We start from the raw sequence: 271,731 nt of genomic DNA, 5'->3' as shown, positions 1-271,731 counted from the left end.
CTATTTTCAAGTGAACGTCACGAATACCAAAGCTCAAAGATTATTGGAATCGTCTTTAGATGCGTTATATTTGACATCGCATCAACGAAACTTCGTCACAATATTTAAGGCAACTAGCACCAATCTCATCTAACAATCATATCTTAATTACCATCGGTAGCACATCCTCAGAAAATGTTGTAAACAAAAATCGTAAAAAAAAAAAAAAATGGCAGAGTTACCCGGTTGTTGAATAAAATTCTGAGACAAGATATTCTTGAATCAAATTTAGTAACGATGTTGTTCTGCCCTCGATTATTTTCATTTCAATTCTAAGGATAAAACATGTTCCTATTTGCTGAACTTTTCGAACTTTCCACATGAATACTTATTTGCAGTTTGAGTTTCCCTGGGCAGCGAGTGGTTACAATCGCTCGCGTTACTTTTGCGAAGATTGAGATTATTTGTGAACTACAAAGTACGAAGCTGACACAAATTTCGATTTTGGACTTTCTTCGATAATCGTTATTTTTTTTTTTTTTTTTTTTATACTCCGAATCTGCTTCCCCGGGCAACCGTCTGCCACATTGCCCGAAATCTGTAAAAATGTTCAAAAATTGGTAAAACAGAACGATCACAAAACTGAATTTTCCAATACGCGAAAATTTTTCACAGAAAATAAAAGAATGTTGAAAGTCTACCAATATTTTCACAAAATTAGTGTTTGAAAATATTCGCGTGTTGAGCTGCCAGTATACATTCAGATATTTTTTGCCAATGGTATACGTCCGATTATTCCTTTGTTCCTTCGGTCTCGCACAAGATCCTGAATTCTGAAAACTTTTGTTAACATCTGTTTCATATGGATTGTAGTTGGGTGCTTACCCATTTATCCGAGTGAGCGGCGTGTGGAACGCATGACAATTTATTATCGACATCATTCGGGGGAAACCTGATGGCAGTGTACGGAGCATGATGTATAAAATAGTCAACTCACGTGCTGCTCATTTATTTTCTTATTTTTTTTTTTTATCCTTTTCCTGCACGTACCGCCACAATATTATGTACTCACACTCTTTCCGATCTTTGTATATATTTATTATTCTATTCGTTTCCACGCTGATATTACGACTCTGTTTCCGATCATCGCGGACACGATAAACAGCATCGTCGAATTCATTCGATATTCACTTTTTATCGCGATTGTCAGAGAACTCGCGCCACTTTCTCTTGGCTATTGTTGAATACTTGTCGCGAGCAACAATCACTTCGTTTAATGTGTTCCGGACGATGGTTGGAGATTTAAATTTATCGATTTTAATGAGTCAATTTTTTCTTTCGTCCTGTTTTTCGGACATTTTTTTCGCTCGGTCACCTTGGAATAATCGACGAAATAAACCTGCGAAAATCACCTCACGTATTGTTTCTATTCTATCTTTATCCCGCAGCAATTTATTCGCCATATGTACGTGATGGTCACGTGGAGAACAAAATCAACGTTTCGAATATAATACGTGTTAGCTCCGGCAGTAATCAGAATAACGTATTGGAGCTTAGCTATACATTTATGTTGATCCACCAATAAAATCCCCACGACTATAGAGGCATTTCCGGTAGAAATTGATTAAAACGAACGTATATTAGATGGGTCTTTAGGTGTTTCGGTTCGGAAGTAAAAATTTCTTTTCGTTCCAGCCTGAGAAACTTGATGTACTTACAAAAACAAAAATCTTTTTTGAAGAATATTTCTACAATCCAAATTCAAAAGGTCGCACTCAGGATTCCAATTTTGCCTACTAACTACGACAAGTAACGCAAGGAAAGATATCATTTTTCCATTTGTTATCACTCAGTTTAATCACACGAACTTGAATCTGGAAGTATATTCCAGAGATTCAAAAGTGCTGTTTGAATTTTTGTTGTAAAGCGAATAGTTCAGCCCTTAAAAGACGTTTAACGACGAATTTTTACATAAAATTGACTTTTAATTGACGGACACTTTAGAAGAGAATCTAAGCCCCCACAAATTCAGCGTGAACAATTTGCAGAACTAATGAGATCTTTCCACGTTATTCGAGTAGACAAACTTTGAATTCTGAGCGCGAAATATGAAAATTAGGTGTATCAGATATTCTTCGACACGAATTAACACCTCAATGCGCACGGATAAATTTTTTCACTTACAATCTATCATGTATATATAATTATATACATAATTTTCCCAACTTTCTTCCTATGTTAAGATATAGAGATGCAGTTGACAATATAATGATTAATCGCTTTCTCAGCGCTTCGGAGCCTTGACCAACTTCTCGTATCTCAAACGTTACATATGTACGTTTCTTATCCAAGATGCCGTATATTGTACACATGCAAGTGTGATTTCCTCGATTATTTGGAACAAGGTCGTTAAAGATATTAGTTTTCAAGTTAAAAGATAACAAAGTGCTCTTTTTTCTTTACATTTTATTCGGACCATTTTAAACCGACGATTACCGATGCCTTATTGATTTTGCACAATGCAACATTACATTTGCCGAATGAAAGCACGAATGGAGGGTGTAAAACCTGAATAAATTAATAATCATTTCACACACACACACAGATCGGTCACGCTGCCTTGTAAATCAAATGATTTCATCGAGTCGCCGTCAACGTGTAATAGAAGCAATTAAAAGTAATAAACACGCGCAAGACAGAAAGTAATTTACAACGTTCATATGTAAGAAACTTAACGCCGTACTCGTATAATATAACTTTCTTTTCAATTAGTCTATTTCTGCGAACTCTGCTGTGCAGCTATTACATAGATCGTATTCATAGTTACGGGTTAATTTAAATCCCTGTCAACAACGACACGAAGGTAATACTGAAAACGAGCGGTATCAAGATCAACACTTCGATGACCGATAACGAGGCGCGAATATTCTCAACCTCAGACGTAATCATGTAATCTACCTTCATATTACATAATAAATAACCTTTACATTACAAATTAGTTAATATTGTAACGACTCTGCATATAAGGTGAAACGGCTCGAAGTGGCAGAAAATTAGCGCATGTGGGAATGCCAAATTAGATCTATTCTGAGAAGCAAACGTGAACGGCTACCTATAAGCTCGCTATTCTAAGCCGAACAGTGGAAGTCGTTAGAGAGCCACAGCTAGGAAGTCTACGGTCTTTTACACATTTATCCCGAGCCCTGTAAAGTACGGACTTTCTCTCCCAGTGCAGATCGCTATTAATAGCTGGGACATGACGAACCGGTCATTACGATAATAGGAAAATTGCCGTGTAGTGGCAATTGATCCAAGTTTACGGGCAGGTACCTTGATATCATCCCTCTTCATGGTTGGTATTTATACCAAGTCTGCACTTCGGGCTTTGATTGGAAAAATCTTTTGACGAATGATAATTTTTCGGCATTTTGCGAACAATTGCTGTAACTATTTACATAAATTGTATAGTGATATGGATGATATTATTTTTTTTTTTTCTTTTCTCTAGTTCACAGTTGGTAATCATACTATACTTTTTTGTAGCTCTTGGAAGTGCCTCCGTGTTTCACGTAAGAAAAACACAGTATAATTTTTCAAATACAGTTACCTCAATCCTTATTTGTGTAACGATATTTGCTGGTAATTTTAACAATATTGATAACCTTGTCGTATGGATATTCATTCTGCTAAAATTTTTGGCAATAATTATGATAAACTGCAATTTCACTCAGCATGGATTATGAAGGTCGTTGACAGGTATAATATACGTGAAAATTTGCGCGCCTTTTAATTCTTTAAGTATTTTTAATTCGAATAAGCCAAAATATCAGAGGATCAAGATGCGCGTTTGAGTAAAAAGTGAATTAATAATCCCCTCAGAATACAATTAGGTTATGAGATCTCCTAAACGTATTAAAAATTAAGAAAAACGCCGATTCGAACTCGACGAGCCTCGTCGCTCACAATTCCAGAACAATTAACTTAAACGATTAAACGATCTTTCTCTTTACACTTTTAACTTAAATAGCTAGTATTATTCGACTCGTTATTCAGTAAAAGTAAGGAATAATAATGTTCTACTATGTATAAAATAACGACGCCACCGAAATTTCCTGACTCGCAAAGTCATGTAAAATATGCTTATTTCATATCTTTTACTTCCACGCCAGTGTTGCAGACATATTTATTGCGCAAAAGTGCAAATAAGAGATTGATTCGTGACTTATTATGCTTGGAAGATGTTTCATTCAAAAAATTTATATTCAAATAAGGTGTACATTTTACAATAACACGTTACACAGTATCGGGTACATAGTTGAAAATAATTAATTACCAGCACAGATTAAATTGGAAATACAATAATTTCTCGAATATTAGATAACTCGTTGTATTCCTTCAGCGACGAAAGGAATTTTATATTCAGGGCCCCAAAAGTTCTTTTCTTAAGACTTTTGTGTAAATAAAAATCATCGTCAATATCTCATGTTGAACTGATTCCTGTCTCAAAAGTTTCCAGTTCTCTGGAAAAAAAGCTCTCGGAATTATTGGATTTCTTAGTATTATCTTTTTCAATTACAGAGATATACTTTCCTTACGCGTTGAATTTGCAATTTATTCGAAGTTAATATGTTTGAAATTCGATCGTATACTTTAAATGATTGAGAGTCGAATAAGTTTAGAGTTATCGGTTATTTAAATTATCAAAAGAACTGATCAAAATTAACTAATTACAAACTCAATATCCTTGCGCCTTGTCAAGTAAGATGCATATTTCGTCGACACGATGAGAACGTGATTAAATCTGAATCTCCTGACTTGCGTATAGAAGAATTAGGAATAGTTACTATGTTACAACATAACTTTCATCAGTACGAAAAGATTCCTGCCGCTTGCACACTCAACGTGCAACTTCTCTCTTCGATGTTCATATTCCGACACAATTGAACGTATTTTTAGTTTCCATCATTTTAACAATAGTCCTTAGCAGTAATAATTTTTTTTTAATGTTATATTATCTCCTAATTCTATCACATAGCTTATCATGTTAATAATCATATCGCTATTGACTTGAACCACGAGTTTTCATCAAAATGCGTGAGTGTATCGAGTTGGTTTGTAGGTATCTTATACCAGCGAATATTATTTATACACGTGCTTCGCATCTGGCCAGACGAACTAGACCGGTTTAATTATAGTGCTTGACAAGTTTCTAACCCTAATTATGAATAATACGTCAACAGTCGAATTTTCCCATTCTCTCGCTCCATGTCTTCATCTTTCAGAAAAAAAAAAAAAAATGAAATACGAGAGACAAAGCGACAACAGATTTCGTCTATGAAATGAATATATATAGAAAATATATAGAAATAGTAAATGAAGAAGTACGTGTGCAAGTACTATAATTTTTGTAATACAGGATAGAGCCTATGGACCACATGGCCGGTCCGTATCAGCAAAGATAGAATTCTGCAGAACGTTTATGACGCGCGCAGAATAAAATATGGCATGAATTCGCAAACATCCATTCAAACGTGATACGCAAGTAGGTACAGAAGATCATACCACGTTTCAGCATCTCGTTATTTTGTTGTTTCTTTTGATTGTTTTTTCTCTCTCTCTCCGTCTCCCTCTCTTATTCTGATCCGGGATTTTTCCGAGGGGAACTTCGTCGCGAGGTTTCCTCTATAAAATGTGAGAGGGCATCCAGCATCTGACCATTACGAGATAGAGTACGAGAGTGCAAGTGCTCTGGCTTTAACTCGAGTTAGTCTTGGCTTAACGCGTTCATTGAATAGTTCATCGAGACACGCTCGAAGATTTCCACAATAATAATTGGCGATCAATTGGCAATGCGAATTAGTGAACTCGATACGGTCTGACTTGGTACTCCGTAATGTCACGTAAAAGTAAGTATATCGCAAATATGCGCATCACAAGAATTGAATTTATAATCTCAGAAACGATTTTATTTGATAAGAATTGTCTTGGACGAATAAAAGTTTTACCAATACAAGGAAATATGTTTCGTCATAAGATTAATCTCTCAGAGATATACTTATTATTTACGAGATACTCAGTTAATTTTATATGTAGTGAAAGCAAACATAATTCTATACTAAAGTATTCTTCGTACTGATTTTCATTTACGTAAAAATGCTTCTAACTAAAGACGTGCAATAGTTCACGAAATGATCCTTCCAGTATCATCTGCAAAATATTTTATTTTTTATTCACTACAATTTCTTTATTCCCCAGAAATATTTTTCAAACTTTCGATCCGGACAGTGTGTAATTCATTTGTTATCACTCTACGTGTTATTTTTTTTTTTTTTTCACTATTTACTTAATGTTTCATACGTATAAAAAGTTTAATCGCGTTCACTGAAGGCTATGCAATCTCTCACCAGTAAATCAAAACTAATCATACAATTTCGAACTTTGCATCATTGCATCATTCTATACGAAATATATCAATTTTATTGAATGAAATTGCATGCCATGAAACAGTGTGATGAGTACTACTTCTGACTCTCGTCAATTGAATTATGGAACCACCCATGAAAGAATTTTGCAGCAAGTGCGTGTTTGAAATGTTTGTTCAAATCACGAATGAACTGTGTTTAATCAAAGCCTGTATCATATAACGAGGCATGGTCAAATAAATCAGAGTCATTTCACATTTCATACTGTTCAGAAAGTGTGAAGTTTGAAAGTATATTTCTAAAAACGATGCCGTAAACGTGCGAAATTGAGGTATAAATATCACTATACTAGTCCATGCATTCACCGGGTCCGTACTATTCAAGGCTAATCGGGTCGATAAACATAAAACAATCATATTATATTCTGACAATAAGTATGCGCGAAATGTTACGTATAACATCAAATGCCGTGTTTTGTTCAGTCTGAAACAAACCAATACAGGGATTCTCAAAACGCCAAGAAATTGATTGAAATTCCAAAGAAATTTTCAATACTCCATAAAGTTTCCGTAAGAATTCCCCATAATAATTCCGAAACGCCATTGAATTTCCATAAATTTTACGGGAAATGAGGCACGCTGCAGGATTTACACCTCGGAAATTTGGCATTAGTCATAGGGATTTTTTAAAACGGGTTTAAGGGTTTACCCTGGTCGATTGCGACGTTAGACGTTACATACCGGAACAATCTCTTGAAACTTGAAAATCAACTGCGCATGCGTAAAATAATTCAATCTCATTGGTCGGCGAAATCTTCCCGCAGCGATATTCTTGTCTGCGATGCAGGCGGGCCAACTTACACAAAATGTGTACGTTTGAATTTTCAAAGAGCGTAAGCATTAAATTCCGACCGTTCTTTGAAGAATAAACTTTTTGACCAAATAACAAATGCTTCCCAAACCTTTCCGAGTCACTACCTCAATTATTTAAGATTCTAACCTCGAAAATTCGTATCAACTACATCGATGCCAGAAACAGTTTGACAGTTGAAACTCGGAATGGCCAGCCTGCACAAACAGCCGATAAATCTCGCGCATGCGCAGTTGATTTTCAAGTTTCAAGAGGTTGTCCCGATATCTCCAAATATCGCAGTCACGTATATCAAACGCGAAAAGGGGCTTAAGAGCCCCGGTCTATCCGTAATTTTGAACAAGAACACTCTAATCCGTTTTTATTTGACGCAGAAATAAAAAACTGCCATGATTTCTATGAATTTACTAACTTCTGTCTTCACCACTGATAATACTAGACGAAAATTTTTGAATTTATGACATCCTAGAAATGAAATTTGTCAAAAATACGTCAGAATAGATTAAATTTGTTATGCGTTCCTTCAAAAATTCATTCTTAAAACAATTTAGAAGCTAACATTTTCCTAGATTTAAAGAAAACTTTTAAGACGCTAATGTGCACTTCAAAGGACCTACACTGTGCAACTTTTAAATCTAACTGCATTATAACACGCTATTCTAAAAATCTCGGATACAAATTGGATAATTTTTCTTCTTTTATATGTTTTTCCTATTAATCGAGTATAATCAATTATCTTTCAAACTCGATCATTTTTCCTTACAATCGGTTTTTGTTTTTCAGTCCCTTGAACGACACGACACAATATCAATTTATGCGATTAAAATATGAATTGTTATCACTGTCTTTCTTACTAAGTACCTATTTGATATAATTAAATGAAAGATTAATGAATATTTTCAGCTGAAATTGAAAAATATTTTAAATGAAACTGTAAGTTATCGAAAACCTTTCAGGCTGTTGAGACTACATACTGAATTTCACGGATTTTTAGTTTCAAATGCACCCTTTAAAAAAAATTCAAAGTAGTCGATTAAATGGATTAATTTTTCCCGATTCAATTGAATCGTGTTCGATTATTTTTTGGGACTCGATTAATCGGTGCTTCGGTAATTTTTAGCTAACTGGCCATCACTGGGCAAGAACGAGCGTACAGGATATCTCATGAATAACTTAGATGAATTCACGTGGAACTTGAATGATATCATATGAATCACCTAAACAAGTGTCAATGTTCCATATACTGTATCCTTACAGTAATTTATATTCACAGATTACAGTCGTCTCGAAAGAGAAGAGAAAAACGTCCGTGTCGACACTAGTCAACGAATTGAAGAGCCGTTTTTTTCGGTAGATAATTATACATAATGTAAATATTTCTTCATTTGAAGTAAAAACTGAGAATAGTATATCCGTTCAAATCGAAGTATGCCCTTTATTCCGACTAAATGTTATAATGGAGTAAGCCTGAACCGCACTTAACTTCTTTCCACCAAGTTGCTGAAAGTTTGGGTGTCCTTTCTCTGTTGATACTATTAAAATTGACCTTTATGATTCCAAATGGCACCCTATCGATGAAATATGAAGACTCAAATATAAACTTCCATTAAGGGGTGAGAGGGAACTTTGAAATTAAACGTTCGTTTTGACCAGTGTAAAAATGACTTACGTGTTACCAGCAGCAAGTTGCCAATTGTCAAGAAGACTCCAAGCTGTGTACCTTGAGATGCAGAAACCATCCAATTTTAGAGCGATAATCGATTCCTTCAAGTACGAGCGAAAGTAACTTGTTCTATCGTAGTCCTTCATTTCACCGTAGTCAAAAACCCCGTTCTTATCGTTAGTAAGATATATTTGGAGATCATTGTACTCCTTCTTAACCTTTCGCAGTAAATTTCCGAAACCCTCGAGAAAAACCTTCGACAATAATCACACAATGAGTTTCAATACGCAAACACACTCGTGGTTAGAGTACGCTTATTTTTCAATATTTAATCGTAACCAAGAGGAACTTCAATTGGGGCAGCTAGAATGCGGCTTACTTAAGGGGTTATATACAGTTAGAATTTTCAAAAAATCGATTTTTTTTTTATTTTATTTTCTTAATGTACATATATTTAAGAATACACACAGAAAATTTCATATCGTTCCGGTGAATATTTCCGAAGTTACACGCAAATTTGAAAAGGCGTTTCAGAGTGCTTGAAAGTGCAAGGCCGGAGCGAAAGGGTTCACCTGGAACGCTGTCCCTTTTATGCACCTGCCTATCGTAAATGTTCCCTTCTAATATATTGAGATGCGTAAAGCAACAGTGTGTTATTGTTTTTTTTTATACCTGAAAGGTAAATTTTTATTTTTCTCTCCCCAAACTTTAAACGCGTTTTTCTCAAAATGGTGTTTACAAAGTCGGTGACCAACATTACTCGAAAACGGCTAAACCGATTGGTCTCAAATTTTAACACGAGCTTCTTAAATATATTTTTTAGTAATTAATCGAAGATTTTTTCTCACCGATAAATATATTTTTTTTTATATACAATTTAGGGCCGAAATTTTGGTCAAAAATCGATTTCTTTTTTTGAGAAACCGCCACATTGTCAAAAAAATTTATTTTGCTTATTCCTTCGATTAATTACTAGATTTAACATTACTTTAACGAAATCTGTTTGGTTTTTTAATTTCTGAGGATCCAGTTCAAAGATATAGTGATCACCGCAAAACGTCTTTTTTGAGAGGAGCTCCCGGAGATCAGCTGTAGCTCTTTTCCAAATAAATATTTTTACTAATAGTAAGTCTTAAAATACAGTTAAAAGAAAGCATAATATGTGTACAAATTTTCAGATCAATAAATTTGAAAGTTTTCTCAGAAAAAAAATCTGAAAAATTCGCTTTTTTCGGCCTTCTAACTGTATATAACCCCTTAATATCCCAGAGTCGGTATTATGTACTCCATGGAGTTAATCTGGGTCCGACGACACGATTAGGGATGTATAGCGATTAAGAGCGAAGTAATCAACTGCTCCTCTAATGATAGAAACAGTGAAGAAATATATTAAACTCTTGACCGAACTAATAAAAAACGAGGGTATAATTAGCTGTCGAGTCTGGTGGCTGTACGTACTTTAACATATGTGCGATATCCACTCTGGGGAAAATGTAGGAAGACGAGATGATATGTAACCCTGCGACTTGCTAACTAGGGCTAATCTCCTTTACTATTTATGGGTAATCACCGATGAAAATTGGATGTGTAACGATGCCACAGCTGAATTGAAAATACGTTTCAGCAGAAGCAATTTCATTATTCTCATCTAAAATGTATCCATTGCAGACAAGGGCAAGGCTAATTTGACCGTGCTGAAACGTTCGACATTCTTTATTGTACAAAACTTCAAAACATTGTGCAAGCACAGGTAATATCCAACATCGCCGAAATTATTTTCTGAAACAATCCAACAATTACGCTCTAGAATTTTCTGGAATTATCAGCAATATCGGATAAAGTGGCATTGTGCTCGGCGATAGAGTTGGGCCGTACGGGGAGCTGAAAATGAGCATTAGTATCCTGAACACAGGCTCAACGGCTCGTTGATAGTCGTGAACATTCTGACGCTGGGTCCGAATTCCGTGAAAAACTACTCTGGCATAGTCGACGACCCATTTGACCATTATTTCATTGGTCCAGCCACCCATGTCTTCCAGCATTTGTGGATGGTCGAAATGATATGTGTTAACCATAATCTCGATACCGTTAATATGCAATTGTCTGATCAAATTGTCGTAGTACGTGACACCATCTTTGCTAATATCGTTAGTAAGTCCAGTTGGAAGAATTGGTGACCAGCTGATCGAGAAGCTATAAAACTTGAACTGAATTTGACGGTGGTTTTTCTTGAAATAACTCACTCCAATTTCTTTCACCAAGTTAACATCTTCTTTGTACATGCGATAGGAGTCACAAGCGATGTCGCCATTGCTGTCATCAGCTATCCATTCCGGACAACTATGCGTCCACCAATCGAAATCGTTAACCACCTTATCTATGACAAGAGATTAGTTGGTACGAAAGTCGTAGTGGCTTCTGATAGTAGACCCCCAACTGGTGCTTTATGGTTGAGAAAATAGGGACATTATCGCGGCGCTGACATTCCAAGATCCTTCAATTTGATACGAGCAAGTAGCAGCTCCGAACACAAATCGTCACAGATGTGGATGAAATTAAGTTACGTCTGCGGAACTCAGAGAAATAAAATTTATATTAAAAACAGCGGATCAATAACGAACGACTGTGTGATCGCAGTTCACTGCTGTGGAAAAATATTCACATCCTGATATTTTACCGGATATATTAAGTGTGCAAATTAATTTCTTGCCGATTTTCGCCAATCTTAAAAATCCTTGGATGTATACCAATGCTTTTATGATTCTTGAGCTCTGAAATCTAAGTTCTTAAAAAACATTGTACGGAGTAATGGAGCAGGAGGGCTAAATAGACGTACCGACGAAACGGAAAGATCATCATATTAATATCATCCGTACAATTTTCAGCCTAGGTACACTCGACGAAGCCTCGAAGTATTGGCTGATTATCATGATTGATAAATCAAATCCTCCCATTACATTTACAATAAAAAAATATCACTCACAACTTCCGATATATTAAATCATGGTCTGACTTTCTGTTATGGATTCTCACCAAATGGCGCTTTCAAAAATCAATATAACCTTTATGATATTCATAAATCTTAGTTTTTACACTGTAAGAAAATTACAATACTCATATTGACGTATAATAGTTTAATAACTGAATGAAATAGAGTAAGTTGGCACTTACCCTAACGGCATATATAACCATTATGATTTTAGAAGAAGAAGAACAAGTGCAGAGCGGGTAGGATAACCTTCCAAGTGGATTTAAACGCTATGGCCTCTGATAAGAAGTATGGAACAGAGTCAAAATTTATTGCTTCAAAATAGTAGTCCTGTATAAAAGTATCTCTTACTTCACTTTATAAAATATAGAGATTAACGAATATAAGTTTAAAATTCGATGTGCGTCATATATTCATTCGTTTAACATCAAAGCACTTGTTCTAACGCTATTTTTTTGTTGGAAAATAGTGTTTCAATATTGCGTTGATCGTTCCGACCGTCGGTTTTTAATATTTATACGCTACCTCAACAAATCGATTACTTTGTAGTTTTTACGAGCACTAGTGCTTAAAGGTTTATTACTACGCACTAGTGTTTATAAAAACTTCACAACATTTTCGTTTTTGACAGGAGATTGCACAGAAATGATTTATGGCACGTGAGCATAGGTACAGGGCTTCGCAAAAAAAAGGCTTAACAGTCCGATTCTATACCCAACTCTGAACAACAACACTTCAATACATTTTCATTTGACGCTGAAGTAAAGAAATGGCGAGGATTCTCCGAAATCGCGATAGTAAATTCGTAGAATTCATGCCATTGCTTTAATTTTGCGTAAAATGAAAATGTATTTGATTAAGTGTTTTTGTTCAGAATTTTTTAGAGAATGGGGCTGCTAAGCTCTTTTTTTTACTTGGGGTACTGTTTGGAGACACACTGATTTTGACACAGTTGGGTGTAACGCGCATGCCTTAGTGTCTCTCTAGACACTAATCAGATTACCATATAATAACAAAGTTTAATAATGCTGTTACAGTTATTCGTTTAAAGAACTGTAGATCAGTGCACCAAATCGCATCAGATGCCATAATACCTTCGCTTTACGGATTGCAGATTAGGTTGCTCGACGAAGCTCGTGAAAAGCACTTCTAGATAATTAGTGTAGCTTATATAATATTGACTATACCTCAATACTCCCTCTCTTGCAATGCAGAATTATTGTTTTTCCTATGTTTACCTTCAATTTATTTAACTATGCAACAATTTTCTAGCACCATCAATTTTCTTTTCGTGTCTATGGCGCTGGATGCCTGGATGATGAGGTCATCTGCATAGAGCAATAAGATTATCTCTGTTGTATTGTCTCTATCGAGTCTGCTTAATTCGTTTGCGTTGAAATGATCGACTGAGTTAGAAACAAATACAATGATTTGTAGTCAGCTTGAAATTTTGCCGTGAAGATCACCTTCTGTGGTATGAATTTCCCTGCTGATTTTTATTTTAAGGCATCAATCCAGTCGAGATTTAGAAGGGCTAACTTTACGCTTAAAAATATGGGTCCGATTCGATTTTCCTTTCACATAGGGTGTTCATTTGGTTCGACAGAACAGCGCTCTGCTCCACAGATGCTTGAAATAGGTGAATAATTATATTCTATTTGGACACTTTGTTTACGTACAAAACCAAAGCCACTGACGCGCTGAAATGATTCGTTGTGCTCTTGGTTTTTATTCCGAACTGCAGTTGTGCGCATGATTTAATCGCTTAAGAGAACACTTTTTAAATCATCGTTGTTTCGTGAATAGGCTGGCTGGCTGATACACCGATACAAATTCACTTATATGTCGTTTGATTGAATTTTTTGGAAAATCGTTCGGAATTTTGAATTTAGGGAGATTACGTTTACGAGCATTTTTTGAAAGCGCGAAACTTGAAATTTCCAAGTCCTAATAGATGGTGTGATGGGAAACGTATACAAACGCAGATACAGCGGTTTTTAAAAATATCTACAGCAACAACGATTTCTCTAACGACTTATCGTTCTCCACATACACTGACAATGAGGCAAAACATAAGGGGTATTTTTTCTACCGTACTTTTGCACGATTGACGATTTGTACATAGTTTTACATGAGATTAGTAATTAAAAAGTTCTGATCTAACAACATTATTTACTTGCTCACTGATTACGAATAAGTCCACCACAGTGCGGATGAACGTTCATCACGGTTGATGCACCATCATTTCTGAAAAATCCACCGAAACAAAAATCCTAGCTGATCCTTTTTTCGAGTTATACGTGGTTAAAAAAAATCAGATAATACGCACTCAACGTATCCAAGTAGTAAATAGATCTATAAAATTTATAACTGCTTTTAGCGTCACCCATTATTAACATTTAAAAATAATTTTGTGTAAATTATTAACATTTAACAATAATCATAGTGAAGTTATAAACATTGAACTCTATTTTGTCTTAATTTAATTTGAACATACCTTGATGACCATTCAACAACAGCATGTTTAAGTTTCAAATTGTAACTCTATCACTGTCTATGGAATTTGATTTATGTTTTTGCCGATATTTATTGAACTCGTGGTGAATTGACTCACCGGCCTGGATAAAGTTTACACATTCTCGAACGTGATTTAACAAAATATGTACTTTAATGTTTCCGAAACATTTGGCATAGCGTGAAAACATCTTTTTAACTCTTCCAAACGTAGGTGTAAATCCATTGAAACTTTTTTTTTTTGTAGAAAAGCAGCCGTTCGCAACTTTGTTCATCGCTTTAAAAGCGCAGATAAAGCTATATCAAAGTTGTTGACGGCTGCTTTTATAGGAAAAAAGTTTCAGCGGATTTATACCTACGTTGGAATGGGAAAGGAAGGGCATACATAGCCGGGGAAGTATGCCAAAAGTGCCCTCTCTCGAAATGGATTCTGCTGGTGACCAGCTGTTTTCTCTTGGCAAATGACTGATCCATACCAAATTTTAGCAGTGTAACTCCATTTTGCTCGAAGTCATCGCATAAAACGAGATTTTCAGTTTTTTCGTGATAACTCTGCCATTTCTACTCAGAAAGTTTGGAAAAAAATCGTAGATCTAGAAGACATATATATATATATATATATATATATACATTTCGAGAATTTTTTCCGATTTTTCGGTAAGAAACTCCACCGTCTAGAAATTTTTGAATAGTGAAAAATGTCAGTTTTCGATGTTTTTAACAATGACGCATAATTGGAAAAATTCTGAAAGTATTACGAAAAATCCGGTGAATGCAAATGTTTATGCTGTGGAAAAAGATGGTAGTGCCTCTTCAAAATCTACCGGAAACCACCGATCTAAATGTTCCAAAATGTGTAGCAGGTGGAATTTCCTACTGAAAAAAATCCTCAATAAGCGTACATATGTCTGCTGGATCTACGATTTTTTGCGAAATTTTCTGAGTAGAAATAGCGGAGTTATTGGCAAAAACTGAAAATCACGTTTTATGCGATAACTTCGAGCAAAATAGAATTAGGAGGCTAAAATTTCGTATGAAATTTTAACTTTCTACGAAACTAAACAAGCAGACATTTCACAAAATAAAAATTTTTAAATTTTCCAAGTTACGAAAGATATTTTTCTATGTTGATACTAATTTAGGACGTAATATTGAATGTTGCAGACACGCCGATATAAGTAATGTATAACACGGTTGCTTAATTCTTCGAACCAGTCGAAATAACAACAAAGCAGGCGATAACTTTGATCGAACCGAGAAGTTGAGTCGTTGGTGTTCGCTGCAGCTGCGATAACAGAGAAGATATTCGAGTCAACGTCGCAATATAAATGAAAAATAAATAAGTGAATAGAAGTGAGAAAATAACATTGGTCAGGGTATTTATATTAGCAATATAAAAATGAAAGCAATATTCGTTATTTTCGGACTGTTAACCGTGATGGCTGGATACGTTTTAACCGCACCATGGTTCGATTTGTTCGTAAGAAACCCGGGCTACAATTACGGCGGTCATCGACCAAGACCGCATAGACAAGGAAAAAGCGGCGGGGAACGTTGGAAGGAAATATGCAGGACAATTACTCCCGATAACTGGGCTTTCCCGGGACAACTGACACCGCATTCTGCCGGGCCTCTTTGTCCTTGGTGATATCGTTTATAAAGAAACATCTCAATCATTGCGAATTTGTAGAGCAAAACTCAATTTTAGCGACTACTGTACGTTTTCAGTAAAAAAGAATGGTTTTATTTATACACATTTATGTATATCATACATGCATATACGTATGAATGTATTACGTATATTATAACAATTTGACAATATGAATATACGAATAGGAATACATTAGTGAGTATGCTCGTTTCTCCCCTTTTTTTATCCCTTGCTCACTTTTCAGGAAATCTCATAAAGCTGTGACCACGATAATCATCATTGTACGTTAATATGAATGTATGGCTAATAACTATGATCTGTGTTATGTGTACCTAATGATTAATATACAGACGAAATTGCCATAAATAAATATAATTGTGCATTATTGGCTATACTTTCATGACTTTTGTATCCACAATCAACTGAAATGCTGATATGTAGAATAATTTTTACGAATTACGAACGCTCTTATCTGATAAACATAGAAAAACTATAGAAATAAACAAAATGATATATATGGTATATATAACTACGACCAATTATAATATAATAAGCTTAGTTTATTTACAGTACATTGTTATTGTATTATCTGATGGTTACTTTTTTTAATTCATTTACTGCGTAACTACTATAACATCAGCCACATTTATGTTTCGTAATTTTGTGGAATAAAAAAAAAAATTATCTTTCTTATTTTTATAGCCTCGATTTCCATACAAATGACATATGTGGTCATTAAAAATACTGGAGTACTAAAATTTGACTATATAGTGGTAAATTAATTTTGAATTCGCTATGTACAATTGTTTACAGCGTACTTTGCAATACGTTACAATAACGTAAGAATTTGTACAAAAATATAGTCATGTATAAATTTAAGATTTCCTAATCATAAGCATTATATTTAATTTTTTCCATATTGCTCGAATTCGATAGTCTTTTTTTGTCCGGAACTAAGTTTGACAGTTTGACAACACTTTTCTATGAGTTCGAATAATGTATCCCGATAAACGTGGGACCAGCATAGCAATCATATTGACAAACTAATATCCATACACTTGCACATTGACGACCAGCGCAGTGAAACAAAAATGATAAAAGAGTTAAATACGACATATCGAAGGTGGCTACGAAACAATAAAAAGAATTTGTCGTACTCGATCCAAATGCTTCAAAACTGAACGTATTTCAAACTTTTCTACTTTCTTACTTAAATTTGAAAATTCCTAGATCAATAACTGCTTATTTCCAGACCTGTATTAAACCATCTGTACTACCAGTTAATATACAAGTATTTGACATAGCGACAGCAGATATTGCATCGTGGTGACCGGCTGGAGGAGAATCTGGCCCTTGGCCCTGACCACCTTCTTCGTGTCCTCTACCTCGGACAGTACTTCCGGTGACGCTTCCAGTCGTAACGCCGCCAACCAATACCTCTTGTACTACATTGGTTCCGTCAATAAGTCGTTGCCTGCAACAGAAAATACATTCTTGTGACTTATCTGTAGAACTAAAATTTTTTGTTCTGTAATTCCTAGCAAGTAGGTAATTCATTAGCTTTAAAAGTATACAGTTTCTAACTTGTGTGATGAAATAATCGAGTAAACAATGGATTACATTAATTGTTACTCATTTAGCTGAGTATTATAACATAGAAAATTCGCAACCCCAGAAACTGAATGAGAGATGTTTCTGGCTGAGACTCAAGTTACGTTTTTCATTATACTATAGTGTAAAAATTATAGTGGAATTTTGTCAATTCTGGTGGTCTTGAGTATATAGTTCTTTCAAATTTAAGCCAATCAGATCCAGATAAATATCTCCAGTAGCATTATTCGTGCTAATGATGGTGAACACGAATGAAGCAACAATTCTGTGCAATAAAAAAGAATCTGGGCAAACTCTAGCAACACAAGCTGGGATATCAACAATTTGATAAAACTAATCAGAACATTCAAAGTGCTCAATTTTAGCGGTTTTTGATCTAGTTCAATTCAATTATTGATGAACATCTGGTACATCGTACCCATATAAATCTATTTTGATCTACTCTAAAAGTGACTATAGGTAAGACGTTTTTCAAGTGATCCCTAAAGATTTCTATGTTAATAAAATAAGCCCAAAAACATTAAAATCATATCAAAAACACCAGACTTTAAGCATCTCGATTAAAGAACGCTTACTCAAATTGTCAATATCTGAACTTGTGTTATTCGAACTTGCTCAAAGTAATTTCTATCGTGTAGTGGGGATATTGTTTCAATTATGTTTACTGTCATCGACACAAACAATACTGTTAGAGATCTTTACAACCCATTTATTCTCAAAACGATGCATATTTTGTGCATGTTTCTGAAACCAACTTTCAAACTGATGGGTATATTTGTCTTTAGGATTTGAATATTCATTTGCACTTGTATTGCTGCACACTTACTCATAAGCCAAGGAATTCGGAGGCACTGTGTCGTTAGCGGCAGGTAAGGCAACATATGATTCATTAGGATTCTGTAAGTCCCAAAATCGAAGCCTCATGTCAGTTCCACCAGCAAGAAGAAACCCGTTTCGATCAATAGCACCTGAGTGCATAGCACAAATGCTGTGACCAGTCTGTGTGTGACTCAAAGGTGGTGCACTTGATGCCCACAGGACCGTCTGTCGAAATCCTGTTTCCAAGTTCCACATTGATATTTCATTGTTTCCTTGCACAGCTGAGAGAATCCAAGAATGTTCCGTCGGATGAGTGATCACTTTCCTAACTCTTGCACCTAAAAATAAGTACGTGAATAGAGGACTTTGTCGATTATATGAAGTCTTCGGAACTGCATCATTCACTCAGTAGCTTACCTGTGGGATGTTTTATGCTACTGATTGGCAGTTGAAATCTTAGATCCCAGCATATATGAACTCCAGAGCTTGTTCCTAATGTCAACCATTGTTGATAGTTGTTAACACAGAAAGAGGTGATGACCCCATGTTTCAGGTCATTTTCTAGACGCCATGCTGTTCCGGGGCACCTCAGATCCCACCCTATCAGAGATCCGTACAACGTAGCATAGACCAGGACTGACTGAGAACCAGAATCTAAGTACTGTAGATCGACGGCGCAACCCTCTTCCTGAAATATGAATTAACCATGAATTTTGAGCAGTTCTTAGGCAAGAAGAATCTTTGTTAACCAGCTAACTGTAGAAAGCAATCTGAATAACACTCAAAACGCAAAAATTATGTCACGAAAAAATAGGAAATAATCACGAAAGTAGAACGTCAGTACTTCTGTTGTGTAATAGCTCAAAACACAAAAAATAAAAACGAAAACTTACTCTGTTAATCTCTCAAGATTTCAGAGATGAACTTCTTAAAAAAAAACTATCCAGAGAATTTCAGAATTTTATAAAAAAAATGTATATTTTCTCTGCAAATTTAATCTCTACAGATTTTTCCGTTTACCCGACTCTGTGTTTATCTGAAATGATCTAAGTTATTCTATAAGTTTTTGTAACTCTTTAAAAGTTTCAACACTATTTCTGTGGGTGTATAAATTTGTCTTAAAGATTTCTGCAATCTTCTACATTTGCCCAAAATGGGATTCTTAGAATTTTTGTTTGTTCTAAAATTTCATAAATTTGTTTGAATTGCAAAATTCCGAATCTTTACGAACATCTTTTCGTCTTTGTACTATCTTTTGCTATAGAATAGAATTTCATTCACTCAATCGAAGCATATGGCTTTTCTTATGATCTAGTGAATATTTTATGTACAGGTACTTACGAGTCAATATTAGTACAGGTATTTAAAATTTAATTGGTTTTAGCTGACACCTGAACTCATATTGATGTGAATGAAATAAATATTTATTGTTATTAATGAAAAAGTTTGGAGTAATGATTGAATTATGGGGCAACACCACTGTAAAAACAAAAGAATAGCACTTTTTGATCACTTTTTTTTTTGAATGGAACAAAAGGAAATAAGATAATATTTAAAGAATTTATTAGGCATATATTTAAGGAAAATACAAAAATTATTGTCAACAAATATTAAAAAATGGCGACACTGGAGCTATTCTCGCGAGACATGTTGAATTGTGTGGCACGCAGTATAACTAGTGCAAATTTGAATGTCGAAAAAAAAAACTACTTAATCAACATGTCTATAGCCAGAGGAATATGTAGGGGATTTTGAGAATATTAATTTTTGTGTAATTCGCGAGTATTTGAATGAAAATGTTCAATTTTCGACCATAGAAAGTGCACTTATTTGTTAATAAATAATGTTTAAATTTACTACGTTTTCTGTAGATAATAATGTGTAGATTGAGAGAAATCCTTTTTTTTTTTACATGTCTCGCGAGAATGGCTTCAGTGTGACCATTTTTTAATAATTCTTGATAATAATCTTTCGTATTAACTTAAATATATGCCTAATAACTTCCTCAAACATTATCAACTCATTACCTTTTCTTCAAACAAAAAAAAAAAAAAATCGTGCATTTTTTAGGTTTTTACAGTGTTATTACCCCTTAAGCTAATGAAACATTATCTTTCGATTACAGTTCTCCAGGAAAATATGAAAAAATAAGGTATGATTTAACAGCGAATTTGAAAAACATTACATGATACGCAAAAAAATTTTAGAATTTGACGTAAATATTCTAAAAGAAGAACAGATCATGAGAAATGCAGGAAAATGACGAAACTAACCGAAAAAATGTAGGATTAATCACAGAAGTTTATGAATTCACGTATAGAATTACTCTAAATATCCCTATTTCCTTCCATTCACGGACATTGACAGAGACATTTTACAGACTTGGATAGGGGGAAATTTTCAATGGGGGATTGAATGTCACGTTTATAGTTAAAGCTTAAACCCAAATACCTGTAAATCAAGCTGCCTCGTATAGAGAACATTCATTTTATTCGATGCTTGTTCAATTCTCAAAACAAAGACAGATCCAGATTGGCTCGCTGAACTTGCTATTGACTGTCCTTGATCACACACTGCTAGGCCGAATAACGGACCGCCTCTATGGACATATGCTTGTCTGGAAAAAAATATTATTGATCAAAGTTTATCGTTTACGAAAATTAAGGAGTGCTCACCCTTTTGCGTTTGATACTTAAGTTAACTTGAATATCTACTATTGATACGATAAGGTTTGTAAATCACCATCGATTACATGGCTGAAGAATACTGATTTTGTGTACTATTATTTATCTATATTTACTGATTATAAGCTTTCTAATTTGTAAAATGGTTCATATATAATTAACGACATTCACTTCACTTGCAACAAAACTTTGCAATATTTTTCAAACAATGATGTCAAAACTGTTACTACTTCATTTATGAAATTTTGTACACGTACTAGACTGATTCAGATCTGAAATGTACTCGGTGAGATATAAACCAAAGAGCTGCTAAAATCCGATAAATTCAGTACATTTTTCGTAATTTTATCGAACTTCAATACGTCTGTTTTATGACTCACAGAGTCAATTTCAAACCTCAATCACTCTAGTCCGTGAGAAAATTGAAATAGACACAATACTAGTGTCTTTCCAGTGTTGGTGATTTGTTAACCCTTTCGCATCAATAGCAGCTATTCAAAGTTACCTTAAAACTGAAACACGAAAGAGCAACCATCCCCCTTAACACGTTGAGCGCCACGCGTTTTTCTAAGACAATCCCGTTCAGGCTACGCGCGCCGCTGTCAGCCACCGATAAGTCTAGTGTCAGCCACCGATGGCTGACGCGGCCTAAACGGAAAGTCTAGTGTCAGCCACCGATGGCTGACATGGCGCTCAACGTGTTAAGGATCTGCAGTATATGATATCCTCACCAATTATATCTGTTTACCACTGTTTTTTGTTCTTAGTTCAACTACAAAATTGTAAACTAACGACTTACGCTAAATATTTTATTAAACATTTTTTGTATTCTCCATTTATAACTACTGATTATAGGCATCCTTTTCACTCTGAAATTCGTATGCGCAATGAAGTTCTTGCAAGTACCTTGAACGATTGGCAATATTCCTGCCTTCCATTTTGCTGACATCCCAAACTCTGACGCACCCATCAGCAGCGCTGCTAGCAAAGAGGCTTGTATCAGGGATGGAAACCAATTTGTTGACAGCTGCCCGATGTTCGTGCAAGTAAGCTACAGGGATACCACGCGGCTTCCAGCCACTCGCCAACAGCCGAGAACCTTCGTATTATTGGAGATTAGTAAAAAAAAAAAAAATCATATTGTTAATAAGATTTTAATTGTTCTGCCGCTTTCTTCGACACCAAGCTGATGAAGCTTTCAATGAAATAAAAAGAATATTAGCTCTCACCAGTTTGCCACGCAATGTTATCAGCCCAGTGTTGTGCTCTTAGTGCAGCAGAGTGCTGTTCCTGTTTCCTAAATGTTAACTGCCGCAGTTCCAGTCTGCATGGAGCACATCGGTCTGCAAAACCATAGAGGGTTGCGACTATCGCAAATTCAGGTAATTTTGATTAATAATCGTGCACGCAGAATGTAAACTATGACACAAGAAATAGACGCATCTTAAGTCAGATTTTTCTATAGTTGGAATTTCTGGAAAAAAATTTCATAGTTTGGTTACCACGACACAGGAAAAGTTTCAAAAACTCACATTGAATATAAGATCTTTCATGCAGGGAGTGATCGTTCATACTGTTAACATCTGTCAGGCTGTGCTGTGGCGACAAATGTATATCCCCACCATGGACACTGTTGCTGGGACTACTTCCACCTCCAGTCATATCCGACATCTTTACAATTGTATGCTGGAAGCAGAAAAACTTGCGGTTATTTCTTCACCGCTTTCCTAAATTACTTGAAAATAATAATATCCCAAGGGCTGTTGCATGTTGTAATGGAATACTTGAACAACTTATTTTTGTTACAGCGGATTACTAGTATTTCACAGTAAAATCTGTAAGACTACTTTGTCTTCTTTCGACTTTAGATAGATCCGTAAGACGGAATCGCATCAATCTCAAAGTTTGAGCAATTCTATTGGAAAATACTAGTAACTGTTATAATAAAACTGAATTGTCGAAATATTCTACTACACCACAATAACCCTTCAAATGTTATTTTTTTTAAGGTGTAAAGCGTTTTAATTTTCGACTATCGAATTTAACTTAAATTTATTTTATCTGTTACTTCTTCAACATAGAAGCATACCTCAAATAATTTTCTTTTCTCTCTTTGCACTTATTGCTCTAGATTAACGAACCACCACTTCACAACGCGTATTATGACATTCTGTTTCTCAAGGATGTCTTGCTCTAAGTCAAAAATTGTCGCGACATAAGCTAGTAATTTTCACTGAAAATTTACGAAAAAAAATTATTTAAACACCCATCGTAAATAATAGCAATATACTTTCGAATTGTGATGCAAGATTGGAAATTTCCAAAGTACACCATTTTTTTAATATTGATATTCTTCATTTATTTAGATGCAATAGAGATAAACAATTACCCAACTGTGTAGTTAGTGAGCAAGTGTAAGTCATGTAACAATTTGTTATTATTTATATTAAAGAAACCTGATGATGGTAGGCGGGGCCTGCCGAAACGTCGTACATAAAATAAAATTTATTGCTAAATGTGCATCAGTCCATCCTTGATCTTTATTAGAATATTATTCTCCACAGTCACGAACTTCAACTCATCAACATTCTTTTAAACGGTGAATAATGAAAATAAAATTGTTTTTAAAGAAAAAATTTCACTTCAACTTTTGTTTTACTTTCTTGGTCATTTTTAATCGAATTTAGTGCGGATGATCACAGAACCATTGAAAATAAATTTATTTCACATATTGGGACATTCTGTATGCAACAGTCAGCGTTATTTCAGAAGATCCTAATTAAAAAGTTGAAAATTAATTAAAAAAAACATCAACGGAAATTTGTCCCATGTCCATTCAGGGGTGAAAATTTTAGTTATTTTTCAAATAAAACATCAAAATTATAAATGATGTATTTTGGTGATAGTAAATTTTGTGTTTGAATTTGAAAATGTCTTGTCATTGTTTGTGATGGGAGTTTGAAGTTTTTTTTTTTTTTCGCAAACTTTGAGTGAACGTGATCATTTTATGGACAAGCATATTTTTTTTTTTTATAGCAAGTCACTTTGCAGAAACAAAACGTCGTAAGTTGAAAACTGCTAATTCTTCGAAATTTTTTATTATTCATTGGTCAAAACCAATAAGTGCTGAAGAAAGAAAAAATGCTTTGGGGTTTACATTTACGTTGGTAAAAGTAAATCAAGAACAAATGAGATAATATTATCCATTTGGGCTCCCAAGATAATAAATAGATTGGTAAATGATCATTATATGGTGGTAAGAAATAATAAGGACAACCTGTACACTGTCTTGTGCAGCAAACATCGTACGCCATTCCTGATTCATAGTAGCGTGTGTAACAATACTATCGGGAGTTCTGCGATCAATTTTTTTGAACGCATTCATGCCGAGATCACTTTTTGTGTCAGGATATAGGACAACCATGTGATGACGCACTTTGTCCTTTATAAGATTCAACTCCAGTTTCCCGACTGAAGACTTGTTCATTCCTTGTTTTGCTTCTATTGACTGTCGATGTTTATTGATTTTCAATAAATGCGGTTTCATCATCAATAATTGATCCTCCTCCATTTCTGTCATTGCCTCTGAACTTAATCTTCTGAACAACTAGACAGATATCAAAAATAGTTGATAAAAAAGTTCATTCTTTTTGTATTAAAAAGTACAAGTTTTAGATTCGCAGCTGAAACCTTCAGCCAGCATCGATGTATTTGACTCAATTTAATACTTTGTATAAAAAATTTTTAGTCGTTTCACTTACATTTTTCAATGTAGTACTCATATCACTGTACTGTGGAATAATACCAGAGATTGCTTTTACCCGAGCCTTCTGCCTCTGCTCGAAAACTCGGAATAATTCATCTATATCATTGTATTTAATGACAGAGTCATAAACAATTCGCGGAATTGGAGCAACTAGAGCCTCCAACAGCAAAACCTCCTTTTCAATTTGTATTAATGGATGTCTTAAATATGGTTGAATCATTGTTTGAACTTTACACTGGACATCGACTAGATTTAAAGTCCTTGCTGAGGCCGAAATGAAACCCACAATTGCATGTCGAATCCATAAATTGGGATGAACCTGAAAATTTCAACAGTAAATCATCTAGTGGTACCATCTAGTGAATGTATTACAGTTATCCTGTTTGTTAATTTTCAAATAAATGCAATCACCAATGTATATTGTTAAAAAGAATCCTGAAAGCATTAATATTAACCACAATTTGTTTGATAATTGCTACGTAAATATACGTTTTATGTATCACAAAACTTACCAAGAAAACTACACTTTCTGAAAGCAATTGATACAGAGCCGATTTATGCAGAAGGCCAAGCTCGGTGAGTGTTGCCATAGCGTTAATAGCTTTAGTAGTGACAAACTCTTCAGGGTCGGTGAGACCCTGCTGAAGCAGAGGCATCAAAATGGAACTGCTGTGCCAGCCAACGTAGGCTGCGACCCCGACAATACAGTCAAAAAACGACCCTCTGAGCTGTTTGTCGTCCTTATCATTTAAAAATGTTATTATGTGGCTCAGTATCACATCGTTCGCTTTTTGTTTTCCGAAAAATACACACAGCTTTGTTAAGCTATTCTCCATCAAGGTCTGTTTTACCAGATTCTGAGAGTCTGTCACCAGCATTGCAACTGATTGTTGAACCTGGAAATTTAGAAAAAAAATTTTTTTTAAAAAATAGTTCCAAATAGTTCCCTCTTAGGGTAATTTCAGCAGCAATTTCTGTCTAAGAATAGAACTGCATATTCGTACCATCTCATGCAGTGTTTGAAGTTCACTCTCGTAGCTCGGCTTTAGTCCTTCTTTATTACTCGAATTCGTCAAATGAGAATTTTTCAAATACCGCAGAGCTATGTGAGCCAAGTGTGCAATGTTTTCTGCATATGCTGCCCTAACTATCACAGCGTCATCTAGCGTTACATGAGACAATCCCGGCAGTATGTATTCTGGAAATATGTTTACGTCTGTGGGGGGGATAGACTTGACCAGATATAAACATTTCGTTAATGTGTGTAGTGCAGAAACTCTTACACGTGGCGCTGGGTCGTGAACCAAATGGAACTGCAAATAATAAGAAATGTTTTTCCCTATCAACTATTAACTCGACAAACATATACCAATGTACGATGAGAATATGTTGGCTACTACTAAAAATAAGAACGTAATTCGCGAGCATTCATGAGCTTTGTGAGTTACTTTATTATTCTAAGGGCATTTAATGTGTTACCTACTATATAAGGTAGAATTCTGTCCAAAATCGTTTCGTCAGTAGTGTTTTCTGCGAGTTGCAATAAAATGTCCAAGCTTTGTAGTTTCGATTGTGAATGGTGTAAGCCTCGGATGCAAGAAGTGACTAGTTGAGTTATTATAATAAGTCCTTCCAGATGTTCACTGGTTTTTACATCCTTCATAGCTTTCTCTTCATCGATTTTTTCTTTTTCTTCAATAGATTGAACAAATTTTGCTATGTTCTCTCTATTAACCAATTCGTTCACTGATGCCGAATTTTTATCATCTAGTTTGAGGCAACCAGACGCAGAAGACTCGCTCGGGTTTGATTTCTCCTTGCTTTCAGTCTTTAATATATTTATTATATTAGCTATATCTTTTCTGAGTCTGTTTATCTTTTCATCTGGTGAAAGTATCGGTGCAGCTGAAAATATCAGCATGTATGACTGAAGAAACGAATAAAAATATTCTGGAAAAATCTTGCCACGTTCTTGAGCCAAGTATATTTCAGCACTCTTTCTGTTTGCAGGATTTCTTTCTAACATTGATGCCAACAGCGCTCTCATTTCACTATCTTCAATTTTATCCAGGTGTTTACTTGCTGAGTATTCTCCGTTTCTATATGCTTAAAAAATCATAAAAAGAAAAATCAGAATTTAAAAACACGTATGCCAAATTAATAAATTACAAAATATTAAAGCAAATTCAGTGAGTTTCTTCAGTTAACAATGTTACTCATTTATTATCAGCATAAATAATAGTAACACTGCTATTTTCCGAATGGTTTAAAATGGAAGCTTGATAGTTTGCTTTTTTTATGTGCAACCTGAGTCAGATTTTCATAACACAATATCCCCACTTAAAAGCGTGTACTTTTAATAGAAAAGTACATTGACAATCAGACATACAATGGCATCAATTATGTCTAGCTTCTCTATTCTCTATTATCTATTCTCGGGAATTTTCTTATTTCAATGCCTCATTACTGGCAAGATATCAAGCTTTTAATATATCGCATGTCATGTACCTAAAAGTTGGGAAAAGTCAAAGGGGGGGTGTCCTTCGTTGAACAATTCGGTTAGGGCACATCCAGCAGAAAATATATCCATCATAGGATGTAGGTCTCCTGTTTTGACTTCCTGTTCTGGTAACAACATTGTATTGCTCAATTCTGATGACAATGTCTTGACAAAGCGTTCCGGCGCTATGTAACATGTCCTAAGAAAATAAAGAAGAACCACTTCAAGTCATAACTAATCCAACTCATAAATTAAAAATAACAATCTAAAATATGATGAATTATAATGAACGAACCTCCGCCTCGAAGTATCAAAGAAGTATGAAAAGTCGGCTGGGTTGTCCTCAGGTAAGTAGGTTGGTTTGAAACTTGCAAAGTCAGTTAACAATACCCAATTCCAGCTAGTTATCATTATATTTTCAAGTTTGATATCACCGTGACATACGCCAAACTGAAATATTGTATAAAGACACATTTTGGGAACTGTATATAATTTTCAATCGTATACTTTAGAATTCAGCAATGCTTAGTTTCACAATATTACACACCTTATGAGCCTGATGTAAAGCATAAAGCACTTGAAAAGTGATCCATTTTTTTTCTATACTGGACAAAAAAGGTCTTGTGCTAATTCTGTCATAGAGAGAGCACTTAACAAACTCTCTCATTATAAATCCAGCTTTTTCCGTTAGCTGAAAATAAGAAATAACAGCATATATTACATTTCTATACAAAGCCAGACAGTTCTTATTCTGTATTTCGTCACAAGTTTTTATTTCAATTCACAATTCAAACAAACGTTATTGATAACATTATTGATACCTGTCTTCTTTCGTACAAGTACGGCGCTTTTTACACAATTCAGATTACAAAAAATTTTCGTACATCATGAACCGAATCAGGTTCACATGTCGTTTACATTATAAAACTCATTCCAAAAAATCAAAAATACTTGAGCTTTTCAGTTTTCTACAGAAACGTACGTTTTTTTTTCACTGTTAATTTAAAAACTATTTCTCTGTCACTGTACAAAAACGTGTATAAATTTCATCACCAAATTTAGTTTATAAGCCGTGTAATTTTTTTCTTCTACTCCATACTAGTATTACATCGTTTGACCTCCGACTTTGCAAATTTGTCAAACTTGATAAAAATAATTTTCTTTTGTTATTTTTCCCATTCAGAAACATCAAGAACATGTGAAAAAGGAGCTGTTGCAGTTGTGAATTTAATATATATTCAGCTTTGAAAAGTTTCGGAATACATCAAAATTAATTACAAAAATGTGAATCAAACTTTCGAAGAGTTTACTGCAAGAAGAGAAAGATATATGAATCATTCTTCCAATTCTTAGCGTAGTTCCCAACGGGATGATTTTCGATTATTCTATAACAATGTTCCATCAACATTTTATTAGTGTGCTTAAAAATAACATGAAACAGATAATTTCCGCAGTATGTTTTTTTTTTTTTTTGTGTATAGTCAGTCATTTTACTGTGAATCTGTAATTTTCGGACTGGAACCTCAATGGGATTACTTAATTCAATGATAATTAATAATAGACAGCCCAGACAACCAGAGCTTGCAAAAACTCTAGCCTCTAGGAATTTTCACCCATTATTACACAATATTTGAGAACTCTTCAGTAATTCAAGCCTTATGAATAAACGTATCATTATTAAATCTTTCTTTTTAAATACTATTATTGAAATCAATGATCACCGGGAGATTCTACTCTGACAATTTTAGGGCTGAAATTTCCATACTAACGCCAAACAAATATTAATTTATTAAACAAAATGGGTATTCCAGTTTAAAAATTATATTTCTTCTTCAAATCGTATTTTTTTCGTTTAGCAATAGTTTTACCACAATCGATATTTTGCTCAGAAAGCTAAAAGTTTTTTATACAAAGAACATGTGTCGAGGGAATTTTTTTTCGAAATACTTAGTGCAGGACAAGAAAAAAATTTTTAAAAATGCTGTGGAAATAGCCGGTTTACAGTTGTTCTTAAAATTCTGAAAAAAATATACCAAATGTTTTTCATGCAAAACAACATACAGGTCATTTATTAGCTACTGAACTAGCTGGCCAGAGTCATTGAGCCGGAAACAATCCTCTGAATTAAAAAAATTACCCATATACAAAGTGACTGAACAAAATAGTTTTTCAATTCTATTCTATCAACAATTTCTGGTGACTAAAACCAGTTCAACACGATTTAAGTTGTTCTAGAAGTAGTGTAATAGCTTTTAAAACAACAGTGTATTGTATAGTTGCAGCTTCATCATTCTGCTTGACGATCTACCAAATTTGTTATTGTAATGTCATGGTAGATTGGTTATGAGAAAATATGTGATTCAAGTAGTATCGAAATATCGCCGGGACTTTGAAAAGCTCAATCTGAGATCAGAAATAATAGACTGGAGCTCTTACAGAAGTAAATTTAAAAAAATACATTTTCTCACTTTAATAGATCATCCAAACACTAGTGAAAATTGTTACTTAAAAATGAAAGAAACAATTGACGACCAAACAACTTAAGTTCGTGCCGTAATGTGTTAACACCTAGAATAATAAAGTTAGTATTTTTACTCACAATAGTTCGCTGAAAGGGTAGGCAGTTTACAGCTGATGCGAGTTTCGACCTGATATCCTCCAGTTTGTCTTTATACGTGGATAATGGCAGCGTCGGATCATGGATGGCAAATACTTTGACCACTATGAGACCTTCCTGGCTGCGGGCTCGAGCGACTTTGAAAAATCTGGTACTTCCTAGACTGTAATAAGCAAGTATTGAATAAGAACGAAATTCGTGTAAATCAACTACTGGTACTCACTTTATGTCAAATTGGAGATCGTTGTGATCTGTCAAATAATGCTCGACAGGAAATATTTGACTGGGAGCAATCCCCACCAGCTGGTTACCCATGGCTGTCACCTCCTTTTCAGCGAATTCACCTTGATTCTTTGCAAAGCTTCAAGTGAATCTAAATAAAACTTTACTCCACGTTTCTACCGTAAACGCATCCTTATGCTGTTTCTTGTGTCACTGACAGGTTAGGTCGATCAGCTGTTGCGTATATCTTGACTCTTCAATTCTCAACAGTTGGCAGCATGGACACGCAGAGTTAAGGGGAGCTTTCCAGCAAGGAGACACAGTGTGACACTGTGTTCACGGTCGAATACTGTACCTTGGTGCTTGTTGGGACGCTTTGAGGTTCTTAATTCAGTCACTAGAGTCCGCTCATGCATTATGCGAAAAATCTAGGATCATTGAGCGCTCCAGGAAAAAAAACATTCGTGAAACGCGTGTAGATTATCATTGCATTTAATAAATAAATATAAACAATACCATGCGTCGAAAATAAAATCTCTCATCTCCCAAGAACACTGCTCATGGCCACGGTCACGAAGTAAGAGGGAGCTACGGTCTTCTATACTCTGCTCTGTGAGGTGGATTGGGGGGGTCCGTTGGGATAGCGGAACTCGCTACTCAGTATCGTACCTATGATATCGTACATTTGTGCCTTGCACCAAAAGTCTACGCTCTGTAAAACAACTAATAAGTGAAATAATATGAAAAACGCGGTCTCATTACATGTCGAATAAATTTTCTCCTACTTCCTCCTCCATATTTTCTGCCAACGTATGTATTAATCAAGCACAATAACGAAACCACTATTCAAATTTCATACCCCCGAACCACGGTCGACGGCAGGGCCGTCTCAAGCTTAAATCGGCCCATATATACTCTTCAACTAACTCATCTTCGAGATCATTCGTGCATATTTTAACGATCTCAGCTATTGGTCTCTGATGTCACATAATGGAAGCGATGACAGTCTACCGAGGAATCTGAATTTTGTATCAAACTTAGAATATATAGCATCTCTAAGCTTGTCGATGACCAACAAAAACTTATTGAGGCGCATTTAATTTTGGTTCTTTTACATCAGCTACAGTTGTATCGCATCAGGGCTAGGGGCGTGGTATACAAACGCTTCGGCCTCAAGCGCTCGACGCCCTGCTAGCCCATGTCTTTCAAAACTAATCGTTAGGTTATAGTTCATCGATGCATGCACCGTGGCTAACTTTATTTTTTCGACTTTTGTTTCCTTTCTACTCGTATTTTATGTGCCCATGGCCGGCGAAGCAGTTGACACACGGACAGACTTCTTAATGGAGAAACCACGACGACAGCCTCTCGCCGCTGTCATCCGTATAACGTCCAAGATCTCGTGCTCTCGCTCTGGTTTATTATATAGGTTTCTCATATGGGTTTGTCAGCTTCTGCTATCAACTGCTTCGCCGGCCATGGGCACATAAAATACGAGTAGAGAAGAAACCAAAGTATTGGGAAATCCTCCACTCAGATACGCTACCTGACGGATCAAATATAAACTACTCTATGCAGGTCAAGCTTAAACTGCTGATATCAAATATAATATGTGAGAAATGTAGTTTAAAAGTGTTAAACTTTTTTTTAAATATTAAGTAATCAATTATTATCTATAAGCTTAGTTATTACTTAAAAATCTCTTAAATTTCAATATTTGATCAAAAAATTTAATCATGGAGTTTCCACCACGAGAAAATAAAAATAAAACTTTCTGCTGCGTGTATGGGTGTAATAGCAAGTCTAGTAAGAACAATACAGTTCGATTTTACACTTTTCCTTCGGCAAATTCTAGTTTTGTAGTAATCAAAAATAAATTTGGTGAAGATGAAGTAATTGATCGTCGATTAGCTTGGATAAAAGCATTGAAAATTGGGAATGAGGTTACACAGTCAAAAAAAGTGTTTTCATTACATTTCACCAAAAATGACTTCATACTAACATGTTAGTAATTACCTATAGAATTTCATTTCATAATTATTTGTTTATCATCAATATGAAATGAAAGTTTTTGTAGTGTAATATTTGTCAGAAAAAATAAAAAACAGTAAACATTAAATTTTATTCTTCATTGCAGCCAATGTTGCGATATTGCACCCACAATTTCATGCGGTGGATCTTTTAAACGAGAAGTTTGGAGACAGAATGCAATTATTTTATACTCATTATCACAACTAGTATGTGATTGCTGTAGGCCACATTTCATTAGATGTCCCGCATCAAGTATATCTTCACCACCAATAAAATTTTTATGACTAGGCTGAGTATTTGCAAACTCACAAATTTCTTGTATTGAAATTTTCATATTTTATTGAAATTTTTTTGAAAATTCGAGTTTAATAACTGTAAATAAATACACGCTTTCACATAAGAACACGAAAGCTGATTTAAAAATGCGTTTTAGAATAGTTACTGCTTCGGCCGCAAGGAGAAGCCACGCCCCCGGCAGATTTCCCAATAAAGAATAAAGTTAGCCGCGAAGCATGCATCGATGAACATTACTGTACACTTAGGGACAATGAATCTGAGACGGCTAATTTTTTACACTAGACAGTTATGTTGGCAAGGCAGAGGAACCTGCAGCGCCATAGTCGGCCGAGCGCGAAACTAACTCAATCTCGCAAACATAACACAACCCATGACCGTCGAATCTAACCTTAGAATACGTGTCAATCCAAGAAGTCGTTATTCTCGCAGTATCCATTGAGTTACAGTAGTTAGAAAATCGGTATTATTTCGCCGAGTGACGGGTACGCCGTTAATAACCTGCGAAAATATGGCTCCACGAGAGTTAAACCTGGGTTATCTATGCTGCAATTTAACTTTTCGCAGATACCACAATATGTTTGTAGGCTACTCCAGCTTTTAACAACGGGTTAATCCAAAATTCAGTGATACTTTTTTTGTTACGTGAAGTCGAGCACACGCTAACTGTGGGTTAGGTTAACCTGGAGTAACTCTCACTCATGAATGACACCGGGCATAGTAGTACAAAATACCTGGTGATGATCAAAATCGGTGATTGTTGATAAAAAAAATGGCCTATTTGATGTGGATACTAACATACATCGATATGGTAAAGTGGACTTTTCAGATAAGGGCAATACTTTTTTGTCCTGGAATAAGTTCTAACGTTAATTTACGCTAGCTCAAAATCCTCCCGAGGTATAGGTTTTTCATCTAAACTTTTAGGAGGTGCCTTATATACTAAGAGGCTATGTATCATTCATAACATGTAAAAAAATACACTCATTCCAATTTTTTCATAGAATTTTCTGAAATAATCGTGTGTTACGGTTTGACAATTGGACTGGTTGCATTTTCGTATAATTAATTAATAATCTATTAGATTTTTCAGACCGTAGAATGTCAGCTTCATTTCGCCATTTTGAACAAAAGGTACAAAAATATTAATTTTGCTAATACCTCGTTCCTGGTTACTGCAATGGAAATAAAAACTATTATTATTTTGAGCTATAATCGAATTATTTATACGATTATATTCATAGAATATATATGTCGCACTTACGATTACTTTGAAAAATTATGCGAAGAAGCTCCAACAAGTATGTTTTATACCTATGTTGTATGTATGGATAAAAGCCACATTCTGTGAGACGCCTCTTGAAATATTGAGGTAAAATCCAGTACTTTAATAAAATATTTTGCACGCAAAAAACGAATGTATAGATCTTGTTCCAGCAGAAAACAAGCTGGAAAACCCCGTTTTTTGCGATACTTTTCATCACCATGAAAAGGAAGCGTCTGTCGGTTCATCCAATGAATTTCCGCGACGATCTCAAAAACGGCTGAATACAAAATATGGAACTGACAGGACTTGACAGCCAAACGACAAAATATCTAAAGAAAAATTTAAAAACAAAATTTTGAAAAACACAACATTTTAAAAAATAAATTATAAACTTCGGAAAACATGATTGTTTATTTAGAAAAAGTACTTAGCAATACACACAATAAAGAAGAAAAGGTATAGATTTGTCGGTAAAACATTGAAAACTGGTCCATTTCCGGTAGAACCGGAAGTTGAAATTGCACGGGACTTGGCAATTTTTTGTGCCCATTATTTGGTGGTAAAATCCTACAAGTTTCAGATTTCATCATCTCACGCCTTTTCCGGTATCATTGCGGGAGTTTGTCGGACAAAGCGATAGGCCGACGGACTGACGTGACGAAAACCTATTTTTCGGATTCTATAGGTTCAAAAATGTAAAGATTCGCTGATATTAAAAAAAAAAAGAAAAAAAAAAAGCGATCCTTGACCGAAACCAGAGGTGACAAAAAGTAAAGAATTATCCTTATTTGTAATAGTCTTTCAATATTTCACTGCGATGCAGGTAGCTTTCCAGGACGCATGAAAAGCGTTTTTTGCGCGCAGTTGCAAGAGACGTGAAAATTAATTGCGGTGGACGAGGATGATTAGGATGTTATAACCTAAGTGAACAATTTCAGCGTGACTCATGTAGCTTAGTTCCTCAGTAGGGGCAGGGAACTGTACATGTGTAATTTAAAACAATGAAGTGATTAAACTGTGGGGCCAGCCCGCTGCAGTACAGCCTACTAGTTATACAAGCAGCTATTACATGGAGAATCGCGCGATGCGTAGCACGTAATATTACTCACGAATGTGTCAAATGCTTACGAACAAGCACACCGACTTTTCCAATAAGCGTTATCAAACTCAACATTATCTCAATTTTTCCATAATAATTTGCAAGGTTGCCAAAAATTGGCAGGCCAATTTGTCAACATTTTTTTATTCTTCAATGAAAATATCAAAATAATTCCTTTCGCGTAGGTGCTGGAAAACATACTGGTATGGTATTCGAAAAGATTGTTCATTTTCACCTGAAAATCAACAAATTTAAATTGAAAAAAAAAACATGCCTATTAAATCGTTGCAACCCTCAAACTTTCCTCACACTGTGTTACTACAAGGAATTGGAATTATCTATGCTCCGCATCGTCAATGTTTTACTGGATGTTAACATGCAAGTTTTTAAATTAACACCTATCGCGCCGTAGTGATGCCAACGAATGTTCGAAGAAAACAGATATATACGGGAGATGGCGTCTTTTTCAGTCCCGTTTTGTAATAGCATTCTATTCTCCTGATACATCAAGAGTATGATAAGTGTAAAATTTGATTCACTTTCAGATCTGAGTCGGCACTAAAAGTGGCAAAAACGGCCGTGAAATTGGTTTTACGACCCCGAACCATTCACAAGAATCGGTTGTTCTTTATATCTTTATACTTGAAATGAAGAAATAAATAAAAGCGATGCTCGATAAGATTGGTTACCCAGTCATGATATACCTGCATTTTCTCAGATACGCTACGAATTTGTCGAGTGCAATCTGCAGCCGATGCAGCGGGTTTCCGATAACAATTCATCTGTCCAGGAAGGCCGGAGGCTGGTAAAGGTGAAATAGCACGCCTCTTCGCGTCTATCATGGTCGGCTAGAGGCGTGATTGTTGCAGTAGGAGTCGTGAAAGTAAGATTGCATTCGTCTACAATGCAGGTTAGCAATTCACCGTTGCGCGTTTCACAGTCCGTGCAATTACGGGTAGGTGTATGTATGCATATAATTTATGCATGTTCAACATTTGCTCAGACATTCTCGATTTTTCTTTCGATGCTAATACGACTTATATAAGTAGTGAGTGTAGGTATACATATACATGTATTTAAGCACAAAATAATATACAGCTCACAATCAGTATGAATAAATTACGTTGCAGAGGACTAAGAATTATTTTTTTTTTTTTTAAGCAAATAACGTATAAATATGGACCTACATCTTTCTTTATTTAGCTTCGGATGCGTCCTATATTCCAGTTTTTTTTATAGCGCCCGGTAGAACGGGACGGGGTTCAAGTTCCGAATTTGAAAAGTTCCAAAAGCGCTTAATTTCGTATTATTTGATGGCAAAACTTGAAGTAAAGAAATCAAATTTCTACGAACACAACAAAGTTTCGAATGCAATGGTCGGAAACTCGACAGCTCAAAGTTTCAAAATGCAACATTCCGAAAAGTAAAGTTCCGTTAGAGTAAAATTGCGAAATATAAAATACACTCACACAGAGTAGTTTACTCAACGAGTTGGTGTAAGAAATTAGAAAAACCGAGAATCAAAACGACTAAGATTCCGAACGTGAAAATATCGAAAATCCAAAACAAAGAAAAATCCAAGTGGTGAAATTTCAGGAAGCTAAAAATTCACAGTAATGAAAATCTTCTATAATTCGGAATTTCGATGCTTCCAGTTATCAAATTTTTTCAGTTTCGCACTTTCAGAACTTTGACTTGTCGTAGTTATTCAAATTCGGATTTTCAACCGCGCCCGGATAAAACATTTTTTTACTAAATGTTTGGAATATCTTTGCGGATAGCAGGAAGCTATAGACTCTCTACGTAAGCTATTGAACAAAGAATGAATGGGAAATGATATCCAAGTAGTTTCATTATTCATAAGAGCATGACTCAAGCCAAGTGACTCCGACTACGTCTTATCTATTTCAATATTCCGGAGGATGTGCGCGGTCTGGTTGTTATAAGCATGTTATTCTTACGCGCGTTCATTGCGGGCTGTGACAGTGAACCTCGTACGCAGATACATCTACAGATTTTCCCGTGAATTTCTTTTCTTTCGAAGTGAAGCACTACGACACAAGGGTAATTTATGTATCATCGTGTACGCAATGGCTCACATTTTAAATATAGCTGTAGGTATATCATGCGCTGCGTATAATTTCTCTGAATGAAATCTTCATTCCTTGAATATAACGGCTAAGTTTGTACGAAGTCTCACGTTTCATTTCATTGAAATCCACCTAGATCGCGTGGGTCGTGGTGGCAAGACGCGAAGCCCCTCAGTCGATTAGTCCGTACAGCGTTAGAAATTTTGTTTTTCAGCTATGATCAATCTGAGCGATGACGTGAGGATTATATCAAAATAGGTGTATTACGTAACCCCGGTTTGCCTAGTCTAAGTGATTTCCACAATTATCTACGAATTTTTAGAGAAATTGAGATATTTCGTACGAAAACAATTTTTTGTACAAAATTGTAAATACCTATGCATATTTTCTCACAAAAAGCTTGTATATTTTCATAAAGATTTGTATCGTTTCAATGAAAAAAATTTACAAGACACTACGATATTGAAAAAAAAATTACCAATTCTTCGTAAAAAAAAATATGCACGTATACAATTTTGTATGAAATAATATTTTCCAATTTCAATAAAAATTCGTAGTGGAAATTTTCACCAGAGTCACCTGATGCAGACATATACGTACTTCCATATTGCTATACCTCGAGCAATGAAAACCATTATAGTTAGACAATTACAAGTTATAAATTAGATTTTAATTATGTAGTTATGGAACCAAAAATTCAAAATATTTCAGTATATAAGTATGCGATACTTATTTAGATACTTTCGTACACATCCGCATGCTTCCGTAGATACTTGCATGATAGAAATTTAGCATTTAACGCAGTGATTGATTATTTTCAAAAATTGTTGTTGGATCGAATAAAGGTGTCAGTTGTATTTGAATATTACAATTGATACAAACAAGGATATTAATTTCTTGCGAAAATTATGGTTAGACCATAGTTAATTAACCAGCATTAGTTTAATTTGTTTTTTAATCTTAACTTACTATTGCGATTTCATTATTTCAGCATGAAATGAAAATGTATTAGAGTGTTTTTGTTCAGAATCGCTTATAAAATGGGACTGTTAAGCCCTTTTTCACGTTTGAAATTCGTGGATTTCGATATTTGACGATGTATAAGTAAATGAAATTGACCAGGGTACCTTTAATTGTAAGTGAAAATCACCTAATTTTTGTTTTCGCCAGTTCATTACTAAACATGTTATGTCCGTTATTAACCAACTGTGGAACGTGATAGTTAAAGGGATAATTCTTCATAGAATTTTGAAAGATGTAAACTGCAGAAAGAAAACTTTCCCGTCAAATTACATATTTATAAACTGTGTATAACTGTGTAACTGTTGTTTTACAAGTACTTTATACATGTCAAAGATAACAGGCATACTTATCTGAACGGTTATAAATTCTGTGTTAGTAATGTGTTAGGTAAATTAAATTTTCTGCTTTTTGAGATAATTTTACTGAAATCTCGTGGCAACTTTTATAAATAATAACTTTCTGCAAATATAACTATGGAATGGTAAAGAGTTTTACCCGATTCACGATAATATTTCACTGGGATTCAAATTAATCCGAATGAATATTTTATTGTTATTGTTATTTTTCCATTTTTATCAACCGTTGTTCTTTTATCAATCTCAATGGCATGTTGCGTGATTATGTAAAATGTAAAACAAACGTATAGTTATTGGTAATAAATACTGCATGACTTTGCTACTGAAATCCAACATTCAACGCTTTCGTTACTAGTAAAAAATATATATTATATGTTACACACAAAATCGAACAGGAAACTTTTACCCACTTAATATAGCTAATGTGCGTAATTAAGCAATGATTTGTTCCATTTCCTCACGCACGTTGATCGAGAAGCATACGGAAGAACATAAGGGCTATAGGTGACATAGACGCATCAGCATCGCATCACGAAACCGGTCATAAGGCAAAAATATATTCAAAAACCTATAAAGTAACGGAATTTTCATATCTTGTAGACTCTTTCTCTATTAACAAAAATGACGCTGCGCCCATATTCATTGTTACTTTATTGAATAAAATTTCTAATATGAAAAGAATATTAAATTTTCGCCATATTTGTTACAGGTACACATGACATAAATCACCCCGAGCATGTCTGTGTGGGTATTGTGGTTTGGAAATATCTACAAAGTACATAGAACTTTAGTGACGATATTCAATGAAAACTACTTATTCGTATTATAACATAATTAGAATAAGGGTTTCTCAAATTTTCATATCTGTTAAGAGGTGGACTACAATCTTTCGACTGCCTTCACTTCATTCAACAACGCAATCCATTCTGATATTCCCTTTAACACTGTATCAGTACATTACCTGCAAATATACTCATACTTATATTACACGCCTGTCAAATTTCTTTACATTCCCTTTAAATCCCGATTTTATGTTAGAATCTGAGGAAGTCCCTTCAAAGATTATGTCGATGTACTGAAATCTGATTAATATTCTCCATTCCAAGCTCTTTAATCCCGCAGAGTCCAGTCTATTTTTTTTTTTTTTTCATATAACGTGCCGTTTTAAATATAGTGTTAACGAATTAGTATATTGTGTCACAAGTGCGAAAAGTGGGTGAGTTTCGATGGATGTGAAGTTTACTATGTAAGCAAGGTAAACGCTGTAATCACACGAGTCATATATTGCTCATCCGCACGTGTGTGACACACGCTATTTACTTCCGAAACCTAACAAAGGAAAGTCTGATTCGAGGAGCAGCGAAGCTTGCAGAATGTAAAGTTAGGATTAGGTAACGTATGTTCAACGATGTAGTGGGTAAAATTCTGTTATTCGAAAGTGCGCATGCACCGGAGAAAGCTCTAGTTTGTTAAATATCGCAGTTCAATTACGGGCATGCGCCAACGTCGTTTTAGCGCACTGTTCGAAAATGTAACTTTCCAATCAGGTGTTGGAAAAATGAATTATTTCTACTCTTTGAATTATTAAAAATAATTCCTATTCGTGTAGACATTATCTTTTATAAATCTTCTAAAAAGTTTCCCAACCAAGTCGCTATTGCTGTCATGAAACCCAGCTGTCCGTAGTTTTACGATGGTTTTCAAAGTGTTTGAAGGAGGGATATGTTGCAAACAGGCTTCATTGCGTAATAATTGTATATATCCTTTCACTCGTTATGTTATACATTAACATCATTACGCGACAGTTCAATCTCAAATACGTATAAAATGTTTGCAATTTGAATATTACCACTCCATAAAATCTATCATCAAAGCAAAGAAGGAATCTCCAATTTTTTTTTTTTGGGTTTCGTTCAAGTCTTCTGCTCGGTTAGTACGTAAAAACCGTAATATCAATAACAGACCCATGCTGAGGCGACCCCGTGGAGCATGTAAACACGGACATGTACGTGTAACACACACATGCAGACACCTGCCGTCCCACTGTTGCAAATTGTTTCTTCGTTGTGTCGTTAGGTCGTGTGAATCGAAGGTCGTACGTACTGTTCGCTGGTGCATGTGTGTTGGAGAAAAAGCAGCTTGGTCGGCGGTTTAAGGATAGCGGTACAAACCAACACCAATGGATGTACGAGCCCCCCCCCCCCCCCCCTGCCCAAGTCGGATTCAGCGTTCATGGATCTAGCTTAACTAACTCAGCACACTGCCAAGCAAAGTACCGAGTCAAGAACAGCGGTGTGGAGTGTCCAAGATAAAGTGAAGTGATATTGCTCGGTGTCGTGCGTAGTCTGTCCTGAGACGCGAAGGAGGACGGACAGTCGGATCTCATCCGTTGCCGCGGCTGAATCACGTCCAATTTTGGGTAATCGTTGATTTGAAAAGTACTACCGAGTGCAGTGTGATCCTTGTATACAGACATTTGATTTTACTGGAATTCGGCATTGCGAACGATTGCGAGGCAGGAAAAGGAAAACGTTTGTGTTACCTGCGTAACACGTGCTGTAGATTTCAGCCGATGTCGTTAGTGACAGACTATTTTATAACGTTGTAAGCCCGCCACGAGGAATTGTCGGGTGGATCATGTTCTACTGCTTGAAAACGCCGGAATGATAATATTGTATTCGTCGTTTTGGACAAAGTGCAACACGGTTCATGGTACTCTAGAAAATTCTAGACTATATCGGGAATAAGAGGAATACTCTGACGACTGTACGAGACAAGGATTGATTAGGTATAATTTTACTAATCTCTTCTTCAGAAATCTTTGACGGAAGTCAAACTCCGTATCACTGGCTCCAACATTTTTATGTATAATTAATTTATTAAAATTCCGTTCCAAATGGTCTGATGGTGAGCTAATCGTTTGTCACGACGGTAAGCAATGGACAATGTAATCTGTAGTTGGCGATTGAAACAAGGAATTGAGACTGGAGTTGGTAGCGTTAACGTAACGAAACGTTAGGGTAAAAAATCGTCGTTAATAGGCGATTTTAGAATGACTTTCAAGGAGTTGACTTTTCAAAATAATAGTACATTCTATTTTTACTGGTTTACTAAATTTCGGACATTCCTAAAGACGCGAAGTAGCAATTTTTCCTGAACATGCATCGTTGCTAACTTCATCGTCGTACAAGGAAATCATATATTGGACTTGTGGGAACACCTGAGCACCGAATATTGAGTTTGGCTGGAATACGAAGAGAAAACCGGAAAGCAGAGAAAGCAGTTCCTTTGGTTTTAGAATATCTACGCTACTATATACGTGGGGCTGCTCCTAAACTTTGACACCGCGCTATTTCCAGGTCCTCATAGGGGGCCGTCTATTAAGCTTATTTTTAGAAAAGTCCCAGAAAGTTATTAACCCTTAGCCTCGCTACAAGGCGCGTAATTGTGTTTCGATGAATGTTTACTTTCAGATAATGAGGTTTCACGGTCCGCATTACATAAAAATTGGAAGGCTTTGAGTTCACCGCAATGCCCGTTATCAGCTTGTTTTAAAGTCATCCGGGTTTCCGTGTAATCTAATCAGATAAGAAGACGTTTATCTGCGATGTCGTGAATTCGGTGAAAGTGCAGTTGGAAAATTCTATTACGTCACTCGTGAGGATAATTGCTTACGGTATTTCATACGAAATGAGCTCTGTCATCTGCTGATAACGATCAGTCAAACTAGTTGCGCATAAAACAATGGCCTGACAACGACCATGTCCAGGTCTAACGTAAGAAAAATTCTTGGAAGTACAAACGGCTTGATTAAATTCCAAGACGTGAGACGTTTTGTCGCGGCGCGTGTTTACGCTTATATCAGTTTGCCACACATTGTTTTAAGAAGGTCTGATTTCGTTGGTGTTTGCTTGTCACATGATCAATGTCATTCTTCGGGTAGCCCGTGGTAAAATATTAATGGGCAATATTCCCGGACCTCTGTAGTATTTATGTTTTAAGCATTTCCCAAATTTTCAAAAACTATTATTATCTAGAGCTTATATTTTAAAACTGAAAGGAGTATTTAAACATTAGAGTATAAATATTAGACATTTTTGAAAAAATGAGCAGCATTTTTGAAATTTGAAAAGTTATTGGTTCTTTTGTTTCAAAATTATGAGTATAATGCGAATATTGTCAGAAACATCCATGGGTTTTTTGTGAAAATTTCTAGTTCCATAAACCCTGCAATTCAAGCTAGGTCGTTCAGCGTTCCACCTGTTTTTTTGCACCTCTTTATTTATTTATTACTGTTTTGGTAACAACCGCCGAGTTTTTGGTCCCTGGATGTCTCCTCGAATACGTCTAAGTCTACAAAAGACACAAAATTCATTTATTTATTCATTGCAAAAGTAGAACGTGTAAACAAACGGTTGAAGTTCGTGATTTCCCACGAAAAACCCATTTTCTGCTAATTGACCATGAAAATCGGAATACCGATTTTTACACAAAGTTAATACACACCAAAAAACATCTGTAAATTTTTTCAAAATTTTTGTTCATCCGCTATATTGGATCCGAGATTTGAGATCGGCGACTGCAAAAACGACGATAGACAAAGTTTTTTTTTTTTTTTCATCAAACAACTTTTTGAATTTACGTCCGCGCCTTGGATCCGTCATTTTGAATTTTCGTATTTCGAGTTCAGATTCGCAATTGGCGACCCCATGAACCCATGTATGCAAAATTTCAAGTGAATCACATGTAAGGAAAAATTTATGAACGAAAGGGTCAAGTCAAATTGTCGAGTGATTAACGAGCTTGAAGTGAAAAGCTGTCTGTGAAAACTGTCGGGGTGACACCGGAAATAACGAACAAATCTTTTTCTCTATTTCTATCCTGTTCAGTGCTTGTCCTATTCATCGCGATCTCCGGATGAGTGAAGCTCAAGTATAACGTTGTTGCAGATACGATGAACAAGACTCAATTAGAGATCGTCTTGGCGACGGAGCCGCCACGCTCGCCATCTGGCAACTCGTCCCACTCTCACATCCCCCTGCCGAAGGTTTCCTCTACGGTCCGACTCCTGGACCGATATCCACCGGCACGAAGAGAATCTCCGGAGAAGATGGTAAACCGGAGAAGTCCAGCTCGTACGACCTCTGTCGCTCTTCAGCGAGCATCGTTCGAAAAGGGCGATACTTCACCGGTCCAGGCTAACAACAAGTCTCGTTCGTATTCTTCAAATTCACCAATCGAGTCGAGAAATACCGAGGAAAAGACGATGTGGAGAACGAACTCGACGGATGGTAAGAGGGTCGAGACCATAAGGAGTACCCTGGAACTAGGCGATAAGAAACTAAACAGAAGTAACAGCTTCATGGAGAGCAAGTGGAAGTCCAAGTACGAGGACTCGGAAAAACGGAGAAAGATGCTGCTGCAAAAGAGCGAATCTAGTAAGAAACTTGAGAATTATTTTCTTAGTTGTATTATTAAATATTTAGTTAGTTGAATATTTAAGCATCTACCGCATTGCAATTAAACGGTGCTCAAGTGATTGAATACTTTCAGACGTTACGTCACGAACGCGAATTTTATCAAATAAGAAAGAAAAAAGGTGATAAAAAGAATTGAATGAGGATCCCCAGCCTCATTCAGAGTATCATAAAATACGTCACGGTGGTACATAGACTGCCTCAAATCGAACCTTATGTGTCGTTTATCATTATGTCTCTAATTGTAAATTCGATGCGACGATGGTCCGTTTCTGTCGTGGTGACGTCAATCAATTTAAGTGGATGTCGAAACGTGCGTGGAAAGCATGTTTAACAAAAAGTTTCATGCAGTAGCCGATCTTGTGTTTGATTGAAAGTAAAAATAAAATGCTTTCGTTGTATATTGTCATTATCGCGTCTTTTATCAAGACTGTTACCCAGAGGAACTATAAACACGCGAATTTCAAGGAACGAAAATTTCATTTTGTCATACTGTTTGATTGCATCTGCGTGGGTACCGAACGATGATCCCTATAAGGTCGAAACAACAGTACAGCCGTGTTTCAGTTACTCTTCTATCGTTGACTTAACCGGACAATTTTCGGGAAAATTTGAAGGATTTTACCGATCCCAAAACTCCACGTTTAAGATCGTGTGGTAGCAATATTTGTGTTGTATGAAATCGTATGCATGAAAGTATAGGTTAATCGCCGTGGAGCTGATACCATGAGGATGAAGTTCGAAACTTTAAAGTAATGGTACAGCTATTGGAAATCCCCTTATTTCGCTGTTTCGGAATAATTTAAAATTTGACAAGGCTTAGTAAAGGAAAGCTCATCCATGTTCTGCAAACTAAATTCCTTCAAATCGAAACTTTTTGTTCAATATTTCATTGCCAACTTCAATGTCGAGGAAAACAACAAAGCAAGGACAATTACAACAGTTTTTCTCTTGTTCATTCTTCCGTAGATATTTCATGACAGATTGGTGTTTTGTGGTCCGGCACACAACGACTCAACCGGACTCGAGCGTTAATAATTTTAAAAGTTGGAAGGTATAAACAACGGCGCCTTGGCGTTCGGACGCTTGAATCAGACCGTTGGGCTCGAGTACTGGTGAATCATGCCAAATATGCTAAAACCGGGGACATATAATCGTGTTATGTAGCTACCAAACTGACTCACGTTGTACACCTTCTCCATACGTGCGATGGTTTCAACCAGTATGAAATTACAAATCAGTTATTACATTGTTTGTTTTCTTTTCAGCAAAAATATTTTTATCAATAAGGCAAGTGTAAATACCGACTACTGCTGCATAATATTGGCATACCTTAATTCATTGGTATTTTGTTTATAATCCATCGTAAGAATTCTTTGCTCAATTTGTTTTGCAAATAATCAACCGCTGTGCTGACTACCATAAGACGAGATTTAAACAATTGTACGAGTGACTGACGAATAGGCGGGGCGGGGGGGGGGGGCGGGGGGGAGGGGGGAGAGGTATTTTAAAAGTTGGGTGTATTCGAACGACACATATTTTTACAGCTGCTGCAGTATAATATACTTGACCAAATCAACAATATACCCATACATTGAACAAATGCTTACTGTATAACTGCAGTCTGTATTTATAAAATTGGTTGTAAATTAAAAATGTGTGTAAAATGAAAACGACACGCCGCTATTACTTTGTATAATTTACACTAACTGTAAAAGTTTTCTTCGATGCATCTAAACAAAATACAATTGTCATGTTTAGTCAAGATTTTACACTGCGTAAGATAGACTTAGTAAAATTAAAAATTAGAAACATGCTCATTTTATTTTTGTACATGGTGCGTGTATTGGAAATTCGATATTGTGCAGAATGTCAAATACTGCAGCAGACAATGGATTTGTTTTCTAGGTAGGAAAAAAAGTGCAGAGAGATATTTTGTTAGTAGTGAGATTCGAGTTTTATAACGTGTGATCGTAACCATGACTTGGTCAAAAGACATGCCTTGGGTGTGGCCAGAGACGAGTTTCATTGTCCGCAATCACCACTAATATATGTATTTCATCACCAAGCCGTGCGACCAATAATACGTGTCAATGTGTTTGTCAACCATCGCGACGCCATCGTAATATAAATAAAGATTATTTACATTATTTTTGCAGATCTGAGGGATCACGCTGATTTGGAAAAAAAATACAATCATCTTCAGAGGCAAAACAATAGCTTGCAAGCACAAGTTGTAGACAATGAAGAGAAACTGAACAAGCTACGAACAGGTACAGAATTTTTATTCAAGAGCTTCGCTGATATGTCCGATCCGAATGTTGTTATGCATGCAACAATACTAACGCGTTCCGTGCAGCGCGCGTAAAATTCATTACACGAAGTATTGCACATGCACGCTTACACGTGTGAAGTATGTCGAGGCAAAAGTTCACGTATAACTGACGTGGCGACCTTCGCAGACAAATTAATTATGCGTTTTATTTCTTCGAATAGTGTCCGAAGCCGTTTGCAAGGAATACGAACAACTGAAACGGCAATATGATATCGAGACGGGAGCGATGCACCGAGCGATGCAACAGGCTACTCAGGTACACCTATGAATCATCATCGTCACAAGTAAAAAATATAATTAATAAAGCATCAACGACGCTACGAAGGATTTAACGCTTCGAAGCATGCATTTTTTTTCTTGTAGTCAAATTTCTTGGAATTGGATATACAAGGGTTCTCGAGTCGTTGATTTCAAAAATGAGGTCAGATTTGAGAAATTAAAAAAAATTTGAAACGGCGGATCTAACGTGACGGACTGGAGATGTGAAAGTGGTCGGAATGGCTCGAAAATGCACACTGAGGGGTTTTCTCAGTCACCAAATACGATCCCGAAAACGCCCGAGTCACAAATTTGAAGCGAATAGGATCAATTTTTGTATTTCCAGACCCACATATTGGATCGGCCATCTTTAATTTTGAAAATTCGACATCAGATTCTTTTTTAGCGACCCAAGAAACCCAAGATTACCGAGTTCCACTTTTCTGGTCCCCATGACCTTTTGACAATTACACGTGCTCTGTAAAAACAAGCATTTCCAAGACTTTGTTTATTTGTAGCGCTCATTATATTTGCGGAATCGTCATAATTCTTCTTAAAACATCAACATTGACATCTTAGACGTCCATTTATGGAGAAAAAATAAAAAAATAAAAATTACAGCCATATTTCAAAAGTTGAATGTAAATCTTGAAGAACTGATTTAAAAAAGGTGTCTCATATATGAGATGCCATGCCGCAAAGGGTTAATCGATTTAGATTTTGCGTCGTAGACTTATTCTTTTCTGCGATTCAATACTCATTCGATTTCCTTAATGTGCGAAAATTGCATCAAAAGAAATGACTAGTTTTTGGTACTATTTGTAGTAATGGTAACCAAAAAATACAATGATGCGTATGAGTTCGTGTCTTGGGTTTTGTGATAATTTCAGATTTCGTCAGTGTTTGTCATTGTTGATGAATGTTTTGTTCTCATTATTTACTTCGAGCTTTCGGCTGGGTCCGTTCAGTCATCTTCGGTTCAATTTTCAGCCAAAAAACGTTCATCAACAATAACCAATGGTGACGAAATCTGATATTATATGCAGAAAATCTACTGTGTGTTGCCGGGCTTTTTCGTATTGATTACATTTCCGTGTATTTCTTAATAACTATTACGATAAGTTTATGTTGTTACAACAATAGATTGATGTTGAGGCCTTATTGCTTTGAAAAAAAAAACCGTAAACTAAATGAACAGATTTAAACTTTGCTGAGTATAGCAAGAATATGTGGTATTATTAACTATAAATATCACACTAAATAGTTACTTGTACCACATTTTCTTGTAATTCCAACAATGTTTAAACCATTACTACAACTATATCTATTTTATTGGTATATTTTGGTCACCTTAATAAATAAGATTTTTCTCATTCCATCCACGACATTGTGCTTATCAGCATTTGACACGTAATTCAAAAATGGTAATTGATAAATAATGAAAACTTATTATTTTTTAACACCGCGTGCATTCACTTTTCATTTCAGTGGTACAAGCAAAACAGAGAGCTCAAAAGAAAGTCCCAGGTACTCGCGCAGAAGTTCCTCCAAGTCAACCCGGAAGGTATCGTCGATATTGACATCGATATCTCCGATGAAGTTGATTCGAATTCCGATGACACGGAACAGCTGCGAGAAACCGTCAGAGGTATTGCAAATGTAATTTGTAATCTTGACAAATTTGTCGACCTCATCTTGAAGTATGTACAAACATTTTCGGTGTCCAAGGTCAAACACAGGGGAAAAGTCAAAATTTAACGTTTCGGCCCTGAGTGGAGCCCTCCTCAGAGAACTAAAAGAAGACATTTATTCAATCGCACTAATCATAAAAGGAAATGTGGTAACACATAAGCGATAAGCTGATATCAGAAATTGAAGAGAAATACAGTAAAATAAATTTACATTCATTTACGTAGAAAACGCTTAAAAACGGTGTAAACTTGAAAACTAAATTCTAAAACGAAAAAACCGCCTACTAAATAGACTGTGAAATTTATAAATGTTATGTCTTTACGACAGAAAAAGTCGATCTCTTATTCAAATCCACTGGATTCCAAGTTATAATGTAATGAATGGCAGGTTAGTGGTACTCTCACATCACAATCCATTGTAATCCAAACATTGCTAAATTGAAGTGATTACCAAATGTCGAGGAGAACTGAGTTCTATTCATCAGATTAAACCTGAATTTGGTCTTCAAGTTTTCACCGTTTTTAAGCGGATTCTACTTGAATGACTGTAAGTTTATCATACTGTATTTCCCTTGATGTTTTATCTGTCGGTTAGCGCTTGTAAGGAAAAAATATTTTGTTAAAATATTTTCTTTTTTGCTTATTATAATTGAATAAATGTATTCTTTTAGTTTTCTCAAGGTCGAAACGTTAAGTTTTGACTCTCCCCCTTTATTTGACCTTGAGTACCTAGAATGTCGATACGTAATTTGTAATAATTGCAACAGGAATTAGGATTAAAAATTTAAGATTTGGCGCAAGTCAGCGAAGACAGGATTGCAATAAAAATAAAAATATCGTGATTGTGTTCTCAGAATTGAGCCAGGACGTTGCCAGATTGCAGACGGAGTTGAATGCGGCAAAACTTCAGGAATTCGAAGCCCAGGAACAGGTCACCCTGCTCTCCTCACAACTCGAAGAGGAAAGAGCACTTCGAGAGGAAGGTGCGATTGAGATCCATCAGATGATGCATCTACATTTTAGGGAACGTGGTAATCTGTGAATAACTGAGACTATTCATTTATTGCAGGTGAGGCTAAGATTAAGGAGTTCCAGAAGCAGAGGGAAAACATGGAACGAGTGACCCGGATGGTCGCTGATGAGGTTCAAGCCCTGAAAGAGCAGTGTGAAAAGGAAAGAGAAAACGCCAAGAATATGAAGATCGAAGCCGACAAGGTAAGTAACGAATAATATCGACTCTAAGCATGTAGTAACATCTAGATGTTGCACCATAAGTAGCGTTGACTGCAAATTGCCAGTGATCCATTCACAGCATGATACCTCATTGATGATTTGCTCGAGTGATTTATTTGAAGTATAATAACGGCTGGATAAAATCATTGAAAGTAAATTTCAGTAACCTTTTTTTCCCCCTTCTATTTCGAGCGTCTATGGGTGGGTTGTTCCAGCTGATTCAGACCGATTTTCTGTGCATGGAGAAGATCATTTGAAAGATTTCAAAAAAGAATCATGACATCAAAAATCAAATCCATTCATATTTGTTCTAATCTGTCCCTCTTAATCGAAAATCAACGAATCCTTTTTGAAAAATTTTTGATCAAAATATTGTTTTTTAAAATTTTTGTCTAGGCACCCTAAAATTCGAAACTTTTACATTCCTCAGAAGATTTTCTTCCCCGTGTTGTAATTTTGTCAAATTTTTCAGTGCTTATCGTTAGTTCATTGTCCACCTGATGCCACCTACGGTACTGCATCAGGATTTGCTAACTATATTTTGGAATTCTTACTTGGCTGCTATTTTAGAGCTAGCCAAAGCTTGCAACGCTTCGTCTAATTTGAATCAATCAAGATATGATTTATATCAATTTGCAATTTAAATATCCTTGCCTCTGACGTCATGCGCTATACTATGGCACAATGTCATATCCACAAAGTACAGACTCATTGTCCGGTAAGAATTGACGCGTATCAATTATCAACTGAGTAAATAAGTGATTGTTATCGAGTGATCCATATTTAATCCAAGGGCATAAATTGGACCACTAAATTGCCAAAATCTTGCCGAATGCAGTGCCACGTACCGATAGAACATTACGTCATGACGAAAATATGTTATTGCGCGTGTATAGAGAAACCTGAATCGGATTGAAGAGAGCCAAAGAGCATTAAATAGTTCGACTCAAATCGATATCCGACCTCTCCATAGTTTGTTCGTTATGTAAAATGTGGGAGAAGCTATCATATATCCAACATACGATAGAATGCTCTAGACATTTTTATGCTGCGGAAAAAAAGCTTAAAAACATTAAGATTGGATTAAGAGTTCAAGTATTTTGCATGTTAAAACTACCAACCGTTCTCTTCAATTGTTGAAATGTTGTTCAGTCATTGCACATTCGTAAGGATGTCGTTTCATTTGTTTTCACCATCACTGGAGCAAGTAACATTACTGAAGATTATATTAAAGTTTTTTTTTTTTTGTTCTTCCTCAAAATCACATCAGTTCACGAAATACTTTTTTATATAAGACAAGCATATTTCACGCCTTTTTCATGTCTGTTTCGTCTTCTAAAGTATCCACTTCTATAACGGTAGAGTGAATCAGTAAATGCGCACGTGCGGAGTACTGAAAAGACCACTTTTAAGTCCTAGAAGTTAAAAGTGATCTTTTCCGTACTACGCGCATGCGCTGTCGCAATCAAATCTGACATTATGCGATCCTAACCTCAATTTTCCGATTCGCACAAGCATACTCACCTTCCACTCATATGCGTGCTCACCCACGACTCATGTTGCAAACTTACGCTCGGCCCGAAAAGAACGAGTTTGCTTCATTGTTACACAATACAGTCGGACCTCGATTCTACGGATAACTTGGGACCGAATTCCGCAGAATCGAGGAACCACTGACGAGGAACAAATATTCCATAGAACCCACCTACCCCTACTCCTGCGATAGGGTTGGAGAGTGCGGAGAATCGAACTCCGTAGAATTGTGGTCCGATTGTATAATATTTTTGATTTCGTCTCACTTTGGAGCGATAGCCAAACATTTCATGGTGAATTTTCTTCTCTCGAAGAAGGCTTCCACAGCACGTCTAATCATATTTGATTTGAATGCACAGGCGCAGAAAGAGCGCAATGTTCTTGCGCATCAGAGCTCGTTACTCTTGGCGGAGATCGCGACGGATTCTGACGGGCGATTGTTGGCCGTCCTCTTGGAGGTTGAATCCTTGAAGCGTTCGCTGGAGGAGGAGCAGCAGCGTCATGTTGCGCAGGTCCAGGCGCTCCAGGAGAAACTTGAAGAGCGAGAATCAAACGTAGAGTTCGAAATATTGGAGGAAAAACTTAAGCTAGCGGACACTGAGCTGGAGATTGCGGTACAGAGGTCAGAGTGTGCTGAACTTTCGGTTGAGAGACTGGAACAAACTGTCAAGGAACTTGAGGAGAAGATAAAGGACCTTGAGACCAAAGCAGCACAACCGCCCGCGCCGCCGCTACCTCCACCTCCGCCCCCACCGCCAATGTTCGAATCGGCTAACGCAACGATCAAGCTACTCACGCGAGAGAAAAACCACACGAACAGTAATAATTCGGCCTTATCGGACATGGAGAATATGCTTGGTATCAATAAGAGACCAGCTGCGGTCGCGCAGCAACCAGGTAAGAGTTTGAAAATTAATGCGTCTTTCAATTAATGCGTCAATATAATACGAGGTCTTCCATTTCGAATGGAATGCCCTGGAAATGTCTCGAGGAACGTAGGTTTAAAAAAAATATTTCGGCGACAGATTTTAAAATTTAAAGGGGGATGTAAAATGGTGCTGTTGATAACTTACGAGTGCGCGAAGCAGAGGTCGGGGTTTTGAAATGTTTCATTGGAAACCTATCGTTCTCATTAAATAAGATCATAGTTGATTCTGAAAGAAATTCATCAACGTTGAAAAACATGTCGTTTTCAAACAAAACACTGTACTATTCCATGTGTAATATGCTTGAAAAGAATTATGGAACTACGAATTATCGGCGGACGTCGTCAAGTGATGGAAAATACACGAATCGGAGATCACCGTATTTAATTAGAAAAATAATTTCTTATTAGGTGTTTCACTTTATGTTGGCTCACAATCAGAGCAGCAAATTAAAAGCTGAGCAGCTTGCACGAACTTTTCACGCCCTGATGCAACACTATCATAATATTTCTTTCTGCTTATTCCAGCCATCGACGACGTAATTAGCCAGATAAAGGGCGGGAGATTCACGTTAAAGCAGACTGACGTAAGTATATACATACATATAAATATATACCTGGAAGATTCCTTGTGGGTTAGCGAACCGAACGACACTCGTCGGCTGATAGGCAATCAAAGTTACATCTCACACGCAACAGGTACCCCAGGTGTAACTTCAGTTGCCTATCTACCGACAAGCGTCGTTTGCGTCGTCAACCCTCAGTGAATCTTCCTGTTATATTGACGTCGGATACAGAAACTATGAATTATTTTTTTTTTTGAATAAGTAAGGTCAATTATCATGATGATTATTTCAGAAACAGCGTGACGAAGAGCGAAAACGCAGGCAGGAAGCTGAAGCTGCTCCCCCTGCGGTCTCAGAAATGCTGACCATCTTGGGAACGATGAGGCGGAGAGCCAAGCCCACCCGACAATCATTTAAATTTTCCGAGTCAACCGCGTAGCACCAAGAACGAGGGCACTTTTCTCGTCATGGAAAAAATGATGTCTTTTTTTCGTTAAAGCTATGCGCTCTCGTTTTTCGAGTTATGATACGTTCCAATGCTTGCCAATGGGATTCGCGCTATGAGACTAATTTACTTGAAGATATTTTCGGTATTTGTATCGGAACATATAATTGTACTTGGGCCATTGAGACTTGTTTAAGTATTATAGGTGTTACAAACGTATTATAGCAAGAGAATTTTGGTCCCGAAAGCAGGGGAGTTTAACATTTTTTGTAACATGTTTATTAAAAACATCAAGTAACCATATCCTAAGATGGTTACTCAATGTGAAAAATGTCGCGAATGCAGAAAAACTTATGTTTGCTACTGAGTTTTGTGAATATGTGCGATATATTTGTTGTTGTTGTTTCAATTTAGTAACGGTGGACCTTTTTATGGATAAGAATGATCTGATCAAAGGAAAGAAAATTGCGTGCGTGTGATTCCTAAGAATTGAAAATAGGATACTGAAACACAAGTCGAAGTGATGAAGAATTTTTTTTAAAAGTAGCGCTATTGACATCCTGAAACTGCCTTCTTGCTGTATTGGTTTGCGAAAGAAATTGCCGTCGATGTATTAAACACGATATAGATTTATGCCGTTGCGTTTAAGTATGTTCGCGATGATCATATTATATTCTTTTATAAATAAAGTATCTTTTTTATGAATCCTTTCTCATCGGGTTATTGATTTTCATTTTGTCTGATAACGATCTAACGTACTAAAATGATTGTCGAAATTCTGTTCAGCAAACTCTATTATTACCGTAAGATAAATTCCATTACCCTGAGAATGTATCAGTTTTGTATCACATATGTCTCCTCGTCTTGGCCCAAAACAAATAATTTTAATTTTAATGAGGAAACATTTCTAGAAAACTTATTTTCTGTAAATAATAATGTTTTTCCACCACATGCTTAAAAAGTTGGATGTTTAAAGTTTGTGAAGCGTACGTAAGATGCCCCATTTCTAAACGGTGCGGTGAAACGACGCTAGCGCATGCGCTTAATTGATATGATCACTTTTACGCACTACGGCTTTCTCAGCGCATGCGCACTTTTCAATAATTCAATTTTACATTTGGGAACGTCATTGGGGTGAGTTCAACCTGAAGTTTGTGCGTTTGGATTAGACGTCATGAAGTTGGGCACATGCTTTTGGATTTTTCGATTACCTTGATCTACTTCTTTTAAATTATTATATTACATTTGTTTATTTCTCAAATTAAACTTACCTTCGCATATGTTGGAAAAAATAGTGTGTCACACGTGCGTACAAGTCATATCTGACTCGTGTGATTACTACACTCGCTTTTGTAACTCTCGATGCAAACTTCACACTCGTGGGAAATCACTCACTTTTCGCACTTATAACACAATGCATTATTTTTATATAATTTTTTCGTCACTCTCTTTCACCTTAAATTTCGCACTCAAGAACTGTCCCTCACCCTCGCTAAAAAAGTTTGTGACCATAATTTATGATTCAAACAAAAATTGCAAAGAATATTACATCGTTTCAACCTTTCTGTATCAGCAAGAATTTTTTTCAATATATACATTTCGAAGCTGACGTGCAAGAAAGACACTGAAATATTTTTTTTCAGGTGGTTGAATTCGTTTTTGATCTCGCTATCAACTGCTCATATTTAAAATATGCATTCTCTATCTAAAGACAGATGTCACTTGCAGAATCTCAAAAATGAAACTATTCACGTGTCAACCGATATCAAGGTCATTTTTCTCCATTGAAACCAAACACGTTTTGTGTAAGACTTTTTTTGTATCTCTTTTTGTTTATGGAATGTTCACTTGGGGCGATCAACATCAATCATCCCACATTACAAAATTATTTCATTATGTGTTAAGTGGATACAACAGATGAGTCATTGCGAATTATTGACTCAACTCTTCGGTATTTCTTGCTCTTATAAATGTTATGATTCAACCTCTGTATGGTTGGTTGAGAGGGGATGGATGATGAATGCATGTAGAGGTAGTGAGTTTCGTCTTCAATCTTAGAACACTTGTGCAGCCGATTACTAACGGTACACCTGGGTGTTTACCCGGCTGACTTCAAAAAAACTGTGGTTTCAGCTGCAATCAAAATTTCTTCATAAATACAACGCACAATTTTCTGTTGAATGATTGAGTATGCGAGAAAGTAGGATAAACTCCAGTTTCGCAACGAATCGTGATAAATAAATCGTGTTTTTCTGTGTTTTGTAACTAAGAGGACCACGCGATGGCGAAAAAGTGTACCGTTCTAGGGTTAAAACCACAGGGAAATCAAGATTTATGCAAGCCATATTCATATTTATATTTGGAATTTTCGTTTTGATCTTATTGCCATCAGAGTAGATAAAATTTAATTTCAAGAAAGGAACAAATACATCAACAGGTTTTCAATATATTTAAAACAGCGGAAATGGGAGTTATTGGCTTCATAACAAAAATAATTTATTAAAAAAAAATTGTTTGTAGCAATATAAAACAAAAGTATGACTTCTTGTATACTTTAGCGAAATAGTTTTGAAGAAAAATTTTTTATTCTCACACGCCGACACGAAAACGGAACAAAATTGTTCAGATATTACTGGAAATAGTCACTTCGTCCCGAGTTTTAGAATCCCAATCTTACACTGTACAGTTTGACCATTTCGTTTGAGCGCAGGCTGCGTCGTATAAAGTGAAATCATATCTAATCAAAAAAAAATTCAGAAAAGTACATTAACGGCCGAAATGACGACCCAACGGCAAGATTAATAATATCAATATATATCGAGAATCCACATTTACTCAAAATTCTTGGTAATTTTAATGGTCCCCGCCTAAACCAAATAGACAAACTGTACTTCAATAGTATTTTGGATGGATTAAACGTTCCATTTCATCAGGTGGAACAGAACATCGTCCAGCTTAATTCCAAGCAAACGTTTTTTCCATGCCTCGAATACGAATTGCAGCCAGAAGGCTCGTTAAGGAGTACTTTTCGTCCATTAGAGTTAAAAACTTTCGGTCCAGTCTTAACTACTAGCTCCCGCAATGTGAAGTTTGATTTTGTCAATGATACTCTGGAGTTTTGAAGATTCAAAAAGTAAAACTTTTCGATATGGCTTCATTTCGTTATCACTTTCAGTCCAGGTCCCTTCTAATCCACTATCGGATTCATTTTCAACGGAAAATTCAAAGCTGCAGTCTGCTTCTTCGGCGAATATCTCCTCCTCACGATTACTCCAGAGTATGTCAACATGAGGTGCGTTATTCTTGTTCTTCGTTTGTGGATCCTTTTTAGGATTCTGTATTTCGTACACCTTACATATTAGTATGAAGTAGGAAAATTTAAATGGCATTTTCTTTTTTGCTGCCCTATCAATTTCCGAAACCAAATTTTCAAACAGCGGCACTGATATCTGTGCGGGAATATTGATGAATCTTTCATTGATCAACAGACCCAACGGTGCTGCGTCGTTTTCCAGTACATTTCTAATCAGGGCGTTGGTAGCGTCGGTTGCATGCTCTTCTGCAAGCTGCTTTAGTAAATCTCTCAATTGTTTCACGCATGGCTGGTTCTGAAAACAATTTCAAAATTAATCTATATCTCCCATACAGAATCTGCACAGATCATTTAGAAAATCATTTTTTGTTTTACAATTCTTGTGAGCTTTCACAAATTATAATTTTTTCAATTTCCTATGATTTGATTTTTTTTCTTCCTTCACGTGCGTAGCAAAGAAAACAATATGCTGTACACGTAATTCAGGGAATAGTTATTATGTCAATCTGATTTAAGTCTGTCGAGGCTGAAAAGTTAATTATATTTGAATGCGTGAAGAAATATAATCCAGTCATACATCTACCTGTCTGTCGGATATGTTGACGACTGTTGTGATGCCGAAAACGTTGTTTGGGTCCTCGTTGTCGTCCTCGTCTGAATCCTCCGTGTCATTGGATGATTGCTTAACGACTGATCCCACGTAATTTTGAGAAATAATTAAGTCTGTGAGCCCGCTGAGGTCGAGGTGGGCTTTGAGGAATAATTGCTGCAGCAGTATTTTAATGCCATTGAAGTCAGGATCTTGCGGATTACGTCCCTCAAAATCTACCTGGATTTCCATTCCCTAAAAGTGGAATATTTTTCGTGATTTTTGGTCAAATTTATAATGATATGATAACCATCGTACATTTAGACTCATTACGGCAAATATGTTACATCTAGTCATAAAAACATGTTTCCTTATTTAATAGCACGGAGCTGTACGTTCCTTGTACAGAGAGTTCAAATTCGAACTTTATCGAATACTGAAATTCTAATCGCAGATACATTGATTTCCAACACTGTTGATTGATAAACAATAACTGTAACCTATTCATTAATGGTTGACGAAGTAGGGGTGGAAATTAATACAAAATAACACGATTCTTCTGTTACTATACAATTCTTATAAAATGTACATAATGATGCAAGCTTCTCTGTTACATAGTGATGAATAAGAATTCTCGACCTTGTATATAATCTATTATAGAATCTTGGTGATCGGTCAATTAAGTAAACGTATTTTTAGTTAACGTTTCGACCCAGATATGGGCCCTCCTCAGAACGATTTATTTATTTAACTGTCAAGAACAACAAAAAATTTTTTTTAAATAATAATACTAGAAGTACAATTAGACATTAAATATTGTAGATGTAATACTCTTAGGGCTATTATATATTATTGGTTAGTAAGAACATTTTGATTAATTGAAAAAAGAATGGCTTTAAGTGTTATTTACCTTTTTTTATAAGTAAGTGGACTAAGATGTAGTCGAATTCACAATTTACAATTAGTGGAGACAATGTTCTTTGAGTGACGGTAGTCAATGTCAATCTTTTAGTTATTTTACATGTAGGAGTTAATAGTTGGAAGTCATTAATTAAAAAGATTGAAGAACTATGTTTCTTCACAGTCAGTATGTCATTGTGTTAAAAGGTTTTTAAAGAAAGTCTTTTTAGCAGTAAAATTAATTTGCAAGTGTCCAAGAAGTGGAGGTAGGCTCTTTATGACTATATTCCACATGTCTAACCAAAAATTATTGTTGGTTGAACCGATTGGGTCAACAGGTGAATAACGTCTGATGGGAGAAACAAATATGATCCAGAGTGAAGGTGAACCTAATATAAACAATTATACAGAAAAACAAACAATATTTTGTGAAAAAAATTATGTAGAAAAACTGTGTTATGGGGACAAAAATTTGTTTGTATCTAGTTAAGGTTAAACAATATTTGTTGTGTGGGCGGAGATTAGAGGTTTGTAAATATTACTTAAATGTTCAACATCTTGTCTAAGATTAACGGAATTGGTGCGACCTACAATGTTGCACATTTCTAGTAATAGTCTTTTATAATAATTGTGTTCTTCACAAAGGATGTTTGTATTGTCCTAGTTAAAAGTATGTTGTTTATTGATACTATGTTTTATTGTTAATGCAATGTTAAATAAGTTAATGCAAGACGTTTCCAAGTCTTCCATGACAAGGTCTGACAAGATTGGGGAGAGAGGAGATAAAGCTTTATTTAGTTATTTTCAAAAGAAGCCCAACGGTTGTTTACTGCGCGCAATGCAAGATCTATCGGAACATTGGTAAAAAGTGATATTACATCTAGGGATATTAAAGTATAGTTGTCTGGGATAATCAATGTTTTTATTGTGTCAACTAAGGAAAAGCTATCTTTAACACTAGAGGTGGGAGGTGTGATATTAGTGGTGAGCCATGAATTAATTGTCTTGGCTATTACATCTACAATATTTAATGTCTGATTGTACTTCTAGTATTATTATTTAAAAAAAATTTTTTGTTGTTCTTGACAGTTAAATAAATAAATCGTTCTGAGGAGGGCCCATATCCGGGTCGAAACGTTAACTAAAAATACGTTTACTTAATTGACCGATCACCAAGATTCTATAATAGTCTGTTACATAGTAATACATGATAGCTTTTGATCCAGGTGATCGCTGTTGATCGCTAATTTATTTAATATGCCTATCAGATAATCCCAAGAAATCTGGGTTTTACAGATATCATTGGTAGTTATATTAGGATTTAACTCTAGGTTTGGTTGGAAATAATCCACTACATACCGGAGTGCACAAAAAAGTATGAATGTGATAGAATTTTTTATCAGTCAGTTCATTTGTTTTCTGAAAAATTGTAATCGCTAAAGGGTGAAACTTGTCTCAAACCGTTCAACTTGCCAATTCTACTTTGAAAATGACATTTTCCAGTAAAATGAATTTCATAGAACCATTTTAATTATACAGTTATTACAAATACATAATTATTGAAGGGTTCATTTTCATTTTTTAAACTCACATTAAAGGTCTTAAAACGAGTGAAAATTCTGAGTTCACATTTATTACAAATAAAATTCAACCGTGAGCGCCTGGGTACCGGCAACCGTCAATACGTACATGTGTTGCAGAGAATAGGATGCGCGCAACTCGCAAGATATACAAAGTAGCAAACTGTAAACTGCAATATGATCATTTAATTGAATCAGTGTAAACGGTTGCTTGAGTAGATTCTAAATTTCGAACAGAGCAGATGACCAGTCGTCGCCTGTTTCGACTTTTCGTCATTTTTTGAAAATTCTTGACAAGTGATGTGGCAACCGACCACGTGCTTCGTGGAGGTTAGATCACTTCGTTTGCTCAATAACGATTAAAAAATGTGCAATCTCGCTAACCTGCTCAGCCTCCGATGCGTCTTCATTTTCGCAATCACTCTGATCATCCGACGAACTGTGTTCTTCCCCATTGTGGCCAATATTCTCGTTCCTCGGCTGGATCTCACGTTTTTTTGTTGGCGCAGCCATAGTGTAGTCCTTGCGTATCGCTGTACCGTGGCGACGGATGCGGCGCTTGCGCTTCACGTTTCTCGGCCCGCAATTCACCTGCGAATCGATGTGGTCGATATCAGTGTTACCAACCTATCAGACAAATACTTTTTTCCATGGCGCCAAAACAATTCTTTAGATTTCTTATTTAGATGGCATCACAATAATTTCTCAATGTTTCAATGGCGCCACAATAATTCTTCATATTTCTCATTTTCAACAGTGATGTTTGACGGGATTGAACCTGAATAAATATAGGAATATATAATATATTTAATTTTTTTGCATTATAACATGGACATTTTTCCTAGAAATATATCCCACAATCGGAATTTCAAGTATAAAGATATTAACAACCTTTACTTATATAATGTGTTCTTATTTTTAATACTTAAATATTGCAGAAGCTACCAATTGTCGCATGTTTTTTCAGGAACCTCACGATTGGTTGATTTGTAGTCTGTTGTTTCGATTTCACCGGCCATATTTAGAGATTTCGCCATCAATCTTGAGATTTCGTCAGATTCCGGCCTAAATGACAATATTTCTTAACAAGAAAGCAACTTTACTTTTTTTTTTTTGTTCTCTAATTTCTTTGATTTTAAAGAAATTTCTTTAGGACTGGCAATGCTGGTCGATGTCTCTGACCTGTAAATATGCCAAGTTTCAGTCGCGTCGCGGCAATTTTAAGCTCCTTTGGAACGTTATCCAAAATTCAAACAAAGTATTTGATTGTCCGTTAGAAACGAATACATGTAAGAATAACGCTGACCCCATTCAAATTGAGCGAACTTGCTGGATTAAGCACGGAGTTATTTTTTATTCGTAAATAAAATGGTGCGAATGGTATGGTATAAATTATAATACAAGAATCGTAACGATCAATGCAATGTGTTTTCGCTATAAAACAGGCATGCAGATGTGACTCGATGCATATATTTTTGTGGCTTGAACAGAGAGGTAATGAGGCATTATAACCAAACACCTTATATTATTGTTATTATTATCATGATTACTTTTTGGAATTCAAAGGCAGCCATGCGCGTGAAGCTTATATACATAAACGCAGGCGCGTGATTCAGCCTTGGTGTGTATTCGAGTGTATATTTATACCGAGGTATATGATTTGTGCTATCTGAAACCGTCCATACGAAGGCATTGTTACGTATTTTTTAAGAGAAATGGAACCAGGCTTTCCTTTGAACAAGACGACATAGTGATACGTATGCATGCTACGGGCGAAATTTTAGACTGTACCGACGGATATATTGTGACTCTGCATGCAGAAGCTCTATGCGCGTTTGGTGGTCGCTCGGGAAACTCAAGCGTGCGTTCCTATTGTTGCCGCTGGTGCTGGGTGGAATTCGATTAAAAGCACGCTACTCGCGCATGACTGAAGGAAATTCTATTTTCTAGAATTTCCCGGAGTCTGTAAGGCTGCTCCACAGCGTAGCACGCACGGGTCTAAGAGCAGTGTCGCATTATAGGTTATAAAATATGTATTTTTAAAAATTGATATATACATAATATATTTATATTGCCGATTTCGTCGATCTCTCTGCGTAATATGTTTATATAATATAATATATATTATATGTTTGTAATGTTAAATAATAAAATTGAAGCATCCGAGTGAGGACATACACATACCTATAATAATCTCGTATTGGGAAGTGATAATACCAAGTTTGACACTCGTGAAATTCTGAGAGTGTGCAGGCGGGGGGTGAGATGGCTGTCTGGTGTCTACATGTTCGATGGATGTTTAAATAAATTTCTGTGCTACACGATATCATGCTCATACATACATAGAGAGAAAGAGATTGGATGTTTTAAATTCTGGCTGTTGGGTGTTTAGCGATACATTATATCTTTAGAAATAGCTGTCTCACCTGCCTTGGACTGTTTTTTTTCAGTTATTTATTTATTGCTTCTACGTTTCCATTAGGCCTCTTCTCCTCTGTCTACCTTTCCAAACGTATTTTTTCAGTAATACGTCAATTTGTATTACATTTTTTATGATATCTGTATGATATGTATATTAACGAAGAATATATAAGTTATCATTATTTACAATGCTTAAAACCTTCCAATAAGTGTCTGTGTGAACCTATACATGGTTTTAGATCAATCAACCACTTCATAAACCGCTCTTAATTGCATCTCGTTCGTTAATCATATTAATGGAAATTACTCACTTGCCTGTCAAATCGAAGGAATTTCAGAAATATTCTCGACACCCGGATACCTTCCGAAATAAAAAATTTTCTTTGCAAATAAAAATTGTGCGAACCGATGAGCTTATAAACGGGAATTTGATTGTGTTGTGAAATTAAACTACGAATGAGCCTGTTAGAAACAGATTGAAGTTTCTTCATAAAACTGTCAAGGCATACGTTATATACATGTATATATAATATAACTAATGTGTGAAATCATTCATCTATACAGCTAACGCCGCAGTATTTTCCAGTATATCGAAACTAAAGAATGTAGTATACCTATGTTACCACGAGTCGCAGTTCACCGCGGGTGGTGGTCTTTATGGATTTTTCCACACCACAATTGAATGAAATTAACCCATTTGCCGACATCGTAGGGGCGTGCTAGACTGTGGCGTTCTAGCGGGTGAGCAACTGGTTGATTTATGACCGCTTTGCGTAGTGAGAGACGAGTAGTCTGCAGCGGGGGAACTAAATTAGATTCTGCTGAGTGTACAAATGACTTTATTCAAATTTCGAATGCAATTTAGGGTGAGAATGACAATTAGGCTGCATCTTGCCTGTGCCTTTCCTTTGCTGTAACTGGCCTATGGAATTAGATTTATACGCAGGGATCTTTACCTAAGTTCCTGTAATTTTATTCCTTTATTTTTCGAATCCTTGGAAAAAAAATTTATCCAAGGAAAATTTTACCGAGCAAAGTGACAGACTGGAGATGATGCAATGAATAAATCTTTTTCAAATGCTCAAAAAATTCACAAATAGATGGATATGCAAATGCGTAGAGTGAACTTTCAAACTCATCCCGATGGCCTGTAAATTTATTCTTTGCAAGCCCAGAAATCAGAAGTCGGAGACCTGTCTCTTGGCTCAGTAATTATTTATTAACAATCTATTACATCTATGTTTGCAAATTTATTTTTATACTCTCATCTTGACTACTTCTCGGTTTGTAGTTACGTGCTAATTACTATCAGAACTTTGTACGATGGTGTTTAGAAAAAAGCTACGCAAGTTTGTGCAGCTTTTATCATCCTGCATTATATTATACCAATACTGGATCTGCATCATTGACATGTCACGCTTTTTGATGCATGTCATATCATCGTTCTTTAAGTACCTAGTCATAGCGATTAATTGTCAGCAGTGCTGAATTTAAATGTTTCTGATCATTTTGACAGTAGTTTATGACCTGTCAACCTCTTTATTTATGATTCTAAGTATTTCAGTACTTGATTAACAGGATTTTAATAGTGCAGAACTAAATGTTTCATTCTATTGCAATAACTGACTTATTGCGACAAACAACCTGTCTTCTTTAACTGGAAAATTTTGAGAAGGCTGTATTTTCGCCACAATCACGAAAGAACTTTAAAAACATAATGGTTGTATTTTTCAAGTATCGTTACTAATAAAACAAACCCTCGACACAGAAATTGATCGGTCACGCGCTACATCATATCGTAACAGTGTCTAGCGCAGGATACGGATAGATTTATCAGATGTAGATAAATAAATACAGATTTCTAGTTCACAAAATGAAGATGCTTGTGTCAAGAAAAAGAAGCATCAATCTATACTAAAGAATAATAACATATGAGACAAACATTTTGTTTGTGTGAAAAGCCGCGTGAAAATTTTTACGTCCATTGAACAAAAACTGTACAAGTGATCAACATGATAATGGACACGCAAGGAATTAAGAATCTAGGTCAACGGTATTCGTCGCTTTGAGGTTCGCCAGTTAGAGGTAACGATAGAATGTGTTGTAGTCGTTACGTTAACGAACTCCGAGTTCGTTGCAGTGGAGTTGGAAAAATGTATTATAGTTCAAGTAGCCCTTAATGTGCCGTAGAATCTAAATCTAATGAATTAGCGGGGTTAGTAATCGACAAAGTTAGATTTCGTGGCCCACAAGGAGGAAAGCTACTTAGGGAGGACGGTCACCCTTTCACGCTTGATTTTTGAGCTAAAACATAATAATTTTGAATAAATCACTATACGACTGAAATATGCTAGTTTTTATCTTCGTTTTATACCTACAAATTTGATAAACAGTCCATAATTGTTTAACCGAACTCATTTTACTTGAAATGACATTTTTCAATAGTTGTCACACGATAACTTTGGATATATTAAAGTTCTCTTGAAATTCGTTAAAATTACGAGAGACGTACTGAACTGCTTGAATAATAGTACGTCTCCAATTCACAACTCACATCGTCTAAGTCATTGTCAGACATGAATCATTCTAGTTCCTGCAAAAACTGTATTATCAGAAAAGAATGCGTATCAACTTTCATAAAAATCGCACCAACAGTTGTGACATTATCGCGTGGAAAGATTCGTTACCAGTAAAATGAGTGTAGTTGAAAAAAATTGTATCATTTTTCTAATTTTAAATAAAAAATAAAGGTCTAACTATGCAGTATCTTTCAGCTGTATAATCGTTTATTATTTTCAAATCACCGCGTGTCAATAGCAACTATTCAAAGTTACCTCAAAAATCAAGCTCGAAAGGGTGACCACCCCCCTTAAAAAGAGGCTTGGCTCATTAATCGCGTGAAGGGAATGCCCGAGCGCATTACACAGTACAAGCTGGATGGTGTGATGGGAGGGTTGGCGTAAGGAGCTACAAGGAGGCTGAGAAAGTGAGAGGGAGGAAGAGAGAAAGAGAAAGAGAGTGGGAGAGAAGTTTATTGATTTGCTTTCTCACCGTGAGTTTTTTCTGTCCCCTTTCCATTTCGTGCTCCTGTCGCAGTTTTACTTGTTGTAGTTGGACGGGAGTCGGACGTAACAACCGCGTTTACAAATCTGCGTTCAGACGAGACAGATGAAACTTATGGCATCGGAACTTAGAACCGAGTATCACTTTGACTACAGTGGGATAAATGAGAATATGTAAATTTTCGAAAATATCTGATTCAGGGTTTTCGGTGGTGGACTTTGGAAATAACGTTAAACACTGCGAAACAATTATGCAAAGATTCCATATCATCGTTTGCGGAATTGATATTGTACGTAAGACAAAATTATTAGCGTTAATTATTATTAAAATTATATTAATGATCAGTTATCAATGAGGCGCACCGTTAGATTAAAAATAAAAATAGCGTGACGTACAACAATAATAAACGCTATTTTTATAATTTTCGTTTGAAGGATGAGTAACAAAATACCAACTTAGGAGCGGTTTCATTTGATTATTACAATTCAAACTTCGAATAAAGAGTTACGTATTAAATATTATTTAGCTCACTCCAATGCCCTTAAATACAGAAAATGAAGTATTTCTTCATTAACTTTGATTAAAATTGTGATAGAAGGTCAAATATTGATTGTGAATTAATCATTTCTCATCAATACAAGCAGTCAGCTCATCGAAAGTTCGGTTTCCTCACAGAAAGAGAATAATCCTTTGATGAATTGGGGGATTCTTGGATGTGGAGGTCGGTGAGACGAACAACTTTTAAGTTTAATTACCGGCCCGAGTGAGAGACCTCCTCAGAACGAATATTTCATTTGATTCACACTTGTCACGAACAATGAATTTTGTAACAAAGCAAGTGACAAACATTATGCAACAATATATACACCATTTAAAGTTAAGTACAAAAGAAATGTTTAAAGCCATGCCTTACAGTAACCTAGAAATTTTTTTTTAACTCTCAGCGATGTAGAGCAAATTTTAAATCTTCATTGACGAGTAAGTAAGAACATTGATGAAACGGTGAGGATGGACTAGTGATCCATGATCTAGTCACAGTTAGCAATTCTGCGCTTCCAGCTTCCCATCGCAATTAAATTTTTATCGTGGAAACGAACTTTTATAAACGTATAAATTTTTAATAATCCTTTGATTTACATGCAACGGTAATTATATGGACAGCTTGTGTTTTGACGTTGGGTTACACAAATTTTGGCATTTGAAAAGTCCAAATAACATCCGGTCACGATATTTGGACACCAATCGTTCGTCGAAATCGGTGAATTATTGCTCAATGAGTTAATCGTCTCTCGTTCGGGCTGAACGCGGCTAGAATAAAGCTGTGCAGGCCGCATTTCGGTCTGGTAACAATAATATGCAGGATATCATATACTTGTGTAAAACATCACCGACTCATGGCTCGTTATTTTTAATGAGTTGGAAATGAAAATGTTGTGCGAAAAGAGTGACTGTTATACCCTTTGATTTCGATGTATTAACTCCGTGTTTAAAACCCACGTTTTTGTGCAGGAGTGTCACGTTTCCGCGCTTCGACTTACCACCCTTAGCTGCAGTGGCGTACTTGGGGTGGGGCAAAGTAGGGCACGTGCTCTGGGCGCCAAACAAAGAGTGTGGGGCGCACGATTCGCAAATTGTTAAACTTAAAAGTCGACATAAACCAACAACATAATTCATATTAGAATAATACCGTGATTCCTGCACGTGTACGGAAGAAGAGAAATTCTTGAACCAACAAAACTTATTTTGTTGGAGTCAATTCACTCCAATCTAGTACCCCTTATTTGTTCCAAATACGATGACTTCGATTGAACAATTTTGATTTAGTTGAGAATCCCTTGATTCAACAAAAGCCTTTCTTGTCGCAATCGAATGAAATATTCATTCGAGTGAACCTCTCGATGTGTTTCCGAAATTGAGTCAACCAAATATCATTTCCTTCGACCTTCGAGGTTTATATATTGTTCCTCCAAATCGCATGTTCATTGACAAGAAATGAAGTGGTTCACATAAAATAAGAAAGAATCTAGCTAACAAAATATTTACATTAATTGAATGACACACTTTGTTGATCTAACCGGAGTTTGTTTGGCGTAACTGGTTGAATCAGATGCACAAATTTGTTAACGAGGTAAAAGAAACACCACATGCTTTGAAACAAGTAGTAGTGATCGTAAGCATCGTACTCGTACTCGTACTGTAAACGGCCGCTAGGCGGTGAACTTTCTCGCTACGGAAGTAGCTTCAGAGATAGTTATAAAAACGGGTAGTCGGCTAGGAGTTCTGATTCAGACAACGTAAGATAGATCTGTCACCATAACCTATTACAAAGTACAAACGAAGAAAGCATAATACCAAGTTCCGAATTATCGAAATTAATATTGACACACAAACAAAAACTGTTGACATATGTTCAATTTAAATATCGGATAAATCCCACAAAATTCTGAGTCAACAGTATTATAAGAATATTTCAGTTGAAAAATACGATTTGTGCGGTTGAATAACTCTAATGTTCAGTCAACACAGAAGATTTTTGTAGCAACAAATTTCCTGGCCTGTTTCAACCATTGAACTCTTGACTCAACAACACATAAATACGAAGCGCAATTTATTTTAGTACAACAATTTCATATTTTGAAGACAGAACCATCGAATCACGTTTAATCGAATTTTTCGTCATCTCGATCACACATTTTCTTGATACAAAATTCACATTATCATAAGAAACTCACGGCGCATGTTATTTTGAATAAATCGATAGTCAGCTAGATCATTCAAAGGCTTGATTCAATTCTACATCAAGTTACCACAAGTACTTCGTCCGACAAAAGTATTTTGCTGAACGAGTGTTCGCCGCATTTAACTATAGCGTTTACTCGAATCAATCGAATATCACTTGGCTCAAATAATTCTTTTACTTCGTTTAGTGGTCTTCCGCGAACGAGCGAGAGGGGATTAGTGGTGTAACAACGGCCAACCGTAGACTTTCGAAAATGTTATAAATCTATTCGCATAGCAGAAGGCAAGAAAGGTGCAATTTGAAGTTTGAGACTATTAAAAAAGAACTTTCACTGACTACTAATCTTTGCCCTTAAACAGAAAATAAAAATGTTTTGTAAGATTTACGACCATTTTATTTAGTGTATCTGTTTATTTTGTAATTAGATCATTTATGAATAGGCGCAACTTCGATGATTGCCCTAGGCGCCATTTTCGATTGGTACGCCCCTGCTTAGCTGCATACCGACGCCCAACTATTATACTCAGAAACACATTGGTAAAATCTCTGTACTTCTGCATTTCGAAGGATCGTGGGATACACATTCATTTTATTCACAATCTACTAAAATTTAAACATTTGCATGTCTCGTACATTAAGTTCAGAATCAACAGTGGATTCATGTACCTGTAGCGTTGACATTGTTTTGGATCAAAACTACGTAATACGTTTTTGAAATATCTTTCAGATGTTTTTAGTAAATGAACTAATATTTTGGTTTTTAAATTTTTTTTCAACAATCACCTGGTCGTATTAGGTAGATATTTATTCAGAGTATAATGTGAAAGACCATTTCTTCTAAATAATTTTAAAACAGTCAAGTTTATTAATTTGTATTTGTAATCTCTTGTAGAGAATTAACAACTTAAAAATCTTCGAAAATCCGATTTAAAAGATATCCTTCCGTGAGGATTCGTTTTTTGCTACGTACAAGTTTATCGGCTGAAAGCGAAAAAAACGTTGCTTCTTAACGAAACATCTTAATATTTACAAATACGTATTGCAGATCCCTCCAGAAACTGCTTTGCACACTAGCAATAAGGATTTTCAAATGAATACCCCTCGCATTTGTCCGGTCCACTGCCGTTCAAGGTCGGTAAGAAATCAATAATGGCTAGTTACATGAGGTTTTCAACTATCCAACTCCACTGACGAATAATTTCCCGCCCCTGCATTCCGATCGTAGTTTCAATTCGTTTTTGAAAAAGCGAACACTTCGCATAAGCGAAAAAGTGATAACTCCACGTTCTGCATTATCGATGCTCGCAGCTATGGTGGTAAGACAGCGCAATTGGAAACTTATTCTAATCCTGAAGTGACCCACAGTTGAGGCATATTTGATTTATACGATACCGGTAAAAATGAAATCAACTAATCGGATACCGCCGAAGATGGCGTATTTGAATACAATAGCTGATTAGTCCACTAGTTCGTCAATTTATATTTACCAGTGTTTGTCGTTATCCAAAAACCGTACAGCGAAACTTTAAAATCTCGATAATTACATTCCCTGTAGCGAGTTCTATGTGTTATCTAATTTTTGTTTTGGGGTTGGAGTGATCTTAACGAGATTCGTTGACATACGGCTGGTACAGCTTTGACTTTTGGCTTATTATCAGTTATTACCACATCTCAGGCGAATAGTCACTGTTTTTCCGATTTCCTAGCAACTGTAAGTTAAATTTTTTATCTGTCGACATTGCGTTTGACTTTTTATCAAACTGTGTAACCGAAATTTCATCCAGTGTGCTGCGTGGGAATACACGTAGATTAGGGTGTTCCGAATAAAAAAATATTCAAATTTCGAACGAGCTGCAGCTGAAATAGTCCGTTTAGGTAGAAAAAATAATTCTGTCGAAAGATGAGCATTTTCGGTTGAGCGGAAGATCGGGCGCATTTGATTTTTCACTTTTTTATATTTTTATGAATTTATGAAGAATAGTGAACAAAAAAGTTTTTTTTATTTCTGAAACAATCATAATATCAACTTGCGTCGTGAAAAAGGCTCATAATTGTAATATTTAGTCTCCAGTTGATGTTTGACAAGTGTATCTGACAACTTTTTCGTATTCATTCAATCTCATAAAAAAGTTGTACAATAAATATGGACCTTTAATTTAAGGAAATAAAACTCCCGTTCGATATATCGCTATGTTATGGATCGTGATCTTTGGGTTAAATATAAATTTAAAAAGAGCTATAATTGAACTGCTACATCTTGATTCTTCATGACTTTGAAAAAATGTAAAATAAAAAAAATTAAAAAGCTAATAAGCCCAATTTTCCACTCAAACTAAAATGCTCACCTTTTGACAAAATTTTTCTTCTATCTAAACTAGCTACGTGTAGCCCGTTGAAAAATCTATTTTTATTCCAAACATTCTAACGTAAATACACCTATGATGCTCCTGCAGAATTACTACCTATTGTACAACATGATTTAGCAGCTTTCATCACATAGGTATGCGACATAAATCGTACGTCACGAACAGCTCGGGAGACACGATGTTCCAACTGAATTACGTTATTTGTCATGTGTTCTACTGTTCAGTAGTTGATTTGGTATACGTTCTCTTTATAATTTGGGTAGAGGTAAAGCTTTACAAACGAACGTAAAGAGAAAACGCATAAATGCGATTAATCCGGAGGTTGAAGATTTCCCCCGGGTATAGAGCGAGGAGAAAAATTCGCGGAGAATAACGCACGCTCTGCGCTTTGATCGAAATGAATTTACTGTTTACCTATGCCCTTGGCCCAGCAATGACCGGAGGGGTTCCTTTTCCCCTGTTCAGAATACACCCGATCCATGCTAACTCTTACTTTGTTTGATGGTTGTTTTCCTTTTCGCAAACAGTTTACGATAATCATCGGGTCTCCGTCGCACCATGACGCCACTGTGGCACGAGACATAACTTCGGATCAACCCTGCATGCTGGTACACACTTATAGAACGTGTCCAGACTAGGAGTGTGCAAATATCGGTCAAATCAAATCTAAGCAAATAGTAAAAATCCGATATGAAAATTGAATTCGATATTCGAATGTTCTAATCATTTGAAAGTTACAGTTCTTGAAAATCACGGAATGCTATATTTTACGCCAAGTACATCAATATCACGAGTATGTTTAGAATGTACGGGATGTATAGTTGAGTCGAGAAAAGTTTTGAAACAAGAAAGTGATGAAATAAAAGTTTGAAAAATTACACTGAAGCTAATCTAGTTGCGTCTAACTAAAAAATTCTTCTTGGTGCAGGGAAAAATTTGGAAATAGTAAATTTGAACTGTGAATACCAACAATTACATCATAGAAATAACTATCAGTTTTATGTGGAAACTATTTGGCGGCCGATAATGCGTCTAGGTTCGTAACTGCCATGTGGTCAATTGATGACTCATCTTGGGATGCGTTCCGATATTAGCTCCCAATGATGTCAACAATCTTTTATCTCTTTTGCGCTGTCAAGATCGTGGGTAAATCTGTCTCTGTCCTAGGGAGTTTTTAACGCTACCGTCTCATTTCGGAACGCACCCGTGGCATGTATTCGGCAATGGCAAACTAAACATGTTATGTAGCGTCGGTTTTGAACTTGCTTCTAGATTACGTTAGCTTCTATCACCAAAGAAGCAGCAAACTTGCATAAAACGACGTTATATTGTTGTGAAGTAATTGGCACCACGATGCTGGCAATTCTGGTTCCCAGCTGCCGCATCTAAACCTTAAAAATATTGCGCAGTATTACGTATAGTAGCTTGGCAACCATCTCGGAGTCAACTACCGGGTCTAAACATGGAAAGAAGCAACCTTCGCATTTACAGATAGGCAACCGGGGGTTACATTTCATTCGTGAGTTGGCACTCTGGAAAGCTGCGTAGGCCGTGTTCGAAAATTGACTAACAGTACTGTCAGCAATCTTTTATTTCTTTTGCGCTTCCAAGTTCGCGAATAGCTCTGACTCTGTCCTAGGGAATTTTCAGTACTATCAGTTAATTTACGAATACGGCCGTAGTGCCAATAACACCTCAAACTTGAGGTTGGGTCATCTTGCCGGGTTGCCGCGCTACGCGGCTTTCCAAAGTGCCAACCTATGAACGAAATGTAACGCCCGGTTGCCTATTTGTAGGCGGCGACGTAGTTTGTTTCTACATTTAGGCCCGATATGTTGGATATTGTTGTCGACTACACGACGACTAAAAACTGCCAAACGGCGATAGGGTGATATTATTGGCTGGCCATTTAAATCCTGTGTATCGAGTCATCACGTCTAGTGTATTCAATCGTTACATAGCGTGCTTGGGATACAAACATTGCCAGTTATGCTGACGTAAATTCTATCTGGTGCCATTTAGCAGCAGCAGTGCCGGATCTATTGCGGGGGGGGGGGGGGGGGGCAAGCCGGGGCACTTGCCCTGGGTGGCAACTTCATGGGGCGGCAAAAAGGAAGAAATCGAACTGCCGGATTGCGAACACATTTGCCCAAGATATTTTACCTGATAATAGAATATGAAAGAAAAAAAAAACATACTGACTTCACACGTTCCTAGAGGTTCTTTCGTGACATTGTTCATCTGCCATAACTCATGAACGAATAGATTTGAGAAAACGAGTTCTCTTAGGAAGAATGTTTTGTTTGCATATCAACCCATAACATATTTCTCCAGAATTTTTGTGTAGGTTGGCTTTTGATTTCAAACAAATCAGGTTAAAGAGGACATTTTTTTTAGGATGCATGCCGCTTTTTCATATATATTTGAGAAAAAGCTGGAATTCTACAAATCATCGGCCTTTTTGATTTCTTAAATATATTATCATGTGACTTACTCGTGCAATAAATAATTTGTTTCTTTCATTAACTTCACACTTTCATTGCTTTTCTGAAATACCTGAATGTATTTCCAGTTCTTAAAGAAGCAAATTGAGGTGACAATTAGGTTAAGTTAGGAGTAGGGGGCGGCAGCCTAAGGTCTTGCCCCCCTAGAAAACATCCTAGATCCAGCGCTGACGATGAGTAGCAGTGTACATGGGAACCGTGTATATTGTGGCTACCGAAAAAGAATACCAAGAATCTACCATCGCCATGTCAAAAAACCATATTGTAGCTATTTGGTAGCCAGGTCGTTGTTGAATTTCGATTTCTACCGTGACCTGTCGGTAGTAGAGGCATGTTAAGGGATTATACGCCGTCGGGTGGCCGAAAAAAGTGACTTTTCACGGATTTTTCATGTAGAGACATTTCAATTTGTTAATGTACAAATTTATATACATATTAAGGTAACATTGAACTTTATTCTGATATTTTTTATTGGTAAAAATAATGGTTTTTGAAGCTGCTATAGCCGATATCCGGGAGCACCTCTAAAAACAGGCGTCTTGCGGTATCTTGAGCAAGATATCTCTGGACTGGACCATCGGAAATGAAAAAACGAAAAAGATTTAGTTAAAATAAGGTATTGTCTGGCCTTTAAGCAAAGGAATAAGCAAAGTAATAATGTTTAGCAAAACGGCGGTTTCTGAAAAAAAAAATTCGATCTTCCATAAAAATTGCCGCCTTAATTTGTTTATAAAATAGAAAATATTTATCGATGAGAAAAACCTTCGATTAAGGAGCTAAAAATATATTTATAAAACTTGTGTAAAAATTTGAGATTGGTCGGTTCAGCCGTTTCCGAAAAATCTTGGTCACCGCAAGCCGTCTTTTTTTAGAGGTGCTCCCAGAGATCCGCTATAGCAGCTTTAAATATAATTTTTCTTTAACATTAAAAAATGTCAGAATCAAGTTCAATATTACCACTATATGTTTACAAATTGTTATGTTAATAAATTGAAATGTCTTTGCATGAAAAATCCTTAAAAAATCACTTTCGTGGCCTCCTGACTGTGTATAAGTAGAATGTCACCGGGGATTGGTCCACTATTTTTTCACCCAACAATCTATTTCGCTCGATCGGCGTAATTGCGATTTGATTATTGGTTTAGGAGATCAGTACAATTCTATTTTTCTAAAAAAATCTAATTGTTTCAATACTCTTTCGTGTCTCGCGTACCTCTACCCAATAAACAATGCCAGTATATAAAGCGTATGAAATTCGTCAAAAAAGAACGTTTTATTCTGTAGAATAAACGTGCAGCACCTACGTATTTTATTGCGAAGAATGTCCGCCGTGATTTCGGTTTATTAAACGTTTTTGGTGGACGTCTTACGATAGTTGTTCATATGCAAATTTTATACGTTTGAAACCAAACATTTATAAATCGTATCTCAATTTGTTGATAAAACGTATCGAAAATCCGTTATTTTAATATTTATGGTAATCGTCTAATATTTGGATATTGATGACTACTAAGAGACGTTTCGCAAGTACGTTTTAAAACTCAAATTATGAAGGAAATTTTTTCTATTAAAATGTGTTGACAATGTCCGTTTAACTAACGTGACAAAATGTTTTCTGTTAATGACGCTTTAATCTTTCATTATTTATGTCTAAACGAATATTATACAGTGTTAAAAAACGTTTTTAATTGGACCTCTAGACTTGAATACATAACGTATCTTGGATGTGTAATTGAAAGCGTATATAGTACACTGCTATAGAGGAAGATCATTTCACGTTAGCTAGAAACAAGTCTGGGTTGAGTTAGAAAGCGTACGAATTTAGTTTATATATGTGAATCGATTTTATTATATCTTTGTTAGAACGTTACACAAATATCTTATATCTATAAATACTCATTTATCAAAAAAAAAGGTACATCTTGTAGCTCATAGACACAGCTCAACCTACACTATACTTTCGTCTTCACGGTAGTTACAACTAACAGAAAACGCTAAGAATATTACACTTATATCAGAAATATTTATATGCCTGTATGATTTGTACTTTTATATGACTGTTTTTAAAATTAGTTGACGTTTACCACAGTTTCTTAGCCCTTCTTTCGTACATAGGTATGCCGTGATCGAGCTAGTTTTAACCAGTCTTTCACGGCACACGAAACACTGGTTTCGGTTGCATCACCAATTTCCTTCTTGCCAAGAAAGGTTTGTTTCACAGCCTCTGAGAAAAAATACATCAAAAGGAAGGTACAATATCACGATATTGATAACTGATAAGGAATAATTTCAATGTAAATTGTGATGAATCTCGAATATATTGGGAAAAAAGTTAACAGTTTGCATAATTTGAATAATAATGTGTGAATAATATTGTTTTCACACGATAAATCCAAGTAATAACTGTTTCTCGAAAATTTCATGAATTATTCATTACCGTAAACAGTTTCCATTGTCAATGTCTTTTGAAATGGGACTTTGTCCCTCCCTGCCCAATTGAATTGCATCGCTAATTCGTTTGTGAGTAGTGACCTCATTATAGCCAACACACATTGGCGACCGCTTGTCCCTCCAACAGAAGCCAGTTTCCCGGTCTGCAACAAAATACTAAAATGAATGAATGTCGAATTGAATTCAAAATATTCTTACTGTTATCAACATCGATAACAATTTTGACTAGTTGGAGATTGTCGATTCCTAATATTTTTTCAGCATTTTTTAACGTTAACCCTCTCGATCAGACCGAGACCGATTTCATGTTGAATGAAAATCTCTCACCATATTGATATTTCGATGGGTGAAAGCAGTTTACCTCAGGGTTTAGGAGTATCTATAAGGCCATCTGACCTTGCTTAATGGAACTATGCAGTTAGAACCCTGACCTTGCGACCGATACAGTTTTATGAAGCCTCAAAGTGCGTGTTGCGTAGAAGCAACATACGGTCCGAGAGGGTTAAAACGTTACGAACCGCAATTCTGTATGCCTGTAGTAATTTTCATTATTCCTTTGCAGTCAACACATACCGAGCGTATTCTTCAATGAGAGACAACCCCCTCCCTAGTGCTAAGCCAACTCAGGCACATGACGCGTACGTGAAGTTCGGTCGAGTGGAGACTAACATGGCCACTGGCATTCTATCCCCTCCCGGCCGAGCCTCATGTGCCTGTGTTGGTTTGCGCTAGGGAGGGGGTTGGCCCTCATTGAAGAATACGCTCGGTATTAGTACCTATCCGTATGTCATGACATACATATTTTGAATATGATTGCAAGGTCTACTCACTAAATAAGTTCGATGCTCTTCGGATTTCAGGATATTTTCGAGGTTGGAGAAGTCTTCCATGGAGTTAAGAGGAAGTTTTGGGAATTCGGCTGGTTTCTTTGTTACGTCGATGCTGACTTCCTTCTGTTTTGAGAAGATTTTACGTAGTAGCAGATGGTTTTGTTCAGTGTAGGATTTAATGTGTTCTAAATACTGCAGAGTTTTTTCTTCAAAGGTATTCTGTTCGCGTGATGTGGTCGGGGTTGAAGGTTCAAGTTGTGAAAAGGATCTTGATAAGTCATATTGCGTGGTAGACCTGATGATCCTACTAGAAATGTTTCTATTTGATGTTTCATATCCAGACAACTGATTCGGTGACTCATGGGAATTATCATTATACTGGTGCTGTACGATCTTGTGGGCCAAGTTTTTCTTTGGTGTCTGATTTTTGGTAGATCCTTTGGCTGAGTTAATGTAGCGAGTATTCTTATTACGGTTAGAAGTCGATTCATCGACTTCGGACGGTGGCAAATTCTCGTCAGCTGAAGAGGTGTAACCTAAACTACTTGAACTTTCACGAGAACGCTTCGTTTTTTTTTTTTTGTTACTAACGTGTCGATTTTTAGCCTTCTTCTTGTCGGTTTTGTGTTTACGTTTTTTCTTTTGCGGCTCAGGTTCGACATCATCACTGTTCGTAGCTTCATTCTCGTCCACGTCATTGGTAATATCTTGCTGAGGTATTACAGTGGATTTTTTAGCGATGTTGCGAATTATTCCGGATTCATCGGACGTGCCCAGCTCCAGTAGGCGCGCCATCGTTGCTTCGGTGTCGTGGTAGTCATCTGTTAGTTAATCAAGGAATATCAATCAATACCGAATGCTCATTGATTAGCAAAATTAATCACAAATGTACAATATGATCAAAATATATCGTCGTAACTCTTATCCAAGTGAAAATTAATATGATTGAAACATTCAATCCGTATACAATTGTAAAAAAAAGTTCTACGTTCCAATAATCACCTCCGGTATGCAGTACTTTGTGAATGGCAAACTTTGGCCATGTTTTTTCATAGGCAGCCTTTGATTTTACAAGTTTTGTAAAATGATCTTCAGTTTTTGTCCGTGGCCAGTAACATTGGGTGTTGTTTTCGACCAGCCAAAGAACTGGTACCAATGCGCATTCTCTATCTTCGCCAACCAAGAATTCAATCACCGCATACATAGTTCTGCAGCACGACTGAGTAAAAACATCGTTAAATGTATCATATTCTCTAGTCTGGTGTATAAATTTATATTTGATCAAAATTCAAGCACTTTTATTCCACTCTGAGCAAAAAGTGCCAGTTTAAAAGTTTTTAATTAGGACATCAACATAGGAATATGCAAGGTAGTATATAAGTTAAAAGATGAATCGATCATGAAACATTATGAAGATTTTGGGAACGCATGTCTAACCAATACTTGAACGTCAATGTGACGTACAAAACTATAATAAATCAGCTCAAAAGTGATGTTATGAACATATGGTAGAGTTGGGTATATTGGACTACTAGGTAAATTAGACTCGGCATATACGGTATATGGTAATAGGTATACGATAATGTTATTTTTTGCTAAACATCTCAATTGAAGCAAACTTTTAATATAAAAGAGATAATGAACCTACGATTCTCGGGAATGTGTGCGAGGTAGACATAGACATACTATACATGTCTTGAACGAATCCCTCTTCCTCGTACACATTGCCGAGAATCGTAGGTTCATCATCTGTTTTTTGTCGAGAGCTCGTTTCGTTGAGATGTTTAACAAAAAATAAAAATTTTATTTCATTTCGTGTAGTATCGGAGTTACTGCGAAACCATCTTTAAATGGAAGACAGACGAATTTATGTAATATATCATCGACGCGATAAGATTTCGCTACGTTGAAACTTCTTACGAAAAAAATCCCTAGTTTGGAAGATTTAATAGGTTTCTGATAAAGGTCTCGCTTGTACTTGAACGGAGTACCTATAATTCTATATTCTCCGGCAATGAAAAGGATTGATTTGATCACTAATATTTCTGTCCCACAAGCTACTACATTATCCGGCCTTTTTATTGATATTTTGAATTTTTTCGTTTCCAGAGCCTGACATTCACGAGAATTTCCAATAAATTTGGGTTTAGGAATAAATTTTTCCTGACAATTAGTTTTACGAATAGAACTTAGTTCTTCAAGTCGATTACTCAGCTGCTGCAGCGGCAAGCGTTTCGATCGAATAAGTCGTTTCAAATGGCCCAAATGATTTTCATACACAAAGCAACTGTATTCTTCTAATGGGCCAAATCGTTCTACGTCGTCTATGACATGCAGCAGCGAATGTACATTATATACGACAAAGTTTTGTCCGTATATCTTAGCACCTTGAGTAACGAATTTTTCGATCATATCTTGCGCGATGTTTCGAAAACGCGAGAACAAGGCTGTATTCGATAGAATATACACGGCGGCAGACAATAATAAAAAATGTTTGTACTTTTTTCGATCTAGCACATCCCGCATTACAACAGGGCCGGAATATAACAAGAAAAATCTAAATTCTGTCGCTTTCCATCGATGCAAATCCAAAAATCCACGGGGCTTTCGAGGAAACTCTGCCGGAACATATCGCGCCAATAGTTTCATTATACGTTCAATTTCTAACAAAATATCCTTAGACAATTTGCAATCACGTGAACCCTCGACCCAGTATTTAAGGAGCAACCTCTTCAAAATTCCCAGGTAGATTAAATGCATGGGATCTAAAGGAAATTGGGAGACTAGTCCCACGTAAAGATCTAAAAGAGGCGAACGTCCTTTAACGTGACGATCGTTTTCACTAGGTGCAACAAAATCACTATCTTTTCGCTTCTGGAATTCGGTGTCACATGGATAACACAGTTTACGGTTGAGATGAACTGCGCGAATCTTACACCTCTCGCAAGCATCCTTACCCGAATGTCCTAAACACATTTTCAACATAGATCTCGCGGGCGCGTCACACGCGAATAAACCAACTCTGACAAAGTATTTGGTGCCATTAAACTCAAAACCATTGGTGCTTAAACGTGACGTTTCTTTAATTAAATCTCGTAAATATGAAGATAGTGGCATCGGTTTACCCGTACCATAATAAACACCAATTACAAATGGGCTATCATCGATCATTGAAATACTGCGTCCCAAAATTGGCCAAAATGATGTTCCGCTACTTTTATAAACGGGAATCCCATCAATATTAAAATCAACTCGCAACGTATGTTCAGGTGACAGTCCTTTTTTGAGACCTGACTCGAGTTTTTGTCTCAAGCATTTCTCCAAACCGAAATAACACATTTCTCCGTTGTCTAAATTTAACGTTTCAATACGTCGTGACGTGTGAAGTAGAGTCCTAGCACTTAAGGGTAAGATAGGATGTGCTGGTTTCAATAATGCTAGCAATTGATCGATCGCGTTATGTGTGATGTTATTTGAAGATGCCCAGTCGCGCAAATTTTCAACAAAGTTCGTTTCATCATCTAAATGCACTTCATCGCTGACGGAACTTGAATTATCTTCAGAACTGTACAACGTAGCTTTGATGCTATCTATGTCACTTTCGATGTCTTTGAAATCTTTATTATCGCGGTTCGAATTAGAGTTTTCTTCATTCTGTTCATTACTTTGATGGATATGATCAACATCATAATCGCTATCTATAGAGTGCACATATTCTCCGATACAAGACACATGTTCATGACTAGCATCTTTTAATTGTGATTTCGTAAGGTGCTCGAGTGCACAATTATTGCCTGCAATACTCAGTAATACTTTACGAGTATTTATAGCTGTTTTGCGACGCAAATGTCGTTTACTCAGAACTTTTAAATCATGAGGCATGTTATAAAACTAAATAATAATACACACCAGACAAGAAATGATGTACGCTTTAACGTGCTTGCCTTATTTGTCGTAAATATCCGCACACCACTCTGAAAACTAAAAGTTAAATGAACCTAATGAACGTAGTACGTGAGTCAATACAGAAGATTCATAGCAATAAAGCTTTTACACGAGTTAGCGCAACAATTTATATAAAATTTTATTGAAAATTAAGTAATTTGATCAAAAATGCTGTTTCGTGTATATTTTCTTGGATTTGGGCTAAATAAATATTAAAAAGGCATTTGTAGCCGAACAATTTTGTAAACACGAATAAAAAACGTGGTCAGCTACCCATCGAACGTATATAATACGCAGGTAATGAGTAGTTTCATTCTATTGGATTTGACTCTGACATTTACCGATAAACGCATAGTATACTCATGATTTACGTTCAGTAGTAGGAATCGTGATATATTTCAGGACTAGATAGTACTGTTACTAATATTATTATTCTATAGTACTTATAGTTCTATGTATCGCTATTTATTGTTACTACAAATTAAACAAGATCGTAGTTTAACGTTGAACCAATTCTGGGCCGATGTCCTGCTTATATTCTAATACTTTTCGAATAGTATATCATGACGCCTACTACTGAACGTAAATCATGAGTATACTATACGTTTATCGGTAAAGATCAAAGTCAAATCCAATGGAATAAAATTACTTGTTACGAATTTCCTGCGTATTATATACGTTTGATGGGTAGATGACCACTATTTTTACCAGTGTTTACAAAATTATTCAGGTGCAAATCCCTTTTTAATATTTATTCAGCCCAAATCCAAGAAAATATACACAAAACAGAATTTTGGATCAAAATACATAATTTTTAATAAACCTCTATATAAGTTGTTGCACTAACTGGTGAAAAAGCTTTATTGCTACGGATCTTCTCTATTGTCTCTATTGTCTAACATGACCGTCTTCTTCTGATGGATAATAATTGTTATTTTCAATTGAAGGGAAAAGAAAATAAAAAATATTGTCAAAATAATATTTCTGTGATTTCGATGGCACAGAAATATTTACGTGGCTGTATTACTATACTTTGTTACTTTGGAAGATGCTACGAGTTCATATGTATGTTATAGATATGTTGAAACGGTATCTAAAAAAATAATAAACACGAAACCGATTTCAAACAATACAGAGCAAAAGTTACTAATAACCGCATGATCACATGGGATGATTATTAACATGAAGTTTTCCTCAAATTCGACAAGAACTAATATAATTAACCTATAATATACGTATCATAGTAAACTTAACACATATAAATAACGTTTAAAAACAGTTCAAAAATATTCATGAACGTTATATAATAAACAATAAACTATTCCATATTTTTATGGTACATCGTTTGGTTTAGAGAAAAAGACGCAGAACATTACACATAGTTTCTTTTGAAGAAAGAAAAGAAAGGAAAGAAAAAAATACAGAAGAGACAGAATTTGAGTTGCAAAACACATTATTTTTTCAACCAAGAATGCTCGATGTATTAAGACAAAATACCACCATATTTGGAAAAATATGTAGTTGTACTTACCAGCGTTATTTAATGACGAATTTGCTTCTTCCGTCTAGGCCGCAGATTAACAATAGCTTCTCACCTTTTTTGCTACACGATCACCGATCGATCCGAGCACCTCCGCATTCGGTTGACGAATAACGCCATAACCAGCGCCTGAGGCCAGTTGCAAGGGTGGGGATGAATATAGGCTCCCAGACAAAGACAAAGATAGAGGAGACGCAAGAGCGACAGAGAGATCGTGCCCAAAAGGGAATCAACTTTGCCATATATGCCCGTGTTATTCCGAGCTGTCCTTGTCTTACCACTCGCTATACTTACACTTACTGTATGAATGCGCGGTCCATGGGATAAGTTCTGTCTCTACATATAATTATTGCGCTCTTACTCTAGCTTGCAGCGTTACCGACGCTGACGCACCAGAGCAGGAGAATAATATATCAGTAGTGACACAATGTATAACGCACAGAACTCCGATAAAATAGCGCGAAAAATAAACGTACAAACGACGTTAAAAATGCGACAGGATATGATGAACGCTTGTTTTAGCAAGTACTCATACAAGATATTGAAGTCTTGACGTAATTCGTGCCAAATAATGAGATTTAATATATTATAATATGATAACCAATATTGTGAAATAATTATAAAAATGTACAATAAATTATTATTCTTGGTACGAAATTATTCACGTTTCGGACACTTCTTTATTCTCTTCCTTTTATTGGTTATATCTATGTTCCATGCACCGGTAAATGAATACAAGATCAGTGTTCAGCTTTAGTTACCACATAATATTGGCATCAAAATAACGGGTAATTAAAGTCCATTTTTCGGAAACTAATTATAAGATAATCAACTGATTTGGCCACCGCTTGGCATCAGGCGGTTCCGCATACATGAATACTAAAAGTGCGTTCATAATCTGAATATTGTACTCAACGTTGAATTTTCCTCAATCGTGTTGAAGTAAAACAAGTATGAACCCATTTGATCAAATATACATATTATACAATTCAATGTATCTTGAAAATAGTCCGATATTGAATAAATTTCATAAACGGTTATTGAACGTAGATCACAAGTAGCAGTAAAACGTGAACAATAATCGTTGAAAAAATACGTTCATCAAACGATGAATATATTTCTGTGCAATAGTGGAAAACCGCAATAATTAAGCGCTTAATTGGGGTTGCTGGTAGTTGTATGATGAATGTACAATATATATATATATATATATATATATATATATATATATTAGGGTGTGTCGAAAATGAACTTTTTTTTTTCTTCGCTCCTACCACTCAAAACTTTAGGTTTTGACATTAAAGAGGTCCTCGTTCAAGGAGGGCGCTGTAGCTTGAAGTTTAGAAGTCGCTCAACGAGGATTTAGGTTTCCCATCTAATTAACACGTAAAAAATATTGTTTTTCGTTCAAAATGATGTCAGGCATCCAAAAAATTGGCGATTTCTGTGCTTCTTGGCTTATTTGAAAGCATGACTCATCCCCTAAACGATGATAGGTCGTTTTTCGACTTACCTTGTACCAATTTTTTTTACGCCACTTTTCGACCACAATAGTCACTTTTTCAAGTTTACAAAGTCTCCAATGTATCAATGAGTTCAAAATGAATTGCTACAAGTATTGATTCTTGATTCGAATATAAATAACCAATTCCAAAAATTAGTGAAACATACAAAATTTCTCAAAATAAACATGGTTTTTTGAATAAAATTGAAGATACGGAATTTACCAATTTTTAGAATTGGTTATTTATATTCGAATCAAGAATCAATACTTGTAGCAATTCATTTTGGACTCATTGATACCTTGGAGACTTTGTAAACTTGAAAAAGTGACTATTGTGGTCGAAAAGTGGCGTAAAAAAAAATTGGAACAAGGTAAGTCGAAAAACGACCTATCATCGTTTAGGGGATGAGTCATGCTTTCAAATAAGCCAAGAAATACAGACATCGCCAATTTTATGGTTGCCTGACATCATTTTGAACGAAAAACAATATTTTTTACGTGTTAATTAGATGGGAAACCTAAATCCTCGTTGAGCGACTTCTAAACTTCAAGCTACAGCGCCCTCCTTGAACGAGGACCTCTTTAATGTCAAAACCTAAAGTTTTGAGTGGTAGGAGCGAAGAAAAAAAAAAAGTTCATTTTCGACACACCCTAATATATATATATATAGATGTTGTAGACACCAAGATTGAAAATGAATTTCATAAACGTCTATCACGCGTAGATCAGAAATACCAATAAAACGTACATTATAATAGTCGAAGATATACGTTCATAAAACAATCAATATACTGCTGTGCAATGGTGAATAGGAAGTATGATAAACGTCTAATTAAAGTTGCTGGCAGTTGTGTCATGAATGAATATTATATGTTGTGATTACCAAAATCATAAACGAATTTCGTGAACGTTAATAGCTCGTAATTTGTAAATTCAAATGAAACGATTCTGATAAAACGTTGAAAGATGGAGTACCAACATCGTTAAACATATAAGTTTTAAACGATTTTCGTACGAATAATGAACAAATATACTATACGTTGCTTTTGCTATAATAATACGTATTTTAAACTTCTGTATAATGAAATACGCATAATAAACAGAGTAATCATACGAATAATATCCATCCGAAATATTACAGTATATGTGATACGGTTGAATTTTATACTTATACCATTATTAAACGACTTCGACGTTTCATATACGAAATTTATACTGGTGTGTGTTTATTGGGTAATATAAACGCGTTGAAGCATGTGTATGCATCTTCACTCGTTTCGTATATTGCCAGTTTTGCATAGTGAAGATAGTCGAAGAAGGGAGTTACCCTATCAATTTTTTGACAAGAGTCTCGCTCTACATTCACCGCCACCGGGTATATTTACTTTACGTACAAACTCAGACTCACACCATCGATCGGCGGTTATTTCTGTAGAAATTTTAATCCGTGACTAAACGTAATGCAACTATTTTCCCAATAGCCTTACTTTGAATAGTTACACTTTTTTCTATCCTCGGGTAACAAAATTCTCAAGAGAAGAAACATCATTTGAATGATACCCACTCTCAGGTATAATAATGAATGATTGTACTTGCAGAATATTATGAAAGTGAAAATCGATCTAAAATCTGTTCTTAGGATCATTCCTACACGTAATTAGCTCACCATAGAAAATGAATTTGACACTTTTCCAGTACTTTTCGGTCATACCTTTGGAAAATCTTAGCACGGTTTTGTTATGTGCGGGATCGGTAAGGTCTCACGTGCAATAAAATATGAAAAGAGCGGCGAGGGCTACAGACCTGCATTTCGAATGGCAAGCTTATTGTTTCGATTTAAATTATCCCCGCAACTAATCTAAAAGCTGCGCACGTTGGTGAAAACAAAATTTTGATGTCTCATGAAAATGCGTTACACATCTGCGTGCATTTTAACTACGTGAAAATTACGTTTTATTGATCAACAATTGATTTATTGTCTACGGTTGGCCGATTCCTCACTCTCTCCAATCGTGGGTCATGATAGAGATGCTGATTGGTGAAATGTACAGCTAACTTGCTAAAATGTATGCGAATTCTGGCAAAATGTACTCCTAATCACTAATCACCTAAATTGTCTATAAAGCATTTCTACAAAATAAACCGGTATCTCCAATGTTGAATATTGTAAAATATTACATGTTGGTACCCTCCGACAACTGGTCTATGATACAAAAACTGTTGGTCACGTGTCATAGACGCGGGGTTGCCTCGTCAATAGCCCAGTTGTATTAAAGGATATTGAAGTTCGCAACACAATAGAAACGATCGCAGTGCAAGTCGTGGTTCTCAACGTCGAATGTCCACAAAAAACTATGTATCTTTCTGCCGCGGGTGCACTGTGAGATTCGCAATATATACCTTTGACGTTCATCCAAGTAGTCCCTCAAAAAAAAAACACAAAGCACCCTGCTGGTGAGACGTACACTCGGCTAATCCGAATCTGAATCTTTCGAATTCAACTGCCCACCAAAAATTGATTTTATCAGGGTGGCCACAATTTTTTTTTTTCTTTTTCAAACCTAGTGTTCCCTGACATTTTCCCAGTTCTAGTAAGTTACTAAACCCTAAATCGTTCAGCTTATCAACTCTATATTCGAATCAAATTCAATTCGCATTGAAGAAAAATATTACGTACACAAAAAAAAAAATCAGTTTAAGCCAATTTGTTTTCTCGACGAGAAAAAGTAAACTTGTTACGTCAAAAGGTCATTTTTAATTCCCATGATAGAAAACTGATATTTTTAGTTTTCTTCATGACCAAGATGAAAATCTCCCGACAATACCAGGTTTTCCAGGTTTTTAAGGTGTGTGGCCATCCTGCTTACAGTCCCAAGGTACTGCAACATTTGGGAAACAGAAATTGTGACAAAATGGGAATCGTCGTAACATTATTTGAAGTTAAGAATTCATAATTGTAGTAAAATTTCCCCAAATCCAGTTGCTTAATTATGGATTCTACTAACTCCGACACCAGAGGTTGCTTCTTTTGACCAACATAGCTTATTCCTGATGTACTTTCATCAAACTCGACCCTTTCCTGCTCGATTCACAGTATATCATATAGTCGATAATTCATAGTTATACTTCACTATTGCTTTGAAATAATATGATGTAAACGTGGAAGAAAAATATCAATACGTTGAATGTATATCTGTAGGTTGAACAGACTAACGGATGAGGTAATTTGTAATGAAAATCGAGGAACGAGTAAGTCAAGTTCGGGAATGGAAATGAGCACGCAAAAGGTGCCGCGTTAAAGTGTACGTAACAGCATGCTCGTGGTATGCCAGATGTAAGGTGAAACGAGAAGGTGGTAACCGGAAATATTTGACGCTCATCTGCAATTTTCGTACAACTATTTGCAATAAACGAACCCTCACTCAACATGCAATTAATATATTCGGCACCTCTGAGTGCAATATAAATTATGCTTACAAAGGTGTTCAGTTGCGTAGCGACATTTATATCTGCTCCGTTGAAAAACTTATTTTGAACAGCAGATCTGTACGTTTCTTTTCAAATATTAGTTATAGATAAATAGTTACGATTGGCCCTACACAAAACAGTTTTGAGAAAAATCTAACAATATCGGATATTCCACTTTAATGTACCACTCGATTTATCTCGAAAAATACTGCTCCGGTCATATAGAACTTCTAGGATTCGAAGGGGGATGTTGAAAAAAAATGTGCTTTCTGGTCCAAAATTCAAAATGGCGGCGTTAAGATGGCAGACGCGTTTGTTTGAAATGGAAAAATAAATTTTTGTTCTACTAAAAAATTAATCATATCACAGCGAACAACTTTTGTATGAAATTTTTTCCGACAAAGTTAGTAATTTTTAAGTAAGGACACTATTTCCGACTATATTAGCGCTACCCAGAATGTACTTATGTACCACGAGGAGGTAAAGGCTTAACATACCCTGTGTAATGTGTGCGTGTGTGTGTAATTTCAGACAAAAAACCAAAATTTTTTTTGAACATCCTCCTTCGAACTCTAAAAGTTTTATTCGACTTAATATTCGATCGGAGCAGTGTTTTCGAGACAAATGAGGTGGTACGTTAAAATGGGACACCCGGTATAATCTAACAATAGAACAACGCGAGTCACCCTGTGAAACAAACAATTCATGTGTATAAAATTGCTGCCTAGAGAGAACGTATTATATGGTATGGTACTTATTTGACAGTTCCTACTATGTATATTAATAGTTGAACTATTACACACTAGGCTAGGTTACACGCGGTTCTTTCAGAAATTAACAGAACGAGAATCATTGGTAGAAATTTTCACTTCAGGGTATTGTAATATTGTCTCTTCACGACACAAGAAAGATACAGGTGAAGTTAGAAATCGTTATAATTCGCTGTTTGTGCTGTGGCGTTGTAACGTCACAAGGTTATACTGTTGAAAATTTCTGTATGGAACTTCCTACACTGTATTGGAAGTTTTATTCGGATGTGGATAAGTGAATGCATCATACGTTGGCTGTTCATTCAATTTACCAATAAAACAAATTTACTACACAATTTAGCGAATCAAAATTCTTTATTGTGTTTTTCTTGTAAATTTTAGTAAAATCAAACTTTTTTATTTTCAATTTAAGGGAAATGTATAGTACTTTACTCCGTTGCACGAAATTTATAATTTCGCAGCCTGATTTCGTAATTTGACAACTCTTTTGTACAGTAAATGTGCGCCTATCACATTTTCACGCCTATTATCTGAACGTAAAGTTCTGTAAATTTAAGATTGTAAAATTGAGGCGGTTTCCGAGACAAACAGATTTCCGACGGACAAACCGATGTACGAAGTATTTCTGAAGATCTGTTTTCGGATACCAGAGACCCAAAGATCTGAGAACTGATTGGAATTACAAAAATCGATTTTTGACTGAGACCAATACATTACGTCTATCGTCTTTGGTTGATAGGAAGTAGAAAAGAGAATGTACGAAAAGAGAAGATTAAAATTTTGTACCATAGCGCGGCATTATTGACTGGTTGTCAATCCGTTTCCACGTTCACTACATGCTAATGCATATCGACCCGACTATTTTCTAGAAAACGTTTTAAAGGTGGTGGATGGCCCCGGTGTTAGACCGAGTCGCTAATGGTTGGCAAATTGATATCCCTATACATGTATATAACCAGAATACTCGGTTCAAATTGTGTGACACTAATCTTTGCCTGCCTCTTACCACCGGTGCCTTGTTCCATTTTTTATGAGGAACAGTCTTTGCACCTGTGCTTCATATCGAGTATCGACATAATCAAATTGTCTGTCGATGTATTGTTTACTACAGGATGTCTTGGAAGGAAAGGCTTTAGCATGAATGGTCTTGCTTGTTCGAAATGAAAATTCTCCGAGTAAGGCAGGAAATTGTACGGATTGTCCGTAAAATGCGTTGAGTTCGAAAATTTGAAAAAATCTAAGACCATGGCGGGTCATATCTGAGTGTATACGAATACTTGTAACGATGATTCATATGTTCGCACCATAGCTATGTTATGATATTTACAATGGATTCTAAGAGTAAAGTCGATTTTCCTCTAGTTCACAGACTCTTCGACCACATATCCTGCTCAAGATTGACAAGACAATAGATTGACCCGGAGGCTATGCGGGCGAAATTTGACAGCCCGTAATGAGTCCGTGAACATGCTCCTCACTTTATATCGATTCGATGCGATGATAAAATTCCCCACGCGAGTATGGAACAATTGGACAATTTTTATCTTCTGAGATATGAAAAAACATGCGTTTTGATCACCCCGAAATGATAGAAGTGAATTTTGCGCAGTAGACCTGACAATGAAATGAGAAAGTGATTTCTTCCGGTTTTTCAAAACTAATAGTATTTATTGAAATACTATACTTGTATTAGCTACAAAGATCTCTCTGAAAATATAAACGCAAAAAATATTGTGGTTATTAACAAAAGCCTAGATATCGATACTTCGTTTCAAATCGCTTCAAAATCGGTTAAAAATCGGGTATACGCAAAAAAATGAAGTGCTAGAGGCAACTAAAGTTGAGTTGTATATTGATCTAGTAGAGAGTTTATCTGCTGCTGATGAATATTTAGTTGATCTAATGAAGATTCTTATTCTTGCAAATCCACGTTTCGTTGAAAAAATTTAGTTTTATTTCTTTGAGATAAAAAGTTTCTTCAAATTGAATTGAATGCAACTAAAAATCTATTTGCCTTCAGCACTCCGTTTTTCCGTTTTTCTAGGCGACAAATGGGTTTTCAGTATTCAAATCAATATAGAAATTTGTTTGTTATAATTTATATCGACGCAATGTTCTAGAATAAAATATTTAACCACGCCAACGTGATGTTGTCTTGAAATTTCTTTCTTGGAAAATATTCTTTTGAATAAAATGAGCCATCGTACAGTAAAATCGCACGAGTCTAATAGAATACTTTACCTATTTCGAATAGATTCGAAATTAAGCATCGGCATCTAGAATTTTGTTTATAATTCCGGTTTTTTTCTATGTTTGTGTTCTTACATAAATCTTCCTAGCTTACGAATATAATAACTCGATAAATATTCAATGTATGATTATCGCTTGGTAAAATTATTCAAAAGTATCTATTTTTGGCTAACCACACAATTGCAATTCGCACAAAATAAATAATCATTTTTTCCTTGATGACCAATAGAGTTGAAGGGCTAAAATTTACAGATCATCTTACTATGTAAAATGAACGCAATTCTAATACATATCGCATCTCCAATTTGATTACTGATTTTTTCAATTGTTCCTCTATTTCTAAAATACAGTAACGATTTTCGTCAGACCCTAGAATAGATTTTGAACAGATTTGAAGACAAAAAAAAAAACACAAAAAATTGTCCTTCCATTGTTAATCTTGCGTGAAAATATTCCATTTCTAAAACTGAATGTTATTTTTCTTGGTTCATGACAATTAATTCGGGTGTTTTTGACATGGGTTTAAAAATTTGTATAGTAAAGACGAGTGATTAAAAAAACGGTAATATTTTTGTGAAAGGTTTTCAAGGGTCGTACTGACGTTGGAAAAATCCTTGATAAAATAAAAAATGTCATGGCCAACCGTATACTGAATTGACGTGGAATGCCCCACACATATAAAATTTATACCATATACATCTACAAGAATTGCAGGAGAATCGATTGTTTGATGCCCGATGTCCGGGTAAGAATCGGGTAGAATGGCCCAGTGTAGAAATAATTGAAGATCAGGAAAGTGAAATATCTATCGATTCTTGAAGACTGATAAAAACTTGACCATTTTTTTTTTTTTGTCTCTACCCTCCAAGACCTAATTCACCTTGGGCGAAAAAGGGTGTTTGAAAGATCAAATGAGCGGAACTGACTTGATCGCGGCTGGTATATGTATACATATATTTAATTGCAGGGCCTTCCTTGTGTCTGTCACGGACAACAAGGGCTGCACAGCGTCCCAAGAAGCAAAGCTCTCGGCCAATCGTGTTCGCCCTTCGAGTTCTCAAGAAAGCTTTCTTTTCTCGACCGGCACGTCGGCGAGACTCGGGAGCGAAAAGGGACGGGAAAGGGAGATATTGTAAAGGGATACTCCTGAGCCGTGAAGTACCGAATAACTAATTTGAAATTCAGCATTGCCACCTTATTTCGCAGCGCACGGACGAGCTTTCTCTTATTTCCTGAGAATTTCCCGTGCACCAGCAGTAGCGATATTTTTTGTCCCCTCGCCGCCTCACGATCCGCCCAATAACGCGGATCCGTGATATAACTGATGTGATTTGAGCGAGCGAAGTTTGCAAAATTTGCGGCACGGTACGCTACTCGCTGGTTCCACCGAGGAACTTTGTAATCTTCTTTGTCGTCACGTACTCTGGGTTGTAGCGATACTGCCGATTCATAATTGCATTTACGGACCGACTTTATTCATATATTTTCCTTGTCGAGGGTACAATGCGACATTCTTTAATCGGAACAAAGAAATTAACAGAAATAAGAAAATATTGTATATGATAGGATTTTTTTTAGCATTTCTCAAAATCAAACAATGCTAGGCCAGAAAAAAACGTAATAACCATAATTATATTGAAATTATTGAGACGAAAAAGTTGAGAACTTCCGGCGAAGATAAAAACCTGGTGTCCCACTCCCGTTTTGGTCTAGGAATCATAGATTAGAATCCAGAATTCGTCTAGATTAAAAAAAAAAAAATGTATTCATTAATGTTTTGACAGAGCTTGATAATTTGTAATAAATTTTTTTAAAAGTGATTGCAAAAAATAGGGACAATTTGTTTTCGTTGTTCTTGAGGTGAAGATTGTCGTGTGTTGAGAAATTTTTTATTTTTTTTCTCGAAATAGTCAGGCTCACAGGCTGGGCAATCTGGCATGAAACCCTCCGTGAATGAGCGCCAAGCAAGCAGCGACGCTGTTGGAACAGCTCGAAAAAATCTGATCTCATGATTGATCACGTGAACCAGGCGATAAATTCGACACGATGTTAATCATCTTAGGCTTTATCGGCACGATTGGACACTTTTTTCAAGTTAAAGAGAAAGTGCGGGTGGATCATTCAGAGGGGTCTTTAGCGCTTAGAAAAACGTAGATTTCGTAAAAACAGCGTAATCGTTATAACGACAAATTTTACATTCTCAATTTTCAAAAGTACTATCAAATTGAAGAGCTCGAGACTTTTCAGCTCATGAAAACGAAAACTACCGTTATGTTTGACAATTTTTGTGTACAAGGTTATTGACATTTTGCACGGCACAACCGTATACTTAAAATATTGAAGGATAACTCAAATTAGCTAATTTTAAAATGTACAAATATTAAGTAGGTGGTTACGATATTGAGTAGTAATGCATTAGACCCATCACATGACTCAACAGCGATATTTTACGGCAGCATTTGAGAGCGTAATATTGAAAAACAACAATGCCGACCATAAGAGGAATTCATTCGAGATAAAATGATTAGTATTTCGAATGTTTCATAGAAATCATCGTTTTATTCAAAATTTCATGTACAACATAAATATTGTGAAATAGAGTATTCTTGCAATGCCATAATATATCAAGTATATGAATGAATCAATGGTGTAAACTTGAATCATATGTCAGTTATGGCAGATTAACTGGATTGGTACCAGAGTTCTTGTGTGCATTTAAAGGAAAATTGAAAGCCTGCACGTAATCAATTTCCATTCATATAACTGTTACGGGGTAAGATGGCTGTCATCCACACCGAGCCGTGGTTTTACTACAGCCTATTTTGGATTCGTGCGATCCATGACCTATACACGTACTTAAAAGTGATTGGCGAAAGTAAAAAAATGCAGGGAAATGGAAGGAACTGATGTTGAATCATTGATTGTATGATTGATTTATCGTAAAGGATATAAAGAGTATAGTTCTGAGATGCGGAGTAGTAACTGTTCGTTGAAGGAAAGAGGAAGGATTTCAGTTTGGATATCGAACAAGAGATGTTTGGAGTCTTGAGAGTGTTGGACGAATGGGAGACTAGGGGGGATATCACACCTCTGCCAGTTACGGTAAATCGCATTTTACAAATCTTTATCTTTAATTACCGAGTAATGAAAGATCCTCAGACTTTGGCAAATGATAGGGCTTATGGTTGCACTTGTGAGTTGACTAAGAAAAGTACTGAAACTTGATGATAAAATACAAAGAAAATATCTGAATCACCTCGAATCGAGTGAAAACTAGCTGCAAACACACTTTAGTTTTTCTTGAATTTTCCATACTTGTCTCGGTCAACACATAAGCAGAATCACAAGCCCTATCATTTCCCAAAGTTTTATGATATTTAACTTGGGAAAAGCATGAACTGTAAAATGGGATTTTCTTTATCTGTGGAAGAATGTGAGAACGAACTTGAAAGAAAGTATGGACTGAAGGTGAAGACGCAACACAACGATGTAATACGTAATTATAAAAGTTGATTTATTTATGAATGTTGATCCAATTTAAATGATTGTTCTCGGAATTAGAATTTTTTCATTTTCAATAACTTGAGATTGTCACTTTCAGAAAAAAAAAAAATTCATCATCCATATGCATACAATTATACTTACTTGACCCTAAAAGTATTTTATAAGAGAATGGTATTCTCTACAAAAATGTCATTTGAATTTTTGTTGTAAAGTTAATAGTTTATCTTTTCATACGAATTTATATGAAATTGCTTTCTAAACCGAGGCTTATATCTTATGAACCGTTTGAGTTTCAACGTATAATCTCAAAGATTCAATGGTACAGTAATTAATGTTTCGCATCAATCAGAATCAGGTAATCTTGAACCTTTAACATAAAAAATGACATCAGATTTTTGAGAATAGAATCACTCGTTTTATCATTTCTGCGATAATGAGCTTCACTGGTGACTTTAGCTAAAATAAACATGATATTTATTTCAGCAACTTGTGCCATTATGTGAACTATGTCACACGACAGTTAAAATCCATTTTGTGTTAACAAGGAACTCTTCCGTTTTCACTGTCATTAAATTTTATGGACTGCGAGTACCTACACGCCTACTTATCATACATTATGCATACTATTGAATTATTAAATTACCCATCAGTATTCTAAAACAATATTATATACACTAACCCATGGATGCGAAAAATTAACAGATAATATAGGTTTCAATGTTACATTGAGATATAAACGATGCACCGACGAAATATTTTTGGTTCCGGTCTAAGTATATCTTTACATATACCGAGTGTTCTTCTGGAAAGAACCTACTCGACAGTTCCAACTGGTCTAGTTTATAATCGTAGCCAACTTCGTAAAAATGTTATTAATTAACACGGTAGACAGAATGGCAGAGTTGAAGTTTAGCGCCTACTTTAAGGAGCTCTTACGTAGGGTTTAAAGACAGTAAACTAGGTTCTATCTCAATACAATATTAACCCCTACTTTGACGCTAAAAATGTCCGAAATTTCTCGATTTACCAAGTTTAGGCTTAAAGTAGGGTCTCTAATCCTTTAGCTGGAGGTTAAAGAAGGTTTTAAACAGACGTTCTCAAAAGGCGAGAGGTTATGATTGATTGTAACTTGTCAACCGGTCGATTCTAGGGAATTTGAGCGAGCACGGACGTCAGCCAATCAAAATTAAGCAAGCTGGATCGTGCATGCTACTAGCATGTCCTTTCAAGAAAATCTCTCGGTATAAAACTCAGTATCTCTGCCTGTCTGACCGTTTGTCTTACTTACAACTCCAGACTCTAGAACTAGTGAACCGATTTTGATTTTTTTTTTTTTGATAACTATAGCGTCTGGACAACTCTTAGGCTATCTTTCGTTACAGCCAGATTGATAGTTTTGGAAACATACCGATATTTATAAACCAAGTCGGAACGAGATACAATTACGCGAACGCTGACTAAACTTTTGCAGATACATGAAAGTTATGTTGAACAGTTTTCAAGGTCTCGATGAACTCTACAAAAAAATCCGTGATAGCATATGGCTAAGTCTAATAATTTTGCCGGACAAATCAATTGAAAATATTTCTGGGTGGAAACACAACGGTCTGCTGGTAATTCGAATAGGCATAATACTCTTTATGATATTATGACCATGTCATCTTAACGGTCGTTTCCGTAAACCCTATTCTCATATAATTTTTTTCCCCTGCACAAGAACAGTGAAAATGTAAGAATGAGTTTGTAATCGTAATATGCGTTTCAATTTTTTTTCACCATCGATTATACACACTGTGATTACTTTCGTTACACACTTTCTCCTTGAAGTTTGTCAAGCACGAATGAGCCGACGAGAAAGTCAAAGGAAAAAGACAATTACGATTAAAAATGGAAAAACGCCGTCGTATGCCATTCCTGACTGTTGCCACGTGACGTAATCTGTCCATTTTGCACGCGCTGTGTAAATACTAAATGTCCCGTAACTCGCGAATAGTAAGTCCGTAGCGGCGTTCTGCACGTAAATAATGAAGATGGTAGGTATAAATTTCTTCATCGCGCATGATGACGAAGCTTTGATGCAGTAAATCGTCCATTCGTGTCATATGTATGTATTACGTTATCACCGATTGCTTCATTGTAAATTTGGAAATTCAATACGGCAGATCCCAATTTGGTGGTCAAAAATGTAAGATGTTATTCGATTTGGATAAGACTTAATACTCAAGGATATCTGAGGTCTTTGATTACGATATGAAATCGAAATTCAGAATTCTAACGCGGCTGACTCTTCGGATCCGCTACTTCAAATTTCGAATTCAAATATGTAGCCATAATCTGCGTTTGTAAAATATCCGGGATTCCAAGGATTATTAAAATCAAGTAACTTTATACATTTTTGATCGCCGTATTGGAGTAGCCATTTTGAATTTTTAAATTTCGCTTTCGGATGCATTAAAATTGGGCTCCCAATTTTCAAAATTTAAATCAATCGGCGGTAAGGAAGGATATATTCACCAAACGGATGCGCTGTCGCCAGCTTTGTTGCATCACAGCTTTGTCATTTTTCATGCACAACTCAGCTACGGACTCTCACTACACGCAGGCCAGATTACGTGTCGCCCTGTAAATGGGTTAAAAATTCTAACACCAGCGGTGTAATCGCCCGAAAAAGATCTGGGATACGCGCTTCAGGGATCGATGCGACAGCTTTTCGAGAAATTGCAGAAAACTCAAGTGGCACCAAGTGCTTCCGGATATCTCTTGGCGATGACCAGCTGCACGCCGGCGGCCATCTTCCAACCGAGAACTACGCGTATTACATAGAGTAGACACACGTGTGTACCGGGTAATATATGCGCGTTAGACGGAAATGCGAACTGTGCAGCGTTATACTTACCTGTCTACCTATGTATGAAACAATATTCGCTCGCCACAAGGGCGCGTCGAGTCACCGTGGGGCTGGCTGGGCAAAATGCAGTGGAAACTCGGCCTAAGAGCTTATATTGCATCGAGCGCCAGCGAGAGCTTAAAGACAGTTGGAAAAAAGGCGAAGAAGGGGTTGTGCCACGCGTAGATGTTCTGACGAGGGCGCAAGCTCGCCCTCCGCAGAGTCCTCCCACTCCTCGGTAGAAGGGCGGAGCTTTCCACCAAGCCAATACATGTCCCGTCTACCGTGTTCAGTCCTTTCTTGGCCGAAGCTCGTAGCGTGACGCGCAGTGGTTTCTGGAACAACTAGGTATAGCGGCTCTGCTCGCATCGCCCGCCACTTTCGTCTGACAGCCTTGTTGACAGTATCCCTGCAGTTTTCCTGAGTTAACGGATTTGTTTTAATTTTCTTTTATTTCCGTCATTTTTCATTCTTCAACTTTTCGTCAAAGTGAAAACAAAAACAGAAAAATATATATTCATCTCAAGAACACCGCCGAAATGTTTGAAAATGGATTTGATCGATTTTTCAAAATAACAATCGGATTAAACCACTGTATTATTGTTAAAAATGTTGTGCTACTACAATTAAGCTGAGAAGTCTTACGGTCTCGGTGAAAAATCGTCATCTACATCGGCGTTTTGTCGTCAGAGTAGAGAATGAGAATTAAAAGGCTCAACCTGTTTGCCACTGAACGTTTACGTTCAACAGTTTTACACTGTTTACAAAAATATTAATTTTTTGTTTTTTTATTTGTTGAAAGAAAAAAAAATTATGCCATAAAAATTATAAATTTACTAATGATTATTCAGTCGCGTTACCGTAACAATTGGTAAAGGTAATTAAACGCAAGAAAATATGTAGAATCTTCCTGAGCAGTGGGAGTTGTTTAGCATCGTGAATTCTGTGTGAAAAATACTCGCAGAACAAAGTTTTGGCTACAGAACACCGATTGTTGTGACATACTTAATACGGGGAAATGGTAGAATAACTTCCATCAACGTACAGATAAGATGTATATAGTTCGTGAGGATGAGTATAATAAAAATCCGGATACATCCGGTTGTGAACATGAAAGTAAAAATGAATAAAACCGACTAAAATAGTTATAAAGAAAAAAACAAAAAAGAATAACTAATTCAATGGTAACGAATGGGTGACTTTTTCGATTACAGATCGATGTAAGTGCGCGGGTAAGCCTCGTGTGTGTGCGTGCACCATCAACGGGAACGGGATCAGAGTCTGGTAGTGGTAGTGGCGGAGAACTGGAGAACAGAAAATGGAGGCGACGGGGTTGCGCGTCACTTCTGCCCTTATATTTTGCGTTTTCTTCATACCGGACTTGGGTAAGTACCCATAATTCGGCGATCAACAATGAGCCTTACATTGAAACTGTGACCTCTAACTCTGAACATCTAAAATCAAGCCATACAGCTTTACGGATTTTTTATTTTATTTATTTTTTATTTTTTTGTGTTTTTCAAATAAATTTTCGTGAATTAACTGACCCAAAATTGTTTACACTTTTGTCACGTTTAATATCTATTACGTGACTGACGTGCTACTTTTCCAGAGTAAGCAGCACCAACGTTTGTGCAAGTACATGCCGAGTGTTGTGTGTAGTGCAAATATGGCTTATCCTTTATAATTTGGCGCAAAAAATATCCCACTGACGTTACATGACAAACACGAGAAATGTTAGTCTTAGTTTTGAATTTATCAGTAATTCCAGAAGTAGGGATAACACTCATTGTAAGTTTTTGCAAAACTAACGTAATTGTTTATCTATACTTTGTGAATTACGATGAACTTCATTTTGTTTACAAGTGTAAAGTATACTCCGAATCACTTGCAATGTATAACGTTACAGTGCTTTTTCGAGTAACTGCAAGGAAATCTGAAGGCAAGTTAATGTTCGAAAGCTTTCAGTCCATTTTTTGACGAACAAATTAAGCAATAATAAATCAGCTTGATAGACTAGGTATATTGTTTGTCATAGGTAAAAAGAAAATAATGTGGTTGCACTAAAATCGTTGATAGCTCGGCTTTCTCGGTTCGAATTCGTGGCTTGTGAATTTTTCCTACGTGAAGGATATAAGTATAGCTTTAACTGCACCTTCGAAACTCTAAATTATCACTTTGATATCGATGATTTTGTGATCCGATTGTATGTCCGATTTGAATTCAGATTCATTGAAAGTTCACTGGTGCTTGTGTCAGAAACTTAGAAACATAAAACAATCACTGTCACTGCATTCGGAGTTTATTTTCATTAGTATCTTCTTCCTCTTCTTCTTTTCCTTGATGATTATCGTCACCACTACAGTGATGTGTGCCAAAATATATTCACGCAGTGAGACCTCTATGATGGATTCAGATAGTATACCCGTCGAATGAAAACACCCAACAGTAACAGTATCATGTACTATTACATGCAATCTCACGATTTTTCAAGTTCTTGTTGAGCCATACGTGAAAGAATGCAGACATCGGATTCGAGCATATTAACGTTGAAATGGTAGCGAGGCTGTATTGTTGTTCCACTGGCGGGAAAACGTCACTTTTCAGCTAATTTTCCGTATAAAGTTATCTCGGGACATTTGGCAAATACGGTGCATAAACTATTCTTCAACTTGTACACAAAGATGGTGTTGTGCTTCTGTTAATGGCGATCAAAAGGACAAAACATAGACACCGGGAACTTATTACCCTTTCATTTCCTCACTCGCAACTAAATCAAATACACCGTGGCCCCTATATCGAGACCATTACAACGGCGAATAGTTTCCGCCAAGTTTCCGATAGTTGATGCAACGTCGACTATTACCCTGGGGATCCAGGTTCGTCGCTCGCTGTTTCAGATGAATTCAAACTTACTAGCTACTCCGGAACGTCTGTGCCGTCGAGATTAGGCGAGAGGTAAATTAAGACCAGCTATCCTTCTTGATTTCTCTCTCTATCTCTCGCTTTCATTCCTTCGCTATGCTCTTAGTCACTTTTAAAGTATTAATCTATAGACGTCAGGACAGTTGTAGAGGGTTCTTCTTGAGGGTCAATTTATTTATATAGATATTATGAAGTTTTAATTTTATCACCATAGTTTGCTGATGCAGTAAAGAGTGAACGCTTGCACGAGTTTCGTGAAACGGTTTGAAATTTTTCTGCCAAACTTTGACAACGTTGCATTCTAAATTCATGGTACCGTTTGAGAAGGAGCAATCACAATGCTGTGGCGGTTTAATTATTTTTAACTTGACATAAATAATTTACTAAATTTGTTGTGATAGCAAATATAACCTGGAAATTGGTATTGAATGCTACTTTAAAAGTTGACCGATTTATGGACTCTTGAATGATGAAATTTGTAATATTCTACGTTCCATATCATCTCTCATAGATGGAAGCAGGTAGTCGTTCAACCCTTGCACCCTTTAAACGATTTACATGGAATTAACAGGCTAGAAATTTCTGGCACCTCAAATTTTAGTACAAAAAACGGAGAAGTAATGGCAATTAATTTCGCACAATAGAATTTGATACATATTCTGAATCAATGAGCACGATCAAGTCTTGCTGATACGGTAATTTTTATTTACAATTTGTCCGTCTTCTCTCTGTCTCTATGACTGTGTAAACTGTACCCGATATAGTTTTTCTCTCATGTCTCTATCATTTACTCACTGAAGCTACAGCAGCTTACGAACCGTACCGCATGTACAATAATATTTTACAGCGCGTATCATCATTCGTTAAGCAATCTCAGTGAAGTCCCTGCAACAGCAAGAGACATGGCCTGCTTTTTCTACGTCAAGAAATCTCACCCATCGTCCGTGTTTCTTGTACTGACCTAACTGATCTACAATAGAACGTTACACTGATGTGACGCGCTCAATGACGTGCAGTTTAACTGTAGACCCGAGACCAAGAGATCATGTGTAAGACTCCGACTTATCGTTTGCACGCTTGACCGATTCCATCACTTTCCAAGGAAAGCCTCTGCTCGGCACGCCTTGCACAGATTACACCCGTGTAACAATACACGAGTTGGTTTTTGATCAATCAAATTATTGCTCGTTCATGATAAAACACATTTGTCGAAAGCCTGAAGGTGGTAAACTTTCATCACTCGCAAGATTCACAATTCTTTTACTTCACATTCGCACTTTCTGATGACTAGCAATACGCTATCAGGTGGCAAAAATAAGTAACCCTCGAATTCGGTTGTTCTCTAAAAATCTTGTGCACAGGCACAAAATGGTACCGTCCTTACAGTGGTTTCAACTGCAGTCGTGATACTGTACCATCATGATACTCACTATGTAACCACTGTGTCATTGTACACAATTGAGCTTGCCGTTATACGGTTATCTTCCGAATTTAACATCAATCCTGAGTTTCTTTCATCCAGTAAAGATCATCCATCTCGATCAATACTAGTCCATCACCCGAGAAAGCTGTTTACGAGTCTTTTGGACCAGGGATAGTACCAGTTAAGAGCTGCATCAATAATAGGTAACCCTTTGATGAATAGTAGGACTTGCACGGTGTTTTTCTTGAGGACAAATCTCTAAGAACTCCAATTTTTCGTCGAAGACGATTAAATGCAGTCAAAAGTCTGATGTTGGAGCCGATGTCAAGCTAGAAAAATAACTGGTATTTCGTGTAGGTTAGTAACTTTTGTTCATACGCTAGCCCCGAAGTATTGAGTTGCAATTTCAGGAATCCATTCCGTAAGTAACAATGCGAATTCAAACCAGTGTAAATAAATTGCAAAGCTAAGTCTCGGTAACTCATATAATCATTGAGCAATATTCCGTATTCTTTCTGATCGCAGAAAATAACAGTAATTTGTTTGCGGGCGGGAAGATTGAGATGGAAAGTAAACTTGACCTGGTCACCTTAATCTATAACAATATTGTTAAATCTGGTAAAATGAGATGATGGATCACATCAAATTGCCATCATCACCGGCGTAATTATTCTGGGTTATACACCCACGTCCCTTGGCAGTTATAACGCTGCCCCTTCGTAGACGTGGATCTGATAGCAAGCGCAAACTAAACTCAGTATTAGTTGGGTTCAAGTAGGGAATATTGTTTCTGCAGATCCTCGAACTCAAATTGCGCACATTTAGCAGCTTATCGGGCTTACAGTTGGATCCCAGCTTCCGGGGGGTCCTTGTGAAAACATTGCAGTAGGGGCTTACAACGGGACGCAACGACGAGAAGGCACGGTGGTCCGAAGCTAGGATAATCGATACCCACTTACGGATCGGCATAAAAAATAAATTCACGATAGATCCATCAAAATATGGTATGTTCTTTTCTGTACTGTCGTGCAGTTTGTTATAGTAAATCGATGCTTTCAACCTACGTTATCTTTCGCTTTCTCATTCTTGAATTATATCAATCGTTATTGGTTCGTAGTCTACACTCTTATCTATGCACGTAACAAACAAACACTGGATAAAATAATCAGAGAAAATTTCTATCCGTGGAAGATGCACTCTTTACGGAACTTCCTTGAACCTTTGAGTAAAAATCTCTTTGATCCCAGTGAATCCAGTTACTTCGTTTCACTTTGCAACTCTATTATTATACTGTTACCTTCGTTCTATGACCGTATCGATGAGGCCGGTCATTATTGTGTACCTTTCGTCCAAGTTCTTGGCGATTTCTCTCTTTTTGTTAACCCAGCTGAGAGGTCTCCAGTCGACAGAGTTCAGTCTCTGTACGAAAGACCGATACGTGTCAATATTCTTTGCGAACTGCGGCCGCAGGTCGTCTTGACTTCACCTTTTTTTCCTTTCAGTTACTCTTATCAAAAGAAGCGAAAGTCGTATTGGATAATGGAAACAGTGATTGTAAGACGAAATATACAGGGAAAAAAACGTCGAGTCACTGCGTATGTATTCAACTACACGTACTGTGACTGCGCAAAAACATTTAAGGTTCAATTACTGTTAATAAAATTCCAAATTTTTTTCCTTGAAAGAAATTTTTGTGCAATCCTGCAGACGAACAATTCTGCGAAGCCGGAATTTTCATAACTGGTCAAGAAGCTACAAAATGCTCTGTGAAAGTCTTAGTTTCCAAGATCTTTTCAGCGAATGTTAATATTTTTCGACATGATGCTGAATTTGTGAAAAAAAATTTGTCACATGAATCTCCAAGGTTGATTAATAACGAACTTCCACACCGTATAGATATGTAGCTGAAGAACTCTTCCCAATCTACAAGATCGGAAGTACTGATATTATTTATTGGAAAATAGTGGGGATATTTATGTGAAATATTCGTGAAATAAAAATTACTGCCACGCTTGTCTGTGATATTATAACTTTTTAGGCATGATTGCACTAACCATTAGGTTGTACAAACTTAAAAAATTTTTATAGTCTCAGGAATACGATCGTGAATCTCATTAGTAATATTTAAAAATTTTTGACAGAATCTGGCATGTGACCTGTCGAATTCAACTTATACGATTTAACAGTATTTCAACACATATTATGCATGTGTACAGGGTGTTCCATTTCGAGTGTGATGAGCAAACATCTCGGGAACCTTAAGTCATAGTCAAAAACTGTTTTGGACAAAAGTTTTGGTGCCTCGAAGGAGACCTGAGGTTATGTGTTACGTCGACTATATCTGCTATCTGCACTATTACATTCCAGGGTCGCTAAAACATAAAGTCGATGACGTCTAGTCACGAAAACGTTCGATTTCAGTGACTAAAAGGAAAACTCGAGTCCCTTATATATCATTATTACTCGATTATTTCGGGAAGGAGTGATTTTCTCCTCCGTATAATATAACGCGTGATCGACGGTACGGGAACCCGTGGAAGTCGAATTCAGCGGGTGTTGCCAAATGGAAGTAATCCCGCTTACTCGGGACGGTAGAAAATATTTCAGCCACTTGTAGTCCCCGAATATAGATATACGTCCATGTATCTACACGTTGATGGATAATATACGTAAGGTACGGCTTGTATACGCATGCCCATGTGCGCAGACACTGCATACTTACACGCAGGAATGATGGCTGCCTTGTGGAATACACTTGAAAAGTATAATGCTCGTGATAAGAGGATCATGTCCTTGTTCGACATGGGCCTATCTCCAAGCGTAATGCGTTTTTGTGCAGAACAACTTCTACCCCTCTTCGATCCCCCACCCACCAAATCGATAAGAGGTAGAGAAACCATTATCTGATTTATCAATTGACCAGGAAGGTATCTCAAACGGATATCTCCGAGTTGATTTCTTTTGCCATATTTTATAGTAAACTAAAAACTTACACTTTGAGGAGGTGAAACCACCCTCGATTTGGGAGTTTTTTTTGGACTTCCCTGATTGAGAAAATTACATTTTTCATTTCTCGTTGTGAGGAAACTTTTACAGTTGGATTGGTTAAAAAATATTATGTTCTTGTGGGTGAAACTGCCAAATCGCCTCTTGACATGCCTTACTTTGGAGGGTGGTTTCATCCCCTTGAAGTGTTTATTGGCAGGTGAAATAAATACGTGTCGTTTAGTTTTCTAGTCTCCTATAACATATTACAAAAGAAATCGAATCGGCGAGATCGACCTGAGATACCTTTCTTATGAGTGCAAATTCGAGATTCGAGACTGAGGACCATGTTGACAAAGATTCATATACGTTTGCGTACATGGACTTGTAAGATTTTAAAGTAAAGTATACCGATACGCGAGCAAGCACTTCGTCTCTTTGGAGTGTATGAGGATATCCAGGTCACAATCAACTCGAGGACCACACTCCAAAACTGAACTCCCTCGGTTTTTTGAACCTTTTGGGACTTTTTTGTACCACAGTAAGAGTATCTACCCTCCGGGCCCTTGTTTCAGAGCTTTCAATAATCATAATGTGGTAATTTTTAAGATCCAAGAAATTCAAATCAATGGTATCCCGGCTTGTAAAAATCGTATCTACAAAAATAACTTAAATTCAAGTCACTGGAACAGTTATCAATCCAATTTTTTGACAAAAAAAAGTTCACGATTTCTCAACAATGTTTTGGCTATTAAAAAACGAATTTGAGATGGAAAAATTGTTATTTCAATTACTTGGAAATGTTCGAATTTTGGTTCTACAAAATTGTTCCAGGAAAGTCGGTACAATCTTCAATGATTCGAAAGCTATAATGTTTTTAGTGTCAAAGTGTCATCATTTATTTTTGAGTACTTCAGACTGTAGATGCATTTATTAGTTTCGTCATTTGTGGGATACTTTTTAATTGGTGCGGTGCTGCTTTTTGACTGACGAATGGATTCTTATCTACTGGCCGAATTCATCAAATTCATTCAAACAATTCTATCATTCTTGATGAAGAGGATAATACGCAAACCAAAATTCATAGCGAAGCTGATTAAATAAGTGAGTGGGTAATTTATTTCTTTGTTCACAATCCAATCGGATAACACAAAACGGTCTCGTTCGTAAATTTCAACTTTTGGATTACCAAATTGTTACCCTTATATGTATCGTAAATGTACAATATGAAGAGGAGGGGGTAATAACACTATAAATTCTTATCAAGTACATCAGAACTTTTTAGCGTTTAAATATTCTTGGAGGGTAGGAGATTCTAGGAAAGACAACACAAAGCTCATAATATTTTTAATATCTAAAATAATAGGATTAATTAGATAGTAATTCAGTTCGAGAGCATCATTCGCTAATCTAAGATTATGGGATATCCTTTTTTCTCTCAGCAGACAACAATCTACAAGCCAATGAACGAGATTTCAATTCTTTTTATTGCAGCGTTCACAAACTTCTGAGTTTTCCAGTTTATATAGGTATATTGCCTTTTGTTATGATTCTTGTACAATTTATTTTTATTTATTTAAGAATCTTACTTGGGCTACAAATTTCTTAAACTTTATGTTACAGTTCTTATTTAGTTATGACTCACTTTCGGCGGGTAGGATTGCATTCGAAAAAATAATGAACAAGGATAATTGTTAGCAGTTCATTAAATTTCATGCCCTTCAAAATTTAGCGAAGCTGATTATGAGCCGTGTAATCAATCCACCATTTAATCAAGTAACCGGTAATAAGCACATAGGTATACATATTATTGTATTATGCATATCGGTACGCGTGATTATACCAAATTTCAGTTTTCCTGACTCACAGCGTGATTTTTGCATCAAATGAAATCGAATCAATTCTCCAGTCAGTAGACCGTACTCCAAACAATTGATGTATACAACAAACGGCACAACCACAGATGAAATATTCATTGTCTGAGAGTCTAAGCGATAAATTATGAAATTTCGTAACGCACGTTGTTCTTGTCGATGTGTATTTTCAATCTCGAAGTATCATGGGTTAAACATTCTTGGATTACAAAAATTGCCGAAACTTTGCTTTTGAGAACTGCGGATAACAGGGGTCTAAAATTAAAAAAAAAAATCAGTGATGTTATTTTTACACGGTGTCGTGAAATACCAGAAGTGAAAAAAATTGAAATTGTTAAGACTTGGAGGGTGCTTTAGTTGTACTGGATTCCCTATACGTATTATTCCTTAACTAATAATTCCTTTGAAATGTCGCATTCAGTGAAGTTTGCGCCACTGATTCTGATCCATTCGTTGCAGTGGAAATAAAAGTTTTTACTCGCTGCAACCAACCACATTATGGTTTTTTTTATTTTATTTTTTTACAAAACTTTCATTGAACTATCACATTGGCAAAGATTTGATAAAATGACAGGTTGTTTAGTTCTCTCTTGGGATCAAAATGTTCGATACACTCCATTTGAAGTACGTGATTTTTCGACCGAAGAAATTACTTAGCCAGACATTTTTTAAACTTCTTCAGCAAATTTAAATATAAAGTTATGCATAACTTGAGTAAATTGTCACACTGCAAAATAATAACCGCTTAAAATCTTAACAGCACTCTATAAATATCTACCTCTCCTACAGGCCTCAACGTAACTACACAGTAGCAGAATAAATTTTATAGTTCTGGATCAGGGGTGAATCGGCCGTACAGTTTGAATCAAAACTTATGAAAAAAGAAAACCCGTTCAAAAAAACTCCAGAAATATTATTTTCACTAATAATGGTGAAGGTGTATGAAACAATATCACTACCATGCAATCGGTATGAATTTGAGCAATTTTGAGTAACACGGCAAGTTGAGGTCATTTAGTACTCGTACACTTACCGACTGAGCAAACTCACCCTTTTTCTGCCTATATTAAATAAACAAACGAACGGAAAGGGTTCAAATTTTGACGATTCGCTCTTTCTTCGAGGAAAAACGGTGGCTTTGTTCGGTCGGTAAAGGTAGGAGTATTACGTGACCTTAGGATACTAACGATTTGAGAAAAGCTTTTATAGCCGTGCGAAATGCTAAACTGTAATGCTCTCGATTCAAATCTGATGTTTATGATCTCATTTTGCTAACCATAAAGATTTCTATAAATCAGTTAAATGATCATTACAAATAGTTATCCCTCAAGTCGATAAGAATAGATTTTGAAAGTGCATTACAATAGAAGTTCATCAGCAATTACATTAACAAATTACAAGTATCATATTATAATATAAAATTTCTTGACTGTAATTCGTGGCAAATTGTTCAATGATCAACATGAGCCCAAATAACCATTAGAATCGGATTAAAACAGTAGAGTTCATTTGTTTTGATTGTTCTAACCATAAAACCTTTTTCTAAATTATTGAGATTTTAGTTTTTGTTACTAGAATTTACTTAGATACATTCCTACTAGGCATTAGGGATTTTGCTTCATTTCTGTTCACTGTCATTTGCATGACAACATTGGTGGAGATTTTTTGAAAAACTTTTTCTCTTAACACAATTTTTGGTTCAGACGGTACAGGCCGTTCTTCTACCCTAATCATTGCTAAACAATTAAATCTAAACGTACGGGTGGAACGTTGGACTCCCCAACCATGGGCGTCAATCAGTAGTTTGCGCCAATTAAGGGCTCGCCACAAAATTTAGGGACGGTTTACATTATCGAGAACCGCCGTGTAGTTCCCTGTGGGAATTGCACATCTGGAGTCCAAGCAACAAGTACATATTAAATACAGACCCATTGGTCAGACCAATTACCCTAAGTACCATGCGTCACATGTGGAGTATGCGTACCCCTTCTTTTCACCTCGTATTACAGTTTTGAATTAAATCTCGCGAGATGCGAGCATGGCTGGTTAGAGGTTATGCTAACATTTGTCTACCTGTTGGTTACAACGCTGCGTCGGTCTCTCTACGATATGGCCATCTCACAAGGAAAGTATCCCAGATCGATCTCTCCGATTCGATTTCTTTTGTAATATGTTATAGTAGACTGAAAACTAAGCGTTATGTATTTTTTTTATCTGCCATTAAACACTTCAAGGGGGTGAAACCACCCTCCATAGTAAGGCATTTCAAGGGGCGATTTGGCAGTTGTTTTTTGTTTTTCTTTAATTGAGAAAATTACATTTTTGATTTCTTGTTATGAGAAAACTTTTCCAGTTGAATTGGTTAAAAAATATTATGTTCTTGTGGGTGAAACTACTGTGATGTCTCTATACTCTATTATCTCTGAGTTCAAAGTTTTTTAGACACAATATTCTCAGAAATATCACAATAATGCTGTTTTTTTTTTTCGAATTTTGAAACGTTTTTTCAAGCGATGCTGTATACTCAATAAGCATAAAAGGAATTGATAATTAAAACACGTAACATACATTATGCGATTAAGTATATAATACGAATATTTATTCAGGCTGCTTTTTCGCTCTCATGAATGCTCAGTATGCTCGTAACGTGAACTATATTGATGGAGGCTAGAAGCAGTACATTCTAATATTCAGTAAACGACAATAAATGGATCAACAGACTTTGTCGAGGGAATAGGTTCAATGCTTAAATGTCAGTAGTAGAATTGGTATCGGTGTGAAAAATCTATCGCTATATCACGTCGATAAAGCAGGTAAGCCGAAGACAGTCTATCCTATTTTAAACACCTGGGTTACATGTATACGTGAGAAAACGAACCGTACAATTTAACTAATGGAAGGGAACAGGCTTTCTCCGGTGCCGAGACTGCACTCACACACTGATATCGAAGGTGTAGATAGGCGCCCGCAACCGTGTTGTGAAAGTACTTTCCTACACGTACATCGGCACAAATCCTTTGTTCACTGGTTACTAGGTGCCAATGTCATGTAGCAGAGCTGCAATCCACCAATCGCAAAATCATTCGTTCTCAACATTCATGGACAAAAGAAGTCTGATTAATACCACACGATCCGATCAAAAGCATACATATGCTGATAGTAACCGGAGAGTCTCGATCGATGTTGGGAGAAAGTACTCGCCACAACGTGCCATCAACAATCGTAACCTGCAACAGACGTCATTTCGTCGTGCGGTGAGGTAAAACTGAAGTCTCTACCTTGGGTTACTTAAAATTAGAAGAACCATGGACGACTCTCACAGCGTCGAGATGCGAGGCGATTCGTCGACGGCGAATACAGACATACATGGACACATAGATATAGCACCTATTATATATAATGCACGTGACAAATGCGGTCGTTGATATCATTAGGATGTGTTCTATGCCTAAAGGTTTTGGGGTTGTCCCGACTGCGCGGAGTGCAAAAGCGGGATGAGCAGAGCCAGGGGGATAGGGCGATGATGGGAGGTTCCATGAAATTCATGTTATGCGCGTGGTACGAGTTATGTACAGTGGTGCGCCTTCTACAATCAATATGTGACGGGCTGTTCCCATGGGGAGACATTCGTATCATCGCAGTGGAACTCAAACAACCGGATAAACCCATGGTTATGGACTCGCCCGAGAGCTGCTGCCAACCAAGCAAATTAACGCGATGCCTACAACGATTGGGATTTTTAGCGATGACAAATGTACCGTTGCAGCCATTGGAATCAGCCTAAGTTCTTAGAATTTGCTGCAGATTAAAGGTACAAGGTTATTGCACTGATCACCTCTGTCCCTTCACGCGGATCTCACACGTGTAATATCGATGCATTCCTGCAATACACATGTGGCGTGTGTAACACGCGTAGGATCAAGAATCGTGTTTCGATGCTTCGGTATGTGGGGGTGTGGGTCAAGGAATACCTGCATCCTCGGCAAAAGAGGGATGAGGAAATTTTCGCACCAACAATTGCTTACCGCAGAAAGCCCGTTGGATGAAAATTAGGTGCAATAACTTGCTCGTATGGTGGAGTGGATTCTTGGATACTACATGAGTGGAATAATTGTCAGAGATAAAGAGATTGTCAAAGTACCTACCGGAATCTTATTCACCATCTGGAAGTGTTGAACTATATAGTCATGATCCAATTTATACGAGACGTCATTTTTTACGAAACTTATCCCTGGTGTATTCAGAGTTGAGATAAACGAGATGTAATTTTGAGACTTCTGCTCACTGTGGGACATAAGCTAGAATAAAGAATCGATCAATGAATTATGTATCGATCGAGAATTATCTGATCACGTGACAGGCATCGTAATTTCTACCCGCCACCTCCTATTTATGGGTACGTCGTACTTGGTAAAAAAAAAATTGCTTCCAAAATTTGTTAAGTACATCGAGACAAATTTAATTTGTTGATATTACTAGAAAATTCTAGTAAAATTGCTATAATTACAATAATAGCTTAAATATTATTCAAATTACAAGAAAATGTCGTTGGATTAACTGTTTACTTGGATTGCAGTTGTCAACTATACATATTTTGTGGTTATTGCAACATTCAATCTGTTTGTTTATTTAAATACATTTTTTCAGTCAGATAAGGCCTTTATATCAAATTTTTCTGCACCAACATCATATCATAGAAATAGTTGCAAGGGTTTTTGAATATAGCTCTAATAATCTCATTTTCTTTTTTTACTCACATGGATATTTTCTGATCATGGTAAAAAATAAAATTAGTTAAGGAGTGTACAGTAGCGATAAATAGAAATTTATACTTTCAGGAGCATAAGAGGTAATGAAATATAATTTATATAACACTCGCGATGACCACTAGCTGCTGTTTGAACATATTGTCGCTGATTTGCCTTTTTTCCTTGTTGAATCGACTGTCTGTCAATATTTATCTTTCATTCGTATTTGTCACAACTCGATTGCAGCCAGGAATAACAAAATTTTGCACCTGTCCGACCTCTTTAATTTTTTATAAAACACAGCAATAGGTACAAATGCTTTACTATTCTTGAAATGATTAGTTTTCTTCTCCTAATATCGTAAAAACAATTTTGAATGGGGATATACATAAATGGAGAAATTATGAAGGTTTATATTATTTGAAAATTCGAGCTTCCGGTGCGTAATTCCATCCATTGGGCCTCCCTTCACTCAGTTTTTGTTAGATCAAATCGTCGAACAGTCGTAGTTTATCCTTAACTAGGGCTTTAAAAATAATTATACATCCGTTTATGCCTGAATTTACGACATTCAGTCATCTGAATATGAATGGAGAATAACGAAAATTAATGTTTAAAGCATCAATACACCACAGGTTTCACTTACTATGGCATTGCACTCATTAAACTACTGATATAATCAATTTTACCCAGAGTAAAAACAGGACTGGATATGAAAATGCATATCATAGGCTTCATATTCTAGGGCGAAAAAACAACCGTAGAAGTTTGAACAGAATCCATTATTTAGGCGCCTGATACTCTCATTGTCAGTGTCAAAGGGCCAGTATTAACAGCAGTGTTACTTGACAATGGCAAGCTTGCTTGGTTTCAGGTCGTGAAAATCAACCAAGTCAACACTGCAGTCTATTGCATATGACTATGTACCATTTTGCATTCTAAATTTAGTACAATCGGTTCATCAGTTCGCCTGGAATCCTGTTTACAACAAATTCGTACACTGACCCATGTGATTTAAAAAGAAACATGAATTCCTAAAAAATGTCATTGCAGTGGCAGAAAATTTCATTTCAAAATTGAAATAATCATCTTGCAGAATGAAAAAGTTACATATTTATTAAAGGTTTGAACTTCGCCAATTTGAATCCGAATGTGGAAAAGGCCAGTTTAAAGTTGATGGAATACCGACTGAATGTATAAAATTATTTATCCAAATTTCTCTCAATCGATCAAGTCGTTTATATACCTGTAGGACGGTTCGCGTACTAATAAAAATCCGTACACGCACACATAAATTACATGTATTTATAGGTACATCCGTTCTTGAAAATACTTGAAAATACTTTTTCAAGAACAAAACGTGTTTCCAACATAGTTTCAAAATTTACTCTTAATCTAACGTTTTTTACAGTGGCATTTCGTTTATAAAAATTTGTTTCGAATAACAAAGTTATCGTTGCGACTGGAAGACTGCCGAAAGAAGATTAATATTTTGTGTGATAATTGAACAATTTAGTTACGGCAACTAAAAACTTTGATTGAGTTTTACTATTTACTAATTCAACCTCGTCAGAAGGAAACAATTTTCATCAAACAATTTATACAGTGTCAAATTGATACGTACAAGGTCCATGTACGACTTACATTTTTACTTCCGCAGGAGGAAAATTTATTCTATTCGACGGTACATATACATTTTTTTGGATCTAGTCTGAATGATTAGCGCCTCGCAATAGATGTGATTGAAAAAGACAGCGCAATATCCTAATTGAACCCTGTACCAATCTTCTGCACCACTCATCGTCAGAGCCTGGCTAAGTCCTAACGAAGAATATGAATGATATTTTTTGTCGTTTGCCCGTTAAGAGATTAAAGCAGACGAGGGATGGTCGGGGCTTCGTTTTAGAGCCATTATATTCTCGGATGGCAGCATATAGAACAGAGATAGAGCCAAAAAGTGAAAGAGGGAGAGAGACGGAGAAATATGTACACACATATATATATATATATATATATATATATATTCATGATATATAGAGAAAGAGAGCGCGAGAGTAAAACATAGGGTGAGACGGGAAAGCCGGGATCGGGGGAGTCAGTGAGTAGAACGAGAAGAGCGCTGAGCTTGCGGAAAGGGTGTCTAGTGATGCGTATACCTGCTTCACCAAATGCATCAATTCCCAACGGACAATATTGAGCCGTTCAACAGTGTATCAGCTCTAAAACTAATACGAGTTTCATATACGAACAGACAATCCAGAAGAGGTATGTTTGTAATTAAACTGCCTGAAATAAATTTGCTATAGATACTTACAGACTGTGCCCATACAATGTGTAGGTAGTCAGTAAGATGGTGATCATACTGACAGAAAGAGTCGTCAGCCCTTTGGACCCATGGATTCTGCTCAAGCTTCTAGACTCGTTTCGTTGGTGTAAAATATCAGATTTGTGATGTTTTCGTTAGTGAAGCGATAACTAAGAATTTCCGACAACGTGATTGATTGTAAAATGGTCAAAGGAATGCCTGACAGATAAAACTGCACATCGGAAGCTCCAGACTATGGGCCAAGGGAGTGCCTTGAGAAGTTTTGTTAGAATCCATGGTCCGGAGGCCTAATATTTTCATTCTATAACCTTAAACTCCTGGATTGCACATAAACTATTCGTATCGTATGTCCACGCATGAGATTCGGCAACACATATCCAGAGTCACAAAGTAACCGTGATTTTGGGGAAATACTTCATATCTCAGAATTCAATAGAAAGAGAATTCCATAAACCGGAATTCAGTAGGTGTTGAATTCCATAGCTTAAAAATAGTAATTGCTTGAAATAGTTTAGATAAATTGTAATAAAACGTATTTATATACTTATTCATTTTTCAATTATGCGGTCGAACTTCGTATTTGTAGACGAACCCGAACTTCAACACCCACGAAAGATTGTGGCAAGGTTTAAAAACAGCACCGGTAGTAATGCACATATTTTCCATGAACCTTCTTTGAATCTGGTAATAAAGATTACATGACAGACCCGACGAGATTGAATCTTCGAAGTAACGTGTCTTTCGTTGTATTATCTGACCGAAAGATGCAAATTGAGTTTTTAAAGGATGTTTTCTAATTTCTCAAACAGAATCCATCGAGGTCTGGGTTTTTAACCGAGTTCTTAAGGCTTGTAAAATTGGTATTAATTATCCCTGGATCCTCATGTACGTCTGAAAGGTCTTTTTCTGCATCGAAATGGTTGAAGGTTTGTAATCTGTGCCTCAATAATAGGTTTAGCTTTTCTTCACATATTACGCCTATGCTGAAAAATTGAATTTGGAAGAGATCATCAAGGAATTCACGTAACGAAAACGTATATTTGCATTGCAAGTGAAAAGACTGTTTTGTAGATTTTTTTTACGTCTGATCTTAGATTTCATTTTTACATTGTACTAATATTTTACACTTGACTAAGTTTCACCCGACCGATCCTGCCCATAACCTGCAGAAGTGCACGTTCGTATTTGAAAGAGAACCCGAGTTTAATCTTTAAAAATTGAGCATCCGATCAGGCCGGTGTACTTGCTACGGCACTTGGAAGATCGATAACCCGACTCGCTTGATCTGCTGTTGGCTGCTGCCAGCCCATATCTTGATTAAAATCAGCGCCTCCCAACCCAGCATCCCTTCACTACGTCCCTCTCTCTCGAGCCGCACGCCCCCTGATGAATCCGGTTAGTCTCGTTAATGTCTAAGCCACCCCTGCTGCCACCACTCCACACTCCCCCGTCCGCCAAAGACAATAGAACTTAGCTTCCGGTTGATGCGTTATCTGCCATAGTGCCGTGAACGGTCCTCGTACGTATAACCGATTGTAATATCGTCCACGCGATATGCAGAGAGAGAGAGAGAGAGAGAGAGAGAGAGAAAGAGAGAAAAGAGTTCGTTATAAAAACAACGCATCGGAAGGCACAGCACCACGGCCTGCAGGCTTGTCCCTTGGCCACCCTTATCCTTTGTTTCCTCGGGCGGCATTGAAGAGCACCGCTTTCTGAAAAATATAAGGGCCCGCGCTTCATTTTAACGTCAGTCTCCAACACATTGCCTCGCGGTCCTGAACAGTGAACGCCCAGTCGTACAGCATAGAAGGGGCCATTTGGTGAGCAATCTTTGAGAAATTTTAAGATCGAATGTACGCGGGCTTTGGGGACCTTCGTAATTAAAATTCTGGATAATGGTTGCTCTATATCATGACTCAATTCCTCACGGCACTGCGAGTGCATAACTTTTACCAATTGCAAACATACCCAAGTTGAAGCCGAGGTTGAAGCAGCATTGAATGAGAACTTTAACCAGATGTAGAGATAAGGATTGGCACTTTTGTTCTTATTTGTATTCGATTGGCAGTAGAAGAGGCCTCGATTGTAGAAAAAAATAAATAAATAATGGGACACAACCTCGAGCCTGTACGGGAAATCAAAACGCTATTAGTCGGCGGAAAGTCTTTCTATAGACAAAATACTAAAACTTCTGAAGCGTTTTGATATTAACTACAACTTTGGTTCGAAGGAAATCGGTTTTCATTTTAACAAATGGTTCTCATGAAGACTTCTCAAATGAAGCATGGCTTACATTTACATCAGTTCCTCTGATAGATGTTATCCTCAAAATTGAGCAACTTTCATTCGAAACTTTGTCAAGTATCACGCTACGTTTCCGAGATATCATAATGACTCGTTTAAAATAATAAACCGGCTATATTGCGTAATAAGTGCGGAAATTAATTATAGGAGACTTCTCAACGAGTGCTATGATCACACGAATCAGATATTATCAAAAAGCCCTGCAACGAAGAGAAGAATATTTCGCACGTACACATACGTAAACTTTTTATTTCCGCACTATTCCCAAAAAGGGTGACGTACTATATGCCGAAGAATTTTTTTCTACAATACCTGCTTCAAAAATCCGCTTTTCGAAACCTGTGAGGCGTGCGTAAACTGCTCCATTTTCGGTCAGTGCGGAAGAAAACGGTGATGCATGCGTACTTTCGAGTAAGTCAATTTTCCGCACTATGTCATTGAACGTAAGTTACACGACCTTAATTTTACTCCCCATCAGTGGCATCTGCCGTGCTTCTCAAAACAAACTTCACGGGAAAATGCAACAACTAATATCGCATGTGACATGCGCGATAGGTGGCATCAGAACGAACGTGGCTTTGTGGTATGAGCCCAATATTTTCCTAACTTGTGACGCAATGTACTACTTCTAACCTGAACTGACGATCGTGTTGATATATAATATAATTACAGAACAAACCACATTATAGCACGTATAATTAAAACGTTTTTTCCGTGATGTATGAAGGTGAAAGATCTGTAGGTCTTTTAATTTCCTAAAGATGTTTCACACGCCAACGTTGATGATCCCTTGACTCGCTATTCGGGTAACTACACGGCAGTGTAGCAACACTCGCTAGGTAATTTGAGTAAACGCGACAGTCAGATTTTAATGAAGTTGCGAGTGCCTTTATATCCACCACGTTGCATAATGCGCCTCGTCCACTGCAGTTGGAGATGCGACAGGTCCTCTGCCAGTGTAAGTGGGGGTCCAGCAACCCGGGTTGTGCAGATGCAAAACTGAGCAAAGGCCTCGCCGGAGATACGCTGAGGTTGCGGGGGTGAAGGAGGGTCCCTGAGGAGCGATGGAGACGCTAGAGTCTGGAGAGAGAGCTGTTTGCCGGGCTCAAATGTTGACCAACCCCCTCCTCTCGTTTCTCTGCGTCCATCGCACTGTCCTCCTCCACCCGACCGCCACTCCAAGACCATATCCTGCTTTCAGGATCACCTCTTGAAGAGTGGTGCAGGGTGCTTCTTTCTTCAGCCTACAACCAAACACGGAACTATCACGTGCCGCCATACACTCTATGCCTCGTTCTATTCTCGGGGGATTCCTCCTGTTACCACGGAGGTTTCTACTCGCCTAAAAAAAAGTTCAGCTTGATACGAGAATGAGATTTGGCCCTTGTTCTACTGCAAACAAAGTTATTTACACAGTTGAACCAGTGGTCCGTTGACGCCTTGCAACAATTCGCAGTCATATCCGTGTTGGTCATCTTGAAACAAGATCGTTTAGTACTTGCGATAAACATACAGTTAAACTATCTCCAGCTTCTACCATCAGATCGATCGATATGAAGTAAAGACATTTGAAAACTAGGTCACAGCGGACAGTTTGCAATATTCCCAATTTTCCATTCCCCTCTTTGATAACCGTATCTCCTAGGAGGTTGAGCTTTGAATTCACGTGTATCATAATTGTGTACCTTTTAGAATCATTTCAATTATGCTCGTTCAAACTCCAGAGGATCTACATGAAATATTCAAAGGATACGTCACATCGAAATAACCAAAGAGACACAAATGGCGTGTTAGGAAACGTTGCAGGCTGTGGACCCGAAAATAGAAAGCACGTCGGAAGTAGGCGTGAGATGGGTCGTTGGCGTTAGTCCGTGAACCCGGACACACCACCCTTGGCTCTACACCCTCCGGACACGATCGTTTAACACTCGGAGAGAAAAATGTCGTAATGAATCGTCTCACGATTCATGTACCATAACGCTATCGATGTTATATACGTTGCAGAAGCTAATTGCATGTAATTGAACAGGCTATAAAGTATGATTTCGTTTCCGGTGACGTGAACACAACGTCTTGTTGTAATATAATACCTAGTTACATTTGAGTTCAGATATCCAGGTTGTTTACTTTTGCCTTGAATCTTATACATATGGTTACCGATTCAAAGTGATTCCGCATAATTTTGAAAAGTTCTATTTTGATTGAAAAAAGAGAAATCAAATTACAGGTATTAGCTTTTCGGCTATCGTACCTTGTGCAAGATTGACTGCGTACTTATACATAGATATAGCTGGAAATAAGTGATTATGCATTGAATCGGCAAGTTTCCAATGTGTAATATTGAAAAGTATATGTGACGTTTACTGTAACCTGGTGCTCCTTGGTTTCTATACGAGACTTTTGCTGAAATACCTGATGTACGTACATGATATCAAGGTAACGAATGTCACTTATCACGAATGCTTCTTATTTATTTGTAATCTTAAGTAAATGACAATGAATTTCGGTGGAAGAACAATTTTACATGGCATGCGTATACAATATATAGCATGGAAATGCGGACTACCGATGATTTTATTACGAGTTCATTGACTGAGCGTTTTCTAAAATCTGATTAAATTCCCGATATTATTGAAAATGACCGGTTAAATGCCATAGCTAATATGATTCGCAGTGACGGATCATATTGAATGATTCGCGTTGCAGTGAAAGGGGAGAAAGGCCGGCCGAACAGGTGCAGAAAATGTTTATTTTATAAGTGCTGGTTTGTTTTTGGTAACGTTACAGCGACGTCGGCCAGTAGTGAGAACCCCAGTGTCAGGCGCGTGCGGTAATTACAGTTCCATTAGCTTGGTTCCCAACAAATAGTATGGCGTATAATCCAATAAACATCGATGGGCATAATATAGCTGGGGCAGTTTGGGTACCAGTCAGGGGTAGTTTAGTGTCTTATAGTGTTATAGGGACGCACCTAGAACCCCTGTTAGATAGTGATCATTGCATTCATTGTCACATGGCCATAATATCCTGCGGGACGGTGAATGGGGCGGCGGAGAGGGAAAGGGAAAGGGAAAGGGAAAGGGAAAGGGAAAGGGACCTCAACGGGACACCCTGCACGGACTCCGTCGTCGTCTAAAGGGGTTCGCTAAAAGCTGAAACGCATTTCAGATAAGGACCCGCGTGCGACAATTATCACGCGACAACGCTCAACTCCGCTCGTCGTTTAGGCACTCTTTCATACGGTTTTTGCTCGCTGACGGAGAATGTCATGCATGGAACTTGCGCAATGAAGTTTAATTCTTGATTAACGGTTTTCTCGACTGCGTATGGACAGTTTTCAATAATTTTATCATTGTTCAGGTTTTCAAACGGTGCTTTGTTGGGAATAATGACTTTACAGGTATCACATATTGCGTGGTATCAAAGTCCGTTGATCAGAACGGTTCAGAAGAAGCAGTTTCCCATAATCAGGGTCTGATAATAATGAACCAATCACGAGTCTACGAATTCCGATGTTCATTACGTGAACAATTAGACAGGTCTGCGATGAAAAAGTTTTCTGGATACTTGTACATGATACCTATAGATTTTAGTCTGCTGATTCAAAATATCAACTCTGTCGTTACGTATATCACACGACGATCTTTTTTTATTCGCATAAGTATGGAGAGACGCTTGTCTCAGAAGAACTCTATTGAAAGAAATATTTTTATCAATTTCAGAGGAGTAATCTAGTAAATTCATGTTTACTTCGTTGGTATGAACATGCAGACTTTGAAAATGTCATGACAAGCTCAGAAAAGCATGCCTTGAATTTCTTGAAAACTGTTGTTTCTGAATTTTTAGGCAACGTTAAGGATCCTAATTATGAAAATATTGTCCAAGAAATGTTAAACAACTATCAAAACTTTGGGTGTAATATGAGTTTGAATGTTCACTTTATATTAAATTAGCGCTAATTTTGATGTTATTGTACTATTAAAAGGGGGAGCAAGGGTGGGGGGATATATTCTAATATAATTATGATTTTATTCCTAAATTCTTCGTTCTCAAACATCAAAATGTATGGAAATAATCAAGGAAAAAAACTAAGCCGCATGTATTGTTTTTTTATCTGCCATTAAACAATTTAAGGGGGTGAAACGACTTTTCAAAGTAAGGCATGTCAACGGGTGATTTAGCAGTTTTCTTTGTTTTTTGTTTTTTTATTTGAGGAAATTACATTTTTCATCTTTCGTTACGAGAAAACTTTTCCAGTTGGATTGGTTAAAAAATGTTATGTTCTTGTGTGTGAAACTGCCAAATCACCTCCTGACGTGTCTTACTTCGGAGGGTAGTTTCACCCCCTTAAAGAGCTTAATGGCAGATGAAAAAAGATACGTGTCGCTTAGTTTTCAGTCTACTGTAACATATTACACAAGAAATAAAATCAGAGATATCGACCTGAGATACCTTCCTTGTAAGTATGAATAATCCCAAGTTTTTATTACCTGTGGTTTCAGCAGAAGCGAAAATGACGTGGTTCTGGCGATAAGTTCTGCCATATTATGTAGTGATGCCAAAGATCCTTTTTCAAAAATATGGATTGTGAATAACAATCAAAGCGTTACGTTCCGCAGGGCGGCCGAATGTTCCTTGCAGCGTTCCAAAAAAGAGATTGGTTTGATTTATTTTCAAGCCGAAAATTGGGACGTAACGTGAAGATTCACGAGCAAGGAATACGTTTAGGTGGTGTACTCGGTAATCTTTACTGCTTTCATCTCAATTCGAGGCGGTTTTACGGCTCTGTAGAGCAAATGAAATGAAATTCATGCAAATCAAAGGGAACCCCAGCGTATCGTTTTTGTATTGGGGTGCTGATGCGTTCAACCTGTGCAACCAGGGAGGAGTTTCTGCCACCGTCCCCTTTCATTTCGCTTTGGCCATCTCGCGCAAATACGCAGTTCAAATCTATTCCGGAACTCAACAGGCCCAATACCAACGATGTAGGTTTCGCGAACGCCTCGGACCGTTTAGAAGGTGGGACTTTCAGCCGTATAAGATTTGTATTCGTTAGGTTTCCACTAAATCTCAGTATGAGTTTCGTAGGCGGTGTTGGTCGTGAGTTTAGTTCAGAAAATCTTTAGAAAATTTTATTTCCTGGTCAGAGTTAGACGAGACGTGAAATGTTGAGAAAGTATTGGGTGTTACGAAAAGTGGAATTGAAAAAAAGTCAATGAACAATTTTTAAGGTGATGATTCAAGGTTTCAAATACGAAATTGGAATTGGTTTCAGTGAATAGGTTGATGAAAAAAATTATCCTCTAAACGGCAAAAATGAATGTTCATTTTTATGCTCAATTTTCTTGATGCCAAAACCATTTTGGTTTTATAACTTTATTCAATCGGTGATTATTTGTAGGTTTTAAATTTATGTACTGAAAATCACTTGACATGAATTTAATAATCATATTAATATGTTTTGTGATAATCCAGCTATTGGTCGATGATAATTCTGCATAAACCTATTTCTTTTTTTAGTTGAAATTCTTGAACTTTATGTTTTTTTTGAATTGAAATCGACTTGATTGACTTCAGTACTAACTGTTGAACCTTCATTTTATACGTGGTTTTTGTTGCTTTGACATTTTTGTTTAAGCGTTTATCCTTAATAGTTGTACTTCCTTACGGATATTATTATGGTTCTTGATTAATGCTCGTAACGTATTATAGTATAAGAGCGCGAAGTTATAGGCAAGGTAAACGATCCTTTACGAGAAATAATTCAGCTATGATCTAGTGTCTAATGAAACCAATTACTCGTTTATCAAGAAATTAAAGGTGGGAATGACTTCTTACAACTACTAAGAAGGGTCTTGGTAGCATCATCTCATGCCCCGCTCGAAACTCTTTAGTTCTCGTCTGAAACAATTTTCTGTACAACTTATTTTTCTCAAGTTATGGGACCATTCCTCTTAAAATGGGACACCCTGTACAGTTGAAGGGACGTTAAGGCAACGACGATGCTGTTGTTATTCACAGCTATTTCGCGTGCATCCTTTGATCCTTTCCAAAGGAAATGTCTACAGGAAATTGGAAACGTCGATGTGCTGCATGTATAAAGATGTATACCTTGTACATATGTGCGTTTCTGCAGGGGCTTTTATATATAGCTTTATTCCTCCCGAGCGTCCCAAACTCGAGAAGGGTGCATGGACTGGTACTAATGACTTGCACATACCTTCCAAAACGTCTCAAGCATTGGACTCATCATTCACAATTAACGTATATATATTACATGTATTATATAAACTTTCCCTATGTAAATTTGCGGAGTAAGATGCTTGATGACATCGTAAGCTGGGGTTCCCGCCACGTTTCAAAGATCCTTCAACTTTCTCATTAAGTTACTCACCCTACACAACGTAGCTTCGTGATTACCCCCAATATTCACCATGAAAAGATACATTGTATGGTTATTGAAGAATAAGTCATTTTCAAAGTTTTCTCTGAAAGGTCTGAGAATTTCGCTCCGAAAGTTGTCAATACATTCAATGCATGCATTTTGATATTATCAGCTTTGACGAATAAGATGCACGTTGAAATTCATACAAATATCCAGTCATGGTACTAATGAAAAAGATCTTGGGAGTTGTTCAGGTATTTTGCTAGTACGTATCAGAACGAATAAACTCCCGAGTTGAAGCGAATGGAATCCAGCGTCAAATTGAAATTCACTTGATGAAAAAAACGTTATATTCGTGTGTAACAAATAATTGCAATGTTGCTTTATACACTTCTTTAAAATATAATTCAGACTAATGGTTCAGTTTCGCCGAAAAGCATTTCATTTTTGCGAGAGGATCGACTGCACACAGTATCTGCACTGTTCACTTTCGTACTTCAGTTTTCATTCCATCTAGGTTAAATGGTTTCAGCGGTTCATCGGAAACCCTGCCTAGCAAAAAACTCGTACACCGTCCTATAAAAAATTCTGACAAAAAAAAAACCTCACGTTCCAATTGTGGAAAGTTTGATATCAAAGCACAATAAATCATCTTAACGAATCAAAAATTGCGAATTTGGAAAAGTTTCAACGTTTCCCATTTCAAAGTCTAGTGTGAAAAATGTCTGACAAAATTGCGGCAACATTGTCTAGACGTAGACCAATCTCTGTCCAATTTTCAGCCAAATTGACAAGTGGTTCGTTGAGTATTGAGTTCACGAAATTCGATACACTATTTTCGAAAATACTTGTGAACAATCGCGTAGGTGACAAAACATCCTTCCAACTTGGTTTCAGAATCTTTTCTCATTGTCAGTCCGACGTTTTTCGCAAAGGCAAACGCATATAAGCTATTAACTTCGCGGAAGAACGCTGTGCCAAGGTTAAAATGACATGGAACGATTGTCGAAAAAGACGAATATCATACTTGCATATCAGTATTACCCTAAAATACCGATTTCGAAACATTCAATGAGTGAAAAGCGAATAAATCAAATGGTCTGTGTTCTCTTTGTGCTTCAGGGCACGCCAAGTACGGACCAAACTACTACGGACGACTGATCGGACCTCTGCAGGAGTACGCCCATCAAACCAGAGGCACCGTTTACGCGGTCGACGACACCACGATATTCATCAAAGACTTCAGCTACGACGGAACGGGTCCTGCCGCTTACTTCTGGGTCGGGAACAGCCCCAGGCCTAGTCCAGACGGCTTCATCGTCCCTTACCCCGAGGACTACAGCGAAAGGTGGGTCTGAACACGACGGACCTTGAACCCTGACCCCCGCCACTTTTGCTTGTAGATTTTCCGCGATTCTCAGCCCCTAGTTGGCGATCGAGCAAAACGCAATAACGGGAAGATGAACTCCGAGCGGGAACAGGCTCGTAATTCCAATTTTATTAACTGCAGCATATCGCCCGTCTCACCCTACGGCTCAATCTCTCTCCCTCCACTCCACTCCCCTCTCCCGGGCCCCTTCACAACAAGCCCTTTGAGTTTCATTGAGTTTCATTTCATCCCTTGGCCACGGGCTGCTGCGCTGTACCCCATTCCCCGTTACCCGTGCGCTTTCAGGACTCTAACACTTCTGCAGTCCTGACCGCGATGCTTTCTCCGCGTCGAGTTCTTCACCGCAAAAATTTCACAAACACCGCTTCAAACCTCATGCGTCGGTCATAGATTTTTAAAGCGGGGGGTGGTCCCACGCACGAAACCGGGCTGCTATTCTGTTGAAATCGCTTCATCGCGGCTGGAGCGTTCACATAGTACGTAATGTACGAGGATTCCTTATAGTCGGTGAAAACGTACTCCGATCACGCTTAATGTATTATTAGAAATCATTTTTGATCAATATGCAAGTTTTCGAACCGCACTGTTAATCATGAATTTCCACACAAAGCCATTGGTTTGTTCCTCGCGTAATGAGATGATGGGTGTGATTTTAAAAGGATTCATTTGTTGTTTTCTCAAATTTCCAAGTCTTTGATAGATGGGAAAAATACCTACAGTTTAATTCTTATCGTCAGCGTTCTTTTTTTCTAACAAGCCATATTTTCAGATTTCAAAAGACTCGAAACGTTTTCGAAATTCGCATGTTTCGTGATTGTCAGCAACTGACAATAACTATGAAAAGAAAGGAACAAATGATAATTTTTCAATAGAAAAACTCGGTTATCGTGAGGTTTCCAAATAATTACTGGGCGGGGGGATCATTTGAATTAATACAGGCTCGTGGATGCTTTATAAATGAAACCAGCTCTTCCGCGATGGTTTTGAAAATTAAGTTTCGTGAAGAATTACGATCGAAAACAGACCAGCACAACGATCGACTGTAGACCAAATATTCATCTTACCGATAAATTATAATTTATTGATTTTAGTAAAATTATCGTCAATTACTGTCGATAAATAAATTGAACGAGTTAAAGAACAGTTACTTAAGAGTTACTTTTTCTAAACGATTTCAAAGACCAAGTTTTTGAGAAAACAATCATGTACCTTTAACGAAGTGGAACTGAATCTGTGTATCTCAAACTTCTCAAGATTAACTTTCACCGATTCCTTCCACCGGCATCGAAACCTGAATCTAACCCTACGTCAATTTTGCAGGGACCCGCCGGTTTTGAAAGCGTATAACAACAGTGACATCATACTGAGGTTACCGCAGGGAAATCGAATAAGAGACATCAAATGGCTGAGCGTTTGGTGTCAAAGATTTACGGTAAGTGTGGAAATACCAACGATAAAAGCTATTTGAGGCTTAGGGTCATGCAGGGGTGCGCAAGCGTGCAAAGAGTTTGTGGTATTGGGTCGAGCTTGCAGTATGGGTAATTGATTCCGGAAGTAGAGAATTAGTCAACACCTTCACGGCTTACAGTCGCTAAGGAACCACCTGCGGAAGTGAATACCGTCGACACCGCAATGGCACCTTGCCAGGCTGACTCGTCGTCGGTCGACAATTAGAAAAAAATAACAAAAAGGAAAAAATCCTTATCACAGTTGCCACACCCATAAGGTTTATACGCGGTTTTAACTATCAAGATTTACGACCATCGGGTAGACATTTTTCGTTTTATGTCTTCTCGACCTATGCGAGCGCAACTGCTTGTTCACCACTGTTAGTAACAACTTTAACGTATTTGTGTTGCTCTTGGGCTTTAAGTTAACTCTGAACAGCTGCTTATTGAGACCAAAAAGCTTACGAATAACCAACGAATAAGTACAGTTCACAGGCAGGAGTTTTAACTTTACTTGAGGTTTCGAAAGTTGAAAAGTGGTTTACAATCGCTCGATTTTCCACTCATTTCATTTAAAACACGCTTTAACACTTTTTATAGGAAATTTTCGAAACAGTTTGTACGACTTCGATGAAATTTGGTACACGTTCCGATCTGATGCGTAGGTTTCAAAAAATGATTGATTTCTGAAATAGACTCCGTGAATTACGAATTAAAGATGAGGTGTTAAGATTGAGTATAACTACGAAAATAGTACTGAAAAGAGAATACATTTATGAAATTAGAGTTTTTAGTTCCAACGATAATTACAAAGTGTGGTAAACCTGAAAAACCCTGTGTTTAAATTTTTATCTTTTTTTTTCCAATCTTGTGTCCGATAATAGACATGATAATGACGTGAAAAAATGTGACTTCTCAAGCTATCTGCTGAAAAAAAACTAGCATCTCTCAATACTAAAACCGTTAATCAGTAGCGAAACTTCTTTTATCATTAGCAGCTATCAAAAGTCAAAATCAGAGGTGGAAAAACCCTAAGCCGATACTAAAAAACAGAAAATACGCCACGTCATTTCCTCCCTGTTTTATCGCTTTCGCCGTGTTTACCTAAAACGGCGGTTGTCTAGACACCCGGTATATTGAGAACGACGAACGGACAACTCTACGACCGCGGCGACGATGCGTAGCTGATGGAGGGTTGTCACGGTCCAGGAGCACCCCTTAGACTGTGATATTAAACCCCTCTGAATATAAGAGGAAGGGAACCTCCCCGCCCAATAATACATATATACGCCCCTGTCTTGGCTTCCGAATCCATCGCACACGCGCCATTGACCACGAATACACGGCCGATAGGGCGTCCCCTCAAAAATCGAGTTATCTCGATGCTTTATGTATCACTGGACTCGAAATCAAAGATATTTCATCAGGAATAATTCGCCCCAAAAGAAGCTCAGAAATTTTTGACAATCTCAACCGTCGATCAATCTAGCTGCAATGGGATGATCTTTACAAAGGTCATTTTTGAATTTTGAATTTCGATCGGCTCACCACCTAAATTGACTCTAAATAATTTAAAAAATCATTCCCTTGTTTGTAAAATTTTTATTTCAACTCCAACTAGTGCCCGCAAAAGAGCGGAGTACCGAACGGATTCCGGTAAAATTTGGTGTACGGGGGTTTCTTGGGTCGCTGATTACGAATCTGAACTCGAAAATTGACAGTTCAAAATGGTGGACCTAAATCCCAAAAGTCACTCGATGTTGCCATGCTGGATCCACCGTTTTAAATTTTGCAGTTTCAAGATCAGATTCGTAACCAGCTACCTCGAAAACCCTCGAGCACCAAGTTTATCGAAATCGAATGACTTTTTGGTTTTTGGTCCGCCACGTTGTACAGCCGTATTGAATTGTATTAACTTTAGCCCCCTGCCTGTTTAAGTTATACGTTATTCGTAACCTCTGACTGACTTGGAATGTGGAAATTGAAAAAAAATATTAACCTGAACTCACAATTTCGGAATTGAAAATGGTCTATTCGATACGGCCAATGAAAAGTCAAGATGTAATTTAGTATGAATGAAATTTGATACGCTGCATTTTCGACCGCTACATTGGATCTACCATTTTTAATTCTCAAATTTTGAGTTGAAGTTTGTAATAAATGACCTCGAAAACCTCTGATTTTCAAATTTTACAATCAATCTTCACTGTCCTCAAACATCATTTGTCACACACAGCATCGTTGCGGGCTCGCCAAGTACAAGTCTAAGTAAAAGTATGCTTTTTGAAGTCGAAAAATTACAAAACTGGAAAAGCTTCTTAATTTGATGAAAAATTGTCCATAACACCAAGCTTCTCTTTTTCAATATTACAAACCGTTGCAAATTTGCAAATAACTAGTGGCCACCTCCCGATCATTTGCCTCGTCTGCAAAATTATAAAAATGTTTAGGATTCGTTCCGACTTAGTTTATCCAAAAAATGGGACCTTGATATAATTCTAGGTGAAGGAGTGATGTGACTTGTATTATATACCCGTGGTAGGTATGGATCCAAGTCTTACCCACACATGCAATATCTTTTCGGTGATTTCGTTCGCGTTTTACTGGCCTAGTGAGTATATACGAGTATATATATGTAGAATCGAACTGGCTGTCCGCGATGCTTGTCTATCAGTCAATGCTCCCTAAACTCCGGACTCCTTTTGGCTCAGAGGATGTATTGTCAGGATAAACCTCCGCGCCTTCGTCTCAGAACCCCACTCCCTCTATAAATGCGGCTGAAAATCCAACGGGGAACTCCTTTCAGTGGATAGATCCTACTCCGATATCAAATCGCCACTCAACGGTCCACCGATTCAGATAGGATTTGGTCATTTTTTTCCTCCCCCTTCCCCCATCTCTGTTTCTCTTCTCTCGGTTCAACGCTACCCACCCGATAGTGCACCCCCCCCCTGCTCTTCCCACTATCCACAAAAACCGAACGCAAGCGCCAGTCTTCTTGGTTAGCCGCAATTTTTATCTTGATAAACTGAAAATGCGAGACAATCTGGCTCTTGGAAGAACAAACAAGCCAAACAGAATCCTCGGGTAATTTTCGAACTTTTAAATTGAAATCCACCCACGTGACCGGCTCGTGGCAGGTCCTTCGGCTTTGACAATCTTCTATCACATCTCTGCCGTCGAGGACACGGAAGAAAGGAGACACGAACGCGGAGATCCTCCTAACAGGAGACATCGTATACAATGGAATCAAACCAAGGTAGATACGGTCAAAGAAGTAATCAGTGAAGCTGTTTCTACGTGAAACTGATAAAACACTTGCTTGCTGAATTCTAGCCTACTGCATATACGCAAATACCAGATCCTCGATTACACCAGAAGTTGCATCGATGGGTACCGTATACTAACACTTGTTACACCAATCGGTGAAATTCTTAGTCGATTTTCTGGTTTTAACATTATGTCACTATGACGTTTCATGATGATTTTTATGGTATACGTTTTTGTGGAATTTGTACGATTTCTAAAAAATGTCCACAACAAAAAGGTGAAAAATTCTTGAAGCCTTTGAAAATAAGTATGAAATTGTTGGAAAAAAATTTTATTCGATTTCATGGTTCAGTTGGTGTGGAATTTAAAAAAATGTATGCACTCGCAACACAAACATAACGTTACATAACCTTGGGAGTAACCCAGAGTAAACGGAGTGAAAAGTGACAGTGGTCGGAGTATCTACACCATGCGCATAACGGCTATATTTATTCTTGTTCTTTATTCTTTTACATTAAATTTTGCGTATATACTTGTTTATATCAGGTTAGATGTTCCATTTTTCCAAAATTAGCAAATAAAGCTAACTTTGTATCTTGATCTTCAGGTATATCATTTACATACAATATAAATAATTCCGGGCCATTAACCCAGCCTTGAGGCACACCCGTAGTAACACATTTTACTCTCACCAGTGTTGATAAGAATTGTTATCTCACTAGAGACACCAGAAACTGGCCAATATTATATAGAGTGATCCGTGCCAACTCAGTGAACGATTGACCAAGATATTTTTCATTTTTGCCGGGGATTTCTCTCATAATAGTAGAATCCCTGAAAGTGCTCCAAAAAGGTTCGAGATTTTTCCGAACGACTCATTTTTATCCTAGGAATTTTCGAACCTTCCTCAGGAACGTCTCTACTTCATTAACAAAACCACAAATATAATTATTTGGTATTTGGTTTAGAAATCAAACAGACTTTAGAGCACACATGAGTGTTGCTCTATTTTTTTTATTTTGGATATACTATTTTTCTCAGATTTCGAAAGACAGGCTTAATTTGATATTATTTTCCTTTTAAATTCAGAAATATTTGTAATATTACATAAAAATATTACGATTTTCTTATTTTGAACTAGTATGATGAATCCACCATTACAAATTTTGGTAGTCTTGTATTTGTTATCGGTAACCCAAGAAACCTCCACCTTGTAATTTTTTAGATTTTTTTTCCACCATATTGGGTCGCTATTTTGGATTTTACAAATCTGACTTGAGATTCGTGATCAGCGACTCCAAAAACCTTGTGAGACCAATTATCATTCAAATCCGGTCATCCATTTTCAAGTTATCATTTCTATTTTATTTTTCAGAATCTTCTTATTTAAATAGTTCACAAAGTACCAAACAGACCAAAGCCAAAATCTGATAAGTTCTAAGTTTGGGAAAGCTACATCAATAGAGACCAAAATCATGGAATTCCAGTAACTCTTTCTCGAGATATTGTTGAACAAACAAATTGATCATACGCATTCATACGTACATATACATACATACATACGTCCAGCCGAAAATGTTCGAAACGTCGAGGTTTAGTGAAATTTCGACTTCTCATATTCGGGGTGGTTACAATAACTTTCTTTATCTCTGAAAATAGAAAATCGGAAAGTCGTTAATCTGTTTTAAAAATTAGACTGTTAGAAATAGATTGTTTTAGAAATTGAACAACAATAGGTAGACAGAATCAGCGATGAAATCTGAAATAGTGGGAGTCTGCAAGTGTCCAAATTGTTATTGGACTGCCTGTTTTGTTTTTAAATTTACAAATGAATGATTTCATCCAATTCCAAACTGATGTATAAATTACAGTATCGAATCGTGGAATATAAGGGTGCGGGTAAAAAATAAGAAAAATCAAAAATCAGAATGGTCAGAATTCCGAACATAAATATATCGAAAACTCACAATCACGAAAGAACAAATTAGTGAATCTTCATCAAGCCAGAAATAACGGGAATAGAATATAAAAGTATCGAAATTTGAAGTTGTAGAATTTTGTATACACAACTGGTGAAAATTCCGAAACGCCGTTAGCAGAACGAGGGTAAAAGCGATTGCTCGCAAACACAAATAAATAACTGGAGATATAAATTTGAAAAATTCTATTTCTATTTACAAATAAATAACCTTCGGATGGATCATAAAGTAGAATTTTCATCTATTCGAATTCATAAATGCGAAGGATCAAGAATCGGACCGGTCAGAACTCCGAGTAGTGATCTCATAGAAGGCTCGGAATATAGAATTGCAGCATATCAGAAGAGTCATGCACATCGTTGGCCACACTCTAAAGACCTAACCCAACAGCTTTAACAACTCGAAGTTGTCCGTTTGCATAGCGTTCTTTCTTCTTTATCAAGTATTGAGTAAAGAATTTGTTTGATTCTGTATATAAAACATTTTACAAGTCAAAATAGATTAGTTGGATAGACTGAGAATGTGAAATTCTGGTGATAAGCCATCTGTACGTTTACTTTCGGAATACTGATCATTCTGAATTGTACGATTCTGAATAATGACCGTTCTACATTCTGGATATCTGTTTTCCGCCATTTCTAGATGATGAAGTTCTAACTTTTATTTTTATAATATGTGGACATTTGAGAATATGAAACTTTCTAAAAATTTATTCTCTGGAATATTGACTGTATACATTATTAAATTCTGCATCTCTGAATTCTTGGATTAACGTTTTCCGCAGTAAGTGGGTTCGGATAATAGAGTCCTCTACTAAATAAATTTTAGGTAAACTGCAGAATTTTATTGGACACCATTCGGAACTTCAAATTTCCAACAGTATCCGTTCTCTTATCTTTGTTATTCGAGTTTATTAAATTCGGAATTCTGGCCATTCTGATTTTCGATATTTCTGATTTCTTACCCCCACCCGGAATATAACACTCTTGGTTTGGACTTTGCTGAGAACTGAGTAAAAAGATTCGCAATCTGAAAACGGGTTGGTCAATAACGATTTTTTTTTCCTTTTTTCGTATGTGTTCAAATGGCTGTATTATCACGGGAAAAACGTCTGACGTAAATAAAAACAGAACACCCCATACGTAAATACAGTTCCCAGTGACAATGATCGGCCACCAGCAACGAGCAAAGGAGATTCGCAATTCGAGGGTTAATAGAACAGACGAGCTTAGTTGCACGTCCATCCCCCACCCCCCTCACAGCTCTCTGCGCCATGCCACGCACGGTATGCATTTGCATCTGAATTCCCTTGCGGAACACTACAGTTAATTAAACGTCTCATAGTTTCGGGAAGCCCTGCTCGTGATGTAAAGTGGACTGCCCTGCACCCCGCCCTTCGTGTCCTCTAAGCGTCAATTAATACCCACCTACCGCTTATAATATAGCAGAGCTCTGAAAACTCCGCAACGGCACTTGTATACCCCTCACAATAAACCCGGCTTTTCCATCGCGTCATTCACCGGTGCTGCTGCTGCTGATGCTGCTGCAGTTTCATTCCAAACCAGCGGCAAGATGGCGGCTTCCGGTTGCGTTCGCATACCGCGCCAAGTAACGAGCAGCGAGGACTGTCTTTGACCGTTTAATCTTTTGTTGTATTTTCTTGGACCACCGCTGGATGCGGTAGTTCGAAAACTTTTCGCTACGACTACTCTGTCGGTGAAGGATATCTAAATACGCGTTGCATTGTTTGTACAAAACTGCGGAAGCATGTATATATATAATATATCTGCAATGCACCGACTTGTGGGGAAACAAATTTAAGTTTCCCGTCCTCGCATTATCGATTTACTTTATCTACTTCTAAAAGACTTTTGTTCTTTAAGCTATAAGTTTGCATTGAACGTCTGGCTGTTATAACTTTCATTTATCTTTACGACGACGCGTACTTAGAGATTTATTAAACTTCCTGTTTTGGTATTAATATGTATATGTGTCAAGAGAAAAAGAAGAATATACCTGAGTCTGTTTTCTTTTTTAATTACATTTCTTGACTTCTGTTCTGTTAGGGTGTACTAAATTCTTCCATTTATGATTTCTCACACTTGAGATCAGTATACTTTGGACTTGCAGCTGACAAAAATGAGAAATTAATCTCTTGTTTCGAACCACGAAGTTGCAAGTTAATTGTGAAAACCTTGGGGAAGAATTTAATTTCATACAGAAAACGATGGAATTAGGCCAAAGTTGGTCTGATTGTGAGTGCAAATCAGTAACTGATTTTTCAAAACGATGATTTTAAACCATCTATCTTACTCATCTAGGTAAGATAGCACATTGGAGTAGAGACGTGGCACAAGTGTGAAGTGTACCTGATCAAAAAAAAAAAAGATATGGATCGCCAAGTTTGGATAGGTAAAACTTTTTTCATCTTTAGTATGAACAAAAGAAATTAAATGAAAGCATTCGAAGGTATCTTACTATTTTTCTATCCATTCTTAACCTTTACTTCACGATGACCTGGGTTTCAATCCTGAGCAATCCTTAGCTACATACCTATGGGTAGACCTGAGACTATGGGGGAGAACTGGCAGTCGGAGCGTTCCACATCAGGAATACAATTTCAAAGTGCTGCCGTTTAAAATTCCAAACGTATGCTATTTGGTATTATACGTACGTTCGCACTAAAAACTTGGAACTAGCCAGTTAGAGTGTAGGTTCAACTTCCCTCCTGTGTAATACTCAATACTTCGCGTTGGACAAGCTCCATGTTCGTTTTCAGTCTTATTTTTCTATTAGATCTATGCATCAAACACAGATATGATGCAGCATTATTTTTTCCCTAGATTTATTGCTGGGCAGAATGAAACCGATCAACATGCGCGTATTACCAATTTAGATTCAATAGATTCAAATCACACATTCATCTTAACGAAAAAAACACTCGGTACGTTCTCTACTACTTCACACCGAAAGCTGGTACAACCTTTTCACTTCTCTCGAGGCAGCTTCTCCCCGTACTTAGTGTAACTGACTATAAACACATTTTTTTGGCTTTCGATAAATAAGTTACATCTACCGTAAGGATAAATATATCTTGTTCGGAAGGGTATTACTAACAAAATAAATTAATTTCAATCAAAGCCTGATTGTGTACATCGTGAAAAAGTAGGTTTCATACGCGATCTATTCCATCAATTCGCTAAATATCATATCCGTAGAGTAGGTCAACATAGCGACGGTACTTGTGCTCATTTCTTATCTGAAGGAAAATGCGGACCTTGACTTCTATCCTTCACTTGCCACATCAGATTTTGTCTCGGTCGTATTTTTCGTTCCATTTCAAAGGTGTCGAGCACGAAACGTGGAGCAATTTCGACTTCCACGATACGTTAGCATTCGAGCGTTGCTTACAACGAACCATTGGATCCACCAGGGTAAGTGTGTGTCGAGTGATGATTAGCGGTGACACGGGTTCCGTCAGAGTCTCCGCAGGAGGCGGCGACTGTCACAGGGTGAGCCGAGAGACTCACATTCGCTAAGCATCGTCCCCTAAGGACACGCCGCTTTCGGTAATCGTGCCAATTCCGGCAAGGGTAGTTCAAACGGCAGAAGTTTATGGAGACAACCGAAGTCAAAAGATCGACGTGAAAATGGGACGGTAAAAAAGAAACTCAAACTCCCAAAGATAACTGCTTGCGCGTAGAGAGACCCTGCGTAGTAAATTTTCGGCTGAACCGTCGAATAACTGCCACCCGAAGATATCAATGGATTTCCGGGGTGAAATCGGGACGACTCACTCTTCTCGGTGATTTCGCTACGATCGAGGTATAATGTCGGATCACTGGCTGGTCTCGCCGGTTGGCCTGGAAGGGGAAGGTAGACTCGGGGGTGGATCTGGGGTTGGGGACGATCAGGTATTGAAGCACAGTTGATATTCTGGCAACAGTCGCGCCTGCGCTGGGGGTGGCGGTCGATGTTGGCCGGGCTAGCGTCGCCAGGAATGCAGCTGTCTTAATGCCCGGACTTCAAATCGACGCCATCTTGGAACCGGTACGGTTCTGCCGACTGGCCTTGAGACGCTTCGTGGCCATGAGCCGCCCCTTATTCGATACAGATAACTCCAAAATGATCGACCGACCGGCTGTTAATTTATCACCGACACTCACTCCTCGCTTATGGTCGAGAGTGGTCAGACTTGACCACTACAGTGGTAGCTTCAAACTGGCGTCAACCGTTACTTCCGCCAATCGTATTTGCGGTATTTAAAATATCTGTAATGATTTTTGATCCGAATGCGACGTTTTTCATCAACTGGATCCGGCTGCGGCGCAGTAATTGCAGGGTGTATTTTAAACGTAAAAACTTCCCTGTAAAATGATTGTGTCGTTGCAGCGATTGCTTTTCAGTTATACGCATTTCCCTGTTCTGTTCGCAGTAGATGCTTATCGTTCTTTTGCGAAGAATTCGCTAACAAACAAAGCAGACTACTGGGCATGGGGTCCTCTTTTTCAGTAAACTTTCCTGCGGAGGTTTGTTGTGAATATGTACAAGTTAAAAAACGCATTTTTTTCTTATTGATCTACCTGCCTACGCCTAGAACGAGGTGTTCATAGTTCACGGTAAGTGGAAAGTGAGTACAGAATTAGAAGTAATGGAATACGCGGTTGCGATAAAGGAAACAATGATCAGCATCGTACTGGAGACACGAATCCAATCCAATGATAGACAAGTTTCATTATAGCTGAAATACGAATTCGACCGAGCTAACACCGTCTATAACTGCAGGAAAAAAAAGATTTTAGAAAAGCAGCATCCTGAAAACTACTTGTTCGAATTACATACAATGATCAACAATCTCTAAGGTGCTACATATCCGTCCAACAATGGTGTTTGATGCTGAATACAATCTGTTAAATTGAAACTTGTTATCACATAACTGAAGAAATTGGATCTGAATGAACGTTTGACAAAAAAAAATCCTACAGCCAAATTCAGATTCAGGGTAAAAAAATATATCTAAAGGACTTTGTTTGGTCCAAGATGCGAGAAAAGTGAACCTTGTCAAGAACGATGAAGCCTGTCATTCCGTAACGGTGAAGAGCTGTCTGAAATGTTTGAAAATGAAAGCTGAACGAAAATGGAATTGATCCAACTCAATATCTAGGAAGAGATAATGTATCTGAGGCTACTCAATTTTAGATCTAAATCATTCCCCAGACAATTCACCACCGTTAAAATATACCGAGCTCAATTGTCCTTGATAGGATTCAATTTTGATGCCACATTGCGGACTTAACGAGGTCATTTCGATTGGTTTTAATAAGTATTTGATGGAAATCTGGTTGCACGAAATCAAAAACCGGATGCTCTGGTTATTGTTGTATTGCAAAAAATCGATGCTTCTAATTGCTGAACATCGTTCTGGATACAAGTTTTTGACAAATGGTAGTTTTGACAAATTCAATATTTGGATTTTTAATGCTGCGTCAATAAACTTTTCAATCAATTTCTAATCTTATTAATCGTTCTCCAATATCCTCGAAGGTTTTCAAGTTTTCCACAATTTTTTATGCAAATTATAATTATCAAACATGTTGCAAAAATAGCCTCCCACCAGGTAATGATTCTCAGGAATATAATAATAGAAATAGAAACTTGAGCTGCGATGAATTTGGAAGTTGTGTCATATCCACTTCCTGAAAGTATCGGTACAGCTAATGTCAAAAAAAAAATCATGGAACCTGTTACGAAAGAACCACCAAAATATCGAAGCGTCACTAAAATCATCACGCTGTCTGGTCTCGTTTCAGAAATGACCGCAGGTGAGACGAATTCCGCAACGATCATTACTAAAACGGTCATTCCGCGCATGCGGCAACTGTGTAGATTATCTGGCAGAGTTTTGCTCGGTGGAAAAAAAAACTTTCCTAGCCACCGTGAAGATAGTTTCGACATCTAAGGTACCGTACCAACCACTAAGCAGAGGTCATACCCGGGCCGTGGCTGATGTTTTGTAATATACAACTTTTTTTCACTGGCCGCGTTCCAGAAGCCCTTGCGGAGAAGACCCACCGGGCAGAACGGCGGGCGTATTTCACCAAAAGTTATAATTTTTCCTACCCCGACGAGTTCTGCTCCGCAAATTCCGTCCCTGTGATTGGAGACCGCGTTCAGGCTCAGGTGCCGAGGAACGCCCTCGCGGTCGGGCGCTCGCGTAAGTTTTGTCATCCCCGTGAGGGCGAGCCGAGCAGAACGAGGTAAAACGTAGGGGAAACGACGACGAGGGAGATGGAAGAGAGATAAGGGGAGGGAGTGGATGGTAAATGGGGTAACGCCGGTGAACCCATTCGCCGATTCCATGTTATTTGCAATAATTTGCGACAATTTCATTTCATCCCTCTTTCTTATACAGTATGGAATACTCAAGCTTCTTCAGGAATTCGATCCCCGTGCATTTATACCGGCGTACTATACTCTTCGTGAAACGATGAATATAGATCTGCGTAAATTAGAAAAAAAGTTAAGGAATTGAGATCAAAGGAGAAAAATCACTTTTACAACGCCCATCGCGCTTTTTGATCAAGAGTGATCGAGGAATCGTTGTTTTATTTTTTTTTGGTTTTAACTTCGCTGATTTTCTATCGCTTTATTCGTGTAGAACACACCTCGGCTCCATCGGCTTCGAAAAATGGCTAGATATTCAGAAAAGTAATGATTTTAGTTGCAAAATGAGAATTACGCCTTTGTGAAAATACGTATTCATTTCGGGAGGGTGAATTTTTATTCATTGTTCAAATGAACGTATTATAGTCTTTACTATCACAAAAATTATGTCTGATTCATATCAGCTCATTTCAATAAGAATCGAATCCGAAGTTTATTCGACGAGAATAAGTTTTTTTCTGCTTATCGTGAAAGAAATGATTTTCAGAATATAAATTCATAAGTTTGAAGTTCGTGAAATATACGGAGATTCATTTCCGAATACGCAAAAATTTTAACGGCTGACATTGTGATAATGCAGAAATGAAGAATTTCCATTTCTTGTTTATTACAATAATCAATTAACAAAATTTAAAATATTCAAAGCTATTGACGTGACTCTTTTCAAGAACTTGAAATGCTAGAAATAAAGATTCAGGAATATCCAGTGCAACGTGAGTTCAAAACATTATTCTTTTCTAACATGAAATTAGACATTTTTAACTGAGAGTGATCTAAATTTTATGGTTTTTGTTCAAAGATTGTTTTAAAAATTGTAAGCGCAGCTGTTCAATATCGTAAATTTATTTTTTTCAATTAAACAATTGCATATTACAAATACGCGGATTATAATCTAATGGACTCGCTTGATCACAGGAAATTAGATCTATTTCGAAATTCCGATTTAATATAGAATTCATTGTGAAATCAAAGAAAAGAAATATTTTCTGTTAGTAGGTTGAGTATCACAAGGCAGTGATTAAACGAAAAATTAAAAAAAAAAAAAAAAATTGATATGTCAATTTTTGGCAGAGCTTATGCAAAAAAAGTACGATTTTTGACGCAACTGACACCTTGAATTACCTTGTAAAATAATTTATGATCAAAGAAAAAAAATCCTTCATTCAATCACTACTCAATCTGATTTAGAAGAGGTACGCCAAATTTCAATAAAATTCTGCGACGCTCCCGGTTGGTCGAGTCTAATGAGAGGAATTTTCAAACGCTCTCTCTCCCTCCTCGACTTTCACTCCAATTGATCTGAAACTTTGTAAAAATATTCTTGATATGTTGTACTATTAGACAAGATATAAAAATCCTTCGATGGTTTTTTTCAAATTGGAAAATCCGTGTGACGCCTTAACGATACCCATTCGAATTCTGTCGAATTCATTTTGTGTCTAACGGAGATCAGTTCCAATACCGTACAGCTTTTTTTCGGTTTTATTTTCCGCCCAATAACGCCCGAACGCCGTGCCGTGCTTGTCACGTATACAAGGATCGGACACGACGGAAGCCTGATATTCCTGAAAGCGGCGAGGGTGCGATTTACTCGGCGTTAAACGAAATGAGTACCTACCACGCCGGTTGCGGGGGTTGAATTGAGAGCGTGACGTAGCCAGCGAAGCGTGCGGGAGACGTGACGTCAGACATCCGTCGTTTGAGAGGCGCGTGTCGGGAATACACGCTCACGTGAGCCGAAAGGTTACAAAGGATCCCCGTGTGCAGCACCGAGCAAAGGGGTGGATAGCCCAATATCGAGACCATCACGGATGTGCTTTCCAAGTCCGACTTCCGAGCCGTGGGCACAAATATCTGCACTGCATCTCCGTGCAGCCACGTCGCGTTATTTCACACGCCTACGTGCAGAATCCATCGGATACACCCTCTGCTGTGTTCAACAGGATATCAGAAGCTAGATTTGCAGATTGCGCCCACGCGGTTTTAGGGCGTATGTAGAAGATGGGATGCAAAATACGAGGAAATTGTAGCTTTGGCCATCTCGAAAGCTCACTGCTTTCCAAATACGTTAATGATGAAGTTGGTAAGGTTAGTGGAACGATGCATGTTTAGGAAAAATCGTTACTTTGCACCTTTAGGAATGTCTGGAATTGGGTGAACCATGATAAACAAAATATACTCTAATTTCCAAAAGCGAACTCCTTCAAAGGCATTCTGAAATCGTGCAATAATGATTTTTTTCTTAACGTTTCGGTACGTTAACGTTACTAACTTCGACCTCGTGAATCGACGGGGTTGTCTGAATGAAACTTTACGAAAAGAGGGAAGAACGGTCTAAAAAATCTCCAGAATTTCCATTTACAGCTATGGGAGTGAACGCAAATCAAGCATTCGTATTGTACATATGACAGAAATAAATCTGATCGCAAGTAAATTTGAATCATACAAGCTGGAAATGAGATATCAACTATTCGAGAAGAGGTTTCCCAATTAGAATGTTTGAAATAAGTAACTACAGTCTTTTCAACCGATTCTAATATTTTTGGACCCATTTTTCTGTGTGGTTGAAGTTTGGAATGATCTTGAAACGAAATTTTATTTTTTATTTTCCTGTGAGATAAATATGATTGTGAGAAACAAAAACCGAAATAAATTTCCAAGAATCCAAAATTAAAATAAGAAGTCTACAAATAGCATCGCGCACCAATGTTTTCACCCTCTCGAAACCTTGCAAAATGCTTTCTTAACCCAAGATAGGTCCATAGAACAAATTAAGGATTTTTTTTCTCCAATTATTGTTGATATCTTAGTTTCATTTGCTCCATTTTCCTCCGATTCATTTCAATTACATAGTAGGGATATAACTTTTTCCTTTATGTTTATTATCATGGGCAGAAATAATGTTGCTGGGGATTCTTAAACACTTTCTTCTCTTTTTCTAACTTTGACTTGGATGCTAATAATTTGGATTCACTGACTAATTTTAGGAGTTATCCAGAATATTTCCAGAAAATCACACGGGAAATTATAATTGATTTTGGTTAATTGTATATTAATTTTTAAACCGTTTGTTTCGTCTCCAATCATTCAATATAGCTAGAAATGAAAGAAGCTTGCAAGTACAAGCATTATTTTCAAGAACGCAACTTATAATTGTAGTGATTATGGCAGCACTGTGGAATTCTATGATATGCACATTATAAATCATAAAACGGAAAAAAATTTTAAATCCACTTGATACCCAGCTTATTCGAAACCACACAACTTTGACGTATGATTTCCAAGCGTAGTGGAATTTTGAATCAGAAAAGTTTTCCCTAATCATACACTCAAATTGCTTTTATAGAGAGCTTTTAATTGAGCCATAATGATTCGGCAATTTCGATCTGACACGTAAAAAACAGTTTGATGTCGTACCAACAGAAAAGAAGACGTAGCGCATTTATATAGTTGATTGTGAAAATGGATCAAATATCCTTCTGTCTTTTCGAAATTATTTGAAAATATAAAATAGCGCGTCCTTTATCATATCGTAAAACTCTTGCGGACTATTCCTGTTCGAATTTCCGCGCATCCTATCTTACTGGCAAAACAGGGGGGGGAGGAGTTAAAAAACGCTGATGCCTTACGATCGGCTTCATCAATATCCCGGATTGCTGTAAGGAATTTGAAAAATGGATATGACGAGTCCGTCACAAATCATAATCGATTTTAATCCCCCTAGTGGCTCCACTCCGTTAGCTATAAATTACTAACGTGATCACTAAGCTTATGTCGATTCTTCAAAGGAATTTCAGTAAGCTCTGGGTTAGTCTAAAACGAACTTTCGGCCTGTATTTCTGTAAATCAAAGCAGTAATGTTTCAAAAAAAAATATATTTTTCCACTGCGAAACCAAAACTTGGAATTATTTTTTCTTCACTATAGCCCGGGCAATTTTTTTCAGCAATTTTCTCTGAATAACATCTCAGCATGCAGTCCTTGCGCAGTGAAAAATTGTGGAGATATTCAAAAGTTGTCTCTGGGAATTTCAGTCTTTCCCAACGGTATATAGATATTCTATTTTTTTGCCGGTGCCTGTAACTAAATTTTGACGCGTCAAAAAATTCGAGGTATAACATTTACAAATCATCTGTATCTAACGAATGATGCTTTAACAGGGAATTGAGAACCAAGGATTTCAGGAACTGACGAACAATTCGTACCTAGTATGATTTGAAAGAGGAGCCTGCTGCGAGGGGCGACGAAGCGTCTTCGTTTAAGTATGCGATAAATTTAACGATCCGCCTGTTACTCTCGCCCCCAGGATTTAATGGAAGTTTTTTCTCCTTATTTTTCCTCTTCTTCGCGCAAAGTTTTTCCTCGCGTTAAGCCCTCGCGTTAAATACGTCCCGGCGTCTAATTAGCCCAGATTTTTTGCGATGTTTAAGAATTTACTGAGCTCTCCCCCATTCCGTACGTCTTAAACACCCGGGAGTTGTCGATGAGGGTTACATTTCTTGCTGCTGCTTCGAGCCAATAATCTGTAATCTTTTTTTCCTAAAGAAAGAATCCGCCCTCGACTTGAAGCTTATCCTCGCAGTTTTACAACCGTCGTAAGGCAACTCGATACATGCGTTAATCAATTCATGCAGTTAAAAGTACAAATATTAGTCTTATTCTTTTATTATACACATGGGTTATGTAAATGTTCAAGATTTCTGGATTTTAATTGTGAATCAGTTGTCTGGTCAACGTTATTAAGAGTTCTACTCCACCCGAAGCGAGACTTTTTTGATGCCAAAAGTACTGTTTATTCCTGTTCTCAGTTGTCGTGGAGAACATTACTACGTTTTGCTGCAAACTCTCTATTTTTGTTGAAATACTACGTTCAGCACTTTGGCGTTTTCAATACCTTCTTCTCCGAATAACTCTGAAACCCATATTTCAGATACATTAAGAAAAAAATTTTCCATTGATTCCATTGTATGGAAAAATTGTGTAAAAATCTTCCACTTTGTTCGGAAAATATGTCAAGCTTCTCAATCGCAAAGAAGATTTCAAGTATTACGCACATTAGACTGGCGAGGCCGTTAAAAACAATGTTTATGCTCCAAGTTGGAAAATCTTGAGTTAACCTCGAAAAAAGAAGATCCTCGAAGCTTCAATGGTATATTATCTCACTGTTAAGTGGTGCCGGTAATTTTATTTATTTATTTTTCTCATAAAATAAGATTCTATTTCTTTTCAGACCTTGACCTCTTGAATTTTGGAACGAATTGAATCAAAAAAAAGAATCAAATTGTAGACAAATAAACCTGGAATTGAAAATACCTTTTACTCAAAGATTTTCAATTTTGCATAAAGGAATATTCAACATGGCATCCAAAAAAATACAGCCTAGAAATTAGTCGATAAAAATTGAAAAAAAAAAGACCATAAAAAATCACCGGCACCCCTCAATAGTGAGATGGAGGGTTTTCTTTTTTCAAGGTTAACTTAAGATTTTTCAATTTGAAGCATAAACATTTTTTTGAACGGCCAGAGTGTAAAACATGCGTTTTCTTGCTGTTCAGAGAACGGAAATTTCGCAGCTTTGGTTCAGCCCGTGAAATTGAAGGGCACTGGCCTTGGGTTTCGACTGCAGCAGCCCTCTCGGTATCCCCAATCATTGCTGTGCACATGCAGGCTATATGTCGAAGCCGCGTGCCGAAAGGAGGGGTGGCAGCTATCGCCTGTAACGAGGCCTGATGTCTCAATTTCCGAAACGACGCTCGTCTCGGCAGGACCCTCAACCTCGGGGCGCTGATACGGGGGTGATAAGGCGCTAAAATAATATACCGCCGTAGCTCCCCGTGTATACGTATATAAGTGAAGCATGAGCCAATATTTCTTGATGCTATCTTTTCCTCTAGTTTGTTGGGGGATTTATTTGATTGAATATCGAGTCCCGTTCGCGAATTGATGAGACCTGGGGCTACTTGCACGAGGAAACCACTTCTGAAATGTTGATGAACAAAAGTTGGTAAATCGTACGGCCATGCGCCGTGCAATATAATGAGACAAATCGTCTTAACCTGATGCCTTTGATCTTGGCGTCGCGGACATGCCCTGCGACCGTCTACCATGGTTAGAAAGGAATATTTTATGTATAACCTCCTTTCAGCTGCTTGAGAGTATCGATTTAACGCGTTTAAATTCTGCGTCCGCCAATTTCTGCCTTAATTCACATGTGTAACTTACATTACCGTCAACGCGGAGGCTTACAGGAGAAGTATCAGACCTCTGGAGCACGGATTCGCACTAAACCAAACGTAAAGCGGATTTTATTTGCTGTGGCATTTACTACCGCTACAATCAATTTTACCTAAAAAATGTATCAAAATGAAACTACATATCGCAGACTTCGTATTGTAGGCCAAGGAAACGACTCTGGATCTTTGAGCAGAACCCGTAATCCGGAAACCAGATACTCGTGTCCATTTCATTTCGTATTTCATTTTCATGCAAAGTCCAATTTGAATTGAAGAAAGAGAAGGAAAAAAAAAGTGGCAGAAGACGTGAAAAAACTGAAAATCTTTCCCAAACCTCCGATTCCGCAAGTGAATGCCAGTTGGTTCTTCTAAATAAGCTTCGTGGTGTTTAGCTTGAAAAAAATCATCAATCTTCCTCACGCATTATACGCATTCATCTACAAATATTTCCGTCACGTACAATTTCATAATGTGATATTATAAGTACGCGTATATGTACACGTATGTATCGCTGAGGGGCAAATTGGCTACTCAGCACGTCTCTTTTCCTCCCATTGTTTCTCTCTGTCTCCGAACCCTGCACCCTCGACTGATTCCATATGACATTTATTCTCTGGTATTGAATATTAATGCACAACCCCTTACACCGCGTATAATGTATGGCGATATCGGGGACCAAAGCATTCCGAACATCGCGAGCTTTTCATTATCTCATTCTCTTATCCCTTCCGACTCCCTCTCCTTCGGTTTGTTTAGTAGGGATTAGATATTCGGGTGGGATTCCACCTGCCTACTTATACCCTCATTCGGTTTTAAATTTGCTGTCATTGTAAGTAATATCAGAAGTTTTCAATGCGCAAAATCCAGTCGCTCGAAGGTATCTTTTTTTTATTGGCATTAATTGAGCCTCACCCCTTGATGTATAATAGTTGTGGGTGCAGTATCATCGAAATATTTTTGAAACCCCAAAATGACGACAAAACTCAATCCGAAATTGTAACTCAAGTCAATCGAGTTAAATTAAAATACATCAAATACGATATTTGCTTACCGTAGCAAGGAATGAAAAACTATTTGAAATTTGAAAACAGGGGAAAAGATCACGATATTGTTTTTTTGTTCTCAAATGCCAAGGACCTGTTAAATTAGAGTCTCAGTTTGTTGGTACCTATCTGATTCTGAGATAGATTTTTACCTATGTAGATGAATTTCGCGGCCCTTTTGACTAATGAACGTGATCTTTTCGTTTTCGGAGGTCAAGAAATGCAGCAGTCAATGACGTTGACGTTTTGATGAGAAGGGCGGGGGGGAGGGGAGGTCCTTGGAACTATCATATTCATTACATACTTAATAATGTACATAACAAAAACATATTGCACCAATTAATAAAAGCAAAGAAGAACCGGTTTGCATGAACAGAAAAGAATACAAGGAAAACAGAGAACGCGGTAAAAATCTATAAAAGATATAGAGCGAAAATCAGTGTGTTACGTCCGCTCGAGTACGCCGAAATGAAGAAGCATCGTGATTGATAAAAAAGAGATTGGCAACCCGATCAAAAATTCTGACGACAGCATAGCGTCTGGTGTCATGGCGTCAACAAGACTATCTATATAAAATTTTAAACTTGTAGGACGATTAAAATAGTTAGATCCTCTGCCGTGAAAAGGATTACCTCAAAACTTTATAGAAATCTTATTGTAATATGAATTACTTAGGTTATCAGGGTCAGATATCAAATTCACTGCGTTCTAATCCTTCACGATGCTGCACATTTCGAATATCAGCCTTTTTCTATAATCATTTTCCCAATAGAGGATGTTGACATCAGACAACTTAAAAAGATTATCAAAATCTACCGTATGTTGTGTAATCCATTTAATTCTTACCAATAACTTACAATATTTTTTCACGTAGTGAAGATCTAAATGAAATCTTTATCTCAAATGATTGACAAACGGTCGAGAATTTATGACAATAATTGGCAATGATTCATTAAAATTATTAGAACTGTGTTATGGTTGTCAAATAATGGCTCTAAGGTTGCTAATGAGTTGACAGGTAAACTATCGATATTTTGAACGCCTAGATCAGGAGATTTTTCTTATCGAATTGAATAACTGATATCCCTGAATTGCGCAATTCACATTTATTTTATTGTTCCCATATTTTTTTGCATGAATCGTCAAACCGACGCTTACTTCAAGCACAGTACGATACAGAAACAATTTGATGGAGAATCGATGCTATTCTTCAGACCCGATCAAGTCCTTATTCCTACCGTAGGCTCGAACAGAACACAATCTGAAATCGAAACTTTCTTCTTTTCCAAACAAACATCACTCGGGTAATCAATGAACTCTGTAATGTACGTAACTTTGAAGCTTTCTGAACATTGGAACCCTGGCAACAAATGCGTTTCAAAAGCCTTATAGTTCCAGGAATTGCGAGAACCACAGCTGAAAGTCGTTGACCACGTGTACTGCTTTCGTAATGCTATAACGGAATTTTTAAAAAACTCTATTTCTACAGTCAATTAGTCATATGTATGTTTAATATTCAAACTTTCACCCTTCGCGCGTTAAACTTCCTAAATCGCCCTGTAACTCGTTCAAACAACTTCCAAGAATTCGAATACCCAAATGAACTTGCCTAGCCTTACTGAATCAAAACATTTCAAGATTTCTGCAAGGTTATAGATTTACTATTAATTGATAAGTAATTTCAAATTTGTACCGCCTCAACGCAATAAAGCTGCTACTTTTCAGGGAAAGCTGACATGCATGGTGAATTCTCATGTTTATATTTTTAGGTCAAGTCGAGAAGTGACTTAATGCATGAACATTACGATCTACGAAAACAGTCAACCTTCTCACAGAGTACATGATATTGCAGATTTTGAGGCCTGGAAAATGTTTGAACGTCGACAATAGAACGTATAATTTGGTTGCGGGAAGAGATGTTCAAAGAGTATGAGACTGGAATTATTGAATTAGACTAGGATGGCTATGGAAAGGATCCCGCACAGTTCCTTGTGTACCCAAGCTGTGGCTAATTCTTAGCGGTGAAATTGTTACAATCGAGTCAAAAGGTTCATTATCCGCAACGCGAAAGTGGGCGAATATCTAGGAGGGTACAACCTTCATGGTTGGTTTTTGGAACCGCGGCAACCGCTGCGACGATTACGCGAGCGGGGTATACGTATGATAACACATTCCGTACACACAGATGTACCTGCATAAGGCACTTCACCGTCAAAAAGCCCGGGACGAAGCGTCAGTTTGATACCTTTGATCTAGTCGTTAGGGCCAACGGCCGCCACGGACCCCCGTATAGACCCGTTTATCTCATAAGCCTGGATTTAGATTTAGATCCAAAGCTATTATGCGTCGGTTGCGCCGTAGGGTGTGTACGGACACATACCCTGCACGATCTTGTGCCGATGTGCGAGGGCTGCTCTCGCCCTCCGCGTCCTACCCTGCAACCGAATAGATAAACTGCTTAGGCACGGACGTAATTGATCCTACTCTTATATACCCAGCCAGCCTTCGTTCAGGCCGGTTCCTCAAACAATAGCTATAGCTGTACGTGATCACGGATGTATGGTTACGTTTATAGGTGTATATAATGTATATATGTATGTACTTTGTACCCCTTCATTACTCGAGTAATGCTTATTAATTTATAATTACTTATCGTGGCAGACTTGTCTGATAACACTAGCCTGCGATGGTTTTCCCCTGACAAAACTTACAATTAGTCGTGATTTCGGTAGGTATTAAGCACGAATCTATGAAACAAATATTTAAAAAATTCTATCGCGTAAATTTTCTGAGAAAATAGTACATTGTGTAACAAGGGAATAAAGTCAGAGATTATTCCCGCAGGCGGCTTTACTGCCCGAGCGAAGCGAGGGCTTCTCTCCTCCTTAGCCACTGAGAAAAAAAAATGCGCATGTCTTCTATGTTATTAAATAGAGAGAATGTGTCATTGAATATTGCACAATTGTGTAATACCAATATGTATTCCCATGGGTAAATCCTTGTTTAATCAAATTTCGAGGCATCTGATAAATTTCAACTTATTCGTCACGATATCATGATTTGGTTGAGAACCTTCAGAATTTTTGATTAAAGATCGTTACAATTCTTTTGTACGTGCGTCAATGTGATCGTTTTATCAGTTTGAAAACTAGAATATTATTGAAAGTTTATAACGATACATATGGCCGGTTTTACCAACTTTTTGCTGTTGCATGCTGCAATGCTGTTTATTTTATATCCAAACATTCAGTTCTATATTCATTGTATTTTATTATTTCCCAAAAATCGTTCAAAAATCTGCAAATACGCATATCTTACATAGAAACAAATCTCGATGTGCTGTAAAGAAACTAGCGCTATATTTTCAATTCAGCATACCTAAATACCTAAAAAAGAAGCATTGTTATTTGAAGAGAAAATTGAAAGTTATATTTCGCAGGCCTGAATAACCATTTGATTTCTTCGAACGTTGCGACTCTTCCAATATTTCTGAAAATTGTTCAGAAATCACGCAACGCAACCTTAGTTCATATCATCAAAATACAACGTATTACTTCATACCGTATTCGGAATTGTATAATGTTTTTAATACACGTGTAGGGAAAACTGGTATAAAATGAACACTCAGAGTAAAACGATCCCTTCTTTTTTCTATGAATTTACTAACGTCATCTGGAAAACAACAAATGAAGTGAAGTTCGTATAGGTAATAATGGCAGATGGTGGGCCCGTATTTTCGCTGAGTTATTAACAAGAAATTGGAATGCGTTGTTTTTTTCTAAGATAAGGTTCTTTTTGATAGCCTCAATGAAACTGGAGATGTGTTTGTTAGCATTGGCTATGTTATATTAACATTGCACTGCCGTTCGTGTATTGAATTGCACAATGTTTTTGTTCGTATTATTTCGTGTGAGGTTATGTTTTGATTCGAAATGTAAACATACCGTTTGGGGTAAAGCGATTCCCTGGTGTGTGTATAAAACGTTCCGGGGATCATTTTACCTCACACAGAAGAAAACAAACAAGAAAAGAATGATACCAAAGCAAGATCTTTCTGACACGGACAAAGATGTTGAGTGTATGCATTGCAACTCACGATGTTCAAAATCTAAAAGTGGAGATTGATGGATCCAGTGCTACCAGTGTAAAAATTAGGCTCATGAACTGTGCGCTGGCTTAGTAGACGAAAGCGATACACATTTCCATGTAATGGATCTAAATTGTACGTAAATAAGTTAAAACAAGATTTAACTACCACATAATAAAATTATTTCAAAAAATTGGCGTATTTCAATTGAACAAAATGATCCTTTTGTAACGCTTAGCAATATTATTTTGAAAAAAACATTGGTAACAGTTTCACTCAAATATTTTGTTGTAGCAGTCGTAGAAAAAGAGTCATAGTTTCATTATACATTAATGAAAAAAACATAAGTTCTTTAGATTTTAAAACAATATTGTTGTTTTGTTCAGGAGATCATTTTGTACCAGTCTCCCCTAATCCTTGTGAAACACATAATGTAAGTTTTGTATTTTTGGTGATAAATTCTTTCAGAATCTGTTCATTAGTCAATATTAATCTACCGAGAGTAATTCTCCCATTAGATGTATTAGAAACAGAATTTCAATGTATCTCGTGATGGTTTCATCGGTGACCTGGTTTTGCATATGGAAAGATGTAACAGCCAGTTCGAATGTATATAAATTTTAGTAATTTCCGTATTTAATGATTTTATAATGGTCAGCTTTTGGCAACCTTAGTGCCGTATATGGCCATCAATTGATCCATTTGTGCTTACATTCATCACATGTTAATGGATACCTAGCCGCAAAATATGGTATGTGTTTGGTTATGTTTGACCGCTGTAAAATTTGATTTTCGAACAATTGAATGATAAAAAATTCAATTCAACATTTACCATGTCATTATTAATCATTCAATCTTTAAATAAATTTATAATATACCAGAAGTAACATGACAAGTTACGCATTACATGTTTGGCTACAAATTGTGCCTATAAAACCGCCTAGAAATCGCACCTTCTTTGATATTCGAATGTTCTGCTGAAAACTTGATGAGTTTCGCAAGATGCATCTATTTTGGCTCATGTTACCTATAATGTAACCGATGTTTCTTGTGCCTGTCACTCTCCTCTCTCTCTCTCTCTCTCTCTCTCTCTTTTCCCTTTTTCATTCCTTCATACCTAGTGTTAAGTTCTTCCTGTACCTTACTTATAGGTTTGGCCAATATCATCATAGATAATAATAAACTCTATTCTATTTTTTTCTATTCTATTCCAACTCGAAATAAATGACTGGATCTGTATACTCTTTTCATTTTATGCCTACACTTTGTGTTCGGAAAGTGAAGTGCGCCCTTCTCGGGTTAAATAGATCTTACTTGACTTTTACCAAGACTGAACTGAGAAAATCTCTCCATGCACAGCTGAGCAAATCCGATTAAAATATACAGACATTCATTTGGAAAAAGGTTCAAACGAATACTATCTAATACTAAGATTGTACGTAGATTTTGGCAACCTGGAGTGCGTTATTTTCGATTTTATGCTACTTCAGCAAGTTACCCCTGATATTTCTCCAATCTCCACACCATAATTTTCAGGCTCTAAAATACTAAAGTAACTAAAGTTTGCCCTGCACCATTCATCCTGGATCTGTAAAACATTTTGCACACCATTTTCTCCCCTCTGTGTGGGCTGATTACGTTGTAGCATCTTCATGTTGAACAACGGAGTACAGTTTGTTCGTACATAGAGTTGTATTGGTCCTTCGCGAAGAACGAGGACATGCCTCTGCCTGGTAAGCCTGTGTAATGAAATAAACGTCTTCATAACTTTTCCGGAAATAGCGTCGTGATTTAAGTTAGTTGAAGAAAGAACGGACGGTCTTATACGTATATATAACGTGGATGCTCTGTATTGGTGTGGTGCAGAAGTGCACTTGAGAATAATCTCGTTCGTCATCGTTTCAATTACTTTAGTCGATTGCTGGATCCTCCATGAGTCAAAATTCAAAGGTTTATCGGTCTTCGATTCATTTCAATACACGAGCTGGTCCACGTCCCTTCACTGAAAAAAAAAACCGTCAAGTCACGGTTCTTTGCGCCATTCAAAATATCCGTAGTTCTATGTAAAAAAAAAAATAACATTTCAAAGATTTTGAAATTTTTTCAAAACTGGCGGAGTTAGAACTATGTGAATTTTTGTAAACAACTGTCGCATCGTTATGTTTGAAAATTCATATCTCGTAAAGTATTCATCGGAGCGGACTGATCCTGCAATCATTCTGTTCGTAAAAGAATACGCTTTGAAACAAAAAATTTTATTTTAAAAAATAAAAATTTCTTTCAATTTTTTTTTTACCTTTTTTTTTGATTTCGCTGCCGTTTCCGCGGGACTAACAACAATTCACGGAGATCACTTTTTTCAGATACCTGTATCCTTCACCTTCGAGCCTAAAAACAAAAATTTATGGAGAGAATACCTGGGCCACAGAAAAAAAAAACGTCTCGTTGCGCTGTTATTATACTATTCATCAAAGAAAATTGTCTTCGTTACGGCCGGAAGGTGGTTTCATTCGTCTCGTTGCCTTCTCTCCGTACTCGATACACAATGTGTTATTTTGCGTCTTTTGCGAACGTTTTGGTTTGGGGTTTTGTTGCAAACTTGGTTCCGACCATTTACGAAAACATGTTGAGAAAATGTAACAACGTCACGTTTTTTACCAAAGTTGCTCATAAAAAATGTTCTTCGATATTTCTTCAATAATTTTGCGCTTCAAGTTTTTCGGTTTCGTTTATATAATTGCACGATATACTATTTGTCAGTGTGACGGTATAATTTTTTGAAACTCCACAAGCCTTGACATATTGAAAAAAGTGAACAAAAAAAGTTCTCTTCGAAATTTTTAATTTCAAGGAGACTGCAGAATTTTTTTAAAACGACTGTTATTACAATAAAACTGTTTCTGATAACACTTGAAAAAACATTGCTAAAAAAATTTGCTAACACAATTTGTTTAAACAGTCTGAAACTGTTATTTTCTTTGCCCTTTGAGTCTTGTCAACCTGGTAGATTATTTATTTATCAAAGAGAGATTGCTTACAAAAACTAGTTCCAGCTTGTACTACAGTCCTTTTTGCAATACTGTAAATAAATCATTCATCTTAGTTCTACACAGTCAAAACTTGAATGATGTAATCAGTTATTCATAAGAAACCAACCGGTATTAAACATAATCCTAAGTATAAAATGCTGTTTCCTTATAATTTCTATGATTAACTATTTATCGGGTCTCGATCAATGAAATTCGGCAAATAACAATTTTCTAAAATTATCTATCCGTATGAATTCATACTAATTCCCACACGCAGCAAATGATACGAAGGTATAAATCTTGACACTTCCCGCCCCCTTCCCTTTCTGAATTTCTAATTCTATTTTTCACTCGTTTCTTCCTTCCATATTTCATTTTTGATGCAACGCGTCCCTATGCTTACGTCGGCCTCGTAAAGAATCGAGTCTGCAAGCACGTCACGAGGAGTACAGAATTCCGAGCGTAGAATTATATGCGACGATACCGAGCAGCGTGGAGGAGAATGTCCCCCTGAGTTTCTCGGATAGATTTGTCCCGGGGTTTTAGAATGGGCTGAGAAATCGTTGCCAGCGAGTCAATCGCGGCAGTAAAGCACCCCTTCGGAATGGGGCGCCGAACCGACGTGGGGGTGAAGCTCTCGTATTATATGGGACCGGTCTCTAAGTCGTCTTTCAGCGTTTGACGGGGTTTCAAATAAATACTACCGTGGGTTATATACGAGGGTGAGAGACTAGGGTAAGAGTGAGGAACCGCGGGGCGAGCCTCGCTTTCTTTTCTCAAGAAGAAGAAAAGTGGGAAAGGGAAAAAATCCCTTCGCGATGCCCAACATCGTCTCCTGCCTCCGGCAGAACGGGGGTCTTCTTTCTCCACCCTTTTGTTGGGTGGGTTTTTCGTGCGTGTACCGAACGAGCTTTATGTCAACGATATTATCATACCCCATTCGAGGGATTTTTTTCTAACCATCGATTTATTTATTCAAAATTTATCGCAATCAATAATTCTACTGCCTTCTGAAATTTGAAGAAGAAATAATTGCTCAATACCCGCTGAAATATATAAATCAAGTACGGCTTGACTGGTGGAGAAAACTACATGGTATACATGAGAAGGGCTTTCCGGAATAAGACGTTATAGCCTTCGTTTGCATAGTGAGAAAACTAACTAGGGTAAGACCTTTATCGTAATGTGCAATGTAAATGCTAATTTTAATTTAGTTCGTTTAGACCCTGGATTCGACACGGCAAGTAACTGCGTGTGATTTTGTCGTCGATTTTTGACAGTCCAGTTACAAGCTTTTTTGGAAATCTCAGTAGCATCGGGGGGAGTTTCGAGCTGGTTGTGCGGCTAGATGTGTATAAGGGGAAGACTTTTAGACCAAGGATTTCCAGATTTACGACGTAGATCTAGACAAACCAGCGAACGACAGACAAGCAGACGCTTCGAAGAAATCCAGGCATGTGTGGGAATGTTTAGAGTATGCATTTTTAAGCGTTTGAGTGAAACAAAAATAAACCGACGCAAAACTAAATCCCAAGAAAAATAATCTGTGACGAAAAATTGACAAAACATTAAATTATGTTTAAATAAATTCCAAATGTGATATTTTTGCTATTGAAATTTTTTTTGTGGTTTTTTTTTTTTTTTGTTCGACTTATTATTTCTGACTGATTTGGTACTACTACCAGAATTTTGCGTGTTAAAAGTGGAAGATGTACTTGAGACAAAAGCTCGATGCAACAATAGCTCATGTTGATCTGTTGATAGTAACTTGGCATGTTGACCTTTCTAATCATTCGATACAGATATTAATTCACGGATCATTTTCACATTTGCATATCGATAGATTAAACTGTTTAATACACAACATTAACATTGTAATTCTCAAATAGTGTATTCTTACTATCCGCTGACCTTGAAACAATTTGTTATCCGATACGATAATATGGTACATGTCAGATATAGCAAAAAAATATATGTCACACTTATGAAATATTTTGCGGAAAAATAAATACAACTGCTATTATTGCACTTTGATGTATATTTGACAAAAATGTCCAAAATTTCCGCACCGCAAAATTGTATTGTTGTAACCAACGAATACTAATGTGCGTTGTCATAGAAAAGCTACTCCGTAATGTTGTAAAAAGTCCGTGTTCCATTTTACGAAGAAAAATCAAAAACAACAGTCTTCCGTTAGACGTTGAGCGGGAATTTATACAGCGGGTACGTATTCGGACCCCGGTGAATACTTCCTATATTTTCCTTATGGAAATTGCAGATATACTGACCAAATTTAAGAGTTTCGTTGAATCGATTTGTCTTCCTCCGAAAACGACTTACACGTTATACGAACAATCTTTCCAACTTGTATTCATTTTATTTGCTCACAGGTCGATTTCGGTGACGTTTTCATACCGCGTGACCTCGACGTGCCGAAACCACGCGTTCTGCCCGAATTTTCAAGATTCGCACACGGCCTGAGAAGCGGAAACATCAGCATCCTGGACAGTAAAACACTGTACATTCCCAACCTACATTACGACGGTGAAGGACCCGATGCCTACTTCTGGGTGGGCAATGACACCGAACCGAATCCTTTGGGTGTCAAAGTGCCGAACGAAATGGGAAGGTAAGCCGACAAGAGTTCTCTAGACTTACACCTTTAGTTGGTGAGTAAATCTCGATAATGAGCTTACCAATCGACGTGGCCTTGAGCGAGGCCAAGATATTTAAGGTCTTTCTTCTAGGTTACAGGCTCGCGGATCGGGGCTTAAGGTCGTGGTTACCAAGTTTGCTCGATCGGTAATCAGACTCGGTCGGTAAACGTAGAAGTACTGCATAACCTTAATTCAAACAAAAGTCATATAATGCGGTTCATTCTGTCCAATAAGGAGACAAGCAATTTCTGTACAACCACGATAGAGACATATTGAAATATAAAAAGATATAGCGAGATTCTGACCATAATTGGAGTATGAAATTTTATCTGGTATGTAAGAACCGATCGTTATAACGCAAAAAAGTATTATCCTGTTGTTATTACACATTCATTGTACAGGGATTTTCTTTACGATATGCTTTTCTTTATAAAGTTTGGTTCACAATGAATTGATAAACATGCAATAGTAACTCGATGTCTTGTTAATTGTTCAGTTATTGTGATGGCATGGCTCTCCAGGGTTAAAAATTGTGTTTTGTCTGTAATTCAAGAGTAGTTCAGGGTACGTCAGACTAGAAATATATGGAAGAACGGAGCACGGCAGACCCCCTAATCCGCTAATTATTTTTTGTGGCTTTTAAGCACCGGCTACAAGTTGTTTTGATCTATCTCGAACAAATTTATCATTATTTTGCGATAATTAAGAAAAGAAACAAAAACATTTTCTTCTGTCCAAATTTTTTGGGGTGTCTGTCGTGCCCTGAACTTCCCTGTTATACCAATTTTCAGACCTGTATAATCCTCGACAATGGAGCTATTCGTTAAAAAAAAGTCCTCCCACTCTGAATCTTGTGTGAAAATATTTTATTCCAGTAGCGGAATATTTTTTTTATTGGTTGACAACAATGAATTGGTTACGAGACATGATCAAATTAATTAAACAAGCGATTCGTTCGCTTACTTAACGAAAAATCAAATATCAGTTATTAAGTAATGATGACTTTTAATTTCGTTTGTTCTGTGGGTATGGTAAACTAAAGAATATGAACGAATTATTGAATTAACTGATGTTCCGTGGTTTATTAAATGTGGCTGAATCACGAAGTCTGGACAAATATAACGAAAGAAATGTTTGTGAATTCAAGTAAATTTGGTTTTACTTGTTAAAACACATTATTGTTCTGAGCACTTTTCAGTTAAATTGAGTGACATTGCTTTGAAACATAAAAACATGTCTTTCCTCATCTCCGATTCTCATATTTGGTAAAGTCAACAAATTTTATCACTGTAACTATGTGAAAATTTTTTCAATTTTTCAGCTCTTTTTTTCTATCTGTCTGAAATTTATTTTTCCCCAAAATTCTGCGTAAGCCTTCAGTATAAGGGGATCCCCCGATTATGGAATTACGTGATATCAGCGTTTCTCAGAATTCGCTGTAAAATTTTTATGTTTTCCGAAGTTTATTCTACCAATCTTCGCGGAAAGTTTCAATTACCGATTTAAATATGTACAATTGACCTTCTTCTTGGCAGTTTAGATCCACTGCGCGGATACCAGGGTGAGGACATCGAGATCGTCCTACCTGATAATTTGACCGTCTACGATATCGAATGGCTTTCCGTATGGTGCGTACAATACCGTCACAATTTTGGCCACGTTTATATACCGAAGGACCTCGACGTGCCGCCGGCTCTTGGACAAACGAAGATAACGGTAAATCGAGACGAGCTATTGAAATACAGAACCACAAGAAACGACGTCGTTAAGAAAAGCGCGTCAGGGAGAAAAAGAAAACATAACTCAAACATTCACAAGCCAAAGAAAACACCATTCTTTAGATCAGATTTTAGACATCATTTTTCAATGTTATCAATTTTTTAAATTTCTTAATCAAATTTTTGGGTCTCTTCATTGTTCGTGCCAGATTTCAATCGTAGAGGTTTCAAGCAATCGAGCCAAGTATTCTGATTCTCTGCGACACGTATATTAGGTAGGACTATGCTCAATATCGAGAGTTTTCTTTTTCTATCTTTGCTTGTGGGACAATGATTGTAATTATTTTTTACAGTAGTCTGTTTATTTTCATAGTGTTAGAGGGTATTAGATACTATATAGGGAATAAGTGATTTTCGTTAATAATTATTCAATTTTCTGTATTAAATTCCTTGTCATCAAGGGTGAAACTTTCGGTTTATTGAGTTTTGGATTCAGACTGACTGTTATTGTCATTTATATATCAATATCAACTTGAACTAATGAAAACTTTCGTTTTCGCACAGCCGCCATGGTGGTATAACCCTGTGAGTACGATGTTACAACATAAGTGTCATTCATTTTTGTTTAGAACGTCAGCAAGATTAGAGAGGGTATTTTTGAGTATTCTAATTCTCTCATGTCAGGGTGAGAGATGATACGACAAACGATTAATTAAGTAGAAGTCCTTATTTGATTCGTCGAGAATGACTGGTTTGAAGTTTCATGGAAAAACTGTTTCTCTTTCAACATTTATCCATCTCTATTTATCCTTGCCTGAATTTTAATTGTTTTTTTGTTGCATGAGCATCTATACATATCAGTTATTTTTAAACTAGTCAATAAAAAGCCTGTTTCATTTATCCAAATGATGCGTTACATAATTTTCCCCACTCCTGTTATATCACTACATAATGTGTAGAATGTACACGTAAGCTTTATTATTTATATGCTAGATGCAAGAAAAATCCAACGTGATATTCGCTTACGCGGTAAGTTATGCTAACCTTTTTTCGTTGTTTTTTGTTTCTTTGTAATTTTATTCACAAAATCTCACTGTTGTAAATGAAAATCAGTACATGCTTCCTTAAGAAGTAATCTGTGGTGGAATACTCAATCTGTTCAAAATATTTGGAATGTTTGAAGAAAATGATGGCCTTAGTGAAAATGTTAAATGTTCTCCAAAATGCTTTGGTTTATACTGCACGAATTCTGAGTAAATTACAGAGCAACGCGGTAATATTACGTAATTTGATAGGAGGTGGTCTTCCGACTAAGTAATGTTCGTGATCGAGAGCCAATCAACGCTGCACGGTCGGTAAAAGAGACACCATGCTCAAAACTTGTTGACATTCAAATTAAACAAGCTATACTGAGTATCTGCAGCGTAGGCAATTTTCGATGTTTGCTAAAAATCACAAACAATATAATTTAAAATCAATTTGAAAGTTTTAAAAACAATTTATACGTATTCTATCGGCCATATTAACAATTGAAAAAATTGCCTCAGCTTTGGTTTGACTCGTTATTTTTAAATTGAACTCTTCTTCCACCAACAGCTTACACTGCAGTTATGAATCAACTGAAAATTAATGGTTCAAAATAAATAGCTTACTGATTCAAGTACTAAAATTTGAACGGCATGAACAGATATGTGCACTTACTTGTTCTTACAACATTTTCTCTACTATATTAGTATGAGAGGCAACACGAAAATAACATGCATGCCTTCGTTATTTTACAGTCAGCTTCAATTTAAAAAAATTTGTTTGTTATGGTTTTGCACCTGTTGTCATTGGTCATTTTAAGTTCAAGAACTTGCCAGATCTACATTTATAAAAATAATTTTCACCAATGCATAAGCGCTATCACTTTTTCACTTCAGCTAAACGATATTCACTTTCAAAAGAATTTACTTGATTCTGTAAAATTTATTTTAATCACTATAAATTTGGAACCGGAATCAACAAAAAAATGTCTTCGTCGAATCAGACAACTGCAATGTAGCATTTCGTATTCATTCAACTACTTTATCCAGATCCGTAAGTATCATTTAGTGATTTTAATTTTCCCATGACCGTAAAAAGATTAGTTTCATTCAACAAATTCAAATTCCTCAAATAGAATATTTAATTGAAACAAACGTCAAATGTCTTGATTTAACTGAACTTATTAGTTATCAGACTGACATGAACCAAGTCCTTGAGTAAAGTGAGCTAAATCGTACAATCGGAATCACCTGTACTTGCGAATAGTATAATAAGGCCTGTTCTGCGTACAGTTTCCGATACTAACATTTTTCAAAAATTTTACTCGCTTCACAGCTGAGTCGCAACCGCTTTTTTTCGTTGAGGGTATTCCGACTGTGGTCGACTTTATCGATAACTGGAAAAATATCATATGCATTGCTCTCAACGTTAGCATAGATTTTTTTATTGGCTTTCGATGAAACTCCTTTCTATCACACCACAGGTCACCATCGTTTATTTTATCAGAAGACCGAGACATTATCGACCGTAGTAGACCAGAGTGTGGATGACCCTTACCGAAAGAAAGGGTTTGCGTCTGAGCTGTGAAGCGACTAAAATGTCGGTATCGGAATCTGTACGCAGAACCGGCCTTATTACGCTGCTCTTTCGCATCGTTCCTTCTTCCACCATACTTACTACGTAACCTAAATGTAATCTTATAATTGCAACAAAGAAAAAAACTGAAGCGCTGATAGTGGTCAACAAAAAATTAAACAAAATCAAATAAGTCCTATTCGAATTTTACAGACTAGTAGCACGCGAGCCCCGCCAAAGTCAATCTTGACTAACTGCAGGGAAATGCTGAACGACCGAATTCAAGTGCAGTGGGAGATGGTCGGGGAAAACGTGGAGATCCGGGTAACAGCCAGGATACGGGAAGATCAGTACGTAGCCTTCGGATTGTCGGGGATGCAGGGTAAAGCGCAAATGATTGGCGGAGATGTCGCCGTTGTCTGGTACGATGAAAAAACTAAAGAGTTCCATGCCGACGACTACTACATGTCGGATCTCGCGCAGTGCGACGGAATCAAGGGTGTCTGCCCGGATGAAAGAATTCACGGCAAGAACGACGTCGTCCTCCTTCACGGAGAGAGAAAAAATGATCTCACTTCCGGTAAGCGAATCTTAAATAGTGGACAATTCCATTTCGACTCGGATGGATTTTTTTAACTTTCTTGTCCTGCTATTTTTAAAATCGTTCGATAGTATATTATGCAACTAGTTCGTAAACTGCGATTTTACGTACGGGTAGCGATCGAAAGCACGAGTGGCCGACGAAGCAATAATAATTCTGTTTTTCATGTTTGATGTGAACGTAACGATAAACGACTATAATAATAATCAGCTTATACAAACGTATAGAATAAACAAAAAAATGAAAGGAATTCAGAAACGATATGAAAAAACGATATTCAGTAACACATAGGATACGATACGATTATGTTATTTTTTACGTGAACGCTGTGAGAATACACTATTGGGGTGATTTTACTTTAGCGTCAAATTGGTTAAAGTCGACATTTGGATTTAACGCACACTGTATCGAAAAGTATCGTTTTACGCACTCATAACAACGTATAAAATTGAATTTTACGCGCAGTATTTGAAAAAAACTTTTCTTAGGCAAAGTGTATACGTAAAATGAAATCATGTCTTTCTTGCCGGTATGATTTTATAGGTTTTTATCTTTCGCTGTTCAAACCTTACATATTTAACTTTATCTTAAAGTGAACACGCTGCCTATTATTTATCAACTAATATCTTCCAATTCCGCCATCATGTAGGTGATCAGTTTGTTTAAGAGAGAAGGGCCTTTAATAAAAAACACTATAAAAATTAGAAGAAATGTAACAAATTCGACGCGTGAGCAATTTTATACAATTCTAATTTATCACAAATTCCGTATAAACAATAATAAATAATTCAAATTTGTCATTTTTCAGGAACTTATATTGTTTAATTAAAGTTCTTTCTCTTAGCTTTGAAATGTGAGTTCGTTCAAAAGTTACACATGTACATACATACAAGTGGAACGGCACACTCACATTTTAACTAAATTGAGTATGCTGCAATTTTCAAAAGAAAGGTTAACACGAATAAAAAAATACATGTCTCTTTTTACGCGCACTTTTCGTAAAAAAGTACCGATCTGATTAAGAAGTACAAGATCAATTTTGTCGGATTCAATGTAGAGTTGCCTGTCTTTTTCATGATACCTAGCAGTGCATGAAATCATTGAAATCCGTTTCAGCCGAGTCGATATTTATTATTTCTGTAGTCTGGATGTCTCAGTGATCAGGACATGAAAATGCGAAGTTCAAAATTTTCGACAAGATCCGAGTCACGATTAAACTGAAAACTTGCCTGACTAAAATACAGTTACATCATTCGATAATGTGGCAAAATGGCAAATTTCAAGAAACTGGTCAAATAGAGAACATTTCCACTTTCACTCGAAACAGCTTAAGAAAAAATATTGTGCAGAATCAGAAAAAAAATCAGACCATTCCCCTTGCCATTGTGTGATCGTTACGCAGATTTCCGATAAGAAGTAATCTCAAGTTTTTCTCAACCCTGCGAGTTTTTCCGAATCTCAACAAAAACCGTGACTTCAAGGGATCAATTAAATGAAATGAAAATTTACCTATCATGGATAAAATAGTGATATCAACTCGATTCGTGATTTGCGATGTCTTGTGATTGATTTTAAATTCAGTGTTTAAGAAAATTTGTTGAACCCACAGTGAAATACATGCGACCTGTCAGTACAAACGAGCTAGTAATGGACCAGATGATCCCGGACACTGAAGTCAGCGTGATTGCTGCTATCGGGCGTTTGAATTCGAGGGGAGAAGCAAACGCTCACGAAAGTTTCGACAGAACTACAGAAGACGTACAAATAGACTTCACTTCGAAAAATGATCATCAGTGCAAGTTCTCGCTCTACCAAATTCCTGGGCCGTCCAAACTAACTCCGTGGCCACCTGCAAAGATTTCCGGAGAAACCACCTTCAGCGCTAGAATCGGACCCACTGGAGGCCTCAGAGGATATTCGGCAATCACAGGTAATCAATTAATAGGTCTAATGCTGAAAATTTCAACAAACTGAGTTTCACTCCCTGAGATGAGATTCTAGGATGTCAAACGAATGTAAGAATTATGTAATTATCGAGGGTCAAAATATAAAAGAAACACGCTACTGAACCTCTAAACTGTTTTCATTGACTTGAAATTTGAACTAACAATCAAGTTTCACGAAGCAACTCGTATATTTCAAGATATTCGTTTAAATAACATCAAGAATTGGAATTCTTTAAAAAATTTCTTTGCGTTACGATTCAACCCATAAAAATATGAAATTATTTCACAGTTGTGCCGGTAGCGTATAGAACAAAAGCTGTCGTGCAATTTGCAATCTGAGATTTCAGTATCAAGTTATTCCACTTGACTTGCAATTCATTAACATAGAATTGTAATTGAACAAATTTTTAAGATCTGGTAAATTTTAATTTTGGTAATAATTTTCATAACGATTTTTAATGCATTCAATAGATTTTCCTAATTTGCAAAAACAAAAGTAATCAGTAAATTGCAAATCAAAGAGGAACTTTCGTTCTTAATTCTACCAGAAAAATTACAAAATTATTTCACATTCAATTAAAAAAATTGTGACGCAAAAAGCTTTTCAAAGAATATCAATTCTTGACGTTATTTGAACTAACATCTAGCATCATGACTAATACGAGTAATCTAAACAAGCAAGAAAATGCTTGTTCCATAAGACACTATCTATAGTTAAAACTTTATTTAATTATTTTATTTTATACTCCATCATTTGCCTGTAATTTATACGTATTTTAATATGCGTTCGGATACCAAAATATTGTGCATGAAAAACACATCGGTTCAACTACTAATTTTTGAAAGTGAGTTTTAAATTTGACTGTATCTTCTCATTTTCTGAAAAAACAAATCCGCTAGTTAATTTAAATGTGAAGAAACTCATTTTTCAAAATGTACCATCTACTTTGAGGTACAAGCACAAAAATCGTCTGAGAGACACGGTAAAAGAAACTACATTTACCATGCGCTGTACACTTGGGGGCAATAAATCTGAGACGTCTAATTTTTTACACTAAACAGTTATGTTGGCAACACAGAGAAACCTACAGCGCCACAGTCGGCTGAGCGTGGTACAAACTCAATCTCAATAAACATAACACAACCCATGACCGTCGAATCTGACCTTAGAATACGTGTTAATCCAACAAGTCATCATCGCCGCGGTATTCTAAGGTTAGATTCGACGGTCACGGATTGTGTTATGTTTATTGAGATTGAGTTTGTTCCACGGTCGGCCGACTGTGGCGCTGTAAGTTTCTCTGTGTTGCCAACATAACTGTCTAGTGTAAAAAATTAGACGTCTCAGATTCATTGTCCCCAAGTGTACAACGCATGGTAAACGTGGTTCCTTTTATCGTGTCTCTAAAACGATTTTCGTGCTTGTACCTCAAAGTAGATGGTATATTTTTAAAAATTTAATATTAAATAATCAATATCCAGTTTGCCAAACATGAGAAAACTAATAACGGAAACTAACCTTTCTTGCTAATGCTAATCCTACAAATTTCAAATGTGATGGAATTCCTTGTCTTATTATCAATGCATGCTGTCGGGGCTGAAAATTAATTATTATACATAGATCTAAATTTTTTAACCTTGGATAATCAGCTTTGATTGTTAATAGAAATTCCTACATTCGGTTGACTTTTGTGCTGCCATTGGTTACGTTTTTCTTTAATTACAGGTCAACCGTCGTGGGGCATAGCGTGGTATATAAACGATCTCTTAATTCCCGAAATTTACGTCGAAAGAGGCCAGACGTACACTTTCACCGTCGAAGGCGGATCAGACCCCAATAATCCAGCCAGGTAATATTTTACTTTTAAGTGAAACAATATCGATAGTTTTGGTCTGTCTACTTGTCCGGTAAATTACTCCCATTCGTCCGGAGAATTTCCAAAATTCCCACAGATTCACTGGATGAGACGCACACCGTAGTTTCCACGTTTGGGTTTCTCTTGGGAGTGGATTATGATGTCCAAGATTCGAACGTGTTGTTGTTGTTTTTATTGTTGCTAACATTATTTTTAATATTTTTATCATTTACATTATTACGTCTACGTATAATTTGGGCTTCCGGCGGCTAGTACACATCCGAAACAGCAATACACAATTCTCTAGTACGAACGCGAAAGATAAACGAAGCACTCCGAAGGCTAGAAGAAATTAGGCTTCGAGTCATCTATGATTATTAATAGAGATCGCAGTTCCTTGAACTCTCGCTTATCCAGGTTCGACTGTATATCAAATGAAAACGACAAGAATCAGCATTCCGATTATCTTATTACGAAATATCCCAAGGCAGCCAAGAGAATGAGAAAAAAAATATTTATAAGATGGAAAATCATGACTTACCAGATGCAATTTCAGTTTTTTAATAATTTTAAACATTGAACTACAACCTCAATTTATACCGCCGCTCGTTCCGACATCAGTGGCGGAGTTATGAACCTTGTGACAACCAGCCCGGCTCTCTTTCCTTAATATCCTGCAATGAAACTTTGATTATTCGAAACCACAATAATTCGACTTCTTTGTAGTAACTGAATCAGGGAGCTTGTATAGATTTCAGCGACTCAATATATGCAGGTTCTCTTACTCCATTGAAATCTGGAAAACTATTTCTCATGCATCCAAAGTGCTCCTGAAATATACAAAAATACCAAATGAGCAGAGACGGACATTCAACTCTTTCAAATTTATTATCCCGCTTCTTCCACACACCGGGCCTAAAATTCGCTGAGAATGTGCACGGCTCTAAGTCTATGTAGCAAATTGCTGCGTTTCTTATCCAGGTATCATCCATTCTACATAACCGATAACCCTGAGGGTGGCTTCGGTCAAAGAAACTCGGCTGACCAAAAAAAGCAGAAAGTTTATGCCGGGGTGGCATGGAACAGGGATGATGAACCATACCCCACGGCTGCGGGACGGTACTGCGAATGGATTCACAAGACCATCGACATGAGCGAGGATTCGGAAACGTTTGAGAGCTTTGCTGATACCCTGAGGCTCGAGTGCCAAGAGGGCGAACCTGCCGTCCTCACGTGGACGGTCCCCGAAGACGCTCCGGACTTGTTGTACTATCAGGTCAGTTTTAACACAGACACAGAGGGGCCTTTAAAGGGTCATCCCAGTGTAACGGGTCGAAAGACGGCGGATTTGCGCGATTTTTTTTTTTTTTTTTGGGGGGGGGTGGTTAAAACACGCTCACCAATCTGATTTTTTTATGTCAGACCAAAGCACTCATGAAGATCGGAAAATAGATTCTTAAACGTTTATATTTTTTACATTATTTTTAACGGTTGAAAATATCTTCGGAAAAAAAGAATAATGTCTGAGATAAAATTTGTGAAAAGATTATTAAACGGTACGAAAGCTCCTATCGTACTATGGAGGTTTCTTTTTTATCGAAATTGACAGAATGGCGGCGGTTTGAAAAAAAGTATCTAATGTAGTCCATTTTTTCGATAGTCTTAGGTTTAAAAAAATATGAAGATTTTAAAAACAAAAGCTTCCATAGTAAGATAATGGCGGGAAGAATGTTGTGTCCAAATTTGAGACGGATAAATTGAAAACTCTTCCTTTGGGAGTGTGCACCGTTTTTTAAAACTACGTTTCGAGAAAAACACGCTTAAAGTTTCGAATGTGGAATTTTAATATGAATTGTCTACTAACGATCAATCGGCGATGCTAGGTCCACACAATGTCCCGTCTGTACTATCGTATAATGCAAAAAGAATATACATTGTTTGAAAATTTTGCAGTAGGATAATCCGTTAAAAACAGACTTGTTCGAACATTTCCAATTTTTTTGACGTCCTATTTCGCGCTTGGCCGTTACTTTCAAAACGATCATTCTGCATTGACGAACAAACGATGAATAAAAAATCTTATTCACAGAAGATTGAATGATCATCAGGTCGAAATGATACTGTAGGCCAACCGATATTTCAGTTTTTATACGGTCTATCGTATTTCAGAGAAATACTTACTGCTACAGAGAAATCACACGAATATTTCGCTGCAACGTTTTCAGTATTATCTATTGATTTCTCATAGTTTTTCTGGCGTATTAGGTTAAAATAAATATTAAAAAAAGCAAAGTATATGAGTCATTCATACATTCGACATGTTTTACTCGAAGAAGTAATTTCTCTGGTAACTTCCAACATTTTACGCTGAAAAATATTGTTATCGATTGGAATTAATAATCGTGCATTTTTTCATGCAAAGCTATTGAATATCAACACAGAATCACAGTTTGAAGTAGGAAAGACATTGCACTTTTGCGGTACGTATGAAAAACGTTCAGACGAACCCAGAGAAATTACGACTTTAACGATTCTTTTTTCTGAAGAACACAATACATCAGGCATTCCCAATTTTAAAACGAGACCGTGAATGGGGTTCTAATAGTAACATTTAAAAAGATACTCAGTAATTTATTTCAATCGATAATATGTAGTTTACACCTGCCAGAAGAATGCCTCGTTCGCTTATGATACTTATTTACGACACACAACTCGTATGGCAGTAACAAAATTTATGGCAGTAGCAATCGGTTGATTCGATCAAATAAATCCCTATAATTATATTGCCCTGCAATCTATGCCCGCAATTAATTACACCTACCGCGCGAATATTGACTCATTTTTATGCTCCCAGAAAAATGACGGATAAACGCGATGTCAAGATTCCGTCTCTTATTGTACGGTATCTGTGGCGCATAATTTTTTTTTGTCTTTAAAAGGACAGTTATAAATATCGATAAGGCTAAAAGGATATTTATAACCTCAATATTGAAAAGTTTAAAGAGCCCTTTCAGTCAGTTTTAATGTGTATACCCAACTTGATAATAATAGGCCAGAGGAATGACTTTTAGGGGACAAACGCAGAAATAGAATGGTTAACGTAATTTTAAAGAAAACTTTTATTATAGAAAAAATCATTGTTTCGAGAGCATCATTGAATGACGTTAACATTTTTTGTCAGAAGATATTAAAAATCGAACAAAAGTTAGGCGAACCGGAAATTAGCAGCAGAAAAAATGACAGAGAACATGCAAATAATAAAATTTTGAAAGTGTACTATTTTGCTCCAACCCAATGAGACAAAAGCTACATTATCTAAACTTTTAAATCTTCGAAAACACTTACTTTCCCGTAAAATAGTGATTTAGCTGGGTAGGCATTAAAGGGTTACGATTCTAAGCTGACAAAATCAAGGTTCAACAAAAACATGAGATTTTTGTTGAGTAGGTATGAAATCAGATTTTTAACTACGTAACATATAATTATGTAAAACAAAACATCTCGAGATCCCAAAAAATATACACTTGCTTAAATTATTCGCATCTCTCTCTCTCTCTCTCTCTCTCTCTCTCTCTCTCTCTCTCTCTCTCGATCCCTACGTTCAATTGAACCATGGTTTGTCTTTACAATGAAACTTTAACATGAGGGATTTATAACGATATTCAATAAACTTGATGAAATATGAAAGATCTTACTAAACCACTTCACGATTACAGTGTTATTCTCACAACAACTTGGGATGGAAAATTCGCGTGGTAGACCCTGGATTCAAGCTTCAGAAAAATGGAAACCCAGCAGTCATGTTGACATCATTGCGGGCGGCAATTATAATGGTAACAAGTATTTTGTCATTTTTAAGATGAAGAGTTAGCACGTAAATACGGCTGTCTAGTTCCAATGAAAGTTTAAATCAAACAGTGAAAAGTAACAAATAAATCTCAATGAAAGTTCTAGAGGTGCTCCGTGCATAGAGCATCGGTTGTAAAGTAATATAAATGATACAAGGTTGTAAGAAAGTAACTCATCTTTTACGAGTAAAAACAAAAAAAAAAAAAAAAAAAAAAATTTAGGTGCATATATATTGGTAACTTTGCCAACGGAAGGTAAACAATTTAGATGCAAACATTTTTATCTTGCTCAGATCTATGATGCGTTATCTGATGTACTAACAAGGGAAATACCCTATATGTGCCTCACCGATTTTTTTCATTCTGCAATACGTTGTTGTACCTCGAAAACATTGGACACCAATTTTTTTCACGCGCTGATTCAGCCATTAACGAGGTAAAAACCACCCTTAAAGTTTACAGCCAGTAATTAATTTTCTTTATGATTTCTTGGTAATAGCGCCTGACATCTTTTGAGCAAATCAATTGAACATTATTCATTATCACTAGGAATCACTATCCTCAGGGGTTGCATCCCGTATTGTTTCGAGGTAAGCTTTAGGGGTGATCTTTGCCCCTCAAACGGCTGAATTAGCGCTCAAGGAGACTCGTGTACAATATTTATCGACGTACTCCAACGTATCGTAGAATGAAGAGAATTGGTGAGGTACCAACGTTTCGGGAATTTACCTGGTAAGATATGAAAATCCCCTAAATTAAAAAAAAAATGTCTGCATATTTGCGTTTAGTTTCTTAGCACCTTCTGTCGATAGAAAAAATTGATCCAACGTGAATTGGCGCAATTACAACTTTTACAAACATTTAACTCACAATCCATAATCAGATGCCATATCTTACGGCCATGGGGGGGGGGGAGGTTTAGCTATTGCTGAGAATCTACCTAAAAATAAATTTCATATTCGAAAAAATCAGGCCTCTTTACATAAAGAATATCGTTTGTTACATTTTTTTTGGCCGCAGAAAGTGCTACAATTGTGAAGATACGAATTCAGTGGAAAATTAAATCAAACTGTTTCTCATCAACGACACAGTCGAGAGATCTGACAATTTAGAGATTTTCACATCTTCACATCACAATAACACATCTAGATTGCAGTCAAATGACATTTTAGTAACTGATCGTTTACCTGTAATTTGCGAGATTGCCGATATTTATTATATCTATTATATATATATAATATATATAATATTATATTCAACAGTTTACTGGGAAAAGTAACTGAGGTAAAAATTTTAATGAAACGTAAAAATGTAGTAACGGAAAAGCGACAATAACAATATTGAATAAATATTATTATTACGAAATGTTTGACAATAACTATGCAATTCAAACAGAATTGGAGTGACAGATAAAATTTTGACAATACAAAGTTAACGAAATAAATATGTATATGTATAGGTATATATATAAGTATAAATAATAACGTGAAACCACGTTACTTCCAGACTAATAAAATTATAGAACAGTTATATAATATTAGATACAACAAGTAATTTCTGAAAGTTTTCGATTACCCATTGTGTCGTCATATATTATATATACCTATATACATATATAATAATGTACAATCGCATCAGGATTGAGTGAAGCGAATGTAAATTTTGCACAAAGCTATAGTTAAATCTACGTATACATAGGTATATGTATGTAAAAACATAAATTTATCATATAGAATGTAAGTATAACGTTATATTATATTATAACAAAATGCTGTCTATTTGACAATAATTTACACTAGATTGAAAGTAGATTATATAAATACAATATAATATGTATATATTATGATATATACGTATATATAATATATATATATATATATATATACATATACATACATGCATTTAAATATGTTAAGTGTGAATATAAAATGTACAATATAATACGTGAACATATTTGCATGTGTGTATACATAGGAAAAGAAAATAGGTAATAACGCATAAGCCAGGAGTAATCTACAACCCGAGACAGCTGAATGGCTGCTGTTATAGTTGCGTATTAATTTGATGAATGTATAAAATACAGTACACGAGTAGAATTTTGAATGCGCGAATTATTTTGAAAAAAATAAGGTTTCAAACAGACAGCACAGCTGGGAACTGGATGTATTCAAATGAAAATACTAAACAGTAAAATTATTCGAAATAATTAAAACCCTCTATTCGTTACAATTACGTAACGTCAAATAGGATACACAGTAACGTAGTTCATAACGGTACAAGTGCGAGGATGTGGATCGTAAATAAATTTTTTTAGCATCAGTGTGCGAAATTCACTATTCGCAGTGTGAAATAAATTACTTCGCACACTACGAACGGGCATGAAAAATCGAATTTTGCACACTGAGTTGAGAAAATGGATTTTTTAGATGAAATTGAAACGTTGTTTGACAGTCAAACAGTTTTGCACCTACATTAAATTGAATCATAAAATGTATCTTGCAGATAGCGAAGCTTCTTACTCTAGATCGCCAATTTCAATGTAGACGCTTAATTTGGGATTGGATTGAAATTTATCGAATTCGTATTTTGAATTTCGTATACAAGAGACGAATTTGCTAAGAAACCAGAGTTTTCATATTTTTTTACTTTTGTTCCAAGTGTTCAAAGCTATTTGATGAAGTCACAGCATTTCTTTGCAGACTTTTTAACTATCAAAAATAAGTAAGTATTTCAAAGATTTTTCGCAAACATAGTTATTCATATTCGTTTACGTAATTATGGGATGAAAAGATAAGTAATTAACAAAACAAAAATTAGTTTCGTATTGTTCAGGTCTTCAATTTAATTCGACCCTGAGGGTGCAGAGATTGAAATTTACGATCCATAGGTGAGATTTTCTTCCTGTCGGTTGGGGATATTTTTAATTGCTAAAACTTGATTAGCTTGAATTAAATTTACCAGTAAATATTCTTGAATTTTTACACGACTCGTGACTGGCAGCCACTCATATCTGATTGTCAAGTGTAAAAAGTCTCGGGGATAGACTAGTTCCTGGAAAAAAAAAAAAAAATTCACCATTAAGAAAGTATGAAAATATTCATTTACGATGTATTATGTATATACGGCGGACCTTCCTACAACGGAGTGAAAGTAAAAAATGTGCCTTGGGTGCAGATGTATAATTGAATATGATATATAAATATCGAAAAAATTTGGCTTTATATTTCGGAACTCTGATAACCCGTACGTACAGAAACTGCTCCCTATAATCAAATAGATGTGCGTCGTTGAATCAATGAATTGAATCACCCCTGAAGAAATTTCAGTTTCAAAATTTCTTTGTACACTAAAAAAAAATGTGGAGTAGCGTCAACCTTCCCATGAGGTTGAACAATCCTCGCTACGCCAAAAGTCATTTTGCTTACAAGTCAACTGCTCGAAGGTTGTCTCATTGAAAGCCGAGTCGTTGAGCCAACTATGTGAAAGATTTGCCCCTGAATTTTTGTTTATACGGAATTAATAGTAATTCGTGACGGTATTTAAAATACGGACCTAAATGTTGAGTCGTGTACGGTATCAACGTGACTCTATTAAGTAAATCCAATGATATCAAAGATCAATTTAATATAATTTGTTATCATACTGACACCTCAGTCGTAAATACTATCGTTTTCTCGGTCCGTGTTTATATCGTGTGGATACTCAAATGTTTGATCAAGACGTATGTAATATGAAAATTTATAATGAATGTAATTTCATCAACCATATCTTTATATTTCCGTTTACACGAGTCTAGTGCAGCTACTGTTATTTGTTCGTTTGTAAATTCTCGCAGTTATCCTAGTGACATTCAACATCACACTGGAATAGTTCGTATCAAGGTGTTTTGAACGTGGTGCTACGTGACTGATTTACGATTTTTTCCAAGAATCCATCTCGTCCATTCGTACAACTTTGGATCTATCTGAAATTTCTGGTGAAATGATTGCTGTTGTCGGAAAGTATGCTCTGGTTAACTAGAGCTCGATAAATATCGTACAGATTTTTCATCTATTTATTTCGCCGCTACAGACTTTAACGTTATTTTTTTGCAAATTCTTAGATTATTAATTCGTACAACAATTCACCAGTCCCAGAGAACCAGAGCGCACTTCGTAACTTCAAAAGAATGATACCAAAAAAAATTTTAAATTAAATCAGTTTCCTACGAAAGCATGAAATGGATTCTCGTAAAAATTATTAAATCAATCACATGACGTCACGCGCAAAACATCTCGATGGTGTTATAAGTTGATAAACATTAGATAGTTAAGGAACTTCCAACAAGTGACTGTAAGCTGCTTTATTTTCATTTTCAAATTACGCGTAATTGTAATTTTAAATACTTTATCTGATTTCCTCAGCAATTGAAGTCGCACTCAACTCTTCATAACTATGCCTATACTCTTTATAAAATTGTACGAAAAATGTGACCTATTCCAGTTAAATACCAAAATATTTCTTTTACATACGAGCGTAGTTCGCTCAACGACATACTTTCAACTACTTAGGGAAGTTAACTCAACTGTACCATTGGTTTCGCCGTATCTAACTTCACGACTCCGCGTAGTTGGATCAACTACGTTGATTAGTCTTCACAATGCCGTTTTCTCAGTGTATATCTCAGGAAAATATGTATTCCAGATTACGTATGAATTGCAGATTAGGCACAGAGAAGAATTCGAATAATATTCAGAAAAATCCTCATCAAATTAATGTATCGACATTTTATACAAACACTGGGCAAAGTTCGCTAAAATCAGAATAGTTCTAACAATTGCAAATCAAGTTCACAGTAGATGGTCAATGAGAGTTTTGGACACAGGTTCCGTTACGACAGAATTACCGACACTTAGTCAAGACACAAACCATTTCCAAGAATGTTCAGTGTCGGTGAGTATTACCACTCTGACCGACTTTATCGATCAACCAGTAGAAGCTTGCAACGAATGTTGACCTTGTCCAAATTTTCGGAATTTCAACTGACAGACAGTTTTCGAAATTGTACGAGAGGTTTTAACATGTCGGGAAAGTGAGATATCGGGAGGATTGCAGAGAATGAATGAACATTATGCGAACTCTCGGAATTTCGGTTCATATACAGGTACCGGCATGTCGATACCCATCGAACGATTCCGTTAACTTACGTACCTCGATCCAATGATCGATATAGTCAGCCGGAGTGGAGATATCCCCCCACCACCGAATGTTCAGGAAAAAGGTTTGTGTCTTGGCTAAGTGTCAGTAACTGTGTCGGTAATGGAATCTGTATCGAGAACTATTTTTTCCCATCTTATGTAAACGCTAAAAAAAAATCAGAACGCCTCAAAACTGCTTGAAAATTTAACAGATTATCGAAGGGGATTCGGAAAATTGATTGTTTACGATAGATTTCAAAAAGTAAACCAATCTCAGAGCAGTACGAAAATCATAAAATAAAACACAAAGGAATATAGAATTCTAGAGTATATTATAGAGAAGAATGCACAAACCATCGGTAAAATTTGTTTAAACGAATGTAAAGTGTATGAAAAATTCAAAAATTCTCTACAGGGTTTTGCAGATATTTATAGAAAATATCCAGTAAGGTCGTCTTGTCCGCCACATCGAACCACGGGGTAAGGTTTCAGACGAGTACATGTTATAAGGCATTTTATATCAACCGAACCGTTTTTCACTGCTTTTTGTTTTTCAAATATGTATTTAATATAAATCCGTACTTACCGACACTTTTACCTTAAAAATTTCAAGGTCGAAATAGTTGGAGAAAATTACAGAGTTTCTGACGAAATATTTCGCAATATCTGCGAGTTCACATAGAATCCACAATTCGTTTTAACTGGCGTCAAAGATCGTTTTTCATCACACGCGCATCTCATTCAATTTTTTGTAAATCTTCATCTAAAGTACTTATTTCGATGAATAAGTTTTTCATCCATAAGCGAAAATTTGCACTCCACATCTAGAAAAGGCTTGGAGATTTATTATTCACAACAATTTCATAAGTAAGTCGATTTGCAGCGTAGATGGTGGGCAAATCACTTTCACTTTAAAGCATGGTGCTTCACTTTTTTCATCGCAAAATCACTCGGGTAACTATTATCATCCCAATCGTGTGGTACACTCCAATGCTTCTAAATTATGCATTGTACAATTACTATTTAATTTTGTCAATCAGAATAATAGTACCGTGTTATTTATCCCAAGGGTTTGACATCACTTTGTAATAAGTGTCATAAAACTTTATCTGCAACTTTAAATAACTGTGATAAATAAGTATCTACACGAAATTTTTCCATTTTTGGTGTGAATGTGCACAATGACTTTTTTGAGTATATTTTAATCGTGGTACCTAATTCTATTTTTATTGTAAAAATTAAACTTAAAAAAAGTCTGTTTGATAAATATTCCAGAAAAATGTCACGAAAGGTCCTAAATAGAAATAGAATGAATTAATCGAAAAACTACGTTATTTTTGCACTGCATTTTCGAACAGCGAATCCCTGTATCTCCTGCAGTTATTAGGATTAAATTTTCATTCCCGAATAAAAAATTTCAACGCAATTGTAGTACTTGTTAGTGGCTACTGAAAGCAAATTAAATTAATTACTGTTTATAGCCCACTAGAATACTCGAAAATAGTATTCAACTATTTTTTTACAGGGACTATGTAATCTTCAGCAATTATTTCGACTCTAATATTTTTTCCATGAATGAGAGGATATGTGATAACGAACTCTGAATATTTCTCCTCGTCTGAAAAAGAAAATAAATAACTTCAGTGAGTTTAGTAGTTGAAACAAGCGATTCTAAAAATGGGCTTGGCCGACATGGAATGCCCTATATATATATATATATATATAAAAAAATATATATTATGTATTACGTATTATATTTACACGTATAACATCACACTGCGCACGGGAAAGTATTGTGAAAAAATATTTAGCTTGTTCTAATTGTAAGAAAGAAGCGAATGAGAGAGGATATTAGGCATAAGTGTGCGACTGGGAATGATTATTTCGGGGGCTAGTAAACGCAACCAAGAAATCAGTAAAATACATAATCAACTTAGAATATAGGTATTACTTTTAAAAAGATAACTTCGAATCACTAATAACTTATAGTTTCTACGTACGGGGTGTCTTCAAAATTGATTGAAATTAAAAAATTAAAACAGAAGACCAGATTTTAAATTCTATATATATATAGTATATATGGAATATTTCAAAGAATAATACCATATTGTGCGTAAATTTACTTGTGGCATAACAAACTTTTAACATTAAGTAATAATTCAAGGGACAATAATAAGATGTAAAGCAAAAAATTAGTAACAATCGAAAGAGAAAAATAAATAAATCCTATCCTCATACGATTAAAGAATATATCACGAATCTGTATAAGACAATATTTGATGGCAACTTAAGACAATAATTCTTTGAGCCAAGCACGTATGTTCGTTGTTTTGTCGTTTACTTGTCTCTTTAATTTAAATAAGATTTTAGACACAAAGTTATATATAATGTACCTCCATACATAGCTCGTAAGCGGATCGAACTCCTACGTCTGTGAGCATGACAATAATAAAAATCAATTCTCGGACTAACGTTTGGCTGGCTGCCGTAGAAAGGTGACGAAAATTTCAATAACATAAATCGGTGACCATTATATCAATATATTAAAAACCGACTTGAAAACAAAAAAAAAAAAAAGCAAACTGTAGCAAACACATCCAAATAAGAAGTAAAAAAATCTTTAAAATGTATATATAATCAATTGTTCGCCGTAATATATTAACGGCAGCCAAACATAGCCCAGAATTGTTAGTATTTAAGAAACGGATGATAATTTAGTAATTAAGAAAAATCTTTCCCTCGAAACTTTCGTCTATCCTGTATAGTGTTTCTCAAACTCAGTCACACGACCTGCAGCTAATGTAATATTATACGAATGATTTTGCTCGTTCATCTTTATGAAGCTTCGACTTTTAGAGGCCTGATATCATTGTACAAAAACATATCTGAGAGTATTTTAGATTTAGGAATTCTGGATAACATAAATATTTGAAATTCAGATACATCATGACAAAATAACAAAAAAAAAACTCTAAAGTGTTATATCATTGGAATTAAGAAAGGTAGGGTTTGATGTCATGTAGTACTCCCATCTTTACCGACCGAGCAAAATCACCCTTTAATAAACAAACCAACGAAAATGGTTCAATTTTCGTCGGTGCTTCGCTCTTTTCTATCATAATCCAAATAAGTTACTCATATCCAGAAAATCGTTAAAAAAATGTGACTGAGTAACTTTCCTGAATTCAGGTACAAAAGAACGGTGCACCGTCAAAATTTTAACTCTTTCCGTTCGTTTGTTTATTCAATATAGGAAGAAAGAGAGTGAGTTTGCTCGGCCGGTAAGGGTAGGATTACTGTATGACCTTAAAGTTCAATCCAATAGAATTTATATCAGGTGTACAGCCAGAAGTGGCAATCAATTTTTTCACACATATCAAGCTAGCAAATTGTTACTAACAATTGAATTTGTATTTTATCATTAATACAATTAGTTTTTTTTTTCGTACCACGTCAAATGGACAATAACTGTTGACTTGAAAAAAAAAAAAAAAAAATTAAGTTTCTTTATTCAGTTCAATCGCATCCTATGTCACAGAAATCAAACGGTTATTTACAGGTCTAGATACTGAACTGAATAATAAGCTGTACAACTATACATGCATATCAACGTGGTCAACGTGGTTTTTTGTTCTATTATAATTTTAGATGTAGCGGAATAGTTACGGTTAGCTCTCTACATCACCGGCATATATGTGGTTTCTGACTTTCCAATGAATACTTTTGTCGGATTCCATTGTCAGATTTCCGATTCTTTTTTAGTTTTTTAATGCATCATTTACGGCGACTTTCTCCTTGCGTGAATATTTTTACAATTTTCTTTTGCCATTCATTTTTGTACTTCTAACAAAAAGTTGACAACTTTAGATTTTTTTCATTTACATGCTTTCTTTTCTTTTAAATTCAGCATTTATGCTTTCGATCTATCTCTCCATGCATTATTCAGATGAATTGATTGGGATTTTGTGTGATTTGTTGCCTACCGTACACCTTAAAATTCATACCAATTGTCTATAACCTGTGTGAACAATTTCCGATCTTACTTTTTTATTTTCCACCTGTGTATTGAAGGGTATCAAGGCGATAGTTTCAAAGTAAATAATACTGACGATAAAATTCAGCAAGCATTTCTTTCGTCAATTGATATAAAAGAAGCTGGGTTAGGCTTTTGGATTGAATTTACATTTTAAATTCCTATCAATAATAATTATATGTGTAATAATAAAAAAATAAAAAATTCAATTGAATTCAAGAAGTTTTATTCATTTTGAATAAAAAAAAGTTCTGTCTACAGTTTATTCTTACCGTTAGTCAAATTTGTTAATACAATCTATCACCTGAACGGAACGCAACTTCTTCTGCATCATTATACTTGTTTCACGTCTTAATCTATAACTATACAATAATACCAAATAACATTTCGAACATCAATAAGGTTCTTCATTGTTACCAAAATTCTTTTACACACAGAGAAACAAGTGAAATCAATTCATTTTCAGATTATTGAAATACTGAATAAAACTCTTGACGTACTGGTCTAGTTATATTCGGTCATTACATGTATTCAGTTTTATTTTTAATCAAGATCAAATTCTTCACGGCTATTTCTTAAACGAAAACGAGTCACCAAACTCTGAATTCCAGAAGCACATTTGCACAGCACCACCACTAATGTGATTCTAACTCTTTGTGTGAATACTACATATATCGGTAAAAGTAACTCCAATTTTTAAAAAATTTTTTTGGTTCGTGATTTCATCAGAGTCATGGCATCAATTTTGTTAAACAATCGAGATTATATACAATAATGAGGTTAGTGACTTTTGGAAAAAAAAAAGAAAAAATGAAAGAATTCCAAGGAAAATATCAATTTTGATGTTCAACGTCAGGAAACCGTGGGAATCACAATGTCCAAATCGATGCATTTCACCACAAACTTTGTATCATCCCAAGGATCATGTTGGGTATAAAAGAAATTCAATAGATGTGAAGCTGAAATTATTGGCATTTTCGAGTTATAGGCTTTCGAATACGAAGAAAGTAAAAAATGTTTTCTTTATATGCTCGGGTACTTTCGGTTAGGTTAAGCTAAAAAATGCCTGATTTTCTACGAAAATCCTTACGATTTTTACAGGCAACTTGGAACACGCTCGGAGTTTTTAAATAGAATTTTTCTCAGAATAGTTTGTTTTTTGCACCCGGTTTGCACATGTCAAACGCTTAATTGTATATAATTTTTTTAACATATTTTAGAACTCCTGATTCATAGAGCAAACTAACGTTTGGTTTTTTTTATAGGAATCACTGTTGAGACACAGTGAGCTCAGAAATATTCGACGGCTTCTCCGTAAGGCGAAACTGTCGATTATTAGAAATTTGCATCGAAACTCTTTTACGAAAATTTACGCAATTTTGAGTTTCGAGTTTTAATTGTATTTTATAGAAAATTGTGGATGATGGCAATTGTTCGTAATATTTCAACGTTTTCTACGGAGAATCTACAAAAATCAACGATTTCCAAAAAACATGGTGGCTACTAAAAACATTTTTTTTTAATTCCTAAAGTTCTTGCTTCACTTTCCCTTATCAAATTCAGATTCTTTCCCTGACTAGAATTCTAAGTAATAGTGCTAATAAACTTAACTAATTAACAAAGCTATGAATTGATCGGTATTCTGAAATATGGTCACATTCTACCTAATAGTAGCGGAAAGTAATTTATATACATCCGAGCTTAAGCACAGAAATATTTTTCTAAAATTATTTTGTTACGTAAACGTTTACAGCGAGCATTTTTCAACTTATTTTACGAAAATTTTAAAACAACATTTAGATCCATATACAAACGCACTTATTACGTATATAAAATATCTTTTATAGAAACTAGGACGTTATTTCCACTTATGCTAACCCCTGTATCTTCTCCAGTCTATTTACTCAATACGAATTTTATTGATTACAAATTTGTAGCGACTGATTTTTATCAGCTTAGTTTTTCTCGTTTCGCTAGAACACCGTTCATTTTTCCTGACCAGTTGAACGATTCCTCGACTTATCCCTGACTTCCCTGACTATTTCAAGAAATCACTGATTTTTCTCTGATTTCCAGGTAATCCCTAACGAGTGGCCACTGTGAACAAAGATGACAATTTTTACGATTTTCCGTACCTCATGTTTTTATATAATATCTTGGAAATTAGTAATAGATTTATTTTTTAAGTTGCGAGATTAAAAAAAAAAAAAACAAAAAAAACGTTCTGGTCTATGTTATAACCTGATCTCATGTTTTGTGATCTGTACTATCCACATAAAATATTAGAATCGAATTGGTAGGGATGAGATGCAAAAGTGTTCCGTAAATTCGGACAATGAACCAGATACAAACAAAAGGAGGAAACTTAAAAAAATTCATCACATCCGCTGTTAGAAGTAAAATAATTGTTGATCAGAATTGAAATTATTATTCCACCGTTGAGAATTATTTGTTCTCAAAATATTTTTATACCTGTCAAGCCGGGCATAATAAAACGGTGAAAATGCATCCACAACGTTTTAGTCGGGGCAGATTTTATAACGTTGCAGGTCTCTGATGAAAAGTTTGTGAAACACTAAATCATGAAAAATGTACACAGTTTAAGTTAACTAAGAAAACAAATTCGATACATGCCTATGACAGATATTGATATAATGATATCACACACACGTAAACACACCCACACATATATACTATATATAACGACAAAAAGTTTAGGGTATGTATCGTATGTATCTACCAATTTTTATGCAGCATTCTCAAATCACTAATTTCATTTGTCTATCCATTCTCATGTCTTATTTAACAGAATAAAATGTACGAACGCCGTAACTCTACATAAGCATTGAGGAAAAAAATATTCTTTACTTCATTGCAAAACAGTACTGATTTTGTTTAATTAATCACTTTTCAGACATATACGAGACTGGTGGAAAAAAAAAGGAAAACGGTGAAAAAGATTAAATTTCTTTAAAATAATCTTACTTTTTTCACGAGGGCGGAGCTTCGCTACTGAAATTTTTTTTTCAAAATAAATTGTGATATCCTGATTCTCTCAAACAAAAATTTTTATCATTTTTTTTTTTTTTTTTTGCCTATCAAGTTCGTGCTTGTCTTTCATGAAAACTTGCTTCTCAAAGTGATGATCAAAAGAAAAGACTATCAAATAATACTTCAAAACTGTTTTCCCCTTTCTTCTCAAATTCGTTTCTTGTCAACTATTTCATCTAAATTAAGATAAAATAAATCAGGTTGTAATAACAGCATTACAGTAAAACTACGACCAACAGTATCCGAGGCATACATTTTTAAATATGAGTTTCTTTTCCAACGCACTTCACAGACTCTTAAAATTCATGCCTAGGAAAGTGGCCGTCGTAAATATCACGATCATGAAAACTCTTTTACATTAAATTCGTCAAAGCTCGTCAAAAACAATGTAAGTCTTTGAAAACGCATGGAATTAAGACCAACTATATATTCCAAAGACTAGTGTATATGAATTTCTCTTGCAAGTCTAATCGTAACTACTCAATAGTTAATAAAACTGAATTCTATTGCTTTGCACAGAAATAAGGAATGAGTTTTTTTCTTAAGACCTGCACAGTTTCGATACTTATATTGTAGGAATCATCACTTCCTAGCATTTCACATAATATCTGAAAATGACAGATTAATTGAATATTTTCATGCCAAATTGTTCAGTGAGAATTGGTAGATATATATATATATATAATTGTGACCCGCGAGCTGTACGTAGACAATAATTTCAGAGGAAATGATAATAACGAGTAATAACATAAATTTCGTATTTTATCCACTTTAGGCTTACAATGATCGTATAAAGATTTAGACTTAAGACAATAGCTATCCAAGTTTAGCATTTAAGAAGTTTGTCAATACAAAGCTTGGTCAAATGTGTAAAGGATGAGAGTGGATAGACTTTATGTTCCGGTTTTCTATTTTGTGTATTCATAGTTCGCTCGTTAAAGCTGGTAGAGAAATGATTACACTAGAGTTAACTATTTTGCTCGCTAGTGCAGGTGTGCTGAAAGTGACACGGCGTTCGGTTCAATACGTGCACGGTTGAAATTCTATCCTAGACGCTATAATATAGTAGAAATATGATAGTTCCGAGATTGAATGGAAAATTAGTACGACTTACTACATTCGTATTTGTGAACGTTTACATTCGTCCGTTAAAATTTGTATCTGAATCATAATTCGACTTGAAGTCATTCTGATTTTTTATTGTAATTCGTACAAAAATTTTTGTGGAAGCACTGAATATAGGTGTAGTTTATCTCGGTATTCTTTTATTATGTCCTTAAACTGCCATGTTTCTACTATAGTTTCTAGGATAAATATTTCTCCCTATGTAATTAGTTAACGAAAATAGGAAAAACCTGGGTAAAGTATACAGCAGGTTTTTTGATCACTCTCTTTTGTTTTACATCATTAATATTTTTTCACGCACACCAAAGTGATTTATACTGTCCAAGAATTGACTTTACTTTATTTTTCTTAGATTGAAACAATTGCTTATTATTACCGTGGTTCGGAATATTATAAAATTCTCAAACAATTCACTTTGCCCTGATCTATCTGATTATAATAGGGCAGCTTACTCTAATTTCAAATGGATTAGCTGCTGCCGTAATGATTTTAACAAATTCGCATTTTGATTAAGGGGACTTCATACATTTTATTATCGTATACTCAATCGCCCAATATTTTTTCCTCTCAAAATAAAGGGCACGCAATTTGACACAAAGTTACGGTGTGTCTTTCTGAAAGATTTTCAGAAAATTTCAGTTTCACCGTCAGATTCTTTCTGTATCTGTCAGCTCTAGCTTTTGTTTCAAACATTTTACTTATATCCTTTTAAGTCAGTAAATTATTGGCTAGTTCCTACCTTATGAATATCAGAATTCTCACTATATTTTCAGGGCTATAATCCCTAGTAACAATTAAACTTCTTCAGTGAATCTTTGACGAAGATTTTTCGTCAAGAATCTTGTCTGACAGAGACTGAAAACTTATCATTAATACAGACGCTGCGAAATAATTTTCTAGTTGCCGTCTGCTAGCAGATTGTGTGAATGTTCTAACACACAATTTTCCATCAAACTGCACAATTCCCGCAGTCACTTCTTCTCAGAGCAAAGTTGTTGGAGTCTTACACCAGGTTCTTCATATTGTACTGTCTACTCGAAAAACTGCCGAATATCTGCTGAAATTCTTCAATAGATCTTGTACTGCAATGTCTGATGACAGATCCGCACTCGAATAAGGACACAGACGATTAGTGATATACCGCATAACCTGAAGAATCTGATCAATATTTATAGGAGAAGTTTTCACTCATTGTCAGCTTGTTACTAGGGATATTATCTTTAATTAGCGTAGAAAGAAAATTATAGTAAAATCTGAAATATGTAGAGTAGTTAGTGAGATTATAGTAACGATGACAAGTATGGAGTGTTGCTGGCGTCCCAACATCGCATAGCTGCAGCGAACATTTGAGTAATTTCCGACACACTAATGTAATATTACTTATAACCCGCTGTCATTACGAGCAACAAAGAGAAAGTGGAAATTCAATATTACGTCTAATAAATCCCGAAAAATGTAAGTGGAGATAAAGGAAAAGTTCGAAAATGTATCAAAATATGAGAATGAGTAAAAAAAAATGCGAAAAAACGAAATTTATTCCTTATGGCGTATCAAAATACCATTATATAATTATTATATCAAACATTGTCAACCATTTTTTCAACGTTCATGTGTTAGGCTAGGTAAATAAATAAAAAGAAAATATGATAACAGTAACAATAATTAAACTAAATAAATTTAAATTATACATTATAGTACCAAACTGTAAATGTAAAGCAATTTGAGAGTACTAGGTATACTCGGCAAGAAAAAAACAGAAAAACACATGTACAATTATATTAAAGTTTAATCAATCAATTGGTCTTAATTTAGTGAAGCATCATGAGTTTACTGCAGAGTTAAGGCCACAATACGTTTTTTTTTTAGCGTAACCCTGCTCAAAAAATTTGATAGGACATGAAAAATACTGGTAAAATATGAAATACGTGTCGTTTTGTATCATGATTTTGAATCCTATTCTACGATATTCTTTAATACCTAATCGTGTCTATCCAAATCCTATCAGTTTTCTAAGCAGGAAAGCAGAAGCCCCCTGGCTTTTTCCCAATAATCGAGGCATTCGGAGTGCCCCCAAACAAGCGATGAAGGTATACTTCCATTGGATAATAATTATTAAAACTAATTATACGTTCTGTTAAGGTCCAGTTGTTTGAATGTTACTTTGTTCATATAGTCTATGCGTAAATCTGTTCAATTCGTAATACTCAATTGGGAATAAAAACCAAGAAAAGAAGGAAGCAATGTTTGTAACTTGTCAAATCAATAATAATAGCTCCCAGAGAAATATGTCGGTAACCAAATTATTAATATTTGAAAATGATACGTGTATATTGTCATTCAATTATTGTACTGTATACTGTATACCTTTGTACATGTTTAATCATTTTTTTACTCGATTTACGTGTACAGAAATACGATATAAACATATTAAAAATAGGTCTCACAGTCTCGCATAATATTTTCACATCTTAAATCTCTACCTTGATACTTAATTGGTGACACAAATTAATCATTATCCTTTTATCCGTCATTTTTATTGTATACTAAATACTACTCGCGACTTACAAATTATAGTAGTTATAATTACTTGACATGTTACGAAAGTTTCTGCTACATTTTTATCATACCTACTACAATACCTATTTATAACGTGAACGCATTTATTTACAATTCAACATGTTACAATGTCTGTAGTTTTACGAAGAAGCTGGTACTGCGTATCACTCATTAAACAAAAAAAAAAAAAGAAAAACCAAGGATATACCGTTGATATGTATATCCATATAATTACGATAAATTATGATTATTACTTATTAAACATTGTATCAAATTTTATATTCACTTCTTGTGGTTGACAATAAACGGGTTTTGTAAAAAAAAAAAAAAAAAACCAGCATCCGAGTACTGTTAAAACACTATTTTTTTTTCAATTCATTTTTATTATCTGTAACAAGCGAACTTTATAAAAAAAAAATGAATGTACGAAGAAGTATCTATCCTCGTGTGCTGTACATCTATATTAAAAAACATTTTATTCATTTTGGATACCCCCAGGGATCCTTTTTCTGATCCATCAATACTAAAGATGACTCGCAAATTTTTTTAAATACGTCCCGAAGCCGTTCTTTGGGAAATACCTGAAAAATAAGCAAAAGATTTTTTAAAACAGCGGAAAATTGAAAAAATTAGTCGACTTAGTTGGACCTAACCGTGTAAGACTTGTCTTACCAAATCTTTTGGAAACACTGTGCAATAACGGCTAAATATTACAGGCAGAAGTATCATTCGTGAAATACCTTGTAGAGCTTATGTTGTTCGGAGGCCAATACGTCGGCCAATTCAACGCAATCTGCGTGTTCATCCATTTCCGACATCACGGAATGTAGTAGCAAAGCAATTTTTGGAATACATAATTTTCGTAAATTTGCCATTTGATTTTCTCGCAACTCCTCTTCCTGAGATAAGAGCTCCTCATTGTTGTAGTTTGAATCAACAAGCCATCCTCCGTCAGGGAATAATAAAACGTTGAATAGGAGTTGCTTTACAGCCTAAACAAAAAGTAGGCCCAAATATTAGAAATGTGATTGATCCAACCTGAATACAAATATATGCTCTATTTCACAGAATTATTATCCCTATGTCATGTGCCATATTTGTCATATAGAATGGATTTCTCAGAAAACAATTCAAGAACAAACGAGGATTCCATACTATGTTTCACCTCACATTGGATGGTTACCATTTCCAATTTTGTTGCAATATTAGTATACGGTAGTTCTCGCAAATACTAACACCGGCATTCCTTTAGTTCCCAATATTACTCGCCATTTCGAAGTGAGAAGCCGTTAAACTGTGATATTTTTTTAGAATCTCTTGTAATTTAATGCAGATATTTCAGAGTGTCTTGAAAAAACTGGAACAATATATTAAATTGGAACTGTATTGAATAATTTATAACTTTTAAGCCTATTTTTGCAAGTTTTTGAAATTATTGTGATTGTGCGGACAATACTTCAGAATTTTTCAGCTATGTCAAAGTGGCCCGAAAATAACAATTTCAGAGGCTCCCTATTTCGGAACTGTAAGCGATATAGAGGAACAGAAGTATATGGGTAGTTGTGTGAGAGTGAAAGTACCATCGAATATTGAAGTTACAAGAAAATTGGGAATAGTGACTATCCATGCTAGGAGAAATCACGTGGAATTCCCTACGCAGAGAGGAGATGGAGGAGCATTCAACAGGGTAGGAAAAATATACAGCCACTTCCATTCTCTCTTGCACTCATAGTACAGGGTCATAAGTTTCACGCTGTAGTAGAAGTGGCAAACATGATCTTGGTCGCACTCGCAAACAAATCACATGTGAATTATACCGCAAAAGCAAAAGAGACAATGGCATCCCTATGTATTTTCCAACAATGCGCGAGCACTCTTCCATTTCTTCTCTACCCCATACATTTCTCAAGTTTCAGTGACATTAACTACAGGTCAACTACAATGGTAAGGTTTCCGCGGTATTCATAAGAGGAATCCATACATCTATGACAAGCATTCAAAAAGTTTCTTGAATAAAATTGTTCAAATGATTTAAATCTAACATGTAAGAGTATGTTGCATATTCAGTCATCTGCTGAAAAAATAAAGATCTGAAAATAAATTTCGAGTATCTAATCGGATACATCTCTCCGTATTTTAATATTATTATAGGATTGGCATCACGCTGTTTGTCTTTTAATGAATAAAGTTTTAACACATCCAAGGATTAAACTCATACTCAAGAGACAAATGACGTATCAAGTAAATAAAACAAATTATACTGCTTATGATCACTAAAAACTTAATGATTTTGTGTAAAATTGCTTATGATAGACGTTGCTAACGGGAAAATACTCTGACAAAACGGGTCGATTTTTGTTGCTTGTGACCCTTCGATATTTATACTGAAAAGACGGCAGTTTATCATAATTTACATTCATTCTGGGCTTATAACAAACATACCTTAGTGTGATGCTGCATGGTGCACTTCCATCTCTCCAGCTCTGAGTTATATTGAGCCTTCTTATGATCGTGAGCAACTTTTTCCGTGAACGTCGCATACATTGGTAAATCGAGTAGCGGGCTGGGTTTGCCGTGATGAAAATGCGTGAACCATTCTGTGAAACCTTCCTGCGCATCTAGGTATGCTTTGTAACATAAATATTCGCGAATCGACACTGATGCTTTCTTCGGTAAATTGTTTGACATTGTCAGATTGGCCATTGTCCCTTCTAGAGACGGATATTCCGTCATAATTACTTCAATCGAATCCATGGGAATCTATATAATAATAGAGTGTTTGAAAAAATTAAGGTCAACTTTCAAGTTTAGATAAAATTAGGTAACATAATTATCTAGTAATAACAGAACGTTTAATCTAGCCAGCACTTTGAACGTTGACATTAATGTAGACTCAACTGTCGAAACGATGACGCTCGAATTTTTCATTCGTTTAGATGTAAAAGGTTCAGTCTACATATTTCATAATTTTTCTAAAATTTTTGATATTGAAAACCACTTAAAGTAGCATGAACACGTTTGGCATACAATAATATACTCCACCTTGTTCAACGCTTTCCTGGCAGCATCAATTTTCTCGATAGAAAGAAAATACCTAATCAAAGCATTGGCTTGCCACAAAGCTTCCTCCCGCTGACTTTGATAGAATACAACCCAGTCAAGCGCATCAATTTTTTCTTGATCAGCTTCTGTAATACTGCCTTTCAGATCCAAAGAGTTGACTTCCTGATTTTTCTGCCTTACATTTTCCACGACCAATTTGGTTATTGCCTCCACATGTAAATTAGTTGACTCTGCCGCAGCAAGGCACTGTTTGCGAAGTTCATATTCCCGTATATTTTCCAAATATTTCGCGTAAGTTGTAACTTGCTCCTCTTGCGGAAGAGTCGCTGTATAAAACGCAACTAAATTCGGGTCACCCATTTCGATTAAAACATGTACGTAAGTGGTCAATATCTTGTGCTCTATTCTCTCATTGGCAGTTTTACCAATTTGTCTCAAAAACAGAGTTAAATGGGCGACAAAACGTAGGAATTGTGACGTGCAGGTACCAGAGTCTACAAATGACTCAATTTCTTCCATTAGCTTTGGAATTTGATCAAGCATCAAATATTTTTGTATCAAATGATCAGGTTTGTGGGATTGCATTCGAATACTCGAATATTTTGAGGCTTGCAATGCATCAAATACTTCTTCAATTGTCATCTCGTTTTTCCAATAATCTTCCGGCATTGGCGTGTAGTTCTTTAAAACTCCAGCTCTCAACTCTTTTTCTACTTTGATATCTAGCAATGTTTTGATGTGTGCCCATAATGCGTCTTGCCAAGACTTTGATACACATAACAGCTGATTAAGATTCCCACACAAGCTAGCGTATATGGCACGATAATATTCGCCTGAAATAATTTGGCAAAAAAAAAGATACACTACAAAATTTTTCGAGTACTTAATGTAAAATTTCAATTTGAGTAACACAACTTCAAGTTGAAAACAAAAGTTTCACAATCTAACTGTTTACTTACCTACTCGATTATCCTGCGATAACTCCCATGCACATAATTTCCACACACTCCTGTTAGGATTACCTTCAATTGGAAGTTTTGTGTTATTGATGGGATTAGTGTAGTTTGGATCGTGATGCGGTGTCCATCCTAATAGGCAGGCAGCTCGCCATGGTTGACCACAATGAACAGATAGAGACTGTGCCTTTTGCAACCGTCCACATCTTACCTATATAAACATTTTTTTCCGTTTTGACGTGCAAAAACAGGCAAGATTAAGAACAAAATTGCTGAATACGAAAAAGTAATATCCTACCATGGTATTTGTTGATAGATACAATACATATTACACGCTAAGAATTATAAATAGTGCTTAAATGATTTTGTTTGATGATATTTGCAACAAATAATATGATCGTGAAATACCAGAAATAATTTAAAGTTGAGAAGTGATCGAATATCATTTAAGATAAATGTTATTTGAAAGAAAAGGAATATGAAAAACCTCCACGGATTCTGTAGACATTGGCACAAAGTTATCTAAAATTTTCAAATTCATAAATATGATCACAAAAATTGGTGAAAAAAAAAAAAAAAATATTCTTTAAACAAAATCGTATAAGTGGTGATGATTCCTCCATAGGAGAATAATACATACCTCTAAATACATTCTTTTTTCTAATCTAACATCGTCTTCTTTGTCCAAGTCGTGTAAGGGCCTGCCTTCTCGGATCGGTGCATCAGGGTCTAAGGATGTTACTATGGGCCGAGATGATTTGAAGGTGATTCCTGTATTTAGATTTTGTAGTTGATGAAGAGTATTTTCCCATGCTACAGTTTTATCGGTAAAATGCTCCATCATTGGTAAACTATCAGCTTGATCAGATGCGTTTTTTTCCAACCAATCGACAATTAGCTGGTACTCAGTAATCGAGGGTTCATTTCTGTACAAGTTTTCAATCACATCCTTTTCTGAAATATTAGTTTTCAGTTCCATGTCTACTTTTGACTGAAAGTTTGAGGAGTTTACACGGTGTTGGTACAGACAGTACACTAAACGCCAAGTATTTCTTTCATTTTCAAGGTTGATCTCTTCCTCCGATACTTCAGTGTTTTCGACCTTTGACTGCATACCTGTTCAATATGAGAATCCTTAATAAAATTACACATTAAGTCGCTACAATTTTGAGGTAGAATCAATAAATATAATAAGTACAGGTGAAGGCTAATCTTTCAGTATCAAAGTACTTTTTAATACACTCTCAGTGCAAAAAATATCAATCACATCGCTTTTCATAGGTACTAAGGAGAAACCGAATTGGCTATTCTGCCTTTCATTGATATGACCCTTGAAAATTAATTGTGACATTATTCCTTTTTTTTGCTTTTAAACAGAGCACTCCAGTTTTATGCAAATCTGTATGAGAAATGTATTCTGTTCAAATTCGTTACTTTATTTCAAGGTAAGACCTAGACATAATTTTTCGTACTTCTTACAATAATGGACAGAGCCACCAGAATTTTGGCAATTCTTTGTATTGAGTTTCAATAGATTGACAGTGTGTTTTCTTCATCAAGACGTATAAAAATAGTGATCAAGATGACAACAAATTTTTTAAACGTGACAGTAATGAAAAATACTCACTCTATCTTCCATTTGAATATTATGATTTCAATCAATAAAGACAAGAAGTAATTGAATGGTATTTTTGAAACATTTGTTGATACTGAAACCATTTGTACCATTAATGAATAAATAACTTTTCTCATAATTTTCATAGTATTTCAAGCACCTGTTTTGTTTTGCAACTATTCTATTTTCATTTGAGATTTATAAAATTCCAGAATTTAAAAATATGTGTATAATGAACTGGAAATTATGATGACTATTTTAAAATAGAAATTACAGTTACATATTTGTGTATGTCGGATAGTGAACGAATTAGTACCTACCCCGCATTATCTCTAATGTATCTGTGCAAGTCTGTATGAAATCTGCAATGGTTTCAAATACTTGGGGTGCAGCCCTGTGTGCCTGAACACTTTCAAGGAATTCATGGAATAGTTTAGCATTCGCTTCACGCCAGGGTTCGTTAGCTTTCAATACTAAGCCTGTGGCAGTCGAATCATCCATCAGCTCTCTTAGAGTAAGGTCAGTCTTTTCTGTCGTATTCATGATATCCCTAAGTTCATGTGGTGCCATTGTAATAGATGTATCAAAGTCCTCAGTGTCATATTTATCAACTGACTTCGAATGTAAGTATGACCTCCGCATTCGTGGGTTTTTAGCATCGGATGGAAACGACCTAGATTCATCACTAAAATTTCTGGGAACATTTTCAATGGAATCCGAGCTTCTCTCGAGATTGAAATTCGGTTGCAATGATATTCGTTTAGGCGTTGTGCTCTTAGTTGCTAATCGCAGCAACGAAGTTCTCTGTGTTCTACCCGAGCCCAGCAACTGGATTGAATGGTCGAGGTTGTCTGCAGTTTTTTGCAACGGCTCCATCTTGATCTGATGTAATAATTACAATGATTAAATAATAATCCAAGTGGTCACAGCATTCTATTGAGTGAAAAACGATGAAAGCGAGGGCAATAACATAGGTAATAGTGAATACTTCTGAACTAGTAAAGTTACTAATGAATGTAATATGTGCCGGGAAAGTAATTTTTCTTAAAGTTTGAGATTACGGTGGATATTAGCGGAAAATGCAACGTTCGCCGATGATTTTTGATGACAGGTAGTTCAGCACTTAGAAAGAACTACTGTTTCGTCACACGAAATTCAATTTATATCAATAACCAATAAAAAGAACTCGCGATTCCGTAATAGATGCATGCATGTAATTTGACTGCTAACCGTAAGATTAATACGAGTATCAGGTTAATTCATTTTTCCCAGTGTTGCAATTTGCAAGTATGCACGGACTCAACACAATAAGAATTCAAAACTTGTTGCACCTTGTCAATATTTTCAGAATACAAATTTGGACAAGAAATTTGATAACTGAAACAACGTAGGTTAGCACAGTACGGAATTGCTGCCGGTTACTATGCAATATGTATAAATTGGCGGGCCAGTCTTCACGTGGTGTACGGATCAAAGCCTTTAGGTAATTTTGTACCAACTGTTCAAAGAAATTCCTATATTGTTAGCACGAGTCTTCAGGAAGAAATCTCTAGTTTTCGTGGCGAGCTTTATGACAAGCATAGAGAGAATAAGGCCGTGTTCGAAAATTGACCGACAGTACTATCAGCAATCTTTCATCTCTTTTGCGCTTGCAACTTCACGAATAGCTCTGACTCTGTCCTAGGGAATTTTCAGTACTGTCAGTCAATTTACGAACACGGCTTAAGTGGGCAAGATGCAGGGGTGGGCATAAGTTGAAAGACTTGCCGATAAAAAGAGAAAAAACATCAAGATACAAGTATACATCCCCGCTTGCCTTATTGCTATTGGTCTCTGTCACTCTATTCGGTGACTTGATGGGGGAAATATATAGATTCGACAGTCATGCATTTAGGTATTGTTGAAAGTACTAATAGATCCTAGAAATCTCCCGATTCAGCATAAAAAAATCGTACTCAACAAAGTTTTTTTGTAGTGCCCTAAACCCCAGCACGAGGCCAACGCTGCAGAAGTAGGCCTGCACAGAACGAAGTTCATATTTTCCACCATTTTGCCTACAACCTAGCATGCACTAGCGGCATCTATCACCCTACTTCGACATTCTTTTCGACTAGCAGACAATCCCTCCGTCTAGTAGGTCTGGAAGCTGCTATTTTATCGCACGAAAATGGCCTGCTCGGCGGTACGAGCTCCTCTTTTGCGTAATACAACGGTAAGTAAAATAATCTATCGGAATCCACAAGGCTGAAACTCCTATGTACGAAATGATTTCAAGTGTTTCTGTACGCACGGTTCACTTTGGTGTCGACATTTCGAGCTATACTGTACTTGAAACTATTATGTAAAAGATGTTATCCATACTTCAGTCTGCAGTTATAGTGCAAGTTTGAAATTTTTTGTAAATATTTTACTTTCGTCCATTACGAAACTCAAAGTAGACGTAAATCATCGCTTATTACTCTAGGTCAGACACTATGCAGCTGCTGCTGCTGCAACACAATCTGCACCTGCCCAAAACCTCGACATTCAGGTTCTGAGCAACAAAATCACCGTTGCTACGCTCGACAACGATAGCCCTGTTACTCAAGTGTCCGTCATATTCAAGTATGTAGAAGCAATTTTGGAAAGTTAATACGCAGTAACATTTTATTTATTACCTTTTTTCAATTTGTCCACTTGGGGCGACTTGTGGTAGTCCAGAGCAGTATCTTTCCAATATAAGTACAATACTATTATGAATCAACTCTTTGTTGGTTGTACAGTTTTACTTTGGCGCTATTGCCCTAAATACCTAGAGTCGCTCCAAATCACTAATTGGAATCAAGGAACTCAATAATTTGGCCAAACATGAATAGATTGTAGCCGTAATCTCAAACAGGGCTTAGACAGTCAAGAAATGCTGAGCAAATGGAGGCGATAAACAGCAGTTTGGTTGGCAACTAGGAAACAGCACAGCTATTGATACATATATTTTTTTGGTGTACCATCCTTTAGCAAACAGGAGGTGCAATAGCTAAGGTTCTGCTGCAGTGAACTTTTTAGCTTGAGTTCGAAACCCCAGTCAGTCAAACTGTTTTGTTTTTCATTTCTTAGAACCAGTTCAGCTTTTATCATACTCTTACTACGAATTTGATAAATTAGAATATTCTACACACGAGATAATAACTGCACACCCAGTTTTTAGCTGGCAACCGTGCAGCTGTATATGGTTACCAGTCGTGCAGTCATTTACAGCTACGTAGCTACAGTATAATGTAAATCTAACAAAATGGTACATTACAATATAATTGCTTATTATTTGAAAATTTTGGACCTAGTTGTGTTTTACTTTATCAGAATTGTTCACTCAACTCAATTTTACACAACTTTTGTCGTATAGGGCAGGACCACGCAATGAAACGTATGAAACACAGGGCACATCACATGTTCTGAGATTGGCTGCAGGGCTAACAACTAATCGCTCCAGCGCATTTGGCATCACAAGAAATATTCAGCAAATCGGAGGAAATTTAACGGCCACCACGGATCGTGAAAGCATTGCCTACACTCTACAATGTACCCGCGATAAACTGTGAGTTGTCGACAGCTTTGCCAATTTAATCTGATAAGCCTGGTACTTAAAACTATACCTATTTCCATAACTTTTCGTTCTTGGTACTCGCAGGAAAAAATCTTCCTGTCATCAGTATACTAAACAGAATCCCTAGTCCTAACACGACAGAATTTGTAGACATATTTCAATAACATCTGCAATCTCATAATGTCTCAGTTACACTGTAAGAATGTGATGTAACAATGATGTTGAGATTGTTAATTCTAACTCATTTGCTATGGCCATGCAATGATGAAATACAGCTTCTGTGTGGTGAAACGTCTAATTAGTATGATTTGAGCAAGAAATTAGAACGGACGATATTATGAAGCTTACATTAATGAAGTCTGTTTTACAAAAGCGTGTAATAAACTTATTGGAAGGAGTTATACTGAACTGTTCTAAATACATGTCTACAAGATTTTTACTTTTTTCATTTGTATTCCTGTTATATATCAATTTGGCTTTACAGATACTAGACTGGTCGTAAAAATGGACTGTGATTTTTTTTCCAAGTCACATGTTCAATAGTTGTAGAAAAAGCAAATAAGACGCCTGTGAAAATTTGAGCCTTTAACGTTGACATTTAGTGGTTCCTGAAGACCATTTTTCATTTGTCATCTGATTAACACGCAAAAATAGTATTAGAATTTTGTAGCTTAGTAACAAGGCAATGACATAATTGTATAGGAGTTGAAATGCTTTACAAAAGAAACCCGCGATGTTTTGTGGTAAGTCTAGTATTTTCGCAATTAATCTTGAAAAAGTGAATTTTTACGTGATTTCAACTTCAACTTTGAATAACTTTTGAAAAAGTTGAGTTATCAAAAATTATAAGAGACCTTTATAAATTACCTACAAAAATATGTATCGAAGATTTATTTACATTGCCTCGTTACTGAGCTACAAAATTCAGAATGAAACTAAAACTATTTTAGCTTGTTAATCAAATCGAAAATAAAAAATAGTGTCCAGAAACCACTAGATCCCAACATTGAGGGCTCAAATATTACAGCTGTCTTATTTCCTCTTCTTACAATTATTAAACGTGTGACTTTGAAAAAAAAAGTCCTCTTTTTGGACTGGTCTAACATATACATTTATGTATATATACCTTTTAGAACTAAATTCAATCTACCAGTGGTCAAATATTTTTTTCAATGTATTCTAACTCGGTATTCTAACTATCCTTTAACTAAAATATCTGTATTTTTTTTCACAATTCACCTGAACATATATTAAAAGTAATATGCATGTCCATTACAGTGAACACGAAATTTTTACAAGCTTACAACTTTGCATTAATAGAGGCCGAGCTTATAACCCATCCCTTTAAAAAGAATCTAACCAGTGAAACTTTTGATAGAATTTTTGAAATGTATGTCCACTGGAATAGACAGCCATTTTGAAAGCATTGAAGAGGAATTACTGAAATAAAATCTTACAAAGACAGAAAGTAGACTCAGGGTCACCATCATCACTATAAAGTTTTTCCGGCATAGAATAGTACTCCTTACCAATAATCTTAGTCTCAAAGGACCAGACCCTGTTTTCAACTATTTTCAACTGAAGTCAGGACTCCCTTCATTCCTGATTCTGTACTTCAGATGACTGTTGACCGGTGACATGACTTATTGACTAGGTATACGTCTATCGTGCAGCCATCTCGGATTAGATTATGAACATGATGACTTTTTTCTGCAACCTAACAAAACAAGTTTGTTCATGAGAAATAAGTCTAATATAATCAACAATTTCTTCAAATCTAATGAGTGGGCACTATTATTTCATAAATAATGCGATATGTTACGAAAGTACTCAACAAAAATATGTAACAGTAAAACGAAAAAACCATGTATTGTCGAAGCATTGCATTTGTCAAATAGGCTTGCCATAAAGACAATTTTAGTTTATTGTGCATTTACAATAATTTTCACCTGAGTATTTTTAAAGGTTCAATAGAGAATCTTCAAGACAGCGATCAATAAATTTTTATTCTTGTGAAGCAAATTATTTTGTTGCTATCATTATATATGTACCTGGTGTACTTTTGTAACAAATCTTATTATTTAGGAACTCATAGCGTCGACTCTTTTCGAATTCGCGAAATATTTGATAAAGTTAGATTTATTCTCAATAAACAAAATACGTTATCAAATTGGATGTGAAGAAAAGTCAATCGTGTTTGGAATTGAGTCCGGGTTGACAATATGGTACTTAGGAGCCTAGTCCCGTAGCCTCGCCATCTCCAAGCTTGTTAGCACTGCTGGACCAGTAAAAAATAACATCATGACTTGAAACAATACTTCTCGGAAACGACTACAATCAGACTATTGTCCCTTGAGCCTCCAATCATTGGTATGGAGTACCAGGAGGAATTTCCAATTCGGTGACCCCAAGAATCAGGTCATAAATATCTGAACCATTCTAAACACCACGTTTCTAGGAAAACAAATATTAACGTTTTCTAAATTAAAAAATGATGTCACTTTATCAGCTATTTGAACCAACAACCTCTGAAGAGTATTCCAAAAAGATGCCAAATTCTGATTGACAGGAACAGCGATTGAAATAAATATTGAATGTGTCTAACATTGTGTTTGAAAAGTACTTTTACTTTATATTTTTTGGTGTCCTAACTTGAATAGGATGTGCTTCATACTTGACATGTTTTCATAGTGTCCAAAATAATTGAAGATAAATTGACTCTACTTTCTTCATATAGTTCAATTTTGATTTGAATATTTCACTTACGACAGATTGTACCTCATATTTTTTTCTTTAATTTCGCAGAGATGTTGGACTTAAGTTCTTGGAAGATGTTGCTACGCGTCAAGTATTCAAACCATGGGAACTGAATGACCAGATTCCACGTTTGCGCTATGAGCTTTCATCTATTCCAGAGACAACTCGGATCGTTGAACTACTACACAAAGCTGCCTATCGCAAGGGCCTTGGTTACTCACTCTACTCCCCTAAACAGCGCATTGGCAAAATTGGCACAGAAAATGTAATGAAAATCGATTTTTTTTCAATTGGGATGCCAACTGAGTAATAAAATCAGAAACATGAAAAAAAATTAAATTTGCTGAACAAGATTTCTAAATGCCATGGATTCGAATATTGCCATAAAAAGGAAATTGTTAATAGGACATCTGTTTGAGATCGAAAAGAAACTTTTATAAGATAGCTAATGATATGTTGGTCAAATAGAGTTGTTTTAACCAGAGTTAGATACCGAAGGTAGTAATGTCGATCAAGATAGGACAATGAGGCCGATCAATCAAAATTTTTTAATTTTTCATGCCAAGATTTGACCTTCATAAGTTTATAAATCTAAAACTTCACTAAATTACTATTTTGCTTGCTAATTCCGGCTACTGGCTTCACCTTCACGTTTAACGACGCACATGAGGAAAACTATCAGTTAATAAAGAAACTTTATTTTTTAACTAGACTACAAACATTGTAATTTACGCAGAAGTTTTAAATAGCATTTTCTGCAATTTTTTTGTTTTTCCTTACCATGAATCCAGTTTCTGTTTATATTGATAATGGTTTGACAAGCATCGTATTTTATTTAGATTCATTTTTATTCGTGATCTGAGTAAAATGTTGAATAGTAATTATAAAAGCGGTCTAATGTTATATTGAACTTGTAATTCAAGATTCAGTAAAGAATGTACAGGAAGTATTTGGTAACGCAGATCATTTGCATTTGAGGTTTCTCATGTATCTTAAGTGACTTATCTAAATCAAACACATCATCAGTTCATTACTTATTATCCCTGCGAATTTGCATGGTGTTCATTCCTTATGTACCATATATTACGAGTCCCAAGAGATAACTACACGTTGGGTTTTATTGGTTGGAAATGAACAGGTACTGTTAAAACTTTGAACATAAAAATGGAAAAAGTAAATCTGTATGTATACAGCTGTATTCATAATTTTTCCATCTGGTTGAGTGTTCAAGAAGAGATGAAGTTGCATTCTCCTTCTAGACTGTCTCCGATGTTCTAATAACATATGCCTAATGCCAGCAAACCAAAGGTTATGAATCAGATTTGAAATTAAACTGAAAGCTTTTTTTCTGAAATAACCTATACCTCTGTGTATGATAACACATACCTGTATTCGTTTAAATGAGTCTAGAAAACAGCTTATTTTAAATTTGACAACCTTGAATGGTCACCAAAATTGATTCCAATACCTCAATTGGCACCCCAAGATTCATTATAAATTGTGTCAAAATACGCAACTATTTTCATTTTTCAGCTTCAACATTTTGTCAATACATGGTTCACTGGGCCGAGATGCGCGGTTGTTGCTACAGGGGTTTCTCAAGAACAGCTCAATAAATTTGCCTCTCAGCTGCAAGTGGGGTCCAGCGAATCCAGTGGTGAACCTGCTCGATACTTTGGTGGCGAACTTCGCAAGGAGCGTTCATCTTCTCTTGCTACCGTAGCTGTGGCTGTGGAAGGAGCAGGACTGAACAAAGAGAAAGAGGCCATAGCTTTCGCGATATTGCAGAGAGCTGCTGGGACTGGGCCTCACGTTAAGTGGGGATCAACTTCGGCCCCTCTTTACCGAACTGTTGCAACAGCAGCGGGTAAAGATCCTTTTGCGGTATCAGCGTTGAATGCGAGCTACTCTGACTCGGGAATATTCGGTTTTATTTTAACGGCACCTGGCAATATTGCAGGAACTGTAAGTTGCTCAATTGTGTATGTAATAATGTGTACCAAATGAGTTCACTAAAGCTATTTTTCCTTTCCAAACAGCTAACAACTGCAGCCAGTAAATGGCTACTCAAGCCTTCAGTTACAGATGCAGATATTTCTCGCGGTAAAGCAGAATTGAAAGCTGCTGTTCTATATGCTACTGATAATTCCGTTGCAAGACATGAGTCTCTCGCACAACAGGCTTTATTTAAAGGCACTGTAGCATCCCCAAGTGCGATTATTGCGGAAATTGAAAAAGTCAGTGCCGCCGATGTCAAAAACGTAAGTGCTAAAGTTATTACTTGAGCTGATGTCTAATTAGTTAAATACAAGAAGATATGTATAGTAAAAAAAATTTCTACTATTCTTCACAAAAAATCAGATAGATACTATAACGAATATTCACCGAATTTTAAACTCTTCGTAGCATTTTGTACTCCAATTTTTTTTTAAATGTCTCCTTTTTCGTAGTCAGTTGCAAAATGCAATGCAGACTATTATTGTTAAGCAAAGGAAGAGTTTGCTCTTATTTGCAGTTAATCTAATTTCTGCTGAAAATGACAGCGTTCGAATATTCGCCAGAATTTGGTCCTCATGTGCAGCAACTTATCACTTCAGGTCTTAATGGTCAACTGATCTCTCGCGCTCCGGTTTTAGGCTCGATTGCTTCGATTGCTGATGGCGCCCACTGTCCGCAAAACAGATTTGTCACGCGTTTATCACATTCGATAGTGTATGTACAGTAGCGCTCAGAAGTATTTTGACAAAGATAGTAATTGGGTTGATTAGATACAAATATAAAATACAAGAATCAATGATATTTTTTATTGAAAGAAATTCGATGTTGTACATAATTGTAAAAATTTAGCTCTCGTTCTTTAAAAAATAATGTTAAAATAAAGAACAACAAGAAGAATTATGGATCAAAATAATAACGGATTTCATATTGTCAGAATACTTTTGAGCGCTACTGTATATGAGTTTATTCTTCCAGTATATCGATTGGAGCAACCTCCAGCTTTGAATGCGAATGCTTGAGTAACACAGGCTTCTTGCTCTGTCTTTTAGAGCTAGCCATTGCTTATTGCGTTCACTCCCTGATCTGCGCTTTTGGGGTATTTTAATTGAACCAAGCAAGTATTCAAACACCCCCCAGGGGCATGAGCCCTGCCTTTTAGGGGATACATTCAAGCTTTGAATCGGGTTACCTCAATCGGTAATTATCTTATTTTCATGACCGCTCTCATGCAATGGTGTTAGCAACAGACGCAATATAGTTTCAAAATAAATATTCTCATTCCACGGGCTGGGTCGCCATACGGTTGACAACAATTACATTCAAGTCTTATACTTCCTCAATTAATATTGACAGTTTTTAGTAGACTATTATTGAATAATGTACTTTTCTATAATTAAGTTTCGTAGGTTTGTCTTGAAAAGTCGACTTTGTTTTTGTATAATATTGTAAAATCCCTAAGAATTAGGTCATACTTTTTCCATTAATTGCAAATGAACAGGGTATCTACTGCTTCTTTGAATATCCTTAAATAGGAAAAGTCTTGGAATATTTTGATTTATCCTGGAAACTTTTTTTTATCCTGAAGGCTTTTTTACTAGTGAGAGCTAGTGTAATAATGGGAGAATGTTGGTGGGCTTAAAAATTCGTAGCTCTTTAATGTTCGATGTAGAAAAAAAGAAAACTAGATTGGTATAGTTGGGGGTGTTCAAGGAAAAAAACATTTCCGTGGCATTAGCTCCAAACATGAAATATTCCAGCAATTAAAAATCGAGAAATTGAAAAAAAAAGAAAGAAACAAAAAAAATTAGGTGTTAACAAAATACAGAAAAGTAGAATGTTCAGATGATGCTGCTTTACAGGTGTGTGGTAATCTTTGGTAGTCCATTTGGTGCTCAATCTTTTTCTTATTAACTCCCTCTTTGGAAACATCACTTATCACTTGGATTGCTAGACTCATGCATAACCTACTCCATTCTGTGTATTAAAGCAAACAGTCTGATATTGGCACCCGCAAGTATACATGGCGTTACTACCATCACCTTTTTTTTTACGGAATAGAGCTGAAACCCCCTTGTAAAATATTTCTGGCAAATGCGTCACTGAAATATGGATTATGCCTTGATAGATCCATGTTGTCGGCAAAGGGCAACGATGGTAGGAGCTTCATTGAAATCCCATCTAGCAGATTTCTGATTGAGTGGCGTTGAATTTAGAAGTTTGGTTTGACAGGGCTCCTTGACAAAAATGTGTCTTTGTGTAGTAAACTTGACATTTCGAAATATAAGTATGAAAAAAATAGAAATTTACATGTTTGGATTCCATATGCAAATCATTTATTTGAAAGAATAAATACTTTTTGATACCTTGTTCGCATGATACAAATTGTTAACATAAATATCAAACTAGTCCATGTGTTGTTGCAAAATATTATTAGAGTTAACTGGAATTCGGAAGAATCCCTGTTTTGCCTAATTTGTCTATCGGGAACCTTCAATGAAAATCATTAAGTAAAGAGTATATTCTTTTACAGGTGGCTGCTAAAATTGGCAAGGGTAAACTGTCCATGGCCGGAATTGGCGATCTTGATACAGTTCCATATGTTGAAGAACTAAAATAGAGACAGAGTAAAATAGAGAGATCGTCAATCATTTAGTACTATTTAACAATGGATATCTATTTATCAGAAATCACAAGAGCGTCACTAGAGCATCGATCATAAAGTGACGGCCATCGTGGTATTACAATTCCTGTAATTGTGTAAATATTACCAAATAATAAACAGTTGAACTGTAATAACATCCTCAAAGTTATTGTTGAAGACTACCTTCTTGTCCCGTCTTACTTCAAGGAATAAAAGAATTTACAATCTATCATCCTTTGCCATTGTAGGTTTTGCATTGTGTTACTATAGCCCTAGAACTCGTTTTCAATTTTATCACTTAACACTTATATATTCCTTTTCCGAGCGGTATGGCGAATACGATGTATAAACGAGAATATCATTAGATGAGTGAGAAGTTCGTCGGGGAAGGTCAATATTTGATCGGAGTGAAACTGTTAAGTTTCATTGAGCGATGTTTCGGTTAGGCCAAGCCAGCCATCATCAGGGTTAAAAGACATTCCTAATAGCATAGATGTTCGTAGTATGGCTACTGTCGAGGAAGACAATCTTCTGATCAAATATTGACCTTCCCCAACGAACTTCTCGGGGCACAAAAATCCATATGTTCAACAATCATTAGAGTGATATGTAGAAGGTGAAATTATTTTTTTTAAATTTTTTCAATATTTTGAAGAGGTATAATCTCAACTAGATTCTGAACATTACTATACCGCTTAAATAATGACACAACAAATAAATCTATCAGAAGGTAGAATGCAAACTGATTGACATAAAGGATATAATTTCCATAAATTTATTAAAATTTTACCAGGGTGTTAAACTGTTTTAGTATCAAATCTTTTACAAATTTGATGAAAAAAAATAGAAAAATTGAGTTCATGTCCTGTGTAATTCAGCATTTTTCAGATTCTTGTTTTTTTAACTCTTAAAAACTTCGACGCAGATTTTTAATAGAGACAAAGAATTAAATACGTCGCAAAAGCATTATGAATTTCAAAACATCCGCCAAGTACGTAATTATTACAGTGCAAAAATTAATCGCCAATCTCTGATGGGAAATCAAAAAATAAAGCCAAGTACTACACTTGCCTGACAAGTATTGATTGCGAATTTAGAACCCGCTGTTTAGACTATGATTTTCAGGAGACTCTCTCCTGGTGATCAGTGAGACTGAAACCGTAGTCGTAATCAAACACTAACAAGGGGATCCCTGTCTTACGTGGCTTTTAACAAGTATTGTAATACACTTGAAAACATGTCACATACGTACAAGGTCTATAATTGTGCTTCATGAGACGAATTTCATAATATGTATGTTTCGTCTAAAACGTAGCATGTGTGTTTCCTTCTTGTTCTAAAGTTAGTATTTTACAAATCATCACCTTCTATCATGCAAGATGAGATATGAGAATAAAAGATAAATTGTATTTTTGATACCAGATAGCTACGATATCAATTGTGAAATTACCCATATAAAATGAATTCTGAACTCACTGCGGTTGATTCAACCCATAAAAAGATGGAAAAATAATGAATTAATATTAAGTTAAACGAAATGCAAATGTCTTAATGTGCAAATTTATCTTTATTTACTCTGTACCTAATACAACTTTACTTCTTCAATAGAATAATATTTTGAAGCACCTTTCGGAGTTGGCCCGAGAGATTTGCCATCGCGAAGTCTTTCTACCAGTGATCTTAGAGTTTGCAGATCATCAATGACATGAAACTGGAAATGATAAAATGAAATTATAAATCAAATCAATTACTATTAAAGAGTCAGTTATTGATAATGAGATGATACATTATAAGTGTCACAGGTCAACTGGATTCTGCCAATTTCATAAATTTTCTCGTAGTTACGGGGTATTTATATTCGTAAATAAACAATTCGAATTCAGCGATAAAAAATTTGTTGTTAGACAAGCTTTTTTTATCGCAAACTATTTCCGTAAATCATTGGTTAACTTTTCTGAACATCTTATACTGACTCTGCTGTGAACCCAGCTGTAAATATGACTGGTATTTGTACCGAAGATACCAAAGGAAAATGCTGCCCAATAAATGACTTACAGACATTTTTTACAATCTTTTAATTCGCGGAAAACTGTTCTCATTAACAAAACTTGAAACAAACTGGAGATTATCAGGAATAGACATTGGTCGAGTTGTCGTAGAATACCCAATATGATTGTCTAAATGATGTACAATGTTGAAACGTTTTGTGAATTAATAATTTAGCAGCAACAGTGTCCACTTGACCATGTACATAATTTTGTCCATGGGTGCAAAATTAGATCTGAATTGATCATGAATGCAACCCTACATATGATACCAATGCTAGGGAGTTGATGTTTTTTTTTCTTAGTTCACTATGTTTGCCAAGAAATAATTCAACAAAAGTTCAAAATCAATTAGATATTGTTTAGATCCTCTTAAAAACTTAGACTATCTAATAAGTGAAGATGTCAAAAGTTGGGCACGATTTATTGTTCGTGGTAGTTATCTGAGCGTACACAAAAATCAGCAACTTTTGATTAAAAAAATTGTGGAAGAATATATTTTTGCATGACGAATATAACAAGAAAAAAAAAAAAAAAACAATAATCAGTTTGATAGGATTTGATATTGCAAATTATTATTATTTTTTTTCTCTCGACATAAAAGATAGTGTGCGTGATAAAAAATGAAATATGTATAGTAATATATATTTTCTAAAGATATTTCTACTCCGTGAGACAAATCCTCCTTCTAAAGTATTGATTTTCTCTACTTCATTGCGAAGCCTGATGTTATAAACAAAATTTCAGCTGAATTAATTATTGTTAATTTCCAGATCAATGTTACCTACACTTCATTACCAAAAAAACATAATAATATATAAAATATTCATAATTTGACCATAGCATTATATTCATACGGTGTGTAAAAAAACATTACACAGAAATATGAATATTCCCGATGTTTCACCAGCCTATTTCGTTTGTATTCAATGTCATGGTCATACATTATTTTGAAGTATAAGTAGTAAGTATACGTTTTGAAGTATGACCTCTGTTTCTTACGAATTTCATTCCCTTAACTACTAGAGAACTTTGAATTGCAGTGCATTAATTCCAGACTAATGAAATGAAATGGGTGACCAATGAAATCTAAAAATAAGATTCGTTGAAAATATCAATTTTGTTTTTTCTGACCAATTCAAAAATTTTGCCAAGTGTTTCAAAGACATTATCTAGCATTCATAGACTGTAACACAGTTCACCAGTTTAGATTTTTTGGGGTTTTGTAATGTCCTAACCAAAAGAAGATTCTTCATATGAAGGTAACAAAAAAAGAGTATCTCACAATTGTAAAAGTTCCAAAAAAAATATACCTACATTTCTCAAAAAAGTTATCTTAGTCAATCGAAAATTCACCAAAGTATCCTAAGTTTACAGATTGTCCAGCAAGTACACATATTGAGTAATATACGAGCTATATTCTTGTTTTCATATAAATGTATCTACTTTCGCAATATTTGATATTAAAACCTATTGATTTCTATGCGTATTCAAACGACTATTGAAAAATAATAGTCAATGATGGTACTTTTAGTGTTTACGGTTTTTTAAAAATTCACGTTCGAAAGAGATCAAGAATATTATATTTTGTACCAAATGATGAATGAAGCTGTTTCCCAGTACCATTTCAAATCTTGCCAACACCTTTCATACTAATTTTATTGATAATAAATTATGATACTTACATGGACTTCTAGCACTGAGCTGAGCTGCTGTAGCAATGAACAGATTCTTGGGTCTTGGGATAGAAGATACTGTTGATAATGCGAATCAAGTAAGAGGCTGGCCCAGTCCAGTAGCTGTTCTTCACTGGGCTGAGAAGTTCCTGTTTGAGGCAGTTCGTGTTCTTCTTGTGTAGAGTCGAGAGCATGAGTCAGATAATCGAGTAAACTCAAAATCTCAGTGAAGCCAAGACTAGTTTTTAAATGCGACATTAGGCAAATGTCCGAATAATGAACACTAAGAATATGATTGAGAAAAACAGCCCTCCCAAGGGGCTCAATTACACAAGAATCAGTAAATCCATTCTGATCGGAATCGAACGATTTGTCAGATGTGGTAAGACAAAACGATAAAAGGTTGATTAGCAGTTTTTCAGGGACATCTCTGAAGTTCTTCAGGCACCAAATTATATTCCTAATATCTCTAGATTTTATTAGAGCAGGGATCAATGTTTCTAATATAACAGCTTCAGGCAGACCATCTTTGACTAGCGTTGAGAGCTGTACTTTTATATCTTCAGGCATAGGATCAGAAAATGTTACAGTCTCTGTGACCTCTGGTCCCCAAATAGCAGTTTCCATCTCTTGTATAACAACAATTTCGTTGTCATCTCCATTTACATTGACAGTCGAATTTGGAGCAAGACGCGAAGATCCGACCATTGCTTCGATTCGCTGTGGTGTTAGGCTAAATGGAGCTACTGCTAAGTGGCGATTGGCTGCTAGGAGCAATTTGTCTTCTATTCTCCACAATTTCGCCTCTTTTGTATAAAGTTTAAGTTTCTGGATGGCTTGTACCAACTTAAACGAAAGGTTATAAATAACCAAAATCGCTCCTTCTTCTTGAATATCAGCACCGTAAGCTGCAATTGTTATTTCATTCAAGGGAGTCATTATGATTGGGTGCTTCGTGTTCAGTGCTGTTACAACACTCAGTAAATTCCCTGGTGGTGGATTAGCAGAGCATCCAAGTAATGAATAACTGTAGAGTCGTCCATGTGACCCTAAAAAATTTGGGAAATTTATAGTAATTTATTTGATAAGCAGTCAAATTTTGATATCATGACTTAATTTGCTTTACTTACACAAAGTGAGAAGGTAAGCATTACTTGTATCTTGGATAACTACATGGCCTACAAGTTTTTCTGCAGTTCGTTGCAGCTTGATCCTCTTTAAATTTTCCGAGTCTTCAACATATGTCTGGCCATCAAGTGGAACGACAATATAATCATGGAGATTGTCTATACATGTTAACATACACAAGTACATTTTTGAGCCAATATTTATGAGCTGACAGTCTCTTATCTTCTCTTCCTTTTGGAGGACTCCTTTGCTATACCATGACTTTCGGTTTGTCAAAGCCCAAGTAAGTGATGCTGTCGACCCATTTTGACAGACTAAGATTGGAGGATAATTATCTATTCGAAGTATAGCGTGAAATGGGCTATGAAATTTATGCTTCTTTACTTTGTCAAGGTCGCTAGCACTCTCATGCCATACCCTAAGGTAAATTTCATTGAAAACTGCGACGTACCGAGCATCTATTTCATCGTAGATTACTTGAGTCGTAAGACGGTCCTTGGTAGACCAACTGCTCAACTGTTTCAAATCCTGTAGCTGTGAAGGATAAATCAAATTAGACAACTGCTTAGTTGATCTTACCATTTAGATAAACGTGAGTATTTATATATGTATTTGCACATATAAAAAATTTCCAGGCAATATAAATGAGAAATAACTCCCACCCAGATAGCATTGTGCTGCCAAGTAATAAATTGTGTCCCTATCTTATGGTTGTATTTGAGGTGCCTGGAATGAAATACTTAGGAATATATGTAGCTCTTAGAAAAAATTTGGCAACACATGGAAAACCACAACCATGCAATTGTATGAAACGGCGAAGTACAATAAGTTTCTGTCAACCTGAGGGTGCATTCTGCTTTGGTTAACATTTTGTTGCTGTCAAACTCGATTGCTAAAAGCACATGTGGCCACTCCATTTCCTGCAATGTTCTTTATGAGAAACAAAGGCTGTTATAAAATTAGGCCGAAGCGAACGTCTTTTGCGTGAGAAAGACGGTATCTCGCTATCTGAGTGTGAGGATTAAAAATTTTTTGGACATTTTTGATGTGACCGAGAATGTCGTAGATATGATGACTGAAGATAACCTTGTATCTGATAACGATGTTTTTTCCCAAAGTAACTATCACACATCCAGGATTACAATCCTTTTCGACCCCCAGAAGATTTTGTTGATCTATAAGTGGGCACAAAGTGTAATATGAGCTAAGTTTAGCCATTACAACATATTAATAAATGCAACTCGTATATTAGAAGATTTGTGTGGTTGCACGTGGCTATTCAAAATACGCTGTCATCAACGCACACACTGGTTTATATTTAGTATTTACATCACTGATCTCTATATTCACTGAATATAAGCTTGCCTCGAGCTAAATTTTCACGGGCAGCAAAATGCTACCCGCACTATTTTGGCCGTGTTCGAAAATTTACTGACAGTACTGTCAGCAGTCTTTTATTTCTGTTGCGCTTCCAAGTTCGCGGATAGCTCTGTCTCTGTCCTAGGGAATTTTCAGTACTATCAGTCAATTTACGAACACGGCCTTTGCTGCCCAGCTTTCGACCAATAGGAATGTGAATAAAGTAGGGAAGCGCTACTTGGGTCGCGTCAGAGAGAATTTAGAATTGGATAGAGTGGAAGGTCCCATACGGCTGTGGCGTCGTACGGTACCTGGTGGAAATTCACAGATGCTAGACACTGGCATTGTTCACACAGCTACAGTTCGACTCACATCAGTAGTTTGGGTCGCCAATTACTGATAAAGTATTGAAATACATCGGACAACGGTCATTCTATCGCTCTAATCGAACGAACCGAGGAAGGAGTAATTGTTGGATGAAAGATTTAAATGGGCTTACCTTTGGAGAATATTCTGGAAATGATGAATTGCAGCGCAGATTGGTGAGAGGAATTAACGGAATGACTGATTTGGATGTAATATTTGAGTACTTTGATTAACTTGTATTTATTTTGTAGTTTCAGATTTCAAGTCACAAATAATGGGGTTACAAGTTGTTAGATTTTGAATTAATATAACAAAAATGGAGCTGGAAGGTCGCTGGAGTTTTAGACAGAGTAACTTCGTAAGAAAAGTTTAAATGCAAAAGGCAAAAGGATTTTACCGCGAAACTGTACCGGGACAAGATAACGAAACTAGTGGTAGAATCCAAGAGGACGATCCGATGATCGGTCGCCGTTTTTATGGGTATCGATTGCTGTGCAGAACGATCCCCCTCTTTATAACTCTTTGTCAACTTCTGCGCACCTTCCCCCTTTTTCTAGGAATTAAAACTGGGGCATGATATCTTCGTCGCATGTTCGGCCGTGATCTTTAGCTATTACTATATTGCGAGCTTTTTTATACATGGTACAACGCCGTGTTGGTGCGGTGGTGTGGGTGTAGGATCGTTGTGCCATCAGCTTCCTATCCGCGTGGCTTTGGTGTTGGGGCAGTAAGCTCCCTTGGCTACCGTGCTTCTTTCCCCCTTTTCGAGGACGTTAGGACCTGGGCCGATTTTAGCTGCGCTTTCCTTATATGGTGATCACAGTGTACGTACGCTAGAGGTGACCCATGTTTCTTGGTGTTATATTTCGCGGACGTTAATGCCGTGTGCACTCTCGGGGTCACGATACGCTGAGTTCTAGTCGTAGTTTACTTCTTAAATGTTCCTACTAGCCTGTTCGTTACAAAGTTTATCTATTAAGATTACCATACCGGTTACTTGTTATTTTGTTAGTTTTATAGCATGTAAATGTGTAGAATTGCATATGTGTTATAATTGATTACTATCATTATTCACCTGCAGTACAATAGTGATTGTTTGTGGGACATAGTTACTATTTATTTAATACTAAATTGAGTGAACTGGAGTAGATTATGTTATTCGTCGTTGAATCTTACAATTTCAGATCTTGCAGAATATGGAAAAATGTATGACGTGGGTATTCTTGCTTTGCACCCCACATTCGTGTACCACTTGGGGAAAATGAATCCTTTATTAATTTAAAAAATCTTGACCATTACTTGACTCCTTAACATTAACCATTCATCTACGGTTTCTTCGCCGCTCGACAAGGATTCCTTGCAGCTGACTACAACCTGTCTGGAGTAAAAACAAGGTGAGTTAGAGAATAAATCATTTCTATCATTTTCAAGGTTCAATTTTGAGTTTATATTCTCATTGTAATAATTTGCGCACGTGCCTGTCTCGCGCAGCAGGAAGTACGTTCTGCGCGTGCGCTCTTATCATTTTGAAGGAATTCATCAAAAAGAAGAGACCGTCCAATACGGCCACGGTTACGGTTACGGCTACGGATATTGTGAACCATGGATCTATACTACGTCTATGTAGGTCCATGTTGTGAACCGTCCTATTCATGTCGCCTCTGAAAAGCATTCCTGTATACTACATTATCTGCAATGCGGCGCCGTAAATCATATGATTCGAACTAGATAATTGTTGTTATCATTTTCAAATGTTCCACGAGTATATGTCTTCCATTCAAATGATTTAACTATTTTATATATAAGCATTTGAATCATTGTCCTCGAGACTGGAGTATAATTCTTGGTTAATCATAATATCGTGTCATTCATGAGATGATGTAACAATTCATGTAAAGTTGAATTGCTTATAATACGGCTCTATAGTCCGTATTTCACAAATAGTGTTGAAATTTGTCGTTTACATGGATATTACAAAGCACTGTGGTTTAATACGTTGATAAATACCCTACAATAAAATTTGTATTTCTCCAGAGTCTGTGTTTTCACGGGAATGCTGTCCATGAAAATCCGCCAATAGTCTGCTGATCTCGTGATCCCAACGTGACCTCTGGGCCTCTAGTGTATTTTGGTATCTCCCATCTAGAGATATGTTAAGTAGTGAGATGATTAGTTTCACGGTCTTACATATAGATCTGGTAACTCCGGCACTTTTGAGTGGTAGGGGGTGTCACCGTTAGTGAGGCACACGGTCTTGTTTCCTACCTATCCGCTAGGGATGCCATTGGCCCGGGGTATGATAGATATAGATATATACCGATAAGATAACCTGCTCATCGAAGTTTTTGACAGTTCATAACTCGGTGTAAAGTGTGTAAACGGTGGATCATCTACACACGATCTCAAACTGTCTCAAAAGTTGTGAGCCCTCGCTTGATGTTTATGGATTTTATTTACTTAAACATTTGAGAATTGCGTTAAAATAAAACAATCATCACGCCCGCCATAGAATGCTAGTAAACATCTCAATCATTTTTTATTGGCATCTTTCTTCATTTTAGAGTGTTATTCGGGATTGTTGATTCCGAAAAATCAGCTGTTCGGATCTGATTTATGATTGGCTCACCCCGAGGGGGCAGCGCTGCAGACGGCGAAGACGAGAACCACGGTTTTGCCTCATTATCTGAGTCATTCCTCACTCTACTAGTTGCCGGACCTGTATGTAAGACCGTGATTAGTTTAGATGTGGCTTAGATGTTTAATCGCGGGGTTTTGACATTTAATGTTGGGTTAATTTAGGATTAGTGGTATAAAATGGCGATAAACGATAAAAGATACTAATTCGGTCAGATGTTATAACCGAGTGTAATTTCCCTAGTTTTCAATCAATAGCAGAAGCGAGATCCTAGGAAAGTCACACTCAGTGCGTCCCGAGAGCAGCCAGTGAAAAACGTTTATATATTTCAGTCGTTCGAGTGCTATTGTTTCGGTGATCGCAGGTGGCGCTCGCTAAAAATAAAATCAAAGGTAGGTAAATCTCTAAACGGCGTGTCGGCCATACTCAAACAATCGCCGATTGAGACAGTGTGCGAATGCGAATTGTGACTGGTCTGGCAGTGTGACGAAATGGTGGGATAATAATCTAAAGGAAAAAGTGCCGAAAGCTTATCATCGTGGTTTGAAATTGTCGTTAGTAACGTGGGGGTGACGGGCAATAAAGTTAACATCGCGCTTAACCGATGAGCGCTAAAACCGACGTGAACAGGCGAGTCCTCGCTATTCAGGCTAAGAAAAAACGTCATAAGCCTGGAAAACGGAAGGGCAAAGGCTCATCAGGGGAATTAGAGCCCCCCGGGTCAAATGCACCTCAGGGAGGCTCGAAAACTGGATCGTCGGCTCAAGAAAATACCGTCCCACGGTTGGTTCACTCCGGTGGAAATCGTAGCAGGTACTGATTTCCTTGTTCTCCATTCTTTCTATCCTTGTGAATCTAGATAATATTACCACAGGTCCTCTCCAATATTATTCTTTGCTTCACTCGGGTACATCGATTAAGTCTTTTTAACTAGCTGTGTTAATTGACAGTGCTGTCCAAGGCAAGATCTTTGGTGACTAGTTGCACCCACAATGCAGGTGTCGCAACGTATACACTGTTGTTTGTTACTTCAAGATCTTTCGAATTCCATGTAAAAGCTTGTGCGACAGTGCAGAAGTTTGAATGCTTGGATTCTGCATAGTTTCTTGTCATTTCCTTGATTGGCAGATTTTATGGAGCACCTATCTAGGTGTCTCAATTTCATTTCCTAATACGATTTTGAAGGTACCAATCAGACTGCAGTTGGATTTATTTCAAACAAGATCCTTTCAATTTATGCCAAATAATGTAATTGCTGCTGTACCAGGAATAGATACTTGACCATTGATTAGATTACGACAGTGAAACTGGTGATATAAACTGGTATGCGCGTATTGACCGACTCAAGCTTGTGGCTGGGATGAAAGTAGCTGCTGCTAGTTTCATCGTGGTGCTTATTTTCCAAATCATTTAATGATTGGCTGTCTAAGAAAATGAAGTTGAAGCTGGCAACCAAAATTCATAGCCAAATGTGTTAAGAGGGAAAACCACCTGTAATAGAGGAAATCATAGGTTACTAGATCTTATTTCATTGAATTGAATGTGTTTCATCAATGGATATTTATCATTTGTGATTCCGGTTTACAATACTGTGTAATTTTAACTGTGTAACCGGCACGAACGAGACTACCAGAATAAAAAAATTCAGCATGCCAAGCTATGTCAGTTTAGATTCAAATAAACATGAGAGTTTTTAGAAACATTAGCCTACAAAAAATGGTTCAGTATAAAAATAGAACTTTAAAAATTAGCTAAACATGTAGCTTGCTTTCTAATTGAATTTTCAAAAGGTAATTTTTCAATCAATAAAATCTTGTGCTTAACTAAAGTCACTTTTGTGACAGAAATTTCATCCAAATTTTAAGTTCTTTAGATAAAAATTTGCTGGGACACACAAGTGTCCAGACAAAAAAATGTTATCTCAAAGAAAGGCTCCAAGTTTCAGAGTTGATAACATTTACATAACAATTGTTTATACAAGAATAGATTATCACAATAAATTAAGCTGTTTCCGATCGACTGCTTCAGTTTCGCTGCATTATCGTGGTAAATTTCCACTGCATCATCTTACTTGAAAACACTATATAGGTTTAACTGTCAAATCCGACTGAACGCTGCTGTTCAATTTTAGGGAACATTGTTAGAGATGCTGTGAAGTGTAATAAAAAAAACACGCGTATTTTATTGAGTAAACTGATTCAAAGTTATCCTAAAGTTGCTGAATAATGATTTTTTGGAATGTTTTGTTTTTCAACATTACTTACTTCAGCATTGTCTATTACATTGATAGCGAATTTCTTTACAACACATTTTCTGTGAAGTAACCAAAGTTAGGAATTGTCGCATCAAAATCGACGGCCCAAGTAATTCATTACTACCACACAATTTGATATAAATGTCTACAAACAATTATACAGGGGTAATTCAGTGGTTTCTGAATATAGGAAATTTGCAAACACCAATAATGTGGCAGATTTTCTCTGAACATCGCCCATGTGGCTGCGTCTCTTTGAACACACAAGCAATATGCCAATAGTAAGCTGTGCCCGCATTGAGCAAAAAACCTCTTCATAGTAAGTATAATATTTACCAGACCCTCCAACACCTTACTTGATTTGATTAAAATTTATCCAAATGAAGAAAATATACTAAGATTAATGTATTTATATTTTTATGTAATTAAACTGTTTCTTCAGCTAGGTTAACATCATCTAAGGACTTTCCAAATCATCAACCTATCTAAATTCCCAAATTGTATAAATTTGGGAAGGTTGGTGAGACAAAATTGAATGAATCGAGTATTTATCAAATTGATATATTCGTGAGCTATGATAATTTCTTTGAAAATACAAGAATAATAAAATCCGAAATTCTCAACAAATGCCGAGATATCGACGTTTCATTTTACATTGCCTCTAAATGATGGAAAGTCTGATAGATTTGTTCGATTTCACTCTACGATGACTTAATTTATTTAGAAGACTTATTTTCATAAATTGACGAAAGAAAATTTTTGTTTCTTTAAATATCTAATTCAATTTTACTATTTGTTGATCATTATTAATATTAGTGCAATATTGTATTCTTAAATATTTAACAATTCCAACATAAATAAAAGACGTGCTCCGGTGGAAATATATAAAATAATGTCTTAAATAAATAGAGCCACCGTAAACGAAAATCGAACATACCTACTTAGTTTGTTATTATTTTGCTGTCATTTAATATTGAACATTGATATCCAAGCTTTGAACAATAATTCTAGTATTCTATATTCTTATATTTTCAGAGGAAATATAGTAACCTATGAATATCTTTCTTTGCTAAATATTCCTTGTGCAACCATCTCGAAATAAAATTTGTTAAAGATTTTAAGCTCACAACCTCTTTTCCATAAACAAGTTTCAATAATTTTCGAGTGCTAGATTAATGTTAGTAAATCCACCAAATGAAGTGACTTGAAAAGTTGAGTACTACTTAAATTACGCAAATAAGATATAGTCAGTCTTACTTACATCAGTAAATTCACATAGTAAATTTCAGGTGAATTTATTAATATGTAATTAATATATTAGATTTAATTTGAATTTACTAATCGAAGAAATAATGTAAATGAGTTTATCAACAAACGCATTGATCTGACGATAAATGTATTTCTTGAATTCAGGCAAATTGCAATCAAATCAAGTAAGGTGTAGTGGACGTGAGCAAATATTAATACTTGCCGTTGGAATATTTTTTTCTCAGTATGAGCATGGCTTCTCACTTGCTTTCCACCTGAACCTAGAACGACAGACGTCTGTGAAGTTTGCGCGGGGCATTTGTCAAAAAAAAAAAAAAAAAACGAAATTTCGTTGAGAATTCTGGCATCTTTTGGAAAACTTGTATAGTTCCTGATAGTTTTTATAAACAGTTCTAGCGCTATTGGTTTAAAAAATCTATTTCAAAAATACGGAGTGCCAGCTGTACGTTTGATCCGTTTTTGGAAAAAGCGAATTCTTTCACGAGCTCCAACTACTACTCGAAGAGTTCTGTAATTCCTGGTGGTTTTATTACAGAGGTTTGCCAAATCTGATCGACGATGAATTAATTTAAAATTTGAAAAATGGCCAAGTTTGACGCTTTTCGATGAAACCAAAACTGGAAAAGTTATTCTGCATACAGTTCTGGCGAGAGTTCTGGGTCGTGCCACCAAAGTTCTGTAAAATACAGTTCTTATCGTTATGATCATTCCCCCCCTTAACTTCGTACAAGCTTTGAGTAGCTTTTGCGGACACGCTTTTTCGGGAGTGGACGTCGGCAGTGATTGCAATTAACGATTTCTTGTTGGGTTGTTTCTTGTGATTATTGTTGTTATTATTACGGTGCTAAATATTATTTTCAAGAAATGGCGGGCCAAAGCCACGTTATTTGTGGAAGAATGATTTTTTTCTACTTCCGCCGGATGGTGTTCGCATATTTGTATGGTTCCATCCTTACATGACCAATAGTTCTGAGTGTTGATAATGAGGAAAAAATGATAAACAAATTCTTCCATCAGATGGGCTTTCAGGATTTCAGTATGAAACTTTTCAGTGCATTGGAAAGTGATTTCGAAAGTTCGATTTTTGCTTTACTATCCTAATGTGTATGGGACGACATTATCAAAATTGAATAACTTTGCAAAGGCAAATTTTTTACTGAACAGAATTTTTTGAAAGCAGCGTTCAAAATTATTTTCGGACTGTCCAAAATTAATCTGGAATTGTTCAAAACCTTTTTAGAATGTACGTTAATTCTTTCTCAACTCTCGAATATGCAGAAAATATTAAATTTGAACTCCTTAAATGAATTTAAGTTCCATACAAATTGAGATATTGATAGAGTTATGTACATAGTTTTTTCCGTATCAAGTCCTGGATTTTTACAACACGATGAAAATTTGTAACTTTCCCATTTTTAAACAGAAAGAATTTTGTATCAAGAAAGTCTCGTTCTATTTTCGCGCGCAAAGTATCAGTGAAATTATTAGCTGTTCCACCAGTTTTAAGACGAGTATCATTACATCGGCCGATTGTTCGTTGTCATATTTTTATTATTGATTTGAATTCAAATCTTGTCAATTTTTTCTCGGAAGAAAGTTGGTTTTCCGTCAGGTAAGAAATTCGTTTTACGAACTTTGAAATTTGGAAATATCTTTTGATTTTTCTACACTTACATGGTCGAATACCCGTCCTATCAATATATGACGTTTGAGGAAGTTGATCAGTAAGGCCAGCACAACTCAGCAAAAGTCGTGAATTTGGATTCCTAATTTTTCCAGGAACTTAATGATAATTTAATTTTTTCCGATGCGGTTTTGAGTTCTTGCAAAAACTCAGAGCTAAAGCACCAGTCAGAACTAGTCTACCACAATTGAACACAATTTTTCACATTTCAATATCGCTAAAGTACTGAGCCAGACGTTATTTCCTTTTTAAGGCGCAATATGTATTCTAAAAATATTTAATAATATAGGGCTCGAGACGAAAAAAATAATTTACACCTTTGTCAATACGAAATTTTGTATGGGATTAGATTCTTTAAAAAGTTAAAAATTGAAATTTCCCTATTATTTTCCAACCTCAAAAGGAATGAAGTCAAGATTTTGAAGGCATTTTGAGAGCAATTTTCTCAGATCTGTCACGGATGAACTTTCACTTGATCGGGTTATTTTATTAAGTTAGCACTATTACAGGTTTTTTATACAATGAACAAATGAATATGTTTTCCGAGTCATAATTCGAGAGTTTTTAATTCGCAGACTTTTTCCCATGCGTCTAGACTCACGGATAAAAAAAATGGGTTTTTGGAATGAGGGGTGGTTCGCGATTGAAACGGGTGGGGCATTTGAATCGACTAAATTGTATTTTTGGAGCCCTTAATTAACTTTCAATTCTGGCTTCCAGAGTTTTTTGCAATTACCCGTCATTCATTTTTTTTTTTTTTTTTTTTTAGTGTGGCGATTCTAGCTTAATCTCAAGCTAGCACTGCTACAAGCTATTTTTCTAAACGAAGAACGTTAATTTCTGGTATAACGTATTATTTCGAGCGCCACAGGTTTTTTTTTTTTTTTGCAAATACGGAGAGTATTAAATCCGGGAGTAGGGTATTTAATCAGCATCTAGTTAGATTCTAATTATACTGTGCACTAAATTTCGATTTACCCGCATTTCTTGTACCGAAGCCTTTCTTCTGCCGCTTATCGATGAATGAAGCTTAAGCTAGCAGCCAGAGTTAACAGCCAGTCGTGATAAACTTTTTGGAAATAGAAAAATACAGTTCAGTTTTATTCTCATAAGTCTATAAAAGTATTGTAGGTCTTAGGTATTTCACAAAATTTAAATTTTTGGACTTCATTACCTTATTTGAATGAACATTAGAACGCTTAGCTGCTAATTTCGGCTGCTAGCTTCATCCTCGTTATCGATGAATAAATTTGGAAAAACTGTCAGATACTGTAAAATAATCGTTGGTACAAGCAGAACTGATGTTTGTGATTGATAAATTTTTGGATTTCCAAATTTGCGATGCCAGGTATCTCCCTCCTTTCTCCCGCAATTGCCCTTACTCAGCAGCATGTATTCTGCAACTATTTTAATCTTCTGCACAATTCCAGAGTTTACATTGTACATTGTCTGTGAATGACTTCTGGTCTACATTTCACCAAGTACTCATTATATTGAACTTTCGTTAAATCAACTTTTATTTCCTCTTTCATAAAGTACAGCCTACTATCTTAACTCTCACATTTCTAACACGTTAAGTTCAATTTCTTCTTCCAAACCGTCATAATCAAAGTTCCGAAATCCAATTTACACAAAAATGATTTCCTTAGGCTATACACACTTCTGATTTTTATATCCTTAAATCAACATTCACAAACTGTCTACGCCATCAACCTTTTCATCTCCCTCGATATAAATTCATTTCACTTTTCTTCCGTTTCCTCGCGTTGTGAGCAGTCATGTGTTAGTACGTATAATCTACGAAATCGAAAAGCAAAAGTGGTTCGTGTGAATTAGCCACTGATCTACCTTGTAACGAATTATCCAAAATTATTAGAAATTCTAGAAATCCCTCGAAAGTTTTACTTTTTTTTTTATTTTGAAAATGGCCAACTTTACAGAGATTCCTTAGTGAAATAAGATCGATATGCAGAATACAGACCGCGTAATTCACGGATCAATACCTGAGGTATAAATTTTGCAAGAGATGTGTTTTGAGAATTATGAAAATTTGTAACTGTTACGTGACATAAGGTTAGAGGCACCGTTTGTGGCTATTACACCACCTTTGGCCACACTTACAAAATGTTTGACTTGTTTGCAATACAGTGAATCTAACCAATTATTAATTCAACTATACGAAGCCGTAGCTTAAAAGTAATAATAAACTGAACTTCTTATTTATTCACCCGCCGTTTGAAAACCAATGTTTACAATTATCAAAGTTGATCATACAGTTGTGTGCCTTTTGTAACCAGGTCCTCATTTATAGGTAATTTCATGACCACAAATAATGAATCGGTCGATGGCCGCATACGGTACTGTCTTTTCCAATAACGCCTAGTAGTCGCGATGAGAATACTAAAAAGGAGTCGGCGCAGAAATTGATTCTGCCGAAACTAAAAAGCGCGTAATTCACTCTGGAGAATAGTGTGATCGATGCCGTCATGCCTGAATGCAAAACTAGGGAACGGGAGGACTAGGGTTCAAATCACCGGTGAGTCAAGGAGGACCTGAGCGACAGCGTACAAGAATGTAAGACGGGTCACGTTGTTTAGGCGTCGAATCTACAAGCTCAGGTTCCAACCGAGTCCGGCTGTACTTGGGCAAGGTTTCCTACAATTTTCCTTTCCCCTTTGCAAATTCAGGCGTTTCGATTTAATATTTTAAGATGCCTGCGATGCATAATGATTATTATTATCATCATCATCATTACATATAATTAACATTGCAATTGCAGTCCTGCCATTTCTCCAAAAATCACAGAACTTTTAAAATGTGGTATATTTAATGTATGTGCAGTTTCTAAAAATTGTACCTAGGCCGGATAAAATTAAACCAACACTTCGGAATGGTTAGAAGTGAGCTAATTTGGTAGAACGATTAGAACTGAACCAACTTATCAGGAGGATCAAAAATGAGCTAGCTCACCGCTTGGTACTGGCTGATTATTTATTTTTCAAACTGTATCGATTAGAAATAATCGGTGCGCATTATAGGCCCGAATTCCAGAAAGTCCGAATACCTCAGCGTCCCGAAAATGCATTTGACCTATGTGAACCTGACATTGAACTAAAGTTTTTTTTTTTTCGTTGGCACTCGTTTGTGTTTGCACCTTTAAGGGTACAAGTTACCTGGGGGCTTGAAAATCGTGAGCCCCTCGTTTAAAAAATCTGGATTTTAATTACGCCACTTGATTGTACCCCGTTTGTGCCGGTTTGTGCCTCAGAGAATTTTTTCCATATCTCCTATGGTGAGTAGCCCTGTTACTATGACCAAAAAATCCACCTCAGATAACATTAATTCCCTTATCGCTCTTTTTCGTTTTATAGTTTGAGGGGGGGGGGGGGGGGGTGTCACTGATGGTCTAAATTCAAAATGGCAACCTAATCACGTAAGGATCGACTGTGAAATCACTATTCGAACGTACTGTCATAAACTGAGTACGAACGAATATCGCTCGGAATACTTTGACTTGTTCTGAAGGGGTGAAGGGTTTGTTATTTCGAAAAGTATCCGCATCTTCTCACCGGGGGGATTTTTTCAGTGGCGCAAATGGCGACAAACGGTATAAAGTGAAACGATACTTTGGAAAATCTCGTCACTCAATATAAGGAGTTGGCCATTTTTAACACCACTCCATTTCTTGGGGTACAATCAAAATAGAAAGTGGCGTAAACAACTTTAAAAATTAACAACTGGCGTAGTTAAAATCCGAATTTTTCAAAACGAGGGGCACACTATTTTTAACCCCCTGGTAACTTTTTACCCTTAGGGGTACAAACGAAAAAAAAAACTGCATAAATGAGCACAAACGGAGCACAAACGAATGCCGTCGACAAAAATTTTTTATTCAACTGGTGGGAGTCAGGTCCACATAGGTGTCGTTCTGTACGGTAAAAATCACGAATCAGTATTTTCCGAAGCAAAATAAACGCGAAGGAGTCTACTGTAGTTACCATAGGGTAGATGTACCGTTCTTGCCCATCTTAGTACCATATCCGGCCATCTATCGTATCGTTTGTGACCATATCCATTGCGTGTAAAAAAAAAGCCTGGCCATAAATGAAACGAAAGCGTTCCGTCAGCTTTAAGCACTATAAAATTTGAGTTTCAAACTATTGAGCAGTAAACGATGCACTGATATTTACTGCAGACGATTTCTAATACCAGAAACAATTTAAACGCCATAAGAGACCAAACATAGCGCCCCGGCCACAAACGGCACCTTTACCCTAAAATATTGTAAATCAGGTCGCCGGTCTAAGGGTGGTTACTGGAAATTTGCTGCAGAGACTCTTGACATCATGCCGAATTTGCGGTACCTCAAAGCAATTTCCAAAATCAATTGGCAAATCGAGATCTCAGTTGAGAACGGAAACGATAGACATGGACATGAATCGATTTTTATCAATCAATTTTCCTTGAAATATTGAAATATTCAGACTTGTTGATTCTCTCTTCCTCCACGCTCCACATAGAAAATTTTTATTCGTTAACGAGATGAGGCTTACTTTTTTACCACATTGTTGATGTGATAGTGCATATAACTACGATCACGGTGTGTTAAAAAATAATTGTGATCGTTACAAACATGTACCATCGCAACAGCGAGATAACAAGCAAACGGCATGTCATTATAGAATAAAACTGTTATCTGTACAGTTGAGACAGTGGGGAAAAAAGAGAATCAGTAATTCTAAATTTACCAACATTCCATTTTGTGCAGAAAATTTAATTGAATTTGATTGAGGATCGATTTTGTGTATTTGTCGTTCTCACTCAAAATCTAAAGAGGGTGGTCACTGGTCAGGGAATTCTGAAAAACCTGGAAATCTCGTGGAATTCTGAAATTCTGGAATAGTTGGGTAAATGTCAGGGAATCGTTTAGTATATTTTTCATCATACAAATACGTGACACAATTTTTTTAAACTTTAGATAAATTACATCGAATACGAATGTTTTTAACATCGCCGGAAGGTTCTCATCAAACTTTCAATACTCCTAAATATTATCTTGCAACCGATTCTACGCTTTGGCTAGATGGGACAGTGTGACACAAGTGACAGTTCGTACTTTCATTAGAAAAAAAAAAAAATTTCAATTTACTATAACCAATTTATCCGAATTGGTCAGGGAAAATTATAAGATTTTTGTCTAGAAAACTTCGAAAAAGTCAAGGAATTTCGTGATGGAGATTTAATGGCCACCTCGCTGCTAAAAGACCTCGATTTGCCAATTAATTCTGAAAATTGCGTACAGTATATTTTATTGTAACTAGAATAAACGTCTTCGTGTTTGCTTCCGGAAAATACTGATTCGTGATCATCGTGATTCAGTCGTGACAACTGTGAATCGAGACATGCGAGTCCTGTGAGGTTAGCATGCCATTTTCGGAAAAAGGATTTTTTTAGGGAGTAGTGAAATCCTTTGGAGGAGTTTTGAGAATTATTTCCTGGCGATAAGGGTTCGAGAAATCATTTTCAAAAAATAGGGCCCTAAATTCAGGAGGCATCTCATTTTGATTTTGCAAAGATATTTTTTTTCGCAAGTTCTGGATAGTATTCGAATAGTTCTATATTTGTGAATTCAATTATAGAACAAATATTAATACTAGTTCCCCATTTTTGCAAAATCATTAATTTCTTCTGAAATCTAAGGAGAGTTGGAAGAGCTCTAGAGTTCTTCAGGAGGAAATCATATTTCGTCGCGTTACCGTAATGTTGAAAGATATACTTACGTGCATTCCTTACGATGAATTTTCAACCCCCAGAATTTGCAAAATATTTGACCGTGGGACTTGGTTTTTTAACGTAACTGAAGGAAATAAAACCAGAAGAATTTGCCAAATTCCAAACTTACGCAAAAAGTTATTGAATTTATCGTTAAAACTCTTACCTAGCTACCCAAAGTCTTGTCAGAAGCTGAAAAATGCTCAAAATTAATTTTCATTGACAAGGAGTATGCGTAAGTACATTGTTCAATATTTCAGTAACGCAACGGAATATAAATTTTTGACTATGGGAAACTCTATAACTCACAAAGTATTTGCAATTTTACAGAAATTGGGTACTTATACTTTTTCGATTTTTTTTCTTTTTTTCTCATGACTAGCATCCAGAACTATTTCTTTTTTATTCCATTTTTTCGAAATAATATTTTGAACCCTTATCGTCCAAAAATAATTTTGAAAATTATCAGGAGCTCTAGAACTTCTAAGAGAAGATTTTAGAGCTTTGAAAGCAAAGATATATTCTTTGAAAAATGAGCTGCTAACTTCGCAGACGTCCGTTTGGTTCAGTTCTAACTGGCCCGGCGAGTTAGCTCAGTTCTGACCGTTCCGCTGAGTTGGCTCATTGTCAGTTCTAACCGTCCCAACGAGCTAGCTTAGTTCTAACATTCTTGTCAAGTTAGCTCACAATCAGTTCTAACCGTTCCGACGAGTTGGCTCAGTTCCAACCGGCTCGTTGAGTTAGCTCAGTTTCATTAGCTATCCTGTCGAGTTTTGCCTAGACATGTGCTAACATGTGTAGCCTGTTGATATTAAAGGGGGTTAGAGAAGTCAAAGAACACTGCGATTAATATTTGATTTATTTGTACAATCGCCAATAAGTGTTTTATTGTCTTTTCGTCGTTACAAGCACTGCATACTTTCGCGTGCGCTCTCACAGTAACTATATCAAGCTGGAACCGCCACATTCGAAAATCGATAAATCTCCTGTGGAATCATCAAGAGGTAATTAATATAACTATTGAATAAAATTGATTCTTTTCTATCGATGAAATTCAACATTGCCAATGTGTACTATTAGCAATGAATGGCGAATAAAATTCATGCGTTTTTGGAATAAAAATAATGATATTTAATATAGGTCATTGGTATGAATTCGCCCCTAGCGTTTAGGCATTGACAGGCTCTTTGTGCTAATATTGTCGAAGTACTTTTCGTTTGGCGGCATTTTTGTGATCGTTAATAAATAACTTGTCATTACTAGCATTTTTAATATAAATTATCATTGATTTACAATTCTGATTCACGGGTGGACTCGATTCAATAGATAGGGGGGATTACGTTGGCAACAAACCGAGTTAACGTCGAGTGAAACATGGTTTGGATGACAGTGACTGGTTTATACAGGCAGAACATATTATTGCAACAAATTTGTCAGTGATGAACAATTTTTAATACTGTTGACACCTGTTCCAATAACACTTCGTACTGATGCATCGGAATAAAGTTACAGACAAAACTAGAAATTACTCTATGTAAATTAGTCTCCGAGATCATGAACTGATGAATAGGGGTCTTAGGATTCCTCATAGCGTCAAAGTAGTTCAAACTATTCTGACGAACGGTCCCAAGGAACTTGAATTATTTTCGAGTAATAACAGAACAGAATAATCAGTTCGATCGTTGACGGAAGATAGAAACACTGGAAAATTTAATGTTCCGGAAAATTCACTCAGATTTCTCTGCTGATTGTTCCTGGGGTTGTGATGTTGAAAATGCTTCTGTTGTCTGAGAGTATTCAATAATTCGTTGTTTTAGAGTGATCGAAATCTAAAAATGAACACAGAATTACTTCAAAACTTGAATGGATTCTCTGGAACACAGCCTTTTAAACTATACAGCAGAGAGCCTATAATTGTCAAATTAATTTAACGCATCTAGGAACCCTCGTAACTTGTTCCGTCAAAGAGTTACGCCGATTTTTCAAACTCGGAGGGTGTTTTCACCTAGAGGTAGCTGTCAGAAAATGTTTTAAACACGGACTCCTGAAGCCTTCAATGAACTTTTAATTCTCGCGTGCACAGTTTTTCGAAATTTCTCTTCGATCCCCCGGTTTTTGGCGTGGCGGTTCCAGGTTTATCTCGAGCTGGCACCGCCACAGGTATTTTTTAAAAAAAAACCGGAGCATTTAATTAGCCTTTAATTAGCTCGTAATTATTCCGCAGGAGATTCATCGATTTTCGAATGTGGCGGTTCCAGCTTGATGTAGCTTCTCACCGTTCGTCCCGAACTACACTTAAAATTAGTATCGTATGAATAAATTTTAGTTTTTCGATGTCCACTAAAGCGCATTGTAAAGAGAAGGAGGTACGAAAAATATGAGTGTACAGAATGACAACCTTACTACGTGACCAATTTGAATCTAACCCTCCAATCTTCTGTATCGAAAGTTTTATTGAGAGTTTCGGGTGTCTTTGTAGGATGTTCTAGAGTTCCTGATGATAATTCAAGAAAGTTCAGTTACTAAACGCGGAAAAAGGGATTTTAAAAATATGGGGAGCTAACTCCACGGAGTCCCCCCCCCCACCCCATTTCGAATATATCGGAAATGCGAATAGAGTCCTGGCTCTACAAAATAGAGTTCTAGAGTTCTTTCATAGTTGTAGCAATAGTTCTGAATCCCCAAAAATATTTTTTAAGTATCAAAAGTACGATAAATCAAAATGAAAATTGTAAATAACGTCGCGAATTCAAATCTGATTGCAACAAGTGTACCCGAAATCCAAAGAACTTGAGGGGCTACCCAGAACTCTGAAAGACATACTTTTTTTTCTTGGCACCATGTAGTTGTTTTATTTTTACTTTGTTCGATTTTCATGTAGTTATATTTTTCGAGCAATTTTGAATTTCCGACGGTAGTTGTGGTTGGTTCCCCGCGATTTCTGTCGATGGCCCCATTGACTCTAAGACATTCAACCAAATTGAAAAAAGTCACGGTCGTATTTCGATTCCAGAAATCGAAATTACTCTCTTGGTTGATCACTCGGAGTCGTCTCGCGACGATTGTGCCTGACAATCCGAAGAACTCTAGTGGGGCTGCCCAGAACTCTGGTATGGGGGGTTAGCTTTTTGGTAAGCTGGCTTGACCACTTTCGATAATTGATCTCCTCACCACAGAGACGAGCTGAAAAATCGTTGTTATTTGTGGCGTTACAGTGCTCACGATTAGCTCTTTAATGTATCTTTTCCATCAAGTGCGGGGGAAGGGAGCAGCTTCATGGACGTCTCATCTGTACATGTCTACCTTACTAATATTTTATAACATTTTTGAAACACATTCGTGCCCGTAAGTTTATCACATATGAGAAATATCTAATGCAGATATCTACGAAGATTCTATAGGTAAAATGGGCGTCGTGTAGTTGTTCCAAAAACGGGAGACCTGCATCCAATCAAAGTGTAACAAAATTATAACGAATGATCACAAAACTGTTCGATTGGTCGGGCCTCATTACCGATTATAAATCTATTTTCTCGGCATACATTTCAACGTGGTTTGCCTGAATGCAGATTTCATTGGACAAAAGACTGAATATTACAACGGCTAAACAGTATTTCATATCTTAGAAAAATCATGCTGTTGTATAATCGATACACGTACACTGTCATACACGAATTTTCGGATGTTTTATGTTGCAAGCGGGACAATTTGTATAGACATTTATCGACTTCTCTCTTCCAATGGTTTTGCGAATATTCAATCTCTAAAAATGTGTTGGCTGTCACGCTTTTTCACTGCATTGGAAAAATACGACACAGATTTTCAACGAATATAATTCTTACATAGTGGTATCGGTTAATGCAAACAGGAAGGAAATTCTGATAGTGAAATCATGCGATGAATATATTGTCTCACCTGTTCAATAGTGCGGTCCTTATTTAGGGTGTTTTCGAAAATTCCTGCGGACAAGACGGAAAAAGTTTGCAAAAATATTAAAATACCTATGACTACAGGGAAGACGTAAACCAAATTTCAGATTTATCGAAGCACTATTAAGGCGGGAAAAAAAAAGAATGTAGTAAGCTCGAATTTCCATGTCATTTAAATGGGAATTTTCTCTGCTTTGGAGGCAGTTCTTAGAGTTGACCTACAGGCTTCAAGTTTTGCGTACATTTTTTTTTTGAATTTTTTGCAAACTTTTTCCGCCTTGTCCGCAGGAATTTTCGAAAACACCCTAAATAAGGACCACCCTAATATCCACCCAAATTGCTCGAACGCTAATACAGGTTGGAGCCTTGTCACAGCTCAAGTAACGAGACAATCGAGGACGATGACGAGATCTACAGCAGCGACGATGAAGAGCAAGAAGACAGCAGCGACTACTGCAAGGGAGGCTACCATCCGGTCAAGATTGGGGATCTGTTCCTGAATCGTTATCACGTCACCCGGAAACTTGGATGGGGACATTTTTCAACCGTATGGCTATGCTGGGATCTTCAGGTAAGATCTTTCGACTTCTAAATTATATATACTTCAAATAAACACATGGTAGATATAAGTCGGGTAAGACAACGTGGATAAGATGCGCAGAAATACTTTTAGCAACATAATTATTATCATTCCTAAAAGATTTTTAAGAACATCTATCTGTAGAAATCGACAGTTTTTCAAGAATTTGAAATTTCACTAAATGCTCGTAGCTATAATACTTCCTCTATAATCTAATTTTCATTTCGTGGGCGGTATGTAAATGGTAGGTGGAGTTTGAAATATCGAAAGACCATTAGTCTGAACGACTGAATACCTGAACAATTTTATGGAAAATGTGCAACATTCTGAAACATTGACATTTCGTGTCGCTGAGTCACACAGCATGGAAAGTGCAAGGCTCCGAATGTGACGTTTTGGAAAAGAATCCTTAAAGTTGTAAAGCAGCAGTGGCACAATATTTAGAAAGACCTGTCGCACGAACAACGAATTTCTAAGCGAGTGAGGTCCCAAAGACGCACGCAATTCCAGGCACCACGGCGCAAAATCCTAAACCATCACTGCGCACACGCGAGTCTAGCGCGTGCGCGTGTTAATAAGCATGTTTGTCATGTGATGTGAGTACAGTGGATTCGGTACAAAGATTTTTCTGAATTTGGCTACACCGACGTTCTGTTATTTACAACTACACGGAGGGAAAATAGTCATTGAATAAACTAAATGTGCGTTCACGGACGGCGAAATGAATACTTAATTGTCACAGAATTCATATATAATCTAACTTGCATTTTGTTTCGGACCGAAAATAAGTTAGCCGGAATGTTGAGGCATTAATGAATATTACTGTGTATACCTATAGAAATAATTCAGGAGTTCATTTATTAACTTGATACCAATTGCATATTGCTTTTGAGAAGTATACTCATAATTGAGATGTGGCGGAGGTAGGAAATTATGTTTTATGAACGGTGGTTTGAGTTAATTGGGTATAAATTGTATGCAAATCGTAAACTAACTGGCTGCTAGCCTTACCTCTTATAGCAATGATCCGACAGATTCAGACAGTTTTCTTCCACATTTTATTCATTTAGTCTTCCTTATGACATTGCTGATGATAGGACAACGTAGACTTGGTCATCTAAAACGTGTGATATTAATATATAGAGTGATACTAAAGTCTGAGATGATATCTCAGCTTCAGGTGCACACAGCATGAGACAGAAGTGTGAAACATACATTGTGAAATATAGGGGATAAAGAGCTGTAGACGTAACACAAGAGTATCCGTAAAATTGTTATGACAGAGCGCGTTTAGATATGTGCTAGGTATCGTAATTTTTGACACCAAAATTAAGAAACCCTTGGAAATGACAGGAGATGAGAAATCTTACTGAGAAAACATTGAAGAGCCATTGTCAATTATGGTGTACGTGGTGCAAAACGTCTTTGTTGAAATGAAACTTTATGAGCCGCGTTGCGAAAGTAACTTTTCAAAGCTGTTGTAAAACGAAGCTCGCAATTGTGTTATTCAAATAACGAAGAAACCTACATTTTTTGATAGCATATAAGTAGCACAGAATCCATGTGCGATGTTACTTTTTAGAATATTACGTAGTATAGGTGTAGGGCTGTCATTTCAATTCAACTCAACATCCCTATTAAAAATGGTGTTTTCCCGATTACCTGTCGAAGCACAAAAAATTAACAACTGTAGTCAAAGTTAGCTTTGTAACCGAGCGTAATATACGCTCAGTTCTAAAAGTCTCCCGATGCCGTCCATGCCCCAAGATGGCGCCCCGCACCGCGACTGCGCAACTGAGCTGGCGTCGCGGTGCGTCACGGCCACGACGTCACACCTCGCGCGGAGTATATAACGGCCGCAGTCGCAGCCAGAACAAGCAGTCGCGCCACCGACGCTGTGGCGCACAGATGTACGCTGTATCGAGGCAAGCGAATTCACCAACGTTGTCACAGGTGCATTGAACCTCACGTGGTATCGACTTTTCGGAGGTGCATTGAACCTTCTACTTCTAGGCATTCTGAGTCTCCCAGGTTTCCTTTCATTAAGGCGCATTGAGCCAACCGTTTTACCGCGGATTAAAACATCAAGCTGACCATATTTCTACTTTCCCCGAGTTCAGCTCCTCAGGTTATACCGCACCACCGGCCATATTGGCGAAGGGCGACTTCTCACGATTGAAAGAACAGAGACGTACTATTTTCCCCTTCCTTCGCTTCTTTCCTTTACTTCGTCAGATCTAGCGAGAGGTATATAACTCTGTCTATTCTCAGCCAGCATTCATTCGATGTGCAACCTAGCTGAGGTACACACCCACAACCATCCTGAACAGATGTACACTAGGCAACACATACAGTGTATTCCGAATTGTATATGAATATCGGGGAGGCCGGCAAGATGGCGGGACAACCGGTTGAGCGGGTATAGTAGCGCCAAGTTTAGAGTTAAATTCGAGAAGTAAAATGATCTTAGGAAACTAATTATCAGCTAATCGTGAAGAAGACAGGATTCGAAAAAGCGGGAGTAGAAAATTCCTACGGTAAAGTGTCGAAGAAGTGGAGGAATCACAGTGAACTAATCCAAATTGGCAACAGAGCGCCATACTGTAACCCATCGGAGAATTAACTGAGAGGCCAGGGAGACACGAGGCCAACGAGGACAGAGTTTTGCAAACAAGAGAAGAAACGAGGTACAGGGGAAGATTCCAAAAAAAGCAAACAACCGGCACAGCACTGATCCAGAGGAGACGCAAAGAGGTGTCAAAGCATTACAGTAAGACCAAAAAATCCTTCTACCAACTCCGTAGTTACAAATAACTCTAAATAAATAATGGGTAAGAGCACTCCGGTATATGTAGGCCTAAGCAAAAGTAATTATTAAGTATAATTAACAATCGTTGTGTAAGTAGATTCTAGGCTCAAAGTTTTGCTAACATATCAGTAGTTGGAGAAGACAGCAACGGAAAAAAGAGGGGAAGGGGGCAGAAGTCGCAAAGTAGCATAGACGGTTTCGAAACAACAACAAAAAAAACATAAACACCAGTGAAGTTTCTCCTCAGAGTATAAATGCATTTGTAGAGGATATACAAGACATAAAATAGGTGCGAGTAGAGAGTTTAGCCTAGACTCACACAGAGAAAAATCAGAGGCATTAACCAAAAGATCACAGACACAGTATGTGGATACCGTAAAACGGGTTCACAGCGAATCAGAGAGACCTTCTAGAGGATAGCCATCCGTTAACTCCACCGTGAACAGCCAAGTGCAATACAGGACAGAACTTTTTTAACGAAATGTTAACAGATACGATCTAGACTCTTTTCCTCCTTATATAGTGCACGTATTCGATAAATACCCGTAAAATAATCTGGGACACTATCACTCTTCGGACGGAAACTAACAAGAAGACAGTGCAACATCAAAATTAAGGGCGTAAATAAGGTGGAACAAGAGAAGTTTCCGGTTCAATTCGAGACAGTCCACCACCTTCGTAGAAGAGTGTATCCACGCAGTCGGAGAATCTTAAATTTCAACGCTTACCAACTCCAATGACTTCAAGGTTGGAATGTTTCACAGGATCCCTCTAGATTTCACAAAGGAGCAAATTTGGGAAGGCCTTGTCGTCATGTCCGAAAGAGTGATAGAAAAGATGGAGATATTAAAAAGGAGGGTAGAGTTGGAAGAAGGGGCGTAGGATCCAGAGTACAAGAGTACAGGTATCGCGAAAATATTTGTATGTACATACAGTAGTACCAGCATCAAAAAGATTTAAAAAAATTTAAGAATCGTCAGCGAATTTAACCAAAAAATGAAACGATGTTATAATTGCCAGTGTTTTGGACATATGGGGACCAACCGCAACGATCCTTCAAGATGTAACAGGTGTGGGGCTGGCCATGAGGAGGAGAACTGCATAAATCAGGTTAAATGTGTTGACTGTTTGGAACCACACTATGCATCAGACTACGGATGAATCATATTTAAGTTTAATCAATAAGTAGTCAAATTAAGGGACTCCATAGGCACCAACTTTGAGGAGATGGAGGCGTGGACCACGGGGGTACCATAACAGAGGCAGGTACAGCCAAGGTCATAATTCGCGGTAGTGAGAACCTCCAGCCAAGTATTGGGGCAAGTAGCGTTAATAATTTCCATGTTGATGGAGGAAGGCCAGGAGAATCCTGTTTTCAGGTGAGAACTAATAGCCAATATGCCTCGAAATTAGACTCTAGAATAGATGAGGAAGATGGGAGAGACTATGAAAATCAGTCAGGAAATAATTGATATCAGAAGAATTTTGATAAGCCAAAAAGTTAAGGGCTGAGAATTACTTACGATTCTCAACCAAAGAGAGGCCCTGGCCATAAATGAGGCAATGGAGAAAAGAGGCAGCAGATTTAACTCCTTTCCCATACATGATAAATAAATAATTCATCGATCCCAGGTCTAGCCATCTTGTACATACACGCCTGCCTGAGTGGGGACTACGAGGAACAGGGCTCGCCCCCTTCTACAACTAGAGAGGTGTAGTTGAGGAATCCGTCCAATACGAACTCAACCGGTGTGCGCAATACCCACTATAGGGAAACAATATAAGAAACCCCCCGAGGAGAATGGGTTGCGGACATCCTTTCAGAAGTAAATCTAGGAATCATCAATTATGGACAAGTTACCACAATCCAATCAGAACTGGGAAAAAATAGAGTCCCCGACATAACCATCATCACCAGCACTCTGAGTGTAATTACGCAATGGAAAGTATTGCCGGATACAAGGAAGAGTGACCACTTTCCTAGTAAAAGAAGGGAGAAAAGTTCCATATCATTGATACATGGTCCATAATTGGTACGAAAAGAGCAAGGTGGGAGGCCTTTGTCACAGAGTTTAAAAAGTTATGCAAAGAAAGGGAAGCCGTTAACGAGGGAAACTTTCTTATCAAATATGATCACTTAACAAACACACCTACTAACGGAGAAACAAATCAGGCTCATTTACCGAGTTCTATGTGACAGGAGAATAATTGGATATTCGGATGGGAGAAATATAGGAGAAAAGACGACAAGCAAGGGACTTCCGAAAGGAACTATCCTTAGTCCCCCACTCTTCAACATCTATCTCAGGGATATAGTACCTTCCGGAAAATGTAACTCCATCTTACGCGGATGATATGAGGATCTTGACTTCTAATGCTAGTTCACTATCGGTAGCTAGAGCGCTACAGAAATATCTAACCGCCCTGGGGGGTAAACTCTTCACAAATTACTTACAGATCTCGTGTTTAAAGACGAAGTCGATTATTTTTAACTACAAGAAAACGCATATTAGACCGAACACAGTTAGTTTAAAAATTTATAGAAATGTGGTAAGTAACGTTAGTCAGACTCGATATCTCGAGGTAACGTGAGATGCGAAACTTGTTTGGAAGCCACACACTGATGCAGTTAGAAGCAAAGCTGGAAAATTGCTGAACATCTTACAATCAATAGCGAGCATTAAATGGGGATCCCATCCAATGACACTAATTCAGGTATAAATGGGCCTAGTTAGACCGGGTTTGGGATGGGCAGGACTGCTAGTGGGCACAATTCAGCTATGAGAACAGGTCTAGATTGCTTTTAAGCCACCCCAATCAACACAGTCATACATTTAAGCGGTTTGGTTACGCTAAGGGATAGATTTGACAAATTATTCAACCGATTCTTATCCAAAAGGTTGGCTAACGGAAAGAGTTCCATAGAATGAAAGCTCAAGAAGATCCGGGTGTTGAAAAATCAAAGTTATATAGATAATGGGCAGGCTCTAGACTCGAAACTATAACATCTTTGGCAAAAGATGAGAGTGGTACTGAGATTGCTGGGAAAGGAGAAAGGCTTAGTCACATACAGGATAGACTTTCATACCTTATTTCTCAGTAATGACGTAAACTTTGAATGGGGTAAATATTGAAAACCAAGACAGGTAATTCCACGGACTTCAAAATCTTGATTGAGTTTGAGTACTCAAATTACAAAGTAGCCTATTCGAATAGGTCAAGGCGTTCCAACAATAAAGTAAGTAGCATAGGAGTTTGTGTAAACTAATATCCACATCCTCCTATAACCTGGTCGGCAGATCCGAAAAGAAGCATAGATAATCTAGGAATAATGACCATTTACCATGGAATACAACGGATTTAAGGACAAGGAAGTAAAAGGGAATATACTGGTTTGTACAGACTCGTTAAGGGCAGTTGGAAGTACCCAAAAAGAGGGACTGGACCTCGGACTGGACACCAAAATTTCCAAGACATTGGCCCTTATAAGAAAAGCCGTGTTAGAAGAAAAGAGCAAGGGCTATGACATTGCCATTATGTCATTATGTATCTCTGCACACTGCGGTATAGAAGGGAACTTGCGAGCGAACACCCTAGCCAAAGAGGAGAGTAACAAGGTCTAAGTGGACCTCATGGGTCTATCATATAAAGAATTATACCCTATCTTTAGAGACCAATCAAGTAAGAACACTGAAAGGTTCATACAGACCTATGTTAGTCCGCCAATATCTAAAGGAGTGAGATATACCAGAATGGCGGGAAGTTTCAAACTCAGTCCATGGTTTAGAAATTTGATCTCGGACACGGTCCGAATTAGTATCGTCAATAGACTAAAAACAGGGCATACAAGAACGAAAGCTCACTTCGAGAGAATGAATATCGCTGAACCTATTTAGCTCGAGTTGCAAAATCAAACCCTGATTAACTCCTGAGCATCCGCATACAGTGCAACTCGGGATCCAATAAACTCCGCGTTACGTTCGGTGAAAGTTCGACGGTTAGAGCTTATACAGAGTACTAAATTGTAGTTGAATGCGTTTTTCAATTTGTCAGTATGTGAGGGTGGTACCTTTATGGATCTAAAAAAGAAATGCGCGGCGGCACGGGGGTGCTGAGCTTGACTTGCCGCGCCACGCAACCAGTGTTTCACTTTTTCAATTGTTATTATCAAAAAAAGTAGAATCCGTCGAGATTTCGGCCTACAAAAATACAGGTCTTACAAATTTTAGTAAAGATTTCCATCTATTTTTTTTTTTTACTTCCTATAATGAAAAATTGAGTTTACACTTGTTTGAAAAACCTTAATTACATGTTTTCTTTTCTTGTGATTCATAATGGTAACTTTCTGTATGTATGGATTTACGCTGTCGAATTCACTTTCGCCTATAATGAATGAATGAGCACCTAAGAGTATAATCCGGCAAGGGAGCAGATAATCTGTCTGTCGCTATTCTCAGAATTGTGACGTCACCGAACGACTGCTGAACGCTTCATGATACGACCAATCACCCCACATAAAAGCGCCATCGCGGAGCGGCGCTCACTTCTAGTCTGACCACAGTCGAGTTTGTTCATTGTTGAGATTTACAAACATCCACACCTTGGTTGAATCACAAGTTGATACTGAATACGCTCTGTTACTTTACCGTACCGAGTTTGTGCACTGGTTTATTTGTTTGCACACCCAGTTCAAGCACCTGGTTCGTGCACTCATTCAAGGCATTTAGTTCGTGCAACCTGCCTGAGATCCTTTCAAGCACCTACTTCGTGCACTCATCCAAAGCACGTAGTTCGTGCAACCTTTCTGAGATCCTTTCAAGCACCTAGTTCGTGCACTCATCCAAGGCACCTAGTTCGTGCAACCTTCCTGAGATCCTTTCAAGCACTTACTTCGTGCACTCATCCAAAGCACCTAGTTCGTGCAACCTTCCTGAGATCTTTTCAAGCACCTACTTCGTGCACTCATTCAAGACACCTAGTTCGTGCAACCTTCCTGAGATCCTTTCAAGCACCTAGTTCGTGCACTCATTCAAGGCACCTAGTTCGTGCAACCTTCTTGAGATCCTTTCAGGCACCTTGTTAGTGCAACCTTCTTGAGAGCATTTAATCCACACACTGTACAAGATTGCACCATTCGTGCAATCTTGTCCGCAGCGCCTATTTCGCGCTCTTTTCTCTAGTCGACTCGTTCGATTACATTCATAAAACGCATTATGTGTACTGTTTTCTTACAGCCTGGATATTGTCTACTTACATTGGAAAATAACCAACTTGTGTCTACATTCCTAGACGATCCTCCTCAACCAACAACGAACTAATACTATTTCTTTACTTCACAGATTCATCCAATACCGACCTACTTACGCTGCGTGATAACACCACTCTTACTCTTCCAATTTCATTAATAGTCTTATCTTATATCAGTTGTTATACTTCTCTTTACAATATATCCTTTACTCTCACAGACACATTTTGGTCCGTTAACCGAGCCATCCGAAGCATTCTCCTATTTCAAACAACACTAGATTTTGACATTTTAAGTTCCAAAGAATCACCTCCGACCATTTCCGGATAGAAACGCGCGTGCGTGTGTATATATGTGTATAGCAATATCTCGAAAATTAATTTGACAGATCTGGAAGACTTTGGAAATTGGTGGAAAAAACACACTGTACTCTCTTAAGGGTGGAAACTCAGTTGGAACGTCCAAAAAAAGGCTTTTTTTCGAATTTTTTTTGGCCAAACGACAAAATAATTTATAACAATAGTTTTTCCATATGAAAGATATATATTTAAAGTACACATTACAATTTTTTCAAAGAAAAATATTTAAAAATAAGCCGGTAAGAGGCAATCGGCGAGACGTCTGCAAAAAAAAGGGTGTTGCGGTGATCACTCTCGCGCTGCAATGGATCATCTAAAACCAACAAAAGAGGGGGAGATCTTTAGTCAATGATATAATGTATAATAAATCACTCCGGATGAACGAAGGGTTTTGAAAAATTTCAATTTTTCACAAAATGGCGGACGTTGAAAGTCAAAAGTGTTGTTTTGACCAAAATTTTACTGACATTTTTGGCTATATAAAAAAAATAATTGTCCAAAAAAAAAAAAAAAAATCCTTCGTTCATCCGGAGGACAACTATATATAGAATTAGTGTGACAAATTTCAAACCGATCGGTAAAGCCGTTCTCGAGTTACAGTGATCACCGACTTCGAAATCATGGTTTCGAGAAAAACGCATTTAAAGTTTTGAGTACGATTTGCATGCAAATAAAAAATTTATTTTGTTACTTACATTGAATTGTCTATTCCTGGGCCATATACCACGCCTTCTTCCGCTTTGTTAACTGCACCTGCAGCAATTTTTTGTTGACAACGAGCTACCCTTGCCTCTCGAGTATTTTCGAGGGAGCGCCAGTTAGCTTTGTCAGACACGACGCCATTCAAAGTTATATATCTTGGCGAATAACGGTCTGATTTGCTTGTAATTGGTCGGAAAATACTCTTGAAATATTGTACTTTTAGAAAATGGAAAAAAAAGAAATGGATTTTTTCAAAATTCTAACTGGGTCTCCCCTCTTAATTACGGCCGCATCTGTACAAGAGAGGAAGCTTTTTTGCAGGAATCGGAGACCCCCCTACCCCACCTTATGAAAAAGTGGCATTCTCTCAGCAGGGCCAGCCTCTCGTGCACACTCATATACGTTGTTTACGTCGGATGGACTCCAGTTTCATTTTCTTTTAGCCTGAAAAAATATTTATGTTTCAATATTTTATTAACACATTTTTTTTATTATACATAATTATTCATGTAAACGTTTTACACGACAGATTGTGTGTTCAAATGGGGATAAGTTCGTTTATGTGGTAATAGAAATGACAGGACTGTTGCATTTGCTGCGCGGCTCTATTGTTAATGAGAGACTTTTGCTTCAAAGATAAACTTAGGTCGAGGAGTGGGGGATAGCAACCGTGTACGAAAGCGGGGAAGTAGCCCTATGGAGAGAGTACACTGTATTAGTCAGATTTATTTCAGAAGGTCTTGATTGAAAAATTGATAGCACATCAAGAAAAGTGTATCCTATATTGAATCACGGGCGAAAGTTTTCGTTTTTTTCAAAAACTTGAGTAAACATCGATATTTCATATCGCAACATTTTTGTTCCGAGAGTAAGTTATTTCTGATAAGTAAAATGTCATAAGTTTTCAATCGGTAATTAGTGTAATTATACAGGAGAATGTTTTGGGACACAGTTTAACTTTCAAAAGAGTAACTCGCAAAATTTTCTTTTCAAATCTAATAATGAAAATTCAAAATTCCTTTGACTTGAGTGAGAATTACTGAAATGTATTTGTTTTATAAATTACTCGCAGATACAGTCACTGCTAGATTCTCACCAGCTTTTATTACTGTCACAGATGATGAAAATGATGAATATTATGTTGACGATGCGATGATCAATTTGGCGGCGACAATGGCGACAATCAATATTACACATCCGAATCCTACAGTATATAGAATTTTGCGAGTGTATTTTTTTTCTCTAGTAATGCTAAACAATTCCCAGTAACGAACGATGAATGACGAACAGCATTGTACAGTTATGATAAAAGATGAGAGTCGACCGGAAACACGAAGAAGGGGGTCATTACGCATACTTTGTTAATATGGTTTGAGTATAATTTATTCATTAAAAATAGCATGTTTATCGGCCGTGTGATACCACTACCAATTCCGGTGGTGATTATGAAGCCTTAAACATGGTCGCGGGTTATCTTCTTTTTTTTATGTAAGATCTCACATTCGCTTGTCCGCGAACGTTCGTACAGTGACATTCACGTATGCCTATCGGCTACCTTTCGGTTGCCTATTTTCCGTCCGAACCAAAATGCGACTTCGATTCTATACGAATTATGTAATATTGCGTCCCCTTCTCTCACTTCGGCTGTATCGCCAGCCATTATCACAAAATTCGTATTGAATCGAATTCGCGTTTTGTTTCGGACCGAAAATAGGTAGCTGGAAGTGAGTAGGCATACATGAATATCACTGTACTATCTCGGGCGTTGCCTACGCATGCTCTCAAGCAACTCGCTAGCTCACGCATGCGTACGAGCTAACAACTCTGCTCCGGCACGGCGGCGCTCAGTACTGTGCTTGAGCGTGTCGACCAGGGGGAGTTCACTCAATGCTTTTAGATGGGACCGAATTTTGGCAGGCTGCAGGAGTACACTGTACCAACACAATATTGAAAAATTCGCAGTTACTATATTTCTATAGTTATTTCTTGCTAGAGTATAGTAACATGTCGGCATTACTTAGAATGTTAAGAGCGCCCTCTACCGAGTACTGTGATTGGAGAAAATTTAAGCGCAGAAGTTTAAATGAAAGAGAATATGATTTTAAAAATTGCAGTTGTAAATAGTTAAATAGCAATAAAAGTCAGCTCCAAAAATAAATAATTTTAAATAAAAATAACAAATCAATAATAAATAGTAAATGACAAATAATGCTCGAAATCACAAAAAAATTCAAGATAACCAATGTTTACACGTGTAATCGCAGTCAATCACAGTAACATAGGATACAAGAATGGCGGAATATTATTTTCCGGCTGCACATGTGCACATTATTATTATTAGCAGTTCTACCACTCTAAAATATTCACTTCTAGTAGAATTTTGTTTTCGTAACTTGTCGCGCCTTACTCCTGCAGCCTGCCAAAATTGCTTGGAGTGGGGGTAAAGAGTGAACTCCCCCTGGTGTCGACGCCACGACGGTTCGGTACGAACTGATCGATTTCGGACCTCAGCATGGTCAGAGCATGCGCATAATCGATTGCTCTATCGGACGGGCTAACATCTTTCTCGCTCCAATGAAACGCTTGGTAGTGAGCTTACGTCATACAGAACACCATCTTTGTTACTACTTATGTTTATGCGAATTTCAATAACAGATGCATTCGTTTAGTCGATCAAAATACTCGTGAGTATGAATGGCGCTTATTGTTTCGTTCCAAACATGCAAAGAAAATGCGTAATAACAAATGATAATCACACTTCATCTGTAAGAATAAGACAAAGAATAATGTTGGTACTCTGAGTATCCGTAGCGCGTCCGACCGCAAATCTACGTTAACGTACCGCGTTGTCGCTGTTTGCCAGGGTGTTCGGCTTAAGATTTTTTTCTTCCTTTTTGTTTATGGAATCTTGAAGGTATACTCTAATTAATAAACTTTGTTCCAATCTTAATAAAATGATGTAAGTAAATTGCTCTCTACATCTACTTTTTTTTTACGACCAGCAAGGTTTTTTTTCACCTTTGATATAGTAGTAAACTCATCTTGAATCACTGAATGAAAGGAACGAAATATTAGAAATACAATGAAAAATAATAGATTTTATAAATCTTCATATTTCATATGGACATCAGATTAAAAATTATTTTCAACCCCAGCGGGTCACTGGGGGTGAATTTCACCCTAAATATTTTTTAAACTCCTCGTACAGTCCCTTAGTCGTGAAAATATACCTCTTCGCGCCATTCCTCGTGCGAAATAAAGGTCTTTTTCGACATTCTTGGCATTTGCTTTAGCTTTGCCGATGATTTACAATATTTAAAAAATCAATTTTAGCTAGGAAGACTAAGAGAGCTTTATCTGCGATTCTTAAACAATACCTAGACATTGAAAAAAAATTCTAGAACTCATTTTTGAAGTAAAATATCACTTATTCCCATTTGAACACACAATATTTCATGTAAAATGTTTACATAAATAATTATGTAAAAAAAAAAAACTGATGTATTAATAAAATATTGACACACAAGTATATTTCCAGGCTAAAATGAAATGAAATGGGAGTCTAGCCGATATAAATAATGTATCCGCGCGTCTGAGAGACGCTCGCGCAAAGGTAACTGGTGCAGGGCCTACGAATCCTTAAAAATCGCTTCCCCTCTTGTACTGTTGCGGCCCTATTGGGAGAGTGCATTGTAAACCTCGAAATCGATTTCGACATAAGAAAATTAATATTTGAGAATATCAGACTTGAAGAGTATGTTTTTATACATTGAAATTTCAGATCAAGTCATCGAAGTAATAAGACTGAAGAAAATGTGCTTAGTTCAAGTTGTTTGTTTAATACAGCGTCTTCTAGGAGCTATATTCTTGAAAACAATTGTTTGAGAATATTTCTACACGAAAGAATTTGTTAAAAAAATAATCTACTTATAATGTTTTAAAATATGACAAGAAATAATTGAGTCATCATATTTATTAAAAAGATATGCAAAGTCGCAAGCAATTTTCCTATGATAAAAAGGTCTAGAATATCGCATCTAAAAATTCCACAAAGCCGTATCATAGAACGAAATGAAATAATTTACAAGTGGGTAACTATTCATACGAATAATTCGGTTTATCACATCATGTTTTACGATTTAATCATTATTAATGGACAGAGACATAATTAGTATGCCGCTTCCAAGTTATCCGCAAATTCAGTCCTGCGTAACTGCGCTACTTTAATTTATCAAATGTAATGTATAATCGAAGTCTTCTTTCAGTCTCTACAACGTATCGTTCGTTACAGTTATGTTTCTAAAACTACTGTGAATGTTTTGTTACAGGATAAACGATTTGTTGCTCTTAAAGTTGTAAAGTCAGCATCCCACTTCACGGAAACTGCTTTGGATGAAATAAAACTACTCAAAGACGTCCGCGACACAGATGTCAACGACCCAAAGCGGAATAAGACCGTCCAGTTGCTGAACGATTTTAGAATCAGTGGAATTAATGGCCTCCATGTTTGCATGGTGTTCGAAGTCCTTGGTCACAACCTCCTCAAACTCATCATAAAGTCGAACTACAGAGGCATTCCAAGAACCAATGTGAAGAGCATCATCAGACAAGTTCTCGAAGGCTTGGATTATCTTCATAACAAATGTAATACTAATGAATATACAATTACTCAATGTCCAATTAATAATTTCGAATTTCACGGCCGCACGTGCAATTCGAATGATTCTCTCCCCTTACGGTAGTGCCTAGTTCGACAGCGCGGGTTCTTTGTTGTCTTTGCGCTCATTGTCAGTGAAACCCCGTGGCAGAAAGACGAAGGCTGAAGGTGGTTTGCCATCAGCATAAAAAGTTCTGGCCTACCTGCAGACCACGCCACGGTATTTGAATCAGCTGAGAAAATCGGAGACCTTGCGTGTTGTACCAAAAACTGATATCCATTGCATTAGGCCACATTGAGTTTATGTCTCAGTCGGTTGTGCAGCGCACTACATAGGGTCGGACTCTGCTCCGCTCGGAAATAATATTTTCGTTCACGGTGTGCTGTGTTTCTAGAGAACTACAAGCCGAGCTATAATTTGCTTCGTGGTACCTACGATAAAAAAGCTTTTATGATTCTTTTTAAGTGCAATAAAAAAAAAAAAAAATAATTGCCGATACCGAAATTTGATGATATTCCTTTTTTGTTTTTACTTTTATTGAAAAAATAGAACCAAATTTTCCATTATTGTATAATGCTTAGTATCAATGAAAACCGCGTGAAACAATGAATTGAAAACGCTGTTAATTTGATTGATTTCCTACAGTAGGATAGAAGTTAAATACATTCAAATACAATAATGCGCACGCCGAAATCAAAAGGTTTGATCCCTACAACTTTGATAATCGTTTATGATAGGGCAAAAACTGGCCTCTAACTGGAATATAGATGAACTAAATCAGAGTCCGATTTGAAAATTTTTTTGTGCGTTTTGGCTTGTGAAAAATAATGCCCCGTATTAACATGACCCTTAGAGTAGACTTGTGAGAATTTTGATCGAGCCGCCCATAAAGATCGATTTCAAATAAATTAATAAAAATATCTTCCACAGAACGGTTAAATTTCATATATACTACTATATGTTCAGCATACAGTGAATTTATGGCGAACCGGGTCGTTCAAATGTGCATGCGGCGACATGTGCACAAATTTAATACGACTGAACGCGCGCTACGAACTGCTGCGAGCCACTCCACTAAAATAACGTGGAAAATGATTGATGAAATCGATTTTAGTGGTAACAAGTGGTAAATTCAATATTCTGTAATAGGCTTCGTAGTCCGTACTAAGTATTGGGTGCTGGTCAAATTTCTGAATGATTAAGAGCCCGAATGGTCAAACCTTCAACTGATAAGAATTCTAAATGGTCAAAACTTAGAAAATCACACCAACCTTTACACATGTGGCAAATGCTTCACGCTTGCGCAGTAAAAGCTTTACGGTATATGTGAAGTTTGGTAACCACCATAGACTTGACTATTCAGAGTTTTGGCAATTCGGAATTTTGATCGTTTTTATCTTTAGCCGCACGCATCATTTTGCTGCTTCAAAAATGATCAAAGCCGTAATATGAAAATTGTAACATTTTGATTCACACATTCTAGCAAAAACGTAGAAGCTTAAAAAAATAACAACAAAACCTGGTGTGTTCACTTTTTCGGTATATAATTTTTTGTGTTACTGTTATTCCAAAAGCCAGCAAAATTATTCTTTCGAAAATTGTTATAACTAAAATGTTAAAGACATAAACGTATTATTCATGTGTACCGAAAGTAACAACATATCAACGAAATTTTGGTTTATCTGTTTTCTTCGGGAATTCATTTTCCAAAATTTTGTTCTTTTCCAATAAAGCTGGCATCAAGTTCGTGTAGCAACAAATTTACTATTATTTATTTACTATATAAATCAAAATGTATTGGGCGTGTTTTTGTTCTGAATTGTGTATAAAATGGGCCTGTTAAGCTATTTACCGCGACTGAGATACGTGGACCGCGATATTTTGATGTATGTACGTCAACTTCGAAATCGACTTAGGCGCCACCTTAAGCAGGGCATAGGGACATTCAACCCTTTTTTTCGAGATATTTAACTGATTCGGAAATTTATATTCATCGATGAGCATATTATTTACAATAAGTATCATGCGTACTTAAAGATTATTATTTAAAACAACTAATATTCAAGAAATGTACAGTTCAAAGAATTTTCAGGTACCGTGTCGCTGGTCACGTTAGTTGCAAAAATAACATTTTTCATACTGTTTATTACAAGTTGAAGTAGCGCGTTTCCCCCACTCCACCTCAATGCAAAAATTGTGCAGCCAGCTCAGAAGACTGGCTTGCACTTCTACATTTTTTTTTTTATTGTCTCACGCGCTATCCCATCTGATCCGAGCTAGGAACTTGGTTAACAATGTTGCCCCAATTAATGGTAGATCTACCAACAGCATTTTATGGTCAACTTTGAATAAAACTAATACCAACGGTTAAATGCATCTTCGATTCCACTTGTCAGTATTGTCTTGTGTCAAAATAAATGTGTAAACAATTAACTATCACGTTTCCTGCAATGATCTTAATAGAGATTTGATGTATAAAATTCACTCAGATACCTTTTTTAGTACGGGTAGATTTTGATAATATTTACAATTTATAAAAATCTGTATTTTTCTCGATGAATATGTGATTTATCAAGTAATAGAAGTAAGTGTATGTATCTTATCAAGATCTACAAAAAAGAATTTCCCATGATTTTCGATATATCAAACTTTAGTCGATATATTTGAAAGAGTACATTATACAATATTTCGGTAACGCAGTGTAATATAAAAATTTTCACCGATGAAGCTCTAAACGGAAACTTTTCTGAATTTTTTTGGAACTCGAAAAAATTGGTGATTATGCAAAAATGGGGTACTGGTATTTCTTCGTCTTATTATCAACAATCAAAATTATACATTGCTCATGTAGGTATAGAACTGTAGTATAGTAGATTGTGTACCAAAGAGGCAAAGTAGGTCTTTTTACGCCGAGCATAAGTTTTCAATATGAGTCGTAGGCGAACGCGTGCGCGAGAAAACGAGTTTTCGACACACGTGTGGTAAAAAATACTCTATTCCCGGTTCAAACATAATGTTAACTTGTCCGACCTGAAAAGTGGGACGAAAGTGGCGTATTTCTCCCGCAAATATTGATAGAATATCTTACAAATTGATGTGTAACATCTTAGTTCTCGGAATGTGACATTTGGTGGGTCTAATTTCGTAAATGCGACGAAAACGTGTAACAGGAAATATGGGGAAGCGCATGCTATTCAATTCACTATAATATGATTCTTCGGTACAGCCTGCAGTTGGTGCTTGTACTGCAGCGTGCTAGCAAGCACGGCGAACACCAACATTTTCATAACTTTGGAAAAGAGAGAGAAAGAGAAAGAAGACACAGCCGTCAACCGTTTTTTCTATAAATGCCTGACAATTATTTTTATTGTACTACCAAGTTTTTTTTTTTTTTTTTTTAATTCAATTTTATTTTATAAAAAGTATAATTAAAGTGTAATAACACCCGATGGGGGCTTCGCCCCCTACACCCCAGACGACCTACCCCTATACACTAGCTGTAGGTATTTTTAAAAATAAATTTTTCGTTATTGAACTACGTTCTCAATTTTACACCCAATATTGCGAAAGATATATCGAGTCTCTATTTTCAAGTCAATCATGTGGCCAGAGTTGAGTCGGAAATGACGTCCTATATGTAATACAGGAATATATATTATTAAGTAACGCAAGTATGGTTAATGCGTCTTTTTTATTGTCTGCATTCCGTACATAAATAGTTTCTGCGATAGTACAAAAAAAGAACATCTGAGTACCAAAACGTACACTTTCACGTCTTATTACTAAAATGTGTTTTGTTTGTATTCCGCTACAGAAAAAAATTTAAATCATACTTTCATTGCAGAAAGTATCGTGTGCACCATGGTGGTAAAGTATTGTTATTCTCGCCTATTTGCAATATTCGTCTTCAGCTCTGTTCGTGAGTTTCAGGTTGATTTTCTTTTACGGGCGCTTTCGTTTACTGATTCCAAGTTTTTCGACAGTGACCTGCAGTGACAACCTTCGCACCTTCCTTTTATTAGATATTTGTTATGCAAAAGAAAAAAAAAAATATAAATAACAATCAGATTCCATATTGATTTTACATGTCAAGCTAGTTGGCCACGATGATTTCTTTTATCCTCAAAAACATTCTATTGTATGAATCTACCTTAGATTTATTTTGTGGATGTTATGTCAGTAAAGTTTTTTCATCACGTTGTAGATAAAAGTGTCTTGTTATTCTTATTCATCTGCGCAGATAACGAGATTTCACTTTTCACAATTTTCTGTACCTGTGGGCTATTTGTTTTATTTTTGAATTTCATTTATACTCTTCAGTAGCTTTGTTGTGTATCAATAAACACACTGTATCATAGGTTTTTCGTGTATATCAAAGTTTCTGCACATGAAATCGAATGAACAAAATCTTTCATACACTACATACGATATAAAAATTAATTTCCATCTCATTTTTGAACCGCAGTACCACATACATGCACGGATATACAAATAACGGTATTGAATAGGATTTTCCTTGTCGTCATGTATCGGAATCTTTGCCTCAACGAGACATCTAGTACTAAATTTTAAGCCAACGGTATTTTTTTAAAGAACCTTGTGAAATTTTTCTTACATTATTTGATTACTGAGCTGTTATTTTTCTATTCATCTCTATGCTATATTCCCATGAAATCGTTTTTTCATTATGTATATAATATTGCTCATCAATTTTATACATTTCTCCTAAATTTTAATCCTGGAAATAATTTTTTCATATTTTGCTGTTCCAGGTAAAATTATTCACACAGACATAAAACCCGAGAATGTATTAATTTGTGTTGACGAAACTTATATTAGAAAATTGGCATCAGAAGCAACAGAACTTCACTCGTTGGGCTTGAAATTGCCAGTGTCATTGATATCGACAGCGCCAAAAGAGTTTCAAGAGCCCACGACGAATATGAAAATGTCAAAGAACAAGAAGAAGAAGTTGAAGAAGAAGGCAAAGCGACAAAATGAGCTGCTGAAGAAACAGATGGAACAAATTGAAGAGATTGAAGAGCAGAGTAAACTCATTGTAGATACTGTAGAAAACGGTGAAGTCCAAAACAACAGTTCAGATCCAGCGGATGTAAACACAGAGAGTATAGAAGACGTTGCAACAGAGAGCAAAGAATCACCTGACACATTAGATACTTCTGTACCTCAAATAAATATACCACGGACAAATGGTGTTGACGGATTAGCAGGGGGAGAAAAAATGGAGAACCAACCTCCTGATGAATACCAAAATGTTGAAGACATCGTTCTGCGTGATGTTGAAAAAAGTTGCGGAGAAGGTATATTACCACCTGATCAGGAGGAGACGACTGAATGTGGCGAAGGTAATTTATTCGTTACTTTGGTTACAGCGTGTATGTGTGCTACGTCACAATCGTCAAATCTACGGAATTTATATAAAATTTTATAGATTAGTTGTTTGCCTGAAGTAGGCTAATATTTGTTACAAATTTTAAAAACTACAACTCTGCAAACATGTACTGTTTCTCACAGTCCCACAATGAAATGTTACATACATCTTCTGAGGTGGATACTGATAGATTCAAGGCCACCCATGTCGGCTGATATGCAGGTTAAATAGATAGTAGCAGACGATACCAGTGACCTTGAATCTGTCAGAATTCACTTCTGGAGATGTACGAAGGGTATATCATCCAAGTTAAGAATCAACCTAAAAAACTGACAACTTCAGAAAGTCTTTGTGCTTGTTTTTCATTGATACTGGAACCAAGTGATTTGAACAGTGTTCTTGTTGCTCCAAGTTCGTTTCAATCTGTCTATGATTTCTGCCGATTGTTTGGTTTTTTAAAAGACATTTTACTGGTAATCCTTCACTTTGCAGGTAGTCAACAATGGGCTTTATTTAATGTCATTTTTGTAAACATCAGTGGCGTTGTCATATCAATGAGCCATATCAGCTTTTCTTGCAATACGTTGAGATGATCTTTTAGTATCCTCTCACTTAAAATCTTCTATACTGATGAAGGAATTCATTCTCTTCAGGTTCAAGACAAATCTTTTTCAACCATCTAGCTTATCAACTAAAAAATAAGCTGAAACTATTTTTCCCCTAAATGTAGCATCCAAATTGATTGACTTTTGGGATGGCTTTCTGAAGATCTTTTAGAGCTTGCGTAGATTGCACAACTGAACTCAAAAACCCGGCATATTCAGTTACGATATTGAGTTTTGTATCTTCCCTAGGTATGAAGAAAATTGAAAATAGTATGTTATGTTACAAGTGCGGAGAGTGGGCGATTTTTTACAAGTATAAAGTTTTCATGGTGAACCGAAGGCGAGTGCTGGTTTCACACAAATACGAGTGTGAAGTTGGCGATACAAGTACCGGTGTGTATGCAGCACGAGCCAACACGAGCACTAATTGCATGCTATTTTTCGGATTTTTCATTTATCATATTGTTTATAAGTTATCGTGAATGGAGTAGAAATGAAGTGAAAGATTTGACTCGAAGGATGAGTCTGAAGTAAAGAATGAAGTTAGGGGGCACGCTGTCGGACTGACCAGAGGACATGAAAAAATTTCCCAGTTTAAGTTGAAGAATAGGTCAACGTGCTGAGAGCATTCTAAAATGACTGTTTTGTTCGAATCAACCAGTAAGCGAAAAAAGTTTCATCTTACGGGTACACATTACATATTTGAATGAGTTTTGATTATAATTATATATGGAAGTTATACTACAAATGGAGTGCCATTGTATACGGTGCGGCAAAACTCCTCCGCCATTCCCCGCATTGACGGCGTATCTAGAGGAATTCGAAAGTGAGGGCACTCTGAACTCCAGCAATCAAATTGTTTCTGGTCAATGAATAATATAGCTAAAATGTAGCACAGGGATTTTCCAACCTAATTAATCAGTTGTTTCAAACATATTTTTAAAGTTTCAACTTTTATACCAAAAGCCAAATGTAATTTTCAAATCAGTCCCATTTTCATAATTGAATTATTTTCCAATATCCCTGTACTACATTTTAGCTATACTATCAATTTACACCAAATGATTTGATTTTTGATTTCAGAGTACCTCCATTCGTGGAACCCTGTAAACCGTCGTCAACGCGGGGAACGGCGGGGGAAATTAATAGCACAGCGTACAGCCTGTTTACAATTAGTTTTCAATGTTCATATAAATTTGAATCCAAACTCATTAAGAATTACGTATAATAAGTTTTGTATCTACTGGCTGTGTTCAAAAATTCATTGAATTTTAACCTGTTTCTCCAAGAAATAAGGATATTATTTCTGTAAACGAGGAAAAAGTTTAAGCTTTTGAATTGTTGACGATTTTATTTTACCAACATCGTGCAAAATTGGCTCCTGAATCTTTCATGGTCAAAGCAGAATCGTGTTCATGTTAATTTGTATCCTCCCTTAAGCAAAAGCAGACGATTTTGTATGGTTTGCACTTGTCATTTTTCGCAGACGACATGTATACCGGTAAAACAATAACATTATCATGTCCTTGAAATTTCAATCAATCAAGCTTGATCGAAAACTCTAAAATTGAAATGTTGAAAAAGAAAATAAAAGTTGGTGAGCTATTCGAAGGGTCAAACTGGTGAACGAGAGGATAAATCACTGACTTGTATTTGATTATTATAAAATATCAATTTACCCAGATAACAAAGTGCATTTAAATGTTGAAGCAATATGCAGCAACGCTTGTAAAGTGCTGCTATTAATATTAGAACAAGGTGTGTCCTCAATTGCTGTCAAAATGCAAGTAAACTATTTTGAAAAAAGTCCACAATATCCACTAAATGCAAGTAAGCTTTGCTATACTTACACAACAATTATTGTTGTAATGTGCATTTATCGCATAAAAATTATTTTTCGGAAACGTTCGCAGAAACGGAAACAAAAACTGGAATAGACTTTTTGCACAAACACACTTAGTTATCTGGGTAAGCAGAAACTCGAGGTTTTCTTCAAGCGTAATCGACTGGTACTTATATACATATATTATTGTGACGGCGTTTCTCGGTCGATTCGTTTTATCGAGTTACAATGTTAGCCGGGTTCCAAATCTTCGATTGTTTTCCTTCCAACAGTTGCCTGTTAAGTTCGATTTCGAAGTCTGTGGAATGTGTGCAAAGTACCCCATTTCAAAACAATGCCGTAAAACGACGTTTGCGCATGCGCACAGCTGGAATAATTGATTTTACACTGGGGCTTCTTTGGTGCATGCGCACTTTTGAATAACTCAGTTTTACGCACTGTGTCATTACGAAAGTAATTTTATTACATGCTGTCTGTGGCACTTTTGGTGCTTCTCAAATCATATTTTCCTTCACAGAGGTTGAACAAATAGCGTATGTACACATGTCGCTGGCTGCAGCACTCGCCTTTGTGGCTCATGGTGTAAACTTCACACTTGTCGGAAATCATCCATTTTCTGCACTTGTAACACAATGTAATATTCTTTAACAGGGCAAAACACTGTAACGATCCAAATACTGGTGTTACGGAATTTTTTTTCTAAGAAACACTACTAGTAAACTTATTTATTTTGTATCTGGAGGTTGAGTTATATACCAGAATTATAATCAAACTTGAAGGCGAAGAGAAAGAAAGTAGTGGTTAATTTGGCTGACCTAAATTTTCTTAGATCATTGTATGTATAATAGGTAATGCATTGAACAATGTGCGGACACTAAACCCTCCAGAGACGAAGCTGCAAATAAAACGTGCATCGGTAGCTCCATTGGATCCGGCGATAGTCGAATGTGAAGTGGAGGTGAAAATTGCTGATTTAGGAAATGCTTGCTGGATCCATAAAAAATTTACGGAAGATATTCAAACTAGACAATACAGGTCTCTCGAAGTATTGTTGGGAGCTGGCTATGACACTTCAGCAGATATATGGTCAACAGCGTGTATGGCTTTTGAATTAGCCACTGGTGATTATCTTTTTGAACCTCATAGTGGCGACGATTACTGCAGGTGAGATTCAAAATAATTTCGCTATACGTAGTTCGAAGAAAGATATAGACATAGTTGTTCAAGCATCACTCTAATATCTTAAGAAAAAATTTGAGTCAGTCAAATTTAAATTTTTATAACACTTGCTCGGAAAGTTTGATTTCGAAGTTTACGGACTCTGCATAAAGTACCCTAATAGTGCACATTTACGTAATAGCTGTTTAAATTTTTCAGAGACGAAGACCACCTAGCCCACATAATAGAGTTACTTGGGGAAATCCCACGGAAAATTGCACTTTCTGGGAAACACTCGAGAATATTTTTCAATAAGAAAGGAGAGTTGAGGCATATTACGGGTCTCAAGCCCTGGAGCCTCTACGAAGTATTGACAGAAAAGTATGATTGGTTGCCCAGCGAAGCGCGTGAATTTGCTGAGTTCCTAACTCCTATGCTTGACTTCGATCCAAGCAAACGGGCTACAGCAGCCGAGTGTTTGAAACATCCGTGGTTAAACCAAGTCAAATGATTACGTTTTTAATCTTTTTATTATCCAATTTTTCAACCCTTCACCCTTTCCGAAATAAACGGGAAAGAAAAAAACTTAAGCTCTCATTACACATAAGAGCGCAGTATCTGAACAGCCACCGTATTTATAAAGTACTTGGAGATATTAAAAGAAAATCTTATTTATGCAGTATATCGTTGGCTATAGTTGCGATCTCGAAAAACTAAAGCCTCAGATGTTCATTCTTTTAGATTTTCTGTGCAAATTGACAAAACAAGACTAGAAAAATAGGTGTCGAATGCAAATGGTTTAAGCTTCTGGAATGTTAAGAAATAAAAATTCCAATACGATTTAAATCATTAGAATATAAATTTGAAATTATTGTGTATAACGTTGTAATAATTTATAATAATAATGATTTAAATTATATATTTAAAAAAGCGAATGACCGCTTTTGTCTATTACTTACATGCCCTATTATAACTTCAGTTTCATTTTTAGGTAATGAAAATATTCATAAAAATTCAATATTTTGTTATGTAACAATGAAATTTTCGTTATTGCAGCGGCAAAAGACTGCGCACATCGGGATGATACCTTTCGTAGAAGTAAGAAAAGCAGTAATTGGATAGCCTACGTATCAAATAGAAATGTGGCCTATGCCATACAATTAAAGTAATTACGACAAGTATACTTCGCTGGATCTCGAGCGAGCTCGAAGCCTTACAAAGAATAGTAAGATCGTACCATAAAATGAAAAGCGTCGATTACCCACAACTTATGGTAAACCGTGAAAATAGAATTAAGGAAGAATTAGAAAAATTACGACAAACACTTAGATATCAAATTACAGACAGTACGGTACGGGGCGGGAACAGTATAGCAATTCTTATATTCACAATAACAAGCATAGCTGATATGGAATAATTAATTACGCTATAATATTGCGTAATAAATTTCCGAAATAAAGATAAAAACAATAGGTTTTGTAAAAAAATATTGATCGGACGGTTATTTTTAACTGAGGCATTCCATTTTGCAAGTAAGCTGCTCCGCGAGACCTCCACCGCTACCACGCTTACTTCGTGGTTTCCTATTTTGTATTTTATTTTTTATTTCAACCACAAAATTCGCAACTTCATTCGTTAATATTTTCATGGAGCAATATAAATTTTATCTGACTCAGATGTATCTAGAAAAAAATGGCTCAGACTGTAAGTCGAACGAATAGACCTAGTTCGATTTTCTGTCTAATACCACTGGATCATCTGTGCGCTGAATTTTCGTCGAGGTGAGGCATCACGACGGTAGAGTGTAGAACAACATCGAAACCGAGGTGACACTCCGAGATATAAAGATTGTGTCTTCGTACGGCAAAACGTCGAGCTGGTTCACTTTGTGCTGATCGGCGCACGTGATCGTCGTCGTTCGTGGCTGTATTCGTGCTTCATCGCGTTCGAGTTTCTGTTACCTCGGCCACTACTGTTCTGTTATTGGCTTTAAAGGCTCGTTGTTTGGACTCTCCATCGGTCGCCTTTAGGAAATACACCCTGGCCGTGAACTTACTTGCGGTCTATATGGCTAAAGGCTCCGACGGAAACTTGATGATCCAATACCCGAATTCTCAGCAAGTTCCATATTTACGTCATCTGAGGCTCGTAGTTTGGCACACAGTACGAGATTGCTATTACCTCGGCTACGGTATTTCTCCGGGACCTTTCTCGGGTAACTACAGTTGCAGTTGCGATGCGGTATAATCGGTGAACTTAACTCTGACGCTGTTCCTCATCACCTCGCCATTGCAGGTCGGGAATGGTATGTACCGTGGCATGAACGGTCTGGTTTGGCATAGGTAGGTACACAATCAAGTTTGACCTCACTTGTAGTATCTGAAAAATTACCACAGCTACAGATTCATTATAACTATTTTGTACAGAATACTAAGTATTGGCCTAGTAGATGAATTGTAGATTAAGAGTAAATAAATCATTTTTAGTAATAAATTTTTATTGATTTTACGAACGAGCCTCGTTCCATCGCCAAGCATTTGCGGTCATCCCACCGCGCTGCTGCTTCAGCAGATTCCTCCGGCAATTGGACGAATGGTTTTTTCGTAAATGAGTCGGAATATGACCTATTTAATTTGACGAAGACTGGCAGCCTAGTTGAGCAATACCACGCCGAGGGTGGACTGTGCGCGGATCCCCATTGTGCTCTTCACCCGACGCTAGCGCCGAAATCAAATTCTAGCCGACTTTGAGGGAAACCTGGGGTATTGAAAGGCAGCCTGCATCGACGAAGCGATTGAAAAAAGTGCTGACCAAACTCCCTGTATCTCTGCTCGTTCGCGCATTGCCCTCGGAGCACAAGGAGATCCGCAAGTTCACCGGTCTGGAAGAGGAGAGCATTAATGTATTTTCTGCCAAGATATCCATATCGGGCCATACGGCAAAATGTATGCTGGTCTCCTTGGCGGTGAGCTCTTAACAAGCGATGACCAATCGCAGATCGCCTCTGCTGCCTTATCTACGTTTGACTTCTCGCAATTTTCGTCGCTGCCGTCGGTGGATGAACGGGTATCAATCTTTAATAACCTCATGAATGAGGTACTGGATCGCGACGTGCCTGTTCGAAACTTACTGAGTGACATTCACCTCCGCCTTAAATATCGTTATAGATATCAGACGTCTGATGGAAAAGCACAACGCCTGCTATCGGCCCATCAAGAGACCTCGCAGTGCGGAATTTTTCGCTAAATATATCGCATATCGTAGAAACATAAGGCGTGCTTAAACAACCGCTAAGACTTTTTACATACAAGAGCGGTTTAATACTTGTGGTGGTGCGTGATGTTTTTGGCGTGAGATGGAGAACCTTGGTCTTGCCAAGTGTAAAAAGCTACCAGCTGCTTTGCCTGCTGGGGCTTCGGTTCATGACCCTAATAAACACTTTGTGTCTAGCTCTGTGACTTTGCGGTATGATGGCCCAGCGGTTCAGAGCCCTGCCGAGAGTCAGAGAGAATCCTTCACCTTTTCACCGATCACGAATAGATGTGTCGACAGTGCGCTGGCACGGACTACAACTCATGTATGTGGTCCCGATAACCTTCCGATACAGGCTTTTAAGACATTAAAAGGTCTACTGATACCGTTGATTGTGTATTGTCTGAATTCGCTTCTAACAACGGCATCGCTTCCGTCGTTGTGAAAATCTGCAATTGTTGTACTTATAGCGAAAGTTCGCAATCCCGCTGGCCCGTCAGATTTTAGACCAATTTCGCTTCTCTGCGCACTCTCTAAAGTGTTCGGATGGATAGTGTATGATCAACTCGCGGTGCATCTAGCGTGCGATAATTATCTCGACTCACGTCAGACTGGTTTTCTTGAGGGCATACAATCAGTCCTCTTGCTTTTGGTGGGTGACTAGGTTTGCGCTTGATTGTCGCATGGTGATTTTGGTGATGTTTCTGGATTTCTTCAAAGCTTTTGACACAGTAAACCATGCGCTGCTTCTGTCGAAGCTGCGATCTATCGGACTATCAGACAACATGCTGGAGTGATTCAACTCATACCCGTCTGACCGCACGCAAGTGGTTTGCCATCCTAGTGGTATGACCTCGCGGCTACGTCTTCCCCTGTCAGGTGTACTACAAGGTAGTGTTCTCGGCCCGCTATTATTCTCACTTTTTATAAACAATCTCCCCCCAGTGCCTTTTGCAATGTCACTATTTGCTTTACGCAAATGACCTCGTGATCTGTATCGAACACTGTCATGCATGAAACACATTTTCTGAAGTGTATAAGCGTAGCGCATCAAGGCCAGAAATCCCTTGAGAAGCGTGAAAAATAGGTATTTTTCGAGAATTTTTTTAAAGGGGATAAAATAATCTAATCATTTTCTAATTTTGACATAATTTTATTGAAGTATTCAAGTTTGGAAGGAATTTTTTTTGTTGCGATGATACACAAAATGGCGGCGTTATTAAGGGTCTTCGGACGCCTGTTTTCCGTGACATCGAAAAGTGCTGCAGTTGTCACTCTTTTGCTGTTGATCTGAAAAAGATTTGACAAGTGTCATTCATTTACTGACATATTAAGGGGAAGGATATACCTAAAAAAGGATGACAAAGTGCAAAATTGAAAATTTGGGAGCACTTTACTCTAAAGTTCGAATTTTCGACCATTTTTTCGACATACTTGACCCCTAAAAAGGTATTTATTCACACGCTATCTTTCAAACTTTCGGTATATCCTTCCAATAATATTACTGAGTGTGATCTCCCAAAATTTCATCGAAATCGGTCGATAACTTTTGGAGCTACAACACGAGCAGCTTTTGAAAATGTTGTTTCGAGATAATAGCGTTTAAAGTTTCAACATGTGAAAACTAGTAATTGTAGTGACTTACCGATTAATCAGCGATGCCAGGCGCGTACAGCAGACCTTCTTCTTCCTCGAAAAGCTGATTTTCTTCCGCCAGCTGTTTTTTCCGGGCAGTACGAGCTTCTGTCGTTTCAGAAAGACTCAGTCTGTTTTGCGTACAATTCGCGCCTCATCCGAGGTTTCGGCAAAAACTCTGCAGTTGGTGCCAACAACTATGTCCAATGTATTCATAATCGTTAAGATTGAAGAGAAGCCATCATTGACTATACCAGCAGCGATGTAGGCCGAAATTTCAACAATTTTTGAGCCAGAATGCAAATGTTTTGGAGCCAATCGCCAGATCGTCGAGTTGAAGCTTTCGTTTGCATTTTGGGTATGGCCTCCCAAGCACCTTTTTAGCAAATCATCTCTGGACAAATCTTGATAAATTGGCAGGACATGCTCTTGGATACTTTCGTGAAGTAAGGGTGAAAGATCTTCCAATTTTGGATTTTTACCTAAGGCGATTGGTTTTTGCCATTTACACCGGCTTTCAGGTCCAGTCGGGCAGTATTCGTGATTTGGCTTTTCTTTTGTTGAAAAAATGTGATACAAAGTAGCCATAATCTCTTTTTTCATATTTTCAACACTATTTACATTTCTTTGAATGCTCAAACCATAATATTTCGTTAGTTTTTTGACAACTTTATCCGTTAACTTGCCTCTTCCGGAAAGTTTTTTTTCTTTTCTCACGTTTCGGAGTCTGGTGTCCATTTTCTTCTCTACGTGGCCAATGCATTAACTTTTTACAACAGTTAACTCCACCATAAGGACTTAGTTCTAGAATGGCCTTAAAAGTTTTTGAATCCCCATCACCTATATAATTGCCATACCTTACGCCAAATTTCTCTTCAGATCTGGAAAACATTTCTATCATAGAATCAACCTCCATTTTTTCCGCGGAGCCCTCGTGATTCTTCATGCAATTTTTTTCGTGATGTTCGAACCATTCCTCATATTCTTTCTTATGAGTCTTATTTTTCCAGAACGTACAGCCTTGGCAGTAACTGTTTTTCACAAGTAAATCGACCACTTTACCAGAGTAGTTTTACCGATAGATGACTACTGTGCGAGAGTGTTTACTAACCTCACTGAGGGGTCAAACTCAGTTTATGCACGTCTCTGACTTTTGACGAAGGCTCGGGTGGCTCACCATGCCCGATTATCGACTGTACATTATGGGCTGTATTCTGTATTTTCTATAAGGCCGTACACGAAGGGCTTCCTGGCCTATTCGACTGCTTCCAGTCAAGCCAACATACATCGCGTCGTCGCGACGCATCGCGCACTGACACCCTAATTCTACCTGCGGCTCGTACGGTAGTGTATGAAAAGCCTTTTGTGTACGTTGGCGCTAACTTCAGAGAATTCTGCCCCCGACAATCACACAGCGTCCACTTTGCCTGTGTTTCGTGCTAGGTTACTTGAACTATCTACGCGCGGAAGCGGCTGAACGTGTGCGACGAGGGTTATGTGTGGAACATAAGTGAAATCGTCTGATGTACTGTATGCTGTATGATGTACGATGTACGCGGAATGTGGCTGCTCTGTGTATATATGCTTTTCTTTGGATTTGTGCCTATTTACGTTGTGCCAGTATAATGTGTTTGTTATTTTATTTTATGTTCATTTGGTTCACCGATCACCTAACCTTATATTGTATGTAAGTATGTATAATTTCTATGTATCTATACATATACGTGCTTCTATTTATTTCGTGAACGTCAGGAAATTATGGGCGCAACTGGTTGATGCTTAACCTCAAAAAAATGAGCAAAATTGGTCAAAACTGGTTAATGCGGTAATGTAAGTTTAATATTAAAATTTTTTATAAGATACTCTTGGGCGAACGCGCGTAGAACATTTTTGCCCACGCGATAGTGGGAAAAACTGGAACACGCGTGTCTAATCTAGGGACCTTGTGGGCACGCAGCTCAAGCTGCGCCATCCAGCGGTGGACAAGTGCACAAAACATCGAAATACGCGCGCTAACTAGTCGTAGACAAGTCAAACATCAAATCGAAAGATGCAACTAAAAAATCACTATACAAAGTATAACTGAATAACGAACAGGGCTAGGGGATGGAATAGGTACTTGACGTCGTTGACTGAAGAACATAAAGACGGATACCCCTGGGTACATTTTTTTGAACAGTTTTCGGCGGGCAAGTGGGCCCAGGTGGGCCTGGGAGCGTAGGAGAGTTCTGCTCTATCGACTCTACCTAACGAGCTCGCACTCAAGGAGGATGCCTCCTTGCTCGCACTGACATTCGTAGCAGCCAAAGTACTGTCGATATGAAAGCTTGAGATTGAGTCGATAAAAAGAGAGTACGTAAGACTACTTGTAGACTGCGACTTAAAAATGTCGATCAGCTCAATAATCCCCGTAAAAAGAAGCGTAACCGCGTCCACCGCAAGCCACCCCGAACTACCACCGAGCACCATCAACCACCGCCGACCACCTCCGACCACCATCGTTCTCGTCCACCTCGGTCATCTCCCCCACCTCCTCCTCCACCCACTCTTTGTCCTCTTCGGCGGCGTCCTCCTCGACCACCAGCAATCATCTCCAACCACCACCAGACATGTCTTACAATGTCCTACCACCTCCAAACACCTCCTACCGATCTTCATCCATCTCCTGCCACATCCTACTGCCATCAACCACCTCCTACCATTTCCGAACACCGCCAACCACCTCCGACCACCACCGACCACCTTCGTTCTCCTCGTCCCCCGCCGACCGCTCGTTTTCGTCATTTTCGTCGTCCTCCTCGATCACGACCGATCACCGCCATATACCTCCAAACACCTCCTACGTTGACTGAAGAATATAATGACAGTTGCGCCAATGCGCTCCGGTATGACTACCGAAAGTTGTCGTGCGTTTGCGCTCCCTGAGATGTTCCAACGGTAGAGTTGAGACCTTATTGCAGAACATCGGATAATTACCGATTTCGACATGATGCTGGCTGCATTCACCTTCCGAGTAACACAGTCTTCGCAATGCTATACCCAAGCCAGTACTTGGCCTGTGTGTACTAACCGACTTGTCAGCGATACAAGAAATTAATAAAGCGAATAAATTTAGTCTAAAATTCGTGACAAAACAGTGATTTAATTGAAGTATAGGTACCCGAGAAAAGCGTGTATACATGGATTATATATAATGATAGATCAGATGTAATAATGATGTAGAGACCAAAAAGTATGCAGTATCTGCGGTCCATGTACGATATTAATGACGTGATGCATCCTACAAATTTTATAATTTTCCAGGATACAAACTAGATTCTCTACAATAATACGGCTATAATATGAAAATAGAAGAATTATTCATTCCGAAATGGGATTCTATTCGACACGCGCTCGATGTATTCCATAACATTAATATTAATAATTATTTCAGCAACTTTTCATTTGGTCTCTCGATCTTGAATTTTCGTAGGCATAGAATTGAAACGCTGTTTTAGCCAGTCACAAATGAAGTATTTACGTTGGGTAAAGAAGCAGAATTGTTTTTCGAAAAGTGTTCGGATGGAAAAAAATTCAGAGTAATTGTATTACATCACGGATGCGCTAGTTTTGATAAGGATGAAATGGATGCTTCGTATATTAGACAGTATTTAACGTAGTGTGCTCATTTGAAGACCTACAAAGGTGAATGTCGGAGATTTTATTTTTTTTTAAATAGGGAGAGACTGAACAGAGCTTCTTGAAACTTCGAGCGTATTTTAACACACGTTTGAAAGGTACGAGCAAAAATTCTTATCATCCAACAGTTGCCGAACGGCAGCGTTATTAGCCGACCCGTTATCTGAAGAATATATCTTTAGTCAACGGCTGACCATCGAAGGGCTGAGCCGCTTGATTCTGGAATCGGCAGGAAAGATAAAGTGCGTATTTCTTGTCTGAAGTGTACAAACCAAAATCATTATACGTCATATCATATCATCATTCATCATACATCAGATATCACACATCATACATCATACCTAGTATTAAAGTTCGAAAATAAAGTTTGAATGTTCGGATGTTCGGATATTCAGAAAGTGACGTCACCCAAAATTTTTTTTTCTTGACGTCATCGATCTGTAGTAATCGTCGTCGACGAAAATCAGCTAGCCGAATTCCTCAGTCTGGAAACAACCGCGCAGTAGAGAGGACGTGTGAGAATCGTGCTCCGTGGATTTCGAGGACCGGGTTCTCTACCTCCTGGATCCTGCACTACGGGTCCGCTTTCTGGTGCAACTAGAATGCCAGAACAAGCGCTCCGTAGTTTCTGCGCTCCAGGTCCGTTACCTAGTGAAACTTGAATTCCAGGACAAACACTCCGTGGTTCCTGCGCTCCAGGTACGTAACTGGTGAAACTCTGCTTCCAGGCCAAGCGCTCCGTGGTTGCTGCGCTCCAGGTCCGCTACGTGGTGAAATTCTACTTTCAGGACAAGCGCTTCGCAGTTTCTGTGCGCAAGGTCACTACCTAGCGAAACCCGACTTCCAGAACAAGCGTTCCGTAGTCCTGACTGTCCAGATTCTTGACCTGGTGACTTTTGACCTTCAGGGCTGATTAGCCGTAGTTTTCCAGTTTTTTGTAGCTCTCCATTGTTCCTGCGCTCCAGGTCCACAACATGGTAAAACTCGACTTCCAGGACAAGGACTCCGCGGTTCCTGCGCTCCAGGTCCGCTACCTGATGCAACTCGACTTCAGGGACAAGCGCTCAGTAGTTTCTGCGCGCCGGGTTCACTACACAGTGAAACTCGACTTCCAGAACAAGTGTTATGGCAAAGTATCGCTTCAACGCCAAAATTGGCCGATTCTATTCTACCACACTTATTTTTTTTTTTTTTTCTCTATCCTCACGTTTATTACAATACGTTCGCGTGTGCTTCGCCCAGCAACGGAGCTGTTGCGATGACCACGTTTAGTCCGAACCTATCTCTCAATCGAGGAACATGTATTAATAAATGAAGCATTATTTTACGTGTCGAGTATTCAGTTATCATTTGTTGCAACATTCCCAAGCATCCCTTCACTTCTCCCTCGCGTCATTCTCGAATTAAGGGTTCGCAGTTTTTCTCTAAACAACAAGCGCTCCGTAATTCTGACTGTCCAGGTCATTCACCTGGTGACTTTTGGCCTCCAGGACTAATTTTCAAGTTTACAAGTTTGATTATTGAAAACGTCACGTTTTGTACCATCAAACTAATATGCATGCTTCGGATGACATTTTGAATCGGAAAAAGAACCGAACGACCAGGATCAACAAATTGCAATTGCAATTGGGCAATAATCCTTACACAAAATTTTCGTTGTGTTCTGATACTGGAAATGAAAATTAGTATCCGAGGTATAACCCGAGGTGATTCGCGGTGGTCGTTCGATGTGGTTGAAAGTGGTGGGAGGTGGTCGCAGGTGGTTAGGGGTGGTTGCGGGTGATCAAGGTGGATGAGGAGGAGACCGAGGAGGAGCAGGACGAGAAAGATGAGAAAAACAAGGTGGATGAGGAGGACGAGGATTTGTGCACGGTGAGTAAATAACTTTCGTGATATATAATGGCAATTGTACTTCTATTTTACTAATATTTTTTTAACTCGTCACGGCTACAATAAATTATTTCGATTTATTTTTCGCGCAAGCCCAAATTCAGGGGCTGTCAATGCGATAATCAAATTTATTATAAAATCGATTAGTTAATGACTTACATTAATCCTTACACAATATTTTTGATGTGTTCTTATACTGAAAATATTTATTACTATTCAAGGTATAACCGGAGGTGGTTGGAGGTGGTTGTTGGAGGTGGTTGCAGCTGATCGAGGAGGAGGACGAAGAAGACGAGAACGAGGATTTCCGCACGGTGAGTAAAACATTTTTATAACATCAAATGGCAATTGTCATTATATTTTATCTACAATTTTTCAATCTTGTCACGTTTACAATTAATTATTTCAATTCATTTTTCGCTCATGCCCAAATTCAGTGGCTATCAGTGCGCTAGTAAAATTTCTACAATTTTCCATAATTTTCTCATAATCTTCTTGGTGAAATTTGTCAATACTAAAATTATAACAATCCTTACACAATATTTTTTATGTGTTCTAATATTTAAAATATTTATTACTATTCCAGGTGTAAGCCGAGGTGGTTATCGGTGGTTGTTGGAGGTGGTTGGCGGTGGTTGGCAGTGGTTGGAGGTGAACGAGGAGGAGAACGAGGAAGACGAGGAAACCAAGGTGGACGAGGATGATGAGGATTTGTGCACTGTGAGTATAACATTCTTAAGTAACGAATAGAGTAGGAGTAGAAGTGGAAATAGGAGTAGGAGTAGGAGTAGAAGTTGGAGTTGGAGTGGGAAGGGGAGTGGAGGGGAGGGGCGGGAAGGGTATGAAAGGGGGGAGGGGTTTGGGGGAAGGGGGAGGGGAAGGGGGACGCAACTCCCAAGCTAGGAATGAGCGCACGCGCGCTGAGGTGCCGGGAGACCCCCCGAAGTTATGCTTCGGTGGTTCCGGGGAGTCTCTCATCCCCTACCAGAGTGGCCGGTGGGTTTTTAGTGGGGGCGGGTCCCACACTACCCTGTGTTTCTTGCGTGAAACACAGGGTGTGCATAAGGCACTTTCCCATCGAGAGAGAAGAAAAAAAAAAAAGGGTAGGGTAGGGTAGGGTAGGGTAGCGTCCCCTATCCTCCCCTCCCCACCCCGCCCACCCTGCCTCCCCTTCCCACACCCCACAAAAATATTTCAAACTTGTCATGTTTACATTTTGAAATGTCCTACCATTTCCGAACACCTCTAACCATCCTATTTACCTATATTACTAGATTAGCTATGATATGAAAAGAGAAGAATTATTATTTCATTTCGAAATGGGATTCTATTCGACACGCGCTCGATGTATCCCATAACATTAATATTCAAAATTATTCCAACAACTTTTCATTTGCTCTCTCGATCTTGAATTTTCGTAGGCATATAATCGAAACGCTGTTCTAGCTAGTCGAGAGTGAAGTATCTACGTTGGGTAGGAGTTGGGTAGGAGTAGTTGGGTTGGGTTTTTCGAAAAGTATTCGGATGGAAAAAAATTCAGGGTAACTGTAATACATCGCGGATGCGCTAATTTTGAACGAGATGAAATGGATGCTTCGTATATGAGACAGTATTTAACGCTGCGTAGTGATTTAAAGACCTAAAACGGTGATAGGGAGAGAAAGAACGAAACTTCTTAACACTTCGAGTGTATTTTAACACACATTTGAAAGGTACGAGCAAAATTTTTCATCATCCAACTGTCGCAGAACGGCAGCGTTATTAGCTGACCCGTTAACCGAAGGATATATCTTCAGTCAACGGCTGACCATCGAAGGGCCTGGCCGCTTGAGTCTGGATCGGCAGGAGAGATGAGGTGTGTATTTCTTGTATGAAATGTGAAAGCTAAAATCATTATACATCATATCAGATCATCATACATCATACATCGTACATCATACATCATCATACATAGTATCAAAGTTCGAAACCATAGTTTGGATGTCGGATGTTCAGAAAGTGACGTCACCAATTCAAAATCAGCTAGCAGAATTCCTCAGTCTGGAAACAACCGCGCAGTAGAGCGGACGGATGAGAGTCGCGCTCCGCAAATTTCGAGTACCGGGTTCTCAACCTCCCGCATCCCGCGCTTCGAGTCCGCTACGCGTTGAAACTCGACTTCCAGGATAAGCGCTCCGTAGTTCCTGGTTCATGTTTTCAATAAATTATTTCAATTCGTTTTTCGCGCAACCCCAAATTCAGTAGCTGTCAGTGCGCTAATGAAATTTCTGTAACTTTATAATCTTCTCATAATCTTTTTGGTAAAATATGTCGATAAAAAATTATATTAAACCTTACACATTATTTTTGATTTGTTCTCATGCTGAAAATATTTATTAGTATTCGAGGTATAACTCGAGGTGGTTGGCGATGGTCGTTGGAGGTGGTTAGGGGTGGTTGCGGGTAATCAAGGTGATTCCGGAGGAGGGGGACGAGGATTTGTGCTCGGTGAGTTTAACGTATTGATAATATTCGATGGCAATTGTAATTATATTTCATCTAATCTTTTTCAGCCTTGTCATCTTTACAATAAATTATTTCAATTCATTCTTTGCGCAAGCACAAATTCAGTAGCTATAAATGCGCTAGTGAAATTTATTCTACTAGTAATCAATTAATTAATTATATTAATTCTTACACAATATTTTTGATGTGTTCTTATACTGAAAATCTTTATTATTATGGCAGGTATACCCGGGGTGGTTATCGGTGGTTGTTGGAGGTGGTTAGCGGTGGTTGGAGGTGGACGAGGAGGAGGACGAGAAAGACGAGGAGAACACGGTGGACGAGGAGGACGAGGATTTGTGCTCGGTGAGTAAAACACTTTTATCATATTTGATGGCAATTGTAATTACATTTTATCTAAAATATCTCAAACTTGTCATGTTTACTATAAATTATTTCAATTCATTTTTCGCGCGAGCACAAGTTCAGTGAATATGAATGCGCTAATAAAATTTATTATATAATTGATTAATTAATTAATTACATCAATCCTTACACAATATTGTTCATGTGTTCTTATACGGGAAATATTTATTACTGTTCCAGGTATAACACGAGGTGGTTAGCGGTCGTCGTTGGAGGTGGTTTGAGGTGGTTACGGGATGGTTGCGGGTGATCGAGGATTCCAAGGTAGGCATCTTAGATTTACGAGCAAAGTCTGATTAGTACTTTGTCAATCTTGTGAGACCTATGAGATAAGTTCCTAACCAGACAAAAATATATTGAAAATTTACAGTATTTGACAACAGTGATACCTTATCACATGGACAATGGCCCACCTCATAATCAAGCTTTACAAGTCCTCACTAGGAGTAAGTTTTACAAGTTCTTGGTAACAGTACCAACAATTACTTAATAACTTCATTCGAAATTAATAATATGTTTTTGTTTTCAGTATTAAAGGCTATTAATCAGGATAGTCCAACGGTGCCCACATTATTAACGGACTACATATTGAAAGGTGGGTTGATTTCTTTCACCTTGTCTTGAATCCGTGCGAGATAAACACTTGTATATTTCACGGTCCAGTTATTATCATGAGGTTGAAGTTCGTAATGTTATTCAAGCGATGAATTTTTAGAAAAACTTGGAATACAACTTCAGGATTGTCTGAAAATAAGTAAACCGTAATAAACCAAATAGTAATCATATCAAGTTATCAGTAATAAGCAATTGCGGGTAAATTATTAGCTTACTTTTGTGAATATTTATGAATATAGTCTCTATGAATGTTCATTGTTGGTGTATAAGGTCTGGCAACGTACCTACTTTCTGTGAGACATGTTGAAGATTTTTAACATAATTATGTTTCAGTTCTGTGCCCCACCTACTGATCCACTGGTACATATCCTCCGACGTGACATCGCTCTACTACGTATATAGAAGAAAGGATTTATTAAGATGCAAATTGCTCCTCTCTTCTTGCCATTGTGCTTTCAGCCATTGTTGTGCTGTGTGTTTAAAATTTAGGACAGTATATAATATAGAATAACAGGTACAGTTACGAATATAGCACTACAATAAATCTTAGAGAAATGAGCTCTCATTGAGATTTCTCTGTATTTATAACTCGACGCGAGAAGGCAAAAATCAATGTAATGCCATCTGTAAGGTAATTTGACTCGTGTTTACACAACGAGAACTCGTTGGGCATTTTGCGGTGAAATTTGAAAAATTGTTGTACAAGAAATTAAATAACTATAAAAATGGATAAAAAATATTATCTCTAATTGTGAATGTAGCTAATACAGCTTTAACCGTATATTGATTATGTTAATGATCTATTGTTACAAGATCGGAATTAGATAAGCTCTCTAAATACTCTTTTCTAGACTATTAATTTATATCACGTATATGTATACTATGATTACCCTTGCCACGTTTTATGTTGCGCTTGTGTAATTTGTATATTATTAACCTTACGTTTTACTCTATTTGCGACAAGTTGCGAGTGTTTCTAATTTCTTGGCAATTATTTATGTACATGTATGTGTATATATGTATATGTATACTTATGCATGAGTATATACATATCTGCACACATTTAAAACTAGATTTTTACAATAAACACAGAGGTTTTAGTATATTCACATACGGATTTCTGTGTATAGGTATACTTGAACTAAAATATCCTTATCTCTAACACGGAGTACTTCGTAATTCGCATTTGTTCTTGTAACCCAATGTCCTGCATACGATGGCAAAAATCGAGATCCAACTTAATTGAGTCTCAAAGCCCTGTTGACATAAAAGCAGCTATTTGATAGAAATTATAGTTTATAGTTTACACAGCCCATTGCATGATATTTGATTATAAATACATATGATTCAATGTATTTAGGAATAATTTATCAAATATACAGAGATCATGTGCAAATAATAAATGAATTCGACCGCAGTTTGATGTATTCATTAGAGCTTTAACAATAAATTTAAGCTTTGTTACTTCTTTTATTTTATCATGGATAATCTAAAACATTTCTGACTATTCCTGCTGTGGAAGCATGGGGATTAAACCAAATGTAGCAAAAGATTAGAAACAGTGTATGTAGAGTACGGGTATTTTTCTAATAATGCAAACACGTGCCGCTAGCTTAGTTTTGACACATCTAGAATACCACGCCTTGCGAATTAGCTTTCCAGACGGAGATGAATGATGAATTTTAAGGACTGCATCATCGTTGTTGAATACTCTATGCCTCATGGGAAACGAAAATCTGTAACGATAAAATTGATGCACCCGATCATCGTCGACTTTAACTTATAAAATGTCCTACCATTTTCGAACACCTCCTACCTCCCCCTGCCACCTCCGACCATCAATGGCCACTTTCGACCACCCCCTATCACCTTCTGCCAGCGCCGACCACCTCCAACCATGCTATTTACCTATATTACTGGATTAGCTATGATATGAAAAGAGAAGAATTATTCATTTCGAAATGGGATTCTATTCGACGCGCACTCGATGTATTCCATAACATTAGTATTCATAATTATTCCAACAACTTTTCATTTGCTCTTTCGATCTTGAATTTTCATAGGCATAGAACCGAAACGCTGTTTTAGCTGGTCGCAAATGAAGTATCTGCGTTGGGTGGAGGAGCAGAATTTATTTTTCGAAAAGTATTCGGATGGAAAAAAATTCAGAGTAACTGTAATACATCACGGATGCGCTAATTTTGAACGAGATGAAATGGATGCTTCGTATATGAGACAGTATTTAACGCTGCGTAGTGATTTAAAGACCTAAAACGGTGATAGGGAGAGAAAGAACGAAGCTTCTTAACACTTCGAGTGTATTTTAACACACATTTGAAAGATACGAGCAAAATTTTTCATCATCCAACTGTCGCAGAACGGCAGCGTTATCAGCTGACCCGTTAACTGAAGGATATATCTTCAGTCAACGGCTGACCATCGAAGGGCCTGGCCGCTTGAGTCTGGAATCGGCAGGAGAGATAAAGTGTGTATTTCTTGTATGAAATGTGAAAACTAAAATCATTGTACATCATATCATATCATCATACATCATACATCGTACATCATACATCATACATCATCGTACCTAGTATTACAGTTCGAAACCAAAGTTTGAATTTTCGGATGTTCGGAAAGTGACGTCACCAATCTAAAATCGGCTAGTCGAGTTCCTCAGTCTGGTAACAACCGCGCAGTAGAGCGGACCGTTGAGAGTCGCGCTCCGCAAATTTCGAGTACCGGGTTCTCAACCTCTCGGATCCGCGCTTCGGGTCCGCTACGTATTTCGAGTACCGGGTTCTCACCCTCCCGGATCCCGCGCTTCGGGTCCGCTACGCGGTGAAACTCGACTTCCAGGATAAGCGCTCCGTGGTTCCTGATTCATGTTTACAATAAATTATTTCAATTCGTTTTTCGCGCAACCCCAAATTCGGTAGCTGTCAGTCCGCTAATGAAATTTCTCGACTTCCAGGATAAGCGCTCCGTGGTTCCTGATTCATGTTTACAATAAATTATTTCAATTCGTTTTTCGCGCAACCCCAAATTCGGTAGCTGTCAGTCCGCTAATAAAATTTCTCGACTTCCAGGACAAGCGCTCCGTGGTTCCTGGTTCATGTTTACAATAAATTATTTCAATTCGTTTTTCGCGCAACCCCAAATTCGGTAGCTGTCAGTCCGCTGATAAAATTTCTCGACTTCCAGGACAAGCGCTCCGTGGTTCCTGATTCATGTTTACAATAAATTATTTCAATTCGTTTTTCGCGCAACCCCAAATTCGGTAGCTGTCAGTCCGCTAATAAAATTTCTCGACTTCCAGGACAAGCGCTCCGTGGTTCCTGGTTCATGTTTACAATAAATTATTTCAATTCGTTTTTCGCGCAACCCCAAATTCGGTAGCTGTCAGTCCGCTGATAAAATTTCTCGACTTCCAGGACAAGCGCTCCGTGGTTCCTGATTCATGTTTACAATAAATTATTTCAATTCGTTTTTCGCGCAACCCCAAATTCGGTAGCTGTCAGTCCGCTAATAAAATTTCTCGACTTCCAGGACAAGCGCTCCGTGGTTCCTGGTTCATGTTTACAATAAATTATTTCAATTCGTTTTTCGCGCAACCCCAAATTCGGTAGCTGTCAGTCCGCTGGTAAAATTTCACGACTTCCAGGACAAGCGCTCCGTGGTTCCTGGTTCATGTTTACAATAAATTATTTCAATTCGTTTTTCGCGCAACCCCAAATTCGGTAGCTGTCAGTCCGCTGATAAAATTTCTCGACTTCCAGGACAAGCGCTCCGTGGTTCCTGGTTCATGTTTACAATAAGTTAGTTCGATTCGTTTTTCGCGCAACCCCAAATTCGGTAGCTGTCAGTCCGCTAATAAAATTTCTCGACTTCTAGGACAAGCGCTTCGTGGTTCCTGGTTCATGTTTACAATAAATTATTTCAATTCGTTTTTCGCGCAACCCCAAATTCGGTAGCTGTCAGTCCGCTGATAAAATTTCTCGACTTCCAGGACAAGCGCTCCGTGGTTCCTGGTTCATGTTTACAATAAGTTAGTTCGATTCGTTTTTCGCGCAACCCCAAATTCGGTAGCTGTCAGTCCGCTAATAAAATTTCTCGACTTCTAGGACAAGCGCTTCGTGGTTCCTGGTTCATGTTTACAATAAATTATTTCAATTCGTTTTTCGCGCAACCCCAAATTCGATAGCTGTCAGTCCGCTGATAAAATTTCTTGACTTCCAGGACAAGCGCTCCGTGGTTCCTGATTCATGTTTACAATAAATTATTTCAATTCGTTTTTCGCGCAACCCCAAATTCGATAGCTGTCAGTCCGCTGATAAAATTTCTCGACTTCCAGGACAAGCGCTCCGTGGTTCCTGATTCATGTTTACAATAAGTTATTTCAATTCGTTTTTCGCGCACGCCCAAATTCAGTAGCTGTCGGTGCGCTAATAAAATTTCTATAACTTTACAATCTTCTCATAATCTTTTTGGTAAAATACGTCGATAAAAAAATTATATCAAACCTTACACATTATTTTTGATTTGTTCTCACGCTGAAAATATTTATTAGTATCCGAGGTATAACCTGAGGTGGTTGAAGGTGGTCGGAGGTGGACGAGGAGGAGGACGAGGAGGACGAGGATTTGTGCTGGGTGAGTAAAACACTTTTATAATATTTCATGGCAATTGTAATTATATTTCGTCTGAAATATTACAAACTTGTCACGTTTACAATAAATTATTTCAATTCATTTTTCGTGCAAGCACATATTCAATCGCTATGAATAATCTTACACAATTTCTTATATTATCAATTAATTGATTAATATTCTTATGATATTTGGTGGCAATTGTAATTATATTTCATCTGAAATATTACAAACTTGTCACGTTTACAATAAATTATTTCAATTCATTTCTCGTGCAAGCACATATTCAGTAGCTATGAATAATCTTGTACAATTTATTATATTATTAATTAATTGAATAATTACATCAATCCTCTCACAATATTTTTGATGTGTTCCTATACTAAAAATATTCATTACTATTCCAGGTATCACCAGAGGTGGTCGGAGGTGGACGAGAAGGAGGACGAGCTGGACGAGGAGGAGGACCAGGTGGACGAGGAGGAGGACGAGGTGGACGAGGAGGAGGCGGGGTGGGTCGTGGGAGAGGACCTCTCCTCTCCTCAGAGGAGGGGAGGGGGAGGGGCAGGGAAGGGGAAGAGGTGGGCGGGGCGTGGGAAGGGACGGGAAGGGACGGGAAGGGGAGGGGAGGGGCGGGGAGGGGCGGGGAGGGGAGGGGAGGGAGGGAGGAAGGAAGGGCGGGTGGGCGGGAGGGAGGGAGGGCGGGAGGGTGGGAGGGAGGGCGGGTGGGTGGGCACGGGGCGGAGGGGGGGGGGGGGGTATACTGCTCTATTAACTCTAACGGGCTTGCATCGACATCCGTCCTCCACTCTCTCCCTCCCGCCCTCCCGCCCTCCCTCCCTCCCTCCCTTCCTCCCTCCCTCCCTCCCTCCCTCCCTCCCTCCCTCCCTCCCTCCCTCCCTCCCTCCCTCCCTCCCTCCCCTCCCCTCCCCTCCCCTCCCCTCCACTCCCCTCCCCTTCCCGTCCCTTCCCCCGCCCCACCCACCTCTTCCCCTTCCCTGCCCCTCCCCCTCCCCTCCTCTGAGGAGAGGAGAGGTCCTCTCCCACGACCCACCCCGCCTCCTCCTCGTCCACCTCGTCCTCCTCCTCGTCCACCTGGTCCTCCTCCTCGTCCGCCTCCGACCACCTCTGGTGATACCTGGAATAGTAATGATTATTTTTAGTATAGGAACACATCAAAAATATTGTGAGAGGATTAATGTAATTAATCAATTAATTAATGATATAATAAATTGTACAAGATCATTCATAGCTACTGAATATGTGCTTGCACGAGGAATGAATTGAAATAATTTATTGTAAACGTGACAAGTTTGTAATATTTCAGATGAAATATAATTACAATTGCCACCAGATATTATAAGAATATTAATTAATTAATTAATAATATAATAAATTGTATAAGATTATTCATAGCTACTGAATATGTGCTTGCACGAAAAATGAATTGAAATAATTTATTGTAAACGTGACAAGTTTGTGATATTTCAGACGAAATATAATTACAATTGCCATGAAATATTATAAAAGTGTTTTACTCACCCAGCACAAATCCTCGTCCTCCTCGTCCTCCTCCTCGTCCACCTCCGACCACCTTCAACCACCTCAGGTTATACCTCGAATACTAATAAATATTTTCAGCGTGAGAACAAATCAAAAATAATGTGTAAGGTTTGATATAATTTTTTTATCGACGTATTTTACCAAAAAGATTATGAGAAGATTGTAAAGTTATAGAAATTTTATTAGCGCACCGACAGCTACTGAATTTGGGTGTGCGCGAAAAACGAATTGAAATAATTTATTGTAAACATGAACCAGGAACCACGGAGCGCTTGTCCTGGAAGTCGAGAAATTTTATTAGCGGACTGACAGCTACCGAATTTGGGGTTGCGCGAAAAACGAATTGAAATAATTTATTGTAAACATGAACCAGGAACCACGGAGCGCTTGTCCTGGAAGTCGAGAAATTTTATTAGCGGACTGACAGCTACCGAATTTGGGGTTGCGCGAAAAACGAATTGAAATAATTTATTGTAAACATGAACCAGGAACCACGGAGCGCTTGTCCTGGAAGTCGAGAAATTTTATTAGCGGACTGACAGCTACCGAATTTGGGGTTGCGCGAAAAACGAATTGAAATGATTTATTGTAAACATGAATCAGGAACCACGGAGCGCTTGTCCTGGAAGTCGAGAAATTTTATCAGCGGACTGACAGCTACCGAATTTGGGGTTGCGCGAAAAACGAATTGAAATAATTTATTGTAAACATGAACCAGGAACCACGGAGCGCTTGTCCTGGAAGTCGTGAAATTTTACTAGCGGACTGACAGCTACCGAATTTGGGGTTGCGCGAAAAACGAATTGAAATAATTTATTGTAAACATGAATCAGGAACCACGGAGCGCTTGTCCTGGAAGTCAAGAAATTTTATCAGCGGACTGACAGCTATCGAATTTGGGGTTGCGCGAAAAACGAATTGAAATAATTTATTGTAAACATGAATCAGGAACCACGGAGCGCTTGTCCTGGAAGTCAAGAAATTTTATCAGCGGACTGACAGCTATCGAATTTGGGGTTGCGCGAAAAACGAATTGAAATAATTTATTGTAAACATGAACCAGGAACCACGGAGCGCTTGTCCTAGAAGTCGAGAAATTTTATTAGCGGACTGACAGCTACCGAATTTGGGGTTGCGCGAAAAACGAATCGAACTAACTTATTGTAAACATGAACCAGGAACCACGGAGCGCTTGTCCTGGAAGTCGAGAAATTTTATCAGCGGACTGACAGCTACCGAATTTGGGGTTGCGCGAAAAACGAATTGAAATAATTTATTGTAAACATGAACCAGGAACCACGGAGCGCTTGTCCTGGAAGTCGAGAAATTTTATCAGCGGACTGACAGCTACCGAATTTGGGGTTGCGCGAAAAACGAATTGAAATAATTTATTGTAAACATGAACCAGGAACCACGGAGCGCTTGTCCTGGAAGTCGTGAAATTTTACCAGCGGACTGACAGCTACCGAATTTGGGGTTGCGCGAAAAACGAATTGAAATAATTTATTGTAAACATGAACCAGGAACCACGGAGCGCTTGTCCTGGAAGTCGAGAAATTTTATTAGCGGACTGACAGCTACCGAATTTGGGGTTGCGCGAAAAACGAATTGAAATAATTTATTGTAAACATGAATCAGGAACCACGGAGCGCTTGTCCTGGAAGTCGAGAAATTTTATCAGCGGACTGACAGCTACCGAATTTGGGGTTGCGCGAAAAACGAATTGAAATAATTTATTGTAAACATGAACCAGGAACCACGGAGCGCTTGTCCTGGAAGTCGAGAAATTTTATTAGCGGACTGACAGCTACCGAATTTGGGGTTGCGCGAAAAACGAATTGAAATAATTTATTGTAAACATGAATCAGGAACCACGGAGCGCTTGTCCTGGAAGTCGAGAAATTTTATCAGCGGACTGACAGCTACCGAATTTGGGGTTGCGCGAAAAACGAATTGAAATAATTTATTGTAAACATGAACCAGGAACCACGGAGCGCTTGTCCTGGAAGTCGAGAAATTTTATCAGCGGACTGACAGCTACCGAATTTGGGGTTGCGCGAAAAACGAATTGAAATAATTTATTGTAAACATGAACCAGGAACCACGGAGCGCTTGTCCTGGAAGTCGAGAAATTTTATCAGCGGACTGACAGCTACCGAATTTGGGGTTGCGCGAAAAACGAATTGAAATAATTTATTGTAAACATGAACCAGGAACCACGGAGCGCTTGTCCTGGAAGTCGTGAAATTTTACCAGCGGACTGACAGCTACCGAATTTGGGGTTGCGCGAAAAACGAATTGAAATAATTTATTGTAAACATGAACCAGGAACCACGGAGCGCTTGTCCTGGAAGTCGAGAAATTTTATTAGCGGACTGACAGCTACCGAATTTGGGGTTGCGCGAAAAACGAATTGAAATAATTTATTGTAAACATGAATCAGGAACCACGGAGCGCTTGTCCTGGAAGTCGAGAAATTTTATCAGCGGACTGACAGCTACCGAATTTGGGGTTGCGCGAAAAACGAATTGAAATAATTTATTGTAAACATGAACCAGGAACCACGGAGCGCTTGTCCTGGAAGTCGAGAAATTTTATTAGCGGACTGACAGCTACCGAATTTGGGGTTGCGCGAAAAACGAATTGAAATAATTTATTGTAAACATGAATCAGGAACCACGGAGCGCTTGTCCTGGAAGTCGAGAAATTTTATCAGCGGACTGACAGCTACCGAATTTGGGGTTGCGCGAAAAACGAATTGAAATAATTTATTGTAAACATGAACCAGGAACCACGGAGCGCTTGTCCTGGAAGTCGAGAAATTTTATTAGCGGACTGACAGCTACCGAATTTGGGGTTGCGCGAAAAACGAATTGAAATAATTTATTGTAAACATGAATCAGGAACCACGGAGCGCTTATCCTGGAAGTCGAGAAATTTCATTAGCGGACTGACAGCTACCGAATTTGGGGTTGCGCGAAAAACGAATTGAAATAATTTATTGTAAACATGAATCAGGAACCACGGAGCGCTTATCCTGGAAGTCGAGTTTCACCGCGTAGCGGACCCGAAGCGCGGGATCCGGGAGGGTGAGAACCCGGTACTCGAAATACGTAGCGGACCCGAAGCGCGGATCCGAGAGGTTGAGAACCCGGTACTCGAAATTTGCGGAGCGCGACTCTCAACGGTCCGCTCTACTGCGCGGTTGTTACCAGACTGAGGAACTCGACTAGCCGATTTTAGATTGGTGACGTCACTTTCCGAACATCCGAAAATTCAAACTTTGGTTTCGAACTGTAATACTAGGTACGATGATGTATGATGTATGATGTACGATGTATGATGTATGATGATATGATATGATGTACAATGATTTTAGTTTTCACATTTCATACAAGAAATACACACTTTATCTCTCCTGCCGATTCCAGACTCAAGCGGCCAGGCCCTTCGATGGTCAGCCGTTGACTGAAGATATATCCTTCAGTTAACGGGTCAGCTGATAACGCTGCCGTTCTGCGACAGTTGGATGATGAAAAATTTTGCTCGTATCTTTCAAATGTGTGTTAAAATACACTCGAAGTGTTAAGAAGCTTCGTTCTTTCTCTCCCTATCACCGTTTTAGGTCTTTAAATCACTACGCAGCGTTAAATACTGTCTCATATACGAAGCATCCATTTCATCTCGTTCAAAATTAGCGCATCCGTGATGTATTACAGTTACTCTGAATTTTTTTCCATCCGAATACTTTTCGAAAAATAAATTCTGCTCCTCCACCCAACGCAGATACTTCATTTGCGACCAGCTAAAACAGCGTTTCGGTTCTATGCCTATGAAAATTCAAGATCGAAAGAGCAAATGAAAAGTTGTTGGAATAATTATGAATACTAATGTTATGGAATACATCGAGTGCGCGTCGAATAGAATCCCATTTCGAAATGAATAATTCTTCTCTTTTCATATCATAGCTAATCCAGTAATATAGGTAAATAGCATGGTTGGAGGTGGTCGGCGCTGGCAGAAGGTGATAGGGGGTGGTCGAAAGTGGCCATTGATGGTCGGAGGTGGCAGGGGGAGGTAGGAGGTGTTCGAAAATGGTAGGACATTTTATAAGTTAAAGTCGACGATGATCGGGTGCATCAATTTTATCGTTACAGATTTTCGTTTCCCATGAGGCATAGAGTATTCAACAACGATGATGCAGTCCTTAAAATTCATCATTCATCTCCGTCTGGAAAGCTAATTCGCAAGGCGTGGTATTCTAGATGTGTCAAAACTAAGCTAGCGGCACGTGTTTGCATTATTAGAAAAATACCCGTACTCTACATACACTGTTTCTAATCTTTTGCTACATTTGGTTTAATCCCCATGCTTCCACAGCAGGAATAGTCAGAAATGTTTTAGATTATCCATGATAAAATAAAAGAAGTAACAAAGCTTAAATTTATTGTTAAAGCTCTAATGAATACATCAAACTGCGGTCGAATTCATTTATTATTTGCACATGATCTCTGTATATTTGATAAATTATTCCTAAATACATTGAATCATATGTATTTATAATCAAATATCATGCAATGGGCTGTGTAAACTATAAACTATAATTTCTATCAAATAGCTGCTTTTATGTCAACAGGGCTTTGAGACTCAATTAAGTTGGATCTCGATTTTTGCCATCGTATGCAGGACATTGGGTTACAAGAACAAATGCGAATTACGAAGTACTCCGTGTTAGAGATAAGGATATTTTAGTTCAAGTATACCTATACACAGAAATCCGTATGTGAATATACTAAAACCTCTGTGTTTATTGTAAAAATCTAGTTTTAAATGTGTGCAGATATGTATATACTCATGCATAAGTATACATATACATATATACACATACATGTACATAAATAATTGCCAAGAAATTAGAAACACTCGCAACTTGTCGCAAATAGAGTAAAACGTAAGGTTAATAATATACAAATTACACAAGCGCAACATAAAACGTGGCAAGGGTAATCATAGTATACATATACGTGATATAAATTAATAGTCTAGAAAAGAGTATTTAGAGAGCTTATCTAATTCCGATCTTGTAACAATAGATCATTAACATAATCAATATACGGTTAAAGCTGTATTAGCTACATTCACAATTAGAGATAATATTTTTTATCCATTTTTATAGTTATTTAATTTCTTGTACAACAATTTTTCAAATTTCACCGCAAAATGCCCAACGAGTTCTCGTTGTGTAAACACGAGTCAAATTACCTTACAGATGGCATTACATTGATTTTTGCCTTCTCGCGTCGAGTTATAAATACAGAGAAATCTCAATGAGAGCTCATTTCTCTAAGATTTATTGTAGTGCTATATTCGTAACTGTACCTGTTATTCTATATTATATACTGTCCTAAATTTTAAACACACAGCACAACAATGGCTGAAAGCACAATGGCAAGAAGAGAGGAGCAATTTGCATCTTAATAAATCCTTTCTTCTATATACGTAGTAGAGCGATGTCACGTCGGAGGATATGTACCAGTGGATCAGTAGGTGGGGCACAGAACTGAAACATAATTATGTTAAAAATCTTCAACATGTCTCACAGAAAGTAGGTACGTTGCCAGACCTTATACACCAACAATGAACATTCATAGAGACTATATTCATAAATATTCACAAAAGTAAGCTAATAATTTACCCGCAATTGCTTATTACTGATAACTTGATATGATTACTATTTGGTTTATTACGGTTTACTTATTTTCAGACAATCCTGAAGTTGTATTCCAAGTTTTTCTAAAAATTCATCGCTTGAATAACATTACGAACTTCAACCTCATGATAATAACTGGACCGTGAAATATACAAGTGTTTATCTCGCACGGATTCAAGACAAGGTGAAAGAAATCAACCCACCTTTCAATATGTAGTCCGTTAATAATGTGGGCACCGTTGGACTATCCTGATTAATAGCCTTTAATACTGAAAACAAAAACATATTATTAATTTCGAATGAAGTTATTAAGTAATTGTTGGTACTGTTACCAAGAACTTGTAAAACTTACTCCTAGTGAGGACTTGTAAAGCTTGATTATGAGGTGGGCCATTGTCCATGTGATAAGGTATCACTGTTGTCAAATACTGTAAATTTTCAATATATTTTTGTCTGGTTAGGAACTTATCTCATAGGTCTCACAAGATTGACAAAGTACTAATCAGACTTTGCTCGTAAATCTAAGATGCCTACCTTGGAATCCTCGATCACCCGCAACCATCCCGTAACCACCTCAAACCACCTCCAACGACGACCGCTAACCACCTCGTGTTATACCTGGAACAGTAATAAATATTTCCCGTATAAGAACACATGAACAATATTGTGTAAGGATTGATGTAATTAATTAATTAATCAATTATATAATAAATTTTATTAGCGCATTCATATTCACTGAACTTGTGCTCGCGCGAAAAATGAATTGAAATAATTTATAGTAAACATGACAAGTTTGAGATATTTTAGATAAAATGTAATTACAATTGCCATCAAATATGATAAAAGTGTTTTACTCACCGAGCACAAATCCTCGTCCTCCTCGTCCACCGTGTTCTCCTCGTCTTTCTCGTCCTCCTCCTCGTCCACCTCCAACCACCGCTAACCACCTCCAACAACCACCGATAACCACCCCGGGTATACCTGCCATAATAATAAAGATTTTCAGTATAAGAACACATCAAAAATATTGTGTAAGAATTAATATAATTAATTAATTGATTACTAGTAGAATAAATTTCACTAGCGCATTTATAGCTACTGAATTTGTGCTTGCGCAAAGAATGAATTGAAATAATTT

At 36.9% G+C, this 271,731-nt stretch overlaps 9 protein-coding genes, 3 long non-coding RNA genes and 1 pseudogene across 29 annotated transcripts; 6 read left to right on the top strand and 7 right to left on the bottom strand.

The window, feature by feature from the left end:
* Positions 1-8,715: 8,715 nt before the first annotated feature.
* On the bottom strand, positions 8,716-14,445 carry LOC124181234 (annotated as a pseudogene).
* Positions 14,446-15,902: 1,457 nt separating this feature from the next.
* LOC124176123 (phosphoinositide 3-kinase regulatory subunit 4) lies at positions 15,903-30,652 on the bottom strand. Of its 3 annotated transcripts, none has more exons than XM_046556988.1 (17): positions 30,309-30,650; positions 30,068-30,248; positions 28,016-28,159; positions 27,764-27,918; positions 27,477-27,667; positions 26,452-27,074; positions 25,973-26,281; positions 25,481-25,864; positions 24,964-25,287; positions 24,480-24,809; positions 22,735-22,888; positions 22,432-22,569; positions 22,109-22,301; positions 20,970-21,135; positions 18,936-19,206; positions 18,526-18,856; positions 15,903-17,562 (listed from the first exon to the last, which is right to left on the bottom strand). In XM_046556988.1, exons 1-17 carry the CDS (start codon positions 30,398-30,400, stop codon positions 17,331-17,333), a joined length of 4,218 nt encoding a protein of 1,405 aa, XP_046412944.1. In that variant the 5' UTR covers positions 30,401-30,650; the 3' UTR covers positions 15,903-17,330. The 3 variants fall into 3 exon arrangements, with proteins under 3 accessions (XP_046412944.1, XP_046412951.1, XP_046412960.1); XM_046556995.1 differs by having other exon boundaries at positions 22,432-22,545; positions 30,309-30,649; XM_046557004.1 differs by lacking the exons at positions 15,903-17,562; positions 18,526-18,856; positions 18,936-19,206; positions 20,970-21,135; positions 22,109-22,301 and having other exon boundaries at positions 22,484-22,621; positions 30,309-30,652.
* A 2,364-nt stretch (positions 30,653-33,016) lies between these two features.
* Positions 33,017-39,329, top strand: LOC124182077. Of its 5 annotated transcripts, XR_006870687.1 has the most exons (4): positions 33,017-33,443; positions 35,793-35,953; positions 38,946-39,042; positions 39,177-39,329. It is a non-coding gene; the product is annotated as an uncharacterized LOC124182077 (long non-coding RNA). The 5 variants fall into 5 exon arrangements; XR_006870689.1 differs by having other exon boundaries at positions 35,793-35,908; positions 38,946-39,329; XR_006870686.1 differs by lacking the exon at positions 38,946-39,042.
* A 1,398-nt stretch (positions 39,330-40,727) lies between these two features.
* LOC124186694 (shootin-1) lies at positions 40,728-53,632 on the top strand. 3 transcript variants are annotated; one of them, XM_046578599.1, is made up of 10 exons: positions 40,728-40,886; positions 43,417-43,905; positions 46,104-46,217; positions 46,441-46,535; positions 48,026-48,185; positions 49,083-49,211; positions 49,298-49,443; positions 51,354-51,891; positions 52,448-52,506; positions 52,778-53,632. In XM_046578599.1, the coding sequence occupies exons 2-10, from the start codon at positions 43,422-43,424 to the stop codon at positions 52,922-52,924; spliced, it is 1,872 nt and encodes a 623-aa protein (XP_046434555.1). In that variant the 5' UTR covers positions 40,728-40,886; positions 43,417-43,421; the 3' UTR covers positions 52,925-53,632. The 3 variants fall into 3 exon arrangements, with proteins under 3 accessions (XP_046434555.1, XP_046434564.1, XP_046434545.1); XM_046578608.1 differs by having other exon boundaries at positions 40,728-41,255; positions 52,784-53,632; XM_046578589.1 differs by having other exon boundaries at positions 40,728-41,255.
* Positions 53,633-55,409: 1,777 nt separating this feature from the next.
* Positions 55,410-59,888, bottom strand: LOC124186743 (protein BCCIP homolog). The gene is made up of 3 exons (XM_046578693.1): positions 59,697-59,888; positions 56,827-57,087; positions 55,410-56,538 (listed from the first exon to the last, which is right to left on the bottom strand). The coding sequence occupies exons 1-3, from the start codon at positions 59,823-59,825 to the stop codon at positions 55,993-55,995; spliced, it is 936 nt and encodes a 311-aa protein (XP_046434649.1). The 5' UTR covers positions 59,826-59,888; the 3' UTR covers positions 55,410-55,992.
* A 1,387-nt stretch (positions 59,889-61,275) lies between these two features.
* LOC124186688 (protein Skeletor, isoforms B/C) lies at positions 61,276-164,887 on the top strand. The gene is made up of 12 exons (XM_046578577.1): positions 61,276-61,333; positions 96,770-96,940; positions 121,648-121,873; positions 123,236-123,347; positions 151,838-152,076; positions 153,640-153,820; positions 154,387-154,407; positions 156,637-157,003; positions 158,634-158,954; positions 160,697-160,820; positions 161,808-162,102; positions 164,543-164,887. The coding sequence occupies exons 2-12, from the start codon at positions 96,874-96,876 to the stop codon at positions 164,687-164,689; spliced, it is 2,100 nt and encodes a 699-aa protein (XP_046434533.1). The 5' UTR covers positions 61,276-61,333; positions 96,770-96,873; the 3' UTR covers positions 164,690-164,887.
* LOC124186728 lies at positions 74,227-81,768 on the bottom strand. Of its 3 annotated transcripts, XM_046578667.1 has the most exons (6): positions 81,164-81,768; positions 79,597-79,668; positions 76,690-76,906; positions 75,688-76,508; positions 74,844-75,000; positions 74,227-74,630 (listed from the first exon to the last, which is right to left on the bottom strand). In XM_046578667.1, the coding sequence occupies exons 3-6, from the start codon at positions 76,889-76,891 to the stop codon at positions 74,500-74,502; spliced, it is 1,311 nt and encodes a 436-aa protein (XP_046434623.1). In that variant the 5' UTR covers positions 76,892-76,906; positions 79,597-79,668; positions 81,164-81,768; the 3' UTR covers positions 74,227-74,499. The 3 variants fall into 3 exon arrangements, with proteins under 3 accessions (XP_046434623.1, XP_046434631.1, XP_046434635.1); XM_046578675.1 differs by lacking the exon at positions 79,597-79,668; XM_046578679.1 differs by lacking the exons at positions 76,690-76,906; positions 79,597-79,668 and having other exon boundaries at positions 81,164-81,766.
* Positions 164,888-180,962: 16,075 nt separating the features above from the next.
* Positions 180,963-187,745, bottom strand: LOC124186680 (nuclear pore complex protein Nup107). 2 transcript variants are annotated; one of them, XM_046578564.1, is made up of 8 exons: positions 187,481-187,745; positions 186,571-187,132; positions 185,276-185,751; positions 184,639-184,846; positions 183,659-184,512; positions 183,059-183,376; positions 181,357-181,608; positions 180,963-181,197 (listed from the first exon to the last, which is right to left on the bottom strand). In XM_046578564.1, exons 2-8 carry the CDS (start codon positions 187,124-187,126, stop codon positions 181,096-181,098), a joined length of 2,766 nt encoding a protein of 921 aa, XP_046434520.1. In that variant the 5' UTR covers positions 187,127-187,132; positions 187,481-187,745; the 3' UTR covers positions 180,963-181,095. The 2 variants fall into 2 exon arrangements, with proteins under 2 accessions (XP_046434520.1, XP_046434523.1); XM_046578567.1 differs by having other exon boundaries at positions 187,582-187,745.
* A 560-nt stretch (positions 187,746-188,305) lies between these two features.
* LOC124186720 (cytochrome b-c1 complex subunit 2, mitochondrial) lies at positions 188,306-197,378 on the top strand. The gene is made up of 7 exons (XM_046578654.1): positions 188,306-188,462; positions 188,715-188,854; positions 189,630-189,821; positions 192,636-192,852; positions 194,121-194,552; positions 194,627-194,848; positions 197,116-197,378. The coding sequence occupies exons 1-7, from the start codon at positions 188,418-188,420 to the stop codon at positions 197,200-197,202; spliced, it is 1,335 nt and encodes a 444-aa protein (XP_046434610.1). The 5' UTR covers positions 188,306-188,417; the 3' UTR covers positions 197,203-197,378.
* A 1,396-nt stretch (positions 197,379-198,774) lies between these two features.
* Positions 198,775-203,487, bottom strand: LOC124186710 (nucleolar protein 11). Of its 3 annotated transcripts, none has more exons than XM_046578621.1 (4): positions 203,162-203,487; positions 202,078-202,609; positions 200,957-201,996; positions 198,775-198,937 (listed from the first exon to the last, which is right to left on the bottom strand). In XM_046578621.1, exons 1-4 carry the CDS (start codon positions 203,291-203,293, stop codon positions 198,809-198,811), a joined length of 1,833 nt encoding a protein of 610 aa, XP_046434577.1. In that variant the 5' UTR covers positions 203,294-203,487; the 3' UTR covers positions 198,775-198,808. The 3 variants fall into 3 exon arrangements, with proteins under 3 accessions (XP_046434577.1, XP_046434587.1, XP_046434597.1); XM_046578631.1 differs by lacking the exon at positions 203,162-203,487 and adding an exon at positions 202,916-203,131; XM_046578641.1 differs by lacking the exon at positions 203,162-203,487 and having other exon boundaries at positions 202,078-202,389; positions 202,527-202,609.
* A 3,054-nt stretch (positions 203,488-206,541) lies between these two features.
* Positions 206,542-245,590, top strand: LOC124177934 (SRSF protein kinase 3). Of its 3 annotated transcripts, XM_046560925.1 has the most exons (7): positions 206,542-206,607; positions 206,768-207,248; positions 221,701-221,914; positions 235,367-235,682; positions 240,469-241,062; positions 244,385-244,700; positions 244,914-245,590. In XM_046560925.1, exons 2-7 carry the CDS (start codon positions 207,040-207,042, stop codon positions 245,203-245,205), a joined length of 1,941 nt encoding a protein of 646 aa, XP_046416881.1. In that variant the 5' UTR covers positions 206,542-206,607; positions 206,768-207,039; the 3' UTR covers positions 245,206-245,590. The 3 variants fall into 3 exon arrangements, with proteins under 3 accessions (XP_046416881.1, XP_046416889.1, XP_046416872.1); XM_046560933.1 differs by having other exon boundaries at positions 206,542-207,248; positions 221,719-221,914; XM_046560916.1 differs by having other exon boundaries at positions 206,542-207,248.
* Positions 245,591-255,086: 9,496 nt separating this feature from the next.
* On the top strand, positions 255,087-259,394 carry LOC124182542. Of its 3 annotated transcripts, XR_006870804.1 has the most exons (6): positions 255,087-255,101; positions 255,840-255,869; positions 258,240-258,323; positions 258,430-258,505; positions 258,589-258,654; positions 259,008-259,394. It is a non-coding gene; the product is annotated as an uncharacterized LOC124182542 (long non-coding RNA). The 3 variants fall into 3 exon arrangements; XR_006870802.1 differs by lacking the exon at positions 255,087-255,101 and having other exon boundaries at positions 255,745-255,869; positions 259,008-259,393; XR_006870803.1 differs by lacking the exons at positions 255,087-255,101; positions 255,840-255,869 and adding an exon at positions 257,955-257,999 and having other exon boundaries at positions 259,008-259,393.
* A 10,833-nt stretch (positions 259,395-270,227) lies between these two features.
* Positions 270,228-271,498, bottom strand: LOC124182551. The gene is made up of 5 exons (XR_006870805.1): positions 271,452-271,498; positions 271,128-271,211; positions 270,946-271,021; positions 270,797-270,862; positions 270,228-270,443 (listed from the first exon to the last, which is right to left on the bottom strand). It is a non-coding gene; the product is annotated as an uncharacterized LOC124182551 (long non-coding RNA).
* Between the last annotated feature and the right edge of the window lie 233 nt (positions 271,499-271,731).

Source organism: Neodiprion fabricii, chromosome 1 (assembly GCF_021155785.1).
Source record: "Neodiprion fabricii isolate iyNeoFabr1 chromosome 1, iyNeoFabr1.1, whole genome shotgun sequence".
In the NCBI taxonomy this organism is placed as follows: domain Eukaryota; kingdom Metazoa; phylum Arthropoda; class Insecta; order Hymenoptera; family Diprionidae; genus Neodiprion; species Neodiprion fabricii.
Note: the sequence above shows the minus strand (reverse complement) of the source record. Positions and strands in the feature narration are given on the sequence as shown.

Bases quoted from the DNA above. Each gene is read 5' to 3' on its own strand.
- LOC124186694 (XM_046578599.1), top strand. From the start codon at position 43,422: ATGAACAAGACTCAATTAGAGATCGTCTTGGCGACGGAGCCGCCACGC. The intron at 49,212-49,297 runs GTGCGATTGAGA...CATTTATTGCAG, and splicing joins AAGAGCACTTCGAGAGGAAG to GTGAGGCTAAGATTAAGGAG. The intron at 52,507-52,777 runs GTAAGTATATAC...TGATTATTTCAG, and splicing joins TCACGTTAAAGCAGACTGAC to AAACAGCGTGACGAAGAGCG.
- LOC124186688 (XM_046578577.1), top strand. From the start codon at position 96,874: ATGGAGGCGACGGGGTTGCGCGTCACTTCTGCCCTTATATTTTGCGTT. The intron at 157,004-158,633 runs GTAAGCGAATCT...TTGAACCCACAG, and splicing joins AAAAAATGATCTCACTTCCG to TGAAATACATGCGACCTGTC. The intron at 160,821-161,807 runs GTAATATTTTAC...TTTCTTATCCAG, and splicing joins GACCCCAATAATCCAGCCAG to GTATCATCCATTCTACATAA.
- LOC124186728 (XM_046578667.1), bottom strand. From the start codon at position 76,891: ATGTATGCGGTGATTGAATTCTTGGTTGGCGAAGATAGAGAATGCGCA. The intron at 75,001-75,687 runs GTGAGTAGACCT...ATTTTGTTGCAG, and splicing joins AAGAGCATCGAACTTATTTA to ACCGGGAAACTGGCTTCTGT. The intron at 74,631-74,843 runs GTAATGAATAAT...ATTTTTTCTCAG, and splicing joins GACAATGGAAACTGTTTACG to AGGCTGTGAAACAAACCTTT.
- LOC124176123 (XM_046556988.1), bottom strand. From the start codon at position 30,400: ATGGGTAACCAGCTGGTGGGGATTGCTCCCAGTCAAATATTTCCTGTC. The intron at 27,075-27,476 runs GTACATGACATG...TGATTTTTTAAG, and splicing joins TGACTTTTCCCAACTTTTAG to CATATAGAAACGGAGAATAC. The intron at 25,865-25,972 runs GTACGAATATGC...CTAAATTTCCAG, and splicing joins TTCAAACACTGCATGAGATG to GTTCAACAATCAGTTGCAAT.
- LOC124177934 (XM_046560925.1), top strand. From the start codon at position 207,040: ATGAGCGCTAAAACCGACGTGAACAGGCGAGTCCTCGCTATTCAGGCT. The intron at 207,249-221,700 runs GTACTGATTTCC...ACGCTAATACAG, and splicing joins TCCGGTGGAAATCGTAGCAG to GTTGGAGCCTTGTCACAGCT. The intron at 244,701-244,913 runs GTGAGATTCAAA...TAAATTTTTCAG, and splicing joins AGTGGCGACGATTACTGCAG to AGACGAAGACCACCTAGCCC.
- LOC124186720 (XM_046578654.1), top strand. From the start codon at position 188,418: ATGGCCTGCTCGGCGGTACGAGCTCCTCTTTTGCGTAATACAACG. The intron at 188,463-188,714 runs GTAAGTAAAATA...TTATTACTCTAG, and splicing joins CTCTTTTGCGTAATACAACG to GTCAGACACTATGCAGCTGC. The intron at 189,822-192,635 runs GTGAGTTGTCGA...TTAATTTCGCAG, and splicing joins CAATGTACCCGCGATAAACT to AGATGTTGGACTTAAGTTCT.
- LOC124186710 (XM_046578621.1), bottom strand. From the start codon at position 203,293: ATGGCTAAACTTAGCTCATATTACACTTTGTGCCCACTTATAGATCAA. The intron at 201,997-202,077 runs GTAAGTAAAGCA...CAAATTTTTTAG, and splicing joins TGCTTACCTTCTCACTTTGT to GGTCACATGGACGACTCTAC. The intron at 198,938-200,956 runs GTAAGTATCATA...TATCATTTCCAG, and splicing joins GCTCAGTGCTAGAAGTCCAT to TTTCATGTCATTGATGATCT.
- LOC124186680 (XM_046578564.1), bottom strand. From the start codon at position 187,126: ATGGAGCCGTTGCAAAAAACTGCAGACAACCTCGACCATTCAATCCAG. The intron at 185,752-186,570 runs GTAGGTACTAAT...CATATTGAACAG, and splicing joins TACATTAGAGATAATGCGGG to GTATGCAGTCAAAGGTCGAA. The intron at 184,513-184,638 runs GTAAGTAAACAG...AAATTATTTCAG, and splicing joins ATCGCAGGATAATCGAGTAG to GCGAATATTATCGTGCCATA.
- LOC124186743 (XM_046578693.1), bottom strand. From the start codon at position 59,825: ATGGCTGCGCCAACAAAAAAACGTGAGATCCAGCCGAGGAACGAGAAT. The intron at 57,088-59,696 runs GTTAGCGAGATT...TTCCACTTTTAG, and splicing joins ACGCATCGGAGGCTGAGCAG to GGAATGGAAATCCAGGTAGA. The intron at 56,539-56,826 runs GTAGATGTATGA...AATTGTTTTCAG, and splicing joins TCAACATATCCGACAGACAG to AACCAGCCATGCGTGAAACA.